We start from the raw sequence: 251203 nt of genomic DNA, 5'->3' as shown, positions 1-251203 counted from the left end.
TAAGTAAGAACTAGTTCATAAACTATTAAACACTTTTTTGTATGTCATAAAGCTACAAAATTAGTTTTCACTTTTTTTTATAAACTATATTCTGTTAATCTATTATCTACGTGAATATTTACATGATTATAAAACATGCTAATGGTATACAGATCAATACAGGCATACAGCTGAACCAATGAGACAGAACTCTCGGAAGGAATGAATCAGCGGTAAATGTTTCCGTCAGCTATACAAAAAAAAATTTCAAATGAGATGAATCATATTAATCGGCCAGCTAAGTTCATTCAGCCACCATTAAGCAGCAAACAAATGGGGCCTTAGTTTCTAGAGAGAGATTTGTGTGTTTGGAGTTTTGAGAGAGAGAGGAAACAAGGAAAAGGGGCCCAGGGAGGTGGCTTTTTGGTCGCATTCAGTTCACGAAATTTTCTGCTGACGTGTTTCTCTTTTCCATCGATTTTTATTTTTATTTCTAACGTAAATTTGTGTTTATCCTTTGTCTGGTTTTGAGATCTAGAAATCTAGATCACTCTTGTGCGGGGTTAGCAAAAATCCGAATAAAACTGAAACCGAATTTTTTTTTTTTGTCACAAGATACTTTCTCGTATAACGAATTGTATCAGAATACAAAAGCTGCTGCCAAGAGTTCCTTTCGTTCAAGAAAGTTTACTATCTAACCCTCGGACATGCAAAGATGACCGGGGACGCTTAGACAATAAAGCTTTAATGTTCGATTAGAAAACACCCATAAGAGGTTCAACTTTCCTTCTTCCTTCCACTCGAGTATCCTGAAAAATACAACAAAATAAAAGAACATAATAAGTTCATAAAAATAATCGAATTATCTAAAATGACAAAGGAAAATGTCAACAAACTCAATATTAGAAAAAGATATAAATATAATATAATTCTTAAAGAATAGCGAAAGTAAAATAAAACTTAAGTAAAACAAAACATTAAAAGATCTACACCAAAGAGATAATGAGATCTCTTTGGTTAGATACCTAAACAAATAATACAAAATAAAATATAAATTTCATTAGAAAATAACTAGCTGTTATCTCAATCAATATTTAAAATATAAATAAAAATAATTGAAAAACATAGCTTAGATATATCTACTCAACTATAAGACAAAATCTTGTCAAGCAAATAAAATATAAATCTTATCAGAAAATATCTAACTGATATCTCAATAAATATTTAAAATATAAATAAGAAAAAATAATTTAAAATTGGAAACAAATGAATCACGATTTTAGCTAATTATCATTATCACCATAATGTAAATTTGGTATACACCAATTACCCAATCAACCATTAATGGCGTAATAATACCTCATTAAGGCACAATAAAACCATCTTTTATGACCCCCATGAATAATTAAATTCAGGTACAATAACCAACAATAAAGACTATCAAATAATTTTGTAATGAAGACACAAACATTCAAATTATAGCACGTAGTGAAAAGTCAAATTTTAAATATAAACGAATTTAAAAAATGTCAACTTACACTAAAAGATGACTAAAATTAAGGTCTACGATTACTCCTATTAAAACCAAACAATATTCAAAATTACAAAACTAAAAGTATAATCAAGCAATAAAACTAGTCAATTAAATTTCACCACTCGCACTAATTAAGCCATCACCTCCACCACCACCACCGTCCAAGAACTGCAAACAATCACCATGGGCACTGACGAAAAATCATGTCGCTAAATCGTGTCTTAATGAATTTATAAGAATTAAAACGTGTCGCTACATCAAAATAATACATAAAAAGCACATCGATCAAAACATAGAACATGTAGAAAAGATAAATCAAAATCTTCTTTTTAATTCACATCATCCAAGTCTACGAATATATCAGGCTGTCCAAAACTCACAAAGTCCAAACCAAAACAGCCGTGGAAACAAAGACAAGGGAAGCAGAAACCAAAAGGAAAAACAAAAGGAAAATATCTGTGCATGAAAACAAAACAATCACCATACCCACAAAACATGGATGCTTACAAACTGATCTTTAACATGTTCTAACACTGAAGATCACATCTTTTTTTAATCTTAACAGCACACATAATCACAACTTTCTTATGTACAATCTATACGGTAAATAATCAAGAACATCGAATATAAACAAACCCCACTTACTCAATCAAACAAAATCTCAAAATACTGAAAACAACACCAATCTAGACTAAATCAGATACTAAAAAAATGTAGATACAAAGACAAGAAGAGTATATTACCAGGGAGCATCAAGACTTAGTACGTCACTTGGAACCAAATTTGAATCCAAAACAATGTTTCTGACTCTCTCCACGAAAATCACATTGGGTTTTGAATTTCGAAAATTAATGTAAAAAAGAGAAAGAGATGAATCGGAATACATGAGATCCGGCTAGAGAAAAAGACAAGTGAAATCGGAGAAACACACATACCTTAGAACAATATAAAATCCAAAAAGTATTACAATCAAATCTGAGTAATCCAACCTGATAAATGCGAGAGAAGATGGAGGAGCGAAGATGAATAGCTGTAAGTTCTTGCAATGCTTGATTGTAAACTGAAACCGAAATTGATTTCGCTAAAAAATCGCTAAAAATCGAACCGTATAAAATCGAACTGAAGCCGAAACTGAAAATTTTAAAACCGAACTCCAAATCGAATATGCGGTTTCGGTTATAACTAGGAACCGATCCGAAAGAAACCGAACCGATCCGATTTTAAAAATATATTTTATATATATAATATTTATAATTTATATAAAAATTCAAATTTTAAAACTACAAACTTACATATATATTTACTGAAAATCTAGAATATTGGATATAAAATCAGAGGTTCCTACGTTAAAAAAAAAATAAAAAAAAAATCAGAGGGTCCAACTTGAGAAATTGGAGAATGGTGAGCTTTTTCTGAATCTTTTGTGTTCTGTCTAATTCTGCACTGCTGCATCTCTAAATCTTATGCTTAGTCTGATGAAAGTTGATTTGTGAGGAGTATATGCTTAATTCAGTGTGTTGTGCAATTGACTTTATGCAGTGTGCATAATTTATATTCTGGTTATATCATTTCAGCAGGTGCATAGGTTTAACAATTTGTAAATTTTTTAATTAAATTTTAATTGTTCATGTAATATAAGTCATAGTTTTTTAATGCGATTTTTTAACCGAAACCGAACTGATGGAAACCGAAACCGAACTGATGGAAACCGAATCCGAAGTTTTGGAATCGAAACCAAAACCAACGATGAGGTTGCGGTTGCGGTTTTTAATTTTTAAAACCGAAGATATGCGGTTCCGATTGCGGTTTTATCCAAATATCGTACCGAACCCGCATCCGCTCTCCCCAACTCTCATGGAAGGATATCGATGCTCTGATCTCATCGTGAATATTTCTATATACGTTCTTCGATTTTTTCTAATATTGAACTTTAATAAAACATAATAATAACATTTTGTAAAATATGATTCAAAAATCACTCGTTAATCGTTAATTAATCGTTCAACAAAGCAAACTGATTAAATATATGACTGTCTAATTAATTTCAGATTAATCTAATCGATTCTTATTTTGTAATTTACTGTTAAAGTACGGATGAAAACTGACAAATAATATATTAATCTCATCAAAACTAATAAATTAGCACATCAGTCTGGTTATGCATTTCCTTTTTTGACTTTTACCTAATTAAATTATTAGACATTTACATGTATTATATGATTTAAAAAATAAAAAAACAAATTTATATCATCATCAAATTTATATCATCATCAAATTTTATATCTAATCTATTGTAAAATATTAAACTTTTTATAATATTTATCAAAAGACAAATTAATTTAACTTCAAAAAACTGAAAGGAATATGGGACATATAATGGTAGTTTGGCTAAATTTATCTTTCAGAAATATGATTTATTCACCGTCATAATACATATCATCTTCGTATATTTTTAATAAGATATATATATATATAGGCTCATGATCAAATAGAAACCAATTTTAAAATAAAAACTAGAAACCAATACAAGTTAGTGATATTCTCAGTACAATTTAGTGAGTATCTCTTTAGGATTTAGTGATCTGTGCTGCAGAAATTAGTGAAAACTCAATCTCCAGATATTAACCATCTTAGAATCTTCAGATCTGTTCATGTTTTCGATTCAGATGGTGGTGATAGTGGTAGAGATGGTGGAGGTGAAGGTGGAGATGGAGGAAAGATGATTGTAGCGGAGGTTTGGGCGGCTTGAAGTAGGGGGTTGGAGCGTTGCCGGAATAGTGGCGGCTCCGCCTTTGAAGTTGAGTCGAGGTGGAGAAAGAAGTATGAACGGATCTGAAGGAGGTTGAAGCGGCGATTAAGATGGGCCTGGTGAAGATGGAGGTGTGGAGGTTGTGTTGTTAAAGAAATAATGGAGGTGGAGGTGGAGATGGAGATGGAGGTGGTGGTTATGGAGGGGGTGGGCGGCATAGAGGTGGTAGTGGTTATGAAGGAGGCGACGACGGAGGTGGTGGTAGTGGAGGTGGGGTTGGTGAAGATGGAGGTGGGTTTGGTGAAGATGGAGGTGGAGATGGGGTTGTTTAAAAATTTAGTGGTATTTGCTTTAGGATTTAGTGATATTTCAGTTTGGTTTTTAGTTTCTAGGATAAGGAGGTTTCTATTGGAGTAAAACTCTATATATATATATATATATTAATTTATAACTATTATATTATATTTATTTATACTAAATGATAATTATTTGAATAATTAAGATAATAATGATATTTAATATCAGTGGATCATATATTCGGTAGATCATTAACTACCCGGCTAAAAATTTAAAAATACGATATTGATTTATATTTGATTTACATCCGAACTCTTGATAGCCGGAATCAGTATATATCCAAATAAAATAAACCTGAATCCAAATCTAAAAAAAATGTAAAAATAATATATGACCGATAACTGAGGAGAGAGATATCCGGTATGATCCAAATTATTTCACAGCCCCGTATCTAAACGGTGAATATGATACCAATCATACCATTAGAGTTTCCTCCCTGCCGTAGGGCTGCTACACGGAGTATCACTAATGGGGCGGTGGAGGTACTGTATTCGTTACAGACTGATGCCGTGTCTCAGGGACTACTGGCACATGCTCCTGGTAACACATTTTGTGTCTCAGACTCTCAGTCCTTCTGGTTTATCGTTTTTCTTTTTGAATTTCTGATTTTTGGCTTTTTCGTTTTGATCTGATAATTGAATTATTATTTCAGGTTTTTTCAGAATAAAATAAGTAATATAGTATTTTTATTTAATTTTAATAAGTAATATTTTTATTCTTATTTAATAAGTAATATAGTAATCACCTTTTCGATAAATTAAGATCATATATTATCACCTTATTGTGAATTTTATTTCGAGCACCTATGATAATGAGCTAATCTGGGTTTTAAACAATATCTCTGTTCTAAAAGTCTGTGATTAATCACCGATTAATCTTTGTTCCGTAACTCGCCGAACTGATTAAATCTCCGATTAATCACTGATCAATCGGATTAATCCCCGATCAATTCAATTAATCCCCAATTAATCTTTATTCCATAATTTCACCGATTAAGTCCGATTCCCGCTTTTTACAATACTGAACAATATGCAATCTCCGCTCTTTTTTCTATCTTTCAAATGCAATGTCTCCTTTTCTGTTTCTCTTTCACTTCCACTTTTTACTTATAATCTTTATTTTACTACTTTGCCGGATAAGCTCAAATGTAGCATGTAGGATGAAGATATGTATCGTAGTTGTCGTTTTGTTCTTTGAATCTATTATCCACTTGGACCTTTTTATTTGAGGGAATATAAAATGAACGTTTTTTTTTATGGTGTGCCATGGACACACCAGTTGTTAAAATAAATGAATTTGGAAGATTTTAATTTGCTTAACTGATCTCTGCATTTACATCCATCACACCAATCAAAATCATCTAAATTGTTACTATATGTTCATGGACAACCACCAAACAAACCCTAAAATAATGAACGTGTACCAACAAATCTACTACCACATCTATGTTACGTGGGGAATCTAGAGAATCTTGTCTTAGAAATGGATGATCAACTAACTTTTCTTAGCTTTGATTGCAACTGATTTTAAACATTTGATCGGCTTTGCTAGTAATATTTTTGAAAATACGCTAAATATTAAATTTTAATTTATTTTAGTTAGTTTCTATTTCAATAATGATAGATCCTTATATATATAATTTATATTTATTAAAATATATTAAATATATATGATTTAGTACTTTGTATGAGTCCATATATCCATATACACACTATAAAACTAGATATTTCATTTATTCATGAATTATGAATTTGAATTTGAAGTTGATTCACAGTCCGTTCACGGATCATGAAACAACCTAGACCTATCAATTAATATGCTAAACTCATACCTTGGTATGTATTCTAATTCTAACACTATGGCGATGCTTGGAATATGGTAAAAGATGTTCTTTAAATCAATCAAAATGATCCACTTGGGTTTGGCAAATGTAGAGACACCGGAGAGATCACATATTCTCGTGAACAAGTCTAAAACTTCAACAAAAAATAACATAATTAACAACTCTGGTGATTCAAAATAGATTTCAAACTAGTGCTTAAATTTTTGTTTAAATATCTCATAATACTTTTTTATTCATTACTCTCACTTTTTTCACTTTAACAATTATATTCACATATATTTTTTGCTTTAAAAACAGCATAGACTATAAAATTGTCTAAAAAATAAAACACTATTAAGTATTAAAACAATGAATCTTAATTTTTTAATATATTTATTGATAAAAAATAAAATGCATGACAGCATTAAACACAAATGTGACAGCTAAATTTAAATCCAAATTGCGTATTGCTTGGCACTACGAGCGGCGGGCGTCTCCATGTAGGCCTAACAAAGTTGACGTAGAAAATAAAGAAAGGCTAAATGAGAAACAGAAATGGGGACCCAAGAGGCCAAGAAACACGGTTTAAGTTATATAATGCCCACCAGCCAGCCTTATTCTTGTTTGGTAATCAACTTGGTCTTCAAATAAAGGTGGAGACTGAGATCGCCTTTTACAATCAGCATTTTCGGTACTATTATTTCTCCAGAACACTTGAAAAACACTCATATTCACATGCTCAACAAGTACCAAGTTCATGTATATTAGTTGTATGGCCAGAATTTTCGGCTGTCCTAGTTAATGTTTTGAAATCCCGAAAACGTTACTTTCATTTGTTTGTTGTGTAGATTTGTAAGGTATTTTAGCATTTAAACTGCCGTTGTCCAGTTTGTTGGCCTATCATCATCTCAATTTGAAACAAATGGCTGAAAAGGTGTCACAACCTAACAGGTATAATTGTATGCATCTGTTTTTTGACGGTTGGAAAAAAAAATACTTAGAGGGGTGTATTGGATTGAGATTTTAAAGCATTTTTTTGCATTCATGAAATCCGAGGGTATTCAATTGGGATTGTTTGAAATCCATAAAAATCTTGAGGTATTCAATTGGGATTTTAAATTATACTACAAAATCTGGTGGTATTCAATTGGGATTTTAAATTATGCTTTAAAATCCCATGGTATTCAATTGGGATTGTTTTAAATCCATTAAAATCTGATGGTGTTCAAATGCTGATAGATTTTTTTGCATTTCATAAAATGGTGGATTTTGTGGCATTCTTCAGTGTATTTTAAGTTTTTTAAAATCCCACCAAAATCAATGGGATTTTGAAGTATTCTGCTTAAATCCTATCAACTCTACGACATTTTGTCAAGAATCCGCACAAAATCAAAATCATATACAATCCATTAAAATCCATAGACTAAAAACAATCCATTAAAATCCCAATCGAATACACCTCTGTTACTAAAATCTTAAAAGATTAAAGTAAGACGTTAATAGATCTCATGTTGTATTATATTTTAACATTCACGTAGCTTGAAAATCCCATTCTTTTGTACCATTTCAATTAGGTTTCTAATTCTGTATTACAAGTCTATGATACATGTATTTTTACACGGTTGGTACATATTTGCCACTGATGAAAATTAGTACCAAATTAGTAAATTATATTTAATTTATAATTCTTTTAACTTAAAGCTCCGATTTTTTTTTTTCTAATAAAGCTCCGATATTTAAAGCATCAAGGCGACAAATTGTTAAGAAACATATTTTTTTTTGCAGAACTGATCCAGTATCAGTGTCACGAATTAGGAATCACGATCCATACCCGCAGTGCAAGTACTTGAAAATATCGAGGCTTTCAGTTTCAAGTGATTGCATATATTGGACCCTGTTTTCAGCACTAAGCCCAGATTGCATGATTTTTTTTGTTCATGATCATGAGATTATACAATTCATCTGGGCTTTGTGGCCCATATAACTATGACTACACTTATCATTGGACTCGGTGAATTTAAGCTTGTTTTAGAGGCTTTATTATTATTTATTTTTTTAATTTTTTTAGGCTTTTTATGTCTCTGTTAACTTGGATCGACTCTTTCATTGAGATTGGTAAGTTGATCATACTTTATTGTTGACAAACATTGTAAAGTTGTTTTGGAATTGATCAATGAGAATGAGATAACAGCGTGATGCATGCAGATCAAGTGTTTGACTTGACGATTCATCTAGTACTATTACTGACATGTTTATAACATGAATAATTCGACTAGTGAGTACTGAGTAGATACAAGGATGTTAAATTGTTCATCTAGATGTCATGTCTTGGTATATTTTTTTTAAGCTATGCCCAAATTTAATTACATCAAGATTCAAGAGATTGCAATATCCAAGTTCTTTTTCAGTTTATAAACTACAGTACTATTCATCTTCAGTTAGAGAAGCTAGCAAGATATGATATGGGATTTTACTCACTCTATGCTAATGTTGTACATGTATCTGTGTGGTTTGTGTAATTGACTAGTTATATTCATTTATATGAATTTGTTATGGGTCCGGGGTCCAGTCCCTTGCAATTGCTTTCTACAGTGATATATTCGTGGTATTTTATCGTTGAAAGACAAAATATTTTTATGTGAATGCAGGGGTCACGTCACCTATCCGCGCTTGAGACACACATTCTAGGGTTTCCATCTTCCGCTATAAAAGAGCGTGGAAAGCTTGTTGCCCTTCAAACACACATCCTAGGGTTTCCATCTCTCCGCTATAAAAAGGCGCGGAAAGCTTGTTGCCGCAAATCTATTGTCGATTTCCGCCAGGGACCATCTCCCATTTGTTACGACTAAAATCAAGCCTAAATTGACAGATACCGCAGTAGCATTCCTGTTAAGTTTGCTGTGGAAGGCTTCAGAGCAAGGAAACTTAAATCGTCAATGGTATCTCATTGTGACTCCATTAGTTGCTCCTAATATTTAACTAGTTCTTGTCTGCAAGGTTAAAGCCTCAAATCTGCATTAACAATTTCTGATAGAATGATATTTTGAATCTTGGATAGGCACCACGCAGCATGTAACATATTCCCCCATGCATAACTTGATGACTTTTAGGCTCTGTTTCAATCATGGATTTCAGCCTGCTTGATGTTAATAGTCATCATAGTTATAATTTATTAAATTCATTTTTGTACTGATATCTCTTTCTCATTATAATTACCCGGACTTGAATCTCATGATCCCAACAGCACTCAGATACATTTCCATAACCAGAAAAAAGAATCTGAATGTTTTTATCTTAACAAGCTCAAGCTCAAGCTCCACAGACCCTCTTCTGGCTTTCAATCGATAAGCAAATCCGCAATATTATTACTTGTGTTCTTTTTTATTCAGCTCTCGTTATGCTTCTTAATTAAGTCACGTTGTCTTTATTTATTAGTGCAGATAATCTTCGTGCGGGAAGTTGCTTGGAGTACATCAGAAAATCTTGCAAGGTATAGGTCTGTTTCCTACTACGAGCTTGTGAAAAGATTTTCTTAGTCATGACACAATGAAAGTATGTATCATATCTTGTGATTTTTCTAGCATGACACAAACCAAGTTAGTTTACCTTCACTTCTTGAATACTTAAACTTGTTAATCTTGATTATGTTGAGGCCCTTGTCAGGACCTACTTTAATGGCATATCATTCTATCCTTTAAGAAAATAGAAAAATCATGTTTTCCACTATGCAAAAGTGATAGAACTGAGAAGAGAAGTACTTGATGCAGCACTGCATCTAAATATATTATTATCATGGAAGTATGACTATAAGCACTATAATTAGTTCTGTAACTGTCAGTGTGGGGGTTTGAGAGAGACTTCTCTTTGTTTCTGATTAGGAAGGCAACGATAACTACTGTAATGATTATATACTAATTCAAAGGCCACGTACACTTACATTCATCATTATTGAAGTGGATGTGCCCAACCAATCTTGTTTCCGTATGAATGGCTTGAAAACTATGATTTCGTATGAACAGATTAGATGAGGTTCAGACATGGTGTTTGACAGACGTCACAGACCCTGAGATTGTATTTGTAGTTCCCCCTTGCTAAGGTATTTCAGGAACCATTATGTACTGAGAAACATGTCGTAGAAGTCTTATATGATGATTCACGGTGCAGCATCAATAAATTTGCTGAAACCATCCTCGGTCACAAGTCATAAACAGAGATCAGTTAACATAAATTCGTTGGCACTTAATGCACCGAGTATATTCCCAGAGGAAGAGGGAATGCAGATCCTTTATAAGGTCTGGCCCAGTCTACCAACAAAACTAAGCACTAAACACACTGAATGTTTACCAGAAAACATCTTAAAACTTAACTGAATTAGTAGCATAGTGTATCAGAAGTAACTTAGTAATGGAAAAAGTGTTTAAGAAATCATCACTCAGATAGGATATCTTAAAATTCTGAACACACCTCAAACAAATAGATGCATCACCCATTTTTTAGCATCTACATCACCTCTATGAACTGAAAGTACAGAAGTCTAACATTACATATGTATTATGCTTTTATATTATCCATTACAAATTCTTCTTAATAACTCTCTGGTAATCTTCTTAACTAGAAAAAAGATCGTTTGGATGGTGCTCGTCCCACAGCTTTCATCAGGTTTGCTATTTCGTAAACCTTGGCCACTTTTGTTCCTCTTCTCGCCTCTGCGGATGCTCTCCTTTCCTCTGCTTTTCTATGTGCTTTTGCTGTATCATTCTGCATCTTTTCCAGGGCTCTTGCTCTTTTCTCCTCTAGCTTTCTCTTCAGGAATAAATAGAGAATAGCATAAGCTTTAGGTTCTCAGAAAGATGATAATGAATACTCATAATACCAAAAAATCAATATATGAGACACTTGATTAATTTCATGGTTTGTACTGCAGATTCGAACAACAAAAAGACCAGTCTATTAGCTGAAGTGTTTGGCAATTCAAAACCTAAGACTGAAATTGATTGGCCGGAAAGCTTAGCTCCTCTAAAACACAAGAACACAAATTCAGCCAAAACAAACAATACAATCCGGGTAAAACTTATGAGCTAGGTTTCCAAAGACAAGTACCTCAATTTTCTTCATCCAAGAAGTGGATTTCTGAATCTGCTCATTCTCCCATCCATTAATAATCGCATCTTCGCGCTTAAACCTATTATTAATCTTGGCAATCTTAGCATTTTGCCATGCACTTATCTTGGTCTCCACCTCCTCTTTCTTCACCCTCTGTACCGACACTTCACTATGACTATTACTCATGGAAGAAGAAGCACCAGCAATAGCACTACCACTCCCACTCTGCCGCCTAGGAGACGCCATAGGATTAGTATCTGGCACAATAGCCAAAGGGTTCGTCTCATCCTCCTCCCCGATCATCCCCAAGTTATAATTTCCATTATTCCCACCACCATGATCACTCTCACTCCGGTTATTCTCCACAGCAGACCCTGCAAGAACCAGTGCATTAAACTCCCTACTGATAGTAGTAAAATTCTCACTCCCTTCATTGCTAGCCATGGACATCGACGACTGGTGGCTACTTGTTTCCCAAGCTTCCCTACGTCGAGGCAGAGGAGGAGGAGGACGCGGCGGGTTCAGAGCATGGATGTCTCTGATACTCATGATTTGCTCATCATCTTCATGCTCCTGGTCTGGCTGAGCAGTAGTGCTAGTACTAGTTGTAACTATCTGATCACTTGACATAATGATACTTTAGTTTTGTAAGTGCCTGTGGTGGAATAGTGTGATGAATGAAGATGACAACTGGGGATTAGAAAGACAAGGAGTAAAGGGATCAAGCATACTCGCAGTCCAGTATATATTAAATTTGCGTACTCATCTTCCCTTTCCAGAATCCACTAATGCGAATTAGTCTTGCATATTATAATAATAATTATTATGATAAAGTAAAGCAAAACTAGCCATACACATGCTCTAATATGTATCAATTATGTTATATTCAACCTTTCATTGATATTTCAACAGCATATTAAGAGCAATTTAACAAGAAAAGAGTGACGTGACATAAAAATATTAATATTAAGTTAATCTGAACTAATAACTTATTTTGAAAGGAAAAACAGCTATAAATTACTTCAAAACTATGCAAAATTGATTACAACTCCTTCAATAATTTTTGTCTTAACGCAAGAAGACAAGAAACTATTTAGTGGCAGCCTTAAGATAGACCGGGGATGAAACGTGACATTGATTAATTGAATGTTGATAGGTGGTAGTACTAGCAAATTGACGATTAAAAGTAAATTTGAAACCTCGCTTTTCAGTTTTAGCTTTTTAATTTGACAATTACAAGTTAATTGAATCATAGCCATTTAGTCTAACAGATAACGCAATGGATGAAGGATTGCATAGTACTCATTCCCTCTCTTAATACTTTTTCTGTTTGCTTCAACACGTTTGCCAACACACATTTTAAATTATTAATATTTTTAATTTTTCTTATTAATATTAAATATAAAAATTTCATTATATTAAAATACTCATAAATACGAATCTAACAAAATCACTCATAAATTAATAATCTATCTCACGTGTTATGAACAGTACCCGACATCTGACGTGGGAAAAGAATAGAGAAACAAAGGAGTCACGGATTAACGATACAGAGTACAAGGTAATTGTTTCTGTAGATTTTTTATACCGATTTGTGTCGGCCGTAAGAATGTTGACTTTGGAGCCCACATAAGTAGGTACTGTAACTTAACCAATTACACATTACTAACGTGTCTTGTGATCGGAACTAAAGACACGTAAATGGTACTACGTGGCACATATCCACTAGAGTAGGTCATAGTCAGCACGAAAATGACACGTGTGCGGTCACACTTGTGATAATGTATTTAAGTATTTTCCAGATGCCCACGTCTACTGTGAAACCACCATCATATATTATAAATTACATATTTAGTATTAGCTTTGGATATTGACGGTACTTATATTTTATGTAGTTAATTTTTTGATTTCTTATGAGGTAAGATATGATGTATATTTTAACAATAAATCTAGGGAGTAGATAGTTAACGGGGTAACCTGAAGTTCACTGTACTCTCCCTGAAATAAGTTTACGAAATCTTAATTCATATAGGCTACACTATAAATCTATATACAAAATATTGCAACGGGTCTCAAAATTATTATTTCATATTATTATAGTCAACTCGATTACAAATACTTTTATTCACAGGTCATCACTAACCTTCCCTTTGACAATAACAAAGTACTTTAAATCTTAATTATGACCAACGAGATGGTGATTGTCAAGGTATCCTAAATCTTGAATTCAGTCCTCCAAAACTTGCTAATTCTCAAACTCAGTAGTACTCCCTCCGTCCCAATTTATAGGTCCAGTTTGGAAAAAAAATTTGTCTCAAAATACTTGTCCCTCTCTTCTTTCAATACAAATTTATCTACATATTAATTGTGATTTTTTTCAAACTCAACATTATTCTCATTTCTCAATGTACTAACTCCCTATATTTATTGTGATTTTTTTGAAACTCAACTATATTCTCACTTATCAATGCACTAATTAATGATACATGAGATAGGATTCTGTCTAACCAACTTTTTTCCTAATATGTGTGTTTATTCCAAAATGTACCTATAAATTGAGACGGAGTGAGTAGTAATAATCCAGAGAAGACGAAGCCATCTTCGCCCACAAAACATCTGGAAAAAGAGTTTAGGAAAACCATGTGCAAGGAACAACAGCAAGTCAGTAACGATAGAGCGAAAGCCATTTACAAGGAACAACAATTCATATCATTTCTATTTTCTAATAGAGGCGCCATAATGTAAAAATGTGGAAAAAATGCAGAGGTAACAAATGTGTGCAAGTGTATTACTCGATTAATAAATACAGCTCTGGTCTAGTCCCCTTGCAAGAGTCAGTTCAGAAAAACTTCGTCGATAACCTTTTGACAATCTCTGTCGGGTCCAAGGGGCATGCCATAGGTTGAATAATACATTATCCTTACAGAATCTCTTTTCAATATTTGTGATGGGACAATGATTGATAACTTAATATTGTATCATCGTAAGAGTGAGTTGTAAAATTTATATTTTTCTGTCTTATATTATCAACATCTCTCTAAAAAAACAGAAATTATTATCAACATCTAATTAACGTTATAAATTATGTGTTAATCATGTTAATTTACTGTAAAAGAATATAATTTATTAGTAAATAATAACTTATTTGATTTCATTGAATAAAATATAAGTTATTATTTGTGAATAAAATGAATGGATGACCGATGAGTGTCTCGATTTTTATATGTTAATGCTTGTGAATAAACTCAAAGTTGTTGTGTATAATTCAAAACGATTGTCCATATGCAATTAAATGATAAATTAAATTTTAGTTGTTTTAGTTTATTTGAAATAATATATCATTATTATTAATTTATTTAATTTTATTGTATAAAAGAGAAACTTTTTTTGTAAATATAACGTGCAGACCACGGTAATATTCTTTTATGTTATAATAAAAAAGTTTCAAATATCAGAATCCTCAAATATTGACGTTAAATCAAAAGGGAAGCATGGTTTTAAATTTTATATTGACATAAAAAGGAACCTGTATGGCGTATGCCTAATGCCTTTGATGGATATAGGGTGGGTGGCCCTGGTCTCGAAATCTCTCAAAGATTTTATGTGGTAATTTTCGTGTAAAATTCATAATTTAGATAGTCATTTCTCCCTAAATCTATGACTTAAGATATTTAACACAAGTCAATATATTTATATGATTATTTTAAATGATTACTAATGTTTCAAATATCATTCATTTTATTTATATTGATCATGTTTGAAAGGTGAGTTTTGAAAAGAAATTAGATATTTGGATCATATTGGATCTTTGACCAAGAGAATAGTCTAATTTTAATATTTGATAGTTACTACGTAGATTAAAATTTTAATTTTCAAAAAATTGGTGAAGATTTTTTTCTAATTATAGATTTGTTTTGTATGTATTTGAGATGCAAAAAGTTGAAGTAATCTATTATTTACGAAATATCTATAAAAAAACTATTTACGAAATATTTCTAAAAAAATTATTTACGAAATAGTTTCATACAAAATAGTTAATATAATTTACTAGTAAAAACTACTCATTTAATCTGCTAAAAGCAACTTCGATCATTAAAAATCTTTAACTAACAAATGAGTTGATAATTTCACGAGAATATCACACTTCAACCATACTCTTGTTTATGATTTTAGCTAAGTTGATGACTGTATGTAGCAATGTCATGTCATCAATAAACATAATAAAATAAAAGTTGCTCCCGCTATCCGACCCAATTATATACATGGATGTGGAGAGATCATGAAAATGTTGATAAAATGGTGGGAACCATTTGTATTTGATAACAAATTCATTTGAAATAGTTGAGGAAAATAATGAGTGTAATAATGTTTATATCATTATAAAACGAAGATCGTTATTATTTTTGGAATGTATAATAAAATAAATGGGACTTAAGGGAACAACTTTTATTCCAAACAAGGGCATTCATAGATTTTTTTTTAAAGTATATTTGTGATGTTTATTATTTAACTCGGAAGGCGTCATGCCCCGCACATTTGATCTTAAAATCTTTTTTTATTTAAAATTCTACCTCCGAGAGGGACTAATTGGTAATCATGCAGGTGTGACAGGGACTTGTACTCTAATAATATTGAATCTAAAGTATAGTAGTACTCTATGTTGTAGTGTGAAATCATGTGTCAATCAGTGCAAATACAAATATATTGGTTGAGATGGCAAATCATGAATGTGATAATAGGTGGATTGGAAAAGGTATTGGCATCTCAAACTTTACGAGAAAAAACATTATTCATGATAAAGATTGTTAGGTTCTCGATTAGTGGCAATATGATAATATAGTAGCAAGTAGCAACGCATATGCACATCCTTTCAAGGAGGCTAGAGCATTCCAATAATATCCTAATATAAGTTTTTAACTTTAAATTTGAAGAGAAAATAAAAATTACTCTAAAAATCATAGTGACTTTTTAAATCATTAAAAAATTCTTACCTCTAATCTCATGAAGAATTCTTAAAGAATGTTAACTAACATTATGTAATATAATGGTGGTGTTTGGCATGCAGATATAAGCCGACTTCTGGGCTTATAAGTTACTCCATCCGTCCCACCCATTTCTTTACACTTTCTTTTTTGGAGTGTCCCACCCAATTCTTTACATTTCAAAACTTACCAAAAATAGTCAATGGGTCCCACCACTTCTCAACTTTTCTTTCCTTTTCACACTACTTTTACTCCACTATCTTCTTTTTATACATTAAAAATCAATGGGTCCCACCACTTTACCCACTTTTTTCCCTCTTTTCCACTATTTTATACATATTTCTTAACCTCCGTGCCCAACCCATTCGATAAGAAATGGGTGGGACGGAGGGAGTATAAGCACTTATTTGTACCGTTTGTGTAAAAAGAAGAGAAGCACTTAAAAAAAATTAGGATTATTTGCCAAACAGTTTAATCACTTATAAGTCTTAACTTGTTTTTGACTTCTACTTCACTTTTTTATTTTAAACAAAAAGCACTTATTTTAAGCTCACCCAAACGGCCCCATTCTCTTTCACAGTTTCACTCATCATTTATTTTTTACTCTTATGAGTTATGATTGTACTCTATATTTAATAATAGAAAAATGAATATGAAAAGTATTGTTAGAGATGGACAACACACTAAATTATTAAACGTCAATGTTTTATAAAATATTTTATAACATATTTAAGAGCGAGTAAGAGTCTAGAGATGCTCTTAGGTATTAACATGTTTAAGTAAAAATAAGCCATACTCCGATTTGAATGTCCCTCCTCCCAATATTTATTTATTTGCAGGCAACCTCGAAATGACTGAGGGAAAGATGGATATTTAGTCTGAATTCACTTCAATGTAAAGGAATAAAATTTCATACTGCTGGGATGATTGGAGGTAATTTTCGATCGTTTCCTTTCGAATTAAAAATCCAACTCACGATATCGAACTAAAAATCTAACTCGCATACACCGAATAGAATGCTCATTCAAATTTTTACTCACTCAATCCAACACTTAAACCGTGCGTAATTAATAGGATTTTACTCTGCATAGATGAATTTGATACTCCTCTATCCTATCATGTTCTTTATGTTAGTTTTTTGCACGTATTTTGAGATTTTTATAAGATATATTTATATAATATTTTTTTAATATTTTTTTTCTTGAAAAAAAATTTGACGTTCATATATTTATTCAAAAAAATATAAACTAACAATACCTGCATGCAAACAGTGTAATCAGGCGGGGCGAATAGATTATATAATCTATCTATATAATCCTAATTTGTGAATACAAAGAAATTGGAAATTTACCTTTTTTGTCCTTGCTGTTTTTTTCTTTTACTACTCCAGAGGGTCTGATCTGTAATTTCCAATTTACTTTGGACTACCCACTTCGAAACGGGTTCCGACCCAGGAACATTTGCTGCTATTTTCTTCGGCGTTTGATGAAAAATCCGAAGAAAAACGGGCGACCCATCACTCCTTATGAAATTATGCTGCAGTTGCCACGACCCATAGTTTCAGGGGAGGTTTCCTCCATCTTTCACCAGTCTCCCAATATTCAAATTCGAATTCAGCATCATCTGCGGTTCATCAGAGTTCATTCATCGACGTGCAACGGATAAGGATGGCAGTATGCGTTTCTTCGCAGTAATCAATGGACAATCCACCATCCCCATCATCCAATTCTCCGAGATTGGCAAGTAGGTTAAACTGTAACTGTAACCGTAATTGCAGCAGCGGGGTGTTTGTAATTCACGACTGAATCACACTGCACTCCATGATATGTGAACCATGTTACTTCAGCGACATATGAGCGGAGATTCCAATGTATAGGTTATTGTTCTATTATCTCTAATCTGATTGGTGTTCATTAGTGCTTTCTTGCAAACAGTTTTTGACTAATGCATACAAGGTGTTTGATTTAGTTCTCTATGATTTTCAACAGGCAAGCAGTTTTCAAGGATTTTTATACTGATGATACTTATAATTCTGTATGACCCGGACTCTGGTGGATCATCCGAGGATCATTTCAAAATCTGCGGCACTTAAAGCTCTCCATGATTTCAACCACCTCTTTCTCAGTGATTTTCGAATTTCACTAACCCAGGCACATTCGTATCTTCCCCTGCATTGTTCTGATCATACTTCTTATGTTTATTTCATCGTGTCACACCTCTGTATGATACTTATACTTTTTATGTTTATCAACTCAAACCTCATGTATGATAATGCATCATTTTCTATCCATGACGTTTAAAATAAATTATAACTCTGTGTTTTTATTATACTGTATTTCTGAGTATTTCATTGTTAACTTCGATTTCAGGTTCCAATACTACACCTGGTACTTGGTCTCAAATCACTAATCGAAGTCATGGAGTCAGGAATTCAACTCAGACAGAAGGTATTCACTTTTATCCGGCTGAAACAATTGAGAAAAATACTGTCTCAGAGATTTATTATGTGAATTGGAATCCATAAATATTGTTATTACTTCTTCTGCTCAGGCACTACCGGTCTTGGTGGTGGTCAAGGATATCTGACACCATCATAGAGGCGGCTGCATGGCATTTATCTTTCTGGTAAGTATCTCAGTTAACCATCTACGAAAAGTTGATGTTTATATTCTTTACTTGGATTTGAAATTTTGTTAAAATTAGGCCCCAGCCCACATGTTTTAATTAAGATATCTTGGAAGGTTTTATTGGAGCATTGTTAGAACTATAGTTTCTGCATTTATTAAATTTTATTTACATATGATATTAATATATAAATTGGAAAAGACTGACCTCCACTTCTCTATAAATTGGAAAAGACTGACCTCCATTGCGGAACCTAATAAGCTGTAAAATATAACTCGGTCATATGATCAGTAGTTTAGCACAAGCTGATTCTGCGGACACCTCTGACTCCTCATATGATGCTCCAAACGTGGTATACATTATAAGATTTAAGGTTTTGTGGTTTTATGACATTAAATTTTGAGTTGTGATTTAAGGTTTTGTGGTTTTATGTAACTGATGTAATATGTACCGAGGAGCTACTTATGATGGAAACTATATGAAAATTTTAACTTTTTTTGCAGGTCAACTTGATTATACAAAAGTTTTATGTAGTAAACTTGCAATAATCATAGTGGTAACCAAAAGAAAAATAGATAGGCATAACTCAAAAATTTGTGACAGATATCAGGCAAAGAAAATCTATTTATTGTACTTACCCGAAAAAAGACTTGATGCCCATTCATCAACAATCGCCTGCAAATTAAACACCAATAACTTGATTGCTGTAATCAGAACTCTTAGTAATAAGTTGTAGGCTTTATGATAGAAATTAAGCATTTTACTCTTTTTTCGCTTCTTCAAGTACACATCGCAACATTACCTGCAGATCAATATTAATTTTTCCAATTCTTCTAATCAGTCCTGCAAGATAACGCAAGACCAATAGTCCAATATATCTACTGATATAGCAGCTTGAACTCCTGGCCTTTGCACTTTTACTACCACTAACTGGCCAGTAGACTGAAGCCTAGCTTGATAGACCTCAGGAAATTTGTTCTATGAGATATAACTGCATGTAAAAATATACCCTGATAAACACAAAGTAGGACCAAAAGAACATGACCAATTAAAATACCTGTCCTAAGGATGCTGCTGCAACAGAATCAGGCGAGATCTCAGAGAAGGGCACATTAATTGGCAATCCGAGCTATTTTTCAATTGTTGATTGTCTTTTGATCAATAATTCTCGGTGATTGTTTAAACTGGATACAAGACACAATTAACGGTGTGGTGCAATTGTTGATATTTTTTAGTTGCTTATTTTTTTAATATCTTTTCCAGCAATTATCATTGTGATTCTATTGTTGAATTTTCTTGATAATAAACTCAATATTTGAGAAGAAGTGGCAAAATGATCTCATTTTTTGAATCCTTTTGAGAGCTCCGACCTCTTAAATAAGCAAGTAGTCAGAGTTTAATTTTGGTCTAGCACAATTGCACTTCACGAATCTGTATATGATCATGTTTATTGTATTATTTATTCATTGTATTTTACAACATGTGCATCTGCTTTGACGATCTTATTTTGTATAGATTACAGGTTCCAAAAATCAAACTCCTATAATTTGTCTAGAGAGAGTTCTCCTACTCTAAATAAATATTATGCCTTCTTTCAGTTGCTCTGTATTTTCATCAAGTTTGGAAAATAAAATTGGCCCACGTGATACGGGGAGGTTAGTGCCTGAGATTGAAAAAAAGGCAGCATAAAGATCATGTCCTTATAATTTCTTTTTTTGTCCAAATACGTGCTCTACAATTCATTTTTAAGCAAAGTGAGAGACCTTCATGATAATCACGGTTCATATTTTCTTTTGGAATTTTATTTGATGAGGTCTAATATTCTGTTTATTTAGAGATTAATTTACTCTGGTTCTAAATTAGGTAGTCAAATAAAAAAAATAGATGCATAAATTTATGTCAATTTTAATATTTTTGAGGCATGCGCAATGATGTATTTTAATTTGATAAGTTCTTACATATTAAATAATTGTGCCCTCAGAGGCAGGTCATACAATTGCAACTTCTCTTGCATTCTCCGCCGCAACAATTAATCCCCAGCTTCTGTTTCCAGGTTTATTGCATGATGATGGTTCACAAAGGACGAATGCGTCTGATAAGGAGGCAGTGAAGAATGCTGACGTAGAAGATCTGGATGCGGAAGTTTCTGAGCAAAACATAGAATCTGAAGACGATGTAGAAGTTTCTGACCAAGATGTAGAATCTGTAGATCTTCTTGATTAGGAAGTTTTTTGACGCGGATTTAGAATCTGAAGAGGATGATGGTGATATAAAGCTAGGTGTATTCGGCAGTATATGACAGCGCTGGCCTACTTGATAAACTTGGGAATGTCAGTTGGCTAAAGAATGTTGAATGGATACACAAGCTTACTCTTGATTATAGCCAAGAGAAAGAGGTGGATGTGAATGATGACCTGAACTGAGAGTTATCCTTTTATAACCAAGCTTTTGACAGTACTAGAGAAGCTTTTATGAAATTGAAATCAATGAATACTTCTTTTTGAAGGCCTAAAGATTATTATGCTGAAATGATGAAAAGTGATCATCACACGAAAAAGGTTAGGGACGGCTTTTGGCAGAAAAAAGAAGGATCGAGGAAGCAGAGGAGAGAAGGAAGGCTAGAGAGAACAAAAAGATGTCAAAAGCAGTCCAGACTCAGAAACAAAAAAAAGAGGGCTAAGGAAAAGAAGAACGTACGAGATTGAATCTGTTAAAAAGTGGAGGAAGCAGAGGCAACAAAGTGGGTTCCCTAGGGATGGAAAAGATTTTGACATCGGCTTATCATTTGAGGATGGAAATATAATTGTAAGCTTAAATAGAAAAAAACCTGCGGTGCATCCTGGTGATCGTTTGGAGGCAAGACACGACAAAGTGCTGGAAGGGGTAAACCAGGAGCCATACAAAAAAATCATGGGTAGGGAGTTTAAAGAGTCAAAGTATGGATTTGGAGGCAAAAAGGCACGAAGAAGCAAAATACTGCTGAGACAACTAACTAATGATATGCGGTACTACATCAAAGGTTTATTTTCAAACTCTTCTAATCACCCATCATATGCTTGAATCTGTTGATGATATCATCTGTTTTTTGATTTTCTCGGACAGTTTCCAATGACATGAGTTTAGGCACCATATCTACTGACATTCTACTCTCCACCTTTCACACTCTTGGTTCTTGATTGATTCATTACCATCATTTTTTACCTATTCATTTTTTTAATGCAGAATCACGTTACTCGGAAAAAGAGAAGTTACAGAATTGAGGAAAAGCGAGGTGAAAGAATCATTAGAAAATAAAACCACGGGTATGTATTATTAACAATTTTTAACTTGCTTCATCTCCTGATTTGTGATATATTACTGTTATTATGAATGTTGATTGTTAAATTTATTTCTTCTATGATTTTGATATACACTATTCCATCTAAGTGTTTGATCAAATGCACCAATGAAAGAAGTTTACTTCCGCATTCAAAATTTCCTTGAACAAATGTGCTCGATCAGATTCAAATGTGCCATCCCAACAGAAGATGGATCACTTTGATTTTTTACAAGCTACTACTAAGATAAATCATATTATTTATATGGAGCTGTTGAAATTATTGATTACATTTGTGTTGATTCTAAATAGATGGATTATGTAGGACTCATCTGGCCTATTAGTATAGCTCATAAACATATATTTTAATTTTAATTCTCAAATCTGATTTGTAGATGTTACTTATCATAATCCTATGACATGTATCTTTTAGAGCAAGCCAATTGCAGCCAAGAATCATAACTGACAAGTACAATTTCAGGATGATCTAATATAAGTAGCGGGTCTTAATCATAATCAATCTGGTTCTTCATCGGTGTTCAACTTTTTCTCCATTTAATGATATTTTCTTTTCCATTTTTTTATTGACGAGGCTACAATTAAACTATATGTGTTGCAGAAGATGAAGAACAAGGAAGAAAGACATTAAGAGAATTCTGTCAATTTTACATTAAGGTATATGTGTTGTTTATCCATTTTTGTGTAAATAATAGTTTTATTTCTTATTTTTTTTGTCTTGATTGTTGAGTACATGATTAATATTAATATAATCTTAATTGCTGAATCAACTAGCTTTTACAAATGACAGCAGATACCCTTTACTAACTTATTATTTCTAATGTAGCAAGGGTGTTCTTTGTAAATTTATTCCTATCCATGTTTCACTCCGGCGCGTTAAATTGTTTTCATTTTAATTTGCATCTCTCAAGCAGTGGATAGTGGTCATTTCTAAATTATTTGATTTTCTGTATAGTATAACCAGACTGGTTTGTTCTCTTTTAGTTTCTATGGTGTAACCAGATTGGTTTGTTCTCTTTTAGGGTTGGCTTGCTCAACAACTCGCCGTTATCTCAATTTTAGGATTTCATCACTCAGTATTAATGTAATTGATCACGTTCTTTTCTATTTTGAGATTTAAGATTAAGGTATAGATTTTGTATATTTCGTGATTATCAGTTTTATTTTGATTTGTATCCTTGCTGTTTGATTTATGTTCTGAGAGAATTTTTTGTTGTCAATACTATCCTTATTAAGTTGAATATTTCATAATTTTCATGCTTGAAAAAGCAGAATTGTTTTTATTATTAGATTCTCAAAAAATGCACTTCAATATTTTTTTATGCCAAAATTTGAATTTGTAATTATGTTGTTATTGGTGTCATCTTAATTTACTGTACTAAGTTAATTTTCGTGGACCATGGCAGTGCAAGAAAAAGCATTTCTGAGAAAATTGTTTAGTTTTGGGATTAGAAGAGATCTGAAAGGATGCTTGCAGGGCAACTAAGCATGTGATAGCTTTTGTTGATCTCTTTTTTTTCTTTTAAATTAATCTATTAATTTCATCATACTGCAGGTCGAAAATCTTTTATTTTTGTCTCTACTATTTCTTATTCAAGTTTTTATTTTTTTTGCAGAACCTTGAAACTGGGAAAAAGAGAAGTTACAATGAATTTGGTGAGTCTTTGCCTACTTTAATGGGTAAATATTCTTTAATTTATATGTATTTTGTTGTTTCAAATTCACGATTTCCTAGAGTTTTATTAAAGGTCTGATAGAGTTTTTGACTTATATCTTTAAGTTTATGTTATTTAATATGGTGATGTTAAATGTACAGTGACATTTTTAGTCTTTGCGATCTCATTTTCAAATTCAGAACCACACCCTTATCCTTATATTTTTGCATAGTTTCCTTTCGTATTGATAGTGATTATGATGCAGATATGTCCTCCACTGCATTTATTGAGCCTCTTCCTGTTTTAGCTTCTACACCTGCAGGACGTGAGAATGTGAATACGAACAGAGAAGTCAGGACATACCGTGACATTGGTGCAAGGTCATTTCTATCTTGCTCACATGTGATTCTCATCAAGGCAATCTTTACTTATTTGTTTCATGTAGCCAATATGATCCAGGTTCACGGTTTACGACTCCAACTCCTGCTGATAAAACAAACCAGAAACTCTCACTCAAGACAAGCTTCAGGTCAAGTTATCTGCTCTGTGAAGTCCGCATCTTAATAATTGTCGCATACAACGATATGCAGCATATATAAAGCATTAGGCCATTACATTTCCTCAATAGAACATTCTTAACATGTGAATGAAATTACAGGTACAAGCCATCGTTTTTAGGCTTCTAGGCTCATAAATTAAGTACAACATGTGCTGATCATGGCATGCCATTCCAGATGCCAGCATCAACAATAAAATTGATCGTGTCAACGCATCTAACAGGTAAAATATGCTAATAATTTGATCTGTTAGTAACAGCCATAAAATATGCTAATAATTTTTTAGTATTCTTAATTAACAAAGGTTGCAAGTGAGTCCTGAATTCACTTTTTCATGCCACTGTAGCATGGTATTCTGATGAAGCAAGTACCAGACCAAAATATTTGATACATGCTTTCAACAAGGCTGGGGAAACGAGTGGTTCAGGAGGCCAGAAAATTCCAGATAAACTAAATACATCAATGCATAAGATGAAGTAGTCCATGCACCTCCAGTAAAAGTGATCTTTTGGTTTAAGTCTTGGGACATAAACCAAGTTTTTATAATTATTTTAATCTAGACATATTTGATAATTTTAAATTATAAAATAAAATTGAAAATTGAAAATAATTGGCGAGAATATTCACAAACATCATAAATATAAATTTATTAAATTATTTGATAGTTAATATATATGGTGGCAATGGTAATTCTAGCAATATGACAACAAATGTAGTATACGAAGAAGTATTCTACAATTTGCCAGAGGTTTCAGTTTGGAAGGTAACAAAGCACAGAACCCATGGTTTTATACTACATTACTCTGACATGGTAAATAGACGTTGTGCCTTTATTGGAAATCAGTTGGGTGTTTTCATTATTACTATGCTCAGCTGCATAATTCATATGAATTTATTATTTCTTCTTTTATGCTGCAGTTTGTATGTTTCTATGGTAACTCTTGGACATCCTGGTTGAGCAGCTATAAATTTATCAAAGTTTAATTTTGTCATTGGATTTGAAAGCAATGCCTGATCGTGTTATATGAGGTATGTATGATTGTCTATGTTCTTTGGATGTGGTTGTGTAATTTTTAAACGCACACGTGCGCTCCCACTCCCAAAACACTTTGAAAATTTCTGGAATACTGTAACATATATGTCTGAATATTGCTCTTCATTTACTTCAGCCTAAGTTGTGCGAGCTGTGGATCTGCTTGCGACAATCAGAAGTAGAGATTCCTGCCTCCGCAAAGGGAAAAAAGATTTCGGATAAAGATAAATATCAAGTAACTTAGTCGCAGTTTTTGTGCAATATTTGCTTTGACTACAAAGGATGTACAAAAATGTTCTCAAGCACTTCCTGCAGACACACATTTGCATAAAAACTGCCTAGGCAGAATATCTTCTAAACATTGTTGGATGTTAATCTACCATGCTTAAATTACACTATTGTATGAGAACAATTTAATTCCTTTTATCATTACTTTTTCTCACAAGTTTAGATTTCAATTAGCATCTTAATATAAAATTAGCTGGTATTTGAGAGGTTAACATGTAAGTTTATGATTACTTTTACTCACATGTCTTGATGTCACTTAGAACCTTTTGAAATGAAAGCTGCAAAATATATAACAAAAGACGCTAAATTATTGAGGCAGCTAAGGTGGTAAGAAATCCAAGGGCTTGCTTCCATCCTTTATCATCTCTGTATGACTGTATCTCTCCAGTAGAACAGTAGCACGTTGACTAGCCAGAAGAAAGGAAATGTTGATTGATACCAAAAGCTAAGTGGAACAATGAACAGATGCTTTTGTTCGAAATAAAAAGTTTTCTTCTTGAACTAATAATATAAAATTTGTAGTTTCTAAAAAAATAATATAAAATTTGTACTTGATTTTAAATGTAAGATTATTATTCAGGACAATATATGTATTGGCTTCATTGGAAAAACTTGAGATATATTTGATTGTTATTATTTGTCTTTATATCTTTAGTTTGATTTTATAATGCAATATTTTTTTTCCCAAAATACATAAGTTAATTCTTTATTGCAATTGTAATTAATAATTTTTTTATAAATCTGCAAGTTAATCATATTTTTGTTGTCAAAATACAACTAAAGCATAACATTAAGAACATGTTAATTTTCTCATCACAATCTCGAACAGTTTTCACCATTTTAATATAAAATAAATTATTGAAAATCATATTTTTAATTTATTTGAATTTCACTGAATTCGATCGGAATCATTGAAAGCTAAATGTTAAAATATGATCAACGTATATTAAGTGTGGTCTACACTTATAATTTAAAATATATTACAATCAATTATTTAAATATAAAAATATAAAAGTCACCCGTGTGCGAAGCACGGGCCAGATTGCTAGTATAATCCTAATTCCTGAATACAAACACTTTGGAAAAAGACCTTTTCTGTCCTTCCTAATTTTTTCACCCCATACAAAGCAGCGTCCATTTCAGTCATTTTCCCTTCATTTTGGATCCTCCATTTCAATCTGGGTTATACCCGACTTGAATGCTGTTGTTTTTTATACTTTTATCGGGTTGATCCAACTATAACCGGATCTAATCGTTGGAAACGACTTCCTCCCCATCACTCGATCCCTGCAATTTAGCCTCCACGATTTCCTCCAACTGCCGGATTTTACTCACATTTCTATCATCTTTTCATCGGTTTAAATTTTGAATTCCTTGATTAATGGAGACGTGATTTCAAACCTACGCTCGAGTATGTATTGCAGCATTTTTTTTCTTTCGTTTTCTGATCATTCACGGATACTGGTGACTTTTATGGTAATCTTCCTCACGAAATCGAAACTGGAAATTTGCAGGCAATAAAGCACTCTGTCCGGTCATTTGAATTATACGGTATCTCGTGCTAAAGCTTTTTCAAATGTTCATGTTCTTGGTTCTCTTCTTTTCTTTTGATTAATCTACATGTTTTAATGCAGGGGAAGCGTTTTTCTCTATCTCCACTGTCTCATTCTTCTCAGAACAGTGAGCAACATTTTATGTTATGTTTCAATCATAGTACATAACTGATTTGTGTAGGTCAAAAACATCATCCAAACATCTTGAAGATTTGCAGTGTAGACCATGGATCCATCAGGTTTGTCTTAATTACCTCCTATGTTTGTTTCGCTCCCCTGCACAAAAATTCCAGTCTAGGTGTTCGAAAAAATGCTTCATTGAATATGTATGTGTATTTGTATGCTATAGTTGAATATCTCACAATACACCATCGTATCAGACAATGATTTACATTTTGTTATTGGTACAAAATATTATGGCATCAAGTACATGTCTTTTTATCATCCCACTAAATTATATTTGGTATTGAGATGCAATGCTTTAAGTGTGTTGCTTCTTTTTTAGGCTAATTTTTTTAGGCTATCTTTCATGGTCCCGAGCTTGGAGTTGTTTCAAGATACTTTACGACATCATATATAATGTTGTGGAGAAATCACCGTGACTATCTTATTTTGCAATTCACGGCTTTTACTATTATGATATTTGAAAGTTGTGCTGCACTGCTGCTCATATGTATTTTAAATTGTAATTAAACTTGAAAGTTCTACAACTGCTAAAATAGAGAAGTGTACTAACTAAATATTGAACAATTTATCCGATATCTCTTTCAATATTATTTTCCAATACACTAATATCCATTAAAATCCCAATCCAATACACCCCCTAATAGTAAGCACGTGGTTACAAATTTTACTCACTAAGCTAAGTTTAATAATCCAAAACAAATTCTACATAACTATCTGTTATAATCTATTGCACTTGGAAAATTGCTTATCGGCCACAAGCTCTGTCCCTTGATTGCTAGCCGGCATTACTGCCCGTAAATTAGTTACATCTTGGTTGTTTTAATATAAAACTTCACCAAGACAGAGTATTGGTTTTTCCATCAGTGATAATTTATGTTCCCCAACAAAACTGCAGAATCATATTCATTTACAATTCTCTAACGTGAATATTCATTAACTGTATAATTGTCCCTTCTCTGACCTTTTATATATATTCTGGCTGTTTTGGTCTTCATTGACACGTTATTGTTCTGTATTGTCTTATCTTTAATGCCTGCATTGTAGTTTTTAAACTCTGGCCGGACACATTGATATTACAGGTGTTCGTATGTTTCTGTTGCTATCTAATCATGGAGAATGGTGAGTTTTCGTACCAATCAGTGTATCGTTCTCATGATCATTGTATGCGTTGTCCAATGAATTTATGCTTGCAGTATTTTAACTGGTAGCTTTTTTTTATTTACAAATAGGTCGTCAGCGTATACCTTTGGGTTCTCTGTCTTCTTCTTCCGCGAGGAGTGGTGAGTTTGACTGTTTCTTACAGTTTATAAGTTTGGTAGCAACCTGCTGTTATTCACTCCTTATGTGTTGCTAGGACAACAGAGATGTTATCACATAATTTATCTTCCATGGTGTAACGAGACTGGTTTGTTTTATTTTAGTTTTTAACACAACATTGTAACTGGTTGTTCTATTATATTTACAAACAGGTCGTAAGCGCATCTCTTTGGCTGCTCTTTCTCCTTCCTCCGCGAGAACCGGTGAGAATGAATGATCATTACTATTTATATTGGTAGCAGCAAATGCTTGATTAATTTTCTTATTGTTTGAACTTTGAATTTTAGATTCAGATTAGGTAGGCTGTCTTTTGTATGTGTATTTTTTTGGGTATGTTTGTGCAAGCTTCTAGATTTGAGTGGTTAAAGTGCTAACATCCCATTGCAAATGAAATTCGATATACCCTTCCCTTCATTTAGATCCGAATTGAAGCATAGGAGCTACACTGTGTAACTTGCATGATCTAAATCTCTAATGTCAAAGTAGAAATTTGAGTGCTGACATCCAATTTGTCTGTTGTTGAATCACTGCCTTTCAGCCTGTACTTCTTTATCTTTTCTAACATATGCTATAACAAGTAGCAAGTAAAGTTTAATACAGTACCTTTTCTTTTATTCAATCTGAATTGAAGCATAACTGCATGAGATTTACTCTGTCTGTTGCTCTGTCTTAAACTGTTTTGTCAAAAAGATTTTTTAGGTCCTCATCATCATCTTAAGTTGATTTTGATCTTTATGGATATACAAATCGATATGCAGATGTGCCACAAGCATGGGGTAATGCACAGGGATCTTAAACCCGAGAACTTTTTGTTATAATAATATCACGTGGAATTAGACTTTTGTGGTTTCCGGAGGCATCATTGTCTGACCATGACATATAATCTAAATTTGCACTCTTTATTTTCATTTGTAAGTCTAAATGTAAAGACAACCCTATCTGTTACATAGGGATGATAACTCAACAATAGAACAGGACAAGTAAATAACACTACGCCTGCACCGGAATCGGAAGATACGAAGACAAAGGTTGAAGAAGCCATCTACAGTCTTGAAGGAATAAGTTCACTGGAAGAAGTTCATTAATATGTTCATGCCTCGGTGAAGAATAAGGATTGAAGTATTCAAGATTGTGGAAGCAATGAAGATGTTGTCCAAGTACTCGAAAGATTTCAGTGCAACCCCTGAAGCAAGATATTTCTATATATCTTGGTTGGTTATTTATAATCAACAAACTGAAGCATAAACTAACCCGGAATGACTGATCAAGTTTATTATCAAGCAAAGGATTCAAAGAATTATTTCAGTTCGAGTCGTTCGTGAACCAGACCAGTGCACAGGACGTCAGGACGTACGAAAGTATTCAGTGAATTCGACCAACGAATTAATTGATCAAGTCAATCGAGCTGCTCCAGGATATATTGCCAAAAGGATCTTATTAATTAGATATATATATATATATATTAATTGTGAATTATTTGAATTTAAATAATTCAAGTAATTAAGTTAACACAATTATTTATATATATATGTATATTTAATTAGTATACAAAACAAGAAGCAAGATCAAAACATGGAATTTGTCTAAGGCATTTCACAGGAGCACCCAGCGCAAGGTTTGACCAAGAGTCAAAGCGCAAACTTTGACTCAGGTCAACCCCAGCAAAACTCCTTGGTTTTAATTCTAAGTACCACACACTGCATATGATGTACAAGCGCAACTTGGGGCGCAAACTTTGACTGGTCAAAGTTTGCGACTCCAAGTCACAATGACACAGAAAATTCACTTAGAATTTCTTCTAAGTCACATGTACTGATGTCACAATGGTAAGGCGCAATGTTTGACCAAGAAGGGCGCAAACTTTGACTCCTGCACTCTACTACTTCCTGGCGCAACCATTGACCATGTAAGGCGCCATGTTTGACCTCTCAAGTTAGCACAACTTAGAATTTATTCTAAGTATTACAAATCATATACTATGATGAAGTCAAAGCGCAAGGTTTGACTACCACTGGTCAGTGGCGCAACTTTGGTATGCACTTGGAGTTAGTTTTATTTTTATAAAACGAATCCGTCCAGGACGAACTCAAGTCGTCCAGGACGAACTCGTTAACCATGGTTAGATTTTGTAAAGCCTATAAATAGAGCCTTGTAGTTTCATTTGAAACTAACTACACACTTTGTAAAGTGCACACACTACACACATACGAGAGCTTAGATAGAAGATCTGTTTTGATAGGCGTTTGTGTGTAGAGTGTATTGTAGTCTCTGTAGCCAACCTTCGGGTTTGGATTTGTAGCACCCTTCGAGGTATTTATCAATATACAGATATACCTTGGAAAATATTGTGTGTTGGTTTAATATTTTCATATCCTCAGAAACCGACCCAATAAATATCCGGAACACGAAACCCATTACAGGACTGCAATTTATTTATCCGCAAGATTCGAAAGAATTTTAAATTGTAGTGAGTATCGTATTCAACCCCCCCCTTCTACGATACTTTGGACCTAACAATTGGCATCAGAGCGCAGGCTGATTGATATACAAATCAGGATCCTTATCGTACGGAAAATCAAGAACCTAGCTTTTGATATTTGATAAGGGGAAATGTTCTTCCGGTTTGTGTTGCTGAATTTGTCCGTAGGCCTAAGCAAGGATTATCTGTCGGATACTGAACTTTGGACCAGGACTTATAAATTTATATTTTAAATTTTAATAAGTTTATTTTATAAATTTAACTTAATTTATTTTAAACTTATTAATTGAGTTTATTATGAATTAATTAAATTTATCTTATAAACTTAATTAAATTTACTTTATAAACTTTGCTAAATTCTTTTAATAAATTTGCTTAAATTTATTTTAGACTTGTAAAGTTTACTCTTAGACTTTATCAAGTTTATCATAAATTTTTATAAATTTATTATTTAAATTTGTATAGTTTATGATTTAAATTTAAGTTAAAATATAAAATATAAATTTAAGAGGATTTAACTGATTATGGATATAAGTTCAAGTTCAAGGGTTCAAATTCATTTGTTCTGGAAGCTATGATTTAATTGGAGACGAGACACTTGAATATTTTCAAAAGTTAAATTTATCTAATAAATTTTAATATATTTACTAAATGAATTTGAAATAAATTTATTCTAAACTTATTCAGTTTATTATGAATTTATTTGAATTTATTTTTTAAATATAATTAAATTTACTTTATAGATTTAACTAAGTTTATTTTATACTTTATTTTCTTTCATCTTTTAAAACTTAATTTTAAAATTTATTTTCTTTATAATTTAAACTTAGTTTAAATAATCAAGTGTCCCGTAACCTTTTTAATTATTCTACACCAAGACAAATCAGATTGACATTTAGTTGAGACAGATCAGGCTGACAGATTACAAGACAAACACCGGGATTTCAAATACCAGATTCTCAGAACCGGTAATGGAAGTACATTGATGACCCAATCCAATTGATTACTCAAAGGATTATTAGAAGCAGTTTTCTATGTTCGACAAAGCTGATTGTGATTCGAAGAAGATTCTATTGAAGACTAATTTGGTACTACTAAGAGTGGATTTTGAAGAAGGCACTTCAGGCCTTGATCTGAGTAATTACTCCGACTTGATTATCAGATCACCAGATCAGGATGGAAATTTGCTACATCTGCAGTGAAGCATCTTTCCAGGGCTCGGAATGTCAACTTTGAATGGCACCACTGGTAGTAGGAAAAGAGAAGTTTTTACGGACGAATCTTCAAGGGATTTCAATCTAACTCAGTGATTCAGGGATATACAATTACCTAGTGAATTGTATCAATGCTAAATCCATCCAGAATCAACTGAACAAAAGACAGAGAACTGTGGAGGTTTAAGGATATAATTATTGAGTTACTACCGCACCAAATCAGTTTCGTGCATTTATGTCAGAACCTTAGGATTGAACAGAAGAGTTTGTAACTACTGAATTTGAGGAAGCTCACGTCGACGAAAGTTAACACTTTTGAAGAATGTGAGGACAGAACTTCAAGGATTAGCATAACATTGTCTGAGAGGTTTAGTCATGTCAGATTCAGATGGAATCCATTGGTTTCAAGTGGAGACTCTTCAGGGTTCAATTCAACAGGCTGTTTGAAAACTGAGTTGGTCAGCGCACACAATATTTTTGGTATCTTTAGCAAAAGAGGGTTGCTATATATATTTGAAGCCTCGACAAACAAGGATGATAGGGCTTGTCTGAAATTCAAGTGGATGTTTTGAAAGAAACATCACAACAAGTTCTTATGCTATTTTAGGAAAGGTGTGAGATGGATCAATTGCTAATGAGAAGGATGATTATGGTTATCTGGCTATCCTAGCATTCTCTGAAGATGACTCAACTCGCACATCTCAGGTATGAATTCTTTCTAACTATGCAATACATATTCCTTTATATTCAAAGCATGTTATAAATCTCTGAGTAGAATTGTTTAACACACAAGTACAAGCATGATAGCATCACAGTAGAAAATGTTAAACTGGTATGCTAGATGACTGTTCTAGTTACTAGGCTTGATGATAATCTTGTGCATGTGTCTTTAGCAGATTCTTAACATGTGTATGAATATTTAGGATTTGATTATTTGCTATGGTGAGATTAGAAGCTTTCCTTTGGAAAACAACTCTTAGTTTTAGGGGTTATGATCCTAGCATATATAACTTTGTTAAAACATTTACTTTCAGATTCCCTAGTACAATTAGATTTGCTTATCTAATCTGAATTGTTTGTTAAGGAATTTATTTGTTCTATGATGGAATGTCTACCTTGTGTCAGTAGAACTTTTAGAACTTCATGTTAGATCTAAAACTGACTTAGGTAATAGAGATAGTATAATGCCATATAACAATAGAGTGGGATTAGTATGAATTGATAATGTGATTATTGATTTGTCTATGATCATTATGCTTTTAGGAGATTATTGAATATCTGTAATTCTACTTGCTACCTGTTGCACTTGTGTTAATTGGTTTAAGTAGAGAGTACTGAATCTTCTGAATTGCATAACTGCCTGTCTTGCTCTTGTCTTATCTTTGATTGTTTGCCATGTGTATTCAACATCATGTCTGCTTATTTTCATGTCATGAATGCATGTCTTTGTACTTGCATTGATTTTAGAAAAGCATGTTTGAGAATCACATTAGGGCAATGTCTAGATAAGAATTAGCATGTTAAGGTTGCTTTTGTTGTTACCATTGTTAAAGAAAAATCTCTAATCCATCCGGACCCAGTTATGATTGGGGACCATAGAACTCTTTCCATTTGTGATTGCAGGTTACATATGTTCCATATGATTTTTGGTGCACTCTGTTTGCTGAGTAGCTGAAATCATATATTCACCAAAAGTAACCTATTAGCAAATGTGATCATGTGAGCAGTTCCGTCAATAATCTTTGAAAGATGACAACAAAGATTCTCTTACGGGACATGCCTGTTTTCCTGGAATGTCATCATGGAAGCATATCTTTCTTGCAAGGAGTCAAAACACACATTCCTAGTATCAGACGGTTCTCTGACAAAGGACATTATGTCAGTTCATGGAATAGTGTTTTATCTTAAATCAGGAAGGATGTGAATTTGCTCGTGGCTAATATGGAACTTCAACTGAAGATGGAGTGAGCTGTTTTGATAGTGAAGCCTCATCAGATGAGTATTAGCTATGGCACTTGAAGCTCTCAAACTTGTATGTCAAAACAAGTAGCTCTTTTTATTAGTAAGAAGAGAATTGATGAGAGGACTACCTCATCTGGAATTCAATATGGATGAAGATTATGAGGTATGTCAATAGGGAAGTCGAAGGAGCATCGCACAGAAGCAAAGATATGACTAACATTACTGAGCCGCTTCAGATGATACGTATGGATTTCTACGGATCAGCTAATGTCATGTCTGCAAACAAAGCTAGATATCTTTTTGCGATGATCATTGACTGCTCTAGATTCTTTCGTGTTGTTCATATGTGTTCGAAGGACAAGACGTCACAAATGAAGGTTGATCAAGATGAACCCTGATCATTGATAAATCCAGAAAGACACCATTCTTGGCAGTGGCCAATCAGAAGCAAACACTAACTCTTGGTATGTGTTTGGAGGAAAATGCCTATTTGCAAGTCTTGCATTTGAAGCTCAAAGAATATTTTCCTCAGCTACTCAATGGAGTCTACAGTCTACAGGGTGATTGTGATTAATCAACAGAAGGTGATTGTAAGTCTGGACAGGACATTGAACGACACTTTGCTCCAAGCTGTTAAAGGTGATATTATTGGTTTAATAATGATTCAGATCCAAGCAGAATCTCTTTGCAAGGATAAGGATTATTAAAGAAATCCCAGCAACAGCTTAGGGGGAGCATTTGGTGGATCTACTAGTCAAACTCAACACCACACAAGATGAACAGGACATATAAAGAACGTATCTGCTTAGACAAAGGGTTTGGAGTCAATATCATTCCCGGGTTCTAGTTCTTAAATGTTCCTAACGGTGAAGTGAAGACTGGGAGAGCTATTGTGAAATGATGTTATTTCTTTGAGTTTCAATCTGAAGTGAAACTTGAGGAAGATTCAGAAGCTCTTAAATGGATCCAGATTGAGTGATTGCACAGCAAGATGATCTCAATCAGTTTGAAAGCAGATTGTGCGGATTCTGATACCCTGACCTAAAGACAATTCAGTACTTAGTACTTGTCGGGTATTCATATTCCAACTGGATAGTTTTGGCTCTGTTACGAGGGACAAGCCAATTTGGTTGCTTAGAGTTACTACAAAGGAGAAGGTTATGAAGATGATGGAAACAGAATCTTCAAGTTCAGGACTCTACATCTTAGGGGACTCAACGACCTTCATGATTGAACTAAAGCACCATTGACGAGACTGGGGTTTAGGATATTACAGTGAGCTAGAAGATGAAGATTCATACAATATTTCAAGGACTTTGCAGTTGCAGATCCAACGGAATTTGTATACCTATTTCTTCACCAGCTCTCTATGAGTTGCTATTCAACACCTGATGATCGTCACAGACATGGTATGACTTCTGACTAGCATATTATCTTAATATCTGTTTGCTAGAGTCATATTTGGTATCCAAATTATTACCTCTCATGATACAAGGCACACACAATACAACTATATGTGCTGTGATACCATGATTATATTATATGTGGACTAACGTCACTTGTGCAAGATAATTGCTAAGTGAATGCAGATTAGTGATATGATGAGTTTGTTGCAAAGTTGCAATTCTTTATGGTCTACTAGTTAGCCTAAAGAATGATGGCAATAAAAAGAAGTCAAGGATCTTTTGAATATGCGCATTTTGGAAGATTCTAGACCTGCCAAGACTTATGCCAACAACCACTGGACTTAATCAGTACAAGAAAGGTACATCAACTGAAATGTCAAGTCTCAGAGGTATTCAACTTATCACTTTACTTAACTGCAAGTGGATCACATGATATATTTTCTATAAGGTATTACTTCTTTCATGAGCATGTCTATCGTATTTCTTGAATGAATTCATGAGTATTAAATTGTCTATACATAGGACTTGTGAATTTATTTAAAATCCAGTACCTCGTGCTTTTTGCTATTATATATGATTGCCATGTTTATTGATTTGCATGCTTAGATGGTGATTATATGTTTTAGCATGAGTATTTGTTATTTCAAATTATTTAAATTGTGTTGCATGACAATTAAGTGACTTATTTGTTCATGATTTAAATGATTAGAGATGACATGAAGCATGACTTAATTATGTTATTTTTCTTGATCTATACCTCTTCAACAATTGGTATCTAGTAGAGAACTTTGTCATAATCTAGTCGTGATATATCTGTATTTGTGAACATACTTAGGATTATTTTCTAGGTTGAATTCATTTTTATAGGTATAAAATCTGATGCATGACTTATTTGTTTCTAGACTTGTGACTTGTATCAGTAATTGGTATGTGGTTAGAATCTAGTTAGAATTTAGTCATGATATACTAGTATTTGTGGAGTTACTTAGATTCTCTCTAGGCTGAATCCATTTATATTAGTGTATATACTTGAAGCATAACTATTTGTGTTGGATATTTGATGATTCATTAATTGATATTTCATTTCATGTCTAACTGCATATAGTTGTGATACTTTTAGTGTTAGTGATATTTTTGCATGCTTATATGTAGATCACTAATATTAATTGTTAATATTTTCTGCGAGGAGTTGTGTGAGTTTACTTGTACTCAATGCTTACATGTATAAGACTTGTGAACTTTTCTTCAACTTTCCCTCGGGCTTGCGTATATCTTTGTATGATTGTCATGATTTTAGTTGTTATATGATGATCTGATAATTATATGATATAGCGTAGGTAATTATTATTTTATCTTAGTTAAATTGTGATCCATGACAATTATATGCTTATTTGTTTCATGATTGACTTTGATAGAATAATAGATGCATGATTAATTCACATTTTGAATTATTTAATTGGTATCTCTCTTTGATGCTTTATTGATGTTTTATTTGTGAATTGATTGTGATATATTGGCACTGGTGAAATATTGTTGCATATTTCTTAAAACCACTAGGGCTAATATATTTTAGGTGTTTAATATTCTGAGTACAAGGGAGACAACATAATCTTTATTCAGTCTCATATTTATGTTCTAGAGTGGTGAGTTTCTTTAAAGAAATTTTCATATCAATTGATTTCAACAATTGGTATCCACTACTCTATATCATAAAATTTCTTAGAATATTTTGCATCTATACATGTAGCGTCATAGGACGATACATTGATTATCTTGTATTTGTGTACTTGGTGATCTTTGTCACTTGTAGCGTCTGTTTTGACGATGTGCTAGTATGAGGCCTTTTCACTAATTATTGTGGTGAGTGCTTTATACACTGTAGCGCATAAATTTTCTTTTTCCCTTTTTAAATTGTAGTGAGAAACAGGAGTCTGTGTCTTTTTCAAAGACAAGTTCATTTAAACCTTTTATGCATAGATTCAGACTCTCGTACTCAAACAAGTTTTTAATGGAAAACTTTGATTCTTTCATCGGTTGTGATTGTCATTCTTTATGAAAATCAATTTACAGTCACAACTGATTCATTTTTCCTCAAAAGATTAAATGCAATTGCTTTCATTCAAAATCATAGATTTTCTAAAATGCATTTATATCTCTTTCTGTTCTTTGGAACTTAATCAGCCTCTTGGCTTTCCTAGATAGTCATAAGGTTGAAAAACCAACAATCTTTATCCCAGACTACAAAACCAAATTCAGAACACATCCCAACTTTCCCCATGGAGTAATAAGGAACTTATTAGACTAGAGGTCAATGAGGGAGAAACTGTACTTGTTGCAGCAAATAAGGATGTGAGGGATAGTGTACCCACAGCTCTACCTCTCAAGAAGAGAAGGTGTTTTCAAACCTGAGGTAACTGTTGCTCATCTGTATTCTCTCAAAAGAATATAGAGCTGAAAAGGCAATAAAACAGTCTCTGGAATCATTCTCTCAACAGGATGAGTCCATTGAAATTCGCTCGTCAGCCAGAGCATCTTGTATTGAGTCAAGCACATTATCAGTAATCACTCTGATAAAGAGCCTACACAGAAAATCTTTTGGACACAATACAAGAGAGTGCACAGTAAGGTTAAAGGTTTTGTTCTAGAAGCAACTTCTTCATTTACCATTTCACGGTAGATAAGATGGTTGATGCCTTTACAGGTGTATGGAGGAAACGAGGATCTCAATTGCCAAATCTTCAGGATTCTCGTCTCCCTCCCCAGATAAGAACAGATCTGGATCCAATCGGAATGGATTTCCTATTTATAGGAGATCGGCAACTCTCTGACTATGAGTCAATTTATTGATGAGTCAGTTGAGGATCGGGGATTTACGAAACCCCATTGCACCGCCAGTGACCTCTCTTGAAGGGGCTATGGTGATTTTCTCATGCAGGTACAGAAGACCATACTTTGAGTGCTGAGAGAAACACTGTGAGCCAAACACTGAGAGTTAAACACTTGGTGAGATTCTGAGAAGGACCAGTGAGATATCAGAATGAGAAATATGTGAGCATGAGTGAGTGCAAACACATAGGATATTGAGAAGAGTGAAACACTTGTGAGGTACATATAATAATAATTGGTATTGAAAGCTCACAAGTTGTTGAAAGAATTGACGGAAGCAACTACGGTTCATTCCATTTCACGTTGTGAACCTATGGTTGATGATTCTCTTGAATCAAGTGTCTTCACAGACATTGAGGAGGACTTAGGCCTTTGCCATAATTAAGCCTTTGTCTAACCTCCCAGAGCAAACAACTCTGGATCCTTAATTGGATAAGCCACTTAGTGGTTGGCAACTTGTGGACCATGATTCGGATTTATCTGATGCGTCTACAGGGACTGGGAATTACGAACTCCCATTGCACCACCGGTGACCCCCTTTAAGGGTGGCTAAGGTGATTTTCTTGCAGGTACTCAGCATTTTGGAAGCTTAGTATTTGTGTGGAGGGATACACTTACAGAACTCGTGAGTGACACCCTTACCCAGAAACCGAGAGAAAATTGAGTGTCGAGTGATACACCTGCAGAACATTTAGTGAGATAACCACTGATTACCAAATTTATACCTAAAGGCAAAGTGGATACTTTCACTGAAATGTTCGACTGACTGCCGTTGGAGCCATGTTGAAGATGTTATCGAAACCTTACCAGGGATCTAACAATTGGTATTGCGACCTAACAATATCGGGAAGCTTTAGCATTTGGTAACACCAAAGGGACACGATTGTCAGATTTTACTCATTACTTTTCCGTTTGGAACCTATTCTTTCAGCATAGGGACCAACCCAATCAAAGTAAACCCTTCTTCTGAACTCTTTCTTCGACCCCAGCTTTAGCGTTGTGTAGTTCTCTATGGGGAGATTATCTTTTGGTACAGGAAGTATTGTACACATTCCTTGACCATATTTGATACCACATATCCTCGGAGGATTCCACAACTAAGGGGGAGAATATATTTAGGGGGAGAATATATGAAAGGGGGAAGAAAAAGTAAGTTAGCTTTCTTCTGTTGTCTACAACTAAGGGGGAGTAAAACTACTCTTTAGCTGTGTAATACGGAGGAGGAGATTCATCTTTCAACTAAGGAGGAGGATTCATCTTTCATCTAAGGGGAGATAGCTACTTATCACCAAGGGGTACTTGATCAAGGTAATGGGAGGAGAAGTAATAAAAACTCATGTACACCTCACCACTGTATTGCATTCTTATTCAGGTGGTACGTGGTATGATTCCTAGGAAGTAGTGGTATTAGTTCACCACTATCTCTAACAGAGGGAGAAGCATAAGCAAAGACTTGTTTCTTTACTTTTGAGGGATCACGGTGATACATTTATTCTTCAGTAAGTGGTAGACAGGAACTTATTCATCACCACTGAAGAATTTAAAGAAGCTGCTGATTGTTCTTTGCATAATGGAATGTTTTGAATTCTCTTCAAGACAAACTATGAGGATGATCTGGCAGGTAAGCAAGAACCAGAGAAATAAAGGTGATATGCACATTTGTTATTTCTATTCATGAAATCTGGAAATGTATTATATGATCCAGAAACTTTGTAGCATTATTTACTAGTCCAGGATTTTACTTTTTCTAGTGTTAGTTGAGTTATCCTCCAGAGGATTTGCTTGTTATGATTAACAAACAAATAGGGGGAGATTGTAAGTCTAAATGTAAAGACAACCCTATCTGTTACATAGGGATGATAACTCAACAATAGAACAGGACAAGTAAATAACACTACGCCTGCACCGGAATCGGAAGATACGAAGACAAAGGTTGAAGAAGCCATCTACAGTCTTGAAGGAATAAGTTCACTGGAAGAAGTTCATTAATATGTTCATGCCTCGGTGAAGAATAAGGATTGAAGTATTCAAGATTGTGGAAGCAATGAAGATGTTGTCCAAGTACTCGAAAGATTTCAGTGCAACCCCTGAAGCAAGATATTTCTATATATCTTGGTTGGTTATTTATAATCAACAAACTGAAGCATAAACTAACCCGGAATGACTGATCAAGTTTATTATCAAGCAAAGGATTCAAAGAATTATTTCAGTTCGAGTCGTTCGTGAACCAGACCAGTGCACAGGACGTCAGGACGTACGAAAGTATTCAGTGAATTCGACCAACGAATTAATTGATCAAGTCAATCGAGCTGCTCCAGGATATATTGCCAAAAGGATCTTATTAATTAGATATATATATATATATATTAATTGTGAATTATTTGAATTTAAATAATTCAAGTAATTAAGTTAACACAATTATTTATATATATATGTATATTTAATTAGTATACAAAACAAGAAGCAAGATCAAAACATGGAATTTGTCTAAGGCATTTCACAGGAGCACCCAGCGCAAGGTTTGACCAAGAGTCAAAGCGCAAACTTTGACTCAGGTCAACCCCAGCAAAACTCCTTGGTTTTAATTCTAAGTACCACACACTGCATATGATGTACAAGCGCAACTTGGGGCGCAAACTTTGACTGGTCAAAGTTTGCGACTCCAAGTCACAATGACACAGAAAATTCACTTAGAATTTCTTCTAAGTCACATGTACTGATGTCACAATGGTAAGGCGCAATGTTTGACCAAGAAGGGCGCAAACTTTGACTCCTGCACTCTACTACTTCCTGGCGCAACCATTGACCATGTAAGGCGCCATGTTTGACCTCTCAAGTTAGCACAACTTAGAATTTATTCTAAGTATTACAAATCATATACTATGATGAAGTCAAAGCGCAAGGTTTGACTACCACTGGTCAGTGGCGCAACTTTGGTATGCACTTGGAGTTAGTTTTATTTTTATAAAACGAATCCGTCCAGGACGAACTCAAGTCGTCCAGGACGAACTCGTTAACCATGGTTAGATTTTGTAAAGCCTATAAATAGAGCCTTGTAGTTTCATTTGAAACTAACTACACACTTTGTAAAGTGCACACACTACACACATACGAGAGCTTAGATAGAAGATCTGTTTTGATAGGCGTTTGTGTGTAGAGTGTATTGTAGTCTCTGTAGCCAACCTTCGGGTTTGGATTTGTAGCACCCTTCGAGGTATTTATCAATATACAGATATACCTTGGAAAATATTGTGTGTTGGTTTAATATTTTCATATCCTCAGAAACCGACCCAATAAATATCCGGAACACGAAACCCATTACAGGACTGCAATTTATTTATCCGCAAGATTCGAAAGAATTTTAAATTGTAGTGAGTATCGTATTCAACCCCCCCCTTCTACGATACTTTGGACCTAACATCATTGTAGTGTATTTCTAAGAATATCATTGTTAACTGGGATTGTAGGTTCCAATATTGCACATTGGTACTTGGTCAAGCCACTAACCGAAGTCATGACTCAAGATTTCAACTCAGGCACCATGTATTTATCTTTTCAAATGTTGAATCAATTAAAACAACTACTGTCTCTGAGATTGATTATGGTGTACCTGAATCCGATTATATTCTTATTATTTTTTCTACTCAAGCACTGCCAGTGTTGGTGGTAGTCAGGGATATCTCACGCCATCACAGAGGCGGCTACACGGCGAAGATCTCTCTGGTAATATGATTAAAATTAGTAAGGGATATCTGACGCCATTACAGAGACGGATACACGGCGTTGATCTCTCCAGTAGGTATCCAGTTTTTCCAATTATGATAATTTCCTGTATAATATAGGCATTGTTGAACTTCAGAACCAGAATCCAACTCTAGGTTGCTTTGCATAGGCATCGATTTTTAGTTCTTATATTGTGGTCCTGTGTTGAAGGAAGGAAAAGGTGTCACATGCCATATATGGAATATTTAACCTTTTAATGATGCTTCTGTGGTTCTCTTCTATTTATATTACATAGTTGATAATTTTAAGAAATTAGGTGCTTAAGCATGTCTCTCTGCATCAGTAGCTTTCATACCTATTCAGAATTGTGATTTTTCCCTAAATATATATATTAGTATTTTACCACACCATTCAGTGGACTAAGTTATCATTTATCTCTGTTTTTGTGCCGATTATGATTCCACAAATTTGTACAGGAAAAGTATTGGGAAGAACACACTGGAGAGGCTTTGGCAATAATTAATCATGCTTCATCTTATTAATTTGACATTGTCTGTGATCACAGTTTTTCAAAGAGTACAACGAATTGGCACTGAGTCTCCTCACTACATCACTTGAAGAAATGCAGTGAAGGTAATATTTTGTTCTGTTTTTTCACATGGTTTACATTCTGTTATAGCTATCGGCTTATGTCATACTAAACTATTATGAGTGTGATCCCTCCTTTTCATTTCAGTATCCCTTTGTAATTTCTTATGGTTCAAATTTCATTTGATGAACATTATCTGAAAGCTTCCTTCTTTTCAGTTCCTAGGACTGATGTTATTAGATCATTCAAATACTTCAGTAATGGGGCAATATGTTACTTAAATAGACAACATGAGGATCCTCATGAACTAATCGAACTGTTCAAATCATATATCTCTGTAAGTCCAGGAGGATAATTTGATGCATAGTCTCTGTTATATATTCCTATACAATATGTATTTCTTGCTTTTTCATCCAAATGTGAACATCAACATCTTTTAGTTTACCATATAATATTATGCTGTGGACACCTCCTAATATGAGGTATATTTTCAAAACCAGAACAAAAGCAATCTGTTTGGATGCGACAATCATTAACAATGGCCATATAGTTATAAAAAAACAAATGCATAATATCTTTGCAAATCTGGCAGATTTTGGAAATTCAATTCCAGACACTGTACGGGTATGCCAATGTATTAGAGAGGCAGGGCTCCCAGCCAAGTTTTTATTACTTCGGCTGCCACTAGGTTTGTATTTTCCCAAAACATCATGACTTGCACCGTTAGTCTCTGTCTTTTTAATAAATTTTATAAAAGTTTGAATACAAAATCTTAATTTACTAAATCTTCACATATGAACCAAGTCTTGAGGAAGTGTGTTATTCTTCTTCCACTAATCTGATGTGATTTACACTTTTAAATGTAATGTTTTAATATATTATTTCATTATTTTTATATATTATTAATATCATTTGTAAGTTAAATGTATTTTAACTTATTTTATTAAAAATACTAACATTTTGTTTTGCTGCAGATGAGGCTCTGCTCTGAAGCAGAAGTCTTGGTAATAGCGTGAGGTGCACTTGAAACAAGTGAGTTCAAGATGAACTTGATGTGGGAATCTTTTAAACTACTGATCTTGATCCCATCAACTGGTTAGTATAGTATTATCTGTTATTAATTCCCATGCACTTTTTACTAAGGTTTATTGTTATTCTTCAAAAAAAATTATTGCTTAGGATATAGCATTTCCCTGCATCCACACCTAATAGTTTTCTATGATGTTTCTCTTGAACTCAATTGTTTTATCATATATTGCATTCCAAGACATTCACTTTGTCAGAATGTTTCAAGCCCTCATATTTTTTGCATCATGGATTTATAATATCTTTTTCTGTTCATGTATTTTCCATAACCTCTTAAGAAGGGCATCTACATACAAGTTTTGATACGATCCTAAAGAACCTATAGAAGGAAGTCAAAAACTATAAATCCAAGTTCATTATCGTTATCAGTGTAGCCAGCTTCGCATATCATTGCAGAAGCTGAGTTTAAGATTGGCCCTACTATATACTGTTTTTCATGTTGCTCTGAATTGTGCAATGTAAATATGCCAGAAAAACTTATGTTCAAATTACAATTATCTGGCATGATTTCATTTACTGCAGGTTAAAAGAATTCCTAGAGGCATAATGTTGTAACTGACCTACTCTACCTACTCTGCCGGGTTAACAGGCTTCAGGAGGATAATTGTTTGTAATTTTTTTATTTTTTTTCAATTTGGTGCTAAATAAAGCAGGAAGACATCAGTGCTGTAAGGATGTCTAGCATGTAGTACAATAACGAATTGACATTTGATACATGATAGGGTGTAGCTACCTCAGGTGTCAATATTGTATTCTGATTGGAATTTCTGACCACTCTTAAGAAGTTTAGTAAAACGGAATGAAAATATGATTAGATAATGAAGATCTTTGTTTTCTGACTGTAGGTGAAGGTAACTGCTACTATCTAATAGCAAGTATTTGAAGATTATTGTTACTTTCAATATCTCATTTTACTGAATTTGTGCAATATATTTAGTGTATCGAGGTTATATCTAAATACATTTTACTCACACTTCTTCAAGATATTAGTGGCTACCATCACAACATTGATATCAAAACGGCAGGAGGTAGAAAATTCTAACATTCACGGTAGCATGTTCAAAGTTTGGGGTAAGAATTTTCATTCCAAACCTTTAGAAATGATACTAGAAGAAGTCTTTGTAAGTTGGTTAGCTTTTGTAGCTTCTGCATGTATCTGAGACTTGAGAGCTCAATCTCGAACAGGTGGACACTTAGACTTCCCTGCTCTTCTCAAGCAAAAAAATTGCTGAAACCATGTCCGCAAGAGCCAGTAAGACCAAGCGGGGCAACAATATTCATTTCAATTTATTTTCTTAAATCAGTAGGATCTCCTGTATGTGCAGGGGAGTGACATTAGGAAATTTAGGAAATTAAATAAACACATAAAAATATACATATATTATTTACATTTAGTAAATATTAGATTTTAACATTTAAATATTATTTACTAACTTATATATACTAACATATTTAAATTCATAACTTATTATTTTTCAAAAATTTGAAAATTTAATATATGAAAAAATAATATTAACAAAATTGTTTTAATATGAATAGAATGATGTTAAATTGAATTAAAAAGATATAGTAAAATTACCGTGTGCGAAGTATAGGCAATATTCCTTTTCCTTGAATCACATGTTAATTTTCTTCGCAATGGATTTTTTTGTTGTTGTCATATTCATGGATATTTGATTTAGTTGGAATATTAAGTTTATTTTTACTTGATTCCCTGTTCGAATAATTACTTTTAAAGTATGGGTTTTAGCCCTATAAAAATCATATTGTGTAAATATAATGATATTAGTCTAAAATGTTAACCTAGCGTGTTATAATGAGAATTACATAATGATGCAGGATCTTTATACTCAGCGCTTAGAACTAGATTACTTAGGTCTCACACCCAAGAAAGTAATAGAACTCAGGTCTCACACCCAAGAAGAGTAATAAAACTTAATTCATTCCAATCTGCCTCAAACAAACTGAGTACAAGAATTTATAGCTCCCTCTGGAACTTTCTAGCTGAATAACATTTAAGGTATTCAATTCAAAGGACCTTCAGACTTCTAAGAGACTTTTAGACTTGTTTGACTAATAGACTTAGGCTTTAGGACTTCTTCATTAATTAATCATGAACTTAGTATTTTCTAGAACATTTCAATTATATCCTGGAACCTTCTGCCTAGTATTTTCTGGAACATTTCAATTATTTCCTGGAACCTTCTGCCTTCTTGAATATGTTTTCCCATACTTTCTTGAATTTACATCATTTCTCCCCGGCTTGGAAAAACTCGGCTCCGACGAGTTGAAAGAGTGATACTTGTTATAGAGATCAGGATCCAAACGTTGAAATTCCTCATCAGAGATCCATGTACAGTCCGACCAAGGTTTATCCTTCCATTTAATCAAATATTTCTGATAACCGCTGTTCCGAGTAGAAACAATAGTTGTATCCACTATATCGTCAATCTCGTCACGGACATTTGAAGCAGGAGGTAGGCGAAGTGGAGGAATAGATTTAGTAGGGTCACTATGTCCGTGATAAATAGTTAAGTCTTCAACATTAAAGATGTTGCTAATTCCCATGTCAGCAGGAAGATCTAGAACGTAAGCGTTGGAATTAATTTTATGGCTGATTGTATATGGTCCCACCCTTCTGTACTGCAACTTTTTGTATTTGCCATTGGGAAAGCGTTCAGGCCGAATGCGTACCATAACCTGATCTCCAACCTCATATTCAGTGTTTTTACGATGCAAATCTGCCTGAGTTTTGTATTTAGCATTACTGGCCGATATTTTGTGACGAACATCAGCATGAATTTGCTGAATATGTTCAGCAAAAGCTTCTGCATCTGCACTGTGACGGCCAGATATAGGTAAAGGGGCCAGATCAATTGGTTTCTTAGGCTGCATACCTAACACAATCTCAAAAGGACTGCGGCCTGTAGTTCGGTTGACGGAACTGTTGTACTCGAACTCAGCCATTGCTAAAATCTGGTCCCAAGTTGTGAGTTTATCTTCAACCAAGCAACGCAGTAGATTCCCCAAACTCCTATTAACAACTTCTGTCTGCCCGTCGGTTTGAGGGTGATACGCAGAAGAAAATTTTAATTGTGTATTCATCAACCTCCACAATGTTCGCCAAAAATAGCCTGTAAATTTCGTGTCTCGATCTGACACTATAGTCTTTGGCAACCCGTGTAGCCGAACAATCTCTTTGAAAAATAACTTTGCAATGTGGACTGCATCTAACGTCTTCGAACATGGAATGAAATGCGCCATCTTGGAGAATCGGTCGACAACCACGTAGATTGAGTCATGTCCTCGAGCAGTTTTTGGTAAGCCAAGTATGAAATCCATGCTTAAGTCTTGCCAAGGTTCGTGAGGGGTCGGAAGTGGCATATATAATCCTGAAACATTCTTTGTTCCTTTGGCCATTTGACATATACGACACTGAGAAACAACAACAGCTACATCATGCTTTAAACGTGGCCAAAAGAATCTCTCTTCAACCATGGCTACTGTTTTGTCTCTTCCGAAATGACCACGACCATGTAATTCCTGAATAATTTGTTCACGAACTGAAGTAGATGGTAGACAAAGACGATGCCCTTTGAATAAATAACCATCTCGTAAAGAAAAAACAGAGTGTTGTTGTCCGGTAGTCATGCTGGAATAGACATCCTGAAAATCTTTACATGATGGATATTCCTCCTTAAGCCTTTCGAAGCCTACTACCTTGACAGATAACGTATTCATAACATAAATTACTCGGCTAAGAGCATCAGCCGCCTTATTCTCCACCCCAGCTTTATGTTTTATAACAAAGGCATATTCTTGCAAGAACTCAACCCACTTGCCATGCTTCTGGTTAAGCTTCTTTTGACTATTAAGATGTTTAAGAGCTTCATGATCAGAATATAGCACAAACTCTTTGTGAATAAGATAGTGACGCCAATATCTTAGTGCTTGCACTAATGCATAAAATTCTTTCTCGTAGGTAGTATATTTCAGCTTAGCTTCATTGAGCTTTTCACTGAAAAATGCTACCGGATGTCCTTCTTGGCTGAGTACTCCTCCAATTCCAACATGTGAAGCATCACATGCAACTTCGAACACCTTTGTAAAATCTGGCAGCCTTAGAACCGGGGCTTGAGTCATGCACTCCTTAATCTTCACAAAAGCGTTGGAAGCTGCCAATGTCCACTTAAATTGCCCCTTCTTCATACAATCTGTAATTGGAGCCATTATAGTGCTGAAATTTTTAATAAAACGCCGGTAAAAGGTTGCTAGTCCATGAAAACTCCTTGCCTCATGTAATGATTGTGGTACTGGCCAATTGATAATGGCTGCCACTTTCTCTGGATCTGCTGCCACGCCATCAGAAGAAACAACAAATCCCAAAAATACAACGTTGCTTGTCATAAAAGAACACTTTTTCATGTTGATGTAGAGTTTTTCTTGCCGTAGGACTCGTAGAACACGTCTTAGATGAGAGAGGTGCTCCTCCTTGGTCTTGCTATATATTAAAATATCATCAAAATACACAACCAGAAATTTTCCGATGAAAGGCTGAAATATTTGTGTCATTATCCTCATAAATGTGCTAGGAGCATTGCATAAGCCAAAGGGCAAGACCAACCATTCATAAAGCCCATCTTTGGTTTTAAATGCAGTCTTCCATTCATCTCCGGGCCGAATTCGGATTTGATGGTAGCCACTCCTTAGATCCACCTTTGTAAAGATGGTAGCACCTGCCATCATATCAAGCAAATCATCGAGCCGTGGTATTGGGAAGCGATACTTAACAGTAATTTTGTTAATTGCACGGCTATCTATACACATGCGCCAACTTCCATCCTTCTTTGGTGTTAAAAGAGCCGGGACTGCACATGGACTTAGGCTCTCTCGAATGAATCCTTTTGACAAGAGAGCTTCCACCTGCTTCTTGAGTTCAGCATGTTCCGAGGGATTCATTCGGTAGGCTGGAAGATTTGGAAGTTGTGCTCCCGGGACCAGATCAATTGCATGTTGTATATTGCGCATCGGAGGTAAAGCATCAGGTAGTTCATCAGGAGCAATATCTGAAAAGTCTTGCAACAATGTTTTAATCTCACCTGGTAATTCCTTGGCTGTCGAGTCCTTATTCTGGCTTATCTGCTTGATCACCATTCCATAAATAACTCCAGTTTCATTGCTTTCGCGCAAGAACTTCTTCTTTGTTAGCAACTGAAGGACCCTTTTCTCCCTTTTAAATGGTTGATCTGATGTAGTTACTGCAGAAGTTGAGTCAAGTAACTTCTGATCTGTTTTAGATTCTGAAGTTTTTGGCCTGATTTTCTTCATCTTCTTCAGTTCTTCGGAACTTTTAGGATAAAGTGTAATCTTATTACCTTCCCAGAAGAAATGAAAGGTATTCTCCTTGCCACAATGATAGACATCATAATCGAATAACCATGGTCGTCCAAGTAAAATGTGCGTCACATTCATGGGTACAACATCACAATGAATAGAATTTTTGTAACGACCACACATTATTGGAACTAGGCAGCGTTTACTTACCGGAATGGATGTATTATCGATCCAAGCAACATGATAGGGCTGAGGATGTGGCTCTGTAGGAAGTTTTAGTCGTTCCACTGCCGAGGCTGAAATTACATTCATGCAGCTTCCGCTATCAATCACCAGCTTAAGTAACTCATTTTACAAGTTACTAGTGTTTGAAATATTGTTGTTCTTCTCCAATCCGCCTCCTTAACCTTTGGAGCAGCAAGTATGCGTCGAACAACCATATTCAAAGAGTTTTCCTCGTCTGAATCAGCCAAGTCATCAGCATTGAATTGGGGAGATTCTTCACCATCTTCGTTTTCAGGCACTTCGTTTTCTTTTGACTCTTCTTCTGAAACACCTATATGCAGATTGTTCCTGGTGGGACATTGATAAGCCTTATGTCCCTTGCCTTCACATCTAAAACAACGATCACTATTGTCTGCACCCTTTCCTTTCCCTCCTTTCCTATTTGCTGAAAACTGTTGCTTCGATACAGGGCTGGTGACATTAAACTTTCTTGCTACCGGCTCTTTCATCTGAGCAGATCTTTTAAGAGTTGTCATATTCATATATTCCTCCAAATCAAGTGCAATCTGAAAAGCATTTTCTACACTATAAGGAGTATATCTCAGCATTTCTTTTCTGATTTCAAATCTGAGACCAGATTTGAATCTTGCCAAGCTATGGCGCGGATCTTCAACAATCTGACTTCTTGTTTTTAACTCATCAAACTTTTGCATGTACTCTGCTACCGTCATCGTTCCTTGCTTCAAATTTACAAGTTGTTCACAGAGCCTATCTTCGTAATTTTGTGGCATGTACTTTTCCCGTAGCCTCGCTTTCATCTCCTGCCAGGTTGCTATTGGAGGGAGCCCCGATCTTCGCATGTCTGCTTCAACGCCATTCCACCAGACCTTAGCAAGATTGACCAGCTTCATTTTGGCAAACCTTACACGTCGCTCATCAGTCATGTCGTACCATTCAAAGTATTCTTCAATTGCAGAGATCCAATCGACAAAGTTGGTTGCATTAAATCTTCCGTCAAAGTCTGGTACATCAATTCTCACCTTCTTTGTGATATCCCCAGCTGTATCATAAGGTGCATATGGGCCCCTGTTGAAGTTTCCAGAAACATTAAACATGTGAGGTTGCTGCATCCAAGGGAGTCCATTATTCAGCGGTTCCCGCCTTGCATTTTCTTCTTCGTTTGGTTGTTCGCTGCCGTCTTTGTCTGCGCCATTGTTTGCACCAGAAGACTCTCCTTCAGGTGTTTCCACATTTGAATTTGTCCTTGTTTCAATCTGCTTAACTCTGGCATCAATGTTTTCAATCCGCTGATTTAAAATATTAAGACTTTCCATCATTTGAATCAGCACCTGATCTCGTTCCGCATCTGTAAGTCGGCCTCGGAATGAACGTCCCGTGCGTGTCGTCATAGCGCTGCCTCGGAATGAACCTCGCTCTGATACCAAGTCTGATGCAGGATCTTTATACTCAGCGCTTAGAACTAGATTACTTAGGTCTCACACCCAAGAAAGTAATAGAACTCAGGTCTCACACCCAAGAAGAGTAATAAAACTTAATTCATTCCAATCTGCCTCAAACAAACTGAGTACAAGAATTTATAGCTCCCTCTGGAACTTTCTAGCTGAATAACATTTAAGGTATTCAATTCAAAGGACCTTCAGACTTCTAAGAGACTTTTAGACTTGTTTGACTAATAGACTTAGGCTTTAGGACTTCTTCATTAATTAATCATGAACTTAGTATTTTCTAGAACATTTCAATTATATCCTGGAACCTTCTGCCTAGTATTTTCTGGAACATTTCAATTATTTCCTGGAACCTTCTGCCTTCTTGAATATGTTTTCCCATACTTTCTTGAATTTACATCACATAAGAATATACAATGACCCATCTATATTTAGTATACAATTTCTTAAATCACATTATAATCTTCTTTGTGTTGGGTATTTAAGAATTTTTAGATTAAATATTAGAGGTTAGTTTAAAGTAAAATAATTATGATTTGTATCATTTTAAAAATCTTATAATCATCCATGGGATGTTACAATAAAAACACGTATATAAACAATCAGTTATTAGAACATAAAAATTATTAGAAGCACGTGCATAATATATTTGTTCACTGTTATAATTAATTCGATTTCAAAAATATATTTGTTCACCGTTATAATTGAAGAGCATTACTATATCAATTATTATTAATTTAATCGTTACAATTCATTTCCATGACATTAAGAAAATATATCCATGACATTAAGAAAATATTAAATTATTAATTCGATTTCAAAAATATATTTGTTCACCATTATAATTGAAGAGTATTACTATATCAATTATTATTAATCTAATCGTTACAATTCATTTGCCACTAACCTACTCGATATTAATATTGATATAATGTAATAAAAAATATACATTAATTTTTTATTAAAAATTATTAAATCATCACAATCTATTTGTATGAATTAAGAATGTTACAAAATTTAATTCAATAATGCAAAGCATATATATCATATATTCTTTTTAAAAATTATAATGGAAATCCACTGTTACTTTTATATTATTTATTACTTATAATAAATATCTATATGACATATATATTATGTGCATGTATATGTGTGTATGTCTTTATCTGAAAATCGATAATGTATATTGTGAAGGAAAAAATACAAAAATATGATTATGAAAGAAATTATATTTTGCAATTATTTTTAAATTCGGTATTTTAAATTTAATATATAAATATTTTAGTAGAATTCTTATTTATTTAATATATACTTATACTAAAATTATTCTGATTTATTATATTTTAATTCGTAATTTAATATATAAATATGTTAGTATTATTTTTAGTTATTTTATTCTAATTATATTTTATACATCTAATTTAAAGCAATAGTTGATGGTTGACATGACTATTTTAATTAATATCAGTGAAATTCAAACCTCTTTTAGCATACATGTGGAAGGAATCTTGCCCTGTATCTGCAGGCACTTAAGAATATTTATTGATCTAATAAATTAAACCCAATTTTTTAAACTCTGAATCACTCAAAGATTAATGTTACATTGTGGTTCAGAGAATAACAACGATGATTCACAACAATTTTTATTAATCAATGTTATAATTAAAAACATACTACGATTAATTATTTAAAATTAAAAATTCAACCATTACCCGTGTGCGAAGCACGGGCCAGATTGCTAGTATTCTTAATTCATGAACATAAAGAAAATGGAAAAAGACTGTTTCTACCCTCCAACCATTTTAACACTCCATTCAAACCAGGCCCCTTTCCTGTCTTTTCACCACAAAATCGGATGCTCCAAGTTTAGATGGGTTGCACCCGACTTGAATAAAGTTGTTTTTCAGTAACAACCGGGTTGACCCATGACAATTCGGGCGGCCTCGCTGGAAGAGTGTGACACAAGCGGTTTTCGATCTGTTCCACAAATTATGCCGTGAATTCTTTGAGTCTCAGCAGTTGTCAATCTGCTCCGTTAATTTAGCCGTGTCATTTGAATTACCCGAAATTTCAAATTGGGTGGTTAATTCTCTTTCACTTTTGCAAGCACCGCCTGGACAGGTTTTCAAATTGGTGGGTAGATTTGAATCTGCTCCGTTTATGCAGGACAAAGGAGGCGTTGTACTACTAACGAGTCCAACGGATGGGAATGGAAGCCGACTTTGCAAAGAGAATCTACACCCAAATCCAAATGCACCGTGTATCAATCCTGGAGGTAATCCCGTTTAGTCTGAGATGTTCAGTTTTGGTTATATCATGGTCCAACCCCTGTTCAGTCAGGAAGACAACCCCTGTGTCCAGAGTAGCGTTATCATATTTTATTTTAATCAATCTTGCTTTTACAATTTATGGTCGAAAGCTTTCTCACAGCTGAAAACCGACAAAACTATGTCAGAGAATTGCGCCCTTCTCATGGGAAAACATGCGGTCAATATACTAATTACACAGGTCTTATCTAATGTTATTCATACCTTATTTGTTGTTCTTATGTGACCTGTTTACAATGTTTCAGGCAAGATGAAAGTCGATAGCCAGCAACGCAGTATAGGTAGCATACTACATTCTGTTGGAAAACCAAATGGTATGAAGTACTTCTTTTGGCATGGTTACCTATGATAGTGACAACGCTGTATACATAAGTGATAATTATAAAATCTGTACATACTGAGAAATTGTTGGTTGTGCTCCGTCTTTGCCCCAAATATGCAGAAATGAAAAATACATGTAAGAGCAGTCATAGCACAGCACGTGGTGAAAATCCTGTATTTGCAACTCCGACTGGTCAGTGTTCTACCTCTGTACACTTGGTTTGAAATTGATTCTTTCCTAAATGATGCGTATTCCCTCATGATCGCCGTTATCATGCTGACATAAAATGTACAATGGGAAATTATGCAGGCATCACGAGAACAAGCATAACTTCTTCAGGAAATGTGAGAATTCCCGGCCAAATAGTGGATCCTCTCTTGGTAACTATTTCTTTTCAATAGTTAGTTTTGTAATAATGAAGTTTATCTTTAATGGTTGAGAATTTGCTGATTTTTGCTAGGAGATTGAATGAGAGGTAGTGAATAAAAGGTGATTGGTATGGATGGACTAAAGAGTGTTTAGAAAATGGACAAAATGAGAACAAAGTCTGTGGAGTAGAAATTAGAAACTTTTGTTATATCCTAACAGATTAGTTCTGTTTATTCTACTGTCCTGCCAAAGATGCTAAGTGCTAACCAAAGAAAAGATTAGGAATTAGCAGTACAAATGGATAAATATAATATGAACAACTATTTTTATACTGTAATCATGTAATACCATTTAGAATCATCCAACTCAAAAACAATTGGCTGTTGAGGTGAGTGCAAATGTTACCCAAGGACTAACAATGATTTTAAAGGTTATACTTTCTGAACATGGACCCAAAATATTCCAGCAGGACAGTTACTTGATTGTCCAACATAACTTTGCCACAACTTTGCCATATTTAATATTAATGTTTCCATATGATTTTTGCATCTATACAGGTAGTGTGCTAACGAATAGTTGCCAAAAAAGCAATTTCAGTACAACCCAAATGTTCTGTTGGAAAATCCATGGGTAAATCTTCTTAAATTGTATTTTGTAATGTTTTCTTTTTGCTGCCAAATTGTCCTGCTTAGTTTTGCTTGGTATTAGGATGCTATCTCCTAATAAATGCTATAAGTTTAATAGATCGCATCAAGTATCAGCATCTAAATTGTCAATAGCATCATTGGTATTAGGATGCTATCTCCGTCCCTAAACGAAGATATTGTTGCATCTTGACTTTCTCGGAAGGTTTATCATTTTAATCCTAAAATCTTGCATCTCATCTCTTTTGCATTCAAAATTGACATTAACATGTAGCAGACTTCTTCAAACATTCACGATAATAGACTTCTTCAATCATTAATGATAGTGGCCAGAATTGTCTAAGGTGTACAGGTGTTCTAAGATTGGCTGCTTCTGTTGCCAGTGTATAAGCACAATAATTGGTTGCTTCCATTTACCGATTCTTCTTGCAAAAATTGGATCGAAGTTTGTCATCATGGCCGCGATGATATGGTGGTAGCCAGAATTATAAAGGAATACATAAAAAAGTGGTGGTATTCCTCTCATTAGAAGCTATTTTATGTTAAAGTTTTAACATTACTTCACAACAGTAAGTTTTCTAGAATTTCCAGCCACTAACATATAATGTACAAATCATGATTATAATAGACATTTTATTATTTTTAGGTCTAAGCCCCCATGTTTCAACTTTCAGGCTTACAAACAGAAGTATAGCAATGTCCAGCAATGACAATCCATTCCATTTGCCAGCCACAACAATAAATCAACAAATCAGGTCTCAAACCTATGGTAGATTTATTACTCGATCAGAAATTATTAGTTTATTATTAAGTTAATAATCTTACATGTAAAGTATTGTTATTGTAATGATCATTACTAAGAAATTTTGAAACCCATGACGCTGATACTTGATGCATATTTACAATGAAAAAGCAGAAGCAATGTGCATTTATTTGGAGCTCACTGCTAATATCTTATTATTGATTCTATTAAAAATTTGAAATGTCTGATGAGATGCAAATTGCATATCAAGTTCAGTGTGTAATTATTTTATGAATAGTTTTGGCAGCAGTTTAGAATAACAGCAATAGTTTTGGCAGCAGTTTAGAATAACAGCTCTGTGAAGTCCGCATCTTAGGATGCTTTCCGACCTCTGAACATGATACATGCCAACTACACTGCGAAATATCAGCAAATTTTATAAGGATGTTCTACTCCAATCCTAGATTTCCCTACCTGCTTTGCATCCAAATGTAGATAATAGTTTTGACATTTAATAAGATTCATGTCATTTCTTTTTGTCAGTATATTTAGTTGACAGTATATTTAGTTGACAGGAACATTAAGAGCATGTTTGTTGTTTTTTTGAAAGTGCTTTGGCTCCATGGAATCATTATTTCTGTAGTTCTCTCATATTTCCTATTTTGTTCATCTTTTTCTTTTGTCCACCTTCATGTTATATCTTATGATTAGCTATGGCCTTTGTCTATACTATTTTATGATATTAGTCATGTTCCAGAAAAGAAAGTTGAAAGTCAATTCTATTTATGTCTATTTTATGAATAATTAGAAAAATCATTTTTTTAAGAAGAGAAAGGAGGTTGCGGAACAGAAATTTGAAGAGAAGATTTAAGATTGTTATGATTGTCGATCACTGCAGCAGGAGAGGTTATGCAATCCTTTACTGGTATAGATCTCAGTTTGGAAGCCTCCAGGCATAAGTCATTCAAATCAGCTTGCTGAGTAAATTGACAAAGAGAGTGTTAATTCCTTGAGTAGATTGATAGAACACAAGAACTACTTGATTTTGCACATGTGAATAGCAGTTTCAAATAAAAGTCTTATGTCAGATTATGAGGTTAAGTGCAGAGTACTTTGCAACTCAAACAGGAAACTAGCAGCTACTTTAAAGACAATACTCTGATTATTTTTTATGAAGTTTTATTAGATTATAAAATTGATATTTATATATTAAATAGCTTATGAGGGAGTATGTCTGGCGCCTGTTCTGCGGTCTCCAACGTTTTCTGTTTTTAATTTTTATTTTAAAAACTATAAAAGAACTTAATTTAGCTCCAAGACTTTGAAATAGTACAATTAATCCTTTTTTTAATCTAGGATAATTAATTTGATCAATAGCAGGGGTTTAAAATAATAAATAATTTATTAAATTATATTATGATGAGTGTAGAAATTTCAATTTTTAATCTGGGATTAATCACTTTTTCTGAGTTATCAACGTTTTTTTGACGTATTAATCATAGCCACTCAGAAAATATAGTAATTAGGTTGACATAATATTTTTATTAAATAATTTTGTTGTGAATATATTTGCATAATTTTTTATGAGTAATATTCCTTGCAAATAATTTGTTGAACGGCTATCATTGTTTTAGTTGTTTGTATTCTTTAAATATTTTAATTCACTGCATTTCTATTTTATTACCTTAAATTCCTTGAAGAAACAAAATTGATATATTAATTAAACTATATGATATTATTTAAATTTATATAGCTTTAATCTTTAGAATAGTACACAAAAAATTGAAAATGAATATATCGCCGCATAATTCTATTAAAAAACTTTAATTAAAAATAGCCGGAAAAAAAAAACACAATTATATTGGAGTAGATTACAATTATTCGTCAATTACGATTACAGATTAAAACAATCAAATATAGATAAATTAAGACACACAAAATTATATGCTGGTGAATGAAAATAAAATGTTGTTTTTTTATAAAGGTTGTAGAATTATTTAATTTTTACAATTAAAGCTCGGAACATAAATTAAATAATTTTGATGGGTAAATAAAATTAATAAAAATTAAAGTGAATTCAATGATGATGGTTGAATGCTTTTCAGCTTGAGAAAAAAAATGTATATATTCAATTTCGAATTTTCACACTTTGGTTCATTAAATTCAATGAAGAAATAATTGAATCAAACCATACAAATTATACATACGTTTTCATCTGTTTATTATATAAATACATACGGTTATTCCTCGAAAAAATTAGATCACCGTTCAAAGACGCAACTATGGTACAGTAGATATGTTCCGTAAAAGTGTGTAATTCTCGAATTAGAAAAAAGGACACGTAACAAGCAATGAAAAACCGATTATTGGATGTGTACAGATAATTTATCAATTAAAAGAATATGAAAACAACATACATTACCCGTGTGCGAAGCACGGGCCAGATATACTAGTTAAATAGGAAATGATGCTAAGATAATAGAAGTCAGTTTTAATGGATCTGAAGCCCAAAATACTGAGTTTTTTTCTCCTTGGAAAAAGGCCCAAAATACTAAGTTAACTTTTGTTAACGGTATGTATTTAAAGTCATTTGGGCCATTTAGGATTTGCTAATTTGTTTATTTAGAAAACAGAACAACAATGTGTGCTAAATTCTGCCCCGTGCACTGCTAAATTTTTACGTACTAATTCGTATATGTATGCATTGATGTTACAGATCAAAAATTAGCAAAAAGAAAAAAATATAAAAAATCTGTCATCTTTTTTTCATTGGATCCCACAGATTATAATAATGATAATAATCAAATTATATGTAGAGAAAAAATATGTATGTACAAACTAATAGAAACCATAACAACGATTTATAAAAATATCGAGTTGAATTTATTCTTTTGATAAATCGAATATTCGGAGTCTACGAGACAACGAAATTGGCATTTCAGAATACAAACGTGGGCTGAATTGGATAAAATAAAATACTTTAGATGTCTGTGATCCCATCTTTTTTTTTTCGGGGAGTTTTTTTTTTTTTTTTTTAAATCACTGAGCACGTGAAGGGAAAAAGAAAAAAACAGAAATGATGTGAGTGTTGGTTTATTTTATAGAAATTAGAATTTATTATGAGAAATTTAATAAATTTTGAAGAAATTTGATAAAAAATTATTTATTTTTTAAAAATCACACACACACATATATATATTTATATTAACTAATTAATTAATTAACTTTATTTGTTAAAAAGAGGATAATTCAAACAGAATCATCAAATCATCATGTTTGCGCTGAAAGCCAAACCAATGAGATGGCTCAGCTCAGAAATGGCCAAATCGAAAAGTGTTTGTCTTTCTTTTGTGACAGGAGGGAATAGGGATGCTGATATCTCGTATATTTATATTGCTTTTGTCATCATCAAATTATATAACTCGTATATTATACTTATATGGTATATTAAATTACTGACTGCCATATATTAAATATATAGATGTTTAAGTTACCAATATTAATAGTCCAATAATTAGCTGGGGTATAGAGGTGGCTGGCCTTTTATATATGATCAAATATAATTTCTTTCGCTAAAATAATAAATAATAAATATTATATTCGCCGAAAGGTGGCGGAGTGTATCCCATAAAATATGAAAACAATGACAAGCCCGTGAATATTGACTTTGTCGTATCTTTCAATTTTGTCATCTAATACACCCAGACCCCGTTGTTAGCTGTGGTTTGATTGTTCTTTTTAATTTTCTTTTTCCTGCTATCAAAAGTTCAAGTCCCGAAACATATTATTATAAGCGAATTTTCTAGTATGTCTTTGATTTTCTAATGTGTATCTAATTGTAATTATTTTTTAATTAAATGATAGATTTCTATTAGTTCTCTCCCATGTACAACAAAATCTACACCAATTGCTTGCTCATATTTTCACAATGCACTTCAAAGAAATTGAAATTTTACAAAAGAAAAGGTTAAATATTATGTCAACAACTGTGAATTGTTATTTAAAAATATAGCATAAGAAGGCTCGATTATTTTTTGATTATAGAAAATGTATAATCACCTCAATATTTACGGATATATCGAAAATTTCGAGCTCGCACATTTTTTTTTTTAAAAAACCCGTGAATTCCTGCATTATGCGCTGCGCAGGTGTACAGCGGTTATTTATTTTTTTCTGCTGTGCAACTGTTCAATTTACTTTTTATGATAAAAAAATTATGAAATGCCACATGCAAGAAAACGAAGGAATTGTATTTATTTTGGGTATATATCATTCTTATCCGGTCAAATATGGAAAAAGTAGCCACCACTGTTCAAACTTATAAATTAAATGACTATCTTTTCCTGCTTCTAAACTACTCCTACTCCGTCACTCTTTAAGCTTCAATGTGACCCGTCACTCTTTAAGCTTCAAAGTTCAATGTGACCCATCCCTTAGCCTCGTTGTACGGGGCTTCAGTCTCATACTCCCTCAGTCGGAACGACCACAAAACCTTGTTCAATAATCAATAAGTGGATCGCATTAGCTGTCCACTCTGGCAGTAAGGGTCGGAGAAAAACAATCCCTCATTCTTAAAAGTCATCGGAAAAAGAAGTTCGTAATCAATTAACATATTGGTTAATCGTATTCTGAAACACGGAAAAAAAATCATTGGCTTATCAAATTATCTATCGAAACGTGAAAAAGATTCAACAAAAATGAATTATATACGCTATTTTTTGAAATGCTTTTTAATAATCTTTTAAACTATAGTTTCACAATATATCTTTTTGAATTTTTTTCTAAATAAAAATTTAATGTCTAAACTTTTATTTTAATTTTTTTTAAAAAGAAACATTATGTAACTCTACTTTATTGGAGACTCGAAATGCGTACAAACAGTAAACGGGATGGTGGGAGGACATTTTATCGATATGCATAAATATATACTTACTCCTCCGTTTTATACAATTACCTTGTTGAGATCTTTGAATTAATTGTATATTGTTTAAAAATATTAAAATTTAACTACACCTGCTATTTTACATGCACAAATATTATTAAGTTTGAATATTTTACAAACTAGATTCGAATTATTTAAAGAGTAATGCGAAGAATCCAAAATACATGTCTGATTATGTCGCGTTGATATTAAGTCAGTTTGAATATTTTAATTCATAAAAAATATTGGATAAATAAGAATTTATTATATTCTATAAAATTATAGTTTATTAAATTATAACATGTAATATTTGATTTTGTTTCAGAAAAATTTGATATTTTAATATTTTACTCTCTATTTGGAAATATAGATCGTTTGACTTTTTAGCACACACTTCTAAATTCTTTAATCATATATTAAAAATTATTATTTTTGAAATGTCTGTTTTTTAAATAAAAATATATGAATACTTTTTAATTCATAATAATAATAATAATATTAAGACTTAGAAAATGTGTTAAAAATAATCATAACGGTCATGTCTCATGATGAAAAAAATACAGTAGTAATAATTTAAACGACAGGAGCAATGGTTTTCAGTTTTGAGCTCTCGCACTTTTTTATTCGGCTTGCCGGATACAGTAAATGTTGCTACTTTTTCCAATTTCTGGAAGGCCGCCAACATAGACAGGACGGAACCCATAAAAATCCACTGATCAAAATATGACATGCACGAATAATGGAGACCCATTACTTATTTCTGATCAAATAAATATATATCTTTTTATAATAAAAAAAGCTAAATTTTTAAGAATATTATATTTTTTTTTAATCTAAATAAAGGATATTAATTTTTTTTAAGCATTTAGATTATAAAATATGTAGATATGATATTTTTATTTAAAATGAATCTTATTTTGACAGAATAAGATCACCAGACTGCGTGCATGTTCTTCAGCTTTTGACTTCTTTGTTTGTAACTGAGCAACAGCAGTTCCTACTTGTTCATAACTGAAATTGCAATCTCTTTGTGAATGGCGAGTCTTGTGACGGTTACAACATGTTTGATTTTAGTGGTGTCATGAGCTGTTATCTTCATGCCATTCATTATAAACCTCACCCCTATCAACACTCATTCTTTCTTGCAACCCTAACCATCTTTCATTCATAACATATACAATTATTTATACCAATTTAACAAAATATAATTTCAATAATATTAATATCTAAATTATAAAAAATTAACACAGCAGGTCAGCAGCATTTCACAGCAAACTCTATCCATCTTCTAGAAAACAAAGAGTTCTTGACAGCAAAAATTTCGACTAAAAACGATACCTAATACTATCTTATTAAAAAGTTACTCATAATTTAGCACTAGAAGTACCCAATTTTCTTGTTTTGAGTTCTTACTCCATTTAACAGCAAAGCAAACACCAAACACACATTAATAATGTACACTTAATTAACATGTACATTTGCGGTAGATACAACTTGTAAGGTGTCTTAACAAATAAGCCAAACGTTGTTTGACCCTCCTTTCTCTCTCTTAAGATTCCATTTTTCATACTTTTCTCCCTCTTCTTCTCCATTTTTTCACCCATCTCCTGTTCAATCCCCCATTAATCACTTAAAAATCCAATCCTTTTGCTCTAAATCACCAAGATTTGTTGTTTTAGTTAGTAATTTGAGATGGGTAATTGTTGTATAACACCCTCAGATTCATCTAAGGAGAAGAAGAGTAAAGATAAGCCCAACCCATTTTCAGGTGAGTACGCTGGCAACAATGGTTACAAATCATCTGTTCTTGAAAACCCAACTGGCCATCAGATAGAGGAGACTTATAAGCTTGGTGCTGAACTGGGGCGTGGTGAATTTGGGGTCACTTATTGCTGTACAGATAAGTCTAGTGGTGAAGTGTTGGCTTGTAAGTCAATTTCCAAGAAGAAGCTGAGGACTAAAGTTGATATTGAGGATGTGAGGAGAGAAGTTGAGATTATGAAGCACTTGCCTGTTCATACTAATATTGTTACTTTGAAAGATACTTATGAGGATGATGAAGCTGTTCATTTGGTTATGGAGTTGTGTGAGGGTGGGGAGTTGTTTGATAGGATTGTTGCTAGAGGTCATTATACTGAAAGAGCTGCTGCTGGTGTTACCAAGACCATTGTCGAAATTATTCAGGTATTATCCTAAGTTTGTACTTATGTCTTTATGTATTGATTGCTAATTGTTCTTAGAATTTTGTTTGATCCGCATCTTTATGTGTATACATGAAAGTTGGATTATGTGAAATTGTTTGATAGATGTTTGACATGGTGTCTTGATTGAAATTCTTATACTCACTTGTAGTTTTGGATGAGTTAGGGCACAATGTTTCTTGAAAGTCAACTTAGGTTAATCTCTTGCAAATCTTGTTCTTATCATGGTTCATAAGTGAGATTGTTGTCCTAACAATACTGGATTAACATTTTACAGCCAATTATTTTTCTTATTGTTTGAACTTTGAATTTTAAATTCAGATTAGGTAGGCTGTCTTTTGTGTAATTTTTTTGGGTATGTCTGTGCAAGCTTCTAGATTTGAGTGGTTGAAGTGCTAACATCCGACTTCAACTTTCTACTGAATTGTTGACTTTCAGCGCGACATTTAATTTCCAGCATGCGCTATAACAAGTTGCAAATGGAATTCGATATACCCTTTCCTATATTCAGATCTGAATTGAAGCATAGGAGCTACCCTGTGCAACTTGCTTGATCTTAATCTCTAATGTCAAAGTAGAAATTTGAGTGCTGACATCCAATTTGTCTGTTGCTGAATCACTGCCTTTCAGCCTGTACTTTTTTAGCTTTTCTAACATATGCTATAACAAGTAGCAAGTGAAGTTTAATACAGTACCTTTTCTTTTATTCAATCTGAATTGAAGCATAACTGCATGAGATTTACTCTGTCTGTTGCTCTGTCTTAAACTGTTTTGTCAAAAAGATTTTTTAGGTCCTCATCATCATCTTAAGTTGATTTTGATCTTTATGGATATACAAATCGATATGCAGATGTGCCACAAGCATGGGGTAATGCACAGGGATCTTAAACCCGAGAACTTTTTGTTTGCAAACAAGAAGGAAACAGCAGCCCTGAAGGCGATTGATTTTGGATTGTCGGTGTTCTTTAAACCTGGTAAGTTTAGCATCTCATTAATTAGCTCATGGAAGTGGAAACATCACCTGCTTCATTGACACTAGCTGACTCTCATTTAATCATAACAGGTGAGAGATTTAATGAGATTGTTGGAAGTCCTTACTACATGGCTCCAGAAGTGCTAAGACGAAATTATGGTCCAGAAATAGATGTTTGGAGTGCTGGAGTAATCCTCTACATCTTACTATGTGGTGTTCCACCCTTCTGGGCAGGTACGTCTCTTTCTTACCAATTTAAAATGCCATAACTTATCACCTCTTTTTTTGTAGTTTTTGTTTTATTAAAATCACTATATTACTATGTTGGTGTTCCACCCTTTTGGGCAAGTCCCTCTCTTTCTTGCTGAGTTGAAATACCATAGGTTATTTGTATTATTAAAGAAGAATCAGTGTTTCCATTGTCTGTTTCTTGCTGAGCCAATACCATTACTTTTTTGGTTTTTTTTATTAAATAAGTATCGATGTTATGCATCTACACCTCCATGCAATGCATATCGAAAGAATAACAGGGCCTTCATTTTGCTCTACACTTCTAAATTATGATCTTGTAACTTATCTTGCTTGGTGCTAAAATTAGTACATCCAAGCAGAGAGCAATGCAGTAGGTTCCATCTGTAGCCTGCAAAGTAAGATGGGCATAATAATGAAATATGAACATGAGCTTATAACTGAGTTCGAGTCTGAGCTCCTTTGGGCCTGCTGAACAACTCTGAATGACTATGGAGTCTGGAAGGTTCATTTCAAAATTGCCCTTCCATAATCCTTTACCAAAATAAGTAGAAGGATCTTTAACTCAGAGGTTAAGGATATGAGCCTATACCGTGTATAAAATATCTAGGTATCAGGACAAAAGATTGAAGGTTGCCGGTAACATTTTCTAGCCACTAATCGAATCTGTTATTAACTGTCCTATTTATATACACTGTAACATGTATATAAATTAATAGCCTCAGGTCCGGAGAATTTTATTAACTTACTGAGTTTAGAAGCAAACTGTATCTGTTATGCTGGAACCAAGAAAAATATAAATAAATTACCAAGTTTAAAAATAAACTGTATCTGTTATGCTGAAACTGAACAAGGATATAAATCGGTGCTGGTCTATCAAATAATACAATATATTGGTCTGTAAATGTGCAGAAACTGAACAAGGAGTTGCACAAGCTATCATACGATCTGTTGTCGACTTTAAAAGAGATCCTTGGCCTAAGGTATCTGATAATGCAAAAGACCTTGTGAAGAAGATGCTCAACCCTGACCCGAAGTTGCGGCTTTCTGCTCAGGAAGTGCTTGGTAATTAGCGATTCAGTAAATAAGCGAGTCCCTTGTTTGTGAAATATAATGTTCTATTGTTTGTGAAATTCTTGAATCTTGATTGTAATATTCATTAATATTTAAGATGCTGCCCTCTACTTGATTTCAGATCATCCTTGGATACAAAATGCCAAGAAGGCCCCTAATGTTAATTTGGGTGAAACTGTGAAAGCAAGATTAAAGCAATTCTCAATGATGAATAAGCTCAAGAAAAGAGCTCTGCAGGTATTTACCTACAGCTTCACCATATGACACATTTATTCCATATGGTTTTCATACTTCAGAAATTTTATTTTTCTGATTGCATCTGCCAATATATTCCCATTCTCAGCTATTCTTAACTGATGTTGCGAATTGCAGGTGATTGCTGAGCATTTATCAGCTGAAGAAGTAGCAGGCATCAAGGAGGGATTCAAAGTTATGGATATTAACAATAAGGGGAAAATAAACATTGATGAATTGAGAGCGGGGTTGCAAAAGCTTGGTCAGCAGATCCCTGATGCAGACCTTCAAGTTCTTATGGATGCTGTAAGTATTAACGTATCTTTAACTGAATATACAACCTTGAGTTTCCTTATAAGGCAAGGGGCTTGGGCTTTATAGCCCGAGTACTTATATGTTGAGGTGGTGTTCTCTTAGATAAAATGCACTCATGCAACAAACGAGTCAACTAGTTTGCATATTATAGTTCAATCACCCGGGGAGTAACATCTATTTGACTTTTTTTATGCCAAAATTGTTTCTTTATCCTCTTTTTTTTTTATTTATAAAATTTTATATATAGTAAAACTTGAAAATAAGATGACTAGAGGTGCTCACTGACATTCTCCAAGTGGAGACTAGGCCTATCCGTATGTCTGTACTTTAAGTAGCTTCATTTCTCTGAATACCTAGTTCACTAGTTGTGTCATATCTGACGCATAGAGAAAGCATATCAAGAAAAAGTTAGTTAGGTTTTTGTTTACATTAAAATCAAAGATAGATATTAATAGTTCTGGTTTGAAGTCAAAGATATAATAGATATTGATAAAAGTACGTACATACGACGTATCAGAACCAGATTTTATTTTGCTTGTTTGTTTTTTTAAGTATGTAGATCTGTATGTAAAAATTCTTGTAATATTTTGAGTTTAAAGGTTTTCCAGTCACTGTTTCGTCTGCAATTGTAAATAGTTTTTATTCCACAGGGTGATGTTGATAAAGACGGGCACCTGAACTATGGAGAGTTTGTAGCAATTTCTGTCCACCTGAAAAAGATGGGCAGTGACGATCACATTTATAAAGCATTTGAGTTCTTCGACCACAACAAAAGTGGATACATAGAGATCGAAGAGCTAAGGGAGGCCTTGGCTGATGAAGTTGACACCAATAGTGAGGAAGTCATCAATGCTATTATTCAAGATGTTGATACAGACAAGGTTTGTGATTATATCTTCTCTTGTCATTATATATATTCAGTGTAGTCCTGTCTAGTATCATGTTTGTCCCATTAAAAGAATGTTTACTTTAGAAAAAGTTCATTTTCTTTTGTACAACTTTTAGGACTTCATGTGTTCCAACATCTTGGTTGGCGCTCTAATAAGGGCTTATAGCTAGCCTAATATTTTTTACCTTAAATTTTAAGTATGCCACTCATTCTTCATACTGCTTTCTATGATCATTTTATTTAATTTAGGCTGCAAGATATATGGAAGTTCATTATGTGCATTAGGGATGTACTTTTACTTTACATAAATTTCACTGTATGTGGAATGCTATGGTAGTATTCGTGCATGCTTAGTATCAGAACTCTTCAATTTTATTAATATAAATGGGCACCTGCAGGATGGACGCATAAGCTACGAAGAGTTTTCCACGATGATGAAGTCTGGTACAGATTGGAGAAAAGCATCAAGACAGTATTCACGAGATCGGTACAATAATCTAAGCTTGTCACTCATGAGAGATACATCAGTGAAGGTGAAGGATGAGATCAGATAGCTCCGCGACATATTATACCTCCGGTAAGACTGGAGTTCTAACGTGTCCTTGATCGATTAATTTTTTCTCGGGTTTATAATTATTTTTTTGGTAGACCCTTCTCTATCGGGATAACTAGAATGCAGGTCCCAGGTGTTTATGTTATTTTGAAGTGTTGTGTATTTTCATTTGTTTGTGGGGAGAGCTAGTTGTTTAGCGGAGTTTGATGGAGGGTTACAGAAGGGGGGGTTTATTTGTGGGTGTAAATAAGTTGGCTATATTTCCACTCTGCACTAAAATTGTTTCTTTGCTGATTTCCTTTTTACCTTGGTTGCTTGAAGCATTTCTGCCCATTTGGTTTTACCAAGGAATGCAATTGTCATCTGACTTGGGGCCAAGTCATTTTCTTTTCTCTTACGTGTATAATTGAAATACATGTTGTATATGCTGGAATTTCAAATATCACATGTCATATTTTAACCGGCTAAAATCTCGTTATTTAACTGACTACAATCTTAAAATCTATTAAATATAGTGACTTGTACATTCTAAAAAATTTCAACACATTCCAAATTGAATGAATGTCGTGAAATTGGATTATGGTTGATGAACGGTGTATATTTTGTTTTGCAATACGGGAAAATTATATTGACCAAATTCGTTATTTAAAATCAAAATCTAGGAAGCTATGGAAAAAATTAAAGGACTGGAAGCTTTTAAATCTATTTTTATAATCAGGCTGTGGCATGGCTTAATTCGAAAGAGAATAAACATTCCAAGTCTTTTTTTTAAGAGAAACATTCCGCTTTCTGAACGTCAAATCCTCATTCTATTCGGGCCCAAAAATTGGCATAAAAATATACTCCATGGTTCCACCAACATCATTCCCTAAATAGTAATGGGAAACAAAGCACGATCGTGCATCTTGCAGTGGTGTCTTGTCTGACCTGGTAATTATTTTGATCTTATTATTACGAGAAATTCATTTCTCGAGAGTAGATCTCATCTCGTTCAATGATTGAACTTCAATCTTTAATAATGGTCATGGATAGCATAGTAGAACAATAAAATGTGCATCATAACATTTGTGCAGTAACATAAATTTAAGGTAAATTAAAAATTGTAAATTGGAGCAGAAATAGTTTGAGGATGACAGGAAGAACGTGACTTTTCAAATATTTTGATCGGAGGCGTGGAAAGCGAGAAAATACATGTGAGTCTAGTGGTAAAGTCCAAAGTGAGGTAAACGTCTCTCACGTTTGTGACTGTACAAATATGTCCTGGTGGGCCATCCCCCAATCATACTCTTAATCTTTGATTATTTATGCTGCCTCCGTGTCCCGTTATTTTATCCGCTTGTATCTATCTCCAAATAATTGTGGCTTATGTGTTTTTTGTATGCTTAATTTATCCTCCTAGTAGTTGTCCATATTTTATCACAATCATTGAACGAATCACTTCCGTATTACTCCCTCCATTCCATTTTAAGTGTCATTTTTTGACTTGGCACAACTATTAAGATGTGCAATTATTAAGTTATACTATCATTAATATAAGTTTTATTTTCCAATTTGGTCCATCAACCATGAATAAATTTCAATGAGAGTTTCAAAGGTAGGGGTATTGAGGTAAAAAGAATACTCCACTTGTATTGAGAACATAAGCGCTTGTCTTGAAAATGTAAATGTTACACTTAATTTGGAATTCAAACCCGGTCAAAATACGACACTTAAAAAGGAATTGAGGGAGTACTATTACTTTGCTTCTCATTTAAAAACCAATTTTTTTTAATGAAAGATCTTCTTATAACACTCTCCCCTTCTCATGGGTTATATAGGTCTGGAACGCAGGACTCGACAGTATTTTATTTTATTTATATATAAAATATAGTTTTTATAAATAATCTTAAGTTTCTTTTCTTTTTAAATATAAAACAAATATATATTATTTAGAAGAAATAATTTTTTTAAAAATAAATTATAGACCTGTATATTATAAAAATCTTAGATATAAACGGGATCCAGGGAACACCTTTTACTAATATTAAATACATAAAATATGTACAGAAATTTACTAAAGACAGAACCCATATTCCAAATCACAAAAAAGAATACGGTACAAGTGAAAGGCACGTAACTTAAGTAGTTTTATTATTGGAATTAAATAAATTTATAATTGAATTTTATACTAATTTTTTTATGCCCATTACAGCATAGACACACCGCAGTCACGCACCCGTATATATAAGCATATTAACATTTCCCAGATTATAAAGAAATCTGCTTTGTTGTGTTTGTTAAAACATCCCTGGAGGAAGCAGAAAACTTGCTGGTAAATGTTTCTGCTGCATTTCTTTTTATTCATTCAAGCAATGTGTTTATGCTCAACATATGCCATTCATGATTTCATGGGGTTCAAATTATATAATTCTAGAAATTTATTTTGTGGTGCTAGAAATCTATGGACAAACATGCTGACGCTACTCCATTTTATTCAGCAACAAAATTTGTTGCAACAAATTTCATTTTGCTGCTTGCAAAGCTTTCTTCATAGTCATGTACAATGCTACGTGGAAAATTAAGGACATGCCACGGCATGAAATCGAGCCTATTTCACTTCGCACTAGGAATTTGTTTTTATTTCACTCTAGATTTTGATTATTTTTGCATACCAGTACTTAAGGAATTATGATACAAGAAAATCTTTACCCCTACGGTAAATTGTTCTTGTAATTGCTTTGATTCTCAAGTACAAGAAAGTATCTGCAACTCTGATTCTGCTGCAACTTTGGTTCAATGCATTTATTTTTTCGAAAAGAAAGATGAAATTGTTCTGCTTGCATTCCCACTCAGAGCTTACATATTGTTATTCAGTTTTAGGGTATCATAATTTTTTTTGTGCTAAATTTTAGGGTATCATAAATTATTGTGTTCTCTGCAGTTTTATTTGCAGCCGTTGCGTTAGCTGTGCATATAATTTACTTTTCGGGTTTTATTTTGACATCTGTTGTATGTTTTGTGCTCTGGATTGTAGTTCATAACAAAAACATGACAATTACACCTACAATTTCCATCAATGATGGTGAACTTGTCATTCATGGAAAGACAATATTGAAGGCTGTGCCGGACAATATTGTGCTGACTCCAGGATCAGGCGCGGGCTTGGTGGCTGGTGCTTTCATTGGTGCTACTGCCCCAACTAGCAAAAGCTTTCATATCTTTCCCGTGGGCATCTTCGAGTAAGAACTAAATAATTTTATCTCATTTTGTGTGATGATTTTTTCGATTGATAGTAATTAGGATGCATATGAATTCTATAACAAAGTAACTCAAATTCTTGGTTATTTTGAGGATGAAATTAAAAAGTTCAGTGGTAAACATAACGTCATTATTTTCTAATTACCAAAATCAGGGGGCATCGATTCATATGTTGTTTCCGCTTCAAGTTATGGTGGATGACTCAGAGAATGGGATCATGTGGCAAGGATATTCCATTGGAGACGCAGTTTATGCTTGTTGAGAGCAAAGATACCAGTGAAGGCGAATCTGAAACAAAAACTATCTATACTGTTTTTCTGCCACTTCTTGAAGGCCAGTTCCGTGCTGTTCTCCAGGGTAACGATAAGAATGAACTTGAGATTTGCCTCGAGAGTGGTGAGTTTTCTAGATTGCTCAAGCTCAACTCTGCTCATTGCATAATTACAGATAGGCAAACCTTAAATGTCAATCGGAATAAATATCTATTGCTAATGTGAAACCTCAGTTACAATAAATATGTTTGGAAGTGAAGTTTGTAGACATTTATTTATTTATTTATTTTTTTTTGACAGAAAAGTTTGTAGACATTTAGTGAAAGAAGCCGGAAAGAAACATTTTGAATGTGTGTTTTGAATTTTCAGGAGATGATTCTGTTAAAACCAAGGAAGGGAATTCCCTCGTATACATGCATGCTGGGACAAATCCCTTTGAAGTCATTAACCAGGGTGTGAAGTAAGTGCAAACCCTGTCTAAAGTTTTAGATAGTTTCCTAATGTTTGTGCCAGTAATACTGTAATAGTACAAGAACATAAATATCTGGAAAGTATATTTACTTAGCAAGATGATCAAGTGATATAGTAAGACTGAGATGCTTTCGTTTTTGCCTTTCCGGATTGTTATTGTATACTAAAAATGTATACATAAACTTTAGAAACTGTTGAAATTTGTCAAAATATGATCCTGGTGTCACACTGAAGTTCTCACTTGTTTAACAGAGCTGTTGAAAAACATTTGCAAACATTTTGTCACCGTGAGAAGAAAAAGGTCAGAGAATTCTATGCATTTGCTTTAAATCGAGTAACTCTCCTAGGGCCTGTAATTAGAGTTTTTTTAATATGTTATCTTTTTGGAATCTACAGTTGCCTGCATTCCTAGACTGGTTTGGCTGGTGTACATGGGATGCATTCTACACCGATGTCACAGCTGAAGGTGTTGAAGATGGGTTTAAAAGGTAAATAAAAATAAGAAACTAAAACAATTTCGGCATAATACTGAAAGATAAATGAATACTAATGAATTAGTGTTTAATGCTGCAGTTTCTCTGAAGGAGGAATTTCACCTCGTTTCCTAATTATTGATGATGGATGGCAACAGATTGGGACTGATAATAAGGATAGCAATTGTGTTGTACAAGAAGGCGCACAGTAAGTCACAATAGATGTGGGCATGTAGCTCTTTCTAACACAACCTGTTTCAATTAAAAGTTGTGCAGTAGTTTGATTATATTATTTATACTTAACAGAAATTGCATCATGTCTTTAGGTATCTTTATTGATTGCACAATCTTAGTTCGGATTTTCATCTAACATTGTTCTTGATTGAAATTACAGGTTTGCCAGCAGGTTGACAGGAATCAAGGAGAATGAAAAATTTCAAAATAAAGAAAATACTGACAACCAACCCCCCGGCCTGCAGCTCATTGTGAATGATGCAAAAAACCGTCACAATGTGAAGTATGTCAATTTTTTTGCTAGACTGCCTGCTTTTATTTGTCTCTCTTCCAAACTTTTATAACATGACATTTTATTTTATTTTTTGTATTTGTAATCCCTTTTATGGAATTTCTGTTAAGTAGGGGAGGTTAAGTAGAAACGATAACTCACTTTTCAGAGTTGTTTATCAGACCTTCTATTCCATATAATAGTCTGAAGTTTGTTTCCTTCTCTTCATGGCCCCTACATATGCCATGATGTTTTGCTAAGTTATTGCATTGCATACAACATGTAATCAATGATCTTGCCTTACTTTAAGAAATATAAAATTGTATCGACTTCAAAATGGGACAAATTCTACTCGAAACTTGTAGAGTCTATCAATTCAGAAGAGATGAACTTGCTTCATCACGTACTGAATATTCTTTTTTGTTTTCCCCATTTTTCATCGGTATAGGTTTGTCTATATGTGGCATGCTATAACAGGATATTGGGGTGGAGTTAAACCAGATGGAGCGGGCTTGGAACACTATGACAGTGCTTTGGCATACCCTGTTCAGTCTCCTGGTGTACTAGGAAACCAACCCGACATTGTCATGGACAGTCTTTCTGTGCAAGGCCTGGGTCTAGTGCATCCGAAGAAAGTATTTAATTTTTTTAATGAGCTTCATTCTTACCTTGCTTCATGTGGAGTAGATGGAGTGAAAGTAGATGTCCAGACCATTATTGAGACTCTTGGTGCTGGTTTCGGTGGAAGAGTTTCTATTACGCGCAGCTATATCCAGGCACTTGAAGCCTCCATTTCAGAAAACTTCCCTGATAATGGTTGCATTTCTTGTATGAGCCATAATACTGACGGACTGTATAGTGCAAGGAAACTTGCTGTAGTCAGAGCTTCTGATGACTATTACCCTCGAGACCCTGCTTCTCATACTATACACATTTCCTCAGTGGCTTACAACACTTTGTTCCTTGGAGAATTTATGCAACCTGATTGGGATATGTTCCATGTAAGTAGTCCCCAATTTCATATCAAGAGACGTTAATTTTTTTTTTTTTTTTTTTGCAGGAATCCAGGGTTTTTGTTTATGTATAGACCATCATAGTATCACACTTACATAGTTACATTTACATACATGATATCATATGGTCAATTGGCTTATGTTGATTTATTTATTTTTGTAAAAATGAAGAGTAGTTAATCTATTGGTTTAGCAAAACTCACCTGGCTTTAAGAGCTAGCAAGCTGAAACTATCATGTAATTATTAGAACAAGAAAAAGTTCTGTTAATGAAGTACCTGCAGTGAGATAATGACTATGCATCACATAGACCAATCTAATTAGAATTCATCTGTCAAAGACTAATAGTTTGGCAATAAAAAATTATGAATATTTATTTTGGTTGCAGAGTCTTCATCCAGCTGCTGATTATCATGCTGCCGCTAGATCAATTGGAGGCTGTCCAATATATGTGAGGTAAAATGACCTCAGAGGCTGAGACCTTGATAAATTTATTGATTTTGTGTAAACCTCCGCGACTGAAGTCTGATGTGCTTCTTCTATTTTTGCTTTTATAAAGTGACAAGCCTGGCAACCACAACTTCGATATTCTCAGAAAGTTGGTACTTCCTGATGGATCAGTGCTCCGTGCTCAATTGCCTGGCAGACCCACACATGATTGCCTTTTCACTGATCCTGCTAGAGATGGAAAAAGGTTGCTACTTTTAATTTCGTGAAACAGGATTTAAACTTGTTTCTGTACTTGTAGTTAGTAATACTCATTTGGATTTAAATAACAGCAGATCGCAGGAATTTGTAATTCAGAGTCTAATTAGCCAACATCTTCCTTCATTTTTTTTGCAGCTTGCTTAAAATTTGGAATGTAAACAAGTGCAGTGGTGTGGTGGGTGTGTTTAATTGTCAAGGGGCAGGTTGGTGCAAGGAGGTAAAGAAGATTCGTATTCATGACACCTCTCCAGAAACACTCACTACTACAGTGAAAATTACTGATATTGATAGCATAGATCAAGTTGCCGGCCCATGCTGGAAAGGGGAGGCTGTAATATATGCTCATAGATCAGGTAAATTATCCAAGCTAATTTCGGAATGTGGTTACAAATTATCAAATGTTAGAAACTATTATATTCATAGTTTATGTTATAATGGTACTCTGTTAGCATGTACTACATAAAAGTTTAGGCATATACCATAAACTAAAATAAATAAAAAGTAAAATACTTCAATAGTTATATAACCCTAAACCTTTTTTTAATCATGAGCAGGGAAGGGTGTCCAGCATTCACTAGGATGAATAATAATAATATCTGACATCATCGTAGATGATACTATATGTCATTGCATGTGTAAAGAAATCTGGCATAGATGGAGAGAAAGTTATCGAGGAGAAAATTAAAAATAAAATAACATATCATAGTCAAGTTTAGAATTAAGATTTTGTAGTGCATCTTTTGTTGAGGTATCAAATGCAAGGGAGTTTGGCTCTCGTCTCCTTTTGCATCAAAGTTATCTTATTGTCTAGAGTGTCAAACTGCAAATGTCCAAGCTTGAACTTTTTCATGTTCGGTGTTTCAGGGGTGCTTACTAAGTTACCAAAAGGCTCTGCAATTCCAGTTACTCTCAAAGTTCTTGAATATGAATTGTTCCACTTCTGTCCAATTCAAGTAAGTGTCGTTATGACTGCATTTTTTTTAAAGATCCAGATTGTTAACATGAAATCTGAGTTAATGATCATACTTATTATTGCAGGAGATTGCATCAAACATATCTTTTGCGGCAATTGGTTTGCTTGACATGTTTAACACAGGCGGGGCTGTAGAGGAGTCTAAAGTCAATCTTGCTAAACCAGAGCTCTGCGAGGAAAAGGCAACTGCAGTCATTGAACTGAGGGTTAGAGGATGTGGCCGTTTTGGCGCTTATTCATCTCAACCCCCGCTGAAATGCAGAGTGGAAAAGGTGGACGCTGAGTTCACCTATGAGGCCGCTACTGGACTAGTGACCCTGACTCTTCCTGTCCCCGAACAGGAGATGTTCCGATGGCATATTGAAATCAGTATTTGAATCACTCAATAAAATTGTCAGACAGAATGCAGTAGCTAAAAACAAGAATGCAGACTACTCAATAAAATTAGCTGGAGAATGTGGTTGTAACTTATAGAAATGAGAATGCACTGGTTTCTTGCTGGCCAAGAGGCTCAGGGTGGATGATTTGTCAGCTATTGTCACTTTATATAGTCTATAATGTTAATCTTGCAATATTAAAGATCTTTATCCGTTTTTAGCGTTGTTGTACAATTATTAGTTTTCTTGCAAATGGTTGTTTATATATTTGGAAAATCAATTGACACGTCTCCCAATTATTCCAGTTTTATTATCTAGCATGAATAATATTAAAATTATTTGGATTGGATTCTTTCATTAGAAAGATTCTGAAGGACTGAAAAATCTTGTTGGAGTGACCTTCTTTTTAAAAATCCTGAATAAATTTTTTTCGTATTTTGTTTCAGAAAAAATAAAAAAAAAATCGTATTCCAGGTTTTTTAATATTTTAAATTATTTAAATCATATCTTTTCATTAAATTTTTTTGACAGACATGAGAATCTTGTTGGAGTGAACTTCTTTTTAAACTGATTGAATATGTTTCGGTCATAACTACCAAGGAGCAACGCGTAAGCTCGTGATTGTATAATCTAGTAAACTATAATCAAACCATTCCCTAACATTAGTGATTAAGCGACGTTGATGATAGTGCTACCTATAATCAGTCCTAAGGGCGATGATTATGTCTCAAGTCGACACATGCAAACACAAACGATAAGGGAACATCGAGATTCCACACACAACTTAGGCTTCAAGAAACTCAACTAAAATCTAGAAATGAATCATGGCGCAGACAAAGAGTCCCTTAAACATGAATAGCTATCTCCTCTACTCCAATCCTATCCCTTTTGGAACTTTCTACTACTTGCTACATTTATATATATATATATATATGTAGGATTACTGAGCTTTTTAATCTTAATTCTGTTAAATATATGTGGTTATTTAATCTTCACATCCTAATTACGCAAAATGTATATTAACCATGCACTAAGTCAACCGTAATTAATAATTAGAGTGCAAATGTTCCTAACAAATGGATTACTAACCAATTAAAACCCTAGCTGTGTCGTCATCTTGAAGTTGCAATCTGCCGATTATATATACACGCATGCATATAGGCTTGATCTAGCTATGTAAATATGTAATCATGTATAGGATTATCATTAGTGGGTGGTTAAATAGTAAATACCTTAGAGCAAGTCCAAGAGATGCCCTATATCATGTCCTAAGTTATAATTTAGGGCAATTGATGAAAAAACTTGATCCAACAATGTCCTAGTGATGCCTTATATCACTAGGACAAACTCCTCAAGCCTTATTTTTAGGGCACATCTCTCCTTGCCCTATCTTATTTTTTATTATAAATTCTCATGAACACTCTCTTTCTCTCTCTACTTTTATGTTATGCTTTAATGATGAAAAAGAGTTTTTAATAATAAAATATTATACATATTGTGAGAATAAGGCACATTGTTGGAGTTCAGTTTGGTAAAACATGTCCTAAATCACTAGGACATAATATTTTATATTATATTTAGGGCTTTCACTAGGACACTCTTGGACTTGCTCATGCAATAATTTGTACACTGATAACAAAATATTTTTCCGAGAACAAAAGCTAATTTTCATAATTTCTGAAAGTATAATTTATCCATTTCATGCATATACAGAAAGAATTTGATAAATTTGTTCAAGTTATATAACATATCATATGAACAAATTAATACAGTGCACGAAACAACATAAACAATTAATTAATTTCATATTCAATAAATTTCGGATCAAGTACCCTATAATATGGGAGCAGTACATAATTAGCAAAATTTAGCAAAAGGGGAGAAACTTTCACGAAGAGAGTGAAAGGGAGACTTAACTGCTATACTATGTTATCTATATTTGTTATGAACTATAAATCTATAATCTACTCTAGCTTCTGCATCCCGGATTATTTCTCCAAATTTATATCAAATTTTTTCAGTTATCAGTATTTTGTAATATTCAGCAACCAGTATTTATAGCAATCTAGTTAATAGAATGGATTAAGTTGCAACTTTTTGCGTTTAGCCGTTAACTGGAGATTCCAAAGGAGCAGGATATAAAGGTGACGTGAATAACTAGCTAGCTAGTTTGGGGTTAAACGGGGTCATGCGATAATTAGTTGAATTAATGAATGGGTATCAAATAACTTTGAATTTTGAAATTGAAAAATATTAATGTTAGAATAAAAAATTCTCACTATTCTTCAGATTCATGAATCGGAATCCCAATTCAGTGCACATTTCTTCATCAAGAATCGTCATGAAATTTTTTGATCCCAGTTCAAAGTATTATACTTTCGTGCAGGTTTAACAAGCAATTGATATGGGTGTAATACGTCGTAATTATAGCCATTTATATATAATATTGATAATAAAAAAGTTTGACGGGCCTTCTCAAATAAAATGATACGCTGCTTATGTCACAATAATAGTTCTATTTTAATATATATAGTGAAAATAACTGAATTATAAATAAAAATAATATAGGTTCTAGAGAAGACTTAGAAAATATATAATTTACGAAAAATTTGGAACAGTTTAATTTTAAACCAGTCAAAACATGATACTATAATTAAGATCCGAGGAGTATCATAGTTCAATACTGGCTAGCTAGGTTCATGGTCCTGCTATGAATTGTTTAATTTCGTACTCGGTGAAAATACAAATCAAATAAAAAATTAAGTGGAGTATTGCATAATTATACTTCCTTCTTCAAATTTCGCCGTTAAATTTCGATCATAAATTTGATACTCTATATGATATAATTGAAAAATATATGATTAATACAATCAAAGAATATATACATTTCATTTTTAAAATATACTAGCCTTTAACCCCGTGCAAAGCACGGGCGGATATATGATTCATAATTTATTAATTATAATTTAATTTTTAACACCATTTTATTAATATTTTAGTATTAATAAATTGGATTTTAGTTAAATTATATTAACCAACTCGTTATATCTTCTAACGGAAATTTAGCTTTCACAATTTATTATCTATCTATAAATATTTTTCTATATTAATATGTGACAGTTTATTATTCAATTTAAATCAAATTTTTCATATTTCATATATCTTCATATGTTACGTAATGGCTCGTGTTTGTAATGAAATATAATACGTAAGTGTTAAATTTCGAGTAGAATACGTTATAATTAAAAAGTTGCGTCTTTAATTGTTTATATGTATTTTAGACAAAAGATATTCAAAATTGTATATTTATAATTAGTTATACGTTTATCCATAAGTAATTTTTAATATTAATATATGTTATTAACAGTAGTTTCACCTTTTTTTAACTAATTATTATAAATTATATTTAAAAAGATATTAGTATATATAAGGAGTGTTTTTAGTATATGAAACTGTTTAATAGATATCTAGTTGTAGACTTTTAGTTTTAGAGGAGAGTACCGAACCAAAATTTTGTACGACTACAAATTATACCTATGTTGGCTTTTTATAGTATAGTATAGATATTTGTCAGATTGTTTTGAAGTCTAAAACAATAACATGTAAAGTATAGTACTAGAAAATTGTTAATTTGAGCGGAACAAACTAAAATTATGGAATAGAGCCAATAATATTAATTAAGACAAAGATACTGAACATGAATGCATGGGTACTCATTAGATTGAGAAGCTATCCAAAGAAAAGAGAACATTTCGTCTAAATCTCTCCCGTGAAGTCTCTTTCACCCACACCCTACCCTAGCTCCTCCCTACATATAGAATCCATCATCACAGTGCTTTTTAGTTGTATGATTTTCATTCTACCCCCTCGTCCTTCAACAAATTTCCTAGTTCTTGCCACTTCTATATATATGTACTAATTTTCTCCATGCAATAAAGCTCGTCGCATAATAATCCTTCATATTGCAAAGGAAACATTTATTTCATAATTACAAATGGCTCCACGCAGTCATATATTCCACTTGCTCATCATTATTGTTCTTGTATACTCTATGATCTCGCCCTGCTGTAGTCTTGAAGACGAAGTGCAGCCTAATATTAATGATATACATCTTTTTAGTGATCCTGATCGAGAAACTGGATTCGACTCTCGCGCATACCCTTCACCGTTTTTAAGCTCGGATGGCGTGTCATCGGACATGGCCGAGGTTATTGAAGGTGGGATTTCAAGTTACTTGGAAAAGCTTGCGGCAGAAAGTGCAGCTAAAATTGTGAGTGTCAAGAGTTATGGAGCTAAAGGTGACGGTGAATCTGATGACACAAAGGTACGCAAATGCATGCATATTACTCATAAATCATAATTAATTATTTACCTATCGATAATCTCTTTCTTTTTTTTTAAAAAAAATCTACTAGATAATTCTTACGTGCAATATTTATCGTACTTTCGTTATTCACTGATCATCAGGCATTTAAAAAGGCGTGGGATGAAGCTTGTTCTTCGGGAGCAGTTTTTGAGGTACCGGAAAACAAAAAGTATCTTGTGAAGCAAATCAGATTCGAAGGGCCTTGCAAATCTGCCATGGCTGTGCAGGTAACACAAATCCTCGTCTGTGCTTTACCTACAGTTTACCATGGTAATATAGATATTAATTAAGCAGAATTATTTTTATATATTTTCGGATGCATATATGTGTGAAAATAACAATTAAACTACTTCATAATTAACAGATCTACGGTACCATTTTAGCATCGGACGATAGAGGAGACTACAAGAAAGACAAGAGACACTGGCTAATATTTGATAGTGTTGACGATCTTGTAGTGGAAGGGGGTGGAGTTGTCGACGGTAATGGCAAAATTTGGTGGAAGAATTCTTGTAAGGTCCATAAATCCAAGGTGAGCTACTCCATTTTTGGTTAGTTTAATAACTTCTAATCATGACAAGAAAATTGAGAATCAGAATTGATCGATTGACGTGTCGATTCAAGATATATCGGAAATTTTTTCGATAAACCGGAGATTTTTAGTCGAATCAGAATCGATGAAATATTTTTAAGTATTAATCGGGAATTATTACACTACTTCTAATATTATCAAAAATCTAATTTTTCAATTTTTTTTACTTTTATATATGTTTATTTCCTTGCTGTAATATTTAACAAACTAATCACTGACTGACTGATTTTGTTTCTGCAGCCCTGCAAGGAAGCGCCGACTGTACGTAAATAATCTACCAGTACTAACAAGTTCGGATATTTTATAATTGTAGTCTGTGTATGTTGGTTTAATGGGTTATACATATTTGCATGGACATGTAATTGCAGGCCCTGACCTTCTATAACATGAAGAATCTGACAGTGAAGGACCTGAATATACAAAATGCACAGCAGATACAAGTATCGTTTGAGAAATGTGAGAAAGTGGAAGCTTCGAATCTCACCGTCACGGCACCCGGAGACAGTCCTAACACCGACGGGGTCCATATCACCCGCACCCAAAACATGCAGCTATCCAGCTCCGTTATACAAACTGGTGTGTGTGTGTGTGTTTGTGCAGTTCATAGTAGTGAATAAATGATACTGAGTACTGACTTTGTTTGGTGCATTTGAATATAGGTGATGATTGTATTTCTATTGAAAGTGGAACTCAGAAGCTGAAAATCACAGATATAACCTGTGGACCAGGTCATGGTATCAGGTACATACAATCTGTTCTTCTATCAGTTTTGTTTTAAGTCTGTGTGCACAAACTTTTTTACTATCTGATTCGTTTTTGTAAGTTCAGCATCGGAAGTTTAGGCGATGGGAATTCGGAAGCTCATGTTTCAGATGTAGTTGTTGACGGAGCTAAGATCTCTGGAACTTCGAATGGTGTCAGGATTAAGACGTATCAGGTTAAAAATAAGCTACGAAAGCTAAAATCAGAATGTTGCGGAAATATAGGTGCTTAACTTCACTATGCCTTTGCCTATTGCAGGGAGGATCAGGAAATGCAAGCAATATAAAGTTTGAGAATATTGAGATGGAAGATGTGAAATACCCCATCATCATAGATCAAAACTATTGCGACAAGTCCAAACCATGTAAAAAACAGGTCATGATATTTCTAAGAACCGTATATGCTTAACAGTCAATTAGCACCTCACTCCCTGGACTTATTTCTTTTGACATCCACGGACTTGTAAATTCAACAGAAATCAGCAGTTCTGGTGAAGAACGTGGTGTATCAGAACATAACAGGAACGAGTGCGACGGATGTGGCTATTAAGTTCGATTGCAGCGAGAGCCATCCCTGTGAAGGAATTGTTCTCAGAGATGTAAGGTTAAGACTAGAGAAAGATGAAGTTGCCCAAGCTCTCTGCAATAACGTCGAGCTTCAACAAATTGGAACTGTTTCTCCGAGCTGTCCTGATATTCAGGACTTGTGAATGTTCTTGGCGAGCTCAAGGAATATATACACTTACTCTGCATATTAAATTAATTATTAATTTTATTGGGGGTTTATGCATTTTTAAGTATATATTATTTGTACATAGATTCCAGTCACTGAATATACGTTCTATGTTAGGGTATTTCTAGTTTTCTTCTAGTTTGAACCCAGGTTTACTTCTGGAATAAAATACATACAGCTCTGCCTTTTCTCTAAAATGAGCCCTTACTTTTCACTAAATAACTTAAATTTTCAGAAAAGAGCTCCCCAAAACAGGGCCAATAACTTCCTAGTTCGATTTATGTCTACTCTAGTACTCTGCGTGCGTATATTAAGTTTGGGTAGATTTTGAAGTTCCAGAGGACACAACCTGTTAAATAGTACATTTTATGATTAAATTTTAATTGCTAGTAATTAAAATTATTTTACATATACAGAAACAATATATAAACATGGAATATATAATACATTTCATTATTTTAACTTGTAAAGGGATACACAACTGTAAGCCGCATCCAGCAGCACAATTTAACACAACTATAACCAGCATCAGCAGCACAACTCTAAACAAACTCTGAACTGAAGCTTACAAGATGCCCTTGAAAATAAAACATCTTCGACGTTTTCTTACATAAACTCATAGATCTTCAGGCTACTAGATAAAGATCTTCAGGCTACTTGGTACTTTGAGCTAGAAAGTTGCAACTGAAATTGCAAATTCCTCACAGCGACATAATCATCAAACAGGATAAATTTTGCTCACACATTTATACTGAAGCATAATAACCCCTAGCACTGGGTTGCTCGAAAAGGACCAAGATTCATTCAAAAATTGCAGTAAACTGAGTTACAAACACACATACAAAATATGTTTGCGTTATTTAAATAATCATTGTTGGCTTTCCGAACTCCGATTTACATTTCTTGCTTCTATCTAATTCCAATCAAACCAATTTTTTGACCAGACAAAGGAAACCTTATACTCTCTTTTATGCAATTAATGCTTTCTAGTCTTTTGATGATAAATGCATCTCAGTAATTTCTGTAATATTTTCCAGAAAATATATCTTCATCATAATGAAACTTTTAGCAATAAGAATATTGTCATGCACAAACAGAGAAACCAACATCAAGATAAGTCTATTCAAAATTTGAAAGTGTTGTCTAAGCAACACATTATAAAAGTTAAGACAATTCTAAAAGAAGCCAGAAATTTTGGAAAAAGCAATAAACTAATATCAAGATGTTCTAAGCAAAACAGACTCTAACCATTGGAAAGAGCAAAAAGACATCACGCCTCAACAACAGGGTCCTCAGTGAAGGTGATTTTAGATACTGGCTTGGCCAAAAGATCAGTATATTCTTGGTATGGAGATTTAGTGAATCGAGTCTCGGTCCAGAAATCTGGAGTCAGGAACCCATAGGTCTTCAGCAAACAGTCAAAAGTAGCCTGCACAAATTAGGAATGGAAAAAATCAATGAATAATCAAATATTAATGTAAATACATTAATGTAAATACATTAATATGCACTAGGAAAATTCCGTATATGTATAAATTGTCAGAACGATGTTAAAACACTCAACAAACAATAAAGTGCCTACCCAGTATTTGAGATCGAATGCCATGAGAAATTTTGCAAATTTAATATGGGTTTAGAAAGCAAATAAAGCAAAAATTACATTTAAATACCACTCAGCTTTCATTGTCAATATTTGCCCGTAGAGAAGTTTTTACAAGACATGATTGATCTAACCTCAGAAGTATCAAAAGCGTCATACACATTACAGCAACAAATTACACTAGTCACATACATAAGCACATATCAGTCAGAAAAAAGCATAATATTAATCAGATCAACATAAAAAGAAGTGCAAAATTACGAAAAATGACCTTGACAAAGTTTCCAAGAGTCTTGGTCGAGCCACGAGACGAGGTAAATACATCATCAATCCCAGCGAACTGCAGCACCTTCTTCGGCACCCGGGCCGCGACAATTCCAGCTCCACGAGGGGCAGGCACCATCCTAACCGTAACCGAACCACACTTCCCAGTAACCTTACAGGGCACAGTATGTGGTTTCCCAATCTTATTCCCCCAATACCCTCTCCTCACCGGAATCACAGACAATTTCGCCAAAATAATCGCTCCCCTAATAGCAGTGGCCACTTCTTTGCTACACTTAACCCCCAATCCAACGTGTCCATTCCCATCACCAACAACCACAAACGCCTTGAACCGGGTCCTCTGACCGGCCCGGGTCTGTTTCTGAACCGGCATGATCTTCATCACCTCGTCTTTAAGCGACGGTCCAATGAGCAAATCAATGATCTGGTACTCTTTGATTGGGAGAGAGTGGAGATAGATCTGCTCGATTGTTTTGATCTTGCCGTCGCGAACGAGACGGCCGAGCTTTGTCACCGGGACCCAGGCGGTTTCTTCGTCGTTGCGACGGCTGCCACGTCGACGTCCACGGCCGCGATCGCCGCCGCGGCCTCCACGGCCAAAGCCTCTACCGAAACCGCCACGGTCACCACCTCTTTCAGCCATGATCGGTTTTGTTTGCTTCCGAAATTAGGGTTTGAGATGCAAAAATGCGAGTGAAGAAACAATGGAGGCGTGGGGTTTGCACTGGTGATACCGAATATATATCTCTATTTTTAGGGATTTCGTGAGTTGGGCTTTCAAATGGGAAGGTGTCCATCATCCTATTTTTTACGGGCCGGAGAGAATGAGAATAGGTCCAAAGGTCCTGGCATCTTAAATATTTGAGGCGAACGTTAAAAAATATATAAATTAGGTTTGACTAAAAAAAATATTACGGCGCTGTATTCAATTGGGATTTGAATAGATTGTTTTTACTTGTATGATATTATGATTTTTTGCGGATTTTTAATAAAATATCGCAGAGTTGATAAGATTTAGGTACAATACTTCAAAATCCCATTGATTGTGGTGGGATTTCAAAAAACTTAAAATACACTGAAGAATGCCACAAAATCCATTATTTTATGAAATGAGAAAAAATTCATCAGCATTCGAATACCATCAGATTATAATGGATTTTAAACAATCCCAATTGAATACCATTGGATTTTAAAGCATAATTTAAAATCTTAATTGAATACCAACAGATTTTGTAGCATAATTTGAAATCCCAATTGAATACCTCAAGATTTTAATAGATTTCAAACAATCCCAATCAAATACTCTCGAATTTCATAAATGCAAAAAAATACTTTAAAATCTCAATCCAATACACCCTTCTTAGTTGGCATCATTTTCATTATTTTGATACAAATTTAATTAATTTTAAAATCATTTTATCAAGAAACCAATAATATATATCTGATTTTTTATATTTTATGCCGGTAATTATATGGTTGCAACCTGATAAAAGAAAATCATACAACCTACGAACAATAAAAGTTTGAATAAAGCAAAAAATATTATATATAAATTAGTATTCTTAGAATCCTCTTCAAAAAAAAATTCTATTAAATTTTATTTATTTGTTAATTAGATCCCAATTTAATTAAATCTCTAATTTTTGATAGGCGAATTCATTATTACTATTCCCCATTTATAAGCTATATAAACCGATTAAGGTAATGTTTGGCGTTGATGTTGCAGACAGCAACACCAGCAGCAACTTTTTGCTGAAAAGCAGGTGAAAAACTGTTTGATAAATCTAAAAACAGCTTTTCTGAACAACAGTTTTTGGCTGAAAAGCTGCTTTTATAAAAAACCGGTTTCTCCGTACTTTTAGATAGGGCTGTAAATTGATACGGACTATCCGGTGTCTCGGCTCATATTCGGTTCGAAAATATGATACATGTCTCATATCCGTTTTGAAAACGATCCAAATCTGGCGGAAAAATTAAGCCCGTATAATATATGATCCCGGATACGAGCACACCTATACCCGCTCAGATTCGGTCTCATATAATTTTTCATAATATGATCTTACCCGAATAACCGAATATGATCCACGGTTCATATTCGATTCAAACTCATATACCTATTATATTTTAACACCATCATATTTGCAAGTAAATAGTCATCATTTTATAAAATTGTATTATCTTATTTAAGTTTATATCTTCATAAAATATGATTTATTTAATGTGATAATGCTTATTATCTTCATATATATTTAATAAATGACATATACCAACACATAACTACAAGTTTTAATTCAAAATTATTATACTTTATAATATTATGTTTACTTGGACTAAATGATAATTATTTGAACAACTGAAATAATAATGATATTTGATGTTAGTGGATCATATCCGGCTCATATTCGATGGATCATAAACTACCCGGTTAAAAAATAGAAAATACGATACTGGATCATATCCGGTTCGGATCCGAATCTCAAATACCCGGGATCGGTTTATACCCGAATAAAACGATCCCGGATCCAAATCTGGACAACCTAAAAATAATATGATCCGGTACTTGAGCAGAGGGGTACCCGGGATCACCCGGATCATTTTACAGCCCTACTTTTAGAAAAAGCTGCTTTTCAGCTTTTGCAGGAAGTTGTTACAGATTTCAATATCAAATCTCACCAAAAACATTAATTTTTTTATTTTATAACTCAAAATAAGCACATATCAAAAAAATTACTAAACAATTATCTGATTTCTACAACAGCACTTTATTAACAGCACTTTTTCTAATTGCACAACAATTTGTAACAATCTTAAATGAAGTAATGGACCGGTCCCAGGAAAAACGTAAATGCACCGGTAGAATATGGGTTTGTTTATCCAGAAAAAACAGGTGGACTTAACAAAAAGCCCAAAGGTGAAGACCTTCCCAGCCCGAGAGGCCTGATAAAAACTAGAAAGGGATAGTCGCGTAATTTAGCAGTAGCAATTGCGAGAGCAGACGAATTTTGTGGAAGACCAAAATCGATACAAATCGCCTGAGGCAGACAACTCCTCTCTCTACAAATCAATCAACTGGTAAGCCTCTGTATATATCTCGCTTTTTCTGTATTTATAATTGTATGCAATTTTATACACCTCCCCCGAAAACCGATTTCGTTTCAATCGTCTCATCTCTGTATGATATTACAATCTTACAATCATCTATAGTTGACCTTGTTTAGTCTCTGTTTATGTTGAAATGCTTGCGCCTATCAATCAGTTTTGATCTACAATTTTATGCTTGCTTAGATCTGTTTCTTTGGCCTTTTAATTGTATGATGGTTAGGTTTTTAATCTTTTAAACTATTCGTTTCATTTATTTTGGAACAGCGAGGATTTGGATTGAATTTCGAATCTAGGTTGTTTTCGATAATACAGAACTGTACACAGCTTAATAACTTTTCTCAATTTCGAGAAGAGTACTCCCTCTGCCCCAGTCAATTGTATACGTTTTCTTTTCACTGCTCGACACGCTTTTTAAGGCACTTATAAAACATAGTTCTACAACTTATTTTTAAGATTTTCTTTTTTTGTATAAACAGAAAAAGAAAATTTTAAAAATAATTTACAGAACTATACTATATTGAAGCATTAAAGTCCGTGCCGCGCCCCCGTCCCCCAATGTATACTATTGACTGGGACGGAGGGAGTATCATAATGTACTTGCAGAGAGTGGCGGATGGGATGGGAGGATAGATTATCAGGTTAATTTAAGAAAAATAAGAAATAATGGTTAAGGTGGAATTAAGCTTTACGACGTTCAGTTGCCCCAAGTTTGTGATTTTAATACATATTGATGTGAAATAAAGTTAATTACAAGACTTTAGCCCATGCCAGGACCTTTATCTCGAGTACTCCAAGAATAATCCCGGGGACAAAATGCCTCTGCGAGAACTCACCCCAAATTCTAATTAAGTACAGTCGAGTTCCTCTGAATGTCCATTGTCATGTCAACTTAAATCACCCCACCGCAATAAGGAAACCTAATTGAATTAGAAGAATACTTATTGTACATAGAACAAGGAAGAAAATCATTTTAGGAACAAAGTTTGTAGCATGATATTCTTTGGCAGAGTTTAGTATAGGCATACCTCTGTAGGCTTCACTCCTATATATATTTATACTTTCTTGCAGTTCTTTACTTCATGTGAAGTGTATGGTTAGATTATTGTCAAAAGAGCCTACCAGTTAAAACTGAAATGTAATATTTAAGTGTGTTGCTTTTAGTCTGTTTAGCTAAGCTTTTCAGCGCCTCATGTTAAATTTAACCTTACATCAGCCTTCTACCTTGTTGCAGTCTGAACTCTGAACATGTCAGCTGTCAAGATAACCGGTGCCATTGCCGCATCATTTGTAGTTGCGTTTACATGTGACTATATTATTGCTGATAGGAAAATATTTGGAGGTAAGTTTATAATTTTAACAATGCATTGTCCATTTTTTCTGGTGTCATGGACTTCTGGTAGTTTCACTCATCTAACTAGTTTTTGGAATCAGGCACCACACCAGGTACTGTTTCTAACAAAGAATGGGCAGCAGAGACTGAGAAAAAGTTTCAAGCATGGCCCAGAACTGCAGGTCCTCCTGTAGTTATGAATCCTATCAGCCGCCAGAACTTCATAGTTAAAGCAGAAGAATGAAGCTTTAAGTACTAGCCTGGATTTTTAATGGTTTTTTGATAATTGCATTTGAGTCCACAATTGTATTTTCTCTAGTTGGTTATGTATCAGACCGTGAATGCCTGGTTGGCATGGATAATAAGGGTATGCCTTTGTTAAATTGACAGGCCATGGGGTATTTTTTACCCTCAATTTTAAAGCTTATTAATTTTTATGCTACACCTTGAATTGAAATAAGTTTTTCTTGAGAAAGCTGTACTCATTGCTTCCTTTGTTATAGGCTTTTGTATTTTATTTTATTTAGCATATAACTCACTAGCAACCATATAGTTTTTAATTTATATTTTTTTGGAGAGGCTCGCATATAAGCTTACAAATTTAGCCTTTTTTTGCCATTAACTTTTTTAAGGTGCAGACAGATAAGCTCTCTCCTTGAGAAAGTTGATGAGAAGAGACTAACAGCTCATCATTTTCTCAGATTTTGTCTCATCTAGTGGTAGAGTTGAGCTTAGAGTTGTAACTCAAATCGGTTGGGTTCAAACTCAACTTGATAAAATGGGGATTGGGGACGGCTTGGACTCTAGCTCAAGGTCGAGTATGAACAAGTATCATGTTTACCACCAGGTAATTCAATTTGATCCAAGTTCTTGAAGAGCTTGACTCTAACTCACCTGCCTTGATCCAATTGGCTGCATCCGGTGTTTATATATAGATGTACGAGGATTCGTTTTATATATGGAACAGTGACCTATATATAAGTTTGTTAAGTAAATTGTTAAAAGAAGTATATTAAAGAAGTATATTAAACACAATCTCTCAGATCAGTGCAGAACTTTTATGGCGACGAGTCATATCTGGCTATTGCAAAGTACTCGTACTTAATTTTTGTCAGACTACTTATTCACTTTAAGTCAAAGAAGTGACTATGCATTAGCAATCTATAATTTTTGCGGAGCGAATCATGGTAAAGAAAAAGATGAGGGGTGAGCTCCCGACCTAGTAGCAAGATAGCCGGGCGATCTCAGATCAGTCATGTTTATATATCAACTGATGCAGTAAGGTACAATAATACGTAGCTTGCGCCTGCTTTCGTGGTAACGAACATGGCTCTGTAATGCACCTACAGTATATATGATCTCGACCTCTTATGAGTTATCACAAGTATCTTCAGCTCTCGAGCCAATAGTGCTTTGTTAGATGAAAATGGCGGCTACCTTTCTCTCTATAAGCTTTCTGCTGCTTCATTCTCTGTTCACCTCTCTTTGTCTGGCAGCTAATGCTCCATATCTTGACGGTAACAACTTCCTTGCCTTGAAATTAATTTTGGCTTGCATTTGTTTATAGTTGCACTATCTGTTAGTGACATTGTTGTGTTTCAGGGTTACTTGCCAATGGCAACTTTGAGCAAAGCCCGAGGCCGTCGGACCTGAAGAACACGGTGATCATTGGCAAGTTTTCCTTGCCTCGTTGGGAGATCAATGGTCTAGTAGAGTATGTCTCAGGTGGCCCGCAGCCAGGAGGCTTTTATTTTGCAATCCCTCGGGGAGCTCATGCAGCAAGGCTAGGCAATGATGGTTCCATATCACAGGTTCTTAATGTCAAACCAGGCAAAGTTTATTCTCTCACATTTGCAGCTACCAGAACTTGTGCCCAGGATGAGGTGCTGACAGTTTCTGTCCCCGGACAATCAAGTGATCTTCCGATTCAGACATTGTATAGCAGCGATGGAGGTGACACGTATGCTTGGGCTTTCAAGGCAAATTCCAATACAGTTAAGCTCACCTTTCATAACCCTGGCATTCAAGAGGATCCCACTTGTGGCCCTCTCCTGGATGCTGTTGCAATCAAGGAGATGCTCCCGTGTCCCAAGTACGCGAAAGGTACATCCCCGTCCCCGTGTAATTAATCTTTAGTAAAGTTCTTGTAGAACTCAGAAACAAATGAAATTCTCAGTATAAGACATCTGATGAGTACCTCTTTACCATTGGTTATTTAATGATGATTGTTTCATTGATTTATGCAGGTAATTTAGTGAAAAATGGCGGATTCGAGATTGGTCCTCATGTGTTCAAGAACTTCTCCACAGGGGTTCTCCTCCTCCCAAAAGTCCAAGACCTATACTCACCACTTCCAGGATGGATAATCGAGTCCATCAAACCTGTCAAGTACGTTGACTCGAAGCACTTCTTCGTTCCCTCAGGACAAGCCGCGATTGAACTAATCGGAGGCAGAGAATGCGCCATTGCGCAAATCATAAGAACTGTGCCAAATAAACACTACAACCTCCTATTCACCATCGGAGATGCAAAGAACGGCTGCCATGGAACAATGACAATAGAAGCCTTCGCCGCCAGAAGCGTCTTAAAAGTTCCATTCACATCTCAAGGAAAGGGCTACTACAAAACCGCAAGTCTCAGGTTTCAAGCAATTTCAAACAGAACAAGAATCACATTCTACAGCGCGTTCTATCATACAAAAATCAATGACTACGGTCATTTTTGTGGCCCTGTACTGGATAATGTCAGAGTTTTCGCCGTCTCCAGACGCTCTCTGTAATATTAGTCACTTAAGACGAAATAATCTGTATCATGTAATACACATTTTCTTTTTCTTCATCGATTCAAATTTGAAATCTCCACGCTCTAAAGTCCAAAGACGTGAAAAAGAAGATACTAGGCATGTGTATTTGATAAACCTGTCCGTCAATCAGGTTAACGTTGGTTGAAGATAAGATCCAGTTGTAATAATAAACATCTAGTACTAATTGAAAAGTACGGATAGGAACGGAATGCACGTGGTAAAGAGACGAGAACAGTTTCGAACAAACACTTTTGTGAAAGCACTGAACAAATTGCAATTCAAAATTCAAAGAAACAGAGCGAATCACGGCCTGACTGGGGAAGACTGAAGAAACACCATGGGTCCTCACACCGTCCAGTTCCACTGTAATAATGTAAAATATGTAAATCTCTTCTTTCTTTATTCTTTCATGTCGATTTCGTTGAAACATAAAGTATGCAACACAAGTTTAGGTGGGCATTGTGGACTAATAGAATAAACTAAGCGGAATTTGGTGGATACTCCGATTCTCTTGATGATATGAAAGGTCAAAATGCTTATTTCGGAAATTTTAGTGTTACCTGAGAAAATTTTAGTTGAGAATCATATTTCATATTTTTCGGTGATACTTTGGAAAAATTTAAATACTCAAACGCGGGTCATATATCGATCAAGACTCTGAAACTGTGAGTTTCTTTGTTATCTGAGGGTATACCCTCTGCTAATGTATACTGATAGCATGAATTACTGATTGATCTGTGCTAATTTAACATGTAAAGGACATTGTCTTGTTCGTACAAGTGGGAGTTGTTTTGTTTTGTCCTAATCTGAGATTCATGGCTTTTAATGTTTCATTTTTTCATGGCAAAGCAAGGTATAGTTTCATAGGCATTCGTAATTGTCTTAATTAGAATTTAATGACCAAAGATTAAAAATGTAGAGAAAATTGTTAATCATATGCTGATATGCTATAGTGAGAAGTGGAGAAAGGAAAGTGAGACGATCAACACTTAACACATCTTACGCCTAAACTAATGCTACTTTAACGTGCCACTTCCCACCCCTCGCCTTTCAAATCAAACTATTTTAAGTATCTTTTTACATTATATATATCCGGCCTCTCTGCATTTCCTGGGGCATCTCTAACTTGAAGATCTTCTGCAATCGCAATCTTCAAGATAGCTATAATGGCTTCTTCTCTCTCGCTTTGTCTTGTCTTGGTGTTCTCCCTCTTTGTCAGCTTTGCATTTGCAGCTATCCCTCCATATCTTGATGGTAAGCACTTATAAGTAGCTTCTTTTTTCCATTTTTGCACTCATTACTGTTAGTTGGATTGATTTTTTAACATATGTTGCAGGATATCTGGCAAATGGCAACTTTGAGCTTGGACCAAAGCGATCAGACATGAAGAAAACAACGATTATAGGGAAGTACTCACTGCCCAAATGGGAGATCAGTGGCTTGGTTGAGTATGTCTCGGGTGGACCACAGCCAGGTGGCTTCTACTTTGCAATCCCTCGTGGGGCGCATGCAGCCAGACTAGGAAATGAAGCTTCCATATCTCAGATTGTGTCTGATCTGAAGCCGGGATCCATATACTCACTAACATTTTCAGCTACGAGGACTTGTGCCCAAGATGAGATCCTGAGAGTTTCGGCCTCTGGTCGGTCAAGTGACCTCCCCATTCAGACCTTATTCAGCAGTGATGGGGCAGACACTTATGCTTGGGCTTTTAAGGCTTCTTCTTCTAGCGAAAAGGTCACCTTCCATAACCCTGGTATTCAAGAAGATCCTACTTGTGGTCCTCTCTTAGATGCTATTGCAATCAAGGAGATACTCCCTCTCAAGTATAGCAAAGGTCAGTCTGGCCTTTTTCTTCTCTACTTGTTCTTAAGTTTGTAATGTACTCACTGAATTGATAATTGACTCTGACTCATTTGCTGAAGTGATTAATCTTATTACTCTATGAGCACAGGTAATTTGGTGAAAAACGGTGGCTTTGAGACTGGTCCGCATGTGTTCAAGAACTTCTCAACCGGAGTTCTTCTCCTTCCAAAACAACAAGATCTGATTTCACCACTTCCTGGATGGATCGTCGAGTCCTTGAAACCAGTCAAGTACATTGACTCAAAGCACTTTTCAGTCCCATCGGGAAGCGCTGCAATTGAAATAGTTGGAGGAAGAGAAAGTGCCATTGCACAAGTTGTAAGGACAGTGAGTAACAAGCTCTATGACCTAACCTTCACAATTGGAGATGCAAAGAATGGTTGCCACGCAACAATGGTGATTGAAGCATTTGCGGCTAAAGATACTGTGAAGGCTAATTTCACATCTCAGGGGAAAGGAGGATATAAATCTGCTAGTCTCAGGTTCCGGGCTATATCAGATAGGACAAGGATCACATTCTTCAGTGCATATTATCACACTAAAATTAACGACTGGGGTCATATTTGTGGCCCTGTTTTGGACAATGTTAGAGTCTGGCCTGCTAGAGTATAAAACCATAAGCTGATCCTGCTTATCAGAAAGCCAAATATTACTACATCTGTGGTTTTTATCGTCTATTAGGAATATAAACCTAGCTGTAACTTCTTTTTGTAACTGTATCTGGAAACTACTAAAGAGACAAAAGTGAGCTTTATATGTTTGCCGACATGATTTCTGTTGTACTCCATGTAATAACTGATGATTTATACACTATGTTAGCTTTGTTTTGACCCACTTCATTCTTTCCTTATGGAGTTTATTTATTCCAGAAAACACATCACCTTCTCCATTTTTAGTGTTTCACAATAAATTACAAAGAACCCCTTTGTTGCATTTTTTGTACAGGTAAATTAAGTTATAAAATCTCCTATCGTTTTTAACAAGATACAGTAACCTATTTGATAACTACTACACGTTGACCTTGTTAAAAGTTACAGGAAAATCAAAATCAGATACAACTTAACTTTTGGCAAGTAAAAGAAGTGATCATTTTATGTTACAACAAGTATTTATATACGCGAGGTTTGAGCAGTGTGATCCTATGCCTCGCTATTGTTTAGTGCACTTCCACTCATGATCACCTTCTGGTTCTGGGTGTATATTATTATTTGTGAAGTACAGGAGATCGTCTAAAAGAACTTGCGTCTTACTTCTAAGCATGTTGTTCATGTTGATTGTTGGTTGATGTTTCCGATCATTGCATCATCAGGCATTTAGGCTATGTGTGTTATGATTATCATCTTGTAATGTCAGAAATTGAAGATCGTTGTGTCCCCTATTCTCAGATACTGAAGATTAGATCTGGAGAACAATGTTTTAGATTGAGGAATACTCCCTCCTCCCTGCAGGAATTGGTTTAAAAGACTGTTCATTAAGTAAGCTTATATAGAGGTAGCACCTCATTTATTTTGCAACTTGCTGTTGGTATAATTTTCTGAAAGTTTCTTTATAGAGTTAACACTAACACCTGATGATTTTACTGTAACCTGCAACTCCTGCTAATCAGGGGGGTAAAATGGAAAGGAAAAAAGAGATGCGCTAGAAGGAGGGGTCGAACCTCCGACCTTGTGGTTAACAGCCACACGCTCTAACCAACTGAGCTATTCCAGCAGATGTCTAACTTTATCAATACATGCATAATATCATAATATGTAGCAACACCAACGAACCATGAAAAACACAACTATTAAATTCCGCTATCACCCCAATTAAATCTGAGTGCTTTATAAGTTTATATGCATATACAGATTACCAGAGTGTAGGTGCACTTCAGTAGAGCTTCAGTAGAGTATTAGTATCATCACCAAGTCAATGCTACTATCATCTCATATGCAAAGAAATGGTTCTTTTGCGCTGCATAAATATAACCCAGTTCTAAAAATCATAGTATGCACAAATATATTTAGGGTTTGCACTTTGCATGATAAGCATAACACTTAAATTATCAGATCCAAGTATTTATATTTCTTTGTTGCCAGATCAATAAAAAATACTGGCACAGTGTTGCACGGCACACAAAAGGAACTGAAAGATTTCTTCAATGAACAGAAGTCAGAAGGAACTTAGAGATTTTTTGATGGAAATATTAATATCAGGGGCCCTCGAAGGAAGTCCGTATATTGAGACCGTTACATATTTCAGAGTACAATGAAAACAAAATCAACCACTTCTGTTAGCTTTCAGGTCCCTCCATAGATCAATCAAATGAGTTTTTCACACTGTGCTTTTGCCTACTACCTAGAAGCTACGATCTTATGTCAAACAGTCAAAGAACAACAGGTTTTTTTGTAAGTGGTTTAATGAGTGAACATTCAGCAGCATCAAAATTTTAATAATAATTCAATGTAATGAGATCTGTGCAGAATTCCCATCAGCCAAAAGCAGTAATTATCAGCAAACAAATTAATTAACTCAATGTAACATCTAAGAGATAAGCCATCTAGCTAGTATCTAGGCAATCAAAAGTCATTGCCGCAATCCGGTAACAATGTAGTAGATGCAATCATGCAATGATAACCAATATAAATTTATAAACTTAAAACATCAGTGATTCATTAGACCAGTTAGTTAGAATGATGCTATCTTTTAATGAAGGGATAGATGATAAGAGTTACTTAAGTTGTAAAAGAAAGGAACACCTTATCAAACCAGAGCTCACAGAATTAAGCCTGACTATCAGCTCCTATGTTGAACAATATAAATGAATGACTGCAAAGAACATGGGCCTCAAAAGAAGCATAGTTTATATCACCAGACCACAATATATTTGTATAAAATGTATTAACAGACAACTATAATTTGCAGTAAGGCTATACATTTTAACCTCTCTTAATATGGAATTGTTCAGCAGTGTGATTCTTCTATACCATCTTCGCCATACTTTCTAATAACAAAATTTTCCCATGTACTAGCAAGTGGGATTACTAAAGTATCTTTGAGATTTGTAATATGTTAATGGACAGCACCCATCATGCTATCTGCAACAAAACAGAATCAATTACATAATAAGAAATCATAAGTTTACAGAAACTTAAACATTGCATAAATTTGTATTGAGATTACAGGTATTGCTATATATATTGGTATTAGTAGAAATACCATGTATATATAAGGGTCACATCTGCCTCCAGCTCCAGACCTCTTCACAGCAGCTTGTTTCATCAACCTGCAGCACCAGCAAAATATTGAACATTTATATTTATCAAAGAGGCCTTGCAGCATGTTTGTCTAGAGAGTGAGAGAGGATATCTGACATTCTTAACGCTTTGCTGGTATCAGGACTATCACCAAGAAACTGACGAATCCTAATTTCAGAAATACCATCACGATGAGCCAACAGATTCATGATGGAATCAGCACGTCTGTGCAGGTGAGGAGTTCCCACCGCCTTGTTTTTTGCTGTAGTCTTGCAGGTCTGTGCAGAGGAAACCGAGGTGCTGGTGGTACTTGACAAACACGACGATGCCTCACTCTTTGTCTCGGATCCCCATGAAACTGTAGCCAACTTTCCTGAACTTGCTTTTTGGCAATCAGAAATTCGAAGAATCTTAGACCGGCTCTTTCTTACAACCTGCAACATAAAATCCATTAAACAAGCCAATTTGGAAAATCAACGTCTCTCCAGTCTGATCTTCAATCGAACAAAGACTGATAGAGTTTTTACAGAATATACTCAGAGCATGATGTACTTGTTTTTCACTCAGCAGGTTGAAATTCAGATGTACGACGTTTAAAATTACAATAAGTACGAGTCAATGTCAAGCAAATAACCCGTGGATTAGAGGACATAGAGCAGAAAATTAAATTGGAAAACAGCTATAGTATTTGTCAATCAAAAAGGATTCACATATGATATTGCAGTGTAAGAGTATCAAAGCTAGAATCGATGTTGTTCAAGCAAAATCCCGGAGCATGTAGTGGCAATCACTGCTACAGTTTCATAACAGAAATCGAGCTTATAATCTAAACTAAACATATTCAAATGACAATTGTCCGATACTACAAAAATTAAAAACTAACATAAGCAACAATCTGATGATCACAGCTCAAAGCAATTTAAGAAAACAGAACAATATCCAAGTCCTTTTAGATTCAAAGCTTCATCTCTAGTTCAATATATATGTACAGTGTACTGTTGATCCAAGCACATACACACACAAAAATCATCTAAACAAATTAAAACTTAATAATCCATCAGCAATCCGAACAAACAGGATCAACTATGACGATAAACTCTCAAAATTATATTGAGATGAATGATAAAGCAGAACATAATCCGAGATTCGCAGCTTCATCTCAAATTCAAATAACGAAGTTACATAATACGTTGATCCGAGCAAATCAAGCAAAAATATTAGCTAAAACTAATTAAAAGCATATCAAATCATCCGGAATCTAAGCACACCAGATAATTATGAAAATAGCTCTCAAAATTCGATTGATCGATTCAAGAAGCACAATATCCAAGCCATTTAAGATTCACAGCTACATCTCAAATTCAAAAATTCAGCTTATACAGAGCACAATGATCCAATAATATTAGGCAACAAATACATCTAAAACTAATCAAAAATACACATCAAAGCATCCGAAATTCAACAAACAATATCAATTACAAATAATTCATGAGATAATAAGTAGAGATAATCGATGACCTTAAGCTTGATCTCACGAGAAGCAACAGAGATCGGAGACTTGCCAACAACACGGAGCCTTTTGAGACTTGCTGAAGAAGAAGCTTCATCAATCGTCATCACACTCGTACTCGAATTGTACGATTTCGAAGAAGCGACAAGCAAATTCATGTTGTTACCGTAGCTACAGAAATTCATAAAACAAACAAAAATCAACAAGCTCGTGTTATTATATCATATAAATTCAAAAACAGAAATCAAATTTAAATGAAGAGGAGTAATAAAAATAATCGATCGGTGATTGAAATTACCTTGAAGTAGAAGAAGAGATGGAAGGAGTTGAGAGAAGAAGAAGAGCTGAAGCAACTATTTGTTCATCTTCACATGGAAATGATGATGCTTCTGCTTCCATTTTGTTTTTCATTTGCTTTTTTGTTGTTGATGGCGGGATGTTTTCAGAAATTTTGAATTTCCCAAATTGTAACTAACTGTTGGTTTAAACTTTTTTAAATAGCCAATAAGAGCTTCTGTTTCCCTTTGTTTTTTTTAGGGTAAATGCTTGTGCGAGTTTTTTTCGGTTTGATACTTTGATCTTGTAATAAACTAAAATTGGAAAAAAAAAACTGAAATTATAATGTAATAAATGATTCACAAGAGTTTGATTATTATAGTCTATCTACAAAAGAATTTTATTTTGTCATCTTTGTAATGTTTTTAATTTTAATTAGGTTTCTGATCTTGAGAATTTCTAAACAAATTAATTGTGATATATTTATTTATAATGCTTTGACATAAATATTGAAACATCATATAATTTAACACATATATTTGTTAGACTTTTGCTTAAATTTATTGTGGTGATTTGATTATAATATTAATTATATATTTTCAACCTTAATCATCATTAGAGCATCGTTACAAATCACTTGTCTGAAATACTCATAGATTTCATTCAAAACAATCAAATATTAATAACAATGTATTAAAATATAACAATTGCTCTTTTTGTAAAAATATAAAATTATGATTTAATCAATTTTAATATCCAAATCCGACCCTAAACTTTCTGGAGCCCTAGGCCAGAAAATAAACCGAGACACTTCTAAATTTTTTTAAAAATATTTAAAGTTATCAAATATTTATTAACAAATAATAAAAAAATACAAATGATTTATAAATCATGATTTTATACATTATCTAACAATTTATAGAAAAGGTTTTGAGATACAATAGTGATGATCATTAGTGTTTTATTGAAATCCCTTTTCTATCGATAAAATTGCAAGATAATTCTATCATTCTCCGTGAAATTGAGAATTTCAAATAGATTTTTATCAATTTTAACTTTGAATAATTATTTTTTCACTAATGCCATCGACACCAATTTTGGCTCTTCTAATTTTTTATCAATCAATTTAAATATTTGCTTTCATTACAAAAAAAAAGGTGATATTATAATAATATTAAAAATTTTGGAGACCATGCATGTTCTGCAATTAAAACACAAAACGTATAATCTTACAAATTATATCTAATCAGAATTTAATTAAACTCTTTATACATCATATATGTTTTGCATGCATGATATTGGAGAACATATGTTCTGCAAAATATGTCTAAATTGTAAAAGGTACATTTTTTTTCTTCAGATTTATAAAACAATAACACTATATAACATGCTTTTGTAAAAAGTTAATTTTTGTAATATTTTGGTTGTATAATATGCATGATCTTTGAGATTTTCAATAAAAAACCGGTCTTCATAGAATTTTAACTAAAAAATTTTGAGCCCCTCCTAAATTTGAGCCCTTGACGGTTGCCACTTTAGACTTACCCGAGAACCGGACTAATATCCAATTTTAAATCAAAATTTTTTCACTTTTAAAAAATGGTGTCATAAAAGTGGTAATATAGGCAAATTTAATGATACTCTAAAAACTTAAATCTAAAATTTGGGTGATTTAAATATACAAATTTGGATTAGATTTCGATCTAAATATTTTTAAATTTATTAAAATTTATGTACCGGCCGACATATACGAATGGAGATCTTGGTAGTTGTTATTACAGCTACATGAGTTTTTGATGACTTGTAATATAATTTTTCATGCTAGTTAAGATTAACTATTGTTTCGATATGATTAACACAGTTGCTTTCTTACTTATTGGCCCTGGATTAATCGAAAATGAAGAGGAATAATTATTATAAATAACATTTCTTAAAATAATACTTTTTAGATATAGGAAAATATTATAGGAATAGTTATTGTAAATAACATTTCTTAAAATAATACTTTTTAAATATAGGAAAATATTATAGAAGCTAGCTCATATACTCGTAGGAAGGGGACATGAATGAAATGACTACACGTACAAGTGGATTCACAAATTTGTACACCCCAATCTAAATCAATTGCATGTGACTAGGTGAGATAAAATATATAAAATTTTAAACATACGTTATAAACACCGCCATTTCTTTGATAAAACATATAAGAAATAATCAATTATAATTATATTAGTTAATTATGATATTTGATCCGGATAGTAATCATAGATTTCAAATTTGTTCATATAAAAAAAAGTACAAATGTAACCTAAGAAGTAGTAGAATTGAAATTCAATGAAAAGTAGAAGAACATTTTGATTTTTTTAACAAATTAAGATCATTTTGGATTTCTTTGACAAATCAAGATCATGTGAGAAGGATGAGAAGCGAAGGGTAGGAAAAAATGGAAAGCCCAACCAACAAAGGGGAATATAGATGGAGAAAGAAAGCAAGTGGGGCCCATCCAACGCACACTCAACTAAAAAAACTAGAAGAGGCAGAGCAGGAGAGTTGCATTCAAGCCTAAGCAAACACAAGTATCCCCATACTTGTCGGCAACATTTCCTATTTTCACCTCTTTCACTTTCACCGATACACACAAATCTATATATACACACACTCACCGAGTTCATTATCACCTCACTTCCACTTTCTATGCACAGCTCAAATTGGTGAGACAAGAATTTGATTGAGGAGAAACAAGAAAACAAGAAGGCTTTGATTTCTGGTTTATTTCTGAGTCTTTAAGACTGGATTCAATGTTGGTCCAAGATCGTGTAAACCCGAAAGGAGAGCCTGGATCAAAATCAACGAGCCGTCATCCAAGTCGCTTCTCGGAGTCCAAATCTCTTGATTTCTCCACTTGGGTCAATGATAATCTTTACAAAGTCTTCATTGTGGGGTTGCTGATTGCCACTGTTGTAGCGCTTTTCTTTCTCCGCAACGCGGGTGACTCGGCTGCGCTTCTTTGCTTTCAGTCTCAGGCGAAACCCATTGAGAAAACTTTGCATTTTCCGGCTGTGGATTGGACTAAAGTTGAGGAAATTCGAGATAAATCAACCCCTTATGCTAATTTCCAATCGGAGAATTGGATTGTGGTGTCTGTGGAGAGTTATCCGACTGATTCAGTTCGCAATCTTGCCAAGATTAAGGGATGGCAGGTTCTAGCAATTGGGGATTCCAGGACTCCGGATGATTGGAGCTTGAAAGGTACTATCTTTTTGTCTCTGCAGCAGCAAGCTAAATTAGGGTTTAGGGTTGTTGATTATTTGCCTTATGGTTCTTTTGTTAGAAAGTCTGTTGGGTATTTGTTTGCAATTCAACATGGGGCGAAAAGGATCTTTGATGCTGATGATCGCGGTGAGGTGATTGGTAATGATCTGGGGAAGCATTTTGATGTGGATTTAGTTGGAGAAAATGCTAGACAAGAGGTTATATTGCAGTATGGTCGTGAAAATCCTAATAGGACTGTTGTGAATCCGTACATTCATTTTGGGCAGAGGTCGGTTTGGCCGAGGGGATTGCCATTGGAGAATGTTGGTGATATTGGTCATGAATTGTATTATAATCAAGTGTTTGGTGGGAAGCAATTTATTCAACAGGGAATATCTAATGGTCTTCCTGATATTGATTCGGTGTTTTATTTTACTAGGAAGCCAGGTTTGGATGGATTTGATATTAGGTTTGATGAACGTTCTCCAAAAGTGGCGCTGCCACAAGGTGTTATGGCGCCAGTTAATTCTTTTAATACTATGTACCATTCATCGGCATTTTGGGGTCTGATGCTTCCTGTTTCTGTAAGTTCAATGGCTTCTGATGTATTGAGGGGTTATTGGGGCCAGAGGCTTTTATGGGAAATTGGTGGTTATCTTGTTGTATATCCCCCTACTGTACATAGGTATGATAGAGTTGAAGCTTACCCTTTTTCTGAAGAGAAAGATCTTCATGTAAATGTTGGTCGTTTAATTAAGTTTTTGATCTCCTGGAGATCAAGTAAGCATAGATTTTTTGAGAAAATTTTGGAGCTGAGTTTTGCAATGGCTGAGGAAGGCTTTTGGTCGGAGAAGGATGTGAAGTTTACTGCTGCTTGGCTTCAAGACTTGATTGCAGTTGGGTACAAGCAGCCCAGGCTGATGTCCCTTGAATTGGATAGGCCACAGGCAAATATTGGTCATGGAGACAGGCAGGACTTTATTCCTCAAAAGTTACCGTCAGTTCATCTTGGAGTTGATGAAAGTGGAACAGTAAATTATGAAATCGGAAATTTAATTAGGTGGAGGAAGAACTTTGGGAATGTAGTGCTTATAATGTTCTGTACTGGCCCTATTGAGCGTACTGCTTTAGAGTGGAGATTGCTCTATGGAAGGATATTTAAGTCGGTCATTATTTTGTCGGAGCAGAAAAATGTAGATCTTGCTGTTGAAGAAGCCAAGCTTGACCATGTATACAAGTAAGTTGTTATTTCCGTAATAGAATCACATGCAAATTTCTTTGTTTGCGGAAGTTAGCTGTTGTTTCTTTTTCTTTTTGGTAGTTATATGCATGTTGATGAATAAGAGTTCTTTAGTCATGACACTACTGCAACCCCTTAGAAGGGATTAAGCATTCGCTTATAGATGTTTAACATCAGAAGATCGAGTCTCTACCTCAAGAATATAATGTAGTTGTGAATATCATGAAAAGGTCATTTTTATGTGATATTTCTCTGGCATCTGATTTTAGAGATCGAGCATGTTCGCTAATGATTAAGAAAAATGCATATGGGCAGCTGTGTTATCAGTAGGTTGCAGGGTCTGCTAAAGCTTAGTTAGGATCAGTGTCAAATCAAGAGGTTGCTTGTTGATTTATGATTTTATTCCAAGCAAACTATAATTTTTATAATGCTAATACCTTTTTTATTGTAAGATAAGGCCATATGGGTCTATTGTTAGATGAATGATGTGACCATAAACCATTATTTGCAATGTAACGTAACAGCTGTATTCATCACTCATACAGCTTTCATCTATATGATTTCTGTAGATCATACACATGTTATTACTTATCATATAGATGTTTTCTGATATCATATCAATTTTCTCTACAGGCATCTCCCAAACATATTGAATAGATTTACGAGTGCAGAAGGGTTCCTGTTCCTCCAAGATGATACTATTCTTAATTACTGGAACTTAATACAAGCAGATAAGGATAAGCTCTGGATTACAAACAAGGTAATTAGACCATGAGGCTTCCCTCCCCTTATTTTTCTACTCATGATTGTCATTTCCTGACACTTAATCAATTACATACACAGTCTATGTCATTTGCACTAGAGTGTAGACCCTTTTCCTTGCTTTACCATTTTTGCTTTACCACTATTTAATAGAAATTAGTTTCTAAATCTTAGAAAATGCTCTGAATAAGAAAATCATAACAAAAAAAAATTAACTTAAATATTGCTAAAAAAAATAGAGGGTTTCCTTTCAGTGAATTTTTCTAGACATCTCACTTTTTGACATGCCTGAGTGTTTGTTTTCAAAACCCATAATGATCTTTCTTTAATACTCTGATATTAGGTGTCCAAGTCCTGGAGTTCTGTTCCAGTTTCTGGGAAATCGGATTGGTTTGTGCAACAAGCAGAAATGGTGAAGAAAGTTGTTGCTACTATGCCAGTTCACTTCCAAGTTAGTTATAAGGAATCAATGAAGAGTGACATGACCCTTACCTTATGCAGTTCTGAGGTATTTTACATACCTCGTAGATCTGTAGCTGACTACATTGATCTTGTGAATCTAATTGGCCATCTAGATATGCATCAAAAGGTCGCAATACCCATGATCTTTTTAGCAATGGATTCAGCAGATAACTTTGACTCCATCTTCAATTCAATGGTATATAAGCGAAAACAGCCTTCTAATTCCTCAACATTCTATTCGCCGGAAGCAGCTGCTGTTCACCCATGGAATGTCTCGAGTGAGCAAGACTTCATAAAGCTCATAAGAATAATGGCAGCAGGCGATCCTCTTTTAATGGAGTTGGTATAAGTTCTAGATGCAGAGAAGAGTGTCAACACTTGTTGAAACTTCGCACACATCACTTGTAACACTTAGACCAAAGCCTGAAGCTTTTTGTACAATTCCTTCAAAAGGAAGCATTAGATTGTAGAGACGTCCTCTGTTGTTTATATCTTCGGGGGATAAAGATTATGTAGGGATGCTCCTTTTTGACAATATAAACTGTACATTTTTTGTACAATTAAAGAATTGGTCTTTCTCCCTGTAGTTTATTTCCTGAACAAACACGGTGACGTTTTCACATAACTTCAAAAAAATGTCAGAAATTGACTTATAAGTTCGTTACACAAACGGTATGAATAATCTATCAAAGAAGCAGCTGTAGAACAATCATGTAACCGATTGCATATATACTTTTCAATATGTAATACTCTGAATTACATACAATGAAGACAAAACCCCAAAATGATGTAAATTACAGTTGGGGAAGTGGAAAAAACAAATTCACATTCGAACTGTTCTTGGAAGTTACATTAACCCAGTCTCCCCTCACAAGGGAGAAATGGCTCAGGTAAACTAAGAATGTTATTCTGCATTCAAGAATTTATTTGTAAGTTACATATTTACCGATCAATTCCTTCAATCTTATCTTCGACTTCAGAGTACAACTGCTTTAATTGCTCGATATTTTCTTCTGAAGTTTCCCAGTATCCGCGGCCATTGGCCTCCAAGAAAGTCTGCAGCAGCTTCCTGAAGGAGTTTGGGTTTGTGCTCATTAGCCTCTTCAACATCTCTTCATCTTTAATGAATGTGGTGTTTGCTTCTTCATAGACCCAGTTGTCCACTTGTCCTGAGGTAGCACTCCATCCCACTGTGTTGGTTAGCCTCTTCTCAATTTCACGAACACCCTCGTATCCGCTGGACAGCATTCCTTCATACCATTTGGGGTTCAAGAGCTTCGTTCGTGCATCTAGTCGGACAGTCTCGGACAGAGTACGAACCTTAAAAAATAGTGGATACAAGATTTAATATCTGTTTGGAAATGAAGGGTTGTCGAATAAATATATAGACCAGATAATAGATGTCTACCTGTGCATTAGCCGTGGTCGTGTCTGCAATGTATGCATTCGGCTTCTTTCCATCCTTCCTCAGGTTCTGTACCAGATTGGTAGGGTCAGAGTCGAAGTAGTGACTGACATCAGTAAGGGAGATTTCTGAAGAGTCAAGGTTTTGGAATGTGGCCTCGGCTGTACTTAGAGCCATCTCAAATACTTGTCTCTTTTCCATCATACCGGTTCCAGGAGCATCACAGTCAAATGCAAAGGACTTGCGGCTTAAGTACATGTCTTGAAGCTGCTTCTCATCATTCCATGAAGAATTTTCAACAGCAAGGTTTACATTGGAGGAGTACGAGCCTGAGGCGTTGGAGAATATTCTAGTTGCAGCTTCCCTAACCTCAACGCCAAGAGTTTTGGCTTGCTCTAGTGCGTGCTTCCTGACAAAGTTCATTTCTTCGGGCTCATCTAGTTCAGCTACCATCTTCACACCCCGGTCCAAGAGATTCATCTGTCAAGAAATTTGAAAATTTTGAACCTTAGAAATATGATGATGTACTGTAACAGTGATTAGTTTTGAACAATTATATAAGATTATCAATCAAACCAGAATCTGTTAAACCAATCTGAACCACAAGAAAGAAGGATAAGTACCTGATTGATAAAGAGATCTCTAAACACTCCAGAACAATTCACAACAACATCAACTCTTGGCCTCCCAAGCTCTGCAAGGCTAACAGGCTCCACCCGGTTTACCCGGCCAATAGAATCAGCGACCGGCCTGACTCCAATCATCCACATAACCTGAGCCAAAGACTCACCATAAGTTTTGATATTATCTGTTCCCCACAACACAAGTGCAACAGTCTCGGGGTACTTCCCCCCATTGTCAGCCTTCTGCCTCTCGAGCAACCTATCCACCACAACCTTAGCACTTTGCAATGCAGCTTCAGTGGGAATTGACTGTGGGTCAAGCGCATGAATATTCTTCCCAGTTGGCAAAACTTTCGGGTTTCTGATGGGATCACCACCTGGACCTGGTTCCACATACTTGCCTTCCAACGCTTGTTTTAAACTTCCCAACTCATTATCAGCTACAATCAACTTCAGACACCCACCCAAGTATCCGAACAGAACTCTCAGTTGTTCTCTGTCAGCCCTGTAAAACTTAGTGTCTGACAAGTACTGAATCCAAGGTTCATTTATACCAAAACCGAGGATAGAGTTGAGTCTGCTAGTCACATTAACCACTTGGCCCTTCTCGTTAGTTGTTTTCTCAACAAATGCATTTATGGCTCCACGAGACGCCTCAGTTATTTGGCGAAGCAACTCAACATCCTTCAAAATTCCTTTGTCACTTCCTCTATATATATCTTCAATCTCTCTTCCTACTGTCTGAGCCAAGATTGATGGAAGAGCCGTAATCCCTTCTTCTGGCCGGTCTAGTGCTGCAATGTTAACGAGAGTGGCAACAGCCTCCATCGCTGATGGAGGCTCACCAATGATGTGGAGTCCACAAGGTAAAAGTCGCGATTCAATCTCCATGATTTTGGCGTACACTTTTCCTACCACAAGATCACGTTCCTTGGCAGAGATTTCAGCTCCTTCATCCGGAAGATCCACATCTTTGTCAAGATTGCATTGTCTGGCTGTGCTGATTATAGAGCTCACAATTTGCTGACCGCGACCAGTGTCCTTGAGAGACTGGTAAGAAGCTATGAGTTCTCCAAGCTGCTTCAGTCCTTTGTAGAGCCCGGCATTTTCTGCTGGAGGAGTGAGATAACTTATAGTATTTGCATAGCTCCTTCTCTTGGCTATAGTGGCTTCTGAAGGGTTATTGGCTGCGTAATAGTAAACATTGGGAATATTGCCTATAAGGCTGTCTGGGTAACAAGCATCACTCATACCAACCTGTTTACCAGGCATGAATTCAAGAGAACCGTGAGTGCCAAAATGAAGCACTGCATCAGCTTTGAATATTTTCTCAACAAATGAGTAATATGCAGCAAAACCGTGATGGGGGCTAGCTGATTTAGAGAAAAGAAGCCGCATAGGATCACCCTCATAACCGAATGTAGGCTGAACGCCAATGAAGACATTTCCATATTGCTTACCATACACCAACAGGTTCTCCCCATCAGAATTCAAACTCCCAGGAGCTTTTCCCCAGTTCTCTTCCAATGCAGTTGCGTAGCTAGTCAGTTTGTAGTACTCTCTGACACCCATTTTGTATGCTACATTGAGATTTGGGCTGCTGAACTGAGCCTCTTTGTCGTGAAGTATATCTTCAATCAAGGCTTCGGCTGTCTCTGGAAGTCCTTCTAGATTGTAGCCATCTCCTTCAAGGTCTTTGAGAACAGAGAATATGGAAGCAAACACATTCAGGTAAGCAGCAGTTCCAACATTTCCTTTGTCTGGAGGAAAACTGAATACAGTGATTGCTACCTTCTTCTCAGCCTGCATATAGATATGATCAAGAACTTAGCTAACATTGTAATCTCCACTTCCATTTATTCAGCATAATTTAAAGAAAAATATAGTAAAGTGAGACATTTGGCCTCTATCGAATTTGAAAATGATACATCATGAAAGTAGCTGAGACAACTCTTATACATTGACACAAGAAAGTCATGGAGGAATAAAAACCTCATCCTCCAAGTACACATGCTTTGATGAACAATAAGTATACTTCTAATTTTCCAAGTTCATAATCTTGACACAAAGGTAAAGTAAGATATTTTACATTTTGCAAGATCAGTAAAGATATAGATCCAATATTGTTGAACAGAGGTATTATGTGCTTACCTAATAATATTCACATTTTACAAACAATGAGTGTACTAAAATACCTCTGAAAATTTATTCAGGTGAATAGAGTTTTTAAGAGTAGAGGTAATATAAGGATGATATGAATAAACTCGACAAGTTTCACAGAATTTTTTTGATCGACAATTATGACAGAAAACACCTCAAATATGGAAATATATTTGCAAGAAGAATTTTAAATATATAACTATATATCCTGGCCTTATAAAGCTACAGAAGCTACTGATGACGGAAAAGACACATGAAATACTTTCTCTTGTTCTTCATCCCAAACTACTTGAATATTAAGCACCTGAATGTTTGATTAAAGCATTTATACTCTAGAATATGGTTGACTCAAACAACAATTGTAATACTATGCACTGCACAAATATGTAACTAGGGAAAGCACCTATGATGAAACGAGAAGTAATGTAAAGGTCACGAACCTTGGTTTTCCTTCTCAGTTCACCCCAGTTGATAGCCCTAGTGCAAAGCTGCTCCACTCTCTTGTGAAGAGCATGCGACTTCCCTGCAGTAAAATTGGATTCACATATGAGTACCACGTTACATGGCAATATAGAATAGTAGATTACTGAAGCTACTAACTAACTTTTATGCATATATTCCAGGAAAAATAAGTTGTAAAAAAATAAATTATACTTGCCTGTTCTTGGATCTCGGCCAGAGAAGACAATGGGCTCCATGCCTCCATCAAGCTCTGGGAGAGCAACCTGCAAAGCAACCTGAATTGGGTGCAGGCCTAATGTGCTATTCAACCACTCCTCTGTGGTTTGGAATACCAAAGGCAATGCAACAATGTAAGGCACATCAAGCTTCATCAATGCCTCAATAGCTTTCGGATGATCCTGTCTTGCTGGTCCTCCAACAAGAGCAAAACCAGTCAGTGACACCACTGAGTGCACAAAAGGTTTCTTGCTGATAGGATCAACAAGATACTTGTCAACGGGCCCTGAAAAGTCCAAGCCACCAGCAAAAATTGGAATCACCTTAGCCCCTTTTGCTTCCAATTCCATGATCACAGCCACATAATGGCTGTCATCACCGGTAACAATATGACTCCTCTGCAAAATCAACCCAACTACTGGTGCATTCGGACTCTTCAGCTTCTCATTTGCATCCCTCCTCGTCCCATACCAATTCAAATATTCCTTCACATCATCATACATACAAGGGGCCAAAGGGTGCCAAATCCCGTTATCCAAGAACAAAACAGGATCCGAATACTCAATCTTCAGTCCTTTCAAAGCAGGAACATATGATCCAGAAATCATTTTTACAAAATTGACCAAATTATCAGGTGAACCACCAAGCCAAAACTGCAGACTAAGTATGTAAAGCCTCGCGTCTTGGGCTTTATCACTCGGCAAGTACTTCAAAACTTTAGGTAAAGTCCTCACAAGCTTCAACATGCTGTCAGCAAAGCCAGCAGATGACTTCTTCCCCTTGAGCAACTGGAAAAATGGACTCTTCGATTGCCCAAGTTGAGACATACTAAATGTTCCCAACTTGTTGAGTCTCATCACCTCAGGCATTGATGGAAACACCAAAACTGCATCAAGCCTGTCCCTTTCTTTCTCCACTGCCGCCTTAACTTTAAGCGCAAGCTCTTCCACAAAAATCAATGATCCAATAAAGATATTGGCTTCTTCAACATCTTTACAGAAAGTTTTGTAAGTCTCCTCATCTCTAAGCTCTTCAACCAAGTATCCAACAACTTCATATGAGGCATTCTTCTCACTTTTGTTCAAAATTTGAACAGCCTCAGTAAGTGAAGACTGATATTGAGCTTCTAATACTACATATACAATTCTTACAGTAGGAAGGCCTTGAAGATTCTCAGGCACAACTCGACGCACTTCGGGTGAGGTTTGAGTAAAAAGGCCATTGCCAACAACAGCACATTTCACTCTCATGGGTGATTTGGAGTTGGATGGGTTAGTTTTCTTGGGAAGAAAAGAATGGAGAAAGTAATGTTTTTGAGAAATTGAAGATAATTGGTCTACTTTAGTTGTAGGCAATGTAAATGGGGAGGACATCAAAGAAGCCATGATTAAAAACTCTGTAATTCAAGAACACTTCCCCTGTTTCTTGATTACAGAATTATAAACACACACAACAGAAAAGACAAGATTTTGTAATGAATTTATGTACCTGTTTGAGTGTTTTGAGCTTGTGTTTCAAGGCCACTGAGCCTCTTGCTCTTCTTCTTCTCCAACTCTTTTTTTTTTCCTTTAAAGAAGCAGAAGGGTCTGAGTTTATAAGAGAATGCAGACAGTTGGTTATTTTCAGTTAGTGGTGTGTTTAAGGGCACGTGGCCTCAAAGTTACACAAAAACATAAAGTAAGGTTTTTGAGGTTGTGTTTTGGTGTCAAGATTATAGAGAGAGGAGAGAGAGTGGGTGAGTAATCTATCCTATTGGGCATGGTGATTGAGTTTGCAGGGTTCCTATTGGCTGATTAGATTCTGAAACAGAGCAGCTGTGAGGGATTGGAGGAGTGAGAGTGTAGAGTGGATGAGGAGAGAGAGAGAGTGGTGAAATTAATCACCAAATGGACATGTAACCAAGTGAGTGTGATGTTGATTCCCAAACCAGGCAAATTTCATTTCTGCAAACTTACTGCATCACCCTGTTCTGTTTTTTCCTCAGTGTGTGTGTGTGTGTAGAGTTTGTTCTCAAGTGTATGTTCCTTGGTGAAAAGGAAGTGATAATATTTTTGTGTTGATTCATGGGTCCATGTATCACAGTTTCAGGCCATGCGATGTGAAAGTATTTTGCTTTTTCTTAAAGAATTTGAAGCAGACAAAAAACAAAATTCCATTATAACTAGAAATGGTTAATTATTGAAAGTTGATATTACTATAATATAAAGCAGTAAATCATGAAAACAAAGAGAGAAGATGACATTTATCTTTATTTATACACAAGCTAACTTGCATAATTTAGGATGCATTTTGATCGTGAATGGAGAATGAGGGATATTAGAATAGGTATCTCAAAAAGAATGGGAAGAATGATTTACCCTTCAAATCATATTGGTCCATGAAGTTCCTCTTTTTTTCTATTCATGTTAACCGAGCTCATTATTCATGAGCGCATTAACAGACTCTTTGAAGGTCTGAAATTTGATTTCCGTTCATGAATAAAAACTGAATCGAACGAATATTTCAAGAAAACAGAAAAAAGAACAAACTTGCCATAACCTACAAATAAAATCTGAGTTAAGTTAAAAAAATACATTTTGGCCCCTCCATGGTTTCATAATTGATGGACAGAATTCACAAGAACATTTTGTAGTCCCAGAAGGCAGATATGATGTCAAACTAAGATTGTGAACAAGTATATCATCATACTGGCTTGGCAACAACAGATGATGATTAATGGAGCTAAAAAATTCAACTGAGCAACTCAATTTTGCAACTGCAATCCATATTCTGCTCGATGCCCAAACATCTTTATAAAGTTTAGATTTTGTGTCGATGCTAGCATAGTACGAAAGCCCATGAGAAAAACACTTTTCAGCTATAGTTACATTAATATTAATAATAGAAAAATCTGCTCAGGGCTCTGCAAACAAAACTGAAGCTTCTACAACACCATAATAGATTATAGCGGATGCTAGAGAGAGAACTAAAAACTGAGGTCTATACTGAAGACCATCTACTTTTATTTAGTCCACCTCCATATCAGAAATTGCTTCAGTCAAGATACTCTGAAGTTCTTTCACTCTTTGTCTTGCTAATGCAATGCAATCCTGCAGTAAAATATGAGGCACCCCTTAGCATCTTCAACTAAGTTGTGATTAAATGTAACTTGATATTTTGTGTGATTTAAAAGAATGCATTAAATAAAGGAGATGTGCATAAACAATTATATCGCAACTGAAGCAACGGCAGCCTTCTCTTTGGGCAGAATTACACTAGACAATTCTTTTAACACGTAACAAAATTTACTTGGCACTTTAAAAATATAATACGCAAAGGAATCCCATAAAACATCACGTGTATAAACTGGAGTTTGTTAAGTAAAAAATCTGGACATACTAACCTGAACAGCTGCATTATACGCAAGAAATGTTCCCCCTGGCTTGTGTAGAGACACGAGTTGACAAGAAGAATTCAATACAACAGTCATAAGAGTATCCATAACAGACTCTTCCTCCGCTGTGGGATCTGCCAGGACATAGTTCTTGTGAAGTATGCAAGTCAATGAAAAAGGAATGCTGTTCAATTCGAGCTTTCTTTTATCTTTATTAACTGGCTCATTATCCATCTTTTGACCCTCAGTCTCCTCAGAAACAACAACTCTTCCATCATCATTTAAGGAAACTACAGGAATTGTCACTGCAAGATAGATAAACATTAGTCAGATTGCCAACAGCTGAACATGTAACAGTTATAACTTGGAAAATTACAGAAACTTGTAAACTTACGATGAGAAAAGGCAGCAACAGCAGAAAGTAATGCAGTATCAAATAGAGCACCATCAGCATCCAAACAATATATGTCCTGCATGCATATATGGACATTAGTAATATAATGTTTTACACCATCTTATATTTAAACATTATATTTGTTTTTCTGTGACATTTGAATTCTGAAGTAGATACTGAAATAGAAATAAGTAGCCTTAAACACAGTACTGAAGATTACAGTGAAAATGTGGACCAACTGAATCGGACATAAGGTCAAATTTAGTTACACACGAGTGTGCTGATTAATGCTTCAAAATCCAATTCTTTTCTTGACTCTTCGACTTCTTTTCCCTCAACTTTTCCAATTATCTGCCCCCCAAACCTTGTCATTTCTAGGTATGTAATCTTCTTAAGCACCAAAATGTGCACATAATGACATACAGTATTAATAACATGATTTCCCCTTCAGCACGAGTGCTACAAATTGACAATCATTACGGCATCAGGTATTCAGGGGGTTTTTAGCGGGTCAGATTAGGTTTGACAATGGATGATGACTCCAGCAAACAACATAAAATGGTATCATGAAGACTATTACCAGATAGGCCATCCAAGCAGCTTTTCCCCTGACCAAGCATAAATCCTTCAAATTAATCATGCCAGAACTACAAATGCCATGAAAATTTGCAATCAGTAGCATGCAAATCAATAAATTAAAATTCATAAATGGGAGAGGGGGGGGGGGGGGGGGGGGGGGGGGTCTAAGAAATACTACAGCAAATAAAAAGATGATTTCTGAAAAGGTATGCGTCAAAATTCACAACTATAATATTTAATAGAATACATATTCATTGACCATGCTAATATAGAGCATAATAAAAGAGCATCACTGATGGACGCAGGGATTCCCCCACCAAAGGAGACAGATACAATGTAAAACAACATCATGACTAAAACAACTGATTAAACAATGTCACGAGTCCTGACCAATTCAACAGATAAAACTACCCCTTGCAATAGCATCTTTCACATCAGCTGAATGTTGCTCCACTTTTAAAGAGCTCGTTCCTTGTAAACCGGTAGAAATCCATTGTGTTTGGTGTGCAAGTGATATGAAAGACAAGATGTTTAATTAACCATAGGGGTGACTCTGTACAAGTAGAGAAAGACTATCTTATTTTAAAAAGATTATAATAATTATAATATTAAGTCTCAGAGTCATTAATTTTTGTAACTTTACTATTGTATATCTTCTAAACCTAAAACTTATTTAAAAACAAACAACCAGGGCTCATAGTGCCGTCTGACCATCAATATCAAAGGTGAGTGAATCTATACATTGTTCTGCATCCCCTTTTCTCTGCATATTAGGGTATATGACAATTTAAACAGCTTTCTTTTCTCTAAAAAAAATACTAATGCAGACATTGGAGTTAATGATGCGACCAAGGAGTTAACTTTTATGATTGCTTTTAATGGACTTTGATGGCACAAGAACAATTGCTGAGCTATTTTAAACTACATGCTTATATGATTTGTACTATATCAGGGGTTCTGTAAATACTGAAAAGTGTGCAGAATTACACTCAAGGGGCATTCAGTAATCTGGTACTGTCAAGAGAATGAAATCAGGATGTTTCTTCAGTCATTAGGTCCAGTGACCCCGGGGTGGGGCGTTTGGGGGGGGGGGGGGGGTGTTCTATTTCTTTTTTGGGTTCGTCACCGAATAGGAGCATTGACACTGACAGGCGACAGCCAATACACCGAATACATTACGGAAATGTTATAATTTTGAAAGGATAAGTAGTGATGCCGTGTATAACCCACGACTCACATTGCCAGCAGTCATGCAGGAGACTAGAGAAATTTATAGCCCAATCTCTTGAGGATTCCCGTCTTGCTTGTATTGACATAAAAATTTGGACAGACACGTGAACAAGACTCAAATTTATTCTCAATTGTAAAAAAATCACATATAAATATATTCATATTTGAAATCAAGGCAGCTATGTTTTTGGAAACAATGAGAGACTATGAGCCTGTTTGCCTGGGCTTAAAGCCCGGGCTTTAAATCATCTCTGGCTTTAAGCTGAAAAATGTCTGTTTGTGTAATAAGCCAGAAGTCAGCTTAAAGTCAGCTTAAAGTCAGAAATAAGCAAGAAGCTGACTTAAAGCCAGAAGTTAGTTTGAGGTACTTTTTCCCGTGACTATTTTTTTTTTGAACTATTTTATGATAAAAATTACTCCTAAGTCATAAATTACTTATAAATCATTTTTATTTCTATTATTATATTTTTATAACTCATAAGTCATTAATAAGTCAAAATTACCCAAACAGGCATTTTAAACTCTCAGCTTATCAAATAAGTCACGTTAAGTCATAAGTCACGTTAAGTCATAAGCCATAAGCTCAACCAAACGGGCTCTAGGAATCTATGTTACCTGATTTTGGGCATATTTCTAGCTAATGTTGTTGGTCTTGAACTCTTAATTTTTAGTGAACACTACTAGAAAAGTTCCATTGATCCAAACTAATTAGCTAAAAAAATTTGAAGTCATATCTACCATATTTAATTGGCAGATGCGAAAACATAAAGTGCAGGTGTACGCAATCAAATACTTGAGTGTAACTAAATATAAAATATATACTTGACTTGTAAAGGACCAGTATCAAAGAAAACAACACAGCAAGACAAAATTATTTTAGGAAAATCCTCTACTGTGGACACGATAGATCAGAGCATATTAGTGTTTTAGAACAACATAAACTTTAATACTGGACAATGCAAGAACTTACCTTACGATGGTATCTGATAATTGCTTAGAAATAACAGTTGCTACCTCAGCAGGCCTTCCAGGTCTAACCATTGGAGAACAAATTGGAGGCATATGAAAATCAATAGCTGGAAAAGACACAAGTAACTAAACATTATACAGCTACAGAGAAAAAACAAAAATGAATGTGATATGGTCAGAATTAAAAACCTATGCAACCCTCATCTGGTGATTCAGTTGTAGGTGTCATGACTTCCATTTTAACTGCAGCCAACATAGTCTGCACAAGGACACAGACAACAGAAGAAGATTGAACCAAAAAGAGGTGTTAGGGGATGAAAGACTTGTACAAGTGCTTTAAGTGGTCAAAACAACTTATGTAGGCTCCGTAGAAAGTAGAAACCTAACGCATAAGCAAGAGACAATAAGTAGAGTGAAAACCACTTACAGTGAGGCCGATCTTTGCTAGCGCAGATCCATCAGCAGATGCCACAGCTCCTATATTAAATGTACAGTATATATCATGATTCAAATTGTCGTCAAACACCAGTTCAGATATTAAAACACGGAAATAACTAACCTAGGGCTAAAGTTGTATCTCTAGCTTTTTCAAGAGGCCTGGCATCAGGTCTTATAGATTCAAGCAGATGGCGCTCATAAAAGCGCAAAGGGAATAGACGCCGAAAAGCATCTACTTCCATTTCAGAAGACAGATCAGCAGAAACATTTACTGCACTCATTCTGTTAAACTTGTACTGCAAGAATATCAGTAGATAAACAAAAATGTACCAAAAAGGTGAGTCAGATTGGAAAAAATACCGGAACTAATAATTTCACAATCCGAAATAAATACACACTGAAAATAAAACAGCCTAAGAGCGTTCTATTTGCAAAAATATATCTATTACATAATATAGAAAAGTAGTGGTAATGCTATAAATAATATTCCACAAATTAACATATTATACATTACAGTCTTCATATTAGTGTACTATATTGTCTTGCACTACAGATCTATTTCTAAACCTGTAAACACTACACGGTAATACGGGATAATATTATGGAATGCAGGATAGTGAATACGGTCCTGATGATATGTGGTATATGTGACATCCCACAAATCCGGGGGTCTAGATTTGGTGCCACTAAAAGAAAAACAATTTAAAACATGTATTTTTCAAAGAAAGTAAAACATCTATTTCAAACTCTGGACATTTTAAAAAGGATATAAATCAAAATCACTTTGACCCCCTAAAAACAGGATCGCTAATAGGTTACAGCAATGAAATCAGAAACCAAGACATCATTATAATCCAATAAATCACCTCGCAGCCAATATCCGCGTATTTCAATGAGAACACTTATTGAAATCTAATTCTAGATGCAAGTTCCTAAAACAGTGCATATAATAAACTCGTAATGTCACAAACCTATATCATTTACTGACAATAATTCCAATCATTCCAATTAAATCTTTGCAGGGTAACTATCCGTGTATAACATATAATCTAAGCCATTTTAATCAAATAATAAACTTGCAACATTTTAAATATTAGCCGTCGTCTTTTACCAACACATATAAATATATCAAAGAATCCAAGTAAATAATTAAACAATTAGCACAATTTCTTATTTTTATGCCCACTACATTATCATGCTATTCAATTCATAGTTACAAGTTGAATTAAATAAGCATAGCAGTTCAATTCTACATGCTACCATCAAATAATAATAGGCAAAGCATTTTAACCATTTAAGATATCATTTATTTATATTATTAATATTATTATTTACTATTATTACTACCGGTAAAAGTAATAATAATAATAACGAATAATACTAATATATATCAATATTTGATATCCTAAAATTACCAAGTAAACACAGTTTCACAAGTTAACATCAATAACAATACTATGTATTACTATCAATTTGCACCCCTTCTACCTCCTGGACAGCCCCCACTTATCTCCGATTACCCCTGCAACACCGCCATAACAACACCACCATCTAAGTGCACGCGCACAACCTGTACACTAGTCCTACAACCGGCCTTCTCACAACACCATTCTGCCAGCCCTTACTTAAAAACCCACGCCCCAACCAGATAGTACTAACAACAGCCTCCCATACATACCATAAGTAGCACCTCCTAACCAACTACCCTCCGACTTATAACTCCAACCCATGTCCTGTTAACTCACACATGCCTACACATCCTCTGCTTGCACATACACACAATAGTACCCACACAGACGTGTATTGTTTACACACACAAAATAGCTGTTTACACAAAACACACACACCCTTACTACCCATACAAAATACACACCCTGCATACTCCTAACAAATCTGCACACACCTGATTACACATATACAGCCCCTCTGCGACCTTCTACAACACCACCATAGCCTCCTCCCTCAACCTCCAATCCACCTGCCTTCCATCGCCTATGTTTCTCCGCACAACACAATCACAAAGAAGCATATACCGATATATATGTATACACACAGACATGCCATTGCATAGAGATATATACACAAGAAGAAATTGAAATTAATCGCCGAGTGATTACCTCTGCGATTTGCTTGAAATCGCCCACTGATACAATCCCTAAACCCCCAACTCTGTCTGCTCGTGTGTTTTGTGTGTGAATCGAAAGAAAAGAAACTGTATAATTTATATTTTTAAAACTTGTAGCCCCCAATTTGAAAAGGAATGTTAGTTTAATTTGAAAAGGAACTCCCACACCCGTGCTTCCGAGAATAGTTGACTCAAGTTCGCCTACATCACACTGTTATCCAAGTTTTTCATGCAGTGCCATTATTGATGGGTTTAAAATTTATAGTCCGTTTGCTTAGGTGGTATGAAATCAGGAGAAAATGGATATAGATTTCTACTGAGGTAAGTTACTTACCTGTTCCTACTGAGGTAAGTATGGATATTCATAACTTTCACCTGTTCCATCAATCCATATCCTAATCATTTCTTTCAAAAACCTCATCATCTCATTTTCACTCTTCCATTACACATGATTATCTTCTGCCTATAAGTTTGCTCAAAATTTTCAACTCTATCCCTTGGTGATTACATTCCTACCAATCAAACGGAGTGTTTTCCTATATTACGACTCCTATAAATGACATGCCATTGATAGTTGAATTCAAAATCCGGGGAAAAAAAGACTCATAACATTGTCCATTAGTCTGTGTGATATGATTTGCCAATTTTATTTGGATACAAACTATAAAGTCAGAACCAACTCATATCTTCAAAAAACAAGCAAGTCTTGCCACTCCATGTAAAGACCTTACCATAGAGGCTCTACTAAAATTCTTCAATGTACTAATGTCATTACTACACTTGGGTACAACCATATCAAAAACCCACCTAAATTTCTCCCAATCAGAAACAAAAGAATTTCCCGCTTGACAATTCTACTAATTTCCTCATATCAAAAACCCAGAACATAAAATACTCAACAAAACTATGCACAAGCACAAATTGAACAATGCAAAATCTAGCATATTTACACACATACAAAAACAATACATACAATCTTTAACAAATGAGTAAAGAACGATAGCAACTTTATTATCATTAAAATAAAAATAAAATAAAACCAATATTCATACCTGCGATCAATGATAAAAACCTGATGAAATTAGTACAAACACACTGGGGGAGGAGATATCTCAGAGAGCTCCAGAAAAGAGTAGATAGTTAAGTAGGGCTGCGTGTGACTCGAGTTGGGCTCCAAATTGGGCCCAATCATAAATTTTTATTACTTAAAAAGGCGCTTTACATTGGGTTCGTTTTCGAATGTACTATTGGGCTTTTATATAGCGTACTGGATAACATATATAAATAAGGGCCAAGGGCCCAAGCTGAGGCGGATAAGATTAAATAAAGCAGTAAAGCACAGTTGATCTTGATGGTGAGGTGTGAAAGCTATGAAAACTATAATTAATCCGCTAAACATTCTTGTGTAAGTTTCTAACACATGCTACTAATTTAAAATTAAGTAAAGGCTAAAGGCTAGTAAATCGTTTAATTAGTGGGAGGGGTATTGGATTAGCAAGCAATTATTTGATGATACACAGTGGAACAGTATCGGTCAAGATCAAAATATTGATAAAATAATAATGGATGATTTGATGTTTATTTATATTGATTCACAGGTGTACTACTCCCTATGTCCCATTTAATTGTATACGTTTCTTTTCAACTGCTCGACACGCATTTCAATGCTCTTATAAAATATAGTTCCGTAGCTTATTTTTGAGATTTTCTTTTTTTGAATAAAAATATAACATCCAAACTTTAATTCAGAAAAAGAAAATTTTAAAAATAAATTACACAACTACACTTTACAGGAGCATTAAAGTCCGTGCCGCGTTCTCGTCCCCCAATGTATACATCTCAGGGGACGGAGGGAGTAATAATTAGTGTACAATTAGAGATGGACAAAGAATGTAGTGGTGATATAAGCTGACTCTTGCGGCCACTTGTTCAATTCCGACAGCGATCACATGTCCTATATGAGAAACTTCTAGTCTAATCTCTCTGGTTTTCTTAATAAATTGAAGAATATTGGATCAATCAATCATATAATCACAATTAAAATATCATGTTTCTTAAGCTACATTTTACTACCGACTGCAATTTGTTTTACTCATCATCCTGACATGGGATGTCACTTACATAGTCGCTTGGACGAAATCATTTTCTCTAATATATTTAAATTAATAATAACGTATATAGATGAGTTCAGTTACTTGTCAATTCATTATTTACGGTAAATCGTCCGTAATCTTTTATAATAAAAAGTCATTTTTCGTGTGTGAAGTGATTCTACAAATTCATCTCGGTTTTAAACATCCATTCCAATAATCAACTACTCCTTCTGTTTTTTTTATATATCACTTTTGACTTGGGCACGTACTTTTTGGTGGGTTGACTGGATAGTAAAATTATTTATTTTTAATTGATTTTTGTTGTGAATTAAAATTTTGATTACATATTTTTATTCAGATTTTTTAAAAAAAAAAAAATACTTTTAACCACCCTATCAAAATACCTAAAATCATGTGTTAAAAAGTCAAACATCATATATATTAAAAAACGGAGGGAGTACTATGAATCATCTCCCTGTATTGATATACATATGTGAAACGATCTTAAATTAAATAATAAGTTAGCAGTAATAATCAATTGTTCGATGTCGATATCACAATCACAGGCAAAATATATCAAAGAATTTTAACTAAACTAATTATTCTTATCAAAAGTCATAAATAATGTTCTCAAATATATTTTTATACATATTTAAATAAATTCATTTTTATACAAGATTTTTAAATATGTAACCGTCCAACTTAAAAATACTCAAAATAAAATCTAATAAATTATATAATTTATGTCACAACTTGCATGACTAAGGGAGCAAAATTTGAATTCGGATCTAGTTTACCCCACGAATTCCAGCGTTGGAGGGCTACACAAAATTCGTACAATGTCGATTGTATAAATTAAAACAGTTGACTAGAATTATAATATTAGACTTCAAAAATTCAAATTCTCGAAACATAAATTAGTAGAATTAGTAGCAGACAATGAGAAACTCGGGACACGTCCGGCATTGATGCACCACCGACCATATAAAATGGAGAATAATGCAGCTTCGTGGTGGTAGTGTAAATTAGGGGCAGTCTACTCCGCATTGTTGATCGATAGTGGAGAATAACCACATTTCCTCTTCAAACCAATCATTCTCAAATCAATTGCGCGTACACAAAGAAACAAACCCTACAAATAGAGAAAAATAAAGAATAAATGAATATAAATTGACATGTCAACCTCTATAATTATTTGTTGTCTTTGAAAAAATTACAGAGTAATTAAAATCTCTCTCCTTCACATAAATTCAATAATAAATGGGAGCCTATCCGTTTTGCACCACCGACACCTTTTCTTAACCTATTTATTTACTAACGACCTTTTTCTTTATGGGGTTCACATTTTTCATATTGTCCGTCTTTTATCATTTATTTATTGTTAACCACCTCCCATGACTTTGCTGTATTGCAATAATTACGTTCGTGTGTGCGAAGAGTTTTTTAATTATTTTTTATTATTAAACATAATCCACTAATTATAAGGAAATATGATAAAATATTACTCCCTCCGTCCCTATTTATCTGTCCACTTTGGAAGTAAAAATTTGTCCCAATTTATCTGTCCATTTATACTTTCAAAACTAATTTAATGATAGTTTTTCAAATATATCTCCATAATTTCAATTTTCAAGGCTTGACTTATTTAAAACTTGGTTGAATTCATATTTTCAAGACATAAAGTAGGGGTATTCCACCATTTTCAAGATATTAATTAGAGGTATTTAATGAAAAAGTTTATACAATCAATTATTCCTTGGTATGTGTTTTTTTTTCTAAAATGGACAGATAAAAAGGGACGGAGGGAGTAGAAATTAAGAATTTTTGAAAAATTAGTTTTACGGACTGTAAAAAGAAGCATCAAGGAAACTGCAGAAAGAAAGACATAAAGGGACATAAGTACACATGACAATAAATGCAAATCAATGATTGTGATCCTACGTAATTATTACTCCTTAATTGATCCTTAATCTTAGGTAAGGTAAGTAAATTATCCATGCATTGGCGATCTTTTTTTATCTCATGTCTTATCTCTAGTAGTTCTATTTCCATCTTACAGTTAACAGTAACATCGAATCAGATCCTCAAATAAACCAACCGCGTAAAATAACAACTAACTAAATTACCTTTCGGAGTATTAAATAAAACAAAAGTTAAAGTTACTATAAGTAAAAGAGTCATAGGTTAGAGCATCTCCAACGGTGTTGGCTATAATCGTTGGCTAAATTGGACCTGCAAGACATTATGTAAAATTTGCTGAACCTGTAATACATTTTGCTTCAATGGTATTGGCTATATTGGTTGGCTATAATTTAAAAATAGTATGTTATTAATATTTTAGATTGTTAAAATAGAATATATCAGTTTAATATAGTAATAAATGATGTGCAATCTTCCTACAGATTTCTTACAGACCTGTAGAGGTTCGACAAATTTAGCCATCCATAAGAGGTTGGCTAAAATTATAGACAAAAGGTTCACGTGATTGGAGTGCTATTTTTTCAGGACATTGGCTATATTTTTTAATTTTGGAATGCCAACTCATTTTTTAGACAAGGGCTTTGTATGGTTGGAGATGCTCTTAGGACCACTTCACTTAAATTAAAACAAATGTTATATGTTTAGATAAATCTTTTTCATATTTTCAATTTATTATATGAGGAAAGTTCTATGAAGACCGTTATTTTCTTGGAGACCATGTATATTCTGCAATCAAAACACTATAAAATACATTATTTTGTAAAATATGTTCTACAAATATCATGTATTCATTAAAATTGTTGAAGATCATCTATATTTAATAAGTAGATATTGTATGTTCTTCAAGTTAAACAAATGTTCTGCAAACTAAACATATTTCACAGAACAAAATATATTGTAATCTTCCACATGTAAAACTTATATGATATTCAAGATTTTAAATGAAATAATGATTTCGTAAAACATGATGTGCAAAACTATACGTTTTGCAATGTTTTCATGAAATAATTTACTTGCAGAACATAGGTGGTCTCCAGAAAAAATGTGGTCTCCATTGAACTTAACTCTATTATATATATATAAATTATTAATGACATAATAGAATGTAATAAATTTTCTTTGAAAATAACTTTTTAAATAATTTTAAACTCAAAACTTTAAATATAAAAATTTCAACCTTTTAAATTCTAACTTATATAAACTAAAAACTGATTCATAATCTTTTTACATAAATCATACAAATTTGTCACCAACGAGGACCACCTTAAGTAATACTCTAACAGCCAAGTAAGCTTAAAATAAGCGCACGATAAAGGCATAAAAGAAAGTGGAGGCATAGCCAGCACAACAAAGAGACATGCCAAATATATTCAACTTCATCCATGTAAATTGTAATAGAGTCTCTCTCGCACACAGCACACACTAAACGGGCTGTCCAGCTAATGCTCAAACTACCAACCAAACAGAACTGCTGATACAATACATATATACATTAACACAAACTTATGTAATTTATTTATGCTTTTCAAGTCATCATTATCCACCGTCGCAACCACCGCCAGCGCAGCCGAGATCTGGGGAATGGGCTTCTTTCTCATCTTCTTCCCCGAGGAAGAAGAAGACGAAATCAACAACCCCAATACTAAAAAATTGAAGCCCTCGATCACATTCAACACGCTTCTCCGGCGAACAAATTCAGTCCATCTGGTCTCGAAAGCCCAGTCCACTATCTCCATTTGCGCGTTGCTTGTTTTCTTCTCTTTGCTTCTTTTCACTCTCTCCACTTTCGAGCCCACCGCCACTCCCAGCTTCCCGCGGCGACAGCTCAGTTCTATCAAGCTCTACAAGCCCAAGCCCAGGCCCATTGTTCGTGAGACTGTGCACGCGTTTCAGGGGATGGGGAGCTTGTATACCAGAGGGAGCAGAGCTATGAACAGTTTGATTATATGCCATGTAATGGACTCTGTGTCAATAAGTGAGCTTGGGCTTTTCTTGAGGCTGTTGCATAGGTCTTCGCTCACCTCGAGATCGGACGTTTTGTTTGTGTTCCCCTCGGGGAAATCAAATGGCTATGATTACGTGATTCGCCAGGAGAATGACTCGGTTCTTGAACTCATTGCTCGGTTCAAGGACTTGAATGGGAGTAGTGAGTTGGAAGCGAGTTTTGATGTGACTCAGTTTGTGAAATCGAGTGAGAAGATGAAAGGGAGTGCGGAGGCGATATGGGGGAGGAGAATTCGGAGTGGGAATTTCAGTGGGGAGAATGAGACCGAGTTGACTCAGTTGAGTTATGGCTCGGTGGTTGGGTTTGAAGTGGACGAGCTTGACCCGGAAAACTCGCTGGCTGGGTTCATGGACCACGTTCCGTTGAGTTTGAGAAGGTGGGCTTGTTATACGTTACTTCTAGGTCGGCTTAGACGAAAGTTCAAACACGTCATGTTAGTGGATGTGAAAGACGTGTTGCTACTCGGTGATCCACTCGGCCGAGTCAAGAATCAGAGTCCCGAGTCGGTTTACTTGTCAACAATCTCTACTGCCACCGCTAAACATGGGAGGAAAAATCACCAAAAAGACGTGATTACCCCTTCGATAATATCGGGCGGAGCGCGGGGAATTCGGAGGTTAGCGAACTCAATGGTGACGGAGATAGTACGAGTTGCAATGCAGCACAAGAAGAAGAACTCGGTGACTGACTCAGTGGTATTGAACCAGCTTGTGGGGAATGACTTGTTAACGAGCAACATTAAAGTGGTGGTTTCGCCCGAGTCAATACCGGAAGCGAGTTCACTCAGCTCAGTTGTTTTGTCGAATCATTCGGTGATAAGACGTGGAAATAGCAATGTCGAGGAATTTCGTGTTGCATTGATGAAGCATATATGTTCGTTTAAGTTAGATTCTTCGGTTTATACTAGTGATTGTTAGGAAAAGTTTCGAGTTGAACATAGAGAGGAGTGATATATTAATTATTACTGTATTAAACAGAGTAGCGATTTGTTTTTTACTGTCCATAATAACAACATTTGTGGTAAATGGTAATTATATTTGTTTCCTTTTACTCATGTCTTCTTGTTGTTCTTCTGTCTAATTAAGTTAACGAGGGTATATCCTGTCATTTATCGTACGATGAGGTCAATGAGTCAAGGTGATAAATTTGACATATGATTGTCAGCTTGCTAGGAGCTCTAAATTTTGTACCGACATATAAATACGCTGAAATTTTACCAAGTTGACACTCGCACTTGCAATATTCGAATTATCTGAAATTCGATGAAAAGAAGCAAGTCACAGTGATATGATTCGAACCAACTATCCACTCGTATTTGCATAATTAGTTACATAGTACAAAATGTGGTGTTGGTAAATTAAAATGTTTCAGATGAGGTAAAAGTGTAGGTACGAGTGAATGAGAATGACAAGAGTGCAGATTCTTGTATTATAGTACCACTAGTGAGTGAAAAGCCTGAAAAGGATGAGACAGAAGTAGTTGTGCAGTGGCAACTGCATTCTTTACGGTGCTTTCATTGTGCCATGAATTGATTTATAAGCACACCGGTTATTTTAGGTATATCATTTTAATGCCTAAATTAAGTGTTCAATTAGCTATCTGATTTTTGAATGGTCTCAGAATTTAATCAATTTAATATGTAAATTTTAATTTTAAATCATATAAACTACTTTTTTAATCAAAAAAATATTTAATTTGACTAATAATAAACAGCGGCACTAATTAGCGATCTTTATATTGCAGAGTCATCTTTGAAGTTTAAGGTGGTGTTTGACCTTTTATTTCATGATTTTTACTTTTTTCTCAAATATTTTTATCACTTATAAATCATAATTTAATTTTAACTTTTATTTTTTTAGACAAAAATATTTATTTTAAATTCAATCAAACGACTAATGGTGGAAGGAACAGTAAGTGAGTAAAGTACGGATGCAAGTTAATGAAGTGGGGGGTGTTTCCCACGTGGGCATTTCTCTTGGTTTCACAAAGTACCAAACTTTTCCGGTGCTACTTCTCCAGTCTGGATCCTCAAGACTTAAACCTTGTGTGGTAGGAGTGATTATTACGCTTTCTTTTCTTACCATCTCATGCTTGTGAGTTTTGTTGAGCAAATTTAAGTCCCTGCTCTCTGCATACTCTTCTGCACTGCTAGTTGTATATTATTTTATCTGATTTTATGCTCCCAACACTCGTATTTTCCTATTCCATAATAAATGCCTTCCGAAATATTGCAATTCAGTATTGGTCTGACATTGGTATTTAACATTTTACAGATGTGTGAAGATGGGATGAGTGAAGGTGTTGATTCGCAAGGAGATACGGTGTTATCTGAGGCCAATGGACCATAACAGACCCAATCTTAAAGGCATATTGTATGAACAGGACGGGGTTTCATATGGGCGTATGTAGACAAAACTATATCTAGCTGTATTTCGTATTTCATGCATTCGCATTGCCCTTATTGAAGCCATATAATTTTGAGCACATGCTCTCGGACCAAAAACCTTTTAATTCCTTTTAGGTTAATTATCTAATTGGTCACTGAAGTGGGCATAATGAATCAAGTTGGTCACTGAATTCAAAACGGTATCAAGATGGTCACTGAAGTGGCCATAAATATCAAATAAGTACCTTAAAATATGAATTCAAGCAATAAAAATATTATTTATAAAATTTTACACATTATTTTTGAATGTTATCAAAACCAAGTAAAAGGTTATGACTTCTAATATTTATGATAATATATTTAGATTTTATCAAGTTTATTTATTATTTATTTTTAAATAAAACAAAAAAAATAACTATATAATAAAATATAAATAATAAATAAACTTGATAAAATATAAATATATTATTTTGAATACTAGAAGTCATAACCTTATAGTTGGTTGTGGTAACATTTAAAAATAATGTATAAAACTTTATAAATAATATTTTTATTACTTGAACTTATATTTCAAGGTACTTGTTTGATATTGATATTTATAGTGACTTTAGTGATCATCTTGATACTGTTTTGAGTTTAGTGACCAACTTGATATATTAAGTTCACTTCAGTGACTAATTTGATAATTAACCCAATTGTTTTTACTATTTTTGTTGTTTGTAAGCTATTACATTCTCGTCAATCTCGAAATATAGAGTATAATTTGACTAGCATTAAACTTGTCCTGTACCAAGTTGATGAGTGGAAACAATCTATGAATCACTACTAGAAATATGCGGCTCTCTCAAAAGATCGTAAATGATTATATTTTCATCGATTTTATAATGTTATATCTTTCTAGTATATTGAACTTGTCTGAGAATAAGCTGGTCGATAAAAGCTATGTATCAATCACTACTAGAAACTAGCATTTTACCCGTGCTACGCACCGAATGGTTATTTTTATAAAATAAAAATAAGTTTGTATACTTACAAATTCAAGTACATATTGTTTTATCATTTATATAATTTTATTACATAATATAGGTATAAATTTTTAAGAAAAATAATATTATTTCTTAAATACTCTGCTCAACACCCTCATATTATATGAAATGAAATAATCATATTTTCTTTTCAATCAAATATTATATAAGGATCGACTATCGTTTAGAGATCATGGAATGCGAATGCAATCCCTGCTCCCGGTTTCGGATTCAAAATCTGAATTATCTCAATTTCATACTGAATCCTGAATTTGCACCGATGTTGATCTAAACTAATTTGTTTTTATAATATGAGATATTGAAAACTAATATGAGAATAAAAAATGTACATATAAAATTATATCATCGTCAACAATTATGTAATATTTATGTATGAATTTTTTTATAGTATATATGAGGATTGGGGAGGCAGTTAGTAAACAGGGAAGGGAGCTGGGCGAGTAATTTGAGGGCCATAAATTTTTTCAATTTTCCGTATTAAATAAAGTAATGTCAGATTAAGGTCGATCGGGTCGGGTGGATGCATCCCCTGATATCAGTCATTATTATTATAATATATAATTTAATTAATTTGTACGCAAAAATTCATTTATATCCGCATGATTAGTTTTCGTTGCCATAGTTTAGAAAATTTGTATGCACTTAACTTATTTACGAAGTAATATAAATTATTAAATTCAATGGAGCATGCCTTAAAGGTATAAATTTGTAACAAAATCACTCATGTAAATAAGATTTTATGAATTTAAGAAGATAAATATATTTTATTTTTATATCTATTTTAATCACGAACATAATGAAAATTTTGTCCTAATAAATTGTAAAGTCATTGTGAGATTTCTATATTGGTCGTTCTGTATGTTAACTTGCGTTTATTTTATATTATTTTTCTCATTATAATTATAAATTTACACTTATAAAAACGATGTTTATATTAGAGGGTGAGTATCCAATATAACTCATTTTCTGCGCATATTGTCCATAATGATCACCCACACTAAAATGGACCAAAATAACCACAAAGAGTCGCATTCTCTGAATGCGAATACTGAGTGCGGATCTAGTTAATGCGCATGCTTTGGCTGATTTTGTGCATGAGCATCAATCGTGTGTGAGGATTAGACTAAATTTTGAATCTGCTTGCAAGTTACGCATATATAGTATGCGTGACCAACAAACACGCATAGTCAGAATGCGTGTCATTTTTTTTGTTCGCTTTTGAAAACACATATATGATCAAACATACAGCATCACGGAGTCCAAAGCTATTTTGGATATGAAGAAATATGCATGGGTTGTCTTTATTTGGATCAGAAGTACCCGTAGTGGTTAAATCACTTGATTCATATACGCGCATCCTTTGAATGCGCCACTGATTGGTTAAAAGAGGCATCAAAAAGGCATCAAACTCGACGTTTGTTATTTTGGGCATGCATTACATAAATATTAGTTATTTAGGGCATTTTCACTATATTAGATGAGTATGAATTTAATTTTATAAAATATGAAATATTTAATTTTATATCATATAATACTCAAAAGACCATGTATATCATGTAATACATGTTAATATTTTAACCACCGCAATAAATTAGAAATATTGTTTAGTCATATAAAAATTTATGGCGGACTCGTATAAAATTATTTTAACCACCGCAACAAATTATAAATATTTTATATTTAATTTTATATTATATAATACTCAAAAAACCATGTATGTCACGTAATACATGTTAATATTTTAACCACCGCAATAAATTAGAAATATTGTTTAGTCATATGAAAATTTATGGGTGGACTTGTATAAAATTATTTTAATTTTAACAATATTGTAATATTTATGTATAAATTTTTTATAATATATATATGAGAACTGGGGAGCCAGTTAGTGAATGGGGACGCGAGCGGGCGAGTAATTTCAAGGTCATAATGTTTTTTAATTTCCTCTATTGAATAAAGTAATGTTGGGTTAAGGTCGATCGGATCGGGTGAAACATGCCTAATATCAGTCGTTATTATTATATTATATAATTTAATTGATTTATACGCATATTCATTTAATTTGCATAATTGTCATTATAGCCATATTTCTGATAATTTGTATGCACTTAAAATATTTATGAAATAATAAAAATTATTAAATTCAATCGAGTATACCGTAAAAGTGTATATCTTGTAAAAATTCACTTATGTCAATAAATTTTATGGATTTAATAAAAAATTTGTCTTAGTAAATTATAAAATCATTGTGAGGTTTATGAAAACTGGTCATTCTGGATGCTAACTTGTATTTATCCTATATTATAATACCTGAGTCTACCCAGGTATGCAGTTAACCAATCACATTATAATTATATATTTATAATTATAAAAACGATGTTTATATTGGCTAAGTGTGAATTTAATTTTCTAAAATAGTAAATATATAATTTTATAATTCATATAATACTCGAAAGACCATGCACGTCATGTAACATGTTAATATTTTATCCACCGCAACATAAGGAAACTGTTTTTCTTTGCCATCGAGTAAATAAAAAGCTCGTTCTAATCTGTAGGGTGTGGAGACTCGTATAATTTTAAAAAAGATTTATCAAATTGATCTAAACATATAATTATTGATTATTCATATAAAAAAAATTTAAGGATGGACTCTGATTTGTTCTAAAATTATCTAAAGTTAACGGATGAATATCATTGGCCTAAAATAAGGAATGATATATTGATACTAAATTAATTTCTCTTTTTTTTATTGGTTAACATCCTAAATAATTTATTTTTCATAAATTGAATTGAATTGAATTAAATTACTTAAAGTAAATCTCAAATTCTATTATTATCTAATTAGATTATTTTTAATTAGATAATGAAAAGGAGTCTAATTAGTTTAGTTATAATCAGATAATGAAAAGGAGCTGATTAATTATATTGTATAATAAAAAATTGTATTGACTAACTCATGATTAACTTGTATGTGGTTAATATTTTGGATAAAATTTAATAGAAGAAAAGTTGGATGATGAATAATATTACTGCTAAAATAATTCTTTTTTTTCTGATTGGTTAACTGCATAAGGTGGTTGAAAGAAAGTTGAAGAATTAATATGATTGGTCTAAAATTTAGGAATGGCATCTGATCAGTCCTAAAATAATTCTTCTTTTTAATTGGTTAACTGCATTTGAGGATGGACTCTGATTTGTTTTAAAATTATCTAAAGTTAACGGATAAATATTATTGGCCTAAAATAAGGAATAATATATTGGTACTAAATTAATTCCTCTTTTTTTATTGGTTAACATCCTAAAATAATTTATTTTTTCATAAATTGAATTGAATTAAATTAAATTACTTAAAGTAAATCTCAAATTCTATTATTATCTAATTAGATTATTTTTAATTAGATAATGAAAAGGAGTCTAATTAGTTGAGTTATAATCAGATAATGAAAAGGAGTTGATTAATTATATTGTATAATAAATAATATTAGTGCTAAAATAATTCTTTTTTTCTGATTGGTTAACTGCATAATGTGGTTGAAAGAAAGTTGAAGAATGAATATGATTGGTCTAAAATTTAGGAATGACTTCTGATTGGTCCTAAAATAATTCCTATTTTCTGATTGGTTAACTGCATATAGTGGTAGAAGGAAAGTTGGAGAATCAATATGATTGGTCTAAAATTTAGGAATCACTTCTGATTGGTTCTAAAATAATTCCTCTTTTCTGATTGGTTAACTGCATACCTGGGTAGACTCAGGTATTATAATATAGGATAGGATACGAAACCTTCTCAGAAGTCAATAGATTATTACATTTTCGTCAATTTTACAAATTTGAGGGAAGCATGTACTCACTCTGATCCATAATATAGGTCGTTTGATTGTTTACACATAAATTTAGGTGCCTTGATCACATAAAATATTAATATTTTTGTAATTTTTTTTTAAAATAAAAATATATATCTAGCAGTCGGTCAGAGGAAGCTTGAATAATACTGAACCGATTAACATGAATATAGTATCAACTGGCACATGATTGGAAGATTCTGCGTAGATGTTAGGAGCGGTGCAAATTTGAACGCCGCCTCGCGGAAATTGGTACCAGCGGCAAACCCTTTTTCTCGTGTGCGAGGGTCATAGTGGCGAAGTTCATTTCCCTTGTTATATTTATTTTTTTATTCGTCGACGATAGTTTACATAGTATTCGCGTAAGCATCAATAATTTGACTTATACCTGTAAGACAAGAACATTCAATATTGAATCGGAGGAATTTTCTTATGATGATGGATACATTTTGTCATGTAAGTTTCAAAATCCTAAAAGAACTTGCAGCGATTGAAAAATGTCCAATCTTCCATTACTTAAACATTTAACCAGAATGACATTGTGTAACAATGCAGATTCAAATTATTTACGAATGAATTTTAAGCGGAACTTCTGAAATTACTATACTCATTTAAACAAGCAGAAAATTAAAAGAATGTGAACTTAAAATCCATTTAAAACCATCATGTTATTGATCAAGTGAAAAGGATGTTATAAAACCGCAGAAAGCCTATTCTACTGTTCATGTGGACTAGAGGTCCAGAGCTCCCCCAATGTGATTCCAAAGCGCTAGAATTCATTCACAAATAATTCCTTCTCTCCCTTTCAATTTTGTAGGTGAGATGTAAATCTTGACAGGCATTTTAAATTGATATAAAATATAATTTTATAATTTATTTTGATTTATTTTCTTTATAAATAAAAATTCAATATTTAAGTTCTGATACAAATATTCAAAAATAAATTATAAAATTATAATTTATATAAATGTTAAAATATATGACAAGCGATAAAAAATGATAAAAAATTGAGAGGGATGGAGAAATGAGCGTTTTAATATATTAAAATTATAATCAAAATACCCGAAGTATTTGAAATTTTAGTAAATGTGGATTTAGTCGTACATTAACTAAACATTTTTGAATAGATGGTCGTTGTGTATATACGTGAACACGTTATTCAAAATAATTTACAAAATACATAACATATAATTATTCAAAATTGCTAACCTATTAAGAATGGAAAATATAAAATGAAGCTTTCAGTCCCCGTATTGAAATAATAGATAGATTTTTAAGATTTTATATAATAACAGTAAAATTTGAGTAGAATAAATATGGAATAATTTTTTATAATTCATTATTCTCCATTAGTCTTATAGGGCTCCAATTATCCTTCTCTCCCTCTTTTCTCGATGTTTAAACCGGCTAAAAAGTGCTTGTCATTCATATAGCTGGATTATTTTATCGACATTTCCGCAGAATTTAAATATCCTTCCCTAATTATTTTATTGTTTTTATTTGTCAATTACGTCGTTTATTATCTGTTTGATTTTCCCCGATTGTCCACCCCAGTATGTTTAAATACTCCAGACTTTAAAAACCAATATTCCACATGAAAGCCGCTGGGAAGTAATGAAAATTCGGTTCCTAATCAAGGCGCTGATTAAGCTGATTTAGTACTAAGTACTTTGCCTCAAGTTATGAGCTGTGACCCTTAAAGCTTGGCCGGCCATCATATGGTTTAGGTGTCAGCCCGGGTGGCTTCTCGTATATGATCATGGCCCTGGGCGACTAGAACTTTAGTTAATCATGTCATATGTTATAATTACACATCTGTACACACGTTCCTTACTCGCAATATAGAATATGAATATCCATCGAAGCTGGACTGCAGATATGTTCAAACTGTAGTTTTATTTTATTTTGGTAATTAGTGATAAGTACCGTGGCACTAAGGAAACAGTAATTTCCCAAAATGATTCCTTGTACTAAGATATAAAGGTAAGCTTGATTGCGGGAGTCATCATTGTTCACACCATCGGCCATGGCCATTGTTGCTTTGACTTTGGCACAGAACAGAACAGATAACTTTCTTCTAAACAATGTTATTGCAATACTAATATTAATATTTTATTCTTTCTGGGTGCCATGAAAAAGCTGGTGGCTCCATATACTCGAATTTTGGGCAGGCTGACAATCCACCTTTTTATGAGTAATTAATTATTTGGCATGCTTTTGTTCGTTTGCTAGTTATGCAAAACATTTCTCCCAAGTAGGGGTGTGCATGGTGCGGTTTGGTGCGGTTCCGGACATTAACCGTTACCAAACCGATGAATGCGGTTCGGTTCGGTTAATCATCACTAACCTTAACCGCACCAATTAAAACAGCTTTTCGGTTGCGGTTAACCACTAGACGTTTGCGGTTTTTTTTCGGTTTTTCCACTATTATTTGCTACTCTTGTGCATAATGATTTTTTAAAAACAATATAAAATTTTCATGAATATGTACAAAATATTCGGTTACTATTTACTATTGTTTCTATATGAGGATATAGAAAACATTACATACTTTTATCTAAAAAACTTTAATACACAATAAAAACTAAAACATACATATTTTGACAAGAAATTAGATGATGTCAAGTCAATAAAATTACCTAAAATCAACTAATCATGAAATTCAAATAAAAAGTTTTCAAAAAGTACATAAATAATAAAATAGGTTTCATAATAAAATTTGATTAGCAGATTAACGGAAATATTTCTGGTTTGCGGCAAATCACAATAGCCCTAGTTTACGATCAAGAGCTCGTCCGAATATTTGGATGCCCGGTTATTTAAGTGACTCAGCAAATATGCAAGTATGGAAGAAGAACCTCCATATAAAATTAGATGTGAAGTTTAAAAATGACTAAGGTCCTTATTATTATTATTAATAATATATATATATATATTTAAATATATATATTTCGGTTCGGTTAATTTCGGTGCGGTTTTAGCATAAAACCGAAAATAAAACCGCACCACTAATTTCGGTTTTTTATCTCGGTTATTTTCGGTTTTATTTGCGGTTTGATTTTTTTCGGTGTGGTTTTTCGGGTTTTTTAGGGTTTTTTTGCGGTTTCGGTTTTCTCTGCTCGCCCCTACTCCCAAGTGTTACAAAAATTTTGCAGTCTTCAAGGCAGCTAATGCTGGTCTATTTAAGCTAGCAGTTGAATAAAAAATCAACTATCTGCCTAACTAAAAATAGAGAATATAGTAATTTGTCAAGAACTCGGTCAATTATTTGTATTCGTTTCGCTTCAATCTGGCCAGCACAATCACTTTGTCGAAGGAAGCTGCGTAAAAATTAATCAGAAATCAATAATAAAAATATAATGAAACATTTATTCCAGGCCTGTACGTATTGGCAGTCTTTATTAGATTTTCTACATATTTTAAGATGAATTCAAAAATCATAATAAATAAAAACCACCACATTTAACAACCTGCTTCAGAACTATCGCGCTTGTGCTCGGCAGCTTGCTAACAAGTGAACAATGAGGGAGAAAATGATTTGCATTCTGATCAGCGTTACTGTATTATGTTTGTTATTTTTTTTTTCTGGCTTGCAGTGAACATGGATACCTGTGTGCTCAGGCTAGCTTCCCAGAGCCAAGTCCTTCTTCACCGGTCATAACTGTGAGTGTTTTGATACTAACTCCTTGTCTGGTTCTATAAAAGAATAGTGTATTTTAATAAATACTTGCACACGCGTTTAAAAGTTAGTGCAACTAAATGAGTTAGTTGCGGGAATGATAGTATTTTACATGAGTTAGTTGCAGCAGAGAGTTTTTTTAATGTACTTGCAGGAGCTTGAGATGCACTTAGAAAGCAGTTTATAGAGCAGTCATAGTGACTCCTATATTATCATCAGGAATACTAGCTTTTAAAGGAGACATTCATCACTTTCAATATTTACAAGTGTTGTAAACGAGGTGCAATGGTTGCCTATTTGTTGTACCCAAGGCATCCTCATAAATTCCAAGGGGATGGAACGAGTACTGTAAGTTGCAACTACATGACCCATTTGGAGACTCTAGTTCTTCTCCATATCAAGCTAAAATATTACTCAGGCAATATAAATTACCTGCAGAGACGAACAATGTCAAATTAGGTAGTTTTTTCTGTCGAGACACGGTCAAATAGAGGAACTGATCAAACAGACAATACTCAAATATATTGCTGACTGGAATAAACACCAACTTAATTTATGAATCTGCAAAAGTTAGCGGCGCGGATACAGACATTTTTCTGTTCGATGCTCAGGCCCCGGTTTAACAAAGATGGGGAAAGAATGGAAATTCGATTTTTTTTTCCTCTGAATTTTTTTAAAGAAGGGTAGAAATTTTATTGGACAAATATATAAAAATCGTTTCTAAATTTGTTTATTACCACCCACTCAAATTATCATCTGGGAATATTAGAAAATTGTATATTTCTCGTCCTATTTTTCCTTTTATGGGCTAAAAGCTCTCAAAACATAGCATTAGTGGTCCAGTAACATGTAATCGCCCACATCTTTCGCTATCAATAGTCAATACAATGCAGATCAGGCACCAATAATGTATGCCTTTCAACAAAAAAGTGTAGCTAAATTCTAGTTATGGCCTTATGGTTATGGGTTTCGACTTTGTTTGGGCTACATTCTCACAGTCATGTGCAAAATATATGCCACAAAATGGGCTGTGGTACAAGTGTATAATATTAATCGGTCATTTGAGTATTATTGTTTTTGTGTAAAAGGTTAATGCATTGCAAAAAAGAAAAAGTTATAGAAATTTATACTAATAAGCAAGCAGTCCAATTTGTAGTCCGGCACATTAAATGTTTAAACGGTAATTTCAGTAAATTGCAAACTAACACAGGTTACTTGTTATGATTTTAGCTGGAAGATTTTAGCATGGCGGTGACTTGATGGTTAAACATTCAGTCTGTGAATTGGGCAATAAACAGTCTGAAAGAACAGGATTGTTGGGCCAAGTTAAACAAGCCTAACTTAACAATAATATATATGATATCTCTGTCATATTTAGTCTCTGGAGTTGCATACATTATTTCATTTGGAGCTTTGGCAAGAGGGTCTGTAGCTAGTTTAATACTTCCATCGATTTCTATATATTTTCTTTTATTCAATTTTATACATTTCAAAATTTTCTCGAAATAATATACTTTTCTAAAATAAAAATCTCTCTCATCCACTATTTTCATCTATCTTTTTCAAATTTATCATTAAAAAAATAATGAGTACGTACAGTTATTTTGCCCCTTTCTTTCTCTTTCTCATTATTTTATATTAATTGAACACTTCCGATCCAAACATATATACCCCTTAGAGAGAGTATGTTCTTGGCTTCCCTATCATACATGCACATCAACTGCAGTACTTTGATTGAAGCTTGATAGTTTTTGGTCAACATGTATTATGTTCAAATCACCAGCTCCCTATTTCATTTAAAAACCTTTAAGCAATCTCATACTGACCAAAATATCTCCCATTTCATAATATCTCCATTTAATCCAACACATTCATTTAGAAAAACAGATTTTGTAGGAGACAATATTTAAGACTTGAAATATCAGATTGGACGACTTCTGCAAAGGACAAAATCTGAATATATTTAAGGTACTTTTTAAAGCCATGACCCAAGACAGATGGACATTCATCGATATAGGATACTGCCTTTGCATTATCTGTCAACAGGAACCATAAAGTATTTATGCAATCTGAATATATTCAGATTAATTATATAGTGGGTGGAGGATGGGTCGTCGCTTAAAACGATTCTTCTGGTAATTGATATCTTTGTGGGATTCGACTAGGTCATATTCTTAAAGCTTTTGAGGAAGTTGAGCAGTGATCACTGGCCACTCAACTATTTAATTCTTGTATTGACTAAAGAATAATCCCATTTGTACCTAAAGAATATAGATTAAAGAATCAGTATTTTGAAACAGCCAGTACATTAGCCGGATTTCAAAATCAAACTTAAAATACATATCTGAAAATAAATCATGACTTATAAAATAATTATCTATTAAAATTTGAAATTATCGGGACTTACTCTGATCCCCTTAGTTCTATCATTTCCTGTCGTCTGTTTTATTAGAAATCATCTCTTTGTCTGGAATGTAGAAACATATCAAACGCATGTTCTTTCACAAAATGAACTTATATCTAATACTGTATTTACGTCTATAATCTATTGTTATGGACTTATAGTTGTGTGTTTGCGAGGATGCCAGAGTAGATGCAGTAAAGCGGCATGTATATGCATGCAATTATGCAAAAATTATGTTGTCTTCATTCTTTCACATGTGCTCTCTCTGTTATTTAATTCATACTCCGGAGTACGTGGTTGGTGTCCACCTATTCCCAACTTTTTAGTGTTGTTAATTTAAACAGCTAGGACTTGGGTGACGAATTTACGATACATATGCACAACAAAACGGGAAGAGGCAAGAAATCATGCACAGGAGTGGTTCTTGAGAAGCTGTTAGCAACATAGTGGTGTATTTACAACTTAATGAATGGTGGATGACACTTAAATTAAGTTCCCAAACCGGAAGCAGAAAGTCGTGCAATATTGCATTATAAATAATTCGACACTCTTTGGGGTCGTTTGGTTCGAGCAGTGGTATCGGATTGAAATGAGGAATCGGGTTAAGCTGGTATGGGTTTGAGGTATCATATCTGATATCATGTGTTTGGTTGAGTGCTGGAATTAATATATATAATTTTTATAAAAAATAAGTTATTAATATATATATTAATTAAAAATATTAATAAAATTATTATTGTCATATATTTTTGCATCATTGATTTAATTTTGTATCAAACATTAATATTTCATTAAAAAAAAATAAAAAATGAATATAGCTCATATCCCCATCTCATACTCACCTCCCCACTTGGGTATCAAAAACCCATACCTTGGGGGTTTAAGGTATGGGTTTCAGATTTTGTTTTTCTCAACCAAACACCAGGTATGGGTTTGGGTTTGGAATGGACAAACCCCATACCTCATTCCAGAAACCCACGAACCAAACGACCCCTTTATGTTTGCAATTAACATGCCTTTTTCAGTTTTTTAAAATTATAAGAAATTTAATGTCGCTCTATCAAATTTTCTAGTACTTAGTTCCAACATATATTAACAACCAATTTTTATTTATCGGTCAACTCAAATTTCTATTTTGAGTAAAAGCCCCTTTTTTCGGTGGCTTTTATACTTAGTCGCTTTTGTTTGGTGGTTTTTAGTGTTTTTTCTTGCAGTGGTTCTATCAAATGTTCTAGTACTTAGTTTAACATATATTAACAACCAAATTTTATTTTTTTAGTTAATTGTGGATTTTTATTAACAATTAATTTGATTATTACTCATGCAGGCACCCCAACTACAAAGGGTCCAAAATTTTCCAAGGAACAACAATTAGTCTTAGACGAGGTATATATGTTTTATACATATATAATAGAACGAGTAAATAATATATTACACAATTTGTTGATGACTAATATTATATGCAATAAAATATGTAAATAATAGTGAAGTTATGATTAATTTAATAAAAATTTAAGTATTTTGTTAAGGATGTGTTAAAAGATTATTTAAATTGAATACGTGACTTTTTTAATTTAGTAGGGCAGTTAAAAATCTCAACCAAGATTATCATTTTGACACGAGGGCAGGGGATTTGATGGACACTCTTCTTGGGCGGAATTGACCAATGATACGAAGATGAATAACAACATGCAACAGATATTGATTCAAACGAGCTAGACAATAAGCAGAAACAGTATCCTAATTTCTATCACCCACAAAGCATACAAAACAAGTTTACATGTAATAACCTTCATTCATCTCCAACTCGCATCAACAATATGAAATCTTCTATATTCTGAGGAGAAATATGCTGAGTTCAGGTCCCCCATTGCCATCGGGATTCATCATATAAAACGCTTCCGAGTCGCGCGTCCCCACAACTCGCTCAAACCTGGCTCTCATGTACAGCAACTCCCCCTCGGCAGCACTTTCTTTCCCGTCATCCACAACAGGAATCACTCCAGCGCCCACAGAAACACTCTGGACCGTGTCAAGCACGCGCCAATACGAGTCACTGCAGTCTCTCAACAACGCGTTCCCGCATTTCTTACCGTTACAATACATACTCCACCTGGGCTCGCTGAACAGCTTCCGCGGCTTCCCACGCGCCCCGCGTGGCTTCTCGCATTCCAAAGCGATCCTCACCAGCCCCGACGACATTTCCTTCACTAAAGAAGCGGTCGACATCGCTAGCTCGATGATCAGCACGGGTTCGGACCGGGGATCATCTTGAACCGCGAAGCTGACGTGGCCTCTCCGGTTGCCGAAGAGAGTCCCCGTGACTTTTTTACCCAGCGGCGGCTGTATGGAGAGGGGTTTAGATAACGTGAGCCACCGGCGCGTAGGGAGAGTCATGGGCAATGATATGAGAGTGATGAGTGATCGGAGAAAGCCGCCGAGATGCCAGTGGAAGACGGCGGAGGAGCGCTTGGCCACCAGGGGCTTGCCGGAGAACATGTAGTGAACGTCGGAGGAGTGATCGAGCATAGTTGAGTTGGTTGATCTAATGTAATTTGAAGGGATGATTTGTTTGCTGCTGCTGCGGCTGCAACTACTTGTTCTTGAGAGCTCGAATAGTTTCATTGTTTGTGGTTTTGTAGAGATTATTGTATGAAATATTAATTGAGAAATTTGAAAGGCGATGGGTAATGAATACAAATGGAAGCTTGTGCTTGTAATTTTTTCCATTGGTTGCATGCTGTCACCTTTATATATACACCAAGGAAAGATTAAAATTTATGGGTTTTATATGGAAATTTAAGGAGGGGTTTAATTTTCACGGACTACTACTAGAGAACATTATCCTACTTTACACGTGCATATTGTCATCTTAATGACGATTTTCTTATTGAGATTTAGATTAGGAAGAGATGAGAGATCCGGAGCGTGTTTGTGTGGATTTCATTTTTAATTTTGAATTAAAAAATATTTATTCATATATAATTTAGAAGTCGGTATAAAGTTAGAATTGATCTAAAATCAAAAGTTAGTAGACTTATTTTCTCAGAAATTTTTTTAACTTTCTTTTTGATACTCCCTCCGTCCCTTTTTACATGTCCATTTTGCATTTCGAGGAGTCAAATTGACTAATTTTTGACTAAACATTACAAATTATCTACTCATTATTTTTAAAATCTGAAAGTTGCATATTAAAATAAACTAAATATACTTTCTATTGATATAATTTTTATTATTTTTCTCAGTTATTTGATACATGTAAAGTTGAGTCAAAATAAAGTCATTTTGACTGGTCAAAAGTCAAAATGGACATGTAAAAAGGGACGGAGGGAGTAGAAATTAATCAATTATTCATAAATTACAAGTTATCCATAAACTATTTTTATTTTTATAATTATATTTTTAATAACCTATAAAATATTTACAAATCAAAATTATCCAAATCAATATTTTAAATTCCCCTTATCATAATAAATCGTGAAATCATAAGTTATTCATAAGTTATAATGGGTCATATCGATATCATTTCCCTTTGTGTTAGAGTAACTCTTTTTATATAATAGTTTTTGTATTTTGACACATAATTTTAATTATCTTAAGCAGACAATTGTAATCATTATATTTTTTAAAAAAATTGATATCAAAATTTTAATTTATAAAAAGATGAACTAAATAAAAAGAAATTTGTTATTCGGCTAATTTATCAAAAATGAGCTACAAATATAAATGTCATGAAAAATGGGAGTACGAAAATAATTATCACTCAGATGCAATTATGAGTGAGGAAAAAAATTAATCAGGAGTCTAATTAAACAATGTCATTATTACAAGTGTATCATTACATACTATCACTGCAGCTTTGGATTAATTAATCGGGCCGGTTCCAAACTAAGCATGCTTTGCGAGATGTCCAATCAAATTGGTGGCCTAACAATTTTGACGGCCACGCCTATTTTATATTCGGACACGTGGAATCTGTTACTACCAGATATTATTTTCCTTTTCGTATATCATATATTATTGTCTATGATTTGTTTAAATTTACGTCATCATCATTCATAATTATGATTTTATGACTTTGTACTAAAGTAACCCCAAGTAAAACCATAATATATTGCTTTCGATAGAGCTTATTTCAATAATCTATTGATTTATAGACGTACTTGCAATATTTTAACACGGGAAAACAACGCGGGCACAATCTTAATAATTTGTTACTACTAAAGTTTACAATCATGTTATTGGAATTGTAAGGCCGAATAATTATTGTGATCGAGATGTCTTTCATCCTGTTGTACCTTTGGACGCTCGTCAAAAATATTACTTTGCTATGTATTGGCGTATTGTGTTTCTGTATACAAATGAAACGAGACAATGCAATCCTATTCAAATGATTAATAAACACATATAAGCTTTCTTTTGGTTTCAAATGAAAAAAGTTACTCTATTTTTTATCACAATTCATGAGGACTGTTTTAAATCAGAGATAATCATAGCTAATAGCCTAATACCATCGTGCGAGTGGAGTTTTAGGTATTGATTCTATTGAAGATGTATGCGAAGACCACAATTAACGTAGCATGAATCATTTTTAGTTTTTTGTACTAAGGATTGATTTTTTGCAAGGCAACATAAATCTCGAAAGAATTGATGTGTAGTTGATGTTAACGACGAAACCAGGAATTCAAATATCACAAGATTAGCTGAACCTCAGAATTAAGGGAGGACCTATTAAGAACTAAGGACTGAATATAACAAAAAAAATAATAATAATTTGTCAGATATAAGAGAAGACCTATTAAAAACTAAGGACTAAAATCTAAATATAACAGAAAAAATCAATAATGTGTCAGAATTAAGGAGGACCAAATAAGAACTAAGAACTAAATAAATAAATAAAAAAATTCGAATCAAGAGAGAATCTAGTAAAGATCGGTGCTAAGACCCGCTGAATTTAAAAGAAAATAAAAATATTACACTGTATATACAAAAAATTGTAAAAATTTATATGACATCCAAAGAATGTAATATAATTCAATTAATGTCGAAGATATTACAATGATATTTCAAATGTAGGACATGTAGAATAATGTTATTATAATACTTAATATTATATTATATAATGTTAATGTATTAAAATATTAATTTAAATAACTTTTTCTAAATACAAATTAACCTGTTTTAAAATAATTCCTCGATATGCCACCACTCGGAATCTTCTATTTTTACGTCATTCTATTCATCAGCCGAACGCACACCTACTAGTACCGTTTCCCAGTATGGTATTGTAAGGGGAAAAAAGAAATCAATAAAATAATTTCTTCGTCAAGTTTGCAAATATTTTATGAAGCGATAATATATACTCCTATATAAAGGATGGTGATAATATGATGTCCGGATTATCAAGATTCAAGCATGCATGCAAGCATGATGGTGACTGCTGGATATAATTGGCCAGGAAAACAAAGTTGTATTAATAGTTTAATGCTCCCTCTTCAATATTAAACAACAACCTAGACTTTATGACAACGAAATCGTCATGTTATACTCTTCCCGATCCTTTTAACCAAATTTTGTAAGTTTGAATTTCTTTATATAATTTGACAAATCCTGGATCGATGGTTATTTTTTCTTTTTTGATTCAGAAAAATTAAAATCTTTTGATGTTTAATAAAATTCTAATATATTTATTCCACATACAAGAATTCTTGGATATTGTGATAAAAAGGTTACGTTGACTATCATTTATGTTATTTATCAGGAAAAGTAATATAAATGTAACGAAAAATTACATTGCAAATATGTTTGTAGTAAAATCACCAACAATCATACAGATACAAAAATTTTATTGATATCGACAACTTTAAAATAACTCAATATTGATCACAAAATTTGTTCGATAGCCGCACAATAAAATCGTAACGACTTAAATATACCATCTCCAAGTTTATTTATTTTTAATTATAATCTATTTATATTTTTTCGATAACTGCACAATAGAGTCGTAATATCAATGAGTTGTATTCATATTTTTTTAATATGTGTGATTAATATCGCTCATTTGTGTCTCTCTACATATATATTATAATTAGGATTTATTCTAAAGATGTAGTAATTAGAGGAAAAAAATTCAAGAATGTTTAAAAGAAATAAAGAAGAGGAAGAATAAAAAATACAGTGTTACGTTATTGTCACTGAAAACTTTGTAGATTGTTTACAATTATTGGGTGGTGTAATATTTTTTTACGTTTGGTTTATCTTTCGATTTAGTCATATCTCATTTTATTTCAAGTTATCAAACTTGTATGATACTTGAATTTGTGATTTTAGAGAACTTGTATGATACTTGAATTTGTGATTTTAGAGTAAGATATACGGGATTAATTTACGAGAATGTATGATTACGAGACTAGAGAAATTATATATATAAGTTATTTTGATCTGAGAGATATTGGACTAATCCTTCGTGAGTGACAGACAATCTCAACTTTGACACTGGGCAATCTCAACATGTAGAAATTGGATACATGTATTCATGATTATTGGAAATTTGTAAGCTCGTTGTCGATCGGTATGTGATTTTTTTATTTTTTTTGGACATATTAAATTAACTGTTTTGCAATTGCATCGATATAGATATTTAAGAAATTTATTGTAAGTTGATGAAGTTGAAGAGTTGAAGGGTATTGTATTTGATTAGTTTAGCTTAAGTGAATTAAAGTTTTATTCTTATATATTGAGCAACGAATGAAATAAATTGTATTTATTGAGTATTATTTATAAGATTAAATAAGGTAATAGTAATTTATTTTTGCTATTCATTTTCTTGTTTCCTTGAACTATAATGTTTTTTCAATATTTATTATTTATTTTTTTATATAAAAATATGTAATAAATTAATAGTAACATGTCAATATAAACTATTTTTATCCAAAAAAATGTCGATATAAACTATTTTTATCAAAAAAAATGTCGATATAAACTATTATATAATTTGAATCAACATCATTACTTTATATTGACATCTCTGCATAAAACGAAAGATCGGAGAGAGTACGGAAGTTTGGGTTCCTTCTAAAGGACCAGAATGACTTTACTGTGTGTTTTTACTTTCTTGATTCTCCTGATGTTTCAGCTGAATCTTCTACATTTTTTGTTTCCCTCATATGTTTCATCTATATAGTGCTGATATAGTTTCTCTTGTTTACATTTTGGGCTGGTTCAGCGTCCCTGGTATAAGAGGGAGGGCTTTACCCTACTTTGCATAATTTTGTAGTTGCATGATCATGCATGGTTATTGTCTTGATGTATTAGACAGTTTATTTATAATTGATCCTGCTTAAGTTTTAAAATTTATTCAGTTTGACTAACTACTCTGTTCTTTATGTTCAGCAGCTTGTGCACATCAAACCCTGGTATTGCTTGTGAGCTGGTGGGAGACATTTCTTTTGAAGCTAAAACCTTGGATTTCTTCAGTAATAGTGTAGATGAGTATAGCTATTATTGCAAAAAAGTAGACTGTGGTATCAAATTTAGGTTTTGTGGGAGCAATTTACATTGCTGACATGTCATCTTTTATACCTCCTTTGGTAGTCAATTCTACAAGAGTTTTACAGTGAAATTTTTGGGGATTTCAAATTTTGGCGTTTATCGACCAAGTTTCATTATCTTAATTGCTTGTGTTACTAATTCACTAGTTTCCTGCCTGGTAAGTGTAGATAATTTGAAAAAGCTTTAGTATGAGTATTATTTCTGACATGCCAAAGTGTTGAAGGCCTCGCACTTTGAATTAAATTGAATAAATTACATTATATGTTTATTAAGACAAGAATGTGTTAACGTCTAGGATTAGGTTAGGTGATGCTTGCTTCATCTTGATGGCTGGTTTCTCTTTTCTGTGGTGAAAACATGTAGTAGTTGTCTTGTTTGCATGGTCTACAGTATTTTTTAGGACAGAGTCACGGGTGTCTGAGAAGACCGTGTAATACTCTAGATATGTTGCTCTATCTTAATTACTGTAATATGTTGATGTTTAGCTTTATCTTAATTACTGTAATATGTTAATGTTTATATACATCATGAGTTGGGTATAATGTAGAGTAATATGAAGTTAGAGACATGTAGAGCAATATGAAATTAAAGACTTGGAGACCCAATCACAATCTTTTAGTATACTTTCATATAACCGTTTCTTTTAATTTAGTTGCATATAACCGCTTCAATTGATTAATGTTATGTGATGCAAGTATTATGCTTGTCGGTTACATTATTTTACATAATATTTTTTTTCCTAATGTGGAAAAACATGGTAGAAGAACAAAATTTTAGCATCTGAATCATAAGATTAGATTTTATACGATGATGGGAAACGAATCTCCGAGTCTCGAAAATTCTGGATCCACTCGTTTTACCTAGTTCCAGCTATAGATCCTAGCTAGTTGTATCGTAGTCATTCCATTACTATCAAAAAAGTAGTTTGAACTTGGGCAATTTCGATAAAGTTGCCAAGAACCTGAATGAAGTTTCTGATGAACTTTCCAACTTTGATGATACAACAAAATTGATTTAATTATCTAATAAATCTTTTGAATTCAATTATTTTTTAAAATTAATTCAATTAAAGAGTTATTATAAAATTTTAAATATATTTAAACACAGTAAAGGGATTTAAAGTAACAAAATAGTCGATCACTAAGTAGTGAGCATCCAAGTCAAAAGTAGCCGAAAAAGAAGAAATAAGCACCATACAAGCAAGTGTATATTTGTCAGCTTGCTGGAAACAAAGAGTTTACTCGGTACAATTTTTTTCAAGTTCATTTTGTATCAATAACTTTTGAGTTATGAGAAATGTTGAAAGAATCAATCTCAGCATATGCAAACCTATCTGTGGTGACTTTCGTTACACTTGTAAGTTTAGGACTTGCCTTGTCCTACATTGTTTGGGTCATGTTCTCAGTCAACGTAAAGGTAGCAGAGGTCTAATCATACCCCGGAAGAGGTGGTGAAAGACATGAATAAAATATGTCACTTTTAAATACAATTTTTTGTATATTGTTTCTAAATTTTCATTTCTAAATAAAATAATTTGCAACTTCTCAACCCAAAATTCAACTATATATTTTTTTTGAACTTTTGAAAAAATTTATTCTAATTGTATTAATTGTCTATTTGTAACCCGAACGGACCCATGCTATAACAAATAATTATACATATCATAAGTTTGACACTGTGGGCATGCCGCAGAAATTGGACACGTGTATTTATGATTATTGGAAATGTGTAAGCTCGTTGTCGATCGGTAAGTGATTTCTTTATTTTTTTGGACATATTAAATTAACTGTTTTGCACCGATATAGATATTTGAGAAATTTATTGTACGTTGATGAAGTTGAAGATTTGATTGAGCAACGAATAAAATAAATTGTATTTATTAAGTATTATTTATCACATTAAATAAGGTAATAGTAATTAATTTTTGCTATTCATTTTCTTGTTTCCTTGAACTATAATGTTTTTTCAATATTTATTATTTACCTTTTATATAAAAATATGTAATAAATTAATAGTAACATGTCAATATAAACTATTTTTATCAAAAAAAATGTTATATTAACTATTTATATAATTTGAATCAACATCATTACTTTAGTTAATCCTGTGACATTACTAATTTCACCATGAGATCATGTACAAGTCAGAATGTTCATATTCCTTTTGCGGTTACAATATGTAGAGTGTTTAAAACTGTTGTTAAGATAAGATGCGTTAATTATTGGAGTGAAAAAACTACATAAGCACGACATCATCTTCATTTTTTAATGATTTAATCTCTGTTTAATTAAACTCGACGATTTCAAATTATAATTCTAAAATCACACTAATTGCACAAATTAAATGTTCATTACTAATATCTGATATCTGATATCTGAGGAGATCTTATGTAATTTAAAACCATGCTTTACGTTTGGATAATAAATCTAGATATAGAATATGGAAATACTGCCAGCTGGGACCCACTTATTTGAATTGAGAACAGAAGTAACGTTCATATTCGTAACCTAAGGTTCGTATCCGAACCTAAATAAAGAGATATAAACAGCAAGTACAGTGCATCATCTCTACAGTTACAAACTCTCCATCACAAACCAGAGAATTAAGGCTCTGTTTGTTTGTCAATCAAGAACATAACACAATTAAGTGAGTACTTTTATCCCCTCTCTCTTTCATCATTACTGTTTTTCCCCAAATTGAAATTTAGGGTTTATCTTGCGCTGAAAAAAAAATAGTTTGTTTAAATTTTTTTTGTTTTGTGAATTTCGTAGGTTTTGATTGATTAAGATTAAAGATGGAGATTTGTGTGAAAAAGACGCTACATGAATTGAATCTTGCTGGAAGAAAAGCTGAAGAAGCAGGTTTTTTACTCTTCCTTAAGAAAATAATTGTTTTGTTTCTGTTTTTTCAAGATTTATTTTTTGATTCATTTATTTCATGTAATTGAATATCTTCTTTGATATTTCATTCAATTTGTATTTGAAGATTTGTGTGTTTGTTATGATGAAATTGGTGGTGCGCACACATATCACAGACACATGACAGTTGCATGTTTAGGCACAAACTTATGTGTGGAATATGATGATTTCACCCAATTTGTTATTTCGTTGTTTGATTTGTGAATGTGAATGTGAAGCTTTGAGGCGGTACCAAGCGAAGGAGTGGCTTGAGAGCCTAGTCGGGCCTCTCGGAATATCTAAGCAGCCGTCGGAAAGGGAATTTATTTCTTGTTTGAGAAGTGGGTTGGTTCTTTGTAATGCAATTAACAAGATTCAGCCAGGATCAGTTCAAAAGGTAAAAAATACGATATTATCTATCTGTTTAATTTACTTGTTTAGGGTAATCGTTGCATATGAATGACTGAATTTCTAGGGTTTCTATTTTTTACTAATTGAGAGGTGTTTTGCATTTAATGTTAGGTTGTCGAGAATCACTTGCCGTCAGAATCACAAAAATGGGATTCCCAGCCATTGCCAGCTTATCAATACTTTGAAAATGTTAGGAACTTTTTGGTAGCGGCAGAAAAGTTAAAATTAACAACTTTTGAAGCACCTGTCCTCGAAAGGGTGTGTTACACACGATATCAGTATTTATAAAATTTCTTACTATCACTCATGCAGAAAACTGACTTTTGTATGTTATTAGGACAATCTGGAGGCTGGATCATCAGCTAAGGTCGTTGATTGCATTTTAGAGCTTAAAGTTTTCCATGAAAGGAAGCAGAGGGGTGGAGAATATGTATCATTAAAGCCTCAAAGATCCCCATTTGTAACGCATTATGTGGGTAAAATTCACTCACATGTTTTAGAGGAAACTTCTACTGACCCTCATAGGCGACTAGATATGAATGCAAGCTGCAATAGAAAAACATTTGCTGAGAGCGGAACACAGGAACTTGAAGGTTAGTTACCTTTCTTTATCTAATTGATCATTTACTGGTTTGCATCCTAGCTGAATGTTTTTAAAATACTATATAATTCAAATTCTATATAAATAGAATTCATATGAGGTATCTAATATGGCTATTTTTTAAAGAGGTTTAAGTTTGTGCAAGGTGGTACGTTCGAACAGTACGAGAGTGTGTGTTATTTTTGGGTGAAGGTACTGAAATATATGATGTGAGTTGTACAAATTAATCCCCCGGCCCAGGCAAAGCTGGTAAAAAGTCTTAATTGAGTGAAGGACAACTTAGCGAAATACGAATGACTAGTGTTCTGAATCTATTTTGTGGTATAAAATCATTTTCTCTGGATCTAGAAATATGTGAATGAAAACTGATTGCCTATACAGGCCGGTAAATTCTTTGTTGAGTAAAAAGGACAACTTTGTGAAACACAAATGATTAGTGTTCTGAATCTGTCTTGTGGTATGAAATCCTTTTCTCCTGATGTACAATTTTTGAATGAAAAAGATGATGTGCAGTTTCTCTTTGCTCTACAAAATGATAACCAATATATGGCCATCCTCTGATTTACAAACAATAAACATCTAATGAACTTTCCCAGATGGCTTGGTTTATTATACATATTACTTTGTTGTATTTTAAATTACTCCGTTCCTTTTCCATCTTCTGGATATTGCAGATTTATTGGTTGCGGCTCTTGCTGAATGTATGGTAGATAAAAAGGAAAACATAGATGCTAACCTTCTTGCTTCCTTTCGCAGTGGAAATCAGGTATTTCTTCATTTATTATTATGTTTGTAGGTTTAGATATGAAAGAACAGATTTTTATCTGACGCAACTCTATTACAGTCTGCAATCAATTTATTACGCCAGACTATGTCAAGCTGTTTGGAAGGACAAGTTCAGAACATGCTAACAGAGGTGTGTTCATAATGAAAGAAAACTGTAGCAGCGCATTGATCTTTTCTTGCATGATTGTGTAATTCTTGCCTGGAACAGGAAAACAGTTGTCTATATTTGAGGATAGTTCGACTTTACATGACTCTTCTGTCTCTTATTAGTACATCGATCAAATCTCTTATGATTTGATTTCCCTTATATATTAATATAGTTTGTTGATGGGCAGATAACTAATTGCAATTTCATTTTCAGTAAATTTATATTGTAAAATAAAGAGGTAGGCAGCTTAATTTATGTTTCATATTTCTGCATGTAGATAAAAAAGTAATGAGCCTAATATTTCTGCATGTAGATAAGGGTAAATATAACGCTTGATGGGGACATCTGTTCTCTCTTGTCTTCATTTAATGATGCCAGAGAGACTTTGCCACTAGTTGAAGTTTAGTGTAAAAGCAGCTCAAAATTGTAGATATTGTTATTGTGGCCCAAGTGAGTATTAATAGTTTAACAAGTTGGTAATATCGAGTGCCGGGACACTGATGAACCGTTTTAAGTTTATTGGAAGCATGCAGCAAGTGAAGAATGTAGACGTGCATGTCAATACCTAGTTGTACAGTGTTAACTGTGCAAGTCTTGCCAAATAGCAGTGTAAACATTGGCTGCCCCGGCTGGCTAATTTAAAACCTGGTTGCAGGTTCCAGTCCCCTTGCCAGCATTTTATTTATAATGAAACAACTAGTCGTATATGTAGGTGGATAGACTATCAAGTTGAGCAATGAACTGCCATTTGAGTCTCTTATATTCTACTTGCATTTTATATGTTTGTTTGATAGATATGTTTCCCTAAACTCAAAATTTAATTTTCCTGACCAGGTGAAGCCAGCCCTAGTTGATTGTTCAGCAGAAGAATGCAACTCCATCACACACTCAAAAAGAACTACATTAACGGAAAACTCCTCAGTTCTTGGGAACAGGAAGGTAATTTTAGTAAAATATCTCATTAATTCTTGTGGTTTTGATTCTTACCAACTTTCATTCCTTCTATTTAATATAGTGCCAAAAGAAAATGCTTTATGAGATTTATGATCTCACCCACGCTTCACGAGTACAAAGTAGAGTCAATTGCAAATTAATGAAATTCTAAATTGTTATGATCACTTGTTCTACTTGTCTTTCATATGAAGTGTATATTGAACTCCTACACGATATTTGAAGTATGACGCACAAACATCGCAGCTGTTACATTTTCTTATTTCGTCCCATCTGCCCAGTTCTTCCAGTTTTATCTGATATAGTAGATTCTGTCCTTTGCACAATAGGCGCACACCCTGTATAAAACATTTCGATTAACTTCACAGCATCCCCCCCCCCCCCCCCCCCCTCCGCCTCCTCCATAATTGAATTTGTTTGTATGTTTCATTGATACTTTGATTATGATCTATAAGTGCTTCATCATCATGTTCAGTTAGCATGACCATTTGGTCCATTTTTAACCTTTCTTACTGCAAATAAAAATTTTCGGAGTCAAAATGATTTGATTCAGTTGTGCCACACTTCTTTGTAATTGCAGTGTTGCAGAGCTTGCTCAAACAAAGGTTACTGCAATCATCACATGATTTTCAAGATGCAAGAAAATGAACTTTCAGTAAGCTATTTATTTAATGCATTTCTGTGATTTTACATTTCTATTCATTTGTTTGTGTCGTAGATATTATATTGGTTTTTGAAACAAATTCAAACTATTGAGATTGGAAACTTCTGTTCAACATTGGCATTTAAATTATTAGTTGATTCTGTCTACAGTAGCTAAAATGTACCTGATTGCGTTGTTCTCTCTTTGATGCATTATCAATAAAAATCATTGTCCTGCAGGAAATTAAGTCATTGCTGTCAAGAACAAAGAAGGAGTTTGAAGGCTTGCAGTCCCAATTGCAAACAGACATGAAACAACTGGGTATGCCACAAACTGTTTAAGTATCTTCATCATAACATTACAGTAAACCCCATTGGTGTTGAGCATCTAAAAATGCAACATTTAACTTCATCATACCGGAAATTTATATGCACTGCAAGTTGCACATAATAGTTAGGACGTACAATATATGAAAGAATGATGGCTCATGCTAATATTTGGGGAATGATGTGCATACGCTTGCTGTGTACTGAATATTAGAGAATTGGATGTCTTACAACCAATATGTTAAATGAGAAAATGTGTGCATATTTTATTGTTGAAAGTAGCCACTGGCTGTGCAATTGCACAGGATACTCTCGAAAGTAATAACGTTTTTCTTTCTTACAATTGGCCAGAGACTCATGTGCAAGATATGTCTGCAGCAGCTCTCAGATATCATAAGGTTGTGAAAGAGAACATAAACTTGCATAATAAGGTTCAGGATCTGAAAGGTTAGATAAATATAAACTCATTAAAGTTCTCTACTGATAATTAAAATCATTTATAAAATCTTTAATAAATTGCGGCTATGCATCATCAGTCAGCGACTTGATGATCGTAGAAGTTAAAAGTTTTTTCTAAAAAATCAAATTTATTTATATATTACCTAGGTTATATGCTGACACAAATGATTATAACAGGACTTGAAAAAACTTTGGCGGTTGCTGATGTTAGTGCAGAGGAAACAGAGCTTCGGAAAGAGGTATCCCGCTCTAAATATCAAAGACCTGTGTCGGGACATGCTTCTTTAATCTTATTATAGAGCCTGAGCTGTGTTAAAGCCATAAGAACTGGCAATAAAAAAATCTTCTTGGCTTTAGCAATTTGTATATTTAAGATTGCTTGCTTTTTACCATATTATTTCTTAGCATCTTGTGTTTATGCCTGATGAAAAGGCACATATGTTGATGCTTGTGTTGATAATAAATGAGTTCTTCTTTCGTCACACAAGTTTCTTTTTTTCCCCCCAGGTGATCATCCTCTTGTGTGAATAAGTTCATTAATTTTAACTGATGACTTTATGAGTTTATTTGAGATAAGAGTCGAACTGGGACATGATCTGAGCAAGCTTTGTTGTTGCTAAATGATCTGACCAAACTTTTCATGATCATGACTTTTTTTTTTCCTGAAATTTTGCAGCTTGAGAGCCTCAAAAAGGCATTGTCTAAGAGGAATAGGCAGAGCTCAGTAGTTAACATTCTCAAGGAAAACAGATCACCTTCAGATAAGCCTAAATTAATAACCAACCAAACCCCATTGCGTCCTAGAAGGCTGAGTATTGAAACTTCTAATACAATTAGAAGAGAGAAAGCTCTTGCAAATAGAACCAAAGAAACAAGTCCCTTGTTACCTGGTGCTTCTGCTGAGATAACTCCTCCGCCTCGAGGGTTGAAGGTTGAGAATCGCTACACCCCAACAATAAAGAAATCACCACGCGCCCGCAGATTAAGTATCGGAACTTCCAGTGTCGTTAAATTGGAGAAAGCAAAGGAAACTGGACCTAAGGGAACAAATTATGTGTTGGAGAAAGGTCAAGCAAATGCTGAGAGAACTCCTCCTCGTCCTCGGAGGCTTAGCGTCGAAAATTGCAGCACAACAAAAAAAGGGAAGACAGCATATTTGGAAGACAAAAAGGTGCTTAAAACTCCTTCCATGCAAAGTCGAACAAGAAGACTAAGTTTGGAAGGTCCAAGATATGTGAACAAAGACTCCGCTAATTTAGAGAGGACTGGTGCACCTCAGGCAGCTTCCAAGCCAAAAGTGTTCCCTAGTCATGTTGATTCTACACTTGATGTATCTCGTCAAATGGCTCCGAGGAGTACTGTAAATGCTGTTTATAATAATCAAGTAGCAAGAGGTGGAAGTGAAATTAAAGTTCCTTCACTTCAATTACCCAAAACACCTGAGCCAACTGTCTTTGCCAAAGGTGACTTGGTGACTCCTTTGGAGTCGCAGACAACTAGCACGACAGCTATTGCAAATGGAAAAGCATCTCATATAAGGAAATCGCTTCGGGCCATCGGGAGATTGATCAATGGCTCTGAGAAAAGGTATGCTGCTGCTCCATAATCCGAGCTATAATTTCTTGATAACAATTACGTGCTATTAATCATAATTTTTTTAAATCTGTTATAAAAAAATGCTTCTGACTCGTGTGAATGTACAGGAACCAACATAAACAGAAGGAAACACCTCTAATAAAAGCAGATGGAAGTCTTAACATAAAGTCGCCAACTTCGGGCAATGCAAGGACACTGAGAAGACGGTCACTGAGTGGGACACAGTGCCCAAACATGTCAAGTACAACCTCAGTTGGAGTCAATTTAAATGGCTTTAGTAAGTGCCAGATGAACTCACATTTCAAGCCTCAACCACAATACCTACTTTGATGTCTTTAAATGTTGGTATTTTTGTTCGCCACATGCAAGATCTTGACTCTATTTTCTAAAGCTGTTATTCCCACAGGTTCATCCCGCGCCATTTCACCCCCTCCAGTCCGCGCTTCTACCAAGTCGCCGAAACGCTGGCTTTAGATTCTTAGTGGCCTGTACAATTATGAAAAGACTGCAGAAAGTGCTTTAGCTCGAAGCATACTACTGACATGCTGGTACATGAGATGGGGCACAATTTTGTCAACTGTGGCATTGCTATTGCTGGTGTATTTGCCTTGTAGAACTATAATTAGCCAAGGTAGCAATAGGCAGGACGAAGCTAATACCTTTTTTTGTAGCCCAGAAAAACAAGGAGAATATTTTTCAAGTTTAGCTTTGTTTTTTTAGTTTTCAGAATTACAGCCAACATTGTATTTACAACGCAAAAAATAATTAACCAGTACTCCTGACATTTCATTCTGTTATAGTGATAATTAAAAGGGGGTCGGGTCTCCACTCATTGGGTCTCATATTATTGCTCAGTGAGTGTGATTTACGTACCTGTGCTGGCTATGGAATAGTCCACATGTTTCCAGAAAAAATCCTAAATAGGCTAGAATGTCTTGTAATACGATTACACCTTTTCAGTGATAATTAAAAGAAAATTCAAAGGTTCCTCCCCGGAATTGCCTGCCTCGCTTGATCTTTAACTAAAACATTCCTTCAGTATTCACTGTCTTTCACACTTTTTGGACCTTTCTTGTGGTTTTTCATTCTAGAAGTTTGTTTCTAGAATATTAGATTTTTTTACTCTTCTTGGACCTGTCCTTGAACTATCAATTTCAGGAGGCTTGCTTCTTGATCTTAATTAATACCGCCTACTTCAAAGTCTATTTGATTATGTACACAAGCAACAGATTGTTTAATTCTAAATATAAAAGCACAAGAAATTCACTTGAAAAAATAGGTGAAGAAGTGACAACAATTGCATCTGGAGGGGTATCTACTGAAACAACAGTATGATCACTTAATAAATGAAAGAATGCTTGGCTCACCAACATGAGAAACCAAGAAGGGAGAAAAAAACATTACTAATGTACAAAAAATGGGCAAGATCACTAATTTGTACAGACGTCGCCTGGTATATAGTGCTTTTACATCTAACAGAAGTTGAAGAAGATACTAAGATCGATGGTGAACAGCCAAGTTCCTCTTAATAATTGAGTAATTGTAGGAACGAACCAACCTCTTGCGAAATCTTTCAAGATTTAATTTCACCTTTTGCCTGTCAAGATAGATCTTCTTGGTGAATTCCCAACCTTTTATGTTGATGCTTTCTGGATCTCTTAAAACAGGATCGCTGCTATCATACTCATCGTATAGTGAGCTCTCCTTCGGGAGGATTTCATAACCAATATACCTTAAACCAAGCTTCTTTGCAGGTTCACCATAGTAAGTCTCTGCGGCCCAATTGGTTCCAAGGGGAACCACCTGGATAAACACAGAGCCAGGCTTCATGAAAAGAAAATGGGTCATGGCTGCACCATGTACTCCAATCATGACATCGCTGGAGTTGAGTGATCGATAGATCTTTGCCAGTTCTGTATCTGGCTTAGGCCTTAAAACTTCCACAAAAAAGCCGATTTCTTCTGCCATTTTCACTAGAGAATCTTCGTTAGTAATTGCCCTGGATCCATTTCTGGATACAATGACAAGTTTTGGTTTCTTCAAACCATTATCATCTTTCTCATTTCTCACTTCTTGTGGATCAGTGGACAATGGTGAAGCAGAATTTTCTTTCAACAACTGAGCTTCTTGTTTCTCCTCTTCAATAATATCTGTAATCCGAGGCCGATAAGCTCGATCCAAAATGTCTCTAAAATTCCTAACTGATACATTTGCATCCATCAACGAAGAATCTACTGTGAGCTCATCATGTATTTTTAGCCCGACAATGGCTTCAGGGAAACAATGGGTTCTATTATCTCCAGTGAAGTCAATAGGTGGATATTCAGATAGATGATCAAGAATACTAGCATACTTGGATATCCACCAATCATGATACTCAAGAATAACAAACACAACTTTCTTGTTCAAATGCTGACTAGTAATGAAAAGAGGCAGAAGTCCGTCGTTAAATTCATGATAAACATTACCGGTATAACCTCCTGTTGAGAAGAAAACTGCAGGAACATCGTGCTTAACATCACAATGGTGATGAATACCCGAGTCTTGTTTCTTGGAAATAAGGTCTAGCTGATCGATAGTGTTCATCACACTTGCTTCCCATTTCCGTGTATAAGGTTTAATTTTTTCATGTTGAAGCTCTTCTTTTCGATTCACCTGATGATCAGACCCATGACTGATGTCCTCAGTTGTATCTTTTGATGCATAAAGTAAAACAGAAGAGGATTTAGACTGTGTTCTAACATCCCCTTTCATGATACATACATCTGACCGGATACTACTTCTATCACAACATATAGTCCCTGCAAATATATAACAATTTTGTGTCAAAAGTATTGTCAAACAACTAGAAGGTAATCATTTTGCAAAAAAAATTGCTGCTGACAACTAAACAATTAGGAAATAGTTCAACAAATGCTAACAAGAACAGAACATGACTGTTGTACAAAAAATATGTGGCAATCCGGCCAATTATGCCAGAGAGACGAGGAATTCATATGCAGAGCAGAGGACAGGGAGATAGCAGAGAGAAATCAGATGCTACATATTTTACAAGTCAAACAGAAAACACCAATAACAGGTCAGATGGTATCGCCCTCGCTCTGCTCATACTTGAATTGAACAAAAACTACAGATTGAGGTTCAAAATTGACTTCTTTTCTTCCCCTTTTTTTTTTTTGCAACTATAGTGGTTCTCTTTTCAATAGTTATTTAATCTAAAACTACAAGATGAAAAGAATTGTGCATACATATTACTAGATGAATCAGTTCTAAGACTTAAAAGACAGGGGAGGGATAGTTAATTACCAGCTGGGACAGAAGAACAAAGGGAAGCATTAACAACAACTTTGTCAACCTCTGCAAGTGAATCTGCAAAACCCAGGAACACTACTATAAGAAATCAAACCACATATATTATAAAGAAAACCCAAATAAAGACAGCCCAGATAAATCAACCAGAAAGATGTGAGGGGATTACTTACATGAGAGGGAAAGAGCAGAAGGGAAGAAAGAGAAGCTAGTTGCAAGAACAAGAGTACAAGCCAAAAGTGAAAGAAACACAAGTGACAATACTTTAGGCCTGATTATAATTTTCCTATTGCTATGGCCATGATGAACTCCTTCTTGCTCCTCCTCAGAGTTGTGTAAATCAAGCACAACAGCAGATTCTCCCTTCTGTACATGAACGTGTCTTTTCTCAAAGTGCACCATTTCAAATAATTTTTATTTTTGTTGCAGCGAACTATCCGCTACGGGGAGAAATATATATAGAGGAAAGGTGGTGGCTGAGTTGTTGCTTCAGGGTTGGTGTATCGGTTTCTTGGCGGAACGGAATGGAATAAGAATAAGAGATTAGTCTAATACTCCCTCCGTCCCCTTTTACATGTCCATTATGCATTTCGAGGAGTCAAATTGACCAATTTTTGACTAAATATTACAAATTATCTACTCATTATTTTTAAAATCTGAAAGTTGCGTATTAAAATACACTAAATGTACTTTCTATTGATATAATTTTTATTATTTTTCTCAATTATCTGATACATGTAAAGTTCAGTCAAAATAAAGTCAATTTGACTGGTCAAAAGTCAAAGTGGACATGTAAAAATGTAATAAAGTCAATTACTAAATGTAATAATGTGATTAGGGAGGGTACTAATACAAGTTGGTCTGAAGGATCGAGCTGGTAATGATTATGATTATGGAAAGCTGGAAGGGAAACAAGGCAGAAGCGGGGGAGTTTGGTCAGTTTGGCTGGGTTTATGTATTTTTCATTATTTATTGTGTGGTCAAAGTATTCTTACAAGCGTGTTTTGCACTGTCAATATCAGGAAGCGATAAGTAAAGGCGTGTTCAGCTGTGATACCTTGTTTCATGCTGCTTGGGAGTTGGGCTGGCCAGCTCATATACCACTGTACTATTCTTTTTTTTTTTTCCTTTTCTTTTCTGTGAACTGTGTAATATTTCCCCAATTTAATTTCAGTAAATATCGGGAATCATGCCTGTAAATAAAATATCGTAAAAATGTAATAATAATAACAATGTAATAATAATAATATATTTCTCTTAAAATATAATCTAATATTATGAAAACAAAATATCTTACGAATTCAATTTAAGTGACCAATTTAGACTAACATAGATTCTTTAATTAGGCAATAACTGGTCTTCCACCCTTGAACAAAATTGAAGATATTGTGGGGAAATTGTCGAATAGAACTGCTGGGCATGACATGGCAACTACTGCTATAAAAAAATCATAAAGACACAGCGACATGGACAGAAGATTTTACAAAAATGGAAGTGGTATTACCAATGCCACTCAGCAGCAGCTGATCCACGTGCTCGTCACAAACTGCGCGCTTTCTGCTTTGTTTTTGCATACCAATGACTTTCAGTTTCAGAGATGCCTAAAGTCGGAAGAAAAAAAATAAAAGGAATCTAATTTATGCGCTATCAGTTTTTAGAATTTTCACAAATTGCTGGGATAATATAAACTCCTAAGAGCATCTCCAACGGCGTTGGCTATAATCGTTGGCTAAATTGGACCTGTAAGACTTTATGTAAAATTTGCTGAACCTGTAACACATTTTGCTTCAATGGTATTGGTTATCTTGGTTGGCTATAATTTAAAAGTAGTATGTTATTAATATTTCAAATTGTTAAAATAGAATATATCAGTTCAATATGGTAATAAATGATGTGCAATCTTGCTACAGATTTTCTTACAGACCTGTAGAGGTTCGACAAATTTAGCCATCCATAGGAGGTTGGCTAAAATTATAGACAACAGGTGGGCGTGGTTGGAGTGTACTTTTTTGACGATGTTGGCTATAATTTTTAATTATGGTATGACAACTCACATTCTAGCTAAGGGTACTCTATGGTTGGAGATGCTCTAATCTCTATTTTGTGCACAAATATTTCATTTTCACACATAATGAACTTAGCAAAAAATAGAAAAGTAATGACAAGTCTTAGCACTGTGTTCTTCAGACAAAGAAATAGAACCTAGAAAAAAGAAATTAATAATTTTTATTCCATTTTTATATTCCCCAATTGGCTAAGAAAGAAGAAATACTAAGTAAAGATATTTAAACATAAATAATATATTTCTTATTCTCAATCAACTCATTTTAAAATTTAACTTTTAAGAATGACATATACTTAGATTTTACCCTTCTTTCTCTTTCTTTATTTTCTTAAATTTACTCATAAAATGTATATTAAACAGAAAAATAAGTTTGAATCCTTCCTATACTCTCCAAAATTGAACTTAGGAAAAAAAAGTTGACAATTTTTTATACTTTTTGTCTGACCTCCGCGAAGAAAATTGCATTGATCTCCTGAGAGCCGCCAGGAGAAAGGAAAATACTTTTTAAATATCTCTGTAGCCTAAGGGCTTAAGCCTACACTATTACAGATCCAGCCCTCATTCATTTATCATCTTATACTTGGGCCTTCTTTCGTTGATGCGAAAAGGCAGTTTTTCACCTATTCATGGCGGGCCTATAATTTCTTTCAAGGCCTCCAATTTTTTTTAGGGCCTTAATATAATTTCACATATTTATTATTTAAGTACAAAAAAGAACTTCAGCAATTTAATATTTGATCATACGAGTAAACATAAAATAAAAATTAAAATTATGATACAATTACCACTTTTTCTGTCCCAAAAGCATCGATTTCATGGATTTTCCATGTATTTTATTATTTTTAAAATTGTGTTATATAAAAATATAAAGTTGAAATTTTATAAAAAAGAAAAATGTTATGTAAGGGTCAAATAAAACAGGAAGTTAGTAACTGGCAGTAATTCATTAAAGTTTCAGTAAAATGTGCAACAATGAACATCAGTCATACGTGAAGGGCAGCTATAAATAACCAAGCCATCCTCAGTATTATTGTTCTGATACGTGAGGAAACCGTAGTAGCAAATAACAAATTGCAGACGTGCAGTCACAACATCAACATCTAAGTCTTCGGAAAAGATAAATAACAAAACCTGTGAACAAAAGACGACATAGTTGATTGCAGCTTCTAGGCAAATGCATATACCCACTCCATTTTACTAAAACTTACAATCCTTAAAAAAATGCTCACATTACTAGATGATTATGGTGGAAGTGCATAATAATCGGTTCTTAATGCAATGCAACAGGTTCATGAATATATATTATTTTGCTAAGTTTTGTACCTGGCAAGATGGTAGATTGAGTGCCGAACTGTACAGCATGCCATCAGTGACTGATATACTTATGGCCGTCCATGACGTCTCAACTCTCAACTTTTACCGAGCTGTTTCTTTCACATGTTGGTTCCATGGGCCACTTCATTTCGTCCGGGCATACAAGTTTATTCACAAGTATTGTTTCATTTTATAACAAGAGTTTGTACATTACAAAAGCTTGTTGACACTGTCCAGCCCTGTGAATTTGTACTCATGAAAAATATCAGATGGCGATTCAGAGCATTGGGGGAATTAAATTGCTAAAATGCTGGAGTGGTATATATAATATGGGCAAATGATTAGAAATCTTTTATTATATCATGCTGTAAAATGCATTTAACATACCTGTACAATATACATGATGACACTTTTTCTAGGAAGTATCTCCACATTTGTGATCATTGGCAGTATGTGACATATGCATAAAACAAACTCTATACAAAAACTGAAAGATAAACAATCCTACTATTCTACTTCAAGAACGGAAGATTACTGTACTTTACTAGTGTATCAGCGGAAGAAACTGATTCTGATCATCAGAATGGCTAGTTGTGATGAAGCAACAAAAGTTCAAGAAGTAATAGTAGTGGTGGTGCCGTTTCCAGCACAAGGCCATCTTAATCAGCTCCTCCACCTCTCCCGCCATATCTCCTCTTATAAAATTCCGGTTCACTATGTCAGCACCATTACCCACACCCGCCAGGCAAAGTCCCGAGTCCACGGGTGGGATCCGCTCTCCATTTCCAACATGATGATACAATTCCATGAACTCGAAACCCCTCCTTACGAATCTCCACTTCCCAACCCACATACCGCCACCAAATTCCCTTCTCACCTTCAACCGTCATTCGATGCTGCCTTGTTTCTCAGAGAGCCGGTGGCTGGACTCCTCTCTGCTCTCTCACCCACCGCCAAAAGGGTGGTGGTAATTCATGACTTCCTGATGGGCTCAGTCATTCAAGACTTGGCCTCATTGCCGAATGGAGAGGCCTACTCTTTTCAACCCGTCTCCACCTTTCTAATCTCCTATTACCTCTGGTCAATCGTGGGAAAACCAACAGAGATCGACGATGAGATTTTAAGGCAGATACCTTCCAGTGGAACTACTGCCACAAAAGAAGTCACGGAATTTACTAATAGGCAGATGGAGCACCAGAAATACAGCTCAGGGGCAATCTACAACACATGTAGAGCTATTGAAGCTCCATTTCTTGATGTACTTGCTAAAGTCAATGCTAGACAATGGGCCATTGGACCACTCAATGCGGTCCAGATATGCAATACATCAAACAATCAACACCAAGACAAGTGCTTGGAGTGGCTAGACAATCAAGCTCCGGATTCTGTTATATTAGTTTCATTTGGAACAACAACTTGTTTAACCGACGAACAAATCAATGCCCTCGCTATAGGGTTGGAAAGCAGCGGACAAAAATTCATTTGGGTACTGAGAGACGCAGATAAAGGAGACATATTTACAGGAGATGTGAGAGTATGTGAATTGCCCAAAGGGTACGAAGAAAGAATAGAATCAAGTGGTCAGGGGAAGATATTGAGAGATTGGGCGCCCCAGGTGAAGATTTTGGCTCATGCATCAACGGGGGGATTTATGAGTCATTGTGGATGGAATTCATGCATGGAGAGTATAACAATGGGAGTGCCTCTGGCAACATGGCCTATGCATTCTGATCAGCCCTTTAATGCCTTGTTGGTGACTAAGGTTCTTAAAATTGGACTAGTGGTACAGAATTGGGCATGTCGGGATGAGTTGGTAGAATCTTTGACTATTGAGAAATCTGTTAGAAAATTAATGGCGTCAAGAGATGGAGAAGAGATGAGGAAGAGAGCAGTGGAGTTGGGTTGCGCAGTCAGGAGATCAGTGGCAGAAGGAGGTGATACACGAAGAGAATATGATGATTTTATTGCTCATATTCGTAGATAAAATCTTCTTTGCAACTGCTTGCCAACAAGTATTAAACTGGCCAACTTGTGCAATTTCGAAATAACTGAAAACAGAGTGACTGGTTGTCTCAATTATCTTAGTTTCATGTATTTGTATACTTTACCTTCATAACTGTTCAAAATAAAGACTTAAATGCACAGGTGAGCTCTTACACCTATGTCTCTATTAATCCCTATTCAAGAAAAATGTTGATCATAACTTGTACATCTAACAGTAACAGATACCTAAGCCATGGAGTGTTGGACTAATAAACAAAGACATCTTGTAAAGTATGCTTATAGTTAAAATCAACATGGAACCTAGATTCACAGAGATAGCAAAAAGAGAGTGTATGAAACCCACAATGCCACAAATATCCAAAGACAATAATACACAATGTAACACTGTCATCAAGTCTAAGAAAATAAAATCACATCGAAATATAACATATATAGTATGCAAATTGATCGTTGAGAGATGAAGAAACATACAACGAAGTCAGATTTCAAAAAAAGCTCACCAATTGACTGAAAACTCGAAGAGAATACGATGATTTCATTGCTCACATTCATAGATAGAATCTTCTTAGCAACTGCTTCCCAAGCAAGTATAAAACCGGCCTCAATTGCTTACTTGTGAGATATTGAAATAACTGAAAACTGAGAGTGACTGGCCATCCAATTCTCTTAGTTTCCTATGTTCGCATACTTTATCTTCATCTCTCTTCAGAATCAAGACATGAACAGACAAGTGAGCTATTACACCTGTCTTATATTGTGAGATTATATTTAATAATAGTAATTAGTAATCATTTGAACCTAGACTTACAGAGATTGTGGAAAGAAAGTGTGGAACCCACAAATTTTCAAAGCCAATAATACACGGATAGAGTTTCGCTCTAGCGAGAAGCAAACTAAAAATGAGATGAGAAGCGTGAACATGTGATATATGAAGTCCAAATTAGTTGATTTGGATAAACATCGTCAGTTTCCTATGCAGATAGAAGTGGTGAAGAGAGTGACACAAACCTTTAGAACGCCGGAGTGGTTTTGCAACAGCGATGAAGATGGAGCTGCTCGATTCTTAGAAAATCAATATATTTTTTTTATTATTTTATCAATAAATTACCTGATCATAATTTTGCAGTTGCGGCCCGAAGTTATTTAGGGAAAATTTTGTTTTTTATTATTATATGAAAAAAAGTCCATTTATGGTATATACATAATACATATCGTAAAATCAATTTAAACATGTTAACTGCATTTTGTATACAAAAATTAATAATTAAATAACATTTTTGTAATAATAATAGAATTCATCCGTTATATTACAGAGTACTTAATTCTGTATTGCTTGAGCCCATTTTCAACTGTATATACAAAAAGCAGTTTTCTAAAATCCGGCTATTAATCCGACTATTGTATGATGACCAAAAAGGAGCAGATGCTTCAGTTTATGTTATTACAGTGAGACATGAACATGATGGACATTCTTTTGATAACAGGTAAGAGATTAACTGAGACCATGTACTGACACCAGAAGGAAGTCAGTTAAAAATTAAAAGTGAGTATGGACTATGGTGATGAATTCCTAAGGATTAATTTCAGGGTGTAATCAACCACAGTAATGAAGGAATATGAATTGTGCTTTTGAGGTGATATCTGGGTCTGCAACTGCTCGTGAACTAATTACTATTCATGACACCCTAATGGCCTATGTTGTACAAGATTTTCTTTCCTTACCCAACGCCGAGACCTATAGTTTTCAGACAAGCTCATTTTTTGTCTATTTTTCCTACTACTGGGATCTCACTGGGAGGCCTGACGACCATATTCTGCAACAACATACCAGGTGTGGTCGTGTGGAAGGTTGTTTCAGCTCAGAGTTGTTAGTTTCAAAAAAAAAAAAAAAAGCTCAGAGTTGTTCGCTTCTGTAGAGAAACAACAAGTGCACCCCAAGAGCAGCTCTGGGCTCGTCGGTTGGAGATTTTGGCCTACACTTCAACCAGAGGATTTATGAGTCACCGCGGATGGAGTTCCTGCTTGGAAAGTATTACTCTAGAAGAATGCATGCATAAAAAAATGTATAAGAGTAACGACTAGAGAGAGAAGTGTAACGAGCTAAGCTGATAATGTCAGAAATCTGATCATTGTTGAAACTATTATTTATTAGTTGTCTCGGCTTATCTACGTTGCAAATTATGAACTACTGGTAATAGTAGTATAAACCAACCGCACAAATCATTAGTCTTAAGTATACAAACCTAAGCTAAATGACTAAATAGTTAAAGGATCACCTGTCATGTATTGGTAATTATAATAGTAAGAAATTGAGTGCATCAGTGACGGATATACTCATGGCCGTTCATGGTGTCTCAAGCTTTTACCCACTTGTTCTATTCGCATGTTTGGTTTCATGGGCCACTTCATTCCGTGTGGGCATAGAAATTTATTCACAAGTATTTTGTTTGGGACGCCCCCGATTCAGATTGTCTTTATGAATTCTATTAGTCTCTGAATTTTGATGCTTTTTTAGATTAATTTAATTATGTAAAGTTAGAAATCTTGGAAGATTTTATAATATCCCGGTCAATTCTGCAAATTGCATTTCATACAAAACAAAATCACTTGCATGCCAGAATAATATACATGTTGACACTTTTTCTATGAACTTATCTCCACATTTGTGATCATTGGCCGTGTCTGACATGCATAAATCCACACTCTGTACGAAAACTGATAGATAAAACACTCCCCACTATTCTAAGTCAAGTAGTGCAGATTACTACTTTACTAGTGTATCCGCGGAAGAAACTGATTCCAGTCATCAGAATGGCTAGTTATGATGAAGCAACAAAAAGTCATGAAGTTATAGTAGTGATGGTGCCGTTTCCAGCACAAGGCCATCTTAATCAGCTCCTCCATCTCTCCCGCCATATCTCCTCTTACAGAATTCCGGTTCATTATGTCAGCAGCACTGCCCACACCCGCCAGGCAAAGTCCCGAGTCCACGGGTGGGATCCTCTTTCCATTTCCAACAAGATGATACAATTTCATGAACTTGAAACCCCTCCTTATGAATCTCCCCTTCCCAACCCACATACCGCCACCAAATTCCCTTCTCACCTTCAACCGTCATTTGATGCTGCTATGTTTCTCAGAGAGCCAGTGGCTAGACTCCTCTCTGCTCTCTCACCCGTCGCCAAAAGAGTGGTGGTAATTCATGACTACCTAATGGGCTCAGTCATTCAAGACTTGGCTTCATTGCCGAATGGAGAGGCCTACTCTTTTCACCCCGCCTCATCCTTTATATTCTCCTGTTACATCTGGCCAATTGTGGGAAAACCAGAAGAGATTGACGATGAGATTTTACAACAGATACCTTCCACTGAATCTACTACCCCACCAGAAGTCATGGAATTTACTAATAGGCAGATGGAGCACCAGAAATACAGCTCAGGCGCAATCTACAACACATGTAGAGCTATTGAAGCTCCATTTCTTGATGTACTTGCCAAAGTCAATGCTAGACAATGGGCCATTGGACCACTCAATGCGGTCCAGATATGCAATACATCAAACAATCAACACCAAGACAAGTGCTTGGAGTGGCTAGACAATCAAGCTCCGGATTCTGTTATATTAGTTTCTTTTGGAACAACAACTTGTTTAACCGACGAACAAATCCATGCCCTTGCAATAGGGTTGGAAAGCAGCGGACAAAAATTCATTTGGGTACTGAGAGACGCGGATAAAGGAGACATATTTACAGGAGATGTGAGAGTATATGAATTGCCAAAAGGATACGAAGAAAGAATAGAATCAAGTGGGCAGGGGATGATACTAAGAGACTGGGCGCCCCAGGTGAAGATTTTGGCACATGCATCAACGGGGGGATTTATGAGTCATTGTGGATGGAATTCATGCATGGAGAGTATAACAATGGGAGTGCCTTTAGCAACATGGCCTATGCATTCTGATCAGCCCTTTAATGCCCTGCTGGTGACTAAGGTTCTTAAAATTGGACTAGTGGTGCAGGATTGGGCACGTCGGGATGAGCTGGTAGAATCTTCGACTATTGAGAAATCTGTTAGAAGATTAATGGCGTCAAGAGATGGAGAAGAGATGAGGAAGAGAGCGGTGGAGTTAGGCAGCGCAGTCAGGAGATCAGTGGCGGAAGGAGGTGACACTCGAAGAGAATATGATGATTTTATTGCTCACATTCGGAGATAAAATCTTGTTTGCAACTGCTTGCCAACAAAGTATAAAGTGGCCGACTTGTGCGATTTCACAATAACTGAAAACAGAGAGACTGGTTGTCCGGTTATCTTAGTTTCATGTGTTTGTATACTTTACCTCCATCAATGAATTCTCCGGTTCCAAGTGCCAATGCCTGGTAAAATTTTACCAGTTCCAGTTATCTTTACATGATATGTTTTCCTTCACAACTGACTAATGAAATTCTCTCCTTGCCTCGATGATTCAAGTTATTAAGTTAATGTATATGAAAAGTGTTTGGTTGGGGTGAATGAAAATGGAAAATTTAGTTGAATGTATAATAATTTCATTCATTCAACCATTCCATTCCTATCGACTATTCAATTCCTATCACCTTTTGTTCGAGCTCAAACCCTCCATTTTTGTGAAGGAATGGTCCATTTTTATCATACCTATTTTCTACCCAAATCTTATCATCCAAAATTTGCACTCTCTCATTTTTTTTTTTCAAAATCCTCCCTCCTCCACTCTATTATTTTATTTTATTTATACTCATTTTATTCTATTCATCCTAACCAAACACAACATTAAGTTCTAGATATAATATATTTAACATTCCTCTTGAGGTTCTGTCAAAAAAAACATTCCTCTTGAGGTGTATTGATATTCTTTTTAGGAAACAAAATATTGATACTTTGATATTGTACTATTTTATGACATTTGTACCAAAGGAAAATAATATAAAAGAATTGATAAATTTTTTCTATAGAGTCAATTTCAGTATGTACGTGATAATAATAACTTTTTTTTTTTGACAAAACGTGGTAATAATAACTTGATAAACCTCTATGACAAAAAAAAAAAAAACTTGATAAACCTCATATACTGATAATGATATACGTGTGTTTTATCATTCCCTTTGCAAGATGGTCATTTGCATGTCAGACTGGCTGAGAAATAATTGTATTGCCCTTAGAATGAAGTAGTGTAGGAGAGATTTTTGACTGGGCTTATTATTCATTTTATCAATGTATAATTAAATTTCTGATTTATAAATATGATATGAGAAATTGAAAATTTTATATTATTTAATAATTTATTTTTATTATTGAAATTTAATTTTACAAATATGTAGAATATGACTTCAAAAATAATTTATAATAATTTATTATTATAATTTATTATTATATTAATAATTTTTACCTACAAATACTAAAAAATTATTCAAACACGTAAATATCTTATGTCATAAAATGTATGTTTAAAATTACAAACAAATGAATTGGTATAAAATACTTGACATTATTTGATTGCCGCTGATTTTGACATTACTTAATAAAATATTTTTTTATTTAAATTTTGCGGTTTCCATATTCATTATATTCAATATTCAAATCAAGACTTTTTGCTATAAATTCAAATTAATAGAGTTATTTTTCACTTCATAATTTTAACTCTTGATAATGAAGTTTTTATATATTTGACTTTTTTAAATTTTTGGATACATGGGTATAGCCTTCTATAACCCATATGTAAATAAGGAAAAATAGTCAAATTTTATTTAATTTAATTGATATTGGCCGTTATTATTACAATCTTCTTTTGTATAATATATATTGGTTTCCATATTCAATACATTTAATTTTCAAATCAAGAGTTTTTGTTATAATTCCTAATCAGTGGAACACTTTTTAACACCACAATTTTAGTTCTTGATAATGAAATTTTTATATATTAATTTTTTTATATTTTCTGATTCATGGATTTAGACTGCTATAATTCATAGAAAAAAAGATACATAGTCGAACATAATTTGATTTTCACTTATTTTAACATTTATTAAACACTTTAGAAGATTTTTTGTATGATATTGCTTTAAAAATTAAAGTGTACCATGTAAATTTAAATATAGCGTATCCCTTAAATTTAAGAAACATTTACATTCAATTAAGTATAGGGTATCCATTTTTTAATGCGGTTTAAGATCTCAGTATATTAATTATAATCCGTGATTCCAATTTACTGATTTAATATCTTATTCATTTATGTAACATATATGATTAGAAATGATATAATTAGTTTATTTCTCTATTAAAGACGTCTTAATTTTATTTAACTATTAATCAAATGAAGTGTAGAGATGAAATCTTTATATATTTTTAATAAAAGACAAATATATTATATATATATATATATATATATATATATATATATATATATATATATTTAGAAAGATTATATTTAGGTCAAATGAAGTGAATCAATTATAATCTTACGTTGACTATCCCTTAATATATGCATACATTATAGCATTTGTATATAAGAGTTAAGTTCAATGGAGACCATATTTTTTCTGGAGACCTGGAGACCACATATGTTCTGCAAGTAAAATATTTCATAAAAACATTGCAAAACGTATAATTTTACAAATCATGTTATACGAAATCATTATTTCATTTAAAATCTTGAATATCATATAAGTGTTACACGTGGAACATTACAAAATGTTTTGTTCTATGAAATATGTTTAGTTTGCAGAACATTTGTTCAACTTGCAGAACATACATTATCTACTTATTAAACATAGATAATCTTCAACAATTTTAGTGAATACATGATATTTGTAGAACATATTTTACAAAATAATGTATTTTATAGTGTTTTGATTGCTGAACATACATGGTCTCCGAGGTCTCCGATGAAATAGCGGTCTCCATAGAACTTTCCTCTTGTATATAATTGAGATAACTAATCAGTGTTTTATATTATGATCTCTGAATACTTGATGAAATACAAACCATGTATTCTGAGTAATACATGGAACAACAGGCCTAAATTTCTTGGCTGATAATCGATATGAAGGACTGAAAAATTCGTCTGTACTACCATGGAAGAAAGGAAGACCATGGAAGGATACCAAACCACCTGGTTGTGAAATTGTTTCTTCAAGTACCTCCGGAGTAGGAGCTTACGGTCTAACTCGACTTGCAAGACTAATACAGATATAATGCATGAAGAAACGATGGGTGATAAGTTTGATGTATTCATATCATTGACGAAGTTTATTTATCTGGTTTTTTTTAGCGAAGTTTGCTAAACCATATGTAATCTTCCGTTTTAGTATATCACAATATTTGCTGATTATATTCCAGTGAAATATATTGATGAAGTACTGCATCAAGAGAGATGGCAAAATAATCCGATCAGACGGATACCCGATCCGAAATCCAAATTTTTGAATATACCGAACCCGATTTTTTGGATTTGGATTTGATTTTTGTACCCGGATTTTTTGGGATTTTGATTTGGATATGACCTTTACCGATCCAAAACCCGATCCGGAATCCGAAATCAGAACCAAACCAGATCTGAACCCGAAATCCGAAAAAAAACCCGAACCCACACACACACACACACACATATTATTTATACACTATAGTATATTCATATTAAATTATTTTATAGTATATCTATCTAATGGTTCTCTTTTGAACATAACTCATATATATAACATATGTTATTTAATTTTTTTAATGAATGTAATATAATCTCAATATTAGTAAATTAGGTTAAATGAATAAGGGTTTCTATTCAAGACAAATACTTCATCACTAATATTATGTATAAAATAAGTTATTAAATGATATGAGGGTATTAAATAAATTAATTTTAAAAAAATTGATCTACCGTCTTATATCACATAATTCAAGTATAATCATATTTTATATAAATTTATTATAATTGATAAATTGAATGGTTGGTAATAATAAAAAAGAATATGGTTTAAGCTTATATTATTCTAAATTAAACAAATAAATATCATCAAATAATCCTAATTTTGAAAAAAAAATACATTAATTATCATAATTTTGACAAGTTTATAATTTTTTTCATTTTTAAATATTTTTTAAAGATATCCGACTGAAACCAGAATCCGATCCGGAACCCGAAAAAACCCGACGGATTGGATTTGGATTTTACATTTTAATATCCGAACCCGATCCGACCCGAAATGAATTTCATGAAACCCGACCCGACCCGATTGCCATCTAATTGTCATCTCTGAATACTTGATGAAATACAAACCATGTATTTTGAGTAATACACAGAACAACATGCCTAAATTTCTTGGCTGATAATCGATATGAAAAACTGAAAAATTTGTCTGTACTCCCATGGAAGAAAGGAAGACCATGGAAGGATACCAAACCACCTGGTTGTGAAATTGTTTCTTCAACTATCTCCGGAGTAGGAGCTTACGGTCTAACTCGACTTGCTCAAAATAAGAACTGTAAGACTAATACAGATATAATGCATGAAAAAACGATGGGTGATAAGTCTGATGTTTTCATATCATTGACGAAGTATATTCATATGGTTTTTTTGAACGAAGTTTGTTAAACCATATGTAATCTTTCGTTTTAGTATATCACAATATTTGCTGATTATATTCCTGTGAAATATATTGATGAAGTACTAAATCAACCTTTAGATATCAAGTTATATCTGCGATTCATATTTATCAAGACGATTTAGAAATACCGGTGATTTTGGTTCTAGAAAGTATGTATGAAGGTTCAAATATGTGGGTTAGATCAAAATTTTCATTCGGCTCAATTATATACACATCTAAATACATTTAATTCCCAAATCTATTTGATGAAAATTTATACAATTATAGGAGATATTAGCTTTATCAACACACTGGCATCGAAAGTCTATGTTAAACCAAGTTTGAGTGCGGTATATAGTATGAGACATAGATATTTATTTAATTTGCTCATCATTCACACGGAATCATATAATTGTATATTTGATTTCAAAACAATACGAGAATAATTTATAAATTTTTTATGTCATTCTAGGCTTAATCATGATAAATATGTATCACTGTTGGATCTCTGATTATAACATCTCTAAGATAGCTGAATAATCATACTGAAATATTTATATTTTTTATGAAACAATAATGTAATAAAGTATTTGAGATTAAGCTGAAGTCCTTTATAAACTATGAGCTTTTCATCCGGACTATGTTGATTTTAAATGGCATTTTATTTAATTTAATTTTTAATTTGGGATTATATGATGGTTTGATTTTCTGTTATAATTATAAAATTATTTCACAACGTCACGAAAAACAACTACAATATCAAGACACCCGTGCGCGGAGCGCGGGCAAGAAAAGCTAGTTTTTAATAATCTTGCATCTTGTTATGATAAAAAAATATTAAGAACAAAGTAGAGTACTACTACAGACGGTATATAAATAATTTCATTTTTACACACATTTTTAGATGTTTTGATCGTCTAATCAATATTAAATTTTTTTATCCTTTTCAAAATAAAAATATAATATAAATATATTTATTTAATTTTTTATAAAATATCAATATTAAATATATGATCAGCGTAAAAAACCAAACGAATTCATATTCCCAGGACGAGTACCTACTACCTAGACAGTAGACACAGATAAAAGGGAAACAAAGAGGCGAGAGAGTTGTTTGGTAAAGTGTAAGGGTGGAAGTTGAAGCATCACGCATGGGTGGTCAAGCACAGAAGAAAGCAAGATCATTACCACAAGAATTTGGAGATGAGGACAGGATCAGCAGATTACCAGATGAACTGATTCACAAAATCCTCTCATTTGTAGATGCCAAAGAAGCTGTTCAGACCAGCGTTCTCTCCAGACGATGGGAACTTATTTGGACTACTCTCCCTTTTCTCAGTTTTTGTGGGTATGAAGCTGTTGCTTCTAGAAATGTATGCAAGTTCATGCGCCATTTCTTGTCGAATCGAAACCATCAATCCAAAATCTCTGACTTGAATTTGTGTGTTAAGAACAAAGGGTTTACCAAGGCTTTAGTTGACAAGTATGTTAAGTATGCGATTTCGCACAATGTGCGATCTTTAACTCTTGAATTATCATATGATGATAAACTATTTAAGTTATCCGCCTTCAGCTCAAACTCGATAAGGGAACTTACATTAAAAGTGAGGTTGGAAGAATTGAATTCTTCAAATTACTGGCATTGGTCTTTACCTTCTTTAACAACTCTCCACCTCAAGTGTCTTAGTCGTGAGTATAAAGTTACCATGATCTCAAAGTCATGGTTCAGATGCTTGCCTGCCCTAACCACTCTGCGTCTTGATGATTGGCTTCTATCAAAATCATCTTTTTCTTTCAGATTGCCAGCTTTAACAACTCTTTGTCTGTCTCATACTACATTACCGGAAAAAAGTTGGAAGGAGTTCTCAAATTTATTAAGTCTACAATTAGAGGGTGAAGATATTCCCCATAATATTAATGACATTTTATCTGCACTTGTCTGTCTACAAAATCTTACATTATGTCTAAGTTCGGCCAAAGTCCATTTCATATCTTGTCCTCCTCAATTGTTAAACCTGAGTATCAGAACCAGCTTCCGCCACCATAGTTATGGTTGTAGTAATATTGTGGTTTCGGCAGCAAAACTCTGCAACTTCACTTCTTTTGGGATCTTTACAGCCACAATTGGCGTTCCTGAGCTGGAGAATGTAAATATAAGGTTACGGGAATGGTTTGAGAGTTGGCTTGATAACATTGACTTGGAACGTAAGAAACAAAACTATCGGCGTCTAATAAATTTGCTTCCAGGACTTAATTATGCCAAGAATCTCACTTTTGACTTGAAGAGCATTGAGGTAACTTTTTAATTTTTTATATTTTCTGATTATTATATTAGCAATACTTATATTTTCTTGTCTGATTGAAAATAGTAATGATACTTTAGTTTTGTAACATGAGGCCTTGGGTAAATTAATTTCTGGCCATGGCTATTATATATCTAACAATTTTGATTTACAGTAATTCATCCCTGATCTTTAAAACCCCAATTTTTACGTATATTTTGAGAATTATAATATTTTACTCAATTTTCTTTCTTTTTTTCGTGTTTGTTGTTGTTGTAGGTACTCAATGAGATTTCCAGCCTTCTTGTCGGTTTACCTTCTCCATTCTTTAAGTTGAAACATGTGAAGTTACCAAGGGGTTTCGAAGAATCAACTATATCTTGTGCTCTTAGAAGCTATTTACTTGGTGGCTCTCCTAATGCTACCTTTGTCACCAAATTGCCCCAGTCAGGGACGGAAGGAAGGTGGGGGCCTGTGGGTGCCCAGGACCCCATCATGCATTCCGGATGTAGGAGTATCTTAATGGTTAGTGTATCCCGACAATTTATAACAATAACAGTTATTTTATGAGCCCTTATTTGTCAATAACATCCCCCACTTGCATTTTCATGTTTCGTTGGCATTTATCTTCCCTTGTCATGTTTTAGCTATCTATTGATATGAATGTAAGTTTTTTTTTCCCTTGTCATGTGTAGATACGTCCAAATACGTGAGGATCATTACCACTTTTAAAAGTTAAAGCCATTTGTTGAAATATAGAATTTTCATTTGACTTCTAAATGTAGACAAACTGAATGTTATTAATATTCGATTGCTAATAACTTTTCGTTGCCCTTAAAAAAAAATTGGCCTCATTTTGTGGAACTCGATATAGGTATATATCTTTGTACACTTGAAGATACGTGGCATTTAAAGATTCATTACTCATTAGTATATATTATGTTAATTTTGGTGAATAATTGTTTGCACAGTTGGTATCTTAGCTGTTGTATTAATCTGCTTTTAGTGACCCTCTTTTCTTGGAAAAGATTAGAAAAGTGTGATATGTTGTGAAATTATTAGGGTCTAAATTGCCAATTGGCAAAGATGCAAAAATAAAAGATATAGATCTTATTAAGCAAATTTAAATGCTAGATCTAACATAATCCAAATCTTGTTCAGTGTGTGAACTTGATGGAAATTAAAAACAAAATTTTTGGGTATATTGGTGAATACATATTCCAAATGTGCGTGCACGAACATGTGCTTACGCAGAACTAAACTTTGTAAATTTTAGAGTGATACTGAAAATAATTTTAAACTTACTTGGGGGGGGGGGGGGGGGGTTACATATCATATGTGCTAGGTTATACTGCGGGAAATTTATAGCCTCTGTTATCATTTTTAAATATTAAACCTATCTCTTCCGACAAAGTAGCTCTTAAACTCATGCCAACTGGCTAAACAGTACTCCCTTTGAATCTTTTTTCTTTTCTCATTAGGTGAATTGCACAGGTTTTAAGATTAACATGATTACTGAGTAACTAGTTTTGACTTGCATGTCTTTACATTAATTAGAGAGCTGCTTGCACAGTTAAACTAAATTCATGATCCACCACTATTGGTGTCAACCAATCAGATTACAAGAGTACTTTTGAATGACCAATCAGAAACCAATACTACATATGCAAAGGATCGGGAGATTAATGAGGTGTGTTGGATAATAGCATCCTGGTTTTGTTTTTCTCACATGTGTACAAAATTGTAAAGGAATATGTTTATAAAATTATTGTACAGTGGCCCAAAATAGAAATGAGAAAAGTTTTTTGAATTACCTTAAAAGGAAAGTAGGAAAAGTATTTAGGGACAGAGGGAGTATTATGCAGATTAAAAGCTAGATTCCAATATAATTACATATTTTGTTTCTAGATCTAAATTACATTTCAAATCTCATGAATTGATGTAGTCTGTTGTGAACTGATTATCTCCACCTGACAGAATAATGGTGTGGAAGATTGCATGATAGATGCTGACAGGTTCAGACATAATAATGCTTCAGTGGAAGGGGCAGACAAAGATCAGGCAAGCTCTTTAAGAGGGAAAAGAGATTCTGGGTTATGGCGGAGCTACGAGGTTAAATACGAGTTTGAATGCCTGCTTGATCGCATTATGCATAAGTACATATTTTATATGTGCTAGCTTATACTGGGGGCAGAGGAATAAGAGTTTTTAGGCTATGTTACCTTTTCTTATATATTAAACCAATATCTTCGACAAAGCAACTATTAACTCATGTCAACTTGCTAAACTGTTTGATCCAATCAAAAGCTAGATACCAAGATAATTATATTTGTTGTTTCTCTTGAACTGATCTTGCCTAGTGTGAACTGATTATTTGCATCTGACAGAATAACGGTGTGGAAGATTTCATGGTAGATGTTGACAGAGTTAGACATATTGATGCTTCAGTGGAAGGGACAGACAAAGATCAGGCAAGCTCTTCAAGAGGAAAAAAAGATTCTGGGTTATGGCGGAGCCACGAGGTTGATTCCGAGTTTGTATGCCTGCTTGATCGAATTATGCATAAGTATCCAGAAACCTTTGAGCACTTCACCACAAAAAACAGGAAGTTATGTACAATGAATCTGAATATGTTGTGCACCTCACTGAATGACTTTTTCAAAATCACTATGGCTAATGTTGATTTGGAAATAATTGGGGGGTACAGGGAAGTATTTTCCTACTTGCAAAATCAGGGTTTCAACGTAAGTTGGGTCGTGGACCGCCTGAACTATATAGAACATCTTCGGTTTTCAAAACCCCTGATTAATGAGCTTCACTCAATTGACTGTCATATTGATGATACTAAAACTAATCTACAAGAGCTGCAGGCTCGTGCTGATGATGCCAAAGTTAAATTACTAGATTTGCTGGCTTGTGTGGATGATGCCAAAGTTAAATTGCATGATAAGCAGACTCTTCGCATGGAGAAGTTGTCAGAAATTGAGAAAGCCTTTGGAACTAAGAGTACTAACCTTCTTGTTGGTTGCATTGGAGATGATCTACTCTCTAATCCTTAACTTTAGTGGTTTTCTTCTATGTTTGAAAGTTTTTTGGATGTCTTGGTATATCGTCTTCTGTCTAATCAGAAACTCTTAAGCACTTTAGAAGTATTTTGCTTACTGACATTGTATCGAATTTGTTTATCTTATTTCATTTCAAAACAATTATCATGAAACTGCTTCAATGCTTGTTTTGTATCATATAAGATGTTTCACTTCACACAAGAAGTTCATAGCTTATTGTATTATATAACATGTGATTATATACGATTATTTTGAAAGAGCCTGTAGAAACCTATGAGGATTTCACTAGAAGCAAGTTATCCTGTATACTTACACATTGGCATGAGATAACAATTAAGTGATGTTACTCAAGTTGATGTGGATTGAATGATGAGAATATTCAACCACCAGCTCCAGTGTCCACTCACTACGCCAGCTCTTCTCTGATCGACAGCTCCTCTTCCACTCTTCCTTCGTGAAGATACTCAAGAATCCTGTGGCATTTGCAGATCGAGTTTAAATTTGTTTTTGCTAAGTGGATCGAAGTAACCATACACGCGCGTGATTGTTAAACTTTCTCCTTTCAATTTCTGTGTTCCAAACTCTAATTATTGATTTAGTTTTCGTATAAGCTATATATGAAATACAATGCAGAACAAGTAATTTGGGAAGGTGATGCATAATGGTATATTGATATGGATTGTTGGACTTGTATTTTAGTTTTAGACCTTAAACTTCAGTTCTGTTCTTGATCTCCTGAAGTGTATGACCCTTGTTTCCTTGTTACTCACCACAATTTATGTCCTGACTCCTGCACTTGTAGCCAAAAGCTGATTTTACCTCTATGCACAGAATACAAATTAAACGCCCATGAAAAAAATCTTTAAAACGATTCAAAAAATTTCATACTAACACAAAGGAATAAACCGTGAATAATGTTGTCAAGGATTCTAAATTTCGTACAGGGACAATGAAACACACATTAAAAACATTAGAAAATGACGTACGAATGGACCAATGATAATTTTGAATTTGGTTTTACCCATTATACAATCAGGAGGATATCTAGGTGAGTATTTTGAGCCGTAGGAACTGGACATCCATATGAATACAGATTTATTACACTTGGTTTCCACTAAGAAGCACATGGATGTCAGCAAACAAATACTACTATATATATAAAGAATGTGCATGTTTCTTGTCTTCAAATATAATATAAGATCAATTTGTGCTTTCTAACACCTTAAAATTTTAGATAGTTAAATTCTCAATATTATATTAGATTCCTGATTCGGCATAGATCTCAAAGTTCTTATAATAATATGAACACGAAGGGCATTAATTGCTCCAAAAATATACACGTGTGATCCACTCCTCAACTCAAAAAATGGGATTTCGAGTGAGGGGAATATTAAAATATAGTGTAAGGTCCATTTTGATACATTTCTTTAACCCTTTAAAATTTTAGATGGGTTGGTTTTTATCATCTTACGATGAGCTTTAAGTAATTCCTACTTCCTAAACCATAGAACGCCAATGAAATGATCCCTTAAAAGTCTAGTAATGTTTATTTAGTGCCACACTTGTCCTTCCAAGCGATTAATGTAACCTGATTTCAAGCAGATCAAAATTTCCAAAATGAGCTGCAAGGATCATGAGAACGAGAGACAAGCAGAAGAGAGTGAAGTAATAGTGGTGATAGTTCCTTTTCCTGCACAAGGCCATCTGAACCAGCTCCTCCACCTCAGCCGAATCATTTCTTCCTACAATATTCCAGTTCACTACGTTAGCACCGCGATCCACAGCCGCCAGGCCAAGCTCCGAGTCCAGGGATGGGATCCTCTGTCAGCTCCCAACAAGATGATCACCTTTCATGACTTCTCAACACCTTCTTTCGTCTCTCCTCCTCCCAACCCACACTCTGCAGCCAAATTCCCTGCTCACCTTCTACCTTCTTTCTACGCTGCCTTGCACCTTAGAGCACCCGTGGGTGAACTACTATCCGCTCTCTCTCCCACCACTAAAAGGCTTGTTGTGATATACGATTTCCTGTTTTCTTCGGTCATTCAGGATGTGGTTTCAATACCAAACGGGGAAGCCTACTCTTTCCAGTGTGTCTCAGCTTTCCGTGTATCCTCCACTGTCTGGGACATCACTGGAAAGCCTGTCGAGATCGATGATCAGATTATGGAACAGCTTCCGTCCAGATCAGCTACCGTCATTCCACAAGTCATGGATTTCATTAAAATGCAGGAGGAGCATAATAAGTACAGCTCAGGTGTAATTTTCAATACTTGTAGACCAATTGAAGGTCCTTTTCTTGATGTGCTAGCCAAGGTCAACGCTAAACAATGGGCGCTCGGCCCTTTTAACCCTATGGAGATCAGCAATAATTCATCCGATAGACGCCATAGATGCTTGAAGTGGCTAGATAAGCAAGTTCCAAATTCTGTCATATTTGTTTCTTTTGGCACGACGACTAGTTTGACAGATGAGCAGATTGAGCGTCTTGCAGTTGGGTTGGAGACCAGTGGACAAAAATTCATTTGGGTGTTGAGAGACGCGGATAAAGGAGATATATTCACGGGAGCTGTGAGAGAATGTGAATTGCCAAAAGGATTCCAGGACAGAATACAAGTTAGCGGGCAGGGGATGGTAGTGAGAGATTGGGCACCTCAGCTGGAGATTCTGGCACACTCGTCGACAGGAGGATTTATGAGTCATTGCGGATGGAATTCATGCTTGGAAAGTATTACAATGGGAGTGCCAATAGCAGCATGGCCTATGCACTCGGACCAACCCCATAATGCCTTGTTACTGACTAAGGTTCTTAAGATCGCAGTTGTGGTAAGGGACTGGTCGCGAGGGGAGGAGTTGGTGGAATCATTGACGATTGAGAATGCTGTCAGAGAGTTGATGGCATCGAATGAAGGTGAAGCGATAAGGAAGAGAACAGCAGAGTTGAGTATGGCCGTCAAGAGGTCAGTAACAGGAGGTGAGATGGATAATTTTATTGCTCATATACGAAGATAGACAAACGTTACTACAAATATAATGCCTGCATCCACAACCTAGATTCAACAATATCAGACACAACCCGAGAAGTACAAACATGCTTTGGGGTTCCAATTTCTACTTGTTCTTTCCTTTTTTTTGTTCCTCATAATTAGAAGTTTCACAGATTGGGATCCTTCTGCCAACTTGTTCCAAAACTAATATAATTTAAATGTGTTATGTTATGCCTACCTGTTTGTCAGTAGCCAAGAACTCTACCCTAGGCAACAACAGGTGAACTTGTATTCCCGTGATTGATCTATAGAGCATGGTCAATGGGAGTGCTAAAATACGTATAATTATTGTTATATTATAAGTAACATAGAAAAGTTAAAGTTGTGATGTTGAAATAAAACGTCTACTCCAATGGACAAATTTAACATAGCACCAGATAATCTATATTTAACTTAACTTTTCAACCACCTTGTAATTGAAATGAAACAAAAACTATCAAACTTGCTATCTCTCTCATTTTTCCTATATGCGGTAATTATAGCAACATCTATACCTAATTCTAAGTTTAGCACCAAGCATTTTGCTATTTTGATACCAAGTTTAGAATCCCATTGAAGTGTGCATTTTTTTATGGGTGTTGTCATATGTGATATAACATCACTTCTAGCACCTCCATTGGACTTGCCCTTATTGCCAAAATATTTTAATAAAGAAATTTATGCTCTTCAAAGCCTGTATAACAGAGAAGATACACTGAACAGAACTTAACTCCTATATACTGAAGAGTTACAGCCAGATACAAATTTCTATAATTAAATGATGACAACAAAACTAATCGATCTCACACAGAAATGGTATCAAGAAACTCAACTGATTGCACAACAATCTATATGTATGGGACTGAACTACTTCCCTTTAATGTTTTTCTAGAACTACTTATACATCTGAAATGAACTGCATCCATGAAGATCATTTGTACCGGCGTTTAGTTTCTCCATAAGCAGCAACTCCCATTACGGTCATTGTATATCCAGCAATACCAATAAAGGTAACAGGGTTTCGGAACAGAAGTATGGAAATAACAACGGCTACAGCACCTTTTGCATTGCCTAATACCTGAAATCACAATTGCAATATGCATTTAGTTATACAAGCATACATCTTTTGCTTCACCTAATTAGACGAATCCAAAGTCTAATATAAGATATATCAAAAGATTCATCCTTCTTTTTGGAATTTCTGAAGTAGCATTGATTCCTCTAACTGATTACTGTATACTAGAAATCAATTTCCCTACCATGTAAAGATGTCACATGTTCTTGCTCCAGTCAATGAAAAGGTATTTATAAAATCACCAAAATGAGAGTTTAGACAAAGATACTCGGGTACATTGTTTTATATAAATTATCAATTTTAGCAAGGCAGCTAAGAAGTCCTGATCCAAACATAAATGGGGTCTAAGCTAAAACAGTAATGACCAATTGCTCTGGTGTAGTTCCAGTGACCAAAAAATAGTTGCTAATTACTATAGATTACTAGAAGTTTAGGAGCCCAAATTCTACTTTTTAGTACGAAATGAGCCTGCAGGAAAAACTCAAAAAAAGGCACATAAATATCTGCATTCTTAAGTGAAACAAGTTGGGGTGGAACCTCAAAATAGTACTTTAGGGATCAACTTCACATTTTTAACAAGGTCAAGATACTTTCACAGGTGGATTGAATAATATAAAAGGCAGAAAAAAAGTTAGCAACTGAGCTCTAAATCAGACATGTTATTCTTAAGACACATGAACTTTATACTGGATGCATTATGTGAATGTCTGAAATTTTGACTACATGTAATGGCTTATTAAAACATGCACATAGATCATACCTGGAGTGTTAGTGCACTTGTATGCTTTGTCACCAAAAAGTTTGTTAAGTTGGCTGCGTAAGCCATTACTGAATTAGCAAGAAGAAGTAGCCACATAAACTTGTGTTTTACACCAAGGGAAAGAGTGACATCTAATACATCGGGCTCCATCATAAGCGTTGCGGGCAACAAAACTAGAACAGCAATTGGGGACATATAAAGCAGCAAGTTCATAGAGTTCAACTTTTCCCTGAAATTTTGATTAGAAGAATTTCAGAAGATTTCAGAAGTTAATCATAACTGTGTTATTGCTATGTTAGATGCAACTGAAAACATTACATGGAATCTACAATTGGGACAACAGAATGAAACTTGAAAAAGGACACAAGAAATCCAGAAGAAGAAGAAGAAAGGATGAGATAAAATTAGAATCCAACACCACAGAACGATCTGAATATTTGATATTGACTTTTCATCACATTCTTCTTTATTCTTCACAATACTTTGTTAATATGCTTATTGTTTACTTATTGCTTACAATATCTGATACATTACAGAAACAAATTTGTCGCCTAGGGGGGAATAAAGGAAATCTGCACATAATGAGAAAGCATTTAAGGTGAAAAAATTCGAAGGCCAAATCATAGTTAACATTGATTAGCACTTATCCAAATGCATACTAGCAGTATTAAAGAACTGAAAACTGCAACAATTTCTTTTACACGGGAACCTGGGACCACTACGAGACCATGTGTGTCGTTTAGGTAATTTATTCACTTAAAACCAAATATTCATATTTGATAATAATTGAACGGATGGACAATTAAAAAGGAAAAAAATATCCATAGTTCCATATTTTCAATTCAATAACTATTGCAGATCAAAAACATAAATGCATTCACTGTAAGATCAGCAAAAAGCAACCCTATAAGTAGAAGAGCAAAAAAATGTACCCCTCTGAAGAAAGCAGGATACCCTGAAGCACAGACTTGAAAGCCCTTGCTGCGGTTGCACTAATGCACATAATAAATCCATACAAGTGGAAGCTTGGCTCTCCCTGCGACCAATAATAACATCTCACTTACACAGAAGTCTATTACTTCACAATGATTTTTATATGGCAAGTAACAAATTACATATAGAAGGGTATGAAATCACGGTCCAACATGGATTAGAAAATTGATTCCAAAAGCCGTCCATTTAGTAGGCCATTCATGCTTGCTGATTATAATGATCAAACTCCATTAATTTCACTACACTTATCACTCTCCAACAGCAATTAATACCCGACTATATCAACTACAATATAGGTGCATCCCAATTTGGGCAACCTACTGCAGATGTGAATCACTTACTATTCCAGAGCTAGCATATGCACAAGTGTGCAGAAATCTAAGTCTACTTGAAGAGACATTAGGAATTAACTTCACTCAAGACCGAAAATTCATAAACTTTTAGAATGGAAACAACTGCGAATGCATGGCTAAAAAATTGAGTGATTTACAATTAAGTACACCCTAAAATATATCGGAAACATGGAAGAACACTGCAAGTCTATCTAATCCGATTCTTTGTACCAGTACGGCAGCACAACACTAATCTACAAACTACTAGATCTTGTTCAAAGATAGACACATTATAAAACATCACTACCAAACTAACAATTCATAGTCCACATACAAAATTCACATAGACAAACCAACTCAGTACTAAAATCTAATCAAAACCCAACAAAGATTCACATTTCTTCGCATTAACAAATAAACAATCAACAGAGATCCAATTAACAAAATGCACACAATGCGGTGAATAAACAACATACCCCACTAGCAATAACAACACCAGCAACAACAGGCACAAGAGCAGCATAAGTAACCCAAGCTTCTCTTTTCAGAGTCATAAAATACGCAAACATCGCCGTGAAAAACGGCGTCGTAGCGCCGACAGCCTGATTGAAAGAAACCGGCAGATACCTGAGCGAAATATTCCCACCGACAACAGAAGCACAAAACACAACACTCAAACTCGAGATCCTCAACAACTGAGACCTCGATTTAATCTCCTGGAAGGGGACAACTTTAAGGAAGATTATAGACACGTAGCTTAGGACAGCACAAGCAGTCATATGACACATTGTGAGGAAGATTGGGAACCTAAATCCATAGTTTGAGAGCAGGAATTTGTTGAGGAGAAGAACACCAATGTTGGATGAGTACCATAGGATTATGAGGGATGAGATGAAGAGGGCTTGTTGTTTAACTGCCATGTCGAGAGATTGTGAAATCTAATCTCAGCTCTGACCAGAGCTCTAATGGCAGGCCAGCAACAATAGTGTGATTGTTGTTTTAATATTTGTGTGTAATAATGAAAATAATAGACCGATGTTTTTTTAGTTCGGTTTTACCTTCTTTTTTTCTTATGTGCGTGTGAAATTAATGCGAGGATTTTTTTTTTACTTTTTTTTTTTGATACAGAAATTAATGCGAGGATTGTAAATTAAATTTACAGGGTGTATCGTATCCGTCACTTGTGCAATCTTATTAAATGCGGACCTCACGCCAGGGTAAATCTAAAATCAGAATTTAGTAGACTCTTGGGAGTAATAAATGTCATACCCACTCGTTTGACAATGCTGTTGAGATGTTGCGCGGATATGTCAAAATTTGATATTTCCTCCTTTATATGTTATCTGCTTCATTTAATTATTTATAAATTTTTAATTTAAATATATAATATAAATAATTGAAACAATATATAAATTTATACTCCATTGTATGTATAAATTATTTAAATATTATTTTAAATTTTAAATTTAGAAAAGATCAATTTACAATGTGCTATCAAAGATCGACCGATCGTATCAATAAAAGTCGAAAGAGACAGTCAAAAGAAGATGAAGTGATATGAATTTCGACTCGTTGAAAAATTCCTCCCCTATTTTAGTTATTTATACGATTTTGTTATGTTTAAAACATTGTAAAAAAAATTATATATTAACAAAATTTCTTGTCTTATAATAATTTCAGTTTCTTAAAAGCTAAAAATATGATAATATGTTCAAATTATCAAACATCGGTGACTTTGTATTTAAAATTATTCAAATATTTATATTATTTATAAATTAAATTATCCAAACACTATAATGATTACAACTATTCGTATACTTGTCAATTGTACTCCACTTTTAGTTTAAATGATAAATAATTAAAAGGAGTGAGATACACCTGTATATTAATCGAGATTTAATAAACTAATAATAATATATTACTAGTATTTGATTTTGTTTTTAAGTCTAGCAGAGTTAAAAGCTAAAATATTTTAAGTCTATTAAGCACAATTTGTAATTTCTTGTAAATTGTTGAAATATTTTTGATAATATAAATTATGCTAAACAATTACACAAAATCCATCATTTTATGAAATCTAAAAGAAACCTTCAATTGAATTAGTGGATTTTATAATCTCAATTGAATATTATATATTTTTTTGAGTATAATATAAAATCTTGATTAAAAAATACTACTCTATTATTGTTATGATAATGTAAAATCTTAATTGAATATTCTAAATTTTATTAATTTGTTTTAAAATTAAACTAAAAACACTTGAAAAACAGAATTTTTTGCAAAAGCACTCATATTTTCAAATTTATTATTTCAAAAAAAAGGTCAAAATCACTAGTTAAAAACAATTGCGTTCATGTTGCAACGATTGTAGTTAAAGTTGCATATACGATTTCACCGTATTTTAAAAAAAATATATTTACAATTTAGATAATTTTTATATAAAAAGAAAAATATATCTAAAATTTCAATTATATATGTCTCATAGCTCATAAATCTTGATTAATAACTTTCATCCTTCGGGTGTTCGTAGCGCGATAGATGTCATAATATTCATCTTTCATCCTTCGGGTGTTCGTAGCGTGATAGATGCATAATATTCATCTTTTGGATCATTGGATGGTGTTCTTGGTGATATTTAACGTATTCCCCAAAGCTGGAGTCCACATCATGCTATTGATATTCATGGTTAAGTCATTGTGAATTTGCAGCGAGTGTATTTACTATTTAGTTTGCTTAAGTTTTGCCTGGCATGCCTGCAGATCTGTATCATACTCATGACCACCACCGGGACGTGGGTCCATTGAAAATTTCTTAGATCGATTACTATGGTTAATTGGCAAGTTAGGCCGAAGCTGGGGGCTAAACAGAGTGACTCCTTTTTTTTTTTCTTTCTGGCATGTGAGAACGCTGAACTAAAAGATGAAAAAATCAGAAAGCTAAAATTCTAAATCTTGAATTCTTCAAGTATTGAGCTCAAATAATCAGAATCAATATACAGTATCTTATATAAATGCACTGTTATAATATTTTGCTACTCAGCAACTTTCAGCTCAAATCATTGTATTGACTGCTCTATGCGATCTAATAAATTTCTATTTACTGAAGGCTCCAAGTGATTCATAAGAAAAGAGCCATTAGAAAATAACAACTGGCAAATTTTAGTCTTTTCAAGTGCCTCTGTATCAACATCACATAGTTGCTTCAAACCTTTAGTTGCTCTATGCCTCGAAACAAAATGAAAAGCATAATCACAACCTGAGAAACCAAATGAATGACAGACATAGAAATTTCGACTCTGAAGCCGAATCTACACATGTAACATATCTAAATGATATACTGTATTATACATTTTTATACCTCAGTTGGATGTCGTCTTGGACTCTGCTTCCTCCAATGCCCGGAGAAGATGTAGTATGCGATATTGGAGTCTAGCATTTTCTGAAGCAAGTTGCTGCACCTCCTTTAAAGCCTGAAGGTGAACAAAAGGTATTAGTAACAAAGCAGACCTTTACTGTACCAATAATAGACTTGAAAAACAATGCACCATACCTTTTCTTTTTCAGAATCTTGCGAAGTTCTGGCATCTTCTAACTTCAACTGTAGTTCATTAAACTTTTTTAACAAATCCTGATATCCAGAATCTAGGCATCACCAGCACCCAAAACGTAGATATATAAAATTCATATAAGATGAAATGAAACAATCCTTGAAAAACAAGTAGAACATAATATAAAATTGCTGAGGAGACTACCTTGTTTACTAGCAATAGCAGCTTCAAGTCTTGCCAAGCGATCCTTTCAAAACATTTAATAACGTTAAGGATTGGGTAGCATACTGAAAGATAAAAATTGTAAAATACAAGATTCTACAAACTGTTTGCTGACAATACTTAATCACAATCCACACAACACTTTTTGAATAACGTCAATTACAAGGAACTTAAATACCCCCGAGAATCCACAAAAAGTACAGACTTAAAATTGGAAGAATACTGGTAATTCAAGTAGTCTATATTTAAGTTAAAAGTGTCCTGTTCATATCCATTGCGCACCGGAAAGATAATCATGGGTTAACTTTATCACATGATCCTACACGCACAAAACATGAGGCTCTGACTTGCATATGTACACTTGGGGCGTGTTAGTTTTATCGAATTAATAATCTCTCTACTATTCACAATTTGCACTCTTTTCATCACATTTACTACTATCATATATATATAACCTCTTAAAATAGTCTCATGCGAAACTTTAACTCCGTTTCAAATTAGTGGTCCACTTTGACTTTTTTCAAGACAAATTTATTAAATTTTAACTAGAGTCAACATTACTATATAATTACAAAATATTAAAAATAATATGTCAATAAAAAGTATATGCAATCTTTTTTATAGTGTATTTTTCAATTTTTAAAAATTATAAAAGAATAATTTGCTTCCAATCAAAGTTTGGTCAATTTAACCATAAAAGTCATAAGTGAACTACTAATATGAACCCGAGGTAGAAGAGCATCTCCAACAAACTCTTAAATTATTCTTAAAAAAAATAATACAATATATGACTCCTAGCAAGTTAATACATTAAATATCATGACAACTCCAACACTACTCTTGATACTTCCTCTCTGTTTATCTATTTCTTATTTAGGTGGAAGTTGGAGATGGAATCGGAGGAAAGTGAATGTAATTGAAGGAAATGAATATTATATTCATAAATGATAAGTTAAAAGCACCTAAATATTCTTTAAAAGAGAGAAGGGAGAAGAGGCCTTAACTTTTTAAAGAGCCTATTGGTGCACTAGTTTCACACCGTTTTAATTTGTAATTGAGCTTGTTTGAAGAGTCGATGCTCTAATAACTTTTGAGCATCTCCGACTGACTCCTAAATCATTATTTAAAAAAAAAAAATATGTGGCTCATAGCAAGTTAATACATTGTATAACGTGACAACTCCAACACCACTCTATTTATTTTTTGTTATTATTTGAGGAGAAAATTGTAGATAGAATCAGGGAGGTCAATAGAATTGGAGGGAAGCGAATATTATATTCAATGATAATAAGTTATAACTTAAGAGCACCCAGAGAGGGCTCTTAAATTTTTTAAAGAGCCACCGGGAGCCTATTGAAACTCTAATTTTTCACATCTTAATTTAAAGTCTTGTTTGAAGAGCCTATTGGAGATGCTCCTAGAACATCTTCAAGAGTCTCATAGTTGGCTCTGAAATATAATATAAAATATATGATTCCTAGAACGTAAGTACATTTTTAAGACCGTCAACTCTAACAATACTCTTTGTACTCCTTTATTTTATATTTTAATTAATATATGAAGTAAAAAAGAGGAGTGGTGGATGAGTAGGAGGGAATGAATTTTTAATTAATACAAATAAGTTAAGAGCCATGTGGCGAGCTCTATTTGAACCAAGGATCTTTATTTCTTTACTTAAGACTCAAGAGCTCATATAGAGAGCCTCTTGGAGATGATCTTATAGCTCATTTAAGGAGACCATTAATCCCCACTCCAGCTTTATCACTGATCCCATGGAAATAAGTCAAATGTGGTGCCAAACTGCCAATTATAACAATTTATTTATTATTATTATTTTATTTTATTTTTTTGGGGGGGGGGGGGGGGGGGGGGGGGGGGAAGGTGTGTTAATAATCCGATAAAACAGATATAAAAAAATGCTTCAAAGCAACATAACACAAACGTAAAAAAACGCTTCAAAACAAGTCATCAAAATTTACAAGCTCTGTGTTTCCACTTGACACCGTAAATCACAAGAATTCAATTATTCAGAAGGCAATAACACACCTGTAATTGAGTATAAACAACGAAAATTTAATTTAAAATATCATATTCATGGTTGATGTGCAAAATTAAAAGGAGTAACAGGAATTGCACTGCATTGCTATAACGGATCCCACAAAAACAATCTAGACCATATAACAACAAAAAGACACCCAAAAAAAAAAAAAACTCACACTCACACATCCATAGTCAGATATAAAAGAAGCAAAAAAAATAAATTGAGATGGATGGGTGTGATATAAGTAGTACCTCGGCCTCAGAAGCTCTCTTGTACAGGGGTTTCAAAACCTCTTTCAGATCATTTGAACGCGGAGAAGAAGACGCCATTTTTACTTATTTTATTCTTCAGTACCCTAATCTTTTCTCTTCGTATAAACACTGCCTCCTCCAAAACCCCTTCTATCAATTTACGATATTGCCCTTCTATTGTTCTACATAAATAAAATTTAATAATATTTATTTTCAATTTTATAATTTCTGAATAGCAAACAAGACTAGTAATATCTACATATATAGTTTCTGAGTTGTGTTCCATGTAGAACTCACCTCTTATGTTGTGTTTGGTTGGAGGGAATGGAATGGAATGAAATGGGTAAAATTTCTTGAAACTAATAGAGATAGGAGGGAAGTTTTGAAATAAATTTAAAGGGGTGCAAAATTGCTATTATGAGATTTGAGAAGAAATTGGGGTTAGGAGAGAATGAAGCATTCCATCTCAAATTGAAGATATGATGTCTAGCATAGAATGCAAGGAATGGAATGGAGGAAAAAATGAAATCTGTTAAAATTGCCCATAATTTAGTTTATTTTTTATTCCATTCCTTCCGGAATCATTCACTCCAACCAAACACAACATTAGTCTTAAAACCTTAGAACCCTCATTACATGACAATATCTAATTCCAAGATTAATATAAACTTTCTAAAATTATATAATTTAACCGTATAACTTGTAGGCTTGTACTACTGCAGAATATTGAAAGGATGATAATAAGTAATTTGATTAGGATGTAATATTAAATGTTAATACATATAATTAATGCACTCATTAATTACCTACAATCAAGTAAAACAGATATTAAATAACTAATATTAAATGCGGTTTTTGATATGACCATTGATTTAACAATAATCTAATGATTTTATATGAATTATAAGTTTTAACTTAAAATGAGTTCTAATTTGAACCTCACCCTATAATTTCTAATAAATTTTATTTTTATTTTTACAATTTATGAAATGTAGTGTTATAAAAAACGGGAATGAAATTTAATGAATAAAATTATAAAATAATGACTGGTAAATATTTAATCGATTTAGCTCGATTAATCATCATGTTATCAATTTCTGGAACAGAGCTAAATAGCAAACAAGACTTGCACAAAAAAGCCCAACTGCCCAAGGCAGGCTCGAGCTAAAATGGGCTTGTGAGAATCTAAACAAGGAAAGGGCCCATACGATCCAATTATTATTTGCTTAGCATAAAAAAGGATAAAAAAAACCATCAAGAACACTTATCTGGCTGTCTTCACTCACTCAGTCACTGATTCACAAAACAAGCCACAGAGAAAAAGAATGGAGGACACAAAACCCAAAGAAATAAGCAGCACAAAAATGTTTGATGGATACAACAAGAGATACAAACACTACAGTCCTACTCTTGGCTGCTCCATGACTTTTTACATTTACTTCCCTCCTACTCCTAAATCTTCCCAGAAATTCCCTGTAAGCATCTGTGTCTCACTCACCCTTTTCGTCATTTCATATATCAATTCATTTATCTAACACCCATTTTGACCAGCATGTTTATTGAAATAATTATAAATGTTTTTAATCGGTTAGGTTTATATAAAGGGTTTTTCTTTTTTGCTTTTTATTGTTTTAGTAAAATTGAAATATTGTACTGTGCTGATTAGTTTTGCTGAGAGTTGATTTTTTGTTTCTTAAATTAAATTATTTTTCCCAAGCAATTTCAAGGAAATGAATTACAAACTGGGATGTGAGCATGGCTTTTATGTGCTAAATTTCTGTTGGTCAGATCTTGGGACTTGATACAAAAATGAAGGTGGTAGACAAGTGTAGTTGTGTTACTATAGTGCAAGGACAACCTATATACTGGCAGTGTATGTAATAGAAGAATATTGCTGAAATTCTTGAGTCAAATCTAGTCCGATAGTGTCGTGTTGCTGATTGAACGGGTATCCACATTTCTTCAAGAACGGTCTCTCTTAATTCTGTTGCATAGATGAAAGTAGCTGGCTCGTTCTTGAATTTGACTAGCCCATAGCAGATCTACATACTGACCACTCATTTATCGAAAATACCAATATTACTATAGTACCACTTATCCAAACAGCGTCGCACTCTTATATTTTCCAAAGGAACACGTGTAGTAAGTAGATCAGGATGATAAGTTGTGAAACGTGAGTTGCTCTATTTTGTTGGTAAAAATGTTGTCAGTTAAAACTCACCCCAGATATTTGGTCAGGTCAAGCTATTTGTCTTTCATGTTTGGCTATGCCATTTGATTCAACACTTCTTCACATTAAATACATTGATATATTAAACTCGACCTTGCTGTATTGGCCGCAGTAGGCCAGAAGCTGTATACACCATTTTTTAAAATTTTAGAAGTTGGGCCACTTGTATTTTGACAAGGTCTGTAGGATTTTTTTTCCTATTTTGTTTTATTTATATTGTATCTTCAATCATCAGGTACTTTACTGGCTCTCTGGTCTCACGTGTACTGATGAAAACTTTATCATCAAGTCTGGTGCTCAGCGCACTGCGGCCAGTGAGGGCATTGCTTTGGTTGCACCAGATACATCTCCAAGTGAGCCGACTATTCTTCATTCTCTCTTTTTTTAATAAATAAAACCGGACATAGATCTGTAGAGAAAATATGTTGGATACTATGTGTATAATAACACTAAAACTGTATTTCAGATATTGAACACCACAATCAGCATTTAGAATTTACCACTTTGCCTATTATATATATTATATATATTTAAGAAAAGAGTAGACTACTTTAGACTGATAACTTATATCAAACAGCTTCAGTTTCTTTGTCAAGAACTTTGCTTATTATCATGGCCTATGTTATCTGGACAAGTCCAAAAGTGGCCCACTTGATATGTCCAAGTATTTGGGCTTGGTAATATTTTTTTATTTATTCTTGTATCTTATTGGCCGAATGTCAAGACGGGCACTTAAAGTAGAATAACGTGTCTGGGTAATATATGTCATGGCTATTAGACTATATTATTTATGCTTTATATAATCATAATGTATTCATCGCACCCTAAGTCTTAATACTCTGCAAAGTGTTATTGCAACTTATCATGTTAAAGTGATCTTACTATGACTTCTAAACCTAGATAAAAGCTTAAAGAATTAAAAAAGGTAAGTGCATGCCCGCCCGTATTATCTCGAAATATTTAACTCACAAGAGGTTTTCTATATTCTTAATCTCACATGACTTCAGTTAGTTGTTTTGTGTATGCTGCAATGACAATCTGTCCTTTACTAATTACAGGAGGCTTAAATGTGGATGGAGAGGCAGACAGCTGGGATTTTGGTGTAGGTATGTAAGACGAAGCTAATAGAATATCTACTCTTAGACAATTCAGTACTGATATTGCTTTTACGTTATTACGTGATGCAGTTGTATCTAAAACCTGTATAATTTGGGTAGTAAACTTTCATGGAGTTTAGAAACCAACAATTGTTCAGTTAACCTGTGTCCATTGCAAATTTGACGGGAATCTTGGTTTTAATTTTCCGAGCTTTAAAACTCTGTTCTACTTCCTTGTGGTGTCTAAAACATTGAACCGAAAGATGAGGATGATACCTTGGATTATGGTGGACAGATCCACTCTTAGGTGTAATAGCTTCCAACTGAAAGAAAAAAGAGTGAAGTCATTATCAAATGTTTTAAGCTGTCTACCATTGTTGCAGATGTTAAATATTAATTTTACAAAGACTTCCTTTCACAATATTAAAGGTTTTTTGAGTTTCATGTTTCCCAGTTTTTTTTAATTTCCAAAAAACTTTGGAGTCATAGCTTGCATAGTTTCAATAACAGAATGCAGCACCCTCTGTCACTTCATTAAAGAAATTTTCTTACTCAGTAGCTACCACTGAGACAATCCAAGTGATTTCTTTAAAAGAATTGATGATGGAGGATCCAAGATTATTGTCAGATTTTTTGCAAACATATCACATATCTGATTGGTAAATATCGTGAATTTATGAGCACATTACAAATTTGCAGTATGGATATATATGTGCTTGTCACTTGAGATCAAGTTGATGTCGGGTCTTCACAGACCTTGTTGTTCTAGATATATTAGATTACATACTACTTGTGTTGTACCAACCAAAGTATTATATTTATGCGCATGCATGTCTAACAATTTATGTTATTAAATTGGTTTTATGCTATTTTTCCACTCTCTGAAATCAGGATACTCAACACTTTTGGTGCATATTCCATTTTGATCATTACATTCCAATAATAATACAATATTTTAGTAAGATTCATGTGGTAATTTGAAACTAAAATACATAATCAAGTAGAATTGTTAATTTGAGCATTGGAAAGAACACCATATTCTTTTGCCAACTCAACAGAACTATGTTCGATGAGATGTTCAGTTCTGTTGCCACCAGTTAAATTTGGAGTTGGTAGAAATGTGACACAGACACTTTGAACCAGGTGCTGGGTTCTATCTAAATGCTAAACAAGAGAAGTGGAAGAACTGGAGAATGTATGATTATGTTACCAAGGAATTGCCGAGCCTTCTGAGTGAAAACTTTGTGCAGCTTGATACAGCACGGGCATCTATATTTGGTCATTCAATGGGTGGGCATGGTGCTCTGACAGTGTACCTGAAAAACCTGGACAAGTATAAGGTGCAGATATATACATACCCAGTAGTAAACTGTTATATTAAGAGTGTTTGAATACTTAAAGTAAAAGGTCTGATGTAATTTGTTATTCAGCATGCAATAGATTAAATTTCTGTATTACAACCATATGTTTATCTTTAAAAGGCAACTTATGTACTAGCATCTTTTTTTGTGAGGGTTTGAATGTATTTTACTAACGTCTGGTTTTTATAAATTCAGTCGGTCTCTGCATTTGCACCTATAGTCAATCCAATTAACTGCCCATGGGGTCAGAAAGCTTTCACAAACTATCTGGGTGATAATAAAACTGATTGGGAGGTTCTCTCTCTCACTCTCTCCCCCCCTACCCCTCCCCCCCCCCCCCCCCCCCCCCCCCCCCCCCTCCATCTCTCTCTCTCCCCCCTCCCTCCCTCCCTCGATCTCTTGATGCCAAGCTGGGCTCTTATATGTTATGAACAATTTTCTCTCAGGAATATGATGCTACTTGCTTGATCTCAAAGTACAAAGATGTGTCAGCGACCATTCTAATTGATCAGGTTTGTCAAGTTGGAACAGAGAGAATACAAGTTTCATACAATATGATTTTCAAGTTTGAATTACATGCTTCTTCATTACAGGGAGAAGATGACAGTTTTCTGCATAATCAGTTACTCCCACACAAGTTTGAGGAGGCATGCAGATCGGCCAATGTTCCTCTGCTGTTAAGGATGCATGCTGGCTACGATCACTCTTTCTTTTTCATTGCCAGCTTCATTGATGACCACATCCACCATCATGCTCAGGCTCTGAAGCTTGCTGTGAAACTTTGAGACTTGTACCTGTTGGTTCTCTTGTTTGTCATGAATTCAATGGAAACTGTTTTGCTGGATGGACGAATTAAGTATGTGTGAACTCTGTAATATGTGTTGCTTAAGCATTGATCAGTGATCACCCTTATAAATAAAGGCATGCTGCCATTTTAATCTTGTGAAGGCTATAACTTGCATATTGTTTATCCTTGGTTCTTAGCTGCAAACCAGAATAGAAAAGTTATTCTGGACATCTCAATTTTGAGATGTGATATATACAGAGAGGGTGCTTACTTGGTACGAACCTTCTTGCAAAACTAGAAATTTAATTTAAAAATATTTAAATCACATCGTAACATAGTATATAAACCAAACCAAACATACTCATTATATCCCGCTTAGAGCAGGGTCTGAGGAGGGTGAAGGGTCTGAGGAGGGTGAGATGTACGCAGGCATGTCCCGCTTAGAGCAGGGTCTGAGGAGGGCAGGCATGTCCCGCTTAGAGCAGGGTCTGAGGAGGGTGAGATGTACGCAGCCATGCCTCTACCCTTAAAGTAGAGAGACTGTTTCCGTGAAGACCCCCGGCTTAGTACACATAAAATAATTAGTGTGTGATACGATATACGCAGCCATGCCCCTATCCTTAAAGTAGAGAGGCTGTTTCCGTGAAGACCCCCGGCTTAGTGCACATCAAATAATTAGTGTGTGATACGATATTAATATGATACTTTAGCCCATGGCCTCCTTCACACGGGCTTTACCTAAATAGTCCCCGATTTTCGATGATGGTTGATGTAGTGAAGCCGGTCGATCTGTAGTGAAACCGAATAACAACCGCCTTTGCACATTTTTTTTAATTTACTTAATTTCCTTTTGTGTAATCCATCCATCTATTCTTGTTTATGTGCACTTCGAAAGCAATAACCGGCAATACACTAACTGTTGTCTAAACTGCATGCCGATTTTTTACCACCGATCCCGAGTACTGATGATTGAGAGGGACAGATTTGGGTTTTTGATGAAACAAAGAGATGGAAAAAGAAAAAGAAGGGGGATGGAATGTGAAATAAAAATGAAGATTCGAGATCGAAACGAGAAGCAAATTGATAAAGCGACCTAGGGAAATTCAGGCAGTGAAAAATCAAAGATGAATAACTGAAATTCCATTCCGATATCCAGACGCGAAAAACCGTATTCTCCGGGCAATCGCCTTTTCGAAACATAGTATATATGATATGAAAATTGATAGTTGGGAGATGATGAGAGATACATCGAAGAGAAATATATTGGAGTCGAATTTCAAAAAAGTTTATTGATTAATGGGAAAATTCAAATAAAAAATAGAGGGACGCTCATGAATTATGTATAGGAGGGTGCATGTTAATTGCTGTGTGATTTTTGGGGTTATTACATCCAAAACTGATAAAGACTAATATTAAGCTTTATAATTTGTGTATTGAGTTAATTTGTATTTGAACCCTTATCTACATATACTAAGCAACATACTATTATTATTATTTAGTCGGTGGATGAATATTGCCTCGTCTAGCCGCTTAGAATCCTTAACATTATTTCTAGTATTAATTAAAATTTTGTAACAGAACGGTAACAGAACTCCACATGCAAAAAAATGTCATGTTTATTTATTATATTTTGAAATCATCTTTGAAAACACACAACGATGTATATATATTAAGATACTGAAAATCTATTTAAAATTTAGAATTCTGCAGCATGACTTTAGCGATTCTGAGATTCCATTTAAAAGAATGGTTCTCTCTCGAATGTCGCTCTATAAAAATTATAAAGATTATGTAAAATAAAATCAAGTCGTATATTTTTTTTATTTTACTTATAAATATAGTCAACCCCTCATATTGGCTAAAAACTCTATCAATATGTAGGAAATATGTGAAAAGATTTCTCATCATTTATTATCTTATTATTATAAGTGATATGTTCTATTTATACCAATATAAATATTAATAATATATTATCATTAAAGTATAACTTTTATAATCAATACTATTGAAAAAGAAATGTTACACTCAAATAATTTTTATATAATATCTTAGATGTCCAATTTAATTGACCAATTTTAACCAACAATTTCAAAAGATGCTTTTTCCATCCACTTCCCAAATATATAGCATGATTGATCCTTCCTTTGTCAGTGTCATAGTTACTCCCTCGTCCCAATTTATAATTTATGTTTATTATTTGCACGTATTTTAAAAAATAATTTGTAACTCATCTTTAACAAAATATTGGTCAAATAACTTATTTTTAACAAAATATTGATCCATTTGACAATCAAAAAATTAATAAAAAATGAATATTATACTTTTTGGCTCATTACATTATATATCATCCCGAGTCAATGTTGTCGAAGTTGGTCGAGGGCAAAAAGAATAAAAAGATGATAAAAATTCATATACACATAGAGATTGACCATATTAAAAAGATACACTAGCAAGAATTCTAATCCACTTGAGGGAAAATAATGATAATTTTAACAAAATTGAATAATTTTGCAATGTCAACTTACGATTAAATTCCCAAACAACGAAAAACAAGTCGATAAAAATAAAAATTCGCCGCATAAAGGGCAAATGGAAGCATCAACCCACATGGATACGCAGCGTTCCACGTTTACGCGCTCCTTCAATTACTAGCTTCTTTCCTAAAAGTCAATTTTATAGATAAACTCTCTCTATAAAAACACGGACGCGTATAAAATATTACACTACACAAAATCGGACACTCTCAATATCTAACACGATTTAAAACGAAACAAACATGTCCGGATATCCACAGAACAACCCATCGGGTTACAACTACGGAGCTCCACCACCGGCCCAGCCCTACTCCGCCGCTCCGTACGGCGCACCAGCCCAGCCAAACCCACAGGCTCCTTATGGCGCACAGCCAGCACCGTACGGTCAGCCACAGCACGATCCCAACAAACCAGCGAAAAATCAGCACAGCCAGCCCTCGGCTCCGTACGGTGCACCCGCGCCAGGATCGGCTCCATACGGTGGACCTGCACCCGCGGCTCCGTATGCGCAGCCGCAGCCTGGCTATCCGGCTCCCGGCGCGGCGTATGGCAGCCCGTTCGCGTCGCTGGTGCCGTCGAATTTCCCGCCCGGCACGGATCCCAATGTGATATCCACGTTCCAGATGGCTGATAGGGATGGAAGTGGGTTTATTGATGATTTGGAGCTCCAGAAGGCGTTAACTACTTATAGAGAGAGCTTTAGCTTGAGGACTGTGCATCTTCTCATGTACCTCTTCACCAATTCCAACACTCGCAAAATCGGTATATTTCAGTATTTCATACTCTTGTGATGATCAATTTTTGTTTCTTTTAGTTTTATGATTCTCGGTTAAACGTATTGTTGTGTTTTATTGCGGTAAATTAGGCCATAAGATAATTTAGACAGGTCCTGTAGTAAATTTAGACTGTTGAATACCTAAATTGCAGTAGTTTGTTGAATCGATTTGAATTGCGTGCTGAATTTGTATTATTTATTTTTCTGTGTGACATTTAGACTGTTGAATACCTAAATTGCAGTAGTTTGTTGAATCGATTTGAATTGCGTGCTGAATTTGTATTATTTATTTTTCTGTGTGACAGGGCCGAAGGAGTTCACCTCTGTGTATTACAGTCTTCAGAGCTGGAGGGTGAGTTATATATTACAACTTACAAGTTTGTTTATAATTGTTTGTTGTTGCGAATATATGGATATGTGATCTGGTGAATGTAATGGATGTGAGATGTGACGTGTTTGCTGTGTTTAGGCTATCTTTGAGAAGAATGACAGGGATCACAGTGGTAAAATTGATGCTTCTGAGTTGAGGGAGGCGCTTATGAGCCTTGGATTTGTGGTGTCGCCTGTGGTTCTGGACTTGCTGGTGTCCAAGTTTGACAAGACTGGTGGAAGGAACAAGGCTATTGAATATGACAACTTCATCGAGTATGATCAATAACACTAGTTTTTATCTGTACAATTCTTATATTTAGAGTTAGTTATAGTAAATTTGACTTTCTGACGCTTTGTTTTTTATTTTTCTCTTTGTTTTTTCGGCTGTTGTGATTACAGGTGCTGCCTCACTGTGAAGGTATAGCTTTTTTTCAAACATTATAGTTTATGAGTTTTATTTTTGGCGCTGTTTATAATGTGGTTACTTGGTTATAGACATTAGTCATCGATTTCTTGGGGAACTTTTTAATTTTCTGTAGTATGTGTTGAGATATATCATGATTTTATTTTTTGTATGACATCTGTTGCAACTTGGGAGAGTGCAATTAAAATCGACACTGTATGGAGTGTAGTGAGAAGATAAGCAAATCTGGATTCTGATAGTGGCATGTGTCTCATGAATCAGTATCTCTTGCAGGGACTTACCGAGAAATTCAAGGAGAAAGACACTGCATACATGGGATCGGCTACGTTCACTTATGAAGCTTTCATGCTCACTGTTCTACCATTCCTCATTGCTTAGGAAGTTATGTAACACGTTTTCTTGTTGGTCTGGTATGAGTTGATATGTTTTTAGTGGTTGAATAGTACTACTACGTTTTGTAATAATCTTTTGGATGAAATGCTTACGGAACCACTTTAGCAGCTGCAGTTTGTTATTATCCCAATGTACTTATCCTCTAATTTGAAGCGTGCATTATGCTATTGATATGCATGAATAGTCTATTCACTATTCTTCAGATCCTGGTATCAATTTTCAGTGAAATGAATAGGTCTCCTCTGCTCTGATCTTAGATTAATTAACTATAGTACTTGTTTATTGGTAGTTTAATTTCTACTGTAGTTTGTTAAGTTCTGCCTGCAACTTGTATCCATCCCACCAGAAACTGAGTTGGTTGTGGCACATTATGTGGATCAACTATTCTAGATTGACCCTTTTTTGGGGGTTTATGGCCTGTGGGAATACAAAATCCAGAGGTTGGAATTTGAAATGGTGAGTATATCTGAGTTGTGCACACAAAGTCAACTAAGCACGTCTATCATCATCTTCTTAAATTTTAAAGTTAATCACGTCCAATGAGTCCAAGTCATTAACCTCTAGTAAATAGTAACTATACTACTTACTACTATACCACTAAGTTGTTGCTGTTTAAATGTATTTCGTTTATAGAAGGGACTGTGTAGTCTGTGTGGTTGTATATTTATCAAGTTTGAATGGCAGCGATATATTATTGGGGCAGGTAGCTGTTAAACAACTAAACCACTGTCTCGGTCACCTGTTTTATGACTGATTTGAGTCGTTCACCTGTTTTATGGCTGATTAGAGTAGTTAGAGCATCTGGAGGTGGCTCTTCATTTAGGCTCCTAATTTGAGATTTGAGGAAGAAGAGGAAAAATGTTGCTTCAAGAGACTCTTAAGTGGCTCTTAAATCACCAAGAGCCTCTTGTTTCTCTCTCCCCTCTTCTCAAAGTTAAGAGTCACCACATGGCTCTTAACTTATTTTTCCACAATAAAAAAATCCTTCCCTCCAATTCACCTCAATCTTTCCCTCTCTTTTGTTACAGTGGAGCCCAATATATGAATAAAATATGAAGTGAAGCCCAATATATGAATAAAATATGAAATAGAGAAAAGATGTAGAGAGTATTATTGGAGTTTACACTCTTAACTTTGTCCTAAATTACTAAAAATCGCATTTTTTATATTATATTTAGGAGCCAACAAGGAGGCTCTCGGAGATGCTCACATGGAGTACTAGAGATATAAATCTCAGTTTAAAACCGCAAACAAACAGACTCTTAATCGTATATGTAATTCTATACTTCCCGTGTAAATACATAAAAAGACGACGAACCATACAGGAAGCTCAGTTTCTTCTAAAGATAAGTCGATGGACTTTCTCAGGCTATTTCCGAAAATATTCGATAAGTTGTGAACACTTTCTTTTAATCTCATATTATTATTTGTTATTAATTTTTATACATTTTTAAATTTTATATTATAATAATTTAATTTAAAACATATTAACTAATAAATTTAAATTAGAAAACAATTCCTAAATAAAAACAATTTCTAGACACCATTTCTCGTATCGACTTACTCAAACATCTAAATAATTGCAATAACATCCTAATATTTTAAATAAATTATAAATTTTACTTTACTTATACTCTAATTTATAGCTCATTTTTCTTAACATTTTAATCATGTAATTTCAAGATATACCGAGCCATATCATTGTATCCACCCGACTGATTTCGATTTGCTCTGGTAAGTAGATTCATTAGACTCCAGTTCATTAACTCAAAATTACCAATACAAATACTGATCATATTTGGTCTTGTTTAATTTATTTTTAAAAAATAAATCAATTAACTTTGAAAAAAATACATAAATGTATCTTTTTTTAAAAATGGTTTATTTATATAATTTTTTTATATTTTTTGTTAAATACGTCACACTGAAAAAATATATATAGTAATAAAGTCCTTTTTCATAATAATTCCTTATTTTAACAAATAAGAACAGCCAAACATGGCTCTCAGCCTCTCATTTGTAAGTCACATGCTTGCGATTATTTAAGGGAAAATTAATTCTAAAGTACCTGAACTATAAGCACTTTTTTTTTTCTAGGTCCCAAACTATAAATGTCAATTCATAAGTTCCTATCTGGGTCCTTCTGTGTTACACCCCGATTTTTCGGAATATTAAAACTAAATTCAAAACTGAAATAGAACACAATTTATTAATCCAAAATCCGATTACAAAGGTGACTATTACAAAGGCGCAGCTAAGGGAAGTCCAAAAGTCAATCCAAATCTAACATCACTGAACTCCAAATCCAATGCACATCAACTCGCTCTTAAATCAAACCTGAAAATTGTAAGTAATGAGTTATACAGCCCAACAAGCAACTAATCGATCCAACTAGTCGGGCCAAGTAACATGTATACATATAAGATAAAATATACTTTTTTTTATACGATAACAATATACGTAACAAATACTTTCAAAACACTTTCATATTCTTATTCGATACGATAATCACAATAACTCAGAACTCATAGTTTATACCACGACCACTACAACTCGGTGATTATAACGATCCTGAATTTTCTGAAAACTGTCACTATAACCCGGTGACTCGGTCCTTATTCTTATTCTTATTTTCACAAACCATGGCATAAATAAGAGTTCCGAAATCATCGTCAACACCGTATATATACGAGAACGAAAATCAATTCAAAATATAATCACCTAGCCCAAATTTATACAATCAAATAAACATATAACACATAACTTTTAAAACACTAGAAAGATCGGTCAGAAACTTACCTCAACATCGAAATCAAATACTCAACACCATCCTAGATCATATAATCAATCTTAGCAACCAATCAAAATTACATATTCTTAAAACTCCAAAAGCCTCCATGATTCCAATCTGCCCAGATCACTAATCTACTATTTTGACCCTCTAAACGATGCTTTCTTGGAAAACTCAAAACACAAAAGTTGTAGAGGACGAAAAGACCTTTCTGAAAAGGTATGGCTCATCAAAAACGGACTCATAACGAATCGGGAATTAAATAAAACGTCTGCTGCTCAGATTCAAAGCGAAAAACAGGGTCTGAATATTCTTTGGGATTTTGAGAACAGTTCGAAAACAAATCTGAGAAAACATTGTTAACGAAAGTTGTAGGAGATTGAAAGAGCTTTCCGTAACATCAAGAATCATCAAAATCCGATAATAATTGAATTTTCCACGAATTTTATAAGACAATTGATTTGTGTGAATAAAGGCCTGCGAATTTTTGTAAGAAAAGGGAAGAAAAAGTTAGGCGGCTCGCACAAAATAATTATAAAAGAATGAAGGAATGCAATCGATATATAAAGAGTCTCCAAACCCTGGTTCCACACCTACCCGATATCCGAATTCAAGTCTGATCCAAATTTTAAGCCCAATATCCTAATTCAATTATAAAACCTAATCATAATCAAATTTTAATCCTTTTTTTTTAATTACTAATCAATTAATATTATTCTAAAAAAATTACGGGATATTACATTCTGTTAGATCGGGTTTGACGCCGTTAGTTTTTTTTAAGTTGATGAGAATCAAAGATAACTTTGAAGGTGATTCTGATATCCAAATTTGAAGTTTTGAGTAATCAAATTGCTCGTTTTTCAATCCCCTATCCATCTATACCATCAAAATTTAGTTTGGTAATTTCTGAATTTTGAGTTGAATATTAGTTTTCATTTTAATAGCTTTTATTCGAATTATAATGATGTAGATTGATAGATCGTGTGATTATGAGCATGTTCATATAATTTTCGTGATTTTTAATGTTCTAATTAGCCTCGTCGGAAAATTCAAGCTCACCGGATTTGAGCTTTTCAGACCAAGTTCGCCGGAAAAACTAACGACGTCAAATCAGATCTAACGGAAGGATCCAGGTAGGAAAAAAATCAAAAGTTGAATTACTTATGAATTGACATTTATAGTTCACGACCTAGACTAAAAAGTGTCTATAGTGGACTTTTAAAATTAATTTTCCCATTATTTAATGGTCAAGCCAGAGTCCAAACTCTCTTAAATGGGTAACACCTTACTCCCGAATTTTAAACATTAAAAAAAGCAACAGATTAGAAAATAAAATTATGTAATTTTCACTGCTATTCTCCCGAGTTTTTTTAAAGGAACGAAAGCCAAAGGGCAAAGAGTAGGGGTGATCGCGGTGCGGGCGGTGCCGTTTTTCGCTAAAACCGCGAACCAAACCGCGCATGCGGTTTGGTTGAAAACTCAAACCGCAACCGCACCACGCTAGCATAAAAACCGTGTAAACCGCACCACAAAAATGCTGTGTGGTGCGGTGCGGTTTGTATGCTTAAGAATAAATATTTTTAGTTGAAGTTCGAAATAAAATTTAAATATATAATAAATAAAAAATTTTCTTGTAATGAATTTATATAATATTTATCATTTCAAAACTACAACAACTACCAAAAAACACAAACAAAAGTGTAAATATGAGTACTAACTACAAAGAGACATATTATAATAATATAATCATTTCATACAAATTTGGTATAATACACTGCGAGATTGAATTAACTATTATTTGAAGAGATTTAACAAATATATGTAACATAATTATAAATAATATATATGTATATAATATAATTTTATTTGATAATCACTAATATGTATATATATATATATATATATATATATTATAATATCGCGGTGCGGTTTGAACCGCACTACTAATATGTCAAACCGCAACCCGCACCGCACCGCGCGGTTTGTGAAAAATTCAAACCGCAACCGCACCACAAAAATTAAAAACCGCGTTTTGTGGTACGGTTTGGTGCGGTGCGGGTGGTTTATGCGGTTTGGGGGGTTTCTGATCAGCCCTAGCAAAGAGGGCCTAAATTCCCTCCAAAGGCCAAAGGGCAAAGAGTGTCTTTTTTCTCTTTTCTTTTTCCCTTAAAGAAACAGATAGATGTATCCTTGGGCCATCGGGGGAATTGGGAAGCCAAAGCTGATACTGAGTTGGCGATAAATGCAATATAACTCTGCTGCTTAAACCACGCTGTCTTGCCTGCCTGTGTTTTTTACTGTCGCTACATTCTCCCTCCCAGGTAATTCTCCTGCCAGAAACCCTAGTTTCATGTTTTCCTATATATTTTCATATATTTGCAATACTGCACTTAATTTTTATCCTTCTCAGATTTAATTTAAGTGCTATCACATATTTGATTACTTAATTGAAGTAATTAAGTTTCAGATTTTGAGTTAGCAGTGTGCTTGTAAGTTTTGACTAATTTTTATCACGTATTGTTCCATGTGATGGTAAGCATATCGTAATTTTCAATTCTTTTACAGGTTTGTTATTGAGCCACCAAGGTTAGGACTTAGGAGGATTAAGGGGAAAAGCATTTAAAGAGTATTCTCGTCCAGTTGCAACTTTGATCTATTATGGAGTCCGGATCACCTGAAAATTTAAATGGTACAGTTCGACATTTTCTTTAGTAGGATTTTCAGTATTAATTGTATGTGTGTTCTAGCAGAATTTCTCTTGGTCAGTTTACAGTTTCCGAGCAATTTATTTCCGACAGTTGGTTGTACAGTTTTGTTACGAGTCGGCTATATGATAATATACCCCTTCCATTACAATTAATTATATTTACTTGTGCAGTGTGTATGTTAAGCTTTACAATCACTATCTATTTGCAATTTACTATCATAGCCTGCACAACTTGCTCTAATAGTAAAACTATTAACTATACAACCTTTTGTTAAATTTCCTAGAAATTGCAACAAGCACAATGTTTCCAGCAGTTTATGAACATAGTGACAACTTGTGCCTCCTTAATTTTCAGATTTGTAGCATAGCTAGAAGTCTAGAAAGATTATTATTATTATTATTATTATATCTTTTGCTTACTCATTAATGTATTATAATGCGGAAGGGTGTAAGGAGGAATTTATAAAGCATATGAGTGATGAAGAAAAAACCGAGTAAATGAACTGTATACTTTACGTAAAGATACAGACTTACCTTTGTCTTACATTAGTATATAGATTAAAAATTAAGCGTAATATGGTATATAGATTAAAATTTAAGTGTCATATGGTATTGAAAATTGCAAAACTCGTTTTATTGATAATAAATTAATAAGAATTGTACTTCAGATGAGAAAGCAGTCAGCCTGACAAATGACATTGTGGTGAATACTGAACCTAAATTGGATGAAAATCATGAAGAAACTACTGAACTCAACATGATTAATTTTAGAGGGGGAGGTAATGAGGTATCAGATGCTAGGTCTGTGGATGTGAATGCCTCATGCGGGTCAAGTACGAAAGCTGCTATTTTCTTAGATGATGCCATACGTGCTGGTGGTTTTGGAGCTAGAGATGATATCGGATCTTTTCTTCCTGTTGCAAGCGATTTTACGGACTTCGAAGCTTCTCTCCGTGATGCCCAAGATTACGAAGAGTCTAAAGAAGAAATTGGAAGACCAGGTCTTGGCTGGGCAGAAGTTAAAAATCAAAAGTAACTGTCTACCGCGATTTGGAACTATTCATGGCTCTAATCTTCTGGTATCTCTTGCTTTTAGCGCCTGCAAATTATGTTTCCTGTATCCTGAATGAATGGAATTTCGTATATAATATAATCTACTTTTGCTTGTACCCATTGTTGCTCTCTTAAATCAGACAACGAGCAGCCGATTTCTAAAATTATGCGGTTTTCATATTATACTCGGAAGCAAGCGGATGCTTATAGATTTTTCTGTTATTTGCCCGTGTTTGTGTTTTCTTCTTGACAGTGACCTTTTTTGACTACCTGAAATTGTATCACTATACTAAAATAACTATAGAATTAGGCATAGTTGTCATATGAATCAAAAATTCTTTATGCTAAACAGTTGCATTTCCATATTGAAGCAAATATGATGAGAGTTTGGCACTACAATATGTGTGGTTTTCTCTTTTGCGAGAAACATTACAAATATGCCTTTTCTTTCTGGAAGATCTTTTGACCAGGAGATAGGATCGCCAGGGGATCATATCTGTATTTCCTCTTCCTAAAGACCTCCCATTTAGATCCAAAATGAGCTTTCCACTCTTTCTGAGTGTTGTAGTGGGGCAAATATTGCTTTGCCCCGAGACTGGATGAATCACAGAAGTCCAAAATTCTTCTATTTTGTGCCAAAATATGTTCTAATCCATCTGATTTGGTGGAAGATGGCACCGCTGAGGATAGGAAGGCCACGAGGTAGACAAGATCTTCTTGTGGGGTTACCATGGAAGTTTTGTTGTCCCATCTAATATAAAAACATCAGTAGAGGTAGTAATATCCTGACTAAAAGTTAAAAATTTATATTTAAATTGACACTGGTAAGTTATGGAACTGGTACCTGGACTTGTTTACTGGGTAAATGAGTACAGGACCATTGTTGGTGTCTGTAAGGATGTTGCCAAACACTTCTTTGGCAAAGTCATGAATTTTGCTCTTAGGAATGAGAAGATTAAGCCATGGGTGAGGAACCTCCCACAAGCCTAGTTCTCTGAGTTTAATTTCAGACACATGCACTCTATCAAGAAATTCCATGTATGACACATCTGACAAGAAAAGAGTGAACTGTATATATTCTAGTTCCTCCAATAAAACCTCGATCCGCTGCATAGTGATTATAAGTTAGACTTAAAACTACAGAGTGTCTAGAGTACCAGAGGCATTGTATCACGTGTTTCTAGCTCACCTGGTTTACGGTATCACTTTCTTCTGGATTGAAGTATTTGGCAATTTCCAGACAGTAGAGAGTTTTTCCCTCAGAGTGGAATTTGCTTGCTTGAAGTGGGTCTTTAGGACTGAAAGTTGATCTCCAGTTATGTAATAGACCAGTTCTGTTTATAATGACGAATCCCTCAACATACTCAAAATAATTATCTGATGATATTAAATGTTCTTGGTCTTGGCAAAATATGCTGAAGTCTGTATACAGCATTCTAATCCATTTAACCTGTCAAATGAAGATACCCAACTAAAAACCTGTTGCTTCTTGAATACATATATAATTATAGAAAACTTTCCTACCCTCTTGGGTGCCTTTTCAACAGAGATTTTAGCCCTTGTGATAATGCCAAACTGTCCCAATCCACCAAGAACACCATAGAAGAGATCAGCATTGTGCTGCTTTGTACAGGTCACTATCTCTCCTTTTCCTGCACTTGAATAAATAATGAGTTAAGTTTTTGGTATCTGGGATATCTTTCAAAGTTTGGACATTGAATCCTTGATCCTTCTACTCTTTTGTAAATCGATGGGAAAAGGAGACAGTATTACTTGCGAGGCATTTGAAGGCTATAGTATCCAACTAAATTGGATTTGGAAATGGGTATTGGGTTACTGGGTAAGTTTGTTACTTGCCTGATTGGTTATTATCAGACATCATCACGTAAATTCTCGATATGCATACATGTGCTATGGAATGCACTTGAGCCATATGGTGTACGCAAGAGTGGGATAAGAATTATAGAAGGAATGTACCTGTGACTACCTCCAGCTCGTAAACATTATTAATCTGTGGTCCATGGCGAAAAGCTTGACCGCTGATTCCAGCATTCGATAGTGTTCCCCCAACAGTTAGGTGAAGATAGTCTGTCCAGGATTTTGGTGCAAAACCATGTTTAAGACCCTCATGCAGTATATTTATCCACAGCTCACCACCAGATACATCGACGTAAGGCAAATCTCCAGTGTGAAAGCACATTTTCTGCTCCTGAAGAGTTTGCATGTTTATAACTACTCCTTGATGGGTTTGTGCTTGGCCTGCCACGGAGTGACCACGCCCTCTTGCGGCAACAGTGAGCATAGAAGTATTTCCCAGTTCATAAACATGCCTGACAACTGAAGAAATATCACGAACTGATTTTGGGTGCAGAACTGCGGCTGGCAGAAAATGATATCTGTTGCCAAAGTCATTGGCTGCATGTTGAATGTCCTCAAAGAAAATATGCCCATCAAGACTTAATGATTTAAGCGACGATGGTAGGATTGAGAACTCCGACTGAGAAGAAACTGTTGGGTTATCAGAAGGAAGTTTAGAACATATATCATTTTTGTAAAGATTACTACTCAGTAACATGGTCACTAGAAACCTGCCGATTAGGTCATTATTCTTTAAGAAACTATTTGTGAGCGATTTCATCTTCTACTATAGTTTTTAAAGATAAAGCTTTCGTGAAGTTGGGTTGGTTTGTGTGTGTGTGAGAGATAGAGAGAGAAAGGGGGGGGGGGGGAGATAGAAAGAGGAAGGCGGAGAGTAGGGGGTTAATGTGTGAAGAAAGAATGAAAAGTGTGTAAGAGCTCATAAATGAAGATTAGTAAATTATGTACAATATATAAGGAAAGATATGGGTTGCCATGTCGACAGGATTTGCTATGAAGTTTTTTTGTAGTGCTGTGAACTGTACAAGGATTTAAGTCCTTATTGTTTCTTGCAATCAGGTTTGCGGATATGATTTTTGCTTTCTCAGTTGCAATAAACAATAAGCAAAGGTTGTTTATATACTACCTCTGTGACCCTATGTTATTCTCATTTTAATTTTTTAACGTCAATATCATTTCTTGCATTTTTGTCTAAAGAGGTTAATATTTTTGCTGGGGAGAATGGATGTTCACCTCTTTAAAACACCTATATTTTGAGAGTCAGCTTACCACTTTCAACTATCAGTCTTTCACTTCATTGTTTTGCCTATTCACATACACATGCTTAAGCTATTTTCTTATCTGTCAGTTGTCTTTCAGATAACAATTGGCAGATTCCTCCATAGCGGTTCCTTAGTTTTATAAGTGAGGGAAGACCTACCAAATACTATCCTGCTAGAGGCTAATTGTGCCTGCAGGTGGTCCTGCTGGAGCATAATTTTTTGTGCGTGTCATCAGATTTTGCTCAAAATTAGACTCCTCAGAGTTTGATATGTCTATATTAAACATGGACCGACATTAACAATTACACCAACTTAGGTAGGAGTTCTATATGGCTAAAAAGGAGTTTAGCATTGAATTTCTTTTATTCGATCATCTGCTGATATCAAATAGTGGAGAGACAAGACAATGGACAAGGACAAGTAGTAAGCACCCAAGTTGGACGAGCATTCCACTATTTATATCTGTCTAATTAATGATTTTGCAAAGAAGTATCTTATATGTATATATCATTATCATTATCAGTCATATTGACTCATCTATAATCATTTGCTAAGTAAACCACATTTAGTTCATTTCTTTTTCTTATAAGAAGTTTGTAGTCACGTAAGTCATGTGTTATCACGTAAGCCTTTATGTTATATTTTTCTCTTCAGCTTGGGTAATATTTCTGGACATATTATGTTAGTAAACTGCCAAATTCCTCATATATCATGTTCTCTGTTTAACTAAGGAAATCACTGTTTTGGTGTATTGGTCATATCTGGTATTGTTCATGCAGAATGCCTGGAGAAGTTGGTCCCTTTGTAGGACTTGTATGCTGAGTAGGAGGAAGTGGACATCCACTCATCTAAGTAAGTTTGAATGACTCTGCAGAACTTGGGAAATCTTATATTGATTTCCTTTTTAGTAATAGTCTCTGGCTAATACTTTATACATTCCTTTTTGTTAATACTATATCACTCTTTGTATTATTATTTTGTGATAGTTTTAATAAAAGACGACATTTAATTGTAGCGGTAGAAATGTTGTCCAGGTTTTTAGTCAAAAGGCACCATCCTCACAGCCTCTTTACTACAAGGCAATTCCCTTATTCCTATAGATTGCCTTTAAATTTAATCTGCTTTGTTGGCCTTATTTTTTTATTTCTTTTTGTATATTAAAGTTCACAAAACACCTTAACAACGAAAAGAGTCAAAAACAACCTTTGTATTGTGTCTTAGCACAGAGAGAGAGCCTCTGTATTGACTTAGAATGTGCCGAGCAAGTATATACAGTATAATTCCTACCCATATATACAATAAAATGTTTGTGCTTGGTACTTGCATACAAACACATATGTACTGATGTTTTTAATATTTACTTCTAGTTTGTCATTCTTTAAATCACCCGAACATTCCGCTCAGGTGACAAAAAGTGAATATAAATTTTAATTTTCCAGAAAAGATCATTAGTGCTTCAACTAGGTCCGGAGCCCTAGATACCTGTACTATATAGTAGAAGTTTATTATATGATTCTTTGTGAATAGAAATAATAACCGTCCAGTGCCTTTTGAACAAAGTTGCTGCTTTAGTAGAAATAGTTTGTCAAGTTGTTCTATTAATTGGGTACAGGTTGATTATTTTGAGCCTTTTCCAAGATCTATTAACTTTTCTCTTTCTAGTATCCCTACTACTTGATCCTTTTTAAAAGTTTCCTTTTGTAAAATATGATTTTCTCATTTTACTGTTTCTCTGTTTATTACTGGCATGCATTTGAAAATGCAGATTTTGTTTATCTTGTGAAGGAAACTGCTGTATATATTCGACATGTCTATGCGTTGATGAATATATATCCTAGAGCTACTTCACCTCTGTTTGTTATGATTAGTGTCTCATCAGAAATAGTGAAGCAAAACTGAAGGTTCTATCTATATATACATATACATATGGTAGTGCTGGAATATAGGAGGGATTGGTTTGCTCAAATATTGTTGGTCCTTGTTGAAGTAAATCCCTGTCATTGGTGTCACTTGTCATGAGCAGCAGATTTTTCAGTAGCTTCATCATTTGTTGTGTGAATGAAAGATGTGCAACTTGTTGGATGTCATGTTCTTTCAGGTCATTCATCCAAAGTTTAGTCTATATATTTTTCTATAGGTTTGTGATAGGAGGAGTTTATGACAATTAATTAACTTGTGGTGATTATTTTGGAGGGTTGCTGTCTGACCACAGTATAATGATACATAGATTAGACAATATAATTGCATGGCTTTGCCCCCCTCATTACTTTCTTGTGGTGATGATCCTTCCATTCCACTAATTTTTTTTTCACTTGGTATGTACTAGAAAAAGTTTTTATGTATTATGATTGCTTTATAAAAGTTTAGTTTGGCTTTATGTTTTGGTTGTCTAATTGCTTTGTAATTATTATGTGCTTCTGTGTGTGTATATATAAATACAGGGTCTTGAATTTAAGCTTAATTATTGGTTATGAATTGAAAGTAGACACTCATATCTCGTAGGGGGGGTGTATTCTGCCCAACTCCTTTCGGCCATATAATTTCTAGATCGTGGGGGTGTATTCTGCCCAACTCCTTTCGGCCATATAATCTCTAGATCGTGAGGACGGTGAATAATCACTAATCTGGTAGAGAGAACGTGCACACAATTTGACAGTGGCTACTGCTGAGTTTGTGATTGAAAAATGCGGGTGAGTGCCTAATTTCTCACTTTCTGTAACACAAGATTTTGTCATACTCGTAGTTGAACTCCCTCTTTCTTTTAGGCGGTGGTGTAATATTTCCTTTTCAAGTCTTATTAATATATGAAACAAAATATGCATCAGTGACTAAGGAATCATCGTAATCTATACATCATGCAATTCTCTCCACTAAGCACCAAGATCTCATTAATTTGTGCGGCGACAGAACAAATCTACGCTAATAGGCACCTGGGTATCTCCAGTTCTCCACTAAACATATACTAATACCAGTACTTTGAGAAGATGTGCTATCATGATAGGTTGCTTTATTGATTTATGAGTGCAGATCAATTCATATAATTGTATGGTGTAATGTTCCCTTCGTCGTCAACATCCTGCTCTAATCTTTGTCTATTTGTCGCTCTTTAACTATCCCTTCCCAGGTTGCTATTCTAATAATTACATCTATTAGGAAGATATTCGTATTATTGTTTGAGTTGGGCTCTATTAAGAGCATAAAATTTGTATTATGTTGATTCAATTTTTTTTTATTAATATTGTTATTTACATGATATTACATTTTATGCAGTATACTATAATTACAATCAATATAAAATTTTATTCCTCCTATTATAATGATCAACTGTGGTTACATAAACTGTTATAGTTTTAGAATATACAGAAATTATGTTTTGTTAAATGATTTATAAATCTATATATGCCTGCACAATTAAAATCTGTACACTCAGTTGATTTATAAATCTATATATGCTTGCACAATTAAAAACTATACAATCAGTTGATACATATATAACACACCTCCGAAAACCAATCAGAGAAACCATATGTATACTTCTCGAACACTTACCAGACATAAGTCAGAGGTCAGTCTTTTAAAGTAGAAATGTAGAACTGGCCTGTAACAAATTATACAGAACCCATTATGTAAACTATTGCAATTTCATTAATCAATTATATATTAATTTTATATGATCAGATAGTTATGCAAAAACTTAATTAATTAATTATATTGAAGTACCTGTCACACGCATGGATGACAGATTCATATAAATGATAATACACTCTCTTTACTTTACACATCTAATATTGTTTCAAAGGAAATTGGCCGAATGCGAAGTTTGTAAGAAAGTTGAACATTTTTTAGGATTTTCTTAAAGGAAAAGAGCAAGCATGGATGATTGTGCAAGTGCAGAGGTCACAAATAAATTTGCCGTGAAAAGTGGGAAGTTAAACAGTGAGAGAGAATAAAAACCCAAAAAATGTCTCGAAGAATAAGTTGTATATGTATCTGAGTATATGATTTTAAAAGCTCAAAAGTAGCTAAGGAGAAATTCCTCGAATGCATAAAAAATAGTAAATGATTGAAATAAAATCATAAATATTACCACATCAACGGGTAAATGATTATGGCATAGGAAATGTGTGCATATCTAGTGGCAGTAGACAGTTTCTTAACAAAATGATTAACTTGACAACTTTCATTTAGGTAAGATCAAGGCATTAAGCTAGGGGAATATGACAGCTAGCTTAAATTAGTGTGTAGTTTTAGGCGTTCCCAAGCTAATGATACAAGTTCAGGTTGTTGCCGCAATGTGGCCAGGAATTTCAGTATTCACATATTCTTCTTGTTCACACGTTTTCACAGTTACATACACATATTTAGTTCTTACTTGAAGCAATTGTAATCATTCATGCACTTGCGTCTAGCACTTTTAAAGCATGTTCTATATACACAAACGCATGTTTGCGGATGTAAATTATATGACAATATAATAAATAAAAGACACCCTCACATATGCAAATGACCGCAACAGGGTAACAATCTTGCTTGCATGGTTAAAGAATTCGCTTGAAGTTGCATGCCAAATGCAAATTAAAGCATGTGGCTAGTTGCTATGTCTAATAGTGTGTAATTAGTTACATACCTTTCGATGAGAGGTTTCTTCAAGGCTAGCCGGTCTTCAAATAGTCGATCCAAGTTTACCGCAATAAGCAAAACTATTATATGCGTGCATGACACATACATATATATAAATACGCGGACAAGGCCACAAAGGGGTCTTGTAATTATAATAACAAAATATTATTATTATATAAAATATAATCATTGATTATGATATCGTCTTAAACCCGTAATTGTAGTAACTGCATGCGTTTTCCTTGCAAGTATACCAAGTTGTAAGAAATAGAAAGAACATCAAAGGGTTGATTAACGAGGGCATTTGATGCCCAATGGCCAATTCATTCTCAAACATGTGTAGCATCGTATATAATTGACAAGATCGATCTCTTGATTTCATACTAAATTAATTAAATGAGTTACTTTTTGATAACTAATTGGGTGCAACATAAAAAATGTTATAGGTTTTCGAACTTTTCTAAAATATCTTTTAAATGATAAATTATATCTCATCTAACAATTAATGCTTTCACATAAATATATTAAAAAGTTTTATATGCACAAAAATATGAAGCATGAGAATTTTTTTAATATATATTCTAAACTTTTTTTGGAAAAATATACAATTGGACCAATTTTTAATCAGAAAGTAAATAAATAATGGAACAACAAACTTGGACTCAATTTAGAAAGCATAATAATATTTTTGACGTGTGATGAGTTGAAATGACCGGCTTCTGTAACAAATTATTTTGCTCTCACGTCGCATTACAAAAAAGTTGGCATTTCTGTTTTCCTTATTTTCAAACTCAAATATTATTTTATAACTGTATAAGCTAATAAAATCAAAAAAATTGGGAGAGTTTGATAAATAAATTAAATTTTTTAATAACATTTTATCAAACTTAATAAAGAAATTAAGTATACTTATTTTAGAATTGTAAATGGTATACAATATTAGTTATAAATATATTGAAAATACAAATAATATATGGAAAATAGTTTATATAATGTAGGAGTGGATTTTATTGGATTAATTGTATTACAGATATTATCATCGTGTTTGGAATGAATTTAAAATTTTATAAATATCTCAAAATTTATTTTATATATATATATATATATATATATATATATGGGAGGGTTCTGGTACAAACTTACAAACTTTTTTTGCTCAACACATATATAACTTGAGTTCAACATTTTTTTAAGATATTTTGTTGAACATCGATTAAAATTGTGTTGGAGAAGTACATAAACTAATTTTTCAATATAAGAACTAAGTTAAACGTATTATATAACTAATATTTATGATTCTAGACCCTATCCACACCCCAGAGGTATAGTTTAAGTATCTTTACAGGTATAATCAACATAATGATAATTAGTGTTCTACACCCGATGTTGAACCCTAGTTACAAATGTGTTGAATGGGCGATTTATTTATGCGATATTTTTAAAAATTGTGATTTTTTTCAAGAATTTTCAACATGGATACTTTCTATAACTAAGGATCAACACGATGGGAGAATAAAAAAAAGTTTGTAAGTTTGTAACTTAAAAAAAAATTTATTTGATCCTATCCCTATATATATATATATACACTCCCTTCGTCCTATGTTTACGTTCACTGTTTGCACGCATTTTGAGGCTCTTATAAAGTATAGTTTAATAACGTTTTTTTAATTTTTTTTAATAAAAGTTTAAATGTTAAACTTTTTTTCAGGATTTTTAAAAAAAATAAATATATAGCGAAAGTATACTTTACAGGTCCCTTAAAATGCGTGCCAAAAGGTAACGTAAAAAACCTGATGGGACGGAGGAAGTATAACATAACAAAGATATCTTTTTTTAATAGGAGTAAAAAAATTTATATAAGGCTGGAATTTTCTCGCGCATTTTATCTTACCTTCGAAAATTTTTAAAATTATATTTTAATTGATAGAACACAGATTTTTTGACAAAATATGTGATAGTTTTATAGAATAAGAAATAGTAAGTTTTGTCAATATTATTCATATATATATTTCTTCTCCATATAATAGGTGCCGGACTACTCATGAAATCTTGGGTATCTCTTTACACATGTGATAGTCTGAATAATTGGAGGTTTCTGTCCGGATGAAATTAAATTTTATTGAGATTAAATTTAGATAATTAGATACTAGATTTTAAACTAAATTTGGTTATATTTTTCAACAATTTAACATTTTTAAGTTCAGTGATTTTGTCCTTACAAGAAAAATTCAATGATTTAGTAACATTGGTGCATAATTTTCATGTTGTTATCTTTCATTGCAAACTGGGAACTCCTAAAACATGGTATAATCATGATCTGGTTTTTATGACTGTAGTTTTTACGTGTAAATAAATCATCCATAGATTCTGCAAGGCTCTGCACCGACTACAACTTGATCACCTCTGCCTGTACAAAAATACTGCCAGAACGATAAAAACACATTCTAGAAATGCATAAATTATGGTAGCTCAGTAGGCTGCAGCAATTGATTAGAAAACACAGCCTCTTCCGACCCACCAGTCGTACAAGAAGACTAAACGACCAGTTAGCTTAGTGCGATCTTTGGTAAACGAACGTAAATTGCTTAAAAGATAAGATAAGTCATCATCTTATCTTATCAATTCCATTAGAAATGAGAACTGTGCATGTGAGATATACCCCATTTATGAGTGTGTTAGGTTCATGGTACTAGCATATATCGCTACTTTGGTCATGGAATCTTACGGTCCTACATATTTTTGTGTTTTGTCTACACAAGAATCGCGACTAGATTTGTCCTCTGAGTTCGAAGCAGACAATATTTTGTTTGCCCTAGTTTGATCGTAGATATATATACAGCAATGTGAGAGCCAAAGTATGTTAATTTCATAGTTTGTTACACACAGAGACATTAACAGAGGCTTTCCAGTTAACTGTAATCGTGTAAACTGGCACAGAATTAATAGTCCGTACTAGTGTAATTTCCACGGGAAAAGGATGGAGTTAGGCATTGGAACGCTTTTGTCTAAAGTCAAGACTTATTTACTAGACATAAAAACTTGCATGTGACTGACGGAAATCAACTTATCAAAGCTTTTGAAACAGTCTGCACAAGCTTCCAAATCTAGGCTTCGCCCACCTAGCTAGGTAGCAAAGAATATGATATTGAAATTCCTGAAAGTGGAACAACTAGGTAGGGGTGTCCTGTTCTGGGGCTCAAATGGCATCTCACTCACTCAATTGTTTCTATTGCTGCTACTATTTCCAACAGGAATTTGATTTAGTTCAAGTTGGTTCAGAATATATAAAGGTAGTTATATAGTGTATATCAGCAGAGGCCATAGTCTCTCCACGCCCAGGCCTAGAACAATTGCTTGACACGTCCAGGCTTTACTATTTTTGCCTTAAATTATGGTTCCCCATTATAGCTGGACTCCTGCCTAAATTTATCTAGAGAGTACATTGTAATAGCCCACTTGATATAGCATTTTCACTGTGATACCTCCAATGTCATCTCAAGAGCCATTTTGTTTCCCAAAAAAGGTATGCATGTTATCGTGCTTTGTTTGGTAATGTATGTGTAAGGGCTTGTATTTCATATGAGCCCCTACCAAACTCTTTCAAGAATTCAAGTTTTTGTTTCTTAGACCTTAATAACCTTTATTTATACATTACTAAGTTGGTAACTAATGACTGATATCAATACTAGAAGGGACAGCTATGCTGAGTTTATACTACAGGTCCACAGCACCATATTCTGTAATTTTTTTCTTAAAATGGAAAGACCGACTTGATGATCTAAAAGCCCAGCTATATTTTGAACAAATTCATATTAGTATCATCCAATAGTCTGAATCCAAACCTAATATTAGGGCACTTTAAAAAGCAGTATGAGGTGTGAAATAAAATATGGGGGTTTTGAATTATGGTTAATGAACCCGGTTAACAGGAATCTGAACCCCAAACCCATGTGTTGCGTTTGGATTAGCAAATTTATTGTATGGAATGGGAATCTCACTCTCATTCAGTTTGAAATCATTCCCCTCACAACAAATGACATACCCATTCTCATACCCCTCATTCACATTTCCGATTCCCATTCCCCCATGATCCAAACGCCCCCATAGTGTCCCCGAATACTACTAACAGTATCACCTTAAAGCTATAATAAAAATAATGCTATCATACAATGGTAGACCAGATCACAAAAAAATGTTCTCCTATCATAATTGGCTGTAACACCATTAACTAAAACAGAAACATGCAGGTCATTAGCTCTCAGCTAAAGAGCTTTTGTTCTTTCCAGAGGAGCATATTATAATCAGATTAGCAAAAAGAATGATAATAAGATAATAACAAATTTTGAATTACTATACCAAATGTCATATGAATTGGACTCATAACACACATAATAATCTAATTCGTCAATAAAAAACGTGACACGCACGATACATTTAAAATGTACAAGTGTGTCTTTTCCTATTATAATTTAAATTAAAAAGTAGCGTCAGCACTCCATATATTATAAGTTACAAGTAACCAATTTATTGTGTCTAAATATTGACGAACACACTGCTTAACCCTACTAACAACTTTCACCTCATCTTTCATACAAATAAGCAAAATTCTATTAGAATATGTCATCTCTCCTCAAAGATAGCCTGCAGCGAGAATATGAATAAGTAAAGCCAATCTTATTAATATTTATTGTAGAAATACTCAGCAATAGAATAGTATTAAAAAAAAAAACTGTACCTCAAATGGCAATATGGTCAGTGGTCCCAATTATGAAGGGGCAACCTCAGATGACTTCAACTTCTTTGGTGGAGGGTTGCCACCAGATATTACCACGTAAGTATAGAAACAGAGCATCGCAGCACTATCAGAAAGAGAAATTACACACATGTTTATAGATTTGCTTAAGTCAATATTTTGAGAGGAATTAGCGATTAGATGTTACCTCACAGCAGCATACAAGAATATTGGAAAAAAATTCTTTGTCTGCAGAAACAGATACAACCTTCAAGTTAATGTCAAGGACTACGAAGATTACAAGTGGAAATTTTTGTAATTGTTAGTACTACCATTGTGTAAGATTGCAAGTTCTTCCAGAGCAAGACAGCCGAGAGCGCTGCAAAGTCGTAGACATCCAAACAGTAACAATAATTGGTCAATTTTAATGATGAAACCAATAAAAATATGACAATATTTTTAAACATGTCCTTATCAATCAGAACTGCCATCAAATTCAGGTCACAGAGATTTAAAAGTTGACCAACAGAGTAACGAACTCCGTAAGCCAGTAAATACTGTTAGTTCTTGACGAAGATCTTGAAGAAAACAAGGTTATACTATCAGATTCAGAAGGTCATAAAATAATATACAGAAGGAACTGACATTGAGTTTGCTATAGCTAATTCTGTACATGTCACAGAGAGTTCTTAAGAACCCCAAAATTCCAAACAAAATTGAGTTCCTGTTCAAACTGGTAGAGAAAGAATAAATATTACAGAAAAAATTCCACAAAACAGTACAACTTTCCATTCCATCTCATACAATTTTATCTAATCCCTGCGCAGTGTTTAATTGCTTCCAATATTTTACCAACGTAAGGTGCCAAAACTGGCAACTGGCAAAGTACTAAGTTCAATCTTACTTGCAAGTTCAGACTAACAGTCATATTTACCCAAATATTTAGCTGATAAGATGCCTATCTAGAATGTGCCATTATTACCTGGATGACAGAAACAACACAAGAAGAAAATAGGAAAAACTAAATTATTGACAAGGAAAGGATGGAGATGACAACACAAACTAAAAGCATTTTCGACAGCAATTGGTCTGCTAAAGTGCCCACGAGTTGAAAAGTTTATAGATTTAGTCAAAAGATTGCAGAATTTGGAGATTCCAGACTAGATCATATAATATCCAAGTAGCTGAAACTATTAGCTGAGGAAGAGGGTTTCTTGAATGCTGAAACTGGATGCAGTAGAGTGGAGGTGCCACACAAAATGCTGTGCTTCATAGATAATATAATCTTTATGGCAGATTATACAATAATACCAAAACCTTATAGTTACTTTTTTTAATACAATATTGAGTTTACTGTCAGAAAATGTTTAAAATTTACAATATTCGTGTTTTGTTTCATGGTCAATTCAAAAGCCAAATTCGCCTATAGTCCTCAATCAGCTAGTCAGAAATGAATTTTTATTACGTATATAACAAGGGCTGATTGCATAACGAGTCCCACAGATATTGCTCTAAAATCTTAATGCAAAACACACCAGACACATAATTACTAGTCTTCAAAGTCCAAAAGAATGTGCAAACTCTATCTTTTATGTGACCAAGATATCCCAGAACGTGACGAAACTTCGTGGAAAGAAGTAGATATTCATGACACCAAGAGGCCCATTGACTATGATCATAAACCACTGTGTTACTCTATTGACTATTCTAAATGCTTAGCTTCTCTACACAAACACATGAAACTTTGATAGATAGAATAAACACCCTCAACTAATATGAATATAATAATTATATCACAGTCAGTTATTCAACAGCCAAGAATCTAATAAGATACCTGCTTGTCCCAGTACAAATGGAATGCTTGACTTTCCTTGTCTCCAGACCTTTAAGCTGTAAATGCTAAGGGCCAACAGAGCACCTCCAAAAAGCAAACCATTGCCTAGAGTGGAAAGGTTCCTTGTGAAAATAGAACCTATAAGCCCCCAGCTTAAGACGAATCCACCTGGTATGAGATAATACAATGTTAGGCATATGAGTACTTTCTTCCACTGAAGTGAACATTTTTACCCTTTAATCCAGGGTAATTATATCCCTATATATAATAAGCGAAAGGAGGATAATTTGATTGTTTGGTGTAGTACCGCTGAAAAAAATATGAACCCTTAGATCATATTATTTGATAAACGATTAAGATTACATAATAATAAAATATATTTATATATATAATATAATTTATACCTCAATGTTTTAAATCAAATAGAAGCAGATTTTGTAAATCCCCTATTTTTTTTGTTCTAAACAAAATAAGAGGTTTGTAAAAATCAAATAGAAGTAGGTTTAGTAATTAGGATAGGATTTTTATTTTTTATGTTCCAAACCAAATAAAAGGAGGTTTGATAAATATAATATGATTCTTATTATAAAATTCATAACTATTTTTTCTACATCCTATTTTTTGTTCTAATTGAATTATAATTGTTAAATCGTCACTATTTTTTTCACTGTGATGAAAAACTTGACTTTAATCGTGTATAAATCAACGTATAAGATATTAGTAAGATAATTCATAAACTAAATTAAATAATAATATAATATATAATATATATTGAACAAATATTTTTTTAAATATCCGCAAACGAATTATTAACATAAACATATATTTTCAAAAATATCCCCGCATAACACGGGTTATAAGCTATTATAGAATAATATCAATTACCTTTTATCATGATGAAAGTATTGGACAGTATTGAACAAGATGTCTTAGGTACTCAAAAAACGGTATGTCCATAGAACGACATAATCACTGTGGATGTTTGGCATTTGATTTGGTGTTTTGATATAGTTATAGAACAGATAGATCAGTCTAAATTCAGTGACTTCATTGTCAATTCAGAGTAGTTTAATCATGTTCAAAAACTGGAATTTGGTAAAGGACGACAGTAAACATAACTACATAAGAACCAAAAGTCAGCCTCCTGTGGAGCAAAAGTTGAACCATCATTCATGTAACTTATAACTCCATGCTAGTTCCATTCTCTGTTACCCCGACTTTTCACTTTTGTCTCGAATAGTGTCAGACCCTCAACACTCGTACATGGGGCATAAATCCTTGGACAATTGTTTTAGGCCAAAAACATGTAAAATTTGAAATATTGCCGAGTCCTACACTTCGACATGTGTTCATGCTTGGACACTTGTTTTAGGTCAAAAAACATGTAAAACTTGAAATACTGCCTAGTCCTACATTTGGACATGTGCTCATGTTGGAAACTTACAGCCTAATCAGGGTAACACAAAGGTTTCAGCAACAGAGCATACAGGATACAATAGTTACTACTATGCTCTGGGGAAAGAACATAGCACTCAAAATTAGTTCCCACCAAGTACTTGGTAAAGTGCAACAATAAATATTTACTTCTTATGGAGGGAAATCTGACTATCTCTCTTATATATGATAAATCCATGACACCCCTTCAGCAGTGCATGAAGAACACATTTACTGACTAGCTGCTATTATGCTTTGGGGTTTTGAGAGCAGCAACAATGACAAATCAATAGTTTTGACACCAATGACAAAATCAATAGTTTTAACTAGCTGCTATTTCCGGAAAAAAACTACAATTTGAGCTATAGGCTCTTTTGATTTTCATCAGATTGTCTCTTACCCATGACTTTTTGTTTAAGTTAATGTGCTCTTTCCACACTCACAATAGTTACATTCCATGACCAAAAATATATACAAAGCCATTGTAACATACGTGTCTTAGATTCTATGTTATTAGCCTTAAAAGAATGTTTTCTCATTGGGAATTCGAAACTTCATACAAATCCCAGACAAGCACTAAGGAATAGTTTTTCTGGTAAGCTCAGCTTGTTCTGATATCAGTGACATAATTACATGCAAAATCTAATAAGATATTATTTTTTCCTTTGGATAAGTGATGGATGTTCCTTTTCTGATACAACTAGAAATATAAACTACCAGTGGACCATCTATGCGGTAATTGTTAAGTACTGATTATCAACTTTATGGAAAGTTGATTATTAGATTTTGTTGGCCAATATCTAAGATAATCAAAACCACGGTTTTACAAATTGTTCACTTTAGGTTTCATGTGAATTCCTTGCCTCCTACAGTATTATAGCAGTATAAAATCACAATTAACTCGAAATAAACTAACCATATGGAATTCCAAAACAGAAGTCATGGATCTTTGCCCCTTTCTGTTCTTCAGCGACAACATCATCTACAGGGACACTGGTCAAATTTTCATTAACATGCTCTTCTTCATCTAAAAATGTGTTCTCCAATCTACCATTGTTTGAAACCTCTGGATCTTCTGTATAGCTTACAGCAACCTTACTCTCAGAACAGGCAACTACGATGCTTCGTGCACCTTGACTCTTAACAGCTAGTACCTAAACAAAATGTTCCCAGTGATTAATATCACCAAACTAGATTTATCAAAATCACTACATCAGTATTATTCAGAACCCAAATATACTAGTTTGGCAAAATAATTAATGGCCGTAATTTCAGACTGACAGAAATATATTGTTTCACAAAAATGATATGCATACATAATTCATTGAGTTTCTTAAACTCACAGCACCTACTTGTAAATAAGTTCACACACCACTTTCACCAACAAATGCTTGATTTTCAAGCCAGCAACATCATTAAACTCGATAAACAAAACATATCAAGCTCACACTGAATCACACAATTTTTCATCGTAGCAATGTAAAATATTTGTACAACACATACATGAAGCAATTTCAACCAAAAACTAAACTCAAATACCGAAAAAATACATGAAAACTAGCTGAAACCGTGATTCTCACATGAAAAATCCAATATAAAGATTAATTTCAGTATCAATTACAACAGTTCGACTCAAAACAGCATATATAATTAACGATTAAACAATAAACAGATAGATTAGGGTTTGTAAAATTACCTTAGGGCGCAAGTACGATCGGGCGTCAAAACGGTGTCGCCTTTGGATAGAAGTGAAATAAGACAGCTGAGAGGTGGCTAGCGACATCGCAAGTATGAGTGCAGCTGATGTCAAATTACAAGATCAAACAGACTTTTGAAAATGCGAAAAAATAATTACGATATAGAGTTTTCCCGACTAAATAATTATACGCGCTCCTAGAACGTGAGACTTTTGACTTGATTACCCGGCCACAACAGATACTGCAATTTTCAATATTGTCTGCGATTGCTCTATTTTTATTTTATTTTTCCCCTCTCTTTTTTTCATTTTTCAGTTAGATGGGTTTGAGTATATTATAGGTCAAGTCAATTATTTAAAAAATTATTTTTACAAGGATTTAAAATTTCGAAAATTTGAATCGAATTTGTATTAATGAATTATTTTGTCGATCTGAATTCTATTTTTTACCATAGATTTTTTCACAAACTAATTTTCTACGAACTACAGTACATAATTTATTTAACCACAAAAACTTTTTTCTCTCCCATTTTATGTCTTTATTAGTGAACATATGATCTCATACACATACCTTATTGTTATTATAATATTAATATTAATGATGCTTTTCACAAGATAAGGTTCTCGAACATAATACGATTTTGCCTCTAAATTAGTTCATGTGAAACTATACGAAGAAAATTAAGTCGATAAAATAATTCAATTATGAGAACATCTCTGACCTAAATTCTTGATACACTGTTCTTAATAAAAAAATATATTTAATATGAAATGATAGGTTATATTGGGTCAACCTCCATATATATGCAATAAGATTTCATATCATTATATTCATATTAGAATAATATATTTTATTTATAAAAACTAAAATAACAATTACATCCATTTTTTAAAATATAACAATCAATATGATTATACAAATTTTACATAAAATCTTCTAATTTATTCAATCAATTTAGCGAACATTTTGAAAAAAGGCCCTGAATAACCACATTTTAAGTTTTAATGCCCATAATAACAATATTTGATAAAATGGCCCCTAATAACCATTAGAGACGTGGCTGTACTAGCGTCTATATCTCAGCCTAAGACGCTACAACGTGTAGCGTTTTAAACTTTTTTAATATAGAGCAAAACGCTACACGCAGTAGCGTTTTCTTTTAATATAAATACCTCCACTTGAACACAACGGCTAACATCACAGAGGAGAGTACCATAATATACAGAGGAGAGGAGAGTGCTGCGATTGAATTGATATATACCAATCATCCACTGAAGCGAGCTGATTCAACCAATTAAAGAAAATACCTATGGATTTCAATGTATGTTCTTTCATATTTGTGCGATTTTAATGTTAAAAATGTCTTAATCTTCACTGTTTTGACATGCCTGCTATGTGTTTGATGAAATTCCTGTGTTAATCTATGTCCTGCTATTTTTTTGTTCTATGTGTGTATGCCTGCTATGTTGTATGTGTTGCATTGTAAGATAAGGTGTCTCTGTCTTGCAAATAGCTTGATTGAAATGCATAACTTTCTTAAATTTGTAGCCCAAATGTGTTTATTCAGATCAAAAGAAATGTGTTTAAAACACTGTTATAATTTATGTTTCTACCGCCATGGGAGTAGAAGGAACATAACCATGATAACGGCTTAGCCCGGAGGCCAGTTCATTTGACGTCCTCCAATTACGTGAACATGAATGTGATAAACAGATTGGCCTGCGATAATTAAAACAACTCTTATAAGCTCAGGAATATCTATATATAGCTTTGTAGTTATAATATGATGGATCAATATGAAGATACTAACATCCATTTGGTCCGTCATTGATCACAATTCTGAAGCCATCGTCAAGACCTTCTTGTTTAGCAACAAGCTTTGCGGTGTAAAGAAGCCTACCAAGAATTTCGCAGTGCCTCTCCTCTGCCTGCAGAACACAATAAGCATACATAACATAGCAATGAATAAGTGAAATTTCGGGACCATAAAGACCAAGGACCAAGAGAGTTTTTAGTTTCCTTCTAAACGAAACAAGTCTAATATGAAAACAAGATAAACGTGTCCAGAACAAACTAAACTCAGACTCTAGCAGTGACAATTGTGAGATGCTATTGACATGTAGGATACAGTGTTACCGGATGGTGTAGAGTTTAATCTGTAAGCTGCATAAGTCTTTGGGCAAAAAGTCATGAATCTCTCACCAAAAGAGTAAAGCAATACACCGTGCTATAATGTTGTAAATAAAACAAAGGGATACCTTAGAGAGGCCTTACATATTGTGTTGGATATTATGACTTGAGAACTTTATATGAAGACAAAAATCTGGATTTTGGATGACATTTTTTCTTCTTATTTATTATATATGAAAATAATGTTCTCTCTGATTTAAAAGTTTCATACCATCTTTTTTTAGTGCACGTTGATTCCTCTGTTTAACAATAAAATATGACTAGGATTTTAATATAATCTGCAAATTTCTATTTTTTATGCTTATTTTATCCCAAATCCTGAGATCTATTCTTGGATTCCAAACAAGAACAAGAAAACAGTAAATATAGCAGGGACAGTTCCTAAGCATCGCTTTGTGGCATTTTCTGGGTGCCATCACCAGATCAACGAGGCGTACCGGCTAATTTCATAAATATAAATAATCATCCAATTACTCAAATATTCATCGTCCGTTTGGCAATACATTTTATTCCTTAGAATAATAATTTTTTTTTGTTTACGTATATTTTTCAGAAATAAGTGATTTATGTCTAGTTATAGTTCCCATTTCAAGATTAAGTAGTTGCTTTGTTTTAATTAGTTTCTCTCTAAGGTTAGTATGATGTGCTGACTTTGTATTTCCTTGTTTTTGTTCACAGGCTATTATTAGAGACCAGGGACCTCGTGATCCTAGCCTTCTTCACCTACAGGCCAGTCATAGGTCTCGTTCTGTCTGGAGAACTGGTGCTGCGCCCTTGCAGTATTTCAGGCGTCGTGATGCCAACCAGTCTGATTTGAACATTGATGTTCGATTGATCCCCATTCTGCAGGCAGCTGGTTTTTATGGGGTAGCTCGGGTATCCACTCTTCAGCTTGATTGGAGTTTGCTTGGTGCTCTGGTAGAGAGATGGCGACCAGAGACACATTCATTCCACCTGCCGATGGGAGAGTGTACTATTACACTGCAGGATGTTGGTGTCTTGCTCGGGTTACCCATTGACGGAGAGCCTGTTATGTGTCCTGTAGGCCCTCCACCTGGACAGAGATGGGAGACCATCGTTGGTGAGGTATTTGGACAGATTCCTCCACCCGAGGCTTTCAATAACTCGAGGCTACGGCTCACATGGGTAGAGGGTCTCACTCCAGCGAGATTACGTGATGATGCAGGCGTTGAGGAGATCAGGCTTCACGCCAGGTGTTACTTGCTACAGTTGTTTGGGGGGTCACTGTTCACCGACCATTCTGGTGGACTTATACACTCCTCGTGGGTTCATTTTGTTCGTGACCTGGAGGCGCTCGGAGGCTATGCATGGGGTCCAGCTGTTCTAGCTCGTCTATACAGGGAGCTTTGCAATGGTTGCAAAGCGAGTATTAAGGAGGTAGCTGGATGCCTTCTCTTACTGCAGCTATGGGCATGGGAGAGGTTGCCCACTCTTGCCCCTGTTCGGACCACTGTTCCATTAGAGGATGTTGCTTTTTGGGGGCATCAGCTTCCAGGACCACATGGAGCCAGGTACATAGTAGCTGTGTTTTTACTGGTTTGTACATTTCAAGTTGTGAATTGTTTCTTTAAATTGACTAATGTGTTTTTTTGTATTCCTATGATGTCTATAGGTGGCTTGTTGGACATTCATTCGTTGAGAGTGATGGAAGCACTGTGACTACGTCTCGGGCGGCATTGGATGCGCTTGCTCCACATGAGTTTATTTGGGAGCCTTATGCTGGGATTCTTGATACACTGCCAGACTATTGTTTAGCTGGCCGTCATCTCTGGCGCTTTCGCGGCCCCATGATATGTGTTTACATAGTCGAGCCACATCAGCCGGACAGAGTTGCTAGACAGTTTGGCATGATACAGCGTATTCCTGATCAGCCACACTACTCCCACGAGCATCACGTTATGACGTTGAGGGGCCAGAAGGTCTTGGATTATGCAGTCGTACATCAGCCGAGTATGACACACTGGCAGCATCGTCTGGAGCATATTTGGATTGATGACGTGATTGATGGTCATGCTACAGTCCCAGAGTACATGGATTGGTACTTGCCTCGGACTGTGAGGTTCATTAGTCAGTTGGGTGCACTGCATACCCACCTGGTAAGTATTTTTTGACTATTATATCTGTACTTTCTGTGATATGTGTCGTGTGTATTCCTTATCTGTAGTTGGGGTATTAGTTGTATTAGTCGTCATGCTTTATTTGATGGGTTCTAGTAGTTGATATTGCATTTGTATTCGTTGTATTTCAGGGAGTTGTGCTAGAGACTATAGCAGCCAGGACAGCAGACGTCCTCCCGGATATGTCCCAACTAGCCACTCAGAGTCTGCACCATCTCCGAGATCGGAATGCATACAGGTTTGATCCACGTCAAGTTGAGGAGCAGGATGCTAGACAGGACGGGGGAGGGGAGGATGCAGGTGGTAGAGGAGGCCGTGGTGGTGGCAGGAGAGGCCGTGGTGGTGCCGAGAGAGGCCGTGCTCGTGGCAGAGGAGGCCGTGCTCGTGGTGATGGAGGCCGAGGCGGTGGACGATTAGTTGATGAGCCGGATGATGATGCTGCTCATGCGGATCATTTAGGTACAGGCGAGGATCGAGGCCCAGAGTCTGATGCTACTGCTGCTACAGCTACTGTTGCTGATGCTTCTGCTGCTGCTGCTGCTGCCACAGCTACTGCTACTGTAGCCGAGGCTTCTACTCCCCATGCTGCTGCTGCTGCCACAGGTACTGCTACTGTAGCTGAGGCTTCTACTGCCCCTGCTGCTGCTGCCGCTGCTACTACTACCGATGCCGGTGACTGGTGGCCTAGTTTTTCTCTAGGCCTAAGTTTGCCTTCACAGCCAGTACCTGAGCAGCAGACTTCTCAGATGCCAGATACCAGTACAGAGCAGCCTCCTCCTGTTGTGCAGCGTCAGCATAGGATTCGACCTTGGCATGGTACACCAGAGGTACCCCCTTTTGACTTGGGCAGCTCATCACAGTCTACACAGTCTACGCAGCCTAGTCAGCCTAGTCAGCCTGCTACGCAGCCTATTGTACCCCCTTTTGACGTCTTTTTTGTTCGCCGGTCAAAGAGGGCTAAGAAGGTTCCTGACTGTGGTACTGGTTCACATAGGGGATGATTATATTTGTCGGTTTTTGATGATATTCTAGTTATAGGATGCTGAACTTGTGATATATGATAGCACGGATCTTGTAAATATTTTAATTTCATGTCGTATGTTTCTGTTTTAGTATAGCTTTAATGTTTTAATAATTAAATTGGCCGACGGTTAGGGTTTAGGATTGAGGGAGTAGGGCCGGTAGGCCCTACTCCCTCGAGCCTAAACCCTAATTAAGCGAGGCTGAAGGGCCGAAGGCCCTGAAGCCGAGACGCCGGCGGAATGATAATTTTATAACCGTTAACATTTAGGGTTTAGGTTTGGGTTTTAGAAAGATTAATTCATACTGCATATAAATTGGCCGACGGTTAGGGTTTAGGATTGAGGGAGTAGGGCCGGTAGGCCCTACTCCCTCGAGCCTAAACCCTAATGAAGCGAGGCTGAAGGGCCGAAGGCCCTGAAGCCGAGACGCCGGCGGAATGATAATTTTATAACCGTTAACATTTAGGGTTTAGGTTTGGGTTTTAGAAAGATTAATTCATACTGCATATAAATTGGCCGACGGTTAGGGTTTAGGATTGAGGGAGTAGGGCCGGTAGGCCCTACTCCCTCGAGCCTAAACCCTAATTAAGCGAGGCTGAAGGGCCGAAGGCCCTGAAGCCGAGACGCCGGCGGAATGATAATTTTATACTTTAATTTAACTTAAATTAATTCAAGGTTTTAATTCAAATTTCCATCAAAAAAATTTTGATATTTTTACAAATCATTTTTAATATACATTTTTAATTTAATATACATTTTACAAATTCAATATACATTTTACAAATCATTTTTAATTCAAACAAATGTGTGTTTAAATTAAAAGAAATTTAATATGCCTATTAAAAATCAGCGTTTTAAACATTTTAAAAAAATAGTTATATTAAAACGCTACAGCAAGTAGCGTTTTAAGTTAAAATACATTCTACATATAAGTAAGACGCTAATGCGTATAGCGTTGCTGTTTTAAACATTTTAAAAATAATAATTAGGTTAAAACGCTACAGCATGTAGCGTTTTGTGTTAAATATATTTTATGTATTAGCTAGACGCTATTGCGTCTAGCGTTTTGTGTTTTTTAAAACTTCCCCAGCCAAAACATAACACACTGCCATACACACACACTGCCTAACCTCTATACACACTGCCATACACCCAAATTTTGTTGAGCCCTAATTCCCCAAAATCTGCCATAATTCATATTTCAAACCTTTCCTAGATACAATCATGGCTTCCGGTTCGGGTTCGGGCTCGGGTTCGAAAGCTGGGAATACGGTTGTTGGATGGATATACCATGATGGTAATATTATCGAATCTCAATTAGAAGGTTTTATTTATGATAAACCTGTTTCAAAGCATGTTAGACTCGATTTATCTATGAATTATGCCAATTTATGTGCTTTGTTACATTCCAAGTTGAAGATTGATAGTAGTAGTAGGTTGAGGATATTTTATAGGTCTAAAAATCCCGATAATTTGAAATTCGGGATTATACCTATTGAGGATGATGATGATGTAGAATTAATGTTTGGTGTTGTGGTGTCAAAAGGGATGCCATTTTTTGTTGAACTTTATGTAGAGAAATTGTCTTGTGATGGAAATTTGGTAAGGAGTAGTTCGAGTGTGGGGGAGAAGAGTAGTGGGCGTGATTCGGGGGGTAGTCATTTTAGACATGATCAGGATGTGGGTGATAGCTATATGTCTGTGGATACATCCCATTTAGAGAGGATGACCTCATTCGACGATGTCGAGGTTGAAAATAATGAGGTCCCGTTGGAGTTGAAGGAGGGAAGGTTATTTAGCACGAAAGAGGATTTGATGCATGTGGTGAAGCAATACCACATTCAGAATCACTTAGAGATTGGAGTGATACGATCAGATCCGAGTAGTTGGTATGTTGCTTGCAAGTATAGAAATGATGGTTGTATTTGGAAGTTGAAAGCTAGAAAGAGGACTTCACATGGTAAATTTCAAATCATGGAGAGTGTAGGACCACATACTTGCTTGAGCACTACCATCACACGAGATCATCCCAACTTGACAGCCTCGGAGATTGCTGGAGTGATTAAATCTCAAATTGTTGCTGATCCGACAATTAAGGAGAAGGTGTTGTTAGCCACTGCTAAAGATAAGTTTGGATATGAGCCGGGCCGAAAAAAGATTAGGAATGCAAAGAAGATTGCATTGGAGGATATTCATGGCTCGTGGGAAGGATCATATGAGGACTTGCCACATTTGATGGAAACTCTTCAGTCCTTCAATGTGGGCACGAAGGTGGAGTGGTGCTTTAAGGAGGATGATGCAGAGCACCTAGAGGTATGTTCTATCACCGTCTAATTTAATTCATTTTCATTAAGTATTTGGACTCCGTTATTCATTTTCTAATGTAATGTTTGTTATTTATTTGGAACAGGAAGTGACATTTAGGAGATTGTTCTGGGCTTTTAAGCCATGCATTGATGGCTTCGAGTATTGCAGACCCGTCATACTGATAGACGGGACTCATTTGTATGGACCATATCCGGGTGTTCTTCTGAGTGCAACAGCTGTAGATGGTTTTAGTCACATTCTACCATTGGCGTGTGCTATAGTGGAGTCGGAGAACAACTCTAGCTGGGAGTGGTTCATGGATAGGTTGAGGAGCTTGGTGGTTGGTCGGAGGCACGGGATATGTATCATTTCTGATAAACATTTAGGGATCATGGCAGCTATGCAGAAGGAGGGATGGTGTGAGCCACTTAATCATCATCGGTACTGTGTGAGACATTTTGCCACAAACTTTGCCACCAAATTCAAGAAAGCTGGATTGAAGGATAGATTGGTTGAGTTGGCATATCAGGTCCAGCCTAAGAAATTTGAACTACTATGGGGTGAGTTGTTGGCACTAGAGCCTCGAGCACTTGCATGGTTTGAGGACAAACCAGTAAGGAACTGGTCACTGGCACATGACTACGAGCATCATCGTTTTGGCATCATGACTACCAACCATGCTGAGAGTTGGAACAATGCAATTGTCGATGCTCGGAGGCTCCCGCTTACTTCATTGGTGCGAGTACTATTCCATAAGACGGTTGAGTACTTTGATCAACGTCGCCTTGAGATTGCAACACAAGTATCGAAAGGTAATATTTTCACCAAATATGCATCCCATCTCTTGAACCGTGCTGTAAGACGTTCCACGGGTCATAGTGTGAAGATATTTGATCGGGGGACTTGGTTATTCCAAGTAGTTACAAGGAAGGATGGGTTGAAAGGGGGAAACACACACACGGTTCGTCTTATGGAGTCTAGTTGTACTTGTGGAAAATTTCAAGCTTATAGAATCCCTTGCTCCCATGTAATTGCATGTTGTTCACATGTGAGGATGGACTTCCATGGGTTTGTTGGTGATTGGTATAAGTTAGAGAACCAATCGAAGATTTATAATGGTATCTTTGAGCCAATTCCAAACAAGGGTGATCCTCGATATCCTACCGAGCTTGCTTTCCCGAGAGTTGTGCATGACCCCGATATGGAGAAGAAGAAGGGCCGAAGAAAATCAACGAGGTACAAGAACGAGATGGATTTCCAGAGCCGGGGAAAGCATGGAGGGACTTCATCGAGAGATAGTTGATTCTCTAGTTGTTTTTATTGTTGTAGTACTATGGTTCAAGTACAATTTGATATTGTTGTTTGAATTTCGCGAAAATTGTATGAATGATTTATGATATAAATTAAATTTTATGTTGTTATGAATTAGTTTATATTGTCCATGCAATTTACAATGAATTGGTGTTTTAAAGTTTTGGTTTTTAAGTTGTGGTTGTGATTTTGGTTTTTTAGTGGCAGTAAGGCAGTAGCCATCTGCCTGGTACAAGAAACAGGTAAAAACGCTACACTAAGTAGCGTTTCAAGTTCACCATCAAATATAAACGCTTCTTAGTCTAGCGTTTTACTTGTTCTTAAAAAATAATAAAGAAAAACGCTATACTAAGAAGCGTTTTAAGTTCACCTCCACAAACAAACGCTTCTTCGTCTAGCGTTTTACCTGTTCTTAAAAAACAGCGTTTTAACAATTACAAAAATTTAAATAATTGAAACGCTATTACGTGTAGCGTTTATGGTTTTTTAAAAAAATTTATTAATCGAGACGCTACACGATGTAGCGTTTTGAGGTTTTAACAAAAACGCTACTTCATTAGCGTCTCTACTGGTCAGTAAGGGCCATGTTTCGGGTATTTGGTTATTTGGGGCTTTTTTAGCCTAAAATTGGTTATTTGGGGCCGAAACCCGAACATTTTTAATCTAACACCGTCATGCTCTTACCAAGTTACCGGACATCATCTTTTTTATTACTATTGACATTGTCATTATACCAGCTCATACAGTAACTAACATCTCATAACTAACATCTGATTAGATCTTTGACCTGCTCTTAAATGGCTAACTAACATCTGATTACTTCTTTGAACTGATTAGCTTTTAACCTGCTCTTAAATGGCTGTACATTGTACACACAATAATTCCTCCTCTCCTCCTTTTCTTTGCATAAAACGCTGTACACATGAACCTATTAACTATTGGGGATAATAGTAGAATAACCTAATGACACGATGATAACGAAGAAGTTGACATGCGTCTGGTCATGCAAGAACTGATGTGAGGCTGTGAGCAGGTGAAACACAGACAGCTTGTTTCATCAAGTAGTTTTTTATGCTCAGTTATTATCCATTAAGAAGTTGGAGATCAAAAGTAAAACAATACATTTGAACATATTGGTTTCAACCCAAATCACCTGCTTGTCTAGTATTGATATGAGCACTAATTAGAGGTTCAATATTTCCATCTAATATAGAATTCAGATTAGGCAGCTGGATTCCTGTTTTTACATCCTGTACAAGCTTGCTTGGGTAAAATATATACCTACGAGTTTCTTCATGCCACATATTAACAATGGAATTTCTATCTATGCTTGTAATATCCGAAATTCCTTGGTCTTGCAAAATTACGAGTAGTGTGGACTTTAAACGGTTAAGGGCCTTCATCTTATTAGCAAACCTGCTCCTTTCACCTGCACATGGAAGTAAGGAAGTTTATAGTTTCAGCTTTTAAGTGTTGCCTATCAATTAGTAATTACCAACCAAAATTTGCAGAGGAGAACAGAATAAGGAATGCGCAAGATAATCAAGAGGGTTATATTTAAAGAAAGGATGGGGCAGGCAATTTTATTTTTATTTTTTTCACAGAAAAAGGGTGGGATTATAAAATGTAAAAGGACAGAATGACAAGAAAATTTAAGGATGCTTTTATTATCTAATTAAGCCTAAAACAATACTCCCTCCGTCCCACCCATTTCTTTACACTTTCCTTTTTGGGGTGTCCCACCCAATTCTTTACATTTCAAAACTTACCAAAAATAGTCAATGGGTCCCACCACTTCTCCACTTTTCTTTCCTTTTCACACTACTTTTACTCCACTATCTTCTTTTTATACATTAAAAATCAATGGGTCCCACCACTTTACCCACTTTTCTTCCTCTTTTCCATTACTTTATACATATTCCTTAACCTCCGTGCCCAACCCATTTGATAAGAAATGGGTGGGACGGAGGGAGTATAAACTTCAACAGTGTAAGTTAAGACAGTAGTTATACAAAATTATCCAACTATTTCAAAACTTGCTGAATCAATACACTTCCGGATAATACGAAGACGTCATTCAATTTAAAAGGTCATAATGGGATTTATGACCTTATTTAATGTTAAAACAGGATTATTAAACGTCAACAAACTGATGCCATGAATACAAGTCTACAGGTAGAAATCCAGGTGATTAGAAGAGAATCATGTTACGATGTTTCAATTTTTCCCAAATAGCATGTTATAATAGATTAATTTTTTTGTGATTGAAAAGCCAAGTAACTCTGTCAAATCTCCATTTACTTAGAAAATATAAGAGAAATTGAGTGGTCTTCACTAACCCGATGATTGCACTTTCAAGCCGGTCGGTACATGCTGTATGCAGACTGACTCAATAACACGGTGCTTATGTTTAGAAGCGGCAATATACGAGACATCTAAATCCATATCATCAATGATCAAGTCAGGAGCTGTGTTGAGAAATAGAGGGATAACATTCACTGCAGCCAAGCTGACCTGAATGAGAATATGGATCAACGTCAACACGAATTCATTGTGGATCAAAACTAAGAGCAAGAAAGTAATAGTATGATTTACATGTTAAATAGAGACGAGTGAGGGTATAAAACTTCAAATTTAAAACCTTGAGAATAAACATAAATTATTTGAGTTGACTTGGAAAAATATAAACAAATGCAAACACAAGTAGATTTGTGTTTTGCGGGATTGCAGAAAACCACAGAGCTCAAAACAAGTGGTATGATGGATATGACATGTATGGTTGATGAAAGAAAGATGATAAAGAGTACTGCTTGGTTTTTACTAATAATTAGCACCAGCTTTAACATACCAAACGAGCTTCTTAAAGAGGATACATATTTACATAGATTGATCAGTTATATTATCTTAAAGCACATTCAAATTTAATAAAAACAATAAGTTAAGCATAAGGTCACAGTAAGGTGATTGAAAGGAACTGAAATTAATACCTCGTCGCACTGGGATTGACTTTGAGAACTTCTAGTTACGCAATGAACACCTCTTTCCCCTGAAAGATATCCATAAGCATACTTGGATTCAAACTCAATTATTGCAGACTTGATACCGCCAATCTTTGAAGCACGTTTCTCTATCACTCTTCCATTGTAACCTTGCTTTCGAGCCCATTTTGTATACATTTTTAAGAGTCGATCTGCCCATATCTGGTTCTGCAAGTTTACAAGCACTGATACAGTTACAAATTTACAAAAATATAAGAAATTTGTAATAAAAAAAACCTAGCTTTACTTCAACAGAAGAAACCCTTTAGCTGACTTCAAGAAACTGTAACAAGCCAAGTAATACCCTTTGCATAAAATATATGGGTAACGGGTGAGATAAATTAATGCAAATTGGGTTGGGCATGCTTTTACAACTTACCAGTAATAGGACAAGTACAAAAATAAACAGACATCACATCACACCCAAGTGAAAATACAGTAATAATTGGGAACCAAAGATAAGATGTGTACATTTTAAATCATTTGTAACATTAATAGCAACATGTGATGCTAATGAGATCAAGAAAAGAGGCTATGAAGGATTCTAAAATGTGACAATATTAATACTGGCTGAGCCTTCACATAAAACTTAGCTTGTTTGTTATTTCATGAAATGAACTATTAGATAATGATGCGACCACAAACATCGGAAATAGCTATTCTAACTTTTCAGATAATGTGCGACAAGGTGAGTCTTTGATACAAAACCAATATTGTTGCAAGAAAATGGACTTTGGCCTTCATATAAGATGACATCATTCAAGTTTAATGTCTATGTCTCCTATAGATGTAAGTAGATTATGAAGACACCTCACACACATTGCAGGTTAGTTGCCATCAGTTAATGACTAAAATCACTACTTGTTAAGACCCTCAAACAACGCAGGAGAGGAGGTAATTACATTACTATTCATTGTTAAACATTTAGCGCTCTTGATAGTATACTATGCCATTTATATTTAATTTGCAAGGATAAGTAGTTTTTACCTGGCACCATATCTGCCAGAACATGTAGAGTACTTGCAATAGATTGCAGACAACATACCTCAGACAATTCGCCTTCTGATCCAGCTTCAATGATAACACATGCTCCCTCGGCATCATATGGACCCTTAAGAAGTTTGGAAATTTTGTATTTATCCAAGGATTTTTTTATATCCACGGAAGCGGTGTATGCTTGCTTCAAAAGCCTATAGTCTATAACATCCTTGCCTGCCAGTTCTGTTATCAGCCTAGCTTCTTCAGCCTACAGAGTTGACATACAATTCAAATTTTAAAAAAGTTGAATTGCCAATGTTTCACCATCTGAACAGCAGAGCCACATTAAATCACCTTAAACTGTAAGTCTTTAAGTGAATCAACCACCTCAGAACTATCAGCTAACTTAAGTAGGCTATCATTTGTCCTGTTTAAGTCATCCCACAAATCGTACCCATTTATTATTTCTTCCTGCTTGCTGCGCGTTGCTTCTTCAGCTTCAAGTGCTGAAGGTGCCAACATCTCTGCATTCATAACTGTATCCTCTATCCTCTTCCTCAACGAAAACAAACCTACAGAAAGGCACACACTCAATTATAGTATCAACAACTAGGGTATTTTATTTTTTTTAATGAGAAGGGAAATTAAAAAAAATCACTGCAATTCAAAATTAACATAGTTATGCTTATTTTATGGTGAAATTTATAGACCCAATAGTGGAAAAACATAATACTGCTAGCAGATATGAACTCCACCAAAAAACATAATTAAGCTTAAGTGACCTTTCAATTAAAAAACTCTCGACTTCATATTAGAACTAATTCACTCAAACCACAGATGATTAAATAAACTAAGGTTCAAAGATAGATAGTTAGATACAATACGTACGGAAGAGTGTATGAGTGTTAGAGAGAAACCTAATTCTTTGTAGAACTTGCTCTTGTCATTGGAAGGCTGACAAGCTCGAATACAAGAACATAAGCGACGATGACTATGAGAACCGCTCCTCCTATTTTGAGGATAAAGTGTCCGTACATAGACCACTGCTTCAGCCGCCATTCAAAAACCTTGCCTCTACTTTTTTAGTTCTGAAATGCACCCAAACGAGGACTCTGTATAAAAATCCTTTCATTAACAAAATATCTATTTTTTTATTCCTAAATTTTCCATGGACAAAAATATAAATACGTGGCAGGCGCTGCAGTAAATTTTTTAAACAAGTGAATTTATTAAATTTGTTAATTTATATTTCACGAAACTTCCATGTTAAACCTGCTCGTTGAACTCAGATCTTATATATTTTGTTCCATTTTTTCCAGTTATAAATATTTCATAATATAATGTTATAAGTTTGAATCCTAACTTACTAAAAAAATAATATAATAAAACTAGTCTGTAATACAAATTTTGTTGCATTATGTTCATGTATTACACGTGAAAAATATGAAATTTGTGAAATCACGAAATTTCACTCAAAAATTCATGCTGGATAACTTAATGAAACATGATTAGTTAAAAATTTATTCCGATGAAAATCACATCAAAATATACTTGTTTTCAAAGAAGTCCTTAATTTTTTAATCACATGAAATACCTCATCAATATTTATATCTAAAAATATTTAATTTTTTCAAAAAAATAAGCCTTAAATTACTTATTTTTCATACCCCAAAGGAACTCACAGCATTTATCTCTTTTTAAAAATTGCATAAAAAAATATCTTTTTAAAAATTTAATAAACACTATATTTATATCTGAAAATATTTAATTTTAAAAAAATAAACCCTTAAATTATTAGCTTTTCATACCCGTAAGGATTTATGTCCTTTAACATTATAAAAGCCCGGTCATGTTAAACCTAAGATTAGTTTAAGAAACTAGCCGATAATAACTTTTAGCCAAACACCCTGATCCAATCTCACTCGATTCAATTTTTTAGAATGACTTGAGGGATTTATACCCACTTTAACCACTCTTTTGTAAAACTGTGTCGAAATTCAGCACCGATTGACATCTTGCATCATATTATACCCGATAACATCTCAGGATTCTGGTGGCATTATTCTTAGCAGAATTAGATAACTCAGTAGCATTTTTAAAAATGTCTCTGGCCTTAAAAATCAAAGTAGTTTGTAACTTTGTATACACGTAAAATGCTAGGTGCTCGAGAACGAATTCAGAAAACCAGAGTACGTAAATACAGTATCAACGTTTCTGCCGAGATCACTTACCTTTACATTACCTTACATTGCCGTTCACACGTAATGTCGTTAAAAACGAGTCCTCGATTTAACGAACGCGGCTTTACAACATTAACTAGTGATAACTAAACATCAAACACACACAAAAGTACACCCAAAACTTTAGCATAATCTTATCAAGATTAAAAAAATAACAGAACATGAACTTCAAAATTCCCCGTCTCATTCCCCTGCCTAAAGACCTTCACATGTTCAGACAGCAGCAGGCTTAGGCAGCAGAAAATGCTGTAGATACCTGAGAGCATCATCCACAGTCGCGTACCTCCACGTACTCACCACGTTCATCACTCCTATCCTCACTTTCTCCACCACTTTCTTCTTCCGTTCCTTCTTCTCAGTCCCTGATCCCGTAACTACGACTACTGTTTCTCCAAAAACCAGCGTTATCTCCGCCAATAACCCACTCGCTCCGTTACAGAAGCAACAGCCAGCCGACGGCAGCTCCTCCGTGAACCACCACTCCCTCCGGCTGGTCTTCCCTTTCCTATCCAACACCCTGAACACACTCTCATACCCCCTCATCACGATACTACTACTTATCTTCATATCCCCATCATCTTCCTCATCCACCATCAGCTTCTCCGAAACGACGTCGTTTAAGCTCACATCGAACCTGAACCTCCCTTCCGGATGATTCTCCAGCTCACTAAACGGTTTCAGAATAGTTATAGAACCGTCGCGTGATTTTCCGGGAGGGATGGTGACGGCGAACAGGAGGTCATCGATGGAGAGACGAGGCTCGGGCGGCGGCTGACGACGGCGCTTGGCGGAGGCGAGCCCGAGTGCGTAAATACGCCGGTAAGATATCGAAGGGTGCAGGTTTGACAGGGAAGGAAAGTGAGTTGTACAGACAGATTTCCAGAGATGGTCTGATGACATGGAGGAAGCCCATAATTTGGACACGCACGAAGCTGTGGCGAGTGTTTTTGCATCGCATTTCATGGCTATGAGGTTCAGAACTTCCCATGAAAATGTTTTGTTCGATGAACGTTTGGAATATGTGTATGTGTATGTGGCAGACATTGTTGATTCGGACAGAGCAGCTTCAAGTGTTGAAGTGGGAGCTTGGTGGAGGTGGTGAATATATACATGTGTTTGCGGGTTTGGAGATCGATGTCGGCGTGAGAGGACGCGTGTTGTTTTTACTGCTCTTGGCATTGCCATGAGATGCCACGTGTGGAGATGCAAAGTTTGGGTGACACGTGGGTGTACACCTAAGGTCTGCTCGGGTTTGACCAATGTCTCATGTTATGGTGGTATGGTTGGTCACGTTGAGCACTGTATTTCCGAGGTTATCCGCAAGCTTTAGAGCATCTCCTCGAAATAGAATAAATAAACACGTTTTTTTCTTAAACGGACTTTGAGTCTACTGAAAAATGTTACAGTAAGATAATTTATCATTTTCAGAAAATTGGACGATACAAACAAAATCTCCCATTATTGGTGCCCTCAAACTCGATCAATAGATCACGCAAATATGTCGAGAGAAATCTAACAATGCCCCACCACTTTTAATGAGCAGGTGTGATTTCGTATAGTCCTAAGTTATATGATGTTATTTGATTAACGTTATTTTTACAAAATTAATAATTTTTAATGATAATCATATAAATAAGATTATATAAAAGGCGTGGTGTGATAATCTTAAATATGTAGAATTTCAATCACCTTCGGTTATAAAAAAAAAAATATAAAGGAAGTAGAACTTCAGTCACTCCCTGTTATATAAAAACAACTATAAAATCTAATTTACATTAAAAAAGAACTATAAAATTTTTTTTTCACGTTAGGATAGTCAATATTACTTATCGATAGCATAGCGGTGGTGGCGGATGGTGGCGGTGACGGCGGTTTCAGGACGGGATCCGGTTTCAGAAAGGAAAGTGCGCTAATTGTGCCTTAATTGAAGGCGGTAATTGTGCCTCGTTAATTATGTCTCTTTATTGAGGGCGTAAATTGTGCCTCAATTATTGAGGGCGTAAATTGTGCCTATTTATTGAGGGCGTTAATTGGGCCTTATTTGAGGGCGTTAATTGTGTCTTAATTAAGGATATTAATATTTTATTATTATGCCTTAATTAAGAGCTTAATTGTCTCAATCACGAGTTATCATGATTGTGGGAATATTTTGATGTAATCTGTTAAATATATCGACTTATATTCTTTTGTTTCTTTTGTTTTATTTTCAGGATTCTTGGAAGAAGGCCGGTTTTCTTTTCGGACATTAAAGTTTTATTGTCTAAATTTCCCCGGTCATCTTGCATGTCCGACGGTTAGATAATAAGTTTTCTTGAATGAAAGAATTATCACGGTGAATTGCCGATTATCGTTGAGATTTATTCTCATTTTCAAAAAAAAAAACAAAAAAAAAAACAAACATTGCTTGAGGAAAAAAAAAACACTACGAAGAACCAGTTTCCAATGTCTAAGTGAGTCGGTATAGATCTAATTTCATCATCGCATTTGCTACAACTACTGATACAAAATAAGTAAATAACATGTATCGTAATTTTACGGATTATAATTGAATATAATAATAACATATTTTAATTTCTTTTATTAAACTATAGTTACTATACCATTCCAAATCGCGAGCGACTGTAACATGACTGTTGCCAATTGCCATACACATGTTGAAGAACATAATTCCAACTTCGCGTGGATTATTATTTACAAATTACAAGTCTACAAGTTCTGATTTCGAAAAGAAAAATTCTACAAGATCCTACCATGTTGCATTATTTCGTAGCAATCGCATTTATTTATTTATTTGTTTATTTTTAAAACAATCACATTTATTTAATGATTATTTATTTACAAGATAATACTGTAAGCAGAAAATATTGACATTGTCTAGGACTAGAATTATTCTACATACAGCATCAAGAGTGCAGGTCACGATGATGCTATATTTTTAATCAATGTCTTGTAAAAAAATAACATATTTGGATACCTATTTTATACTACAAATTTATACTAATCCAGATTCCGGTGGCAAGAAGACTATTAAAATATTATGAAACAAAATATTAATATCGCCCAATTAAATTCTCTTCCCACTCCCTATAAATTTAAGATTTTTATCAAACCAACATAACTGGGTAATATTAATTTCAAAAAAAAAAAAAAAAAAACTGGGTAATATTAACATTTCAGAATATAGCATCCGAATCAGCTTAATCATCCTCTTCTCAGTATTCAAAAATTTATCCACCTTCAGATTATATCCAGAGCAAAGTTTTAATTTTCAGAGCAAATACAGTATAAAAAGACAAAACTGACCCCATGCCTCATGAGATAATTTTTTATTTTCATATTTTTTCAGCTTTGGAAACAAAAATTTGCTTTAGATATAACATTTCCCTTTTTAAGGAAGCAAAAAAAACCAATCCGCCCATAAAAACCTGTGATGTCAAAGTGTTGCGATTCTAATACCTACAGCATTAATCCTCCCTGTAAATGCCAGATTTCGTAAAATATTATTATTCGCTCATAAAAGCATGTGATGTTAAGTGCGGCGGCATTAATATTTTAAAATAATTATAACTTTTAAGTGAGTTGATTACCTGCACAGGCCAAAATTCAGAAGCTTCCAATGATACAGAGTTGTCCAATGAATGTAGACTCATGGATAAAGTAACAAGATGACTTCTTTTTCGATTAAAATTCTACTGTTTTCTTTTTACATGAGCTCGAAAGTTTAAGTAGTTAACTAGGCGACGATGTCTGAATAACCGGCTAGTCTAGATACAGGGGACCTTGGCCCTATACAGAAATTACAGGAAACGAAATACTAAATTGATTCAGGGTTGTCGAGCTCAAGTCCTGAGATGCTTACATTCGGATTCAGCGGGGCTGCTGGATGCGACGGCCACTGTTTTTCGGGCTCACTAACTTGGCTGGCTTCTCCCAGTACCTGGCAGACTCCACAGGGGACTTGGGTGATCTTTCCTGGTAAGAATTCACCAAGCTCATGCTCCTCATCAGACCGGCATGATCAGTACCTGTTTCTCAAAAAGGCAGAGCACAATAGAATCAGCTAGGTGTACAATTTTTAAGCTTCGACACTACCACTTAACAGGAATGGGCATTGGACGATAATTTGAAAATCTAATACAGTAAGCAAACAGATCTTCTATGCCGAGGTATTGAATTCAAGCTAACATACCAATTGCAGGCATTCCATTTTGAGCATAAAGGGATGTCTTGTTTCCTGCTTCAGCTGATTGGATGAATTGCTCATATTGTGCTTCCATGCTCATCAATTCTTCATCAGCACCAAGATCAATGCTATCGGGAAGCAGGTCAACAATATCAGCCAAGTCATCTTCATTATTCCCATAGAAATCATCATCCCCCTGTTGCTGGCTGACCCAGTAATCATGAAACCATGTCGAGGTTGTCACCAACTGCCACCATTCTGGAGAGAAGTCCTCTACTTGGCGGACTGCAGCTGGAACAAAGAGTGGTGCATTCGGATTTAAGGAAGAACGTCCTCCAGAGACCAACGCCATCTTATCGAAGTCTTAGCTTTGTTTACAATTCGTATACCCTGAAAAGCACATGATATGAGTTAAAAACCTGGACTGTCAAGAAGCTTCATTCAAATACAGAGCAATATTAAAATAGATGCATACAAAATTCAGAATAATTAATGGTCAACGGGTTAAATTGCCAAACAATCAACCAATTTAACAATATAAACAAAATCAACCAAAGGAATCAGATGAACACTTCCACACTAAGAATTGTTCAAATATAATATGATCCTGGTAACCCACTCCTAACATATCGAGTTTTAAGATAGTTGGTCACTTAACGAGCTCAGGCCTTGTTCACTTAACATGAACACACTATGATCATGATCATTACTGCCGAGGCACATTAGTTGGCCGATTTGATCAATTGGCAAACTTGAAATCCATCAAGTAAAATCTTAGAAATAAGAATCGTCATCATATAAACAAGTAAAAATTGTCCGAACGTCCTGCTTTCTGATCATTGAGGAAAAATATCAAACAACCCGACGGCAATAAATTATTACTCCATATCAACCTCAGTATTTTACTGCCAGACCATCAAACATTTCAAACAGAAGAAAAATTCAATCAAAACACTTCAGTTAACACAGCAATTAATCAGATCATCTGTCTCAGTTATAGATCTGATCATCTTATCACTGATAACAAGTAAAAATAATACAATTAAGCAACATATAAAATTCACCATGTAAATAAGCTACAAAACCAAAATATACTAAAATGTAAAAAAAATCACCATGATCGCTGATAGAATTAAAGAAACTTCTTGAACAGGACATTATATAAAGTTAGTTACCACAATTAAACATACTTATCACATCACATACAGATAAAGCTAGATATCAAGTCAAACACACCAATTTAATAGACTTCATTATTAGTAAAAAAAACAAATTAAACTGTCACCGGATCATTTCTACATTCATCAAATTCAAAATAAAAAACAGATCGACGATCATCCATGAAATATACACACATATATATATGAATCGGCGGTCAGATAATTTACAATGAATAAATTAAATTCGAAGTACCTTTTTAGCAACGAAGAAGACCGAGAGAGAAATATCTAAACGAGTCGTGAAAAGGCTTTCGTTACGGACCGTCCACAAAGCCAAGCGTTATCATCGTATTTATAGTGTCAGAAAAGCTGTCCGAGCCTATAGATTCGGAGTTGCCGAACCAACGGCCCAATTGATTAAAGTGTTGACGTGTCAACAGTTTCTGACCGGGTATAGCAGGTCAGTTGCCGGTTTTGAAATAATACCGTGTACAGGTGTAGTATAGCGAGTTGCGACTTCGACGCTTTGGTGGGCCCCTCAAAACATAAAGTCGTTTTGATAGGACTGAAGTCATGGACAGCTGGGATGATTTCATTGAAGGAATGGACGGTCGAGATTGGATGGATGAGAGTCTTTGTTAGTGTTGTTATGGATGGTGGGACCGGGTAGGTCTGAAACCCCGGTGATCACATGGTTTGTCATGCCGGTATGCTTTTTATCTTTATTTTATGGAGGTGGTATAATTCTTTACTCATTTCCTGTAATTATCCGTTTGCGGACGTGTAGGTTTTACGGTTCTGGTTCTGGTACTAGAAAATATATATTTGGTCGTGCCTAAAAGTTACGGACATTTCAGGGTTGCGAATGAAATTCGAACCGGGTAGGTAGCAGGGGAGGGGCGGATCTAGACCCATAATCTTAGGGGGGCACCAAACAAATTTTCATGAAAACACCTATATATTTTCAAAATTTGGGGGGCACTTCTATAATTTTGTAAAATTTAGAATGGTGAAAAAATGTAAAAAAAAATTTTAGGGGGGGCACGTGTCCCCCGTGCCTCTTCCTAGATCCGCCCCTGGTAGGTAGTTAGATATAATGACGGTTTGGCTATGTTTTAAAAAAAAATAGTAACTTTTTATTTAAAATAAAGAATTGAAAAATAAATAAATTAATAAAATGTATGGAAAAAATTTCGAACTGTGAGAGAAGTTAGAATTTCAACTTCATAAAAATATTTTTATTTGTTTCCAGACGGATCAAGAAAAACAGAAGTCATAAACAACAACTGCTTCAGGTTCCCAAACACGCCCATAATCATGCAAATGCAGATAAACCTGAGACAAGAATGGTATGCTGTATATTTAATTAATCGGTTTGGCTAGTGTGTGCCCATGGGCACATGCTAAGCGCGGAAATTTTTGTATTTGGGAGATTTTGATTGGTGTGGTTGGTGTATTTGCAGGGGGTCCATCATTATCATGAGATAGGAGCCAATCAAAATGATTCAAGCACAAAATTTTCCGCGCTTAGCATGTGCCCATGGGCACACCATAGAAAAACCGTTAATTATTTTATGCTATATATATAGTTTCATATACAATATTATAAATTCTTGAATATATGATTGTTTTTAATGACAAAGTATTAATAAACACTATTTAAATCACATAAAACGTAATTCCCACCAAATTTATCATAAATATTTCGTTCTTATTTCGTAATGACATCCCTTTTTACTTTCTTTTTTTGAAAAATTTAATTAATTTAATAATAAAATGTAATGCGACATCTAAAAGACAATCAAAGTCACACTCTGTTAGGGGATTAACGATTAACCGTTAGCTGTTTACAAATTGAATTAGATGTTTTGACTAGTCAATTGAAATAAATATTTTGACTAGCGAATTAAATTAGCAGTGTCGTGTAAAACTGTTTAATAAATAGTTGTTTCATTAGTTTTTGTGTAATTATCCGCTTGCGGACGTGTAGGTTTTACGGTTCTGGTACTAGAAAATATATATTTGGTCGTGCCTAAAAGTTACGGACATTTCGGGATTGCGAATGAAATTCGAACTGGGTAGTTAGTTATATATAGAGGCGGTGTGGCTAAGTTTTAAAAAAAAAAATATTTAAAATAAAAATTGAAAAATAAATAAGTTAATTAAATATATGGAAACGATTTCGAAACTGCGAAATAGAAGTTAGGATTCTCAACTTCATAAAAATATTTTTACTTATTTACAAAAGGGTCAAGAAAAACAGAAGTCATAAACAACACCTGCTTCATTAGTTTTTTGTGCTACATATCAAAACCTTTTAACCCAAAAAATTCCTCAAAACTAGCTTTTTAAAAATTAGTTTTTTTAGATCAAACCTCTATTTTCAGACCGGACTTAATAGCGTCTTGGATTCTACCATGCCCAAAGCCCTTTGAAACAAATACTAAACCAATCTGCTAACTATCAAACACTCTCATCAGCGGATTGAAATGGTCAAACCTTTAAATCACCCTAAACTCTAATTTCCTTCAAGCCGCTAATTTTCAAACACGACCAATTTAAAATGGATCGTATTGATGATTAATCTAGTTTTTACTAAGACACAATCAAAATATTTGTTGAAGCTTATTACTTATATATGTCTATATATTCAAACTTTCCCTTAAAATATATTTTTAAAATATTGCCAGTTTAAATAAATAATTAATCAGCCCGTCATGACGCAGTATCAGGCTATCAGCTGCTTGAACAAGGCTGTCAATTAGAAAAGTATCTTAGAGCAACTTCAAGGCACCATCTCTCTTACCTATAACGAGCTTATGTGGATAAGAATAAGGGTTTTAGTAAAAATTGTTCACTCCAACCCTCCTCTCTTTACCTAAAATTTTTAGGTGAGAGAAAACAAAATCCTTTATTTAGGAGATGGAAAAATAAGCCCCTATTTCTTCCACCTCATCTCCCTCTCTCATTTTCTTTAATTTTTCATTTTCTCTCCTTTTTTTATTTCCCCGTCATAGTAGAAGTTTTAATAAAATATTATTTTTTTAAAATATAGGGATGATTATAGGGAATACCGTTGGAGTAAAACAACATTTTGCTTATCTATATTTTAAGTAACCATTAATATATTATATTTTAGGGGTTCAAAATAGGTAATACCATTGGGGTTGCTCTTACATTGCACCAAGCCTCCAACTTCCACGTTGCGGACAACCCAGTATTCTTACCCTTTTACCACGGCTTTGGAGAACGTCAACTCATTCCCGTTCTTTTCGTTTGATATACTGTCCCGGTCGAAAGACACATCCATATCGTTCACTCTTCCTCTGTTAACTAGCACTGACAACAAACAATGCAAATATTAACTTGGCAAACGACAATTTTAAGCATTTTTTTAGGTTACTAGTCGTTTTTCGATAGTAAATTGCTAATTTTTTGGTGGGTGAGGTAGTGAATGTTTTGCGATCAGTCCGCTCTGCTTTGTTTTCTCCTCCTCGCATAATTTCGTCCCCCCTCTAATTTATTAAATTTTCTCCTTGCAAGAGCATCTTGGGCGATGGAGGTGGCATAACATAGATGATACGTAAAAAGTTGGACACTAAGATAGATGACACTGCTTAACAGAAAAGGAAGGAAATCAATTATTGACGGGCTACAGGACCGTGAACGAGCTCAGGAGAGTTGATCATTGTTAGACTCGAGTTTGGTAAGTTCTAGAATACTGTTAGACTCGAGTTCAGAAATTAAATAAGAGTTTGATCCATGCATAAATTTTAAGATCAAAGACTATCTAGTCGAAGATAAAGAGTAAACATATTTAGCAAAAAAAAAAAAAAAAAGTCAACATTCTTTTCGATTTCCTCTTTGTAAAATAGAAATGGGAATCCCAAGTACTTGGATTATCTACTAGATTACGTGGGTGTTTGGCAAAGAGAGTTCTGAGTTTTTCAGACATAAAAGTTTATTTCCGCTAATTTTGAGAAGTACTAGTACTTATATTAAAGCTTAAAAGTCCAAAAAAAAGTTAGAAAACCTAAATTATTTTGTAGTTTTAGCTAGTAACTTATAATTCTAAACCAACTTTTCACTTATGCCGGTTTTTTTAATTTATTGCCCTTCAACCAGTTTTAGATATTTCAACAAAAATTAAAGTTTAACTTTTAAACTATAGAAGTTGAATTCTATTATTATGAAAATGTTTTTAACTTCCATATAAAAAACACCTAACTTTAGATCTTATAATATCCACACTATTGATTTGTTTTTGTTATAAAAAATATAATATTTATATGATTTTATGGACTATATACAAAATTAATAAAATAATATTTAAATCAATGATTAACTAAAATTATATATTAATTATAATTGTAAATAAGAGATAAATAAAGGTATATTTTCATTTTATAAGAAGAATCCTATTTTATTTACGAAACTTGGGAACACTACAAATATATAATTTATAATTTATATTAAAAATACTATATATAAATATTGTTATCATATACTCCGTAATATTTAACTACAATAACATATCAAACAATCAAATTAGAAACTAATCTAAATCATTAATTGAATCTAATTCTGTGATCTTAGAAGACACACTAACTAGTATATATATCCTCCCACACATGATCTCAATAAGCGTTTCTAGTTTTGATTTTTCTTGTTGATTGTTAATTTTTTCTGAAACCAACTTCACGTGCTTTTTGTTATATCTCAATGATCAATTTATATATCATCTATATAATATTTCGATGTGATTTAGAAAAATATCTATTTTGATTTCTAATTTTTATCTTAATAAGATTTTTAATAAGGTTTTTTTTATTGAAGTAGACCCTCTCTGTATATAAAATTATTATAAACAATAAAAAAAATATATAAGATGAGTTGGTGTAAATGCTGGACGATCGAGCATTTGACATCAATGTCCACACATAATTAGTGTACTGTTCCTTTTTACAATTTGATAATTTCTATTTTATATTCAATAAAATATATATTTTACAATAATCATAAATATATAATAATACTAATCACAATCAAGTATATTGTACAAACAAAAATATAAAAAATTATACAAATAAAATTATATTGATCATAAATAATTAAATAATAATGGAAAATATAACAAATAAAATATTTTGTAAACTAAATTAAAGAAAAAATTAATATTCCATGGCATATATTGGTAACATGAATTACTAATCAAAACAACATAAAAATAAGAAAATGGAATACAACTAATATGTTAGTTTTATCATTTTTTTTAGTCCAGACTTCATTTTTTGCATCTTTCTCCCTCTTATTTTCTTTTCTTATCTGATCATTTTAACTAATATTTAATAGAATTAAATTATTTTTCCAATTTTTAAATATCAAGATAAGAGTAAAAAGTAAAAATGAAATAATAGCAGAAAGTTATTAACAAAATAAGTATATAAATAATAAAATACTTAATGAACATTACAAATAAAAGATAGCATGCTGGCAGAACCCAGCAAATAACGACATTTAAAGAGTAAAACAGAGCACCTACACGAGAAAAAAGTGGAGTTGGATTTATGCAATTTATACACGGAACTCTAAATAAATTGCGAGTTTCAATGTGTGTACTGTGTGAACTGTTTGCCACTTCGCAAATTTTTTTGGTCGTTTCTTTTGCTGGCATAACCAGAAAGCTCCCTCTGTTGCATTTCTTTGTGATGCCCCTGGTTTTTGTATAATCCGCCAAGAGTTATTGGTATACAGCCACATGCAACCAACAACTCCTACAGGGCTCTGCACGCAGCACTCGTTAACAAAATCATTAACAAACCCAGGTCATTGATTTTGTACATTTTCCGGAGCATGAAGGGTGTGTTTGTCATTTCAATTGTTTGTAACAGTTATTTTCACCACGTCACAACTTAAAAGCTACTTCTGCAAAGTACATGCAATTTGTTAGCAGTTATAAATTGCATTCTCAAGCTCATCTTGAGCACAGTCTATCACTTTTCTTTCTTCTGGTCAAAACTCTGTATTTGCACAATCATTTTAACCAACTCCTTGATGGCAAGGACACCAAGCACTGTCATATTATCTTTGGTACTAATTGTGTTTTTGCTTGGCGATGTCAACCATGTAAGCTGCAATTTTATGATTTGTGTGTGTGTCTTGTGTAAAATCGGCAAAGTTTAATCCAATTTATTGTAACAAACTAACAAACACTTGATAATTTCAGGCTGTCATTACTGAGTCTCCCACTCCCCAGCCACAACCTGTTAAGAATTTCCCCATGGTAAGATTTGTTTTATTTCAAAAGAGTGCTTATTATCAATATCACACTTGTTACCTTCCTTAGATTCTAACTAATTTTGTTGATTTGATCAGAATGGTACTACACCGGGGAGTCTCCATCCTCAAGGTAAGCTAAATGCATTTCTCTCGGCTCTCCTGATTAGATTACAACTTTCCAAACTACTTCACATTATTATCTCAATTGCTTAACTTATTTTTATTATGAAGAGAATTTTACTGAGTATAGTTATGCACCTTTCATTTTTCTCTTTAGTATCCGATAAACATATACTGCAGTACTAGATTGTAGATGTAGATTATAGATTTATTAATGCGTAATTTTTCGTGAAACTTGAAGTATTGCATATGTATATGCCCCTAAATTGATGAATGTTGGTGCAGATTGTTCCCCGCGGTGCACTATAAGGTGCTCAAAGACAGCATACAAGAAGCCCTGTATGTTTTACTGCCAAAAGTGTTGCGCAAAGTGCTTGTGCGTTCCTCCAGGAACATACGGAAACAAGCAATTCTGCCCTTGCTACAATAACTGGAAGACAAAGAGGGGAGGACCTAAGTGCCCTTGAATAATATGTACTCGTTCCGTTAATGATGTACCTGTATCTCATTTACATTCCTAGTGTTTGCTCGCTCGATTAGCACAAGGAGCATGTCTGAGTACTTTCTTGTCGAATTAATAAAATGATCTGTTTACTGGTTTGGTACTCCCGAGCCCTGAAGCCTTAATGTGACAGCGCCATTCATGACTCGTAACAAATTTTAATATGTTCACAAGCGATCTAATAGTACTCTTACTAAACGAACGATACGAATTTCATTTATTTATAGTCACCCGTGATTTTTTTTTTCAAGAAAATGTTCTTCCTTTCCAGAGGACCATATGCAGTCCGTGTACCATTGACTGTTTCAGTATGCATGAAACCAAAAGAACCACGGATCGGGGCAAAATGTTTGGAAGCCGATGAAATAATATAACTTACGAGAATGAAATATGAAATGGCAAGGAATCATAGTTTCAGAATAATCATAGCTGAAATTTAATTACCACTGATTTTTGTTCCCCGGTTTCTAACTAAAATTGGGATACAAAATAAAAAAATTATTTATTGCTTCCTCTGACTCATTTATTTACAGTTGTTTACATTAATTAACACGTATTTTAACATTTTTATATAAGATATTATAATTTATTTTTAATATAAAAATTTAAAATTAAATTTTTATTAAAAAAATAATTTATCAAATTATAAAAATTTAAAAGTGCCTTCCCCGACCTTCATCTCAAAGTACAGACGGAGCTGAGAGTTTTCTGCGTGATTTCCACCGGTCAATGTATCATGGTCTTTATCTTTTTTTGCATGGACAGAAAAGACCATTTTTTCGGATTCACACGTACCCCCTCGACTTAATTTTAAATCTAAGGCAATGCGAAATCATGAGAGGCGAACAAGAAAATGCAGAAAGTACGATCAATACTCTATAGAAAGTCTTAACTCATACCAGTCACGTCAACAAACAATCGGAAGTTCTCAAAAAAACAGGAAAAAGTGAACTACATGTAAAACAGGGGAAAGTGTATATTCCATAGATAATTTTATCAACCGATTCACCTGATCAAAAGTGAATCACCAGCCTTTTAACTTACAAACAAGTGAAAAGCCGAGATACAGAATCAACAGGAAAAGTACATGATATTAAAGAACGATCTGAACTGATATTACATGATCAGTCAGCTGAATTTACTGGGATGGTTCATATTGTTTACTAATATTCTTTTTCACAACTGGAGCTAAAGATAACGAAGAAGGTAGAGCTTTCAGAACAATCTTGGAGCTCTTGATTTGGCGATGAACCAAGGCTGTTTCAGAAGACTTCTCTATGTGGATTTCTTCGGTCTTGATCACCGGGAAAATTTGCTGATTGCCAGTACTGATCTCCGACGATTGCTTGGGCACTGGGAAGTAAAAATCAGTTGGGAAGAACTTGTATTGCAGTCCAGCCATATATTTCTTAAACTCTGTTCTGTTCTCTGAGAAATAATTCGAGAAATTGATAGCCTATGAACAAGGTTGTACCTGGGTGACTATATTTATAGAGCATATTGGTTTTCTTATCAATCGAATATCCTTTTGTCCATATTGTAAAGATTACGTGGTTGACCAAATAGGCAAATACCGCGCTCTGCTTGCTCTCTCCAAGTATTTTAATTAATATGTATGAAATTGGTATAAATTTTT

General features: G+C 34.3%; 34 protein-coding genes, 2 long non-coding RNA genes and 1 other non-coding gene across 59 annotated transcripts; 21 read left to right on the top strand and 16 right to left on the bottom strand.

The window, feature by feature from the left end:
* Window positions 1-8052: 8052 nt before the first annotated feature.
* LOC135152090 (uncharacterized) lies at window positions 8053-11911 on the top strand. The gene is made up of 2 exons (XR_010291270.1): window positions 8053-8556; window positions 9090-11911. It is a non-coding gene; the product is annotated as an uncharacterized LOC135152090 (long non-coding RNA).
* LOC108218940 (remorin 4.1) lies at window positions 10858-12441 on the bottom strand. The gene is made up of 2 exons (XM_017392125.2): window positions 11542-12441; window positions 10858-11244 (listed from the first exon to the last, which is right to left on the bottom strand). Exons 1-2 carry the CDS (start codon window positions 12172-12174, stop codon window positions 11053-11055), a joined length of 825 nt encoding a protein of 274 aa, XP_017247614.1. The 5' UTR covers window positions 12175-12441; the 3' UTR covers window positions 10858-11052.
* Window positions 12442-27111: 14670 nt separating this feature from the next.
* On the top strand, window positions 27112-45242 carry LOC108218256 (uncharacterized). 10 transcript variants are annotated; one of them, XM_064091141.1, is made up of 12 exons: window positions 27112-27429; window positions 27533-27569; window positions 27653-27810; window positions 28802-28876; window positions 28987-29037; window positions 29227-29277; window positions 42489-42564; window positions 42671-42816; window positions 43310-43377; window positions 43926-44021; window positions 44308-44428; window positions 44942-45242. In XM_064091141.1, exons 3-9 carry the CDS (start codon window positions 27798-27800, stop codon window positions 43360-43362), a joined length of 465 nt encoding a protein of 154 aa, XP_063947211.1. In that variant the 5' UTR covers window positions 27112-27429; window positions 27533-27569; window positions 27653-27797; the 3' UTR covers window positions 43363-43377; window positions 43926-44021; window positions 44308-44428; window positions 44942-45242. The 10 variants fall into 10 exon arrangements, with proteins under 10 accessions (XP_063947211.1, XP_063947216.1, XP_063947209.1 ...); XM_064091145.1 differs by having other exon boundaries at window positions 27121-27429; window positions 42671-42820; window positions 43221-43377; window positions 43926-44055; XM_064091146.1 differs by lacking the exon at window positions 43926-44021 and having other exon boundaries at window positions 42680-42816.
* Window positions 45243-53277: 8035 nt separating this feature from the next.
* Window positions 53278-56044, top strand: LOC108216380 (uncharacterized). 4 transcript variants are annotated; one of them, XR_010290950.1, is made up of 7 exons: window positions 53284-53719; window positions 54017-54085; window positions 54214-54285; window positions 54403-54473; window positions 55020-55092; window positions 55490-55675; window positions 55781-56044. XR_010290950.1 is itself a non-coding variant. In XM_064091183.1 (5 exons), exons 1-5 carry the CDS (start codon window positions 53605-53607, stop codon window positions 55583-55585), a joined length of 423 nt encoding a protein of 140 aa, XP_063947253.1. In that variant the 5' UTR covers window positions 53278-53604; the 3' UTR covers window positions 55586-56044. The 4 variants fall into 4 exon arrangements, 2 of the variants coding, with proteins under 2 accessions (XP_063947253.1, XP_017244624.1); XR_010290949.1 differs by lacking the exon at window positions 55020-55092 and having other exon boundaries at window positions 53282-53719; XM_064091183.1 differs by lacking the exon at window positions 55020-55092 and having other exon boundaries at window positions 53278-53719; window positions 55490-56044.
* Window positions 56045-62197: 6153 nt separating this feature from the next.
* On the top strand, window positions 62198-67649 carry LOC108218428 (calcium-dependent protein kinase 7). Its single transcript, XM_017391356.2, has 8 exons — window positions 62198-62953; window positions 63821-63944; window positions 64034-64177; window positions 65105-65257; window positions 65388-65503; window positions 65639-65806; window positions 66466-66696; window positions 67103-67649. The coding sequence occupies exons 1-8, from the start codon at window positions 62462-62464 to the stop codon at window positions 67256-67258; spliced, it is 1584 nt and encodes a 527-aa protein (XP_017246845.1). The 5' UTR covers window positions 62198-62461; the 3' UTR covers window positions 67259-67649.
* A 1783-nt stretch (window positions 67650-69432) lies between these two features.
* Window positions 69433-75505, top strand: LOC108218427 (probable galactinol--sucrose galactosyltransferase 2). The gene is made up of 14 exons (XM_017391355.2): window positions 69433-69568; window positions 70271-70475; window positions 70649-70890; window positions 71136-71226; window positions 71490-71538; window positions 71634-71725; window positions 71811-71918; window positions 72105-72227; window positions 72664-73216; window positions 73616-73683; window positions 73787-73921; window positions 74071-74288; window positions 74800-74888; window positions 74974-75505. The coding sequence occupies exons 2-14, from the start codon at window positions 70285-70287 to the stop codon at window positions 75283-75285; spliced, it is 2271 nt and encodes a 756-aa protein (XP_017246844.1). The 5' UTR covers window positions 69433-69568; window positions 70271-70284; the 3' UTR covers window positions 75286-75505.
* A 3612-nt stretch (window positions 75506-79117) lies between these two features.
* LOC108218429 (polygalacturonase) lies at window positions 79118-81788 on the top strand. Its single transcript, XM_017391357.2, has 9 exons — window positions 79118-79609; window positions 79753-79878; window positions 80016-80183; window positions 80484-80504; window positions 80612-80819; window positions 80903-80984; window positions 81072-81180; window positions 81264-81380; window positions 81481-81788. Exons 1-9 carry the CDS (start codon window positions 79280-79282, stop codon window positions 81712-81714), a joined length of 1395 nt encoding a protein of 464 aa, XP_017246846.1. The 5' UTR covers window positions 79118-79279; the 3' UTR covers window positions 81715-81788.
* A 1047-nt stretch (window positions 81789-82835) lies between these two features.
* On the bottom strand, window positions 82836-84395 carry LOC108215805 (small ribosomal subunit protein uS5w). The gene is made up of 2 exons (XM_017388379.2): window positions 83609-84395; window positions 82836-83166 (listed from the first exon to the last, which is right to left on the bottom strand). The coding sequence occupies exons 1-2, from the start codon at window positions 84263-84265 to the stop codon at window positions 83008-83010; spliced, it is 816 nt and encodes a 271-aa protein (XP_017243868.1). The 5' UTR covers window positions 84266-84395; the 3' UTR covers window positions 82836-83007.
* Window positions 84396-86537: 2142 nt separating this feature from the next.
* LOC108216282 (uncharacterized) lies at window positions 86538-88496 on the top strand. Of its 2 annotated transcripts, none has more exons than XM_017388996.2 (3): window positions 86538-86694; window positions 87956-88063; window positions 88156-88496. In XM_017388996.2, the coding sequence occupies exons 2-3, from the start codon at window positions 87970-87972 to the stop codon at window positions 88296-88298; spliced, it is 237 nt and encodes a 78-aa protein (XP_017244485.1). In that variant the 5' UTR covers window positions 86538-86694; window positions 87956-87969; the 3' UTR covers window positions 88299-88496. The 2 variants fall into 2 exon arrangements, with proteins under 2 accessions (XP_017244485.1, XP_017244486.1); XM_017388997.2 differs by having other exon boundaries at window positions 86562-86694; window positions 87938-88063.
* Window positions 88497-88639: 143 nt separating this feature from the next.
* On the top strand, window positions 88640-90915 carry LOC108216281 (protein TEEBE). Its single transcript, XM_017388995.2, has 3 exons — window positions 88640-89571; window positions 89657-90157; window positions 90301-90915. The coding sequence occupies exons 1-3, from the start codon at window positions 89475-89477 to the stop codon at window positions 90831-90833; spliced, it is 1131 nt and encodes a 376-aa protein (XP_017244484.1). The 5' UTR covers window positions 88640-89474; the 3' UTR covers window positions 90834-90915.
* Window positions 90916-91899: 984 nt separating this feature from the next.
* On the top strand, window positions 91900-93562 carry LOC108216645 (protein TEEBE). Its single transcript, XM_017389470.2, has 3 exons — window positions 91900-92111; window positions 92194-92694; window positions 92812-93562. The coding sequence occupies exons 1-3, from the start codon at window positions 92024-92026 to the stop codon at window positions 93333-93335; spliced, it is 1113 nt and encodes a 370-aa protein (XP_017244959.1). The 5' UTR covers window positions 91900-92023; the 3' UTR covers window positions 93336-93562.
* A 797-nt stretch (window positions 93563-94359) lies between these two features.
* Window positions 94360-94433, bottom strand: TRNAN-GUU (transfer RNA asparagine (anticodon GUU)). The gene has a single exon. It is a non-coding gene; the product is annotated as a tRNA-Asn (tRNA).
* A 975-nt stretch (window positions 94434-95408) lies between these two features.
* Window positions 95409-97945, bottom strand: LOC108217438 (uncharacterized). The gene is made up of 5 exons (XM_017390270.2): window positions 97768-97945; window positions 97478-97640; window positions 96077-96393; window positions 95922-95988; window positions 95409-95800 (listed from the first exon to the last, which is right to left on the bottom strand). Exons 1-5 carry the CDS (start codon window positions 97878-97880, stop codon window positions 95792-95794), a joined length of 669 nt encoding a protein of 222 aa, XP_017245759.2. The 5' UTR covers window positions 97881-97945; the 3' UTR covers window positions 95409-95791.
* Window positions 97946-100171: 2226 nt separating this feature from the next.
* Window positions 100172-104047, top strand: LOC108218052 (probable glycosyltransferase STELLO1). Its single transcript, XM_017390974.2, has 3 exons — window positions 100172-102234; window positions 102871-102997; window positions 103343-104047. Exons 1-3 carry the CDS (start codon window positions 100544-100546, stop codon window positions 103808-103810), a joined length of 2286 nt encoding a protein of 761 aa, XP_017246463.1. The 5' UTR covers window positions 100172-100543; the 3' UTR covers window positions 103811-104047.
* Window positions 104048-104160: 113 nt separating this feature from the next.
* Window positions 104161-109998, bottom strand: LOC108218051 (magnesium-chelatase subunit ChlH, chloroplastic). Its single transcript, XM_017390973.2, has 5 exons — window positions 108308-109998; window positions 108090-108172; window positions 105490-107292; window positions 104870-105346; window positions 104161-104781 (listed from the first exon to the last, which is right to left on the bottom strand). Exons 1-5 carry the CDS (start codon window positions 109710-109712, stop codon window positions 104404-104406), a joined length of 4146 nt encoding a protein of 1381 aa, XP_017246462.1. The 5' UTR covers window positions 109713-109998; the 3' UTR covers window positions 104161-104403.
* Window positions 109999-111167: 1169 nt separating this feature from the next.
* Window positions 111168-118614, bottom strand: LOC108218053 (uncharacterized). Of its 2 annotated transcripts, none has more exons than XM_017390975.2 (9): window positions 118488-118614; window positions 115432-115606; window positions 115300-115349; window positions 115062-115131; window positions 114874-114979; window positions 112675-112741; window positions 112095-112170; window positions 111710-112005; window positions 111168-111416 (listed from the first exon to the last, which is right to left on the bottom strand). In XM_017390975.2, exons 2-9 carry the CDS (start codon window positions 115589-115591, stop codon window positions 111333-111335), a joined length of 909 nt encoding a protein of 302 aa, XP_017246464.1. In that variant the 5' UTR covers window positions 115592-115606; window positions 118488-118614; the 3' UTR covers window positions 111168-111332. The 2 variants fall into 2 exon arrangements, with proteins under 2 accessions (XP_017246464.1, XP_017246465.1); XM_017390976.2 differs by having other exon boundaries at window positions 115432-115592; window positions 118488-118611.
* A 4160-nt stretch (window positions 118615-122774) lies between these two features.
* On the top strand, window positions 122775-124563 carry LOC108215832 (uncharacterized). Its single transcript, XM_017388420.2, has one exon. It carries the CDS (start codon window positions 123027-123029, stop codon window positions 124428-124430), a length of 1404 nt encoding a protein of 467 aa, XP_017243909.1. The 5' UTR covers window positions 122775-123026; the 3' UTR covers window positions 124431-124563.
* Window positions 124564-138551: 13988 nt separating this feature from the next.
* On the bottom strand, window positions 138552-139654 carry LOC108218047 (protein MIZU-KUSSEI 1). The gene has a single exon (XM_017390967.2). The coding sequence runs from the start codon at window positions 139610-139612 to the stop codon at window positions 138704-138706; it is 909 nt and encodes a 302-aa protein (XP_017246456.2). The 5' UTR covers window positions 139613-139654; the 3' UTR covers window positions 138552-138703.
* Window positions 139655-146945: 7291 nt separating this feature from the next.
* On the top strand, window positions 146946-154017 carry LOC108216712 (kinesin-like protein KIN-14L). Of its 2 annotated transcripts, none has more exons than XM_017389546.2 (15): window positions 146946-147070; window positions 147196-147285; window positions 147561-147718; window positions 147844-147990; window positions 148070-148325; window positions 149008-149099; window positions 149178-149249; window positions 150102-150206; window positions 150799-150873; window positions 151101-151182; window positions 151539-151634; window positions 151824-151885; window positions 152323-153233; window positions 153350-153519; window positions 153649-154017. In XM_017389546.2, the coding sequence occupies exons 2-15, from the start codon at window positions 147219-147221 to the stop codon at window positions 153714-153716; spliced, it is 2361 nt and encodes a 786-aa protein (XP_017245035.1). In that variant the 5' UTR covers window positions 146946-147070; window positions 147196-147218; the 3' UTR covers window positions 153717-154017. The 2 variants fall into 2 exon arrangements, with proteins under 2 accessions (XP_017245035.1, XP_017245034.1); XM_017389545.2 differs by having other exon boundaries at window positions 153634-154017.
* Window positions 154018-154558: 541 nt separating this feature from the next.
* On the bottom strand, window positions 154559-157106 carry LOC108215983 (xylan glycosyltransferase MUCI21). Its single transcript, XM_017388627.2, has 3 exons — window positions 156725-157106; window positions 156549-156611; window positions 154559-156043 (listed from the first exon to the last, which is right to left on the bottom strand). Exons 1-3 carry the CDS (start codon window positions 156951-156953, stop codon window positions 154737-154739), a joined length of 1599 nt encoding a protein of 532 aa, XP_017244116.2. The 5' UTR covers window positions 156954-157106; the 3' UTR covers window positions 154559-154736.
* A 3119-nt stretch (window positions 157107-160225) lies between these two features.
* On the top strand, window positions 160226-166336 carry LOC108217437 (uncharacterized). Its single transcript, XM_017390269.2, has 3 exons — window positions 160226-161911; window positions 162016-162075; window positions 164599-166336. The coding sequence occupies exons 1-3, from the start codon at window positions 160391-160393 to the stop codon at window positions 166144-166146; spliced, it is 3129 nt and encodes a 1042-aa protein (XP_017245758.2). The 5' UTR covers window positions 160226-160390; the 3' UTR covers window positions 166147-166336.
* Window positions 166337-171601: 5265 nt separating this feature from the next.
* On the top strand, window positions 171602-176381 carry LOC108216860 (uncharacterized). Its single transcript, XM_017389715.2, has 4 exons — window positions 171602-172818; window positions 173086-173331; window positions 174784-174918; window positions 175194-176381. Exons 1-4 carry the CDS (start codon window positions 171676-171678, stop codon window positions 175863-175865), a joined length of 2196 nt encoding a protein of 731 aa, XP_017245204.2. The 5' UTR covers window positions 171602-171675; the 3' UTR covers window positions 175866-176381.
* Window positions 176382-177361: 980 nt separating this feature from the next.
* LOC108216861 (zeatin O-glucosyltransferase) lies at window positions 177362-179109 on the top strand. The gene has a single exon (XM_017389716.2). It carries the CDS (start codon window positions 177489-177491, stop codon window positions 178881-178883), a length of 1395 nt encoding a protein of 464 aa, XP_017245205.1. The 5' UTR covers window positions 177362-177488; the 3' UTR covers window positions 178884-179109.
* A 499-nt stretch (window positions 179110-179608) lies between these two features.
* Window positions 179609-183087, bottom strand: LOC108216303 (UDP-URONIC ACID TRANSPORTER 1). Its single transcript, XM_017389030.2, has 4 exons — window positions 182534-183087; window positions 181665-181768; window positions 180733-180961; window positions 179609-179975 (listed from the first exon to the last, which is right to left on the bottom strand). The coding sequence occupies exons 1-4, from the start codon at window positions 182975-182977 to the stop codon at window positions 179829-179831; spliced, it is 924 nt and encodes a 307-aa protein (XP_017244519.1). The 5' UTR covers window positions 182978-183087; the 3' UTR covers window positions 179609-179828.
* Window positions 183088-184994: 1907 nt separating this feature from the next.
* LOC108216891 (uncharacterized) lies at window positions 184995-188276 on the bottom strand. Of its 3 annotated transcripts, none has more exons than XM_017389750.2 (5): window positions 188119-188276; window positions 185809-185851; window positions 185607-185698; window positions 185415-185526; window positions 184995-185312 (listed from the first exon to the last, which is right to left on the bottom strand). In XM_017389750.2, exons 1-4 carry the CDS (start codon window positions 188194-188196, stop codon window positions 185416-185418), a joined length of 324 nt encoding a protein of 107 aa, XP_017245239.1. In that variant the 5' UTR covers window positions 188197-188276; the 3' UTR covers window positions 184995-185312; window position 185415. The 3 variants fall into 3 exon arrangements, with proteins under 3 accessions (XP_017245239.1, XP_017245238.1, XP_017245237.1); XM_017389749.2 differs by having other exon boundaries at window positions 184995-185281; XM_017389748.2 differs by having other exon boundaries at window positions 184995-185275.
* A 1098-nt stretch (window positions 188277-189374) lies between these two features.
* On the top strand, window positions 189375-193753 carry LOC108215707 (S-formylglutathione hydrolase). Its single transcript, XM_017388258.2, has 7 exons — window positions 189375-189593; window positions 190584-190701; window positions 191407-191454; window positions 192589-192785; window positions 193002-193100; window positions 193253-193318; window positions 193400-193753. Exons 1-7 carry the CDS (start codon window positions 189444-189446, stop codon window positions 193589-193591), a joined length of 870 nt encoding a protein of 289 aa, XP_017243747.1. The 5' UTR covers window positions 189375-189443; the 3' UTR covers window positions 193592-193753.
* Window positions 193754-196295: 2542 nt separating this feature from the next.
* Window positions 196296-198293, top strand: LOC108219484 (calcium-binding protein CBP). Its single transcript, XM_017392958.2, has 5 exons — window positions 196296-196889; window positions 197208-197254; window positions 197372-197547; window positions 197674-197692; window positions 197972-198293. Exons 1-5 carry the CDS (start codon window positions 196370-196372, stop codon window positions 198074-198076), a joined length of 867 nt encoding a protein of 288 aa, XP_017248447.1. The 5' UTR covers window positions 196296-196369; the 3' UTR covers window positions 198077-198293.
* Window positions 198294-200281: 1988 nt separating this feature from the next.
* On the bottom strand, window positions 200282-201397 carry LOC135152378 (uncharacterized). Its single transcript, XR_010291466.1, has 2 exons — window positions 200891-201397; window positions 200282-200428 (listed from the first exon to the last, which is right to left on the bottom strand). It is a non-coding gene; the product is annotated as an uncharacterized LOC135152378 (long non-coding RNA).
* A 1637-nt stretch (window positions 201398-203034) lies between these two features.
* On the top strand, window positions 203035-211035 carry LOC108215650 (uncharacterized). Of its 5 annotated transcripts, none has more exons than XR_010291341.1 (6): window positions 203035-203203; window positions 203448-203571; window positions 204258-204668; window positions 208562-208634; window positions 210285-210472; window positions 210608-211035. XR_010291341.1 is itself a non-coding variant. In XM_017388183.2 (4 exons), the coding sequence occupies exons 2-3, from the start codon at window positions 203541-203543 to the stop codon at window positions 204623-204625; spliced, it is 399 nt and encodes a 132-aa protein (XP_017243672.1). In that variant the 5' UTR covers window positions 203035-203203; window positions 203448-203540; the 3' UTR covers window positions 204626-204668; window positions 208562-208806. The 5 variants fall into 5 exon arrangements, 2 of the variants coding, with proteins under 2 accessions (XP_017243672.1, XP_017243671.1); XR_010291343.1 differs by having other exon boundaries at window positions 210268-210472; XR_010291342.1 differs by having other exon boundaries at window positions 210224-210472.
* LOC108215649 (cytokinin dehydrogenase 1) lies at window positions 204923-212487 on the bottom strand. Of its 2 annotated transcripts, XM_017388180.2 has the most exons (7): window positions 212410-212487; window positions 211332-211380; window positions 206620-207150; window positions 206167-206294; window positions 205832-206092; window positions 205487-205749; window positions 204923-205393 (listed from the first exon to the last, which is right to left on the bottom strand). In XM_017388180.2, exons 2-7 carry the CDS (start codon window positions 211336-211338, stop codon window positions 205072-205074), a joined length of 1512 nt encoding a protein of 503 aa, XP_017243669.1. In that variant the 5' UTR covers window positions 211339-211380; window positions 212410-212487; the 3' UTR covers window positions 204923-205071. The 2 variants fall into 2 exon arrangements, with proteins under 2 accessions (XP_017243669.1, XP_017243668.1); XM_017388179.2 differs by lacking the exons at window positions 211332-211380; window positions 212410-212487 and having other exon boundaries at window positions 206620-208239.
* A 4240-nt stretch (window positions 212488-216727) lies between these two features.
* LOC108215632 (protein FATTY ACID EXPORT 1, chloroplastic) lies at window positions 216728-222320 on the bottom strand. The gene is made up of 7 exons (XM_017388153.2): window positions 222099-222320; window positions 221319-221556; window positions 218969-219136; window positions 217467-217513; window positions 217343-217383; window positions 217138-217261; window positions 216728-217043 (listed from the first exon to the last, which is right to left on the bottom strand). Exons 1-6 carry the CDS (start codon window positions 222183-222185, stop codon window positions 217168-217170), a joined length of 675 nt encoding a protein of 224 aa, XP_017243642.1. The 5' UTR covers window positions 222186-222320; the 3' UTR covers window positions 216728-217043; window positions 217138-217167.
* Window positions 222321-224955: 2635 nt separating this feature from the next.
* LOC108217434 (protein MAIN-LIKE 1-like) lies at window positions 224956-227490 on the top strand. The gene is made up of 3 exons (XM_064092450.1): window positions 224956-225821; window positions 225923-226406; window positions 226559-227490. The coding sequence occupies exons 1-3, from the start codon at window positions 225250-225252 to the stop codon at window positions 227426-227428; spliced, it is 1926 nt and encodes a 641-aa protein (XP_063948520.1). The 5' UTR covers window positions 224956-225249; the 3' UTR covers window positions 227429-227490.
* A 1085-nt stretch (window positions 227491-228575) lies between these two features.
* Window positions 228576-231059, top strand: LOC108217433 (uncharacterized). The gene is made up of 2 exons (XM_017390265.2): window positions 228576-229762; window positions 229860-231059. The coding sequence occupies exons 1-2, from the start codon at window positions 228674-228676 to the stop codon at window positions 231057-231059; spliced, it is 2289 nt and encodes a 762-aa protein (XP_017245754.2). The 5' UTR covers window positions 228576-228673.
* A 1112-nt stretch (window positions 231060-232171) lies between these two features.
* On the bottom strand, window positions 232172-236188 carry LOC108216365 (peptide chain release factor PrfB3, chloroplastic). Its single transcript, XM_017389117.2, has 6 exons — window positions 236001-236188; window positions 235438-235655; window positions 235151-235351; window positions 234055-234273; window positions 233407-233581; window positions 232172-232496 (listed from the first exon to the last, which is right to left on the bottom strand). Exons 1-6 carry the CDS (start codon window positions 236140-236142, stop codon window positions 232207-232209), a joined length of 1245 nt encoding a protein of 414 aa, XP_017244606.1. The 5' UTR covers window positions 236143-236188; the 3' UTR covers window positions 232172-232206.
* Window positions 236189-237281: 1093 nt separating this feature from the next.
* LOC108218075 (probable F-box protein At5g04010) lies at window positions 237282-238731 on the bottom strand. The gene has a single exon (XM_017390999.2). It carries the CDS (start codon window positions 238506-238508, stop codon window positions 237537-237539), a length of 972 nt encoding a protein of 323 aa, XP_017246488.2. The 5' UTR covers window positions 238509-238731; the 3' UTR covers window positions 237282-237536.
* Window positions 238732-240976: 2245 nt separating this feature from the next.
* LOC108219356 (protein EARLY RESPONSIVE TO DEHYDRATION 15) lies at window positions 240977-243067 on the bottom strand. Its single transcript, XM_017392769.2, has 3 exons — window positions 242920-243067; window positions 241513-241896; window positions 240977-241348 (listed from the first exon to the last, which is right to left on the bottom strand). Exons 2-3 carry the CDS (start codon window positions 241856-241858, stop codon window positions 241191-241193), a joined length of 504 nt encoding a protein of 167 aa, XP_017248258.1. The 5' UTR covers window positions 241859-241896; window positions 242920-243067; the 3' UTR covers window positions 240977-241190.
* A 5534-nt stretch (window positions 243068-248601) lies between these two features.
* Window positions 248602-249670, top strand: LOC108218124 (protein GAST1). The gene is made up of 4 exons (XM_017391046.2): window positions 248602-248792; window positions 248893-248949; window positions 249042-249075; window positions 249351-249670. Exons 1-4 carry the CDS (start codon window positions 248721-248723, stop codon window positions 249530-249532), a joined length of 345 nt encoding a protein of 114 aa, XP_017246535.1. The 5' UTR covers window positions 248602-248720; the 3' UTR covers window positions 249533-249670.
* Window positions 249671-251203: the final 1533 nt, after the last annotated feature.

This window comes from Daucus carota, chromosome 4 (assembly GCF_001625215.2).
Source record: "Daucus carota subsp. sativus chromosome 4, DH1 v3.0, whole genome shotgun sequence".
NCBI lineage: Eukaryota > Viridiplantae > Streptophyta > Magnoliopsida > Apiales > Apiaceae > Daucus > Daucus carota.
This window is presented reverse-complemented; position numbering and strand designations above follow the sequence as displayed.

Bases quoted from the DNA above. Each gene is read 5' to 3' on its own strand.
- LOC108218940 (XM_017392125.2), bottom strand. From the start codon at position 12,174: ATGTCAAGTGATCAGATAGTTACAACTAGTACTAGCACTACTGCTCAG. The intron at 11,245-11,541 runs GTACTTGTCTTT...TTATTCCTGAAG, and splicing joins CTTGGATGAAGAAAATTGAG to AGAAAGCTAGAGGAGAAAAG.
- LOC108218256 (XM_064091139.1), top strand. The intron at 28,877-28,986 runs GTGAGTTTTCGT...ATTTACAAATAG, and splicing joins CTATCTAATCATGGAGAATG to GTCGTCAGCGTATACCTTTG. The intron at 29,278-42,488 runs GTGAGAATGAAT...CTGGGATTGTAG, and splicing joins TCCTTCCTCCGCGAGAACCG to GTTCCAATATTGCACATTGG.
- LOC108216380 (XM_064091183.1), top strand. From the start codon at position 53,605: ATGCAGGACAAAGGAGGCGTTGTACTACTAACGAGTCCAACGGATGGG. The intron at 53,720-54,016 runs GTAATCCCGTTT...ACAATGTTTCAG, and splicing joins ACCGTGTATCAATCCTGGAG to GCAAGATGAAAGTCGATAGC. The intron at 54,086-54,213 runs GTATGAAGTACT...CCAAATATGCAG, and splicing joins TTCTGTTGGAAAACCAAATG to AAATGAAAAATACATGTAAG.
- LOC108218428 (XM_017391356.2), top strand. From the start codon at position 62,462: ATGGGTAATTGTTGTATAACACCCTCAGATTCATCTAAGGAGAAGAAG. The intron at 62,954-63,820 runs GTATTATCCTAA...ATCGATATGCAG, and splicing joins CCATTGTCGAAATTATTCAG to ATGTGCCACAAGCATGGGGT. The intron at 65,807-66,465 runs GTAAGTATTAAC...TTTATTCCACAG, and splicing joins TTCAAGTTCTTATGGATGCT to GGTGATGTTGATAAAGACGG.
- LOC108218427 (XM_017391355.2), top strand. From the start codon at position 70,285: ATGACAATTACACCTACAATTTCCATCAATGATGGTGAACTTGTCATT. The intron at 70,891-71,135 runs GTGAGTTTTCTA...TTGAATTTTCAG, and splicing joins TGAGATTTGCCTCGAGAGTG to GAGATGATTCTGTTAAAACC. The intron at 72,228-72,663 runs GTATGTCAATTT...TCATCGGTATAG, and splicing joins AAAAACCGTCACAATGTGAA to GTTTGTCTATATGTGGCATG.
- LOC108218429 (XM_017391357.2), top strand. From the start codon at position 79,280: ATGGCTCCACGCAGTCATATATTCCACTTGCTCATCATTATTGTTCTT. The intron at 79,879-80,015 runs GTAACACAAATC...CATAATTAACAG, and splicing joins AATCTGCCATGGCTGTGCAG to ATCTACGGTACCATTTTAGC. The intron at 80,985-81,071 runs GTACATACAATC...TTGTAAGTTCAG, and splicing joins GGACCAGGTCATGGTATCAG to CATCGGAAGTTTAGGCGATG.
- LOC108215805 (XM_017388379.2), bottom strand. From the start codon at position 84,265: ATGGCTGAAAGAGGTGGTGACCGTGGCGGTTTCGGTAGAGGCTTTGGC. The intron at 83,167-83,608 runs GTCATTTTTCGT...TAATTTGTGCAG, and splicing joins CTCTTGGAAACTTTGTCAAG to GCTACTTTTGACTGTTTGCT.
- LOC108216282 (XM_017388996.2), top strand. From the start codon at position 87,970: ATGTCAGCTGTCAAGATAACCGGTGCCATTGCCGCATCATTTGTAGTT. The intron at 88,064-88,155 runs GTAAGTTTATAA...TTTTGGAATCAG, and splicing joins TGATAGGAAAATATTTGGAG to GCACCACACCAGGTACTGTT.
- LOC108216281 (XM_017388995.2), top strand. From the start codon at position 89,475: ATGAAAATGGCGGCTACCTTTCTCTCTATAAGCTTTCTGCTGCTTCAT. The intron at 89,572-89,656 runs GTAACAACTTCC...GTTGTGTTTCAG, and splicing joins TAATGCTCCATATCTTGACG to GGTTACTTGCCAATGGCAAC. The intron at 90,158-90,300 runs GTACATCCCCGT...TGATTTATGCAG, and splicing joins GTGTCCCAAGTACGCGAAAG to GTAATTTAGTGAAAAATGGC.
- LOC108216645 (XM_017389470.2), top strand. From the start codon at position 92,024: ATGGCTTCTTCTCTCTCGCTTTGTCTTGTCTTGGTGTTCTCCCTCTTT. The intron at 92,112-92,193 runs GTAAGCACTTAT...CATATGTTGCAG, and splicing joins TATCCCTCCATATCTTGATG to GATATCTGGCAAATGGCAAC. The intron at 92,695-92,811 runs GTCAGTCTGGCC...CTATGAGCACAG, and splicing joins CCCTCTCAAGTATAGCAAAG to GTAATTTGGTGAAAAACGGT.
- LOC108217438 (XM_017390270.2), bottom strand. From the start codon at position 97,880: ATGAAAAACAAAATGGAAGCAGAAGCATCATCATTTCCATGTGAAGAT. The intron at 97,641-97,767 runs GTAATTTCAATC...GAATTTCTGTAG, and splicing joins ATCTCTTCTTCTACTTCAAG to CTACGGTAACAACATGAATT. The intron at 95,989-96,076 runs GTCAGATATCCT...CTGGTGCTGCAG, and splicing joins ACCAGCAAAGCGTTAAGAAT to GTTGATGAAACAAGCTGCTG.
- LOC108218052 (XM_017390974.2), top strand. From the start codon at position 100,544: ATGTTGGTCCAAGATCGTGTAAACCCGAAAGGAGAGCCTGGATCAAAA. The intron at 102,235-102,870 runs GTAAGTTGTTAT...TTTTCTCTACAG, and splicing joins AAGCTTGACCATGTATACAA to GCATCTCCCAAACATATTGA. The intron at 102,998-103,342 runs GTAATTAGACCA...CTCTGATATTAG, and splicing joins AGCTCTGGATTACAAACAAG to GTGTCCAAGTCCTGGAGTTC.
- LOC108218051 (XM_017390973.2), bottom strand. From the start codon at position 109,712: ATGGCTTCTTTGATGTCCTCCCCATTTACATTGCCTACAACTAAAGTA. The intron at 108,173-108,307 runs GCAAGTATAATT...ATTTTACTGCAG, and splicing joins TGGCCGAGATCCAAGAACAG to GGAAGTCGCATGCTCTTCAC. The intron at 107,293-108,089 runs GTTCGTGACCTT...ATCTATATGCAG, and splicing joins AACTGAGAAGGAAAACCAAG to GCTGAGAAGAAGGTAGCAAT.
- LOC108218053 (XM_017390975.2), bottom strand. From the start codon at position 115,591: ATGAGTGCAGTAAATGTTTCTGCTGATCTGTCTTCTGAAATGGAAGTA. The intron at 112,742-114,873 runs GTAAGTTCTTGC...TGGCATTTGTAG, and splicing joins TTATCAGATACCATCGTAAG to TTCTGGCATGATTAATTTGA. The intron at 111,417-111,709 runs GTTAGTATGTCC...ATTTTACTGCAG, and splicing joins CGTATAATGCAGCTGTTCAG to GATTGCATTGCATTAGCAAG.
- LOC108215832 (XM_017388420.2), top strand. From the start codon at position 123,027: ATGCTTTTCAAGTCATCATTATCCACCGTCGCAACCACCGCCAGCGCA.
- LOC108218047 (XM_017390967.2), bottom strand. From the start codon at position 139,612: ATGCAACCAATGGAAAAAATTACAAGCACAAGCTTCCATTTGTATTCA.
- LOC108216712 (XM_017389545.2), top strand. From the start codon at position 147,219: ATGGAGATTTGTGTGAAAAAGACGCTACATGAATTGAATCTTGCTGGA. The intron at 148,326-149,007 runs GTTAGTTACCTT...TGGATATTGCAG, and splicing joins CGGAACACAGGAACTTGAAG to ATTTATTGGTTGCGGCTCTT. The intron at 151,886-152,322 runs GTATCCCGCTCT...GAAATTTTGCAG, and splicing joins AAACAGAGCTTCGGAAAGAG to CTTGAGAGCCTCAAAAAGGC.
- LOC108215983 (XM_017388627.2), bottom strand. From the start codon at position 156,953: ATGGTGCACTTTGAGAAAAGACACGTTCATGTACAGAAGGGAGAATCT. The intron at 156,612-156,724 runs GTAAGTAATCCC...TGGGTTTTGCAG, and splicing joins TTCTGCTCTTTCCCTCTCAT to ATTCACTTGCAGAGGTTGAC. The intron at 156,044-156,548 runs GTAATTAACTAT...ATATATTTGCAG, and splicing joins TTGTTCTTCTGTCCCAGCTG to GGACTATATGTTGTGATAGA.
- LOC108217437 (XM_017390269.2), top strand. From the start codon at position 160,391: ATGCATAAAACAAACTCTATACAAAAACTGAAAGATAAACAATCCTAC. The intron at 161,912-162,015 runs TAAAATCTTCTT...CAATTATCTTAG, and splicing joins TTATTGCTCATATTCGTAGA to TTTCATGTATTTGTATACTT. The intron at 162,076-164,598 runs GTGAGCTCTTAC...TATCTCCACATT, and splicing joins ATAAAGACTTAAATGCACAG to TGTGATCATTGGCCGTGTCT.
- LOC108216860 (XM_017389715.2), top strand. From the start codon at position 171,676: ATGGGTGGTCAAGCACAGAAGAAAGCAAGATCATTACCACAAGAATTT. The intron at 172,819-173,085 runs GTAACTTTTTAA...TTGTTGTTGTAG, and splicing joins TTGACTTGAAGAGCATTGAG to GTACTCAATGAGATTTCCAG. The intron at 174,919-175,193 runs GTTAAATACGAG...TGCATCTGACAG, and splicing joins GGTTATGGCGGAGCTACGAG to AATAACGGTGTGGAAGATTT.
- LOC108216861 (XM_017389716.2), top strand. From the start codon at position 177,489: ATGAGCTGCAAGGATCATGAGAACGAGAGACAAGCAGAAGAGAGTGAA.
- LOC108216303 (XM_017389030.2), bottom strand. From the start codon at position 182,977: ATGGCAGTTAAACAACAAGCCCTCTTCATCTCATCCCTCATAATCCTA. The intron at 181,769-182,533 runs GTATGTTGTTTA...TATTGGTCGCAG, and splicing joins GTGTTGTTATTGCTAGTGGG to GGAGAGCCAAGCTTCCACTT. The intron at 180,962-181,664 runs GTACATTTTTTT...TCAAAATTTCAG, and splicing joins ATCCTGCTTTCTTCAGAGGG to GGAAAAGTTGAACTCTATGA.
- LOC108216891 (XM_017389750.2), bottom strand. From the start codon at position 188,196: ATGGCGTCTTCTTCTCCGCGTTCAAATGATCTGAAAGAGGTTTTGAAA. The intron at 185,852-188,118 runs GTACTACTTATA...ATGTTTTGAAAG, and splicing joins AGAGAGCTTCTGAGGCCGAG to GATCGCTTGGCAAGACTTGA. The intron at 185,527-185,606 runs GTATGGTGCATT...GTTCACCTTCAG, and splicing joins AAGATTCTGAAAAAGAAAAG to GCTTTAAAGGAGGTGCAGCA.
- LOC108215707 (XM_017388258.2), top strand. From the start codon at position 189,444: ATGGAGGACACAAAACCCAAAGAAATAAGCAGCACAAAAATGTTTGAT. The intron at 191,455-192,588 runs GTATGTAAGACG...ACTTTGAACCAG, and splicing joins CAGCTGGGATTTTGGTGTAG to GTGCTGGGTTCTATCTAAAT. The intron at 193,319-193,399 runs GTTTGTCAAGTT...TCTTCATTACAG, and splicing joins CGACCATTCTAATTGATCAG to GGAGAAGATGACAGTTTTCT.
- LOC108219484 (XM_017392958.2), top strand. From the start codon at position 196,370: ATGTCCGGATATCCACAGAACAACCCATCGGGTTACAACTACGGAGCT. The intron at 196,890-197,207 runs GTATATTTCAGT...TCTGTGTGACAG, and splicing joins TTCCAACACTCGCAAAATCG to GGCCGAAGGAGTTCACCTCT. The intron at 197,255-197,371 runs GTGAGTTATATA...TGCTGTGTTTAG, and splicing joins ACAGTCTTCAGAGCTGGAGG to GCTATCTTTGAGAAGAATGA.
- LOC108215650 (XM_017388183.2), top strand. From the start codon at position 203,541: ATGGAGTCCGGATCACCTGAAAATTTAAATG. The intron at 203,572-204,257 runs GTACAGTTCGAC...ATTGTACTTCAG, and splicing joins ATCACCTGAAAATTTAAATG to ATGAGAAAGCAGTCAGCCTG.
- LOC108215649 (XM_017388179.2), bottom strand. From the start codon at position 207,280: ATGAAATCGCTCACAAATAGTTTCTTAAAGAATAATGACCTAATCGGC. The intron at 206,295-206,619 runs GTACATTCCTTC...ATTCAAGTGCAG, and splicing joins CGAGCTGGAGGTAGTCACAG to GAAAAGGAGAGATAGTGACC. The intron at 206,093-206,166 runs GTAGGAAAGTTT...TTCATTTGACAG, and splicing joins TTGAAAAGGCACCCAAGAGG to GTTAAATGGATTAGAATGCT.
- LOC108215632 (XM_017388153.2), bottom strand. From the start codon at position 222,185: ATGTCGCTAGCCACCTCTCAGCTGTCTTATTTCACTTCTATCCAAAGG. The intron at 217,514-218,968 runs GTATCTTATTAG...ACGACTTTGCAG, and splicing joins ATTTGTACTGGGACAAGCAG to CGCTCTCGGCTGTCTTGCTC. The intron at 217,384-217,466 runs GTAGTACTAACA...CTGTTTCTGCAG, and splicing joins ACTTGCAATCTTACACAATG to ACAAAGAATTTTTTTCCAAT.
- LOC108217434 (XM_064092450.1), top strand. From the start codon at position 225,250: ATGGGAGAGTGTACTATTACACTGCAGGATGTTGGTGTCTTGCTCGGG. The intron at 225,822-225,922 runs GTACATAGTAGC...TGATGTCTATAG, and splicing joins CCAGGACCACATGGAGCCAG to GTGGCTTGTTGGACATTCAT. The intron at 226,407-226,558 runs GTAAGTATTTTT...GTTGTATTTCAG, and splicing joins GTGCACTGCATACCCACCTG to GGAGTTGTGCTAGAGACTAT.
- LOC108217433 (XM_017390265.2), top strand. From the start codon at position 228,674: ATGGCTTCCGGTTCGGGTTCGGGCTCGGGTTCGAAAGCTGGGAATACG. The intron at 229,763-229,859 runs GTATGTTCTATC...TATTTGGAACAG, and splicing joins ATGATGCAGAGCACCTAGAG to GAAGTGACATTTAGGAGATT.
- LOC108216365 (XM_017389117.2), bottom strand. From the start codon at position 236,142: ATGGCGGCTGAAGCAGTGGTCTATGTACGGACACTTTATCCTCAAAAT. The intron at 235,352-235,437 runs GTGATTTAATGT...TCAACTCTGTAG, and splicing joins TTAAAGACTTACAGTTTAAG to GCTGAAGAAGCTAGGCTGAT. The intron at 234,274-235,150 runs GTATGTTGTCTG...GTAAACTTGCAG, and splicing joins CAGAAGGCGAATTGTCTGAG to AACCAGATATGGGCAGATCG.
- LOC108218075 (XM_017390999.2), bottom strand. From the start codon at position 238,508: ATGGCAATGCCAAGAGCAGTAAAAACAACACGCGTCCTCTCACGCCGA.
- LOC108219356 (XM_017392769.2), bottom strand. From the start codon at position 241,858: ATGGCGTTGGTCTCTGGAGGACGTTCTTCCTTAAATCCGAATGCACCA. The intron at 241,349-241,512 runs GTATGTTAGCTT...TTTGAGAAACAG, and splicing joins AAATGGAATGCCTGCAATTG to GTACTGATCATGCCGGTCTG.
- LOC108218124 (XM_017391046.2), top strand. From the start codon at position 248,721: ATGGCAAGGACACCAAGCACTGTCATATTATCTTTGGTACTAATTGTG. The intron at 248,793-248,892 runs GTAAGCTGCAAT...TGATAATTTCAG, and splicing joins TGCTTGGCGATGTCAACCAT to GCTGTCATTACTGAGTCTCC. The intron at 248,950-249,041 runs GTAAGATTTGTT...TGATTTGATCAG, and splicing joins CTGTTAAGAATTTCCCCATG to AATGGTACTACACCGGGGAG.